General features: G+C 45.9%; 2 protein-coding genes and 1 long non-coding RNA gene across 6 annotated transcripts; 2 read left to right on the forward strand and 1 right to left on the reverse strand.

The window, feature by feature from the left end:
* The first annotated feature begins 12,251 nt into the window (after positions 1-12,251).
* EDA (ectodysplasin A) lies at positions 12,252-208,251 on the forward strand. Of its 4 annotated transcripts, none has more exons than XM_075940804.2 (8): positions 12,252-12,742; positions 133,141-133,246; positions 172,068-172,097; positions 183,271-183,450; positions 188,368-188,402; positions 189,345-189,396; positions 196,779-196,909; positions 204,466-208,251. In XM_075940804.2, the coding sequence occupies exons 1-8, from the start codon at positions 12,446-12,448 to the stop codon at positions 204,715-204,717; spliced, it is 1,083 nt and encodes a 360-aa protein (XP_075796919.2). In that variant the 5' UTR covers positions 12,252-12,445; the 3' UTR covers positions 204,718-208,251. The 4 variants fall into 4 exon arrangements, with proteins under 4 accessions (XP_075796919.2, XP_075796920.2, XP_075796921.2 ...); XM_075940805.2 differs by having other exon boundaries at positions 196,779-196,903; XM_075940806.2 differs by having other exon boundaries at positions 196,788-196,909.
* On the reverse strand, positions 74,388-76,135 carry LOC149523653 (uncharacterized). The gene is made up of 3 exons (XR_016350564.1): positions 76,002-76,135; positions 75,032-75,105; positions 74,388-74,526 (listed from the first exon to the last, which is right to left on the reverse strand). It is a non-coding gene; the product is annotated as an uncharacterized LOC149523653 (long non-coding RNA).
* A 9,323-nt stretch (positions 208,252-217,574) lies between the features above and the next one.
* Positions 217,575-225,344, forward strand: LOC142831215 (transforming growth factor beta activator LRRC32-like). Its single transcript, XM_075940802.2, has 2 exons — positions 217,575-218,818; positions 220,579-225,344. The coding sequence occupies exons 1-2, from the start codon at positions 218,699-218,701 to the stop codon at positions 222,562-222,564; spliced, it is 2,106 nt and encodes a 701-aa protein (XP_075796917.2). The 5' UTR covers positions 217,575-218,698; the 3' UTR covers positions 222,565-225,344.
* Positions 225,345-231,618: the final 6,274 nt, after the last annotated feature.

A 231,618-nucleotide genomic window follows, 5' to 3' on the forward strand; every position in this document is an offset into this window, starting at 1 on the left:
GAGTCTGATACTGGGAGACAGGGACCTTGGATGAAAAGTGTTATTTTAAGAGCAAGGTATTTATTAATGAATTATTATTATTATACTTTATTAATTTGTTTGTATATACATTTGTTTATATCTATAATGCATGGTAGCAAGGCAAGTGTGTGTAAGTGGTAGGGATGGGCAGGTGTAATGTGGAGTGATAACATTTTCCTCACACAGAAAGTGGATTGTTTTAACTTTAGTGGGGTTTCTCTTTAATGGATTCTGTGGCAGTGGCGGGGTAGGGGGGACGTTCCATGATAGTTGGGGGAGGCAAAAGGTTCCATAGCAGGTGGTGGGAGCCTAGAAGGTTCTATGGCAGCTGGAGAGAGCTCGAGGGGTCTGAGGAAAGTGCTGTAACAGCAGCAGGATGTCCTCGAGGGGAAGACAGAAAGTTAATTGCAACCAAAAGCCTGGCGGTGGGGGGGAGGAGGGGAAATAGGAGTGAAGGAGGGTGAGAGGCAGCCAAGCAAAGAGTAAAAGAAGAAAGAAATACTGAGACCACTGGAGAAGATCAGTGAACAGTCCCTGTTGATTCGCTCAGCATGGGGAGGACATGAGGAGCTGGTTGCAGGAAATTGCCAAGCAGACAGCTGCACTCAATGCCCCTGCTGAAGGCAGGAAGGAGACTGTCATTCTTTGTGCAGTTAGTAGCCCATGTGGAACTGCCTCTAGAAGAGCACAGTGCAACACAGAGAAGGGCATGGCAGTCACCAGAGTGTCCCAGAGGGATAGAAAGAGCTACTGGCCTGCTAGGGGAGCAGCAATACAACACAGGTGCTCTTAAGCACAGGTAATTCCTAGAACCATGAAGAGCCGCTGCTGCACAGAGGAGGGTCACACACAGGAAATTAAGCTCCAGGTAAACCCTGTGGCCTATTTGAGTAGAATAGGTGTGAGCTGGTTTACAGTGTGACCAGCTCCTTCTGTTTTATCACAAAACACACACTATTTTTTGTTTCATGCAGAGGACAGCTTACAAATATTACTGCTGGTGGAATTCTATGTGAATATGTATGCACAGAATTAATGTCCCCAAAGAAAAATAATTTTCTAATGGGGAAGCCACGAGAGCAGACAAGCACTTCTCTCTAGTAGCATGGGTGCACTGTTTCAGGTGCCTAAAGCAGCCAGTAGAGAATAAAATTGATGTGGCACTGGAGATGCCTTGAGTGGCGGCTCCAGCCTCGTGCACAGCTCAGCTGCTACTCCCAGCTGGGCTGGCAACAAGGGAGGACAAGACTTGCTCTCACCCTGCAAGAAGCAGCCGGGATTGAATCAGGCCCACACCCAGAAACTTCTCCCAGCTGCATCCAGACAACTACCTTGTCAAGCTCTACTTCCCCAGCACTCAGACCCCCCTGCAGATTAAGAAAGGGGCTTTAGGGAATGCAGCCCAGGCCCCAGGTTAAAGGGGGAGCAACAGAATGCTCCTTGCTGATCCCCATCCTCCCACATCCATATCTATCGCTGTATCTAGACTACATCCCTCTGCCAGCAGAGGGCTGTAAATGAGGCACTTTGAAAGTGCAAATGAAGTGAGGATTTAAATATCCTGTGCTTCATTTGCATAATTGCATCATGGCGCTCTTTTGAACAAGTGCCATTTTGAAAGTAAAACCGCAGTCTAGACACAGTTCTTTTGAAAATGGCAGGCTTTTTCGAAAGGTCCTGTACTTAGGATCAGAAGCCTACTGTTTTCGAAAGAACCGTGTCTAGACCGCGATTTTAATTTTGAAATGGCACTTGTTCGAAAGAGCGCCATGATGCAATTATGCATATGAAACACAGGATATTTAAATCCCCACTTCATTTGCACTTTTGAAGTGCCTCATTTACATCCCTCTGCTGGCAGCGGGATGTAGTCTAGACACAGTGCATGTATTAGTAATACGGTTAAGCCAGTTAGGACCAGATTAATACTTCTGGGAATGTGGGGCTATTGGATTTTGTAAGGCCTTCTAGGCTCCAGGGTGGAACCTAAATCAGAGCTTCAGAATGTGGAGGTGAGCTGTGGGTTGAGGAAAGAGGGTGGGAGGGGATGAATGCTCTGAGATGGGTCTGGGGATGAGTTGTTGGGGCATAGGAGGGGGCTCCAGGTTAAGGCCAAGAAGTTAGGGGTGCCAGGAGGGGGCTCATGGCAGGAGATTTGAGTGGGGATATGAGTTTGAGTGGGAGTTAGGGTGCTTGAGCAGGCTCAGGGATGAGGCTCAGGATTGGGGTGTGGATCTAGGAGGGACTTAGAATGTGGGATGGCTCAGGGCTAGGGCAGGAGGCTGGGGCGCAGAGCTCTTTGGAGGTGAGAGAGCACCATAGCCCTGCACTAGTCTGCAGGAACAGCCCCTCCCAGCTCTCCTTGACTGGAGTTCCTGGTCAACGGGAGATGCAGGAACAGATCCTCCAGGCCAGGGCAGTAGGGGGCCTAAGCTTCTCCCTACAGATCTGCCTCCTGCCCTGGCCAGGCAGCACCTGGAGAGCTGAGCAGCACTGGGGATGGTAGGAAGTAGCTCAGGGCGGAGGATTGTCCTCTGGGAGCTCAGCGCGCTTTGACAGGAATCCCTACTAGGCAGGCAGTGAATGCCTCCACTGCCAACAGGGCCCCGGACTGGGACCTTAATGGAGCAGGAGGGCTCGAGTCGCCCTACCTCCCCATCCCCCAGTACTCTGCTCCTTGACAACTTAGGGAGCCCTACCTGTGGACTAGGCCTTACCTGTGGAATAGGCCAGAGCAACTCAGAGAGTGAGGAGTGGGTTTGGGACTAGGTCTGCAGGGATGTATTTACTCTGGTCGGAGGGCACTGTACTTTAGGACTAGGCCTGTGGAGCCGTGTTTACCCTAGTTAGAGGGAACTGTACTTTTAGACTAGGCCCATAGGGCCACATTTGCCCTGCAGAAAATGGACATTGCCCTAACTGTGGGAAAGTCCTGGCTGTCGAGGGGACGAGCCCCTCAACACACACACCCTTTACCCTGGTGCCTGGGCTGTAGTCCCTAAATACCCTTTTTTAATCTGGCCCTGCTGAGCCTGCTTGCCCAAACAGACAGCAAGGTCCCAGGGTGTTATTGAGGCAGGTGTGACCCTCCCACTGTGTCAGGTCTGATGCAGCCAGACCATTAAATACATGCCCTGAGGGGCAATCTTTCACTGTGCTCCCTGATGCCATGATGGAGCCTCCATATTTATTTACTAAAGTTTGAAACGACATAAGAATACCCATACTAGGTCAGACCAAATGGCCATCTAGCCCAATATCTTGTCTTCCAACAGTGGCCAATGCCCAATGTCCCAAAGGGAGTGAACAGAACAGGGAATCTTCAAGCAATCCCTCGCCCTTCAAGAGTGTTTCCTCTAAGATACACAGCAGAACAGTTTCACAGGTGATTAATCAGCCTGACCTAGTGAGAGGCTCAGGGCTCCATGCAGGGAGCTAGCAGACTAATCACCTGTGAAGCTGTGCTGCCCCACAGTTTAGAGGGAACACTGCCTGTCACCCGTTCCCAGCCTTGAAGCTAGGGTCACCATTCCTACCTATCCTGGCTAATAGCCATTGACGGACTAACCTCCATGAATTTATCTAGTTCTTTCTTGAACCCTGTTAAAGTCCTGGTCTTTACAACCTCCTCTGGCAAGGAGTTCCACAGGCCAACCATGCGCTGTGTGAAGAAAAACTTCCTTTTTGTTTCTTTTAAACCTGCTGCCTATTCATTTAATTTTGTGACCCCTATATGTTATGGGAACAAGTAAATAACTTTTCCTTATTCAACTTTTTCACACCAGTCATGATTTTATAGACCTCTATCATATCCCTCCTTAGTCTCCTCGTTTCCAAGCTGAAAAGTCCCAGTCTTTTTAATCTCTCTTCACATGGGACCTGTTCCAAACCCCTAATCATTTTTGTTGCCATTTTCTGAACCTTTTTCAATGCCAATATATCTTTTTTCAGATAAGGCGACCACATCTGTACACAGTATTCAAGATGTTGGAGTACAATGGTTTTATATAGAGGCAATAAGATGTTCTCTGTCTTACTCTCTATCCCTTTTTTAATGATTCCTAACATTGTTTGCTTTTTTGACTGCCACTGCACACTGGGTGGATGTTTTCAGAGAACTATCCGCAATGACTCCAATATCCCTCTCTTGAGTAGTTATAGCTAAATTAGTCCCCATCATATTGTATGTATAGTTGAGATTATTTTTTCCAATGTGCATTATTTTACATTTATCAACAGTAAATTTCATTTGCCATTTTGTTGCCCAATCACTTAGTTTGATGAGATCTTTTTGAAGCTCTTCACTGTCTGCTTTGTTCTTAACTATCTTGAGCAGTTTAGCATCACCTGCAAATTTTGCCACCTCACTGTTTACCCCTTTCTCCACATTTTGCCACTTCACTGTTTACCCCTTTCTCCAAATAATTTATATATAGGTTGAATAGGACTGGTCTCAGTGCAGACCTGTGGAGGATACCACTAGTTACCTTTCTCAATTCTGAAAACTTACAATTTATTTGTACCCTTTGTTTCCTCTTTTAGCCAGTTATCAATCCACGAGAGGACTTAGCCTCTTGTCCCATGACAACTTACTTTACTTAAAAGCCTTTGGTGAGCAACTTTGTCAAAAGCTTTCTGGAAATCTAAGTACACTATATCTCCTGGATCTCCCTTGTTCACATGATTGTTGACCCCTCTCAAAGAACTCTAGTAGGTTAGTAAGGAATGATTTCTACTTACAGAAATCAAGTTGACTTTCCCCCAACAAATTATGTTCATTAAAGTGACTGATGATTTTATTTTTTACTATAGTTTCAACTAATTTGGCAGGTACTGATATTACACTTACTGGTCTGTAATTGCCAGGATCACCTCTAGAGCCTTTTTTAAATATTGTCATCATGTTAGCTATCCTCCAGTCATTAGGTACAGAAGGACAGGTTACAAACCACAGTTAATAGTTCCGCAATTTCCCATTCAAGTTCTTTTATAACTCGGGTGAATGCCATCTGGTCCAAGTGATTTGTTACTGTTAAGCTTATCAATTTGTTCCAAAACCTCCTCTAATGACACCGCAGTCTGGGACAGTTCCTCAAATATGTCACCTAAAAGAATGGCTCAAGTTTAGGAATCTGCCTAACATCCTCAGCTGTGAAGACCAAAGCATTAATTTAGTTTCTCCACAATGACTTTATCATCTTTGAGTGCTCCTTTGGCATCTTGATCATCCAGGGGCCCCACTTGTTGTTTAGCAGGTTTCCTGCTTCTGATGTCCTTAAACATTTTGCTAATACTTTTTTATTTTTTGGCTAGCTGTTCTTCAAACTTCTTTTTGGCTTTTCTTATATTTTTACACTTAATTTGACAAAGTTTATAGTCCCTTCTATTTTCCTCACTAGGATTTGACTTCCACTTTTTAAAAGATATCTTTTTATCTGTCACTGCTTCTTTTACTTGGTGGTTAAGCCACAGTGGCACTTTTTTGGTTCTCTTATTGTCCCTTTACTGCTTCTGTATCATTTCCTTTCTCTGTGCCTGTCCAGCACAGCCTGAAACTCTCTCACCAACCATCCTCTCGTGGAAAGGCAAATTTCAATATAGGACCCACAGGTTACAACTCTGGAGAGAGGATTCCGAGACTAGCATGCAGTGAGTGGAGACACTTTTTGAAGGAGGAAACAGACATGAAGTTATGAGAAAATGGAAGATCCAGTGATTTAGGACCTGAGAGACCTGGATTCAGTTCCCTGCCCATAACAGACATCCTGTGTGACCTTGGGCAAATTACTTTGTCTATGTGTATCTTGGCCATGTCTACATTCTACAATTTTTACTGTCACAGCTGTCCACCATTGCAATGTCATTAAAGCAGGTGCTCACTTGGTTGCCATTGCCAGTGAATGCCACATGCCATTATGCTGAGATATCAGCAAATGATATGCTTTGTGTGACCTTCAGCATCAGCCTGTACACTGTCTTCTAGGGTATTTTGGAAGTACATTGTGAGATGCCAACACTCCTCTGGGAGTTTGGGATTAAGCTCCACAATTCCCTCTGCTTCATCTAATAATCTTATTCTTTCTTGCTGGTTTTTAAAATTCCCACGATTCCTTTCATTTTTTTTCAATCTCTCCACCATCTTGCTGGCAGAAGCATGGATGCCAAACAGTTCACTGGTGTTTTCATGTCTGTTTTATAGACAAGGTGTCTGATCTCTCTATACGTGGAACTTCAACAACTATCTCAGCAGCAGTGTTCCCTCTAAGTTGAGTGGCAGCACAGCTTCACAGGTGATTACTCAGCCCTGCCCAATCATAGGCTCAAGGCTTGGTGCACAGAGCTGACTGGGTGGGGCTGTTTAATCACCTGTGAATCTGTGCTGCTGCACAGCTTAGAGGGAATGCTGCTCAGCAGTCAGGTGTACAAAAGTGAAAATGAGAACTGAAGAGGAGTGCGCTTCTGTGCAAGAGAGGGTCCACACCATTAAATACTCTCTCACATATAAAGCTCTCCTCAGAACTGGATCTAGCTGGGCTTTATGTCACCAGTTGCTCTCGAGTGCTATTGCCAGAGCCCTCCAAAGATGTGCGCTTAAAGGGACCATCCCTGGACAGCTGCTTCTCTGTTTTTGCTGCCTGCTTGCTACCCTCTTTGGGAAAACAAAGCTTCAGCAGTGCCCACTGTATGTGCCCTGTGCTTTTTTGGGGATGTGTGACAGGGCGCTCGCCCTGCACTGGCCCTTTAAGGGCAGACCCCGGCCTGAACCAGGGCTGGGGAATTGAGCCCAGCTGTGGCTGGACTAGCCCATTAGGGCCCAGCTGGGCGCTATAATAGAGAATGGGCTGCTGCTGTGGAAAGGGGAGCAGTGAGAACCTGGCTGCTGAGGGAGGAGGAGGCTCCCTGGAGCTAGGGCAGGGCTGGGGAGGCCAGGCAGGGCTAGGGGAGCTCTGGCCAGCAAATCTCCAGACTGCAGGGCTTGAAAGAAGGCCCGCTGGACGAACATCAATCCCCCGGAAGGGGGGCTCAGAGACAGACTTGGGCACTGCCGGAGGGCAGTGTGGCGAAGAGGATGCCGCAGCCGGGAATAAAGAGGGGAGACACCACCCCAGCGAAGGCACCCTACCTGCCAAGGGAGTCAATTCCGGAGGACAGACGGCAGGGGGGTTCCGGTGGTGAGGGTACCCCCTCACAGGATGCCACCGCTTTTTCCTCATCTTCCTTGTGTGCTATGGAGCTGGAGCTGCCCCTGGGCATGCGACAGAACCCCAGTGCCATGCTGCACTCCCTGCAGCGACTGCTTCAAACAGCATTCCTGTTCCTGCAGGAGGTGAACCCCGAGATCCTTTTCATCAGCCTCTGACTGGCTGCGGGTGCTTCACTCTGGCTGCCAAAGATTCTGGAGGCTGGAGACCAGCTCGGACTGGTGCGATGAGCTGGTCCTGGAGCGGTGGGATGACCGGCAATGGGTCCAGAACTTCTGGATGCGCAAGGCCACCTTCCAGGAGCTCTGTGCTTGGCTCGCACCCACCCTCCAATGATGCAACACCCACCTGCGCTCTGCCAACCCACTCCAGAAGTGGGTTACAATCGCCCTGTGGAAGCTGGCCACCCAAGAGAGCTACCGCTCGGTGGCTAACCAGTTTGGGGTGGGGAAGTCCACCATTGGGGCCATCCTGATGCAGGTAAGGAGATCATGGGCTGCAGCTCTTGCACAGGGCGAGGGAGGTTGCATACGGGGGACCCTCAGGACAGGGGAGCTGAAGATTGTACGGGGTAGAGTGTGGGTGGGGGGAAAGCCCTGGCCCCAGGGGCTTGTGCCTTATCGGCCTCACACAGCCCTGTTGGGGGGGAGGGGAGCACAGGCTCACAGGAGCATTCCTGGGGGGACTTTGGAAGGGGGGGGCATGTCCCACTGGGATCATACAATCCCCCTCTCATTCTCTGTTTTGTGTGTGGTTTTTTTTTGGTCTCCTTCTACAGGTAGTCCGGGTCATCAACTCCCTGCTGCTGTGCAGTCCTCCGTGTGGGTGGTTTTGCTGTCCTGGTGATCCAGGGGAGCCATTGACAGCATACATATCCCCAACCGGGCCCTGGACCATCGAACAGCCCAGTTTGTGAACTGCAAGGGCTATTTCTCAGTAGTCCTGCAGGTCCTGGTGGACCACCACAACCACTTCGCAAACATTTACGTGGGGTGGTTGGGCAGGGTACACAATGCCCGGATTTTCAGGAAATCCTGCCTGTGTGCCCAACTGGAGGTAGGAACCTTTTTCCTCCCACCAGGAGCTTCCTGTGAGCAGGGCCGGCTTTAGGAAGTGCGGGGCCCAATTCGAACCGTTTTGCCGGGACCCCCGCTCCAGGATTTTTTGTTGAGCAGGAAAAAAACCCACCCACACAACAAACCACATCCACACACAAATATCACATCAGAAACAGATCTAATCAAAATGTATATCAATATAGTTGAAGATTTTAAAAAAAAAAGCCATCCTTTATTATGCAAAATTGTACACAAAATTAAATCAGTTGCCTTAAATGTAGGTCAAATATTTTCAATTGCAAACTATCCAATTTTTTCAATAAAGTTTAAAGTTCGATTTTTAAAAAATTACCAGAGAGCGTTGCAGTTTTCTGTTACATTGATTTACTTTTTAAATAGCAAAAATGGAGTCTTTGTTAAAGTGTCAGTTCTGTGGTCAAATTCCAGTCCTTAGTGATTTCGGCGCCAATGATTTCACTAGGTAATATGGTACCTCACCACCAGTGCCTCCTTTGCACTGCCCTTCAAAACACTGCCTGCATGTTGAGTCCAAGGTCAGGCTACACAAGATTTTATCAATGATTTTTGCTCAAGCGATCACTGAGACAAGACAAGGACTCTCAACTGATTCTAGTCAGCTCTGCCCTTAAACACTGGGGCTGTGTCTAGACTGCACCCCTTTTGCGGAAAAGGGATGCAGATTAGACACAGCGCAATTGCAAATGAAGCAGGGGACATTTAAATCCCTGCTTCATTTGCATGAACATGGCTGCCGCTTTTTTCCAGCTAGGGGCTTTGCCGGCAAAAAGCACAAGTCTAGACGGGGATCTTTCGGAAAATAAAGCCTTTTCCGAAAGATCCCTTATTCCTGATTTTAAGAGCTGACTATGTCTGTGAAGACAGAGGAAAAGAAAGCTTTGAGTACTTCAGCTTTTCCTACATCATCTGTCACTATGTAACCTCCCTCATTCAGTAAGGTCCCTACACTCTCTCCGATCACCCTCTTATTGCTAACATGCCTGTAGAAACCTTTCTTGTTATTCTTCACTTCCCTTACAACCTGCAATTCCAATTGTGCTTTTGCCTTCCTGATTACTCCCCTGCATTCTTGAGCAATATATTTATACTCCTCCCTAATAATCTGTTCAAATTTCCACTTCTTGTAAGATTCCTTTTTGTGTTTGTCTTACCGAGGACATCCATGGTGAACTTAATCTGGTTGCCTACCATATTTGCTTTTCTTACTGCACATCGGGATGGTTTCTTCCTGTGCCTTTAATAAGGCTTCTTAAAAATACTGCCAGCTCTCCTGGACTCCTTTCCCCTTCATGTTAGCATCCCAGGGATCCTGCCCATCAGTTCTCTGAGGGAGTCAAAGTCTGCTTTTCTGAAGTCCAGGGTGTGTATTTTGCTACTCTCCTTTCTTCCTTTTGTCAGAATCCTGAAATCTACCATCTAGTGATCACTGCTTCCCAGGTATTCACCCACCTCTACTTCCCCTACTAGTTCCTCCTCATTTCTGAGCAGCAGGTCAAGTCATGCGTGGCCCCTGGTTGGTTCCTTCAGCATTTGTACCAAGAAGTTATCCCCAACATTCTCCAAAAATTTCCTGGATTTTCTGTGTACTGCTGTATTGGTCTTCCAACAGATGTCAGGGTGATTAAAGTCCCCCACGAGAACCAGGGCTTGTGATCTGGAAGCTTCTCTCATTTGTCTGAAGAAAGCCTCATCTACCTCATCCACCTGATCTGGTGGTCTATAGCAGCCACCAACCACAACATCACCCCTGTTGCTTCCACCTCTAAACTCAACCCACAGAAGGAGAAAAGCCTGTTGAGAATCTATATACTGGAGCTCTGAGCAATCATATTGCTCTCATACATACAGTGCACTTTCTTATATACAGTGCAACTCCTCCTCCTTTTCTCCCCCGCCTGTTCTTCCTGAACAGTTTATATACTTCCATGACAGAGCTCTAGTTACGTGAGTCATCCCACCAAGTCTCCGTTATTCCAATCAAATCATAGTTCTTTGACTGGGCCAGGGCTTCTAATTCTTCCTGTTCATTTCCCAGGCTTCTTGTATTCGTGTACAAACACCTTAGATAACCAGGGGTCTTCCTTTGTTGCTCCTTCCTTCTTGTGTGTTTTCCCAGTATCCCACTTCCCCAATTACATCAGAGCTTAAGTCACCGTCCCCCAACAAACTTAGTTTAAAGCCCTCCTCACTAGGTTTGCAAGCCTGCCCATGAAGATGCTCTTTCCTCTCTTTTTAAAGTTTTTCCTCTCTTGGTTAGGTGCATCCCATCTCTTCCTAGCAATCCTTGTTCCCGGAACAGAGTCCCATGGTCAAAGAAACCAAAGCCCTCTCTCCGATACCACCTGTGCAACCATGCATTTACTTCCACTATTCGACAATCTCTACCTGGACATTTCCCTTCAACAGGGAGGATGGATGAGAACACCACTTGCGCTTCAAATGTCTTGATCCTTCTTCCCAGCACTACATAATCTTGAGCAGGTCATTCTTGGCCATATCATTAGTTCCTACATGGAGGAAGAGGAAGGGGTAGCAATCTGAAGGTCTGATCAGTTTTGGAAGACTCTCGGTCACATCCTGAATTTGAGCTCCTGGTAAGCAGCACACGTCTCAAGATTCCAGGTCTGGAAGGCAGATGGATGACTCTGTCCCTCTCAGCAGGGAGTCCGTTCCCCCCCCCCCCCCCCCCCACCATCCATCATCTTCCTTTGAGGGTGGTGGTCGTAGAACACCCATCGCAGGACTACATGTCCCATATCTTCCAGTAGATGGTGTCTACTTCTGATTTCTTCCTTGTGAGGTCCCTGCCACAGCATTCTCCGCCGTAGTGCCTTTGAAGAAAGCCTGAAAGTGGTTACTTACCTTTACTGGCATTGGGGATACCCGAGTTAGCCTTCTTTTCCTAGAGGTCACATGCTGCCAGTTTTCTTCCTTGTTCTTTACTGCCCTGATTGGCTCTTCAGCCTGCTGTGATTGCAGTATTAAATGCTGCCCTCTATCAAGGAAGTCTTCATCTTCTCTGATGGAATGTAGAGTTGATACTTGGACCTCAAGTCCTCTAATTTTTTCTTCCAAAATGGTAACCAGCAAGCACTTAGAAGGAATTTCATCTGCACTGTCTTGAAGACAAACATGGCACAGGTCTGCTGTTATCTATACAGCATATCACTATCCATACCTGCCTTCTTAGAGATTCTTCAGAGGTTTTTAAATGCCCCCTTAAATGGCAGAAGTGAAAAAAAATCAAGAAAAAGACCACCCTATGGGGCTCTGCCAGGCAAATGCCCCTGTTTGTTGCTCACTGTGTTTGCCCGTACTGCCTTTTTATAAGGTTGATGGCTAGGCCTGGCTCAAAGTCTTGCCTCTAATCCAATCAGCCCCTAAAGGCCCACCTGGAACAAAGCACACCCAATTCACAATTTTCAAACTTTCCAACTGTGCTCTTTTCAAACTGCTGTTCTTTTCAAGCCGCCAGACACAGTCAAATAAATGCTCACTGACAAACACTTTGATATTCAACCCACCAGCTCACAACACCGCCCCCCAAAAGCCACACATACCTGAGCTCTTCTCGAACATTTCCCAGGCAAACTCCTATGTTGGCTGCTGGCTTGTTCGCTACTCAATGCATTCACATATCTATTCAGACAAAAGTTTCCTGATAATGGAAAGAAAGTATTCCTGAAATACCCTAGAAATGTATAATTATTTAAATATCGACATCTCAGCAGGGGGTGCCAGGCAGGCCTACTGTTGGAGAGAAACTCCTGGGTTCTCCTGTACCCAGGGATAGGAATGTCTAGGTACATTCCTATCCCATTCTCATTCCCATTATATGGGGGAGAAATGCAGCATGTAGGCCGCCAGGGAAGAGTTAACTAGAAGCCTGGCGAGGTACAAGGCGGAGTCCCTCAGCTGCCCGCCTCCAGGCCTTGTCTGGACAAGGAGTCAGGCGTGCTAGAGGCCCTGGCGGCTCCTCCCCGCGGGCTCCTCCCCCTGGCCGGGCGCTTCACGCGGTTGTTGTGCGGTGCAGTCTAGCCGCGGCTCCGGCTTGGGGTTCCTCTGCCTCGGACGAGGATGCAGCTGTAGCGAACCCTCCTTTCCCGCGCGGGACTCGTCCGGACCATGAGCTCCGAGCGTAGGGAGCTGGCAGCGCCCCGGTCTGACGGAGGTGGCTGCGCCTGTGGCCGCCGGGGCAGTGGCGGAGGCAGCTGGCGCCTCTTCCTGTGCTTCTTCGCGCTCTCGCTTGCGCTGCACCTCCTTACCCTGGGCTGCTACCTGGAGCTGCGTTCCGAGCTCCGCCGGGAGCGGGACCCCGATCCCACGCCGCCTGTCCGTCAAGGGGGTACCGCGGCCGCCCAGGGTTCCTCTGGCTCGGCCAGCCTGCAGCGCTTCGCCGAACCCACGGACCGCCGCCAGCAGGTGAGTCACGGGCACTGGCGAACAATGGGGGTGACTGGCAGTATGAGAACAGTATGACCCTTTGCGGGGCATAGGGGAAGTACAGTGGGGCAAGTGTCTGCATTTCTAGGCTGCGAGCGATTTTACAGCTGCTCTTCAGGGCTGATCGGTTCTGTCTTAGGGACAGGTGAGGGTGGCTGACATGCTCCCTTCTCGAGCACTATGAATAAAGTATCTGCCTGGAATAATGTCTTCCTCTCCTTAGCATGATGCTGATGTAACCTAATACTAAAGCTGGGGCTTCTGTTTCACCTGCAAGAGTGATTTCCTTCCAGTCCCTTGCCTGTGTTAGGGATTTTAGCACAGGCTTGACACAACCTATTTGAAAAAGTGAGACTGGTCTTTCTCTGCTTACTTGAAGCAACAAGTTTGAGGACATGATGGCTTGTGGCTGCAGTTTTAGCATATCATGCATGCCTCTTCTGGCCAGGTGAGTGTATGCTTTCATCATATAGTTTGACCAAATGTGTCCGGGGATGGCAGAGAGATCTTGTTGCTGTTTTGGGTTAGTGGGAAGGAAAACCCTTACAGAAATTCCAAAAGTGTTTTATAAGGCTATACACTCAAACATTTTAGACCGCTGGGGTTTTGTACTTCAACTATAGGTGTAGGGAATTTTTTCTCCTTTCCCTACCCCCCACTGATCATCATTTTCTTTCCTTTGAATCTTGACAATTTACAAGCCTGCAGGGGTGCTTCAAGTGGCAATTGTCCTGATAAACTTTAAAATCCTTCTTGATGCTCTAGGAACAATCGAATAGTTTAATAAATAACTGTTGCTGAGCCGCCTACTAACTTCTGTGGCTTTAAATTACACTCTCCTATGCAAATGTGTTTTCTCCAGTGTCTTCTTAAAGGTTTACACTAACAAATGGGGAAATTGATTATTCAGAGGGAAGAGTGAAACTATAGAACTGACAAGACAAAAAACACTGTCAGACACACAGAGAAATCAAAGACTTTTACTAGCTTATAACATGCTATAATCTTGGGTGTTAATTTTAACAGTTATATGTATGTAATGATCAGACAACTGTAACTGAATATTAAGGTGGAGACTATATTTGTAGAAATCTGCTTCCTCTCATATCACTCTTTTGGGGGATCTTTTTTGTATGCTGTTCTTTTCTCTTCTGGTTTTGGGTGTCTTAAAGTTTATCCCATATTGAGTCAAAAGTGATTTTTGTTTTTTAGTAAGGATAGGGAGAAGGAGCAGATCTGACTCTATGCTAACAGCTGCTGGCCTAACCAGCTGAAAGGTTTAATGGGAGCAATAAACTGGATTCTTCTCTCTTCTTCCACCCTCATTTTCATGTAATACTACTAGAGGAGGGGCCACTTTGCCTGTCCTTTACTACCTTAGATTGAGGAGATCTGGGGCTGAGGTACCTGCTCATCTGGTTTTGGTTGTTTCCTAATATGTGAAGCCACTCTATAAACAATGACTATTCAGTAAACTTGGGGAAGGGAACTAGCTTTTGTTTAGAATAACTCAATCCATCCAGTGACTTGTCTTTAAATCTGTATTTTCCTATGACTGGAGGAATAATGATGGTCTCTGCTGAGCATAAATTCTAGTGACACATTTTCCAACAGTGTGAAAAGCACAACTGTGGGTGAAGAAAGGGTGAAAGGTACTTGTGTAAAGGCATAAAAGCCCTTCCTCAGCTGGTATATGAGATATTACAGTTGCTCCCTTTCTCAATATAGAAAATAAATTAATTAATTTGGAATAAAAATTTCCACTATTTGGTGCTTTGCCATAAGGCATTGATCTCACTGTTCAATTCTCAACAAGTTTGCATGTGTCTAATGTATTATACCTGAACTACAGATGACTGTGGGGAACACTTTGTTGTGGATAATAAGCAGTAAAAATAAGCTATCTATTGAACTGAAATAAAAATCCAAAAAATTGAGATTAACAATTTTTCTTTCTTTATTTTAAACCTTATCAATATAAAATCAAATGAAACTGACTACTTTATATCTTAAATCCTTAGTTTGTCTTGTACTCCACTGAGGTGTTTGAAGTTCCTCAGGGGCCTTCAGGCAAAATTAGATGACTCTTAAAAGCTACCCTACTGAACAAGTATACCATGAAATAATAAAACAGTTATTCAGATTAAGTAGGTAAGCCATATGTGTTAAATTGCATGTTGATTTTTGGTACATATTGAGGTCTAGATGATGTCTGTGGAGTTGAAATGCTCCAGGTAAATTGTTAATTTAAATATATTCATTCTTGTATAGCTAGCCCAGAGACTGTTAAAATGCTTGATTGTGATGGAAATATTCTAAGGCCTTATCTACACCGGTACATTGAGGTTTTTGTTTTCAAAAGGTAGTTTTTGGAAACAAAGGGCCCACATCACAGAGATGACAAGTATCGTAACATACAGCTCTTTTTCGCAACACAAAACTTCCAACCCTGTGAGGGATTCTTGTCTCTGCATTGTTGACAATCATGCAGTGTTTATCAGGTAGGTTTTTTGTTGAGTTTACTAAGCTCCTGCATATATCCCACAATAACCCAATTTGCCACTCTGGACATCACCTTGAACCCAGCTGCCCTTCAGCCAGGTGATGTTTACAGGTGCTCTCCTCCCACCTGCAAACCCTGAGAAATTTAAATCTGTTTCCTGGATCTGTCTCACTGGCTGTTGATCCAAATGCTCTCCAGCTTGGAGCAATGCTGAGCTTTTGGATCTAATCATTGTGTGGGGTGAAGATTTGGTGCAATTGGAGCTGCAAGTGACCTATAAGAACTGGGACATGTACGGTTGCATTTCTCGATTCCCTGTGTGACAAGGGGTCTGAGTGAGACCCAACAATGCAGAGCCAAGGTCAAGGAGAAGATCAACAGAAATGATTAAAGGTCTAGAAAACATGACCTATGAGGGAAGACTGAAAGAAGTGGGCTTGTTTAGCTTAGAAAAGAGAAGACTGAGAGGGGACATAATAGCAGTTTTCAAGTATCTAAAAGAGTGTTACAAGGAGGGAGGAAAAATTGTTCTTCGTGGCCTCTGATGATAGGACAAGAAGCAATGGGCTTAAATTGCAGCAAGCGGGGGGGGGGGGGGGGGAGTGAGGTTGGAAAACAGGAAAAACTAAGCACTGGAATAAATTGCCTAGGGAGGTTGTGGAATCTCCATCACTGGAGATATTTAAGAGCAGGTTGGATAGACATCTGCTAGGAATGATCTAGATGGTACTTGGTCCTGCTGTGTGGGCTGGGGACTGAACTGAATGACCTCTCAAGAGCCTTTCCAGTTTTAGTATTCTGTAATTCTAAGGAACTCCGGCGGACCTACCACAAGGCAAAGGAGGCAAACAAATGGTATGTTGTGGCACCCAAAACATGCCAGTTTTATATTGAACTGGATGGAATTCTGGGTGGGGATCCCACAACCAAGCCCCAGGACATTGTGGTAGGGATGTAGGCGAGTAGTCAACTACCCGATAAGCCTAATCTTATCAGGTAGTCTACTCGACTTCTCCCTTTCCCCACCCCTTGCTGCCACTGTCTCAGGCAGCAGGAGCTGGCACTGGGGGGGAGCCACCTTCAAGACCAGTTCCCCCCAGCACTGTCTCTGCTGTGCCACCTTCTCTCTTCCCCCCCTGAACTGCTGCCTCTAACAGAGGCAGCAGCATGGGAGGGGGAGATAGATTGCTCCAGCAGCACCTGTCTGCGGAGTAGCCTGTTTGTGGCAAGCCCCAGGTACCACGAATAGGGACTGCTGCCTGAGCAGCCTCTGTCCGCAGTGGCCAGGGCTAACCACGAACAGGGGCTGCTGTCGGACTCCCTGGTGCGAGCTGGTCCTGAGCAATCCTGGTTCAGTTTGAGCTTGCACCGGGTCCAGGAGCTACCCATACTGTGTCTCTGCAGTCTAAATGTAGTAGGAGCCCAAGCTGCCTGCATATCTGGCTCTTCCTGCAGAGCCACAGCAGGGGTAGCCCCGGGACCCAGCATGAGCCAGGACTGAGGAAGCCTTCCCTTATTAGCTACATGATTGGTCAATAAAAATGTTATTGACTACACAATTAGTGGATTACCCACCAATCAGATTAGAAAAGAACCAGAAGTACTTGTCCTGGATACACAGACACAAGTTGATGAAGATATTGACAAGGGCCAAGGGGTGAGAGTCAATCACCTGTGTGCCTGGCAGCGAGGAATTGTTCTCAAACGATGTTTGTGAGGATGCTCAGCAACTCATTGTGGAAGAGACACCACGTCTTGAAACAATGGAAGGGACGTGGTACATTTCTGTGTGGGGAGGTGCGGTTGGGGACTTAGTGCACAGCAGCTATTCGGGGTGGTATGGAGATGGTGCCCTGCCAGTAGTTGCTGTGCAGGCAGGTGAGGCTGGGGGCTGAGCAAGTGATGACCATCATGCGGGGCAGTAAGTTGCTCTATGTGGTCAGGTAAGGAGGGTGGTAGTACGGGATGACCAGAGGTTGTACTTCACAACATGGCATTGGTGCACACACAGCTAGCAATAGAATTCTCCTGAGAAATGGTGTCAAAGATTCCCCTGATGTACTTATTAATTTTATCACAGAGATTCTGTAGCACGGCTGCCATTGCCCTGCCCCCGTGCTATGATACTTTACCAAACCAGTCTGCAGTGTGTTCTGCTGGAACCAAGGCAGCACACAGTTTGGCTTCATAAGGACCAGGGAGCCGCCCACTCTCCTTCAGAAGCTCAGCCAGGGTTTGCTTGTTAACCTTCAGCACGAGTGATTGCAGCCTAAGGACAACTGTAGGATTATCAGAAATTGTTTCCTTGTACAACTACTGCACAACCGTGCTCTGTGCATTCTTGGGGAGTCAAAGCAATCTCTCCCCCCCACACACTCACATTCCCACCACTTTTAAAACTCACCATGGTCGAGTGTCTGCAGAGATCTGTGATTGCCTCCTGGTTAATCCAGCAAAGTGGGAAGTTTTTCTTCAGGGCCGTGCATGTTAGTGAAATGTAACAATTTTTATCATGAAAAGTACACTCACTGTATTATTAATGGTTACTTCTGTATACCAGACCTTGCGGACTCAGACATTTTGTACAACATCAGATAGAGTAAGGCAACTCAGGGGAAAAAACCAAAACAAGGATACGTGATGATCTGGTGAAAGATTTGTTGGGTCACTCAACAAAGCCAGTCACAGAAAAAAGAGCAACAGAGAGAATGAGATGAGCTACGGAGAGGGAGCAAGGAGATAGGAAGAGAGAGCAGAGATGAGATGGGGCAGGGTAGCAGAGACAATCTAGGGCCAATCAACAGACCGGAGACCACTGAATGTGTGCTACAGCTCCTGCAGGATCAAACTGACATCCTGAGGAGTAGAATACTGATGAACAATAAGAGACCATGCACCATAACCAAAGTTCTTCCTTTCGGTAACCGGGTTTGGTTCTTTAAAGGATTTGAAACCACAGACCAAGGAATACTTCTTTTTAGGGTTAAACAAAGATTTTTATTTTTCTATTTACTTTATAATTAATTTTTCATTTAAATCAATTCATTATCTTTGATTCTTTTAAGACAGTGTAATATACAAATAAAAGGTAAAAAACAGTACAGTTAAACAAGAAATAATAACTTCTACAGATATATCCTTCAGTTTTACCCTTAAACAATTTGTGGAGTTATCAAATATATAATACTCACATTAAGAAAGATAGATGCACTGTTTAGATTCAGGAGATATTCTTTTCTTTATGTTTCTCCTTTTTTGGATTTTTCATTGCCTCTTACGACTAGTGGTGTTCCCCTTTCAGAGCTTATGTGCGGCAGAGATTCAGCGCTGGGGAGGGAGCCCTGGTTGATCAGACCTAGCTTTTTGGATTCGCAACCTGTCCACTCCTGGTTTGTTGTATCCAACCTTATATATCCTGTTTTGGTATTTTAGTATTCCTCCACTCCCCTGACAATTGCTGACGTTAGATTTTTTGTTGTCTCATTCTGCCCTTTCACAACTTTTGTCTGCTCCATTTGGGGTAATCAGCACTTTGTTGCATATTGCAGTCTGAGTTACTTACTTTCCTAAAAACAGGGTTATTGTTGGTCATCCAATCAAATTTTGTTTTTATTTTACATCTCCTGTATCTCACAATGCTGCCTTTCCTTTACAGTTAAACTGGTGCTCATTTGACATTCTGAGTAGGCCTCAACACATTCCTTTCACACTTCCATTCAGAACTCTTTTCCAGCAGCTACATCTCTCCTTCCCTCTCCCTTTTACACATATCACCATGCAGAGCTGCAAAGGTGCAATTCTATTTTCAAAGACAAATGTCATGCATGTTTCCGTGTGTGTGTGTGTGTGTGTGTGTGTGTGTGTGTGTGTGTATTTTTAATTGTGTTAAATAACCCACACCAAATGCTCTGGCATGAACCATTTGGTACCATGGGAATGCCTCTTACAATCCCAACACATAGAAATCTCAGGACCCTTCATTGTCAAAGGAGGTTCTTTAGAGCCTCCCTGCTACTGATGGCCAACCTATGCTCTCATCTGACAGCTTGAGTGTCTGGCTGTTCAAAGTATGAGTCCAAGCACTGTGCCTCAGTGCACCACCCGTGGGGAAACATTTCACCTTTACTCTCAGAGAAATTATGTAAGCAACAGCATATCACATTGGAGAGATGATCCTCCAAAAGGTCCAGTTTGCCATAGCGACACCTCTATCTCACTTTCAGCTGGACAAAGGCACATTCAGCAACTATTTGGCAGTGGCTTAGCCTGTTGTTGAACTGCTCCTTACTGCTATCCAGGAGCCCATGTGAAGCTTCATGAGCTACAAGGAGTAGGCAGTGTCACCTAGAATCACTGGGCATTTCCACATTCCCCCACAGTAAATTTCTGTTCTGGAAAGAAGGTCCCCGTATTCAGCCTCCTGTACAGGCCACTATTCCTGAAGATTCATACATCATGCACCTTTCCAGGCCACCCCACGTTTATCTATGTCATCCACATTTCCCAGTCACAGTCCTGTCCATCAAAGTGTGATTTATTCCCACACACACTTGCAAAAGTACTGCCCCAATGGTAGACTTGCCTACTCCAAAATGATTTGCAATTGAATGGCAGCAATTTGATGTGGCCAGTTTCTACAAAGCAATGGCCACATGCTTCTCTACTGAGAGAGCAACTCTCCTTCAGGTGTGCTTGTGCTGTAGTTCAGAGACTAGCTCAGCACATCACTCCAGGAAGGTTGCTTAATGCATCTAAAAGTTCTGTAGCCACTGCCCTTCATCCCACACCCCCATGACAATGCAGTCCCATCACTCAGAGCTGGTTTCCCTAGCCCAAAAGTGATGATCCACTGAATATATCAGGTCTGCCATAAACCAATGATATATCAATTCATCATTATCTGACTACAAATACAAATCTTACAAGTCATTGTTTGTTATTGGGCCATAATTAAGTATGCTGCAATGCATGATGTCTTCTGTCCAGTGCTCACAATAAGGGCCAGAAGGTTGGGATCCATGTTTTCTTGCCATGGATGCTTGAGTTGCCATGAAAGGAAGCCAGAAACCCAGAGTGTCTGGGAAGAAAAGAGATGCCTGACAAGATGTTTTTCATGTTCCCAACATGCCTAGCGCTACATTGTGCTTTCCCAGAGGGCTTAGCAAATGAAGGTGATGCAAGGTACACTGGGATGTATACCCACAAGAATTTATTCTTTCTGTTAACGAGGGAACTGCAGATGTGCCATGAGTAGTCAACAGCAGGTACCAGAAAAAATGATTTGGCAAGTTTCCAGTTTTGGTGACTTTTGCCTGTTGATAGGACTTTTATTGCCAAGTGTAGACATAGCCTTATAATGAGACTGTGCAAATGCCAGTTTCAGTGACAGTATATTTATTTTCATCCTTGAATTGCCTAGTTGTGGGTAACTGAACAGTATGTGCATATTCAGAGCATGGTACCTCTGGCTATATGTATAAATGATAATATTAAAGAATACTCTCTGTGATGGCTCCCCCATGCTTTATGAAAATTGGCCTATGAATATAAATATGCATAACTCTGAGCTGCTTTGGACAAAATACCTCATCTAACCTATCAATTTTAATGTTACAGTCTGCTGAATCTCTATATGCTATTTTGGTGCATGTCATTCTTGTATGAAAAGTTAGAAGTATGAGGCTGTTTATAGTTTTAAATGTGCTAATGAAAGCTATTTCTAGTGCCCCCATTAAGCCTTAATGACTTGGTGATCATGTAAACTACCTTGTTTGTCCTGTAAGTATAAGCAGTGTTTGGTCCTAGAAGACATGTGGCCATATCACCTGATACTGGAATTCCATTTTGATCTTAGTATTTTTCCATGGAAGGGGGGGAAATCTAGAACAAAAGGTGCCTAGCCTGGGGGAGAAGACTATTTAAGCAATGGGAAGCTATCAGCCCTTTGCTTTCTGCTGGCGTGACACTCCCAGGTCAGGGTAAAAGAGTCGCTGACCTGAAGATCATGTTTAGCACTAGAACAGATTATTAGGATAAGAATCTGATTTCAACAAGATTTTTGGTGAATTAGCCCTAGCTATGCTTTTTCTTTTCATTTTAACTTTGTCACTTACTTTCATCTGTGGTTCAATGTCTGTATTGTTCTTCATGCGGGCAGTAACCCCAACGCTGTGCCTTGTCTGGGAGAAACGGGAGGATCTGGCCCAGCAGGTCAGGGTGATGGGGAGCCCAGAGAGCATGTCAGATGTCAGTGGCATGATTGGCATACTGGGGAACAATTCCAATGGGGCTTCTGTGACTGCACCTCTGTCAAACTCTCCCTTTTTCACCTGTCTTTTTCAGGCTCCTTGCAAAGACAAAGGATTACTTCAATCTCTGTGGGAAAACAGATACTTTTTTAAGACATATAGTTTGATATTACATAAACTCTTGTGGTTAGAGGAACATAAGTAAAATTCTGTAACTAAAAGTCAACACCAACTGTGCTAAGTAATGCAAAATACACAGTTGACTTCTTCAGTATGGTTAAGGTTTCCGCTGGTTTATAAAACATAATATTAGCAAAAGTTACGTTGTAACCAAAATCCTGAGCAGACATTATGAAATAATCCCAAATTTTCCAGGGGACTTTAAATTAAATACACAGCATATTTCTCTGATATAGCACTTGTTGCTTATATTCTTTTCTGTATGTCCAGAAAACAAAAGTAACTAGCAGCACTCTGTGAATGCCATATGAAGAAAATAAAACTATGGGGCATATTTGAAAAAGTGTTTTAAAGCTTAAACTATTCCACAGTATTTACAGTAATCATTAGATATCAGTCTCTAAACAAGTTTTAATGGTTTTTAGTCATAATGCTGATAAATTAACACAGTGCACCATGAATATACAAGTAGTTATAATCTGTCACATTGAAAAACTACTAAACTGAAATCGTATTTTGGCACAAATCTAGAATGATTACAATTTGTATTAATTATTGAAGTTCTTCAATCTGCTGTAAATATGTACAATTTGAAACTTAAAAAAAAAAGTTTCCTTAAATTTTTTGGGGGATGGAATCTGCAGTGACGGTCAGCATAGATATCTTCATTGGGACAGAACAGGCTCTTGGCAGGAACCATGTTTGGCAGAGCTCCAAAAAATGACTTCATGACAGGAGTGAGATTTGGCAGCTTAAAAATTGTGCTTTTCTATCTCACAGGGTAGTCAAACATGTAACTACATTTACTTTCAGATACAAGGTCAAAGGCTGGGGAACTGAAGTTCCTAATTTTGTCATCCTAGGTCCACTATCGTTGCATCATCAGTTTGGCTTCTAGGTTAACAATTCGGAAATACTACTTTCTTTGACTCTTAGGATGTATCTTCACTGCCTCATAAGTCAAAATAAGATATGCAATTTGAGCTACGCAAATTCCATATCTTATTTTGATGTTATTTTGAAAAATTCACTATTTTGAAATGTCCCTTACTCCTCAAGAAATGAGGTTTACAGGGATGTTGGAATAGCGAGCCTGGTATATTTTGAAATAATAGGTGTGCTTAAGACACAGAATAGCTATTCCTGGATACAAGAGGTATCCAAAATAGTGCTGCAGTGTAGATCAGGGGCAGATGACTGTTTTGCGGGGCCCTGGGCAGCATAACTCCGCGGGGCCCCCCTTTGCCACGACGCATGCGCGGGGCCCGGGGCGGCCCGGGGCGGCCGCCCCGTTCGCCCTGCCCTATATCCGCCCCTGGTGTAGATGTAGCCTTAGAATGCTACCATTTTTGATGTTACATAGCAGAATTTGTTAGTGATGCCTTGCATTGTAGCTATGACACTGCACAGGTAGGTTTATGAGCTAAAATAGTACAGTATAAGCAAGCTCTTCAAATCAAATTGCTTGATTATAGAAATAGTTCTTATCTATGCTGTATTTGAGTTTAGTGGGCACTTCACAACTAAGTGCATTTCCAGAAAATGGACAGCAGGTAGCACCACAGATGTAGGCTTAGAATGCACAAATTTAGTTTTCAGCTATCATATATCCACATTAATGACTTTTTAAAATGAAATATTGCGGAAATTAATGTGACACATGAGCACTGCAATATGTGCTCAAATTTCAGTTATTTTGAACAGTATCTTGAATTTTTACTTTCTAGTTCTTGCATTTGCTGACATGCACTGTAAAGTGCTAGAGTACATCTAGCAATTCTAGCTTCTTCATCAAAAGAAGGCTCAGATAGTAATGCACAGGGATCGACAAATTATTGAAAACCCTACTCGCCAGACAAAAAAGGGACTCGCCATCTCCCCCCCCCCCATGTGTTTTTTTTATGGCATAAATTCCTAATAAGAATAAGAACAGTAATTACTAATAAGTTATTAATATCTTATAAACCTCTACCTTTTCCCTCTGCTGCCATGTCTCCTCCCCTTGCTCCATTGGCTCCCCTGGTGCCTGCTGCCCCCCAACCCCTCACCCTCCTCTGCTGTCCAGACTTCTGCCCTTCTCACTGCTCTCAGCCTTCCTGAGACCTGCCCCCCTCCACCAGCCCTTCTCTCCCCTCTGTGCCCACTCCTCCAGTAGCCCCAGTCTGTCATGTGAGCTACCCCTCCTCATCCCCTCTCCTAACACCTCCCTCTACACACCTGTCCTGCCTCTCTCCTCTGGTGCTGGTCTCTCCCTTGCAGGTGTCTGCCCTTCTGCTTCACCTACAGAATCCGCTGGCACCTGCACCTTCCTGGTGCCTCCCCCTTCCCTCACTGCCCCTGCCCCCTTTGCCCTCTTTTCCTCTTATACCCACCTGCTCAGCACCCTCTGCCCCCATTCCCCTCATGCCTCTGTGCCCTCACACATGCCTTGCTCCATCCCTGCCTTCCTCATGCCCACTCCTTCTTTCAAGCCTTCTCCCAGCACCTCCCCATCCCCCTCTAGCTCCCAATGCCCTTACCCTCTCCTCTCCCAGCATCACCCTGTCTCCCCTCCCACTGACAACTCCCCTTCTGCCCTTTTCCTCATTGTCTGCACTTGCCCTCCTGGCATTTGTGTCTCCTGCACCCCTGTCCCTTGGTGTCTTCCCCTTTTTCTCCTGACCTCCTCTCCTCTCCCCTCCCCTCCCCTCAGCACAAGCCCCTTCCCTTCCCTACAGCACAAGCACAAGCCCCTTCCCCATCCCCTCCCCTACCTGGCTTCTGCCTTCTACTTTGCGGGGTTGCCAGAGCCTTTTTTAATCTGGTGGTCGCCGGCCGTGACGTCAGGATGCCACGTCATGCTAGTGTCCTGGCATCTGCTGGCGTCCCGCCCTCTGGCTCGCACCCTGCCTCCTTGTGCCAGAGCTGCATGCAGGCAGCCCGCCACTGAGAATCGCCGCACTTCCCCCTTCCCAGCAGCGCTCTGCTCCTCCGCTGGCTGGAAGATCGGATGGGGCCACGTCGCCCATAGTGCAGGCTTTGGCCAGCCCGTCACAACAGCTCACCGGGCCAGTGCACCCCTGCACTCGCCAGCTGATACACTCACCCACGGTGAGTAGAATTTATTTGTCGAGCCCTGGTAATGCAAATGTCTGTCTATGCATGTTTTGAATTACTATTTGACTGACTACAAATACATTGCACTCTTTATAAGAGTCACCCACATACAGGGATCAAAACCACTGTTAAAGTCGTTCCTATACCTAAAATATTTCACTTGTAAGAATCAATCGTGTGTAAGAATCAAATACTCTGGGATGGATGTGATTTTTATAAAAGTAATACACTGTGTTTGTTCCCTTTACATTTTACTTTTGTAGAGTACAGACACTTGGGAAACCTCATATAGCAGCAAAAGTCCTTTAATATAAAAAACTTCCAAGTTACTTTTGTGTACAGGCAGTCCCCGGGTTACGTACAAGACAGGGACTGTAGGTTTGTTCTTAAGTTGAATCTGTATGTAAGTCGGAACTGGCGTCCAGATTCAGCCGCTGCTGAAACTGACCACCAGTTCTGACTTACATACAGAATCAACTTAAGAAACCCAAGCGTCCCCAAGTCAGCTGCTGCTGAAACTGATCAGCAGCTGATTCCAGGAAGCCCGAGGCAGAGCGACTCTGCCTCGGGCTTCCTGTAGTCAGCGCTGGTCAGTTTCAGCCGCGGCTAAATCAGGACGCCTGGGGCAGAGCAGCTAGGGTGCTGCTGGGTTGCTCCAGTAGCGTCGCTCCTGGGCGCTACTGGACCAACCCAGCAGCACCCCATCTGCTCTGCCCCAGGCGTCCTGATTCAGCCGCTGCTGAAACTGACCAGCAGCGGCTGAATCAGGACCAGAGCAGCCGGGGTGCTGCTGGGTTGGTCCAGTAGCGCCCAGAGGGGCTCGGGCAGCGGCTTTGCTCTGCGTCTTCCTGGTCTGCAGACCAGGGAGATGCGGAGCAGCTTTTCTCGCCTGGAGTACACGGGCGGCGGGACCGCGGGGCAGCCCCGTTCGTAACTGCAGATCCGACATAAGTCAGATCCGCGTAAGTCGGGGACTACCTATACTTCTGATAGAATCTTGACTACAGTAATTGAGAATCTTGACTACGGTAATTGTGAAGTCAAGCTTCTACTGTGTGTTTTGAACATCTGAATGGGAAGGAACTGAGACTAGTATAGCCTGTTTCTCAAGGCAGTTTTTCTTGGATATACCTTTCAATTAACCCCCTAATTAAAAGGAAAAATTCCATTTGTATAGATAATGGTGACTTAAACCGGTTTGCAGTCTTTGTAATATCTTTTCTTTCTAAGAAATTACTTCAAGACTAATCAGTGGGTAAAAACTGTTAAAGAACTATATTTCCAGTAATTCTTCTTCCCCTAAAGTAGTCCTGAAGCTTGTTCTAGAGCAGGCATGTAAAACTCGAAGCCTACTGAGGGCCGCACAAATGAAAACTTATGAGTTTCAGGGCCACGAAATAAAATGTACTTTTATCAGAAAGTCATAATTATTTATTATTATAGGTTATCTTTTAAGTATATTTTATAATTTTTCAGGTCTTGTTTTACTATAATGCAATAATTTGATGTTTAAAATTATTTGCCCATATAAAATAATTTTTAATGTAAATATACATTTAAGGTACTTTTAAATTTTTTTTTATATAACATACAACTTGTTTTGTTGAACTAAAATCAAGTATAGACCGTGGTTAATCAAATAGAACAGGCTTCTGTGAAAATTTCAGAAACTTCATAAGTTTGAGATTTTGCATAAACATATAATATTCATGCAGTTGCAAAAATTGACATTTATTGATATAAAATTAATATAAATTTTGTGATTTTTATTTGGGAATAAATAAATAACATTTTGGTTTTTAACAAAATATCCTCCTCCTCTCACCAGAGCCAGGCACTCCTATGCCCCCATTCTAACCTGAGCCCGCCCCCCTCAAGCGCAGAGCGGCCCAGCCAGCCATAAGCAGTTGTTGTTGTGCTGTACGTAGAGCAGTCCAGTCGGCTGTGAGCAGTTCCTGGAGTGCCAAGAGGCCTGGCCGGCTGTGAACATGTGCTGGGTGCCTTGCATGGAGTGGCCTGGCCGGCCATGCACATTCACTATGGTGCTGTGCTCAGAGTGGCTGATCAGCTGGCTGTGATCTGTACTTGGCCACGTGCTCCGAATGGTCAGCAATCCACACTTCATTCTTTTATAAAAATGTAGTGGCTGGCTGCAAAAAGTTTTGATTGGGCTGCATACAGCCCTCCAGAAGCCTGTTTGACATGCCTGTTCTAGAGTCTAGTTAAAAACTAGTTAAATTTTGTTTCAATCAGTCTGTTTCTTTGTCTATAATATGAATAATTCTCTGCTGACATCTAGCAAGTAATGAATGGATTTTGAAGCCTTGTTTTCAACAAAGGTAAGGTGAGACTATTGCCCCCTTATGACTCCCATGAAACAAAAAAGTCTGAAAAGCATCCTATTTCTTGGAGTTAAATCAATTATCTATCAGTTATGACTTAAGATATGATTTTGGCATGGAGGTAATGAATTCCGTGACTTTTCAGGGCTTTGCAGAAGGGCTAAAAACAACTTTTAGTCCTGGGGCTCCCTGGGCTGTTGGGGTGGCTGATCAATGGCCACCCCCATTGATCTTCTGGGGCTGCTGGCCAGGGCTGGAGCAGCTGCAAGATCCCACAGTACTCTGTCCCTTCCAGGGTATTTTTAGTAAAAGTCAGAGTCACTGGATTCTATGAATTTTTGTACAATTTCCACCACCTGTCCAGATGTTTTATTAAAATTTCCTAAGACAAAATCATAACCTTTTGCATATCATAACCGTAACCATCTCCTGAGGCATTATGGCCTACTTAGTGAAACTTTCTAATATGTAACTTAGTTGCTATTAGAACTTCATAGGGAAAAACACACACACAAGCAACAGTAATGGATATCTTCCTCAGATGTAGCCTTCAGATGCAAGGACCTCTTGGTTGCTTTTGGTGTATAAATGTACTTCATTAAGCTTAATAAAAAGTGTGTGGGAGATGGAACATTGGCTGGGTAACAAGTTGATATAAATGCTAACGACCGAATTCCTCGTGTCATCATCTGCAAATCTCAAAGGTAACTTGTGGCTTTTTTTATTTTTTCTCACTGTTTGGATCCAAACAATTGTTCTTCAGGTTCTAGGTAGGCTTATAAGAAATCAAAACTACAAAGCAGAGCAAATTCTTTTCTTTATCATTGATGATCACTACCATAGATAGCAGTTATTGGGAAATATATTAATATATCTTTACTTTCTGCATTAGACCCTGAGTATCATTCAGGTTTTTAGCTATGGATTCTAACACTGTTTTCTTGGTGTAAGAATCAGACTTCTGGGTAAGAATAAGATTTGTTGTATCTAATGCAGAATGTTACTTAGTAGCATTGCAAGAATTTGATTGCATGGAGAAAATAAGAGGAATAATTAGCTGTACTTGAAAAGGATTCTTCTGCAGTAAGGAACTTTGCTCTATTCCTGATGTCACTTCATTGTCATGGCAATAATATGATAGTAAAGGATGAGAATTCCTGATCGAATCAAGTTAGGGATGGAATGATTATGGTAGACTGGCTTTTCTTCAGGGAAAGCACAAGGATACTCAGGATGCATGTGCCACTCCAATAAGCACTGCTGAAAACTTCTGATCAGCTTGAGTGTACTAGGTACACCTCAAACAGTAGATTATGTGTATGGGCAACACATCTTGAAGAAGAGCTCTGGATGCAGGCAAATACAACTATAGAATTGTAGTTACAATTTTGTTTTAATGAAATACTTAAAATACACCAATCTGAATATGGCTGTTTTACACAGAGATGTGCAGATGATCTTTGAAAAGATCACAAAACTAGTGAAGACAGGAATGGGATAATATTTTCAACTTGCTTCTTTTAAGGAGTTTGTTTCAGACATCTGAATAAAAATTGCTAGTCATCCCAGGATTTAAAGATAGATTTTTAGAAGACATGTATTTGTATTAGTGCTGAGTCATATGTACGAGGACAGCAACATCAAGTCTTCTGAGAGCATAAAGTGTGGAGCCACCCCAGTGACATCGCTCAGTTGCTTCTCACCACTTGTGGCTACAAGTCAGAGCTCACTTTTAGAACACTTCGCAGCTCTCTCTTCTATAACAATTCTGTTGATTGTTCGAGATAGATTAGGTTTTATTTAGGAATTTTGTAGAGTTTCCTGTGGGGAAACTATGCATCCTTTATATTTTTCTTCCCAGGAGGTTTTTGGTACTAGTTCAGTCAGTGTGACTGACCATAAGTTCCTGAGGTTCTAAAGCTTCTGGTTTTTTGTGAGATTGATGCTATTAAATTATGGCTACACGAGATATTTGACCCATGTTGGTGAAGGGCTTATTTCAAATATATGTTCCATTTGTAGAGCATTTGCAAGAGAGCTTAATGAGCATGGGAATCTCCCCTATGCAAAAATAATGCATCCAGTTTCTGATGAATGCATCTGGCCTCTGATCCAAGATTCCTTGCAGCAAAAACTAAGAATGAGAGAAGTGCTTCTGTATGTCTTTGGTAATGGGTGATGATGCTGTGGCCTAGTCTCTGACTACATCTATACTGCAGTCTTCTTGCGCAAAAGCTTATTCAAATGAAGTGCGTGGTAGAATATCTCCGCACTTCATTTGCATAATTAATTGGCAGCCATTTTTGTGCAAGACGCGCAAAAAGGAGCTGTGAAGACAGCTCATTTTTGCGCAAAAAAGGAGCAGTCTACACAGCTCCTTGTTGCACAAAAATCTCCTGTGCAAAAATGGCTCCTAATTAATTATGCAAATGAAGTGTGGCAATAGTCTACCCCACACTTCATTTGCATAACCTTTTGTGGAAGAAGGCTGCAGTACAGACGTAGCCTTGTGTAAAACTTAGGTCAATAAAGCTATGATATTCACAGATGTGGAAAATACACTGCAGTTTTGATAGATGTGTGTGTTGATTAACCAATGCAGACTAAAACCTTGATCTGTGAAGTTTCACTGTCCTGAGGATTACAGCATCAGGAACCTTATTAGTGTTAAGAGACTCTAGTACAGTGGTTGGGCAACCTTTGGATCTTGGCCTATTGGTAGGCTGTAAGACATTTTGCTGATGTTGAACCTCTGAAGACATGGCCCCCCACAGCTGCTAGTGACCACGGTGTGCCATTTCTGCCCAATGGTAGCTACATGAAGCACTGTAGACTGCAGGGATGTGCTGGCCGCTGCTTCCCACAGATTATCTTGATGGGCTGAGAGTCAAAGATTGGTGACACCTGCTCTAGGAGCACTCAAGAAACAAGTTCAATTCATTTCAAGTTCTTTTATTAATAAATTCACTAAAACACAAAAACAGAGAGAAAATGTAAAGGTTTTAGCCCTATGTGTGGCATAAGTCACATGTCCTGCTGGTGGACCCTGAAGTGGCTAGCTTCCGGGTCTCTCCTTGCATATTTCAACGTCCCCCAGGACACAGGCTGGGCAACACATTTTATTCAAGCTACTATCACAGTTTCTAAGACTCATAGAATATGTCTACACTACAAAGTTAATTCGAACTAACAGTCATTAGTTCGAATTAACTTTAATAGGGGCTACACATACAAACCGCTAGTTTGAATTCAAAGCAGCAGCTCCACGCTCGAAGTCCTAACCTGATGCCCTGCCGGCACTGGTTCTGGCCAGCCTTAACTTTGGTTCTGGGTCCACTCAATGTGGACATATTATTTCGAATTAGCAAAACACTAATTCAAATTAGTTTTTAGGTATAGATGCACTAATTTGAATTATCTTAGTTCGAATGAACTAATTTGAATTAAGTTAGTTTGAATTAGTGCTGTAGTGTAGATATACCCATACATAGGCCCAAGGCTGTCAACCCCCTTTCCTTATTCACACTTCCACAGCCCATAAACTTTGAGGTGCTCTACTTTTCATATGTTATCCTTTTTGTTCTCTTTATGTTTGTTAGTATCAACATGGACTAGTCCCCATGGTAATCTGCCGTTATTGCAGAATTTCTCTTGTTGAATGTCTTGTAGTCTAAATAGTTACATAGTGGCATATTTTCACAAACTTTAGCCTCTGGCACATTTTTTTTTTACAGTAGTTGGAAGCTGATACAAGATTATTATGTCAGTGCTCTTTAAGTGTAAAGCCTAATGGTTAAAATGAAATCTTAAGGGCCTCTACCTACAGGCTTTGCATGACCCTTTTACTTTGCTTGTGTACCTAATAAACTCTTATTACTCAGATGCTTGTCAGCCTTATACTTCAATGGTCCTATGCTAGTTAAACCTAACCATTGCATATTAATTGTATTTAGTAACAATAAATTCTATATTAAATGAAATTAATGGCTCTATCACCATAACTACAGTGACCTAACTTGGTGTAGACTCTGCTAAGTTTATGGAAGAATGCTTCTGTAGACCTAGCTACTGTCTCTTATAGTGCTCTTATGACTCCAATGAGATTTTGCTAGGATCAGAATCCTGTGCCACCTATTCTGTGCCTGCTTTCAGTTACAGTGCCAATGTCATACTTGGCTCTTTCAACACTGTGATATCTTGCTACCTGAGACCTCTGTTAGGGTATGTCTGCACTACAGCATTTTTTGAAATATCTAATTTCAAAATAGTTAATTTGAAGTAGCTTATTTCAAAATAGCGTTTTTCTATTTCAAAATAGCGTGTCCACACTGAGTGGGCGTTGAATTGCATTTAAGGCTGGTTGGAACCAGGTCCGGCAGGGCATCAAGTCAGGAGTTACTTTGTGTGGTTGCTGCCTGATGCTATCTGAGGCCTGTGCTTAAAGGGACCTCCTCCCCCGGACAGCTGGGTGTCAGGTTTCCTGCTTGCTTGCCTACCTCGCTGAGGGCCAGCAAAGCATTTTTGTCTGTGTGCTCTCGTTGCCCTCACTCAGGACACCACAGCACTCTGCAGCATGGAGTAAGAGCTGCCCCTGGGCATCTGGTGCTTCTCTTGTATGCGTTGCTGCAAGCCTGGCTGCGCTTTCTGCAAGCTGCCATCCAGGAGGTACTTCGGGGGGCTGTCAGTATCCAGGAGGCCCTGTGGGAGAGCTTCCACCCTGAGGAGCACTAAAAGTCTCCCTGGTCTGCCCCACTGGGGGCTTGTGCCTCATTCTTCCCTCACATCCTTCCACTTACCCCCACTCCAGCCCCCTTCCTGATATAAAATACATGTTTTTTCATAAACACAAACTGGGGGGGAGGGGAGAATGAAACTCTGGTGAGATTGGGGAAAGAAGGCGGGAGAGGCGAGGAGAGAGGGTGGGAGAGGGGAGGGGGAAACCTGGGAGGAGGGAGCGGAAAGCAAGGGGATGAAGGGGGAGGTGAAGCTCAGGGTTGGGGGTCTCACTGGGCAAACTGTCTCCCAGAACTGCAGGGGCCTCGGCGTCCCCGGGGGAGTGGGGAGGGAGTGAAGGGTGTGGAGGGAGAAGCAGGAGTGGCAGCTGGGGAGGCAGCAGGTGTTGGAGCAGCAGGAGGCAGCTCTCTCTGCACCAGGGTCTGCAGGTGCTGGCAGATGGCAGGGTCCTGGGCAAGCTGCTTCCACCAGAGCTGCAGATCTTCTTGTACCCAGTGCAGGGCTTGCAATACTCCAAGGTGCTGCTGTTGGTATCCCTCCACTGCAAGGGTGGTCTTACGGGGCCCTCGTTTATGGGAGGATGTCCCAGGTGAGTGGTGCGCCCTGCACACACAGCTGATGCGGCTGTGGAGAAACAAGAGAAGTGGTCAGTTATCCCTGGGACACAGTGGGTGAAGCCCAGCCCCCGTCTGCAAGGTGAGGATGACCATTCCCTGCACCATCGGAGCCGATGTGCTTACACAGAGGCCATGTTCGGAATGTCCTGCTATACCTGGGAGTGGGAGGTGTCTCGAGACCACACCCATGCTCCTGTGGGGTATATAGTGGGGGGGCGGAGATGTCCCCTGCCTCGTTGTAGAGTGGCCTTGTGGAGGGAGGGTGACCTGCTGTCCCACTCCAGAGTCAGGAGAGTGTCATGCCTCCTTACACACACACACACACACACACACACACACACACACACACACACACACACGTGTGGCTAATAGGGTAAGGCCCCTATGTGGCAACCAGATGGGGCCACATGCCCAGGGGTGGCATGGCACATGCTCACACATGCACAGGTTGCTGCATGATCCATGGATAGCAAGGCCCACACGTGCAATCCCTGGTTTCCGTCCTCTCCCAACCCCCGCATAAGATGCCACTCACATGTTGTTGCCTCCCTGGCCTGAGATGATACCAGCAGCAAATCCGCTGGGGCAGCTTGGGAGTCCTGGCTCATCTGGGTGGTGGTGATGGCCTCCTCTGGCTCCTGGCTCTCTTCCTCCTCAGTGCTGAGAGAGCTCCTTTATTTTCATCTGTACTTGCTCCTGGGTGCAAATGTGGCCTATGCTGGCAGCTGTCCTGCCATAGATGGCTGCATTTCTCCATCTAGTGCGGAGATCATGGACGTTGGGGGTATCTCCTCAAACCGGAATAAGGTCCATGATCTCCGTCCTGGACCAGGAAGGCAGCTGCCTTTTCTGGCCTCTGGCAGGCTCCTGGGAGCTCGGGGACTGGTCCTGGGGAGCAGTGGAGGGCTGGCTGCCGGTGGCTTGCTGGCTCATGTTTTGGGGCCACTGGGTTGGGGCAGCGACTGCTGGCTTTGGGCTGGCAGGCCTGGAGCTGGCATAGACACTATGGCCAGACTCTACCCCTTTAAGGGCTCTGAGGAATGGGGGAGGGAGAGGAGTTTTTCCTGGTTGTGCCCAGAGTGGCCAGCAGGGCACCCTGGGAAGGGCTGGAGGCCCCCTATTTCGAAATAAGCATCTATGCAACGCTTATTTCAAAATAGCAATTTTGAAATTGGTGCTATTCCTTGTGAAATGAGGTTTACCAATTTTGAAATAAGCCCTCCGCTATTTCAATTTAATTTTGAAATAGTGGTTTGGCTCTGTGGCCGCTAGGAAAGTTATTTCGAAATAACTTTGCTGTGTAGACATACCCTAACTGAACTGTTTTCCCCAGCACTGCCTTCAGTCCACTTTACTGGTAACAGAAAGAGTGAATTCTAGTCTGATACCCACTACTGCAGAGGGTGCAGTTCCCCCTTTTTCATGTGAATTCTTCCTCTTTTACCTCATCTGTTTCTGAAGAAAGTGCAATGCTTTCTCCCACAAGATCTGTGTGTCTGAACTCCCTGGATCACCTACCCCTAGAATTTTACTAAGAACGGTGATTCACGTAGGGACTCAGAACATTGGTACTCTCTCCAGGGTCATCAGTGACTTATTTTTGAACATCCCTAGAATTTCTGGGTGCTTCGGAGACTTGATCTTAGGATACCTGTTTCAGCAGCTTGTTCTAGACCAAGATCGTCTCCTTCTGAACTATCAGGAAGGGAACTCCTCTCCATTCTAAATGAAACCAACTCATTGGAGGTGCCACCATTAAATGATGAATTGCAGGAGAAAGGCCAACAATATCTTGCACATATCAAGGAGTGGTAATCCCAGAACCATTGTCGTATGCAGTGCTAAAAGATTTTTCAGTATTTGGTGAGGGAGATAGCTTCAACTCTTGATATTCCAGAACTAGGAATTCCAAACCACAGAAATTGCTGGAAGTTGTGCATATGTTGGTACCAGATGTCTAGCAAGCCCAGTCTACCCAGCAAAAACTCTGTATGGTATACTCATATACTTTTGCTCTTGTTTTGAAGTGAGCAGACTGATGCTACTGGGTACCATCCAGTGGATTTGAACAGTTTTATACCCACCTAGTATCAGGCTCTGTAGTAGTGGGTGCTAATGAAAGCCCTCTCTGCTGTCAGTAGAGATCTGCTCCAAAGAATAAGGAGCCAAAAAGGTAGTCAGTAGAGTTCTCTTTCACGGATAGCCAACCTGAAGCTCTGGAGTTTCATGCAGAAGTTTAATGTGTGACTCCTTGCATAGGAACTGATTCAGGGGCTGGAGCTACAGGTGCCAGGTTTCCAGTGTGCAGGGTGGGTGCTCACTGCCTAACCCCCAGCTCTTTTCCAGGCTCTGCCCCCATTCCATCCCTTTTCCAGGCCCCTACATCTTTTCCCAAAGCCTGTCATGCCCTCACTTCTCCCCTGCCATCCCCCAAGCCTCCTGCACACAGTGAAACAACTGATCATGGTAGGCAAGAGGCATGGGCAGGGGGAGGTAATGGGGTGGGATACTGACTTATTACTGTGGCTCTATGGTAATGTACGTTGATTAAATTCTGGCTCCTTCTTAGGCTCAGGTTAGTCACCCTTGTTCTCACGACAAATTAAGATTCCAGATTAGCAAGATGCATTGGTCAAATACAAATATTTGAAGTTGATGGAAGCATTTATTTCCAAATTGCCTTGGGACTCCAAAGAGGAATTTAAGTCCATTATAGTAGAGCCAGACAGCTCTCAAAACAATTGGTAAAACAACAATATTCAGGTCTTCAGAGATTCCTAGATAATTACAGACAACAACTGTTGAGGGTTTCCATTTGTTTACTGGTGAGATAGGTGATGCTTTCCACATCCGCAGATTCAAGAGCTACTCTAGGGTTGTTGGGCTTATACACACCAGCCTCTAAATGTGAGCATTTTTAGTCCACAGGCTTACCATAGATAACCTTCTTATCAGTACTGATTTACAGAGTCTCCTATAAAATAACAAATTCTCCAGGAGAAAGTCCTCATCAGCCACAGGGTCATCTTTCCCACCTCCATCTATTGAGAGAACAAGTTTTGATGTCTCACAATTTACTTTTAAATCTTCCAAGTCTGTCTTCTCACTTTTGGGGTCTTTCTGTCTCACTTCTATTTATGGATTACCATTACACTAGATTGATGGATACTAGAAATGAAATTGGTTCACATAACTCATTTCCCACCCCTCTGTTCAGTGACCTTTCCCATGAGAGCATGTTAGAACAGGAAGTCTAATCACTTCTGGCTCCGAATGCAATATAAGACATTAAATATTCTGATATGGGTCTTTCTTAGTCTCTCCTTTTGCAGCTGTTTCACTATGTATAAATATTTAAATAAGCACAAGAGCGAGTGAGAGTGTGCATGTGGTGGATAACCATGTAACCACTGAAAATCTCAGTGGTTACGCATCGTGTGCTCTGCACTATAAGCTTCATCTTGCAGAGCCTGCAGTGCGGGGGAGCAGCTGGCTCCCATACTGGTTCTTGCCTGGCCTGCTTCCAGGAAGCTGGATGCTGCCCCACACTGCTGCCTATTTTAAGCTGGCTCCTGCTGTTCACTGGCTCCTGCCTGCAGCCTAGCTTCCTAGGAGCCAGTGCGTGATGGGAGCTGCCCCTCTCCCAGCTCCTGCCCTGCTCCTAGGGAGCCAGGTGTCATCCTGTGCTGTGGGCTCTGATACATGAGGCACGACAGTCTCCTGACTCCAGGCTGGGACACAGCAGGACCTCCCTCCACAAGGCCTCTCTACACAGAGCAGGGGACATCTCCCCCGCCCCACCCACACTATATACAGCACAGGGGCATGGGTGTAGTCTCGAGGTCTCCCATTCCCAGGGATAGCAGGACATTCCAAACATTACCGACAATATGACAACCATGTTTATATAAAACAGGCAGGGAGGAGTTTGCTCCCCGTCACTCTGTGCCGAGGCAATCTGCCTCTGGAACTGGTGTATCCACCATGATATCACCCTAAGAACCTCATAGCTACCTGGGGTGAACAATGTTTGGGTGGATGCCCTGAGTCACAATGTCACTATTGACCACGAATGGGAGCTACATCTTGTGAAACTCACCTCGATCTTTTGACACTGTGGAACCACAACCTTTTTGCAACTCCCAAGAATACCGAGTGCCTCCGATTCTGTTCAAGAGCCAGACTAGGCAGGGGATCTCGGGGTGATGCAATCCTCATCTGTTGCAACAAGCCACTGCATTACACCTTCCCACCTATTCCACTTATCCCCAGAGTTCTATGCAAGATTCAGACCGACAGAGCTCTAGTCATATTGATAGCCGCATCCTGGGCTAGACAAACCTGGTTCCCGTTCTTACATGCAATGTCCACATTGCATATCATCTGCCATATCATCTTCCATCCCGTCACAACATCCTATTTCAGGATGGGAGCAAACTGTTCCACCCCCAACCACACACAGTTCACCTGCCTGCATGGCTCCTGTCTTGTCCCATGGTACAGAATCCCTATTCTCAGAACAAATGAAAACAATCCTTCTACAAAGTAGAAAGCCATCAACCAGGACTACCTACCTACAAAAATGAAAAAGATTCTCTGCCTGGTGTCACCTGTCCCACGCTGACCCTCAAAGAGCACTGGTCCATCAGATCCCTGATTATCTTCATCATCATAAAACCGGTGGCCTATCAGTCACCTCCGTGAAGGTACACCTTGCCGCAATATCCGCTCTTCATGAACGCACAGAAAGCTCATCTTCCTTTGCTCAGCCTGTAACAAGAAGATTTCTGAGGGTCTCCACAACTTCTACCTTCCCGTTAGGGTGCTTGCCCCTACCTCGGTCTGAACTTGGTCTTGGACTCTCTCGTGAGGCCTCCTTTCAGACCTTTGTCCACTTCCATTCCTACTAATGAAGGTGCTATTTCTGACATCTATCACCTCTGCAAGGAGAGTTTGTGAGATGGGTCCCTCATGGTGGACCCACCATATACAATCTTCACTAAGGACAAAGTAACTTTATATCCACATCCAATATTTCTACCTAAAGTTTGCACAGGCTTCCACATCAACGAGCCAATAGTACTACCAGCGTTTTCCCTAAGCCTCACGCATCCCCCAGCAATGCTATGCTTCACACACTCGACATTTGATGGTCTCTGGCTTTTTATACAGATAGAACATGACCATTCTGAAAATCTCCGTGTCTGTTCATATCAATCACACCATGCTCAAAGGGCACACCTATTTCAGTACTATGTATTTCCAAAGGGGTTTTATTCTGAATACTATGGTGCCATTCCCTCCGTAATAGACCTCTGCCAGTTCCACAGAAGGCACACTCTACTCCTGCAACTGCAACTTCCACGGCTTTCCTAAGCAACATAGCCCTCAAAGACATTTAGGGTACGTTTAGACTACATGCTTCTTTTGAAAGAGATTGTCTAGTCAGCCACAACTTTTTCAAAAAAGCGATCTGCTTCTTTGAAAGAGAGCACCCAGGCAGTTTGGAATCTTATCTTTCAAAAAAGCCCTGTTTGCCACCAAATATTCTTGTCATTAATGCCCATCACCCAGCATGGTAGGTCCACTCCCAGTAACAAAGCGTAGAAATAACTGGACCTTTTCAGCAACAAGGTTTTTCATCAGCAAATCTCCATTTTCGGGTTGCCAACCATGTGACATTGTTGTCAAAATATGATCATAGCAACCACTGGAAACGGATGGACTTTATTAATGACATCCTGGAGGATAAGAGTGACCAATTTAAATTGATTGTGATCCAAGTACAACTTGTAGCCAGACCCATTCCATAGGCATCCTTAAATGTTGCTGACACAGCTGCAAGATCCACTGTGGTGGTTATGCATCAGGCATCTTGACCTTTTGTTGGAAATGGGACAAATCACTAAACTTCTTTCCTTCATTTTTCCCATGTGTAAAATTAAGATAATCCCACGACTTTATAATGGTGGTGATGAGGATTAATTAACTGTTTGAAATACATTCAACACAGAAGTTACCATAGGATATTATAAAGGAACTAATATATCCCAAAAATCTTATGTGATTCTTGGCATCTGCTTCATGCCCTCTGGGCTCAGTAATATTTAATCCAGGAAATAATTTTGGAATTAACATTTTTCTAAACCCTCCAAGGATCCTTCTGAACTACAGCCAGCCATTACATATGTCCTATTAAATATGATAAGCCATTAAGATAATACTTCAAATGGCCATTGTGATACCTGTGCTGCCATTATAATATTCAAACTGACATAACTTTTTTATAGTGTAATCACAAAATGAATCCTTTAAAAGCCTTGTTATGTATGAAATTGGTAATAATTTCCCTAACATTTGGCTATTGGAAGAAAACAAGATTTTTGTTTCTAAATGATGATAAAAGACAAACATTACAGCCAGCCAAAGTTTATAAGAAATGTAATTACATTTATTTTAACATGTTTTTGACTAATTTCTTTTGCTGTAGTCATTGGTGACTTTTAACTTGTACTGGAACAAGAACTCTAATCATTCTTGTTTCTGAAAGTCACTGAGTTCTGTGGTTAATCAAACCAGAATCTGAATGTGCTGTGACTCCATCTTTAACCCTGTTTATCTTCTTTTTAATCTTACCTGTAGGAGCTGGCATAGTACTAGCTTTGTATCCATCTAAGAACAGACAAGTGCAAACAGTTTTGTAGACTATAGAATTTGGCTTTAGTCAGCAAAACCAAGCATATCTGCAAAATAGCACACTTTAGTAGTACTACAGTAAAACTCCATTGGTCCGGCATCCAATGCTCCAGCACTCCTGATGGTCCGGCACCATCGGGAACCCAGAAGTGCCCCGGGCAGCCGGCCAATTGGAGCTCCTCTGCGCCCGGCTTCCCCGATTCAGCCGCTGCTGAAACTGACCAGCAGTGGCTGATTCGGGGATGCCTGGGGCAGAGCCAGACTATCGGAAGGGGGGGCTATGAGGGGCCTGGGGTGGCATCCCCCCACCCCAGACCCCTCATATCCCCCCCTTCCGATAGTCTGTCATATCTGATAATCCGGCACCCCCTGGGTCCTAAAGGTGCCGGATTATCGGAAGTTTACTGTACCATGTTTTATGTTCACTTTTCTCATAATTGAAATGTATTGTAAATATTCTGCCTTCCTAGACTTGTGGTACTCACTTGTAGCAATATTTCCACATTTGTGGTTTTAAATTATACCTCATTTTTGGGCAATGATTGTACTTTTAGCTGTATATCTTACATGACCACTCTTCAGGTCTTTCTACTAAGATTGGGAGTCTAGCCAAGACCTCCCCTTTGAGGGCAATGCACCATTTGCTTTAAATCACAGCTGTTTGGCTACATTCTCACCCTTTCACTTTTCCTGAGTTATTCCCCCATCCCCCTCCAACCCTCAAACTCTTGTATTCCCACACTCTCTCCTGTTGCCATCTCCCTTCTAGACCCTACCCTCCTCACCCCATCCTGCACCCTACCTCCTGCCCAGATCCTTTGTCCCTATCCCACTCTGCCACTGTGGCTTCAGTTGAAACCTGCAGTCACCCTAGATAACTTGTAGCGATTTGTTAGTTAATCATAATGATCCCCTGCGTCATTAAAATAAAAATGGCTGCCGCGCTGTGCCGGCTCAGCTGATTGTCGGCAAAACGCAGCAGTCAAGACGCGGATCAGTCGACAGAGAAAGCCGTTGTCGACCGATCCCTTATGTCTTGTGAAAGGAGGTTTACAGGATCGGTCGACAACGGCTTTCCCTGTCGAACAATCCGCATCTTGACTTCCGCGTTGTGCCGACAATCAGCTGAGCTGGCACGGCGTGGTGGCCATTTTTATTTTAATGAAGTGGGGGATATTTAAATCCCCACCTCACTGACGATGTTGGGTAGTCTAATTTACATGCCTCTTTTCACAAGAGGCATGTAGTCTAGACATACCCATAGTTACAGTTAGTTATTAGATTGTTCTTGTTTAAAAAAAAAAAAAAAAAAGTTTTGTTGTAGATAGTTAGAATTTAGGAAATCCTTTAACTGTTGTGTCCAGCAGACATGCCTCGTTCTCCAGGTTTTAAAAGGTTTCTGACATGTAAAATACTGGTATCAATTTTTAACAGCCACCCTGTGTGTCTGTTGTCTCAGTGAGGGATACTTTACCAGTAAGTGCCCTCACTTTAGAAATTTGCTGCTAGGACCAGAAAGGCAAGAGAGCTTCAACTCAAGCATCTATTAATAGAGAAGTCCATGTGGCTGGCATCTGATCCAGAGCACACCTCACCTCTCAGACAACCTTGTCCCATGGTGAGCTCTGAAAGTGCAACTCCTTCGGGATTGAGCTATGAAGACTCTGCGTCAGCACAGTCATTTAGGAAGTGCTCCCACTCATCTTGGGGTGATTCCCCTGAGAAGAAGCACTTCCATATAAAAAAAATTGGCCCTGGTACTGGTGCTATCTGTGGCACCTGGCTCATCTGACACTGAGACGGTCTGAGGAGCGAAGGAGCTGGCATCTCCTAAATCTGCTTCATCAGCACCAACCAAGACATCCTCGGCGCTGGCGAAACCACATGCAGCTTCAGCACCATGTACCTCTATGTAGCCTCTGCCACAGTTCCCCTCGGCACTGGTGTTGGTACCAAATATCCTGGTAGTGCAGACATTTACAACTGCAGACTTGCTAGTAATCTCGGTGTCTGGAACACTGCTTTTTGGCACCAATCTACACTTCCTTAGAGAATGTCTACACTTGCAGCCTATTTCGGAATAGGGCTGCAAATGTAGGCATTTGGAATTGCAAATCAAGCCTGGGATTTAAATATCCCGCACTTGATTTGCATCTTCCCAGCCGGGCGCCATTTTTGGAAATTTACAAGCCCAGAATAACTGCCCACGTCTACACACAGCAGTGAAACGGGCGTTCAAAATAAAGCCCTATTTCAAACTACCTGTTAAACCTCATTGCGGGAGGACTCTCCACTACCTTGTGAGTCTTCTTCAAGGTCCTAACAATGGTTACAGCACATATGGACAAAATGGGAATTGAATTTTCCTATATCTGGACAATTGCCTACTGAAAGAGCCCTCCTTTCTCCACACAAAATGAGTGGTCATCACCAAACCCTGTTCGACAAACTTGGCCTACAATTGAACTTTCAAAAGTGCACATTGATACCCATGCAGCACCTAGAGTTCGTAGGTGCTTACCTAGACTGTACAACTGCTACAGCATCACTCCTGCTACATACAGCTGCTGCCATTGAGAGCCAGGTCTCCTTAGTGGAGCACACAGAATGACCTGTATGTATGTAGCCCCATCTGTAATGGCCTCACATGGTGTTGTGCACGTGAACTACTTAGCTTTATCTCCAACTCCTAGGCTATATGGCCACAGCCACCTAAGTAGTTTTACATTCACCACCATGGTGGAGCTTGCTCTTACCCACTTTGTCTAGAAATAATCCAACTATGGGAATGGTGCATCCCATGCAACACCAGTCTAATAGCAGCCAATCTTCCTGGCAAAGACAACATTCTGGCAGATACCTTCAACAGACTATTTACCCTGAACCACAAGTGGGAACTCACACCCAGCATGCTATCATCTGTATTCAAATGATGGGGATACCCTACCATTGACCTGTTCACAAACCAGTTCCAGTGCCAAATGCCTGAGTTTATTACTCCAGGGCAGGTGTTGGCTCCCAATCCCTGGAGGGTGCCTTCACAATAAAGAAGGATGCACCCCTACTGTATGCATTTCCTCCACTGCTTGTACTTCAATGAGTAATCCTCAAAATAAAACACAACAGAGTCGTCAAGGTTTAACAGTATCCAATTTGCTCAGGCAGACCTGGTTCCCCTGCCTGCTCCAGATGGCATTGGCACCCCCTTAGCACTTCCCTGCAGTTTCGTGTCTCCTCACTCAGAACAACAGAGATCTTTGTCACCCTGATGTTCAGAAACTATATCTCTGAGCATGGCTCTTGAAACAACATGCTCAGCACTGGTACAGGAGATCCTTCTCAACTGCCATAGGCAATCTATGAAAAAAACATACTTACATAAGTGGCACCGATTCACTCTATGGTGTGACAAGCAACATATCTCTCCCACATCAGCCGATCTCCCTCAAGGACATGGGACTCTCCTTTAGCTCCATAAGGATACACCTTGCCACGATTATAGCACTGCATCTTGCCCTAGATGACTACTCTCTGCACCCCCTACAGTCAAATGTTTTCTAAAAGGACTACAAAATACATATCCCCCTGTTAAATCTCTGACTGACTTGGGACCTAAATCTTGTTCTAAGGGCATTAACAGGCAAACCATTTGAACCTATGGCTACATGCTCATTATTTCACTTTTCTATGAAAGTGGCCTTTCTAGTAGCCATCATCTCAATGCTCAGGGTGGGCAAGCTCGGGGGTCTCATGACGGACCCTCCATATACCAGCTTTCACAAAGATAAGGTCATCCTCCATCCACACCCCCAAGTTTCTCCCAAAAGCACCTACCTCTTTCCATTATAATGAAGCCATAGAATTACCTATCTTCTTTCTCAAACCTCATTCTGACAACAGGTAGGCAGTCTTACATACTCTGGACGTCTGCAGGGCAATTGCCTTCTACTTGCAAAGAAGAAAATCCTTCCAGAAATCCTCCAGGCTCTTCATTTTTTCCAGAAAAAGATCTCAAGACATGCCTATTTCTAAATTGAGAATATCCAAATGGAAGTCCGAATGCATCTGTCTTGCATACATCATAGTCTTTTGGGAGCCCTCCAAAACAGTACTGGCTGCTCCAGCAGAGCAATGGCAGCATCCATGGCCTTCCTTAAAAACATACCTCGAAATGACATTTGCAGAGCCACCATCTAGTTGTCCACTCACACTTTTACACAACCTTATGCTATAGAGGCCTATTCAGCCTCAGGCACTCAATTCAGACATAGCATATTATCTACGGTAAATTTAGATCTACTGGAGCTCCCTCCACCGAGCATGACTATTGCTTCATAATCACTTAATGTGGAGCACCCACAGGGACACTCCTCGAAGAAGAAGAGAAAGTTACTCATGTGTAATAACTGCGGTTCTTCGAGATGGACCCTGTGGGTACTCCACCACCCACCTTTCCTCCCATCTGCTTTGGAACTAGGCAGAGAAGGAACCGAGGGGTCAGTTGGCTGCACATACACAGTAACCACTCCAAATGGTATGTGCTGGCTACCCCGTGCATACCCCCCACTGGGGGCACTGCTGTCTTAATTCTCCATCTAGAGGCACAGCGGCACTGAAATGCCTTAGGTGGAGCATTCACAGGGACAGCCATCTCAAAGAACTCAGTTACTGCACAAGGGGAGTAACCTCTTCACAGTCATGCTGGAAAAGCATTATGAGTGGTCTCCTACAGGGATCATTTCTGGGTCCACACCAGTTCTGTTAAATATTTTCATCAACGCTTTAGAAATTACACTTATAAAGTTTGCAGAAGATACCAGGTTTGGAGGGGTTGCAAGTGCTTTGGAAGATAGGATAATAATTCAAAATGATCTAGAGAAACTGAAGAAATGGTGTGGAGTAAATAGGATTAAATTCAATAAGGGCAAAGTACTCCACCAAGGAAGGAACAATCAGTTTCACACACACAAAATGTGAGATGACTGCCTAGGAATTACTACTACGAAAAGGAATCTAGGGACCATAGTGGACCACAAGCTAAATATGAGTCAGTTTAGTACTGTTTGGAAAAAAGTGAACATCAATCTGAGATATATTAGCAGGAATGTTGTAAGCAAAACATAATTCTTCAGCTCTACTCTGTACTGATTGGGCCTCAACTGGAATATTGTATCCAGTTCTGGGTGCCACATTTCAGGAAAGATGTGGACAAATTGGAGAATGTCCAGATAAGAGGAACAAAAATTATTAAAAGTCTAGAGAAGGGCTGAGTGATATACAGCCTGCGGGTTGGATTCAACCTTCCACGCTAGCAGATCTTGGCAGAGGATGCAGCGGGAAGCCTCAGGCAGGCTCCCTGCTGCCCCCGCCGCATCGCTCAGAAAAGGGGCTGCTGGGTGCTCTTTGTCTTTGAACAGCTGCGAGCCCTGGGGAAGTGGGGGAGCGGCTTCATGCATTCCCTTGTCCCTTGCACAATCACACTGGTTTGAAGAACAGGCAGTGCACAAAGTACCCTTCCTCCCTTCCCTCAGGCTCACTGCTATTCCCAGAACCACATGGCCCCCTGCCATGGCCAGTCAGGCAGGGAGCCTAAATGTGCTTAGCTGCTGGCTGGTAATCACCAAGGTAAGTCTCCTGGCCAGAACCACCTTCTGCCCCCTTCTGTCCTTCCACCCCACATAACCCAAACCCTCTGTCTCCCTCCTGCACCACTGTCCCCTCCCAGGCCTCTGCATACCAATCACCTAGCTCAGGTCACAATGCCCTCCTGCCCTATATCACAACCAAGGTTTCATGTTTAATTGCCCTGCCCAGAGGAGCTCAGCTGATCGACTGAGGGAGGGTCCTTCTTGCTGAGCAGCTGCAGCAGCTGTCTGTTAGAAATGGAGCAGCTCAGAGAGCAGGTAGGAAGCGGAGATGAGGAGGAGGGAATAAGCAGCTGTGTGGAGAGTTGTAGGTTGGGGGAATTTGGTGAGATGAGAAGGAGGGTGAGAGTAATTGGCGGAGAGTGGGTGCAGGCATCGGGGTGAGGTGGAAGTGGGGAGTTTATGCTATGTGCCCTAGTGTGAGGTGGGGGAGGGATGGAGAGTTTATTTGGGCTGTGTTCTGCAACTCCCAGCTACAGTGTTGGGGGGCCTGCAAGTCTGAGAATCAGGATTTTTTTTTCCAGCCTCAGCTGAGCTGGAGGGAGCAGATTGCACACGGGTAGGTGCGGGAAAGGTGAGGTGGATGGATGCTGGCATCTGTGCAGTGAGGTGGAGGCAGGGAGGAGTTTGTTTGGAGTGTCCTGACCAGAGGGGAAAATAAGTTGGTGCAACCTAGTGTGGTGCTTCAGTAACACTCTGGCTGACTGGGGCACTTAGCTGCAGGGGGAGGAGTGGCGCACTCCCTGCCTGGCTACCTGGGCTTTCTGCGGGCAGTGAACTTTGCCTCACTTCCTAGTAAGCAAAAAGGGGGAAAAATAAATAGTGGCCTGGGTAAATATGGCTGTAGCTCCCCCCCCCCCCCCCCCCCGCCACTCCTGAAATGTTGCCCTAGCTCCTCCACACTCACCCAGGACCCTGCCCTGAGCCGCCGCCTCATATACCCCAACCTTGACTCCTACATCCGAGTCCCCAGCCCTAACTTCTGCATCCCCCACACACCCCAACCCACTGCCCTGAGTCCCCTTGTTATACCTCCTGCTCTGAGCCCCTCCTGCATTCCAACCTTGACTCCTGCATTCCCATCACCAGCCCTAATTCCTGCACCCTCCACACCCAAACCCTCTGCCCTGAGCCGCCTGCACTCCACCCTACACTTAAATTTCTTACAGGTACTGTTGTATGGCCAACCTTTCCCCTGCCCTCAGCCCCCCACCCCTCCAGGGGTGTGTGTATGAATGGAGTAGTAAGTAAGAATTTGAAGTTACTTTCGCCCCTGGTCCTGACTGACTTACTGCAGTCCAGATGGAAGTTCTCTCAGTCCGGCTGGATTTGGAGGGGAAGCAGGCTGCATTGGGGGAATGTACCAGGACTTTTACATGATTTCATTTCAAACAAAATTTACATAGGTGTTAATGGCTTACGGTAAGAAAGAAAAAGAGTCTTATAACAGAATTTTGTGGAGAGTTGCATTTATCTAAAACTTTGGTATTAATGATTTTTTAAAAATCCTGTGTTACTACTTAATACATGGTGTATTGTATTGCAGTAAGGCCAGATTTTTGCTATATCATAGAGATTGGTCTCTTATGAGTCAGATATTAGTTGTTTTGTAGAATGAAAACTTATTTGCAAGTTCTTTGAAATATGGATCTGTCTACAAACCCTGAAGCCATGTGTTAATTTGTTAATTTCTACTCTTTGAGTTGGTGACACGCAAGGTGAAAGTTTCAAAACAGGAGAACTTTCATCTGTTTTTACAGGCTTCTATTTCACTTGTTCCTGTATATGGCATGTGTCCTAAACATTCTCTGGGTGAATGCCTTTTACTCTTCTTTCCAGTGTCAGTGAATATTGTATTAGTATTTGCAAGGAGAGCATGACTATTTCTAGTTGACTCATAGATTTGTTCAGCATCTTAAAGCTGATCTATGTGTGGATAATATGCATTTTTGTGTGTTTACTAGCTTGAGTTGTTAGAAAAGATCATAATATGTGTACTCCAAGGCTAGTATTAATTTTCTTTGTGTTTGATTTCATATTAAATAAACATTGTAAGCATTGCTTCTTGTTAACTATCCCTTGTTTTAATATATTTTCTTCCACACCTATGGACTGTTTAAATATATATTTATATCTAGGTTTTTTGTTTGTACTGGTGGTGCACATCCACACACTACTTCAATATTGGTGTTGCACATAAGACATTTCACCCCATTCAAAAGAAAATTCAACCTGATAGAAAATGTTAGAGGGAACACTGGTCAGAACCCAAATTCCTGCACCCTAGTCTCCTACCCCAGGTCACAACCTCTTCCTGCCTTGGGTCACAATCCAAACTCATGTATCCCCTCCTGCACCCCCAGTTCCTGGCCCCAGGCAAGAAATGGGACACTTTCTCTCTGAAGGCCCAGTGAGAGGGACTGGTTCCTGCAGTAGGATAAATTTCGCAGAGAATTTGAGCCTAGAAGAGTCCTAAGATCAGCCTGCAAAGAATAGCTAGGTTGGGCAAAGCCAGGATGAGGCTTGTGGACTGTTGCAATGAGAGTTCTGGACCAAAGTTACAAATTCACAAGACTCCCTGGGGCTGGTTGCTGGGGTATAGGCACTGCCCAGAGGATGGGCAAGAAGATTACCTTTACTCTTCCTTGCTACCCCAATGGATTTATAGCTGTCCCAGTCCCCATCTCTGATCTCTTGTTGCTCCTCTGTGGTCATTACACCATACAACTGTCCCTGCTAGCAGCCCCCTCCCTTCCGTGTTATGAAAAGCAATTACATTCCAGGCACATCCCATTGTCCTGGCACAACCAAACCCTGACCTTGCTTTGTTACGATAGGATGAGGTTGCATACCAAATTTGGTGGTCCTAGCTCTTATCATTTAGGAGGAGATCTTGAACAAACAGATGGACAGACAGACTCACTTGCTCACAAACTCTCTCAAATATATAGTTGATTTGTCATGAACCAAGAGTATAATTTGCTCTGAAAGCTGTCATTATTAGTTTAACCCATGGACCTATTTATGGAGGTGGCTTTCAGTAAAAGGCTGCTTGTGATTCTATGAACTAAATATTTTGGAAAGTAGCTTTCCTTACAAGTTTTAGAACAGGCAAATGGTACTTTAAATAAAATTACATTCCATAATAACTTATCCCACACTTACCAAAAAACTCCTTACAACTTTTCCAGATATGTATGGTCCATTCTTCTGGGCCTATGCTATTATGTAGCAGTTAATGCAGAGATGTCATTTTGATTTGCTTGGGCATTGTCAGCAATTATACCTTTTACTCTTCTGAATTTTTCACTGTTGGGTAATAATGCCACATTGTAGCTGAGGTAACTGGTACTAACCATCAGATTAGTATAATGACCTTTCAAATTTAATTGAAGAGATGTAACCACATGGAGAAAACATCTTCTGAAGGGCATATGTAATGTGCCCACGACCATTGACTTTTGTTATCTTTCTGTCTGCACCAACTTCCTTGCAATAAATTGCAGTGATTTGGAGCAGCATTCAGATCATGAGTGGTAGTGATGATACTGAGCTTGTCTTTTCAGTGCTGAGTTTTAATAAAGTCTTTGAGGTTTGGATTAAAAACTTCAGTGAAACCATAAGAAAGACATGGGGGCTAAGTCTAGATTGCATCCCTCTGTCTACAGAGGGATGCAAATCAAGCATATCAAAATTGCTAATGAAGCAGGGATTTAAATATCCAGCACTTCATTAGCATAAACATGGGGCCTCTTTTTTGGAAGAAAAAGGCAGTCTAGACACAAATCTTTTTTGACAGATCCTGTAAACCTCATTTTTTTTGAGAAATACAGGATCTGTTGAAAAAGGGTTTAGTTTTGACAGATCCGCGTCTAGACTTCCGTTTTTAAAAAAGTTCTGTTTCAAAAAGAGCAGCGGCCATGTTTATGCTAATGAAGTGCTGGATATTTAAATCCCTGCTTCCTTAGCAATATTGATGTGCCTAATCTACATCTCTCTGCCGACAGAAAGGTGTATCTAGATACACCCTGGGTGAATACTTGAACAGGTAGAACAAATTTGTTAAATCTGCTATTAGGAAAATAGCAATTTGCTTTTTAAGTAGTAAATCAATCTGCAGTTTAGTGTTCCATTATGAAGAGGGGATGTGAGAATATCTGTAAATGCAAGGAAAAACTCTAAAAATCGATCCAAATTACAGTATAAGGGACAATTTTTTTACATTAAGCGTATTAAAATTAATCAACATTGATGCTATGATGCAGATGTGACTAAAGTAAATACATTTCATTTAGCTTAGTCTACATTTTATTTACATGGTAGCTAGTCATTTTTTATATTGTTGTTATTATTAATATATACTATACCAGCTTGAATTGGGCACCTGTTCTGCAAATCACAATTACAAACACATAAGAATGGCCATACTGGATCAGACCAAAGGTCCATCTAGCCCAATATCCTGTCTTCTGACAGTGCCAATGCCAGATGCCCCCCAGGGAGTGAACAGAACAGGTAATCATCAAGTGATCCCTCTCCTGTCACCCATTTCCAGCCCTGAAATATTAAAACAATACTACCCCCAAATCTGTTCAACCTAATTAGTACATATTTCATCACCAACATAAACAATAACGTTTACCCATTTGAAAGTACAGTAGCTGAAAATTGAGCAGAGAAGAACTAGCATTTGTTCTTCTTCGAGTAGTGTTCCCGTTGGTGCTCCACTACAGGTGTCGGGCTCGTCCCGGCGCCACAATCCAGAGAGTTTTTGCCAGCAGTAGCCCCCTCCGGTGGACTGCGCATGCGCAGAAGCCGCCTCACACTGTGTTCGCGCCTTTTCTGCATCGTGCGGTCATCGCACCGGTCATCGCACCAGTTCCTCCTAACTGTCCACGGCCACAGACTGAGTTGGAACACACTCCTCCTGCGCTGAGGAGAATTGAAAAGAAACAATAACGTTTACCCATTTAAAAGTAGCTGAAAATTGAGCAGAGAAGAACAAACATTGGATCTACTGTTGGATCTACTGTTGTGTTGGTTGTTAATTCCATATATCCAGTCTGTTGCTCAGGTTGGTTCTGTCTGTTTTCATTTGAACAGTCGTTAATTTCTGTCTATGAAGAAGTAGAAAGCAAGGCTTTCTTTTCTCATCTGTTAGTTAAGATTTTTGGGGAGCTCTTACTTTATAAAGTTAACACCGTGTATGTAGGTGATACAAAATGGAATATGCACAAGATGTATATAATATCATTAGGGATATTAAAATGTAACTTTTGTAAACATGTAACTGCTGAAATTTTCAGCGGTTACATGTTTACCCTGGGCGGAGGTGGCTCCCACGGAGCCGCTCCTCCTTCCCCTGCTGCTGCCTCTGTATTAGAGGCAGCTGCTCTCAGGAAGCTGATACTTGCAGGGAGCCTGCTTAAAAGCCAGTTCTCAAAAGCACCAGCTCCTGTCTGCTCCCCTTCTCCCTCCCCGTGTTGGGGTCTTGTATGTAATCGTGAAGGTAAACCACTGAGCCCAGGCTCATCAGTTAATTGTTTAAATGTATTCTCTATCACATCCTTAATATATGTATTTAGAGAGAGTGCGATCCCTCCACTATATTTCCTAGTGCTTTCTCTAGTCTAGTTTCAAATATCTCAACTTCCCTTATGTACTTTGAACTGATTACTTCTAGTATTACCAGATGCAATAAGTCTTCAGCCTTGGTATTTAGCAATTTCAATCACTATAGATTTGCCGTATGTCTAACTACTTATTCAAGTTACGCATATTTTGCTTTCCAGATTTTTAAGTTCTCTTCCGCTTTTCAATGACTCCTTTGTTTCTCCTTTCAAGTTCAGTATCTTTCTTGTAGTGGTTAAAATCCTGAATTGAATGCACTAATGTCAGGTCAGCAAGAGCTACAAACGACACTCGAAGCTACAGTGGATCTCATCAATTAACTTAATTCACCTAGGGTATGTCTACACTACAAAGTTAATTCGAACTAACAGATGTTAGTTTGAATTAACTTTGATAGGCGCTACACATGCAAACCGCTAGTTCGAACTTAATTCGAACTAGCGGTGCGCTTAATTCGAACTAGGTAGACCTCATTCTACGAGGACTAATGCCTAGTTCGAATTAAGGGCTGTGTAGTCACTTAATTCGAACTAGTGGGAGGCTAGCCCTCCCCAGCTTTCCCTGGTGGCCACTCTGGGCACCACCAGGGAAACTCTTCTGCCCCCCACCCGGCCCCGGAGCCCTTAAAGGGGCACGGGCTGGCTACGGTGCCCATGACAGGTGCAAGCCTGCCAGCACCCAGCCAGCAGACCCTGCACCTGGCACGGCTCGAGCCAGCCACCCGCTGCCACCCAGCCCTCCGCCTATTCCTGGGACCAGGCTGGCGGCTCCCAGGAGCCTGCCCAGGTCCGCAAGAGGTGGGCGCCTGCCTGGTCTAGTGCAGACATCATGGACCTCATCCACGACCTCCGCACTAAGCACAGGAAAGTGGCCGTCTAGGGCAAGATAGCTGCCAGCCTGGCCACCCAGGAGCAGGTTGGCATGAAAATCAAGGTGATCCACTGAGACCCCCGACCCTGAGCCCTGAGCTTAGAATGGCCATACTGGGTCAGACCAAAGGTCCATCTAGCCCAGTAGCCTGTCTGCCAACAGCGGCCAACACTAGGTACCCTGGAGGGGATGGACTGAAGACAATGACCAAGCCGTTTGTCTCGTGCCATCCATCTCCAGCCTTCCACAAACAGAGGCCAGGGACACCATTTCTACCCCCTGGCTAATAGCACTCCATGGACCCAACCTCCATGACTTTATGTAACTTCTCTTTAAACTCTGTTCTAGTTCTAGCCTTCACAGCCTCCTGCAGCAAGGAGTTCCACAGGTTGACTATTTGCTTTGTGAAGAAGAACTTTCTGTTGTTAGTTTGAAGCCTGCTACCCATTCATTTCATTTGGTGTCCTCTAGTCCTTCTATTATGGGAACTAATGAAGAACTTTTCTTTATGCACCCTCTCCACACCATTCATGCTTTTATAGACCTTTATCATATCCCCCCTCAGTCTCCTCTTTTCTAAGCTGAGCAGTCCCAGTCTCTTTAGCCTCTCTTCGTATGGGACCTGTTCCAAACCCCTGATCATTTTAGTTGCCCTCCCCTCTCTCTTCCCCTCTCCCACCTCCTTTTCCAAGTCTCCCCAAGTTTTGTTCAATAAAGAGAGTTTCTATTTTTGAACACACGTGTCCTTTATTTTGTACATCAGGAAGGGGGGCTAGAGAGGGGTAAGTGGAAGGAAGTGAGGGAGGAATGGGGTACGCACCCCCAATGGGGAGGACTGGGCTGGCTCTGCAGGCTCCTCGGGGTAGAAACTCTCCTTAAGCCCCTTGATTGCCCCCCCCCGATGGCAGCCTGCGGCAAGTGCAGCCGGGCTGATGGCTGAGTGCTGTGATGTGCCCAATGTGGGCACTCAGGGCACTCCAAGCCAGGACTGCTTTGCAACCAGGGAACCCCTGAGAACTGTCTGTCTGGGGTGGGGATCGGGTCCCTTTAAGCACAGCCCTCGGCTAGCCTGAGGCAGCAGTTCCTCACTCTAAGTCCTAATCTGACGCTCTACCGGCACTGATTCCGGCCATCCTTAACCTCAGTTCAGGGTCCACTCAGTGTGGACATACTAGTTCGAATTAGCAAAACGCTAATTCGAACTAGTTTCTAAGTCTAGCTGCGCTAATTCAAATGATCTTAGTTCGAATTAACTAATTAGCTAAGTTAGTTCAAATTAGTGCTGTAGTGTAGACATACCCCTAGAGACATCAATTTCTCAGACTTCTGGGACATACACTGTCATGTGCCTGGATGATATAGTTTGCCAGATATTTATTATCTAAGCTCCATGCAAAGGTTGGTTTAAAATCATTGCATCTACCCTGTAGACCGGGGTGGCCAACCCTTTCTGGTTGAAGAACCAAGACCCAGCTGGATCCAGTATGAAGAGCTGGGGCAAAAAAATGATAGAGCAAAAACAAACCGCCCCCATTTTGAAGGAGCCCCCAAAAAAGTGGTAGAGCCAAAGGGGGGAAAAAGAGACTGGCCCTTTAAGAAGGCTTTTTGGCCTCAGCAGACTTCCATCCACAGCTGCCATTTTGGATTCGGACGGCTTCCCTTTTCCGCTGAGCACGTGGGAGGCAGGAGCGGCTTCACGAGCTGCAGTGACCGGGGGGGGGGGGGGTGAGAGCGTCATGCGGCTCATTAGCCGCGGGTTGGCCACGCCTGCTGTAGAAACCACATGAATATTTTCCTCACGAAGCTGGAGGAAAGACCCATTTCAGGTGTGTAAAGTGATTTCATGTCCATTCCATGTAAGTGTGTGCACACCATATGCATGATTGTCAGAAGGTTTTCTCCTCAGTGCTACCCATTGGGCTGGCAGGGGAGCCCTCTGGAGTCGTGCCTGCATATTCATGCTATATATCTCTGCTGGCCCACAACCCCATCCGTTCCTTATAACTGCCTGTGACGGTTGTTGGAATATTTCTCACTTGCTTTAGCACAGGCCTGGGCAAATTGCGGCCCACAGGCTGGATCTGGCCCAACAAGCCACTGGATCCAGCCCAATAACGCAGGCAGGCTCCTCTGCTTGCCCCACAACTCCATACACCACTCAAAAATGTAGTTGCGGGGTCATTTTGCTTTAAAAACTGTGAGCCCATTGAGGTAGGGAGGAAGGGTTCAGGCGTAACTCCCACCTCTAACACAATCCCATTCGCTGGCTTCTGGCCAGAAACTGGCCAATGGGAGGAGCACACAAAGCACCAAACTCCCTGTCTCCTCCTGCTCCGTTATTCACATAAGCACATGGCCATGCATCCTATGCAGGCACGGGACAGGCAGGCTGAGAAACTTTTTAAGCTCTGCAAGCATTTAGCTATGCAGGTAGGCTGGTTGGGCTGCTGGCTGGTAAGTCTCCTGGCCAGAGCCTGCTTTTGGCACCCCAGCTCTTCTCTTCCCCAACCCTCTGCCCCTCCCCAACATGCCCAAGCATTCTACACCCCTTTTGCACCCATACTCCCTCCCAGATCTGGCACCCCAACCCCCTGCCCCAGATCACAATCCCCTCCTACCCTGTTAGGTTACAACCCAAACTCCTGCATCCCAGTCCCCTGCCCTAGGCCACAACTGCCTCCTTCCTCCAAACTCCCTCCCAGACCCCACTCTTCCTCCTGCACCTCAGTCCCTTCTTTCTGCATCCAATCTCCATCCCATATCCTGCACCTCCTCCATTAATACAATGGAAGAGTGCGGCCTTCGACCACTTTCCAAAATTTTGGAGTTGCCTCCTGTCAAAAATTATTGCTCACCCCTACTTTAGCAATTATGCCTTAGCAGCTTCATTGTTTTAGTAGTTTCTACTTTTTCTAGTTTGTTTTCTAGTTGTTTTGTTTCTACTCTGCACTGGGGCAGTCCTTAGTGCTTTAAGCCCTGCTCACAGTGCCTTAAATCCATGCATTGTGGTATCCTGCATGACGCATGTCTTAAGTGCCTGGGGGGAGCACACCTCTCCATCAATTGCAAGATCTGTCGCACCAGTCTCCATATAGAAGGCTTCTGGGCCATATAGGGCCTCCCCAGCATTGAGAAGCTCTACGGCCCAGCACCACTCTTTCTCCAATGCCATAGAAGATCGAGCAGGGGTAAATCTACATTGTAGCACACATCTAGAGGGCATTCTCAGGACACTCGTAATGCCGCAGGCCTGTCGACAAGACCTTCTGCTCCTTCCTGTGTCTTTGCAGCACCAGTCGAGCCTTGTATGGGAGTCCAGTCCAGAGGAGGAATTTGTCTGCTGAGGTGGATCAGCCCTCTACTCCGGACACCTTTGAGGCAGCCAAGGAGTTGATTGACATCCTCCCCAGCCTCCTTGTCAGGCTCAAAGCACCTCCAAGACACCTGTGCATCAACCTGCACTGAGGCTCCGGCACTGACAGACAGGAGTCATCCAGTTCCTAAGGTGTCATCTACATCGGCACCGGCCCTCCTCCCGGTGCCACATGTGTCAGCACCACTTGCCTCATCTGCTGATGCAACAGCTTCGACCCCCTTCTTAACAGTTGCTATGTACATGGCACCGGAGCACATGATGCCTCCTCCAGCAGTTCGGCACCATGGTGAGTCTGCAGCCATGGCTAGGCATGCTCCCAACACTGCTTACCGGCACCAACCTTATCAGCACCCCCATGGTCTGCACTGGACTATTCTTCAGACTCAAAAGCTGAGTCAGTCCTATCTAGAGCCATGGCCTCCCACTCCCATTCTCTGCACCGCTCCCAGTAGCAAAGCGCTTCAGTGCAACTTCTGCAGCCCACCTGCCCTCCTCAATGACAGTCCCAAGTATGGGCATACCTGTGGGCATACCATCAGGCCCAGAGCATCATTCCTCTCACCCCAGCTCTGCCTACCCAGGTCCCCAGTGTCTCTTTCTGCAACCCCATTTCCTCATTCCCCTGTATCAGATCAGAGGCACTCTACCCACAAAGCGTCACCTAGACCCTTACTCAAGGGTGTTGCAGAACCTGATCTCCGTAAAGTACAGGGCAGGAAGTTGCCTCCTCAAGCCCCATCAGGAGCATGAGGACCAGGCCTTATGATTCTTTCATCTGGCTCCCAGATGAAGCATTGGTGGGGTTGTCACTTTCTGTGCCCTCCATAGACTCCTCTACCCACCAGGAGCTCCTGAGGCAGTTGGTCCAGAATCTGGGAGTCCAGGTGGAAGAGGTTTCAGAGGACTTGAACACAGCGGTGGACATCTTGAATGCTAAGGCCCCGTAGCCCTTCCCATTAATAAAACTGTGCAAGATCTCTAAAACACTGTGGCAGATCCAGGATTTGAGTCCCATCCACAACTAGACAGGTTGAACAGAGGTACTATGTCCCTCAGCAGGACATGAACATCTCTTTTCCCACCTGCCTCCAGGCACGTTTGTCATCCCAGTTGCTAACCACCGGGAGAGATAGGGCAGCTGGATCCTACTCCCAAGAGTAAATAGGCGAAGAAAATGGACTTGCTGGGTTGCAAGGCCTACACCTCTGGTGGCCTACAGCTCAAGTTCACCAACCAGCAGGTGTTATTAAGCAGATATGCATATAACTCTTGGTCGACTCTTGAAAAATATAGAGACCTGTCACCCCAAGACCCCCAACAAGAGTTCAGGGCACTGTCGGGGGAGGGTAGAATAGTCTCTCTCTCTCTCAGCTTTGCTGGTGACACTTGACTTTGCTGAAGCTGCCTCCCACACCATGGTCATAGGCCTTGTCATGATGTGTAACTCCTGGCTCCAGGTCTCCGGCATCCCTCCAGTGGTCCACACTACCATCCAGGACCTGCCATATGAGGGTTCAGGCCTTTTATCCTACCAGACAGATAACCATCTGAATGGCCTGAAAGACTTGAGGGCCATCTTAAAGTCTCTTGCATTCACACTCCGGCCCCTCGAAGACACTCTCACAATTCTGGGCCCCCACCTCACTCATTCCAGCAAGGCTCCAGGTCTGATTTCTCTAGGCACAGAAGGATCTCTTCAGGGACCCTTCTCATGAGCATCTCTTACATCAGGTGGTATGTCAGCTCATGGCGATAGGACCAGTAAAAGAGGTTCCTTAAGAATTTAAGGGCAAGTTCCATTGCTGGGCCCACAGAGCGGCAGGTCCAGCCTAGCCTGGCTAGAGCAGCTCACAGTGCAACAGGAACTGCCAAGCTGGCGCACTGCAGATGAGTAAAACAACAAATGGTCTAGTAGCACTCTATAGACTAACAAAACATGTAGATGGTATCATGAGCTTTTGTGGGCCTGTCTCAGTCGGCCATGGGATCACAGTTCAGTGATTAACTGGTTAAACATGACATTTAACTAGTTAATTGATTAAATGGGATATTACATCCCTACCAGAAACTCTTCTTATTCCCATAGCAAAGATTATAGCAGTTTTAGGCTGTTGGGCACAGATTAGGATAACTGTTTGTGGTAGTTATAGGCCACTGTGGTTTCCAAGAAATCCAAGACTTAGGTATGCCTAACCATTCATCCAACTCATGTATCTCCTGAGAGTGGTTAGCTACACCAGAGGTTTTCCTTGTGGATGGTTTGTGTTAGGGATGATTAATGGTTCACAATCCTGCTGGGAAGGCATAACAAGTGTGGTTCCGCAGGGGTCTGTTTTGGGACCGGCTCTCTTCAATATCTTCATCAACGATTTAAATATTGGTATAGAAAGTACGCTTATTAAGTCTGCAGATGATACCAAGCTGGGAGGGGTTGCGACTAATCTGCAGGATAGGGTCATAATTCAAAATGACCTGGACAAATTGGAGAAATGGTCTCAGGTAAATAGGATGAAGTTTAATAAAGACAAATGCAAAGTGCTCCACTTAGGAAGGAACAATCAGTTTCATACATACAGAATGGGAAGCGACTGTCTGGGAAGGAGTACGACAGAAAGGGATCTGTCAGAAAGGGGTTATAGTGGACCACAAGTTGAATATGAGTCAGCAGTATGATGCCATTGCAAAGAAAGCAAACATGATTCTGGAATGCATTAACAGGTGTGTTGTGAGCAAGACACGAGAAGTCATTCTTCTGCTCTACTCTGCGCTGGTTAGGCCTCAATTGGAGTATTGTGTTCAGTTGTTGTCACCGCATTTCAAGAAAGATGTGGAGAAATTGGAGAGGGTCCAGAGAAGAGCAACAAGAGGAAGGCTGAAGGAATTAGGTTTGTTTAGTTTAGAAAAGAGAAGATTGAAGGGGGACATGATAGCAGTTTTCAGGTATCTAAAAGGGTGTCATAAGGAGGAGGGAAAGAACTTGTTCATCTTGGCCTCTGAGGATTGAACAAGAAGCAATGGGCTTAAACTGCAGCAAGGGAGGTTTAGGTTGGACATTAGAAAAAAGTTCCTAAATGTCAGGCTAGTCAAACACTGGAATAAATTTCCCAGGGAGGTTGTGGAATCTCCATCTGTGGAGATACTTAAGAGTAGGTTAGATAAATATCTGCCAGGGATGGTCTAGACAGTATTTGGTCCTGCCATGAGGGCAGGGGACAGGACTCGATGACCTCTTGAGGTCCCTTCCAGTCCTAGTATTCTATGATTCCCTCCCCCAATAAAACAAACAGGATGGCTTGTGATTGACATCAGGAGATACAAGTTCAATTCCTGGCTCGGATGCAGCCTTTCTGTATTACTCTGGGAAAATCAATCATAGAATCAGGACTGGAAGGAATCTCGAGAGGTCATCTAATCCAGTCCCCAGCATTCATTCAAGCACTAATTATTATCTAGACCATTCCTGATGCGTATTTATCTAACTTGATCTTAAAAGTTTCTAATTATAGAGATTCTACAACCCCCTCAGGCAATTAATTGCAGTGCACCATTCCATCTCACAAAAATTATCTAATCATGATCCAACCCCTGTTACATGAATATTATATTAATTTAACAATGGGAATAGTGGGCTTTTCGGGTCAGATGATTTTAAGGGAATCAATTTTGGTCAAGGTTACAGCTATGCAATTTGTGGATCCCAGACTTAGGCTGGTGCTGCTTAGGTCACATTTCTCTCAATTGTTTTGGCATATATAAGTGTTACTGGGGAAAGAAATGTAACCTTGAATAGAGGTATAAACTCTGAGCCCTTGATCCTATAACCAGCTAATGAATACATGATCATTTCAAAGCATGGGAAAAGATGTGGGCGGCAGGAGTGATTCCAAAACACTGGAACAGAGCAAATATAGAGCCCATCTATAGAAAGGGAAATAAGGACAACCCAGGGAATTACAGTTTAACTTCTATACCAGGAAAGATAATGGGGCAAATAATTAAGGCAACCATTTGCAAACATTTAGAAGATAGTATAGTGATAAATATCAGCATGGATTTGCCAAGAACAAACCATGTCAAACCAACCTGATAGCTGTTCTTTGACAGAATAACAAGCCTTGGGCATAGCAAGGAAGCAATAGATAACGCATATCTAGATTTTAGTAAAGCTTCTCATACCAACTTGCATAACTTTCTCATTAAATAATTAGGAAAATCCAACCTAGATGGAGTGGATATTAAAGTGGGTACATAATTGGTTGCATAGCTGTTTTCAGAGAGTAATTATCAATTATTTATAATCATGCTAGAAAGACATAAGAGGTGGCATACTACATTGGAAAGAGTACTGCGGAAAGGGATTTAGGGGCCATAGTGGATCACAAGGTCATGTCTATACTAGGAAATTATTTCAATATAACTTATTTCGAAATAAGTACTCCCGAAATAACTATTTCAAAATAGCATGTCCATACTATATAGAAGCCTCAAAATTAGTCCCCAGCAGGCTCCATTAATGTGGACGTGCTACCTCAACTTAGAGCCCCAGGAAGCACTGGGGAGTAGTTAATTTGAAATAGCAGCAGTGGAGCCTCCACACTACCTCTATTTCAAAATAGATATTTAGAAATAAGTAATATTCCTTGTGGAAAGCAGGAGTTATTATTTTGAAATAATGGGCTTGGTAGTGTAGATGCTCCACTTGTTATTTTGAAATAACTCCCTAGTGTAGGCCAGGGCCAAGTTAACTTTGAGTTAGCAGTGTGACTTTTTTGGCGGGGGGTGGGGTGGATGTATTAACAGGAGGTTTGTAAGCAAGACACAAGAAGTAATTCTGCTCTATTCTGCACTGAATAGGCTTCAACTGGAGTATTGTGTCTAGTTCTGGTCACCAAAGATGTGGACAAATTGGAAAAATTCCAGAGAAAAGCAACAAAAATGATTAAAGATCTAGAAAACATGACCTATCAGGGAAGATTGAAAGAATTGGGTTTGTTTAGTCTGGTTAAGAGAAAACAGAGGGGGAATGATAACAGCTTTCAAGTATCTAAAAGGTTGTTACAAGGAGGAGAGAGAAAAATATTCTTCTTAATGTTTGATGATAGGACAAGGAGCAATGGACTTAAACTACAGCAAGGGGGTTTTAGGCTGGCCATTAGGAAAAGCTTCCTAACTGCCACAGTGGTTAACGCTCTGGAATAAATTGCATAGAGAGGTTGTGGAATTTCCATCATTGGAGATTTTTAAGAGCAGATTAGATAAATATCTGTCAGAGATTTTCTAGATGGTGCTTGGCTCTGCTATGAGTGCAAGGGGTTGGACTTGATGACCTCTCAAGGTTCCTTCCAGTACTATTATTCTATGCTTGTATGATTATTTGTTTTAGTTCCTCTGATGGGTGCCTGAATATTATATCTGTTGTTAGTATACATCTAAGATTATATATGTTGTTTGTATAGCAAGATGATTGATATAGTGGACTCCTACAACAGATCTCCTGCATTTGCAATAAAGTGAGAGCAAAAGGGGAGATGGAAACTGAGGTGAAGTTTTACATAAGTGTTCAGTGGCATTTTGTAAATGGGTCTCATGAGAATTAATCTTACAATGAAAATATGTTGAGCTACAGTTCTTTTGGAATGAAAACTGGCATGGGAATTCAAATATGTAGCCAGGTGTGTAAACCTAATTACATTTGCTAGTGCTTTTCTCCTGACAGTAATCTTGCATACAGCACAGTTAACAATAGCTGCAAATTTGAGCTGCAGCTGCATAGAGACAAAATGTGATCTAAGGATACATGAATTGTAAACTTAAAGAAATACTGATCTAAGAACAGAAGACTGGCCATACTTGGTCTGACAAAAGATCGAATTACCCCAGTATTCTGTTTTCCAGCAGAGGCCAGTGCCAAGTACCCTAGAGGGAATGAACAGAACAGGTAATCATCAAGTGATCTATACCCTGTTGCTCATCCCAGCGTTGGGCAAACGGATGCTAGGGCTACCATCCCTGCCCATCCCAGCTAGGAGCCATTGTTGGACCTCTCTTCCATGAATGTATCTAGTTCTTTGACCCTATAATAGCTTTGGCCTTCACAACTTTCTCTGGCAAGGAATTTCATGCATTAACTGTACATTGTGTGAAGAAATACTTTCCTTTGTTTTAAACCTGCCTATTCATTTGGTGACTCCTAGTTCTAGTGTTTGAGATACTAACTAATGCTTCCTTATCTACTTTCTCTACACCAGTCATGATTTTATAGATATCAATCATATCCTCCCTGAGTAGTCGCTTTTTTATAAGCTGAAAAGTTCCAGTTTTATTCATTTCTCCTGATACGGAAGACATTCCATACCCCTTATCATTTTGTTGCCCTTTTATGAACTTTGTCCAACTCCAGTATATCTCTTTTGAGAGAGTGATGACATCTGCATGCAGTATTCAAGATGTGGACATACCATTGATTTATCCCTTTCTTAATGATTCCCAGCATTCTGTATGCTTTTTAGATTGCTGCTCCACATTGAATGGAAGTTTTCAGAGAATTATCTGCAGTGAATCTTGATTGGTAACCACTACTTTAGACCTCATAATTTTAGACATACCCTAAGAGGACTGGTGCCCACCTCTCGAGGGGGACGCAGCTAGGGTTACCAGGTAGGTAAAAGCACCAGACACGCTTGATCGGGGGAGTGGTGAGTGGGAACCAGCCGAGAGGAGGGGCTGGGGCAGCGCAGCTGGCCGCAGGAGATGGGCGGGGCCAGGGGTGGGGGGGCGGGCGGGTGGGGGGTCGGCGGTAGCATGACTGGCTGGGGGAGATGGGCGGAGGCCGGGGGGCAGGGCTGGGCGGGCAGAGGATTTGGGCAGTGCGGCTGGCCCGGGGACATGGGGGAGGGATCAGGGGCAGCGCGGATGGCCAGGGGAGATCGGGAGGAGGAGAACCAGCCAGCAGGAAGCAGAGGTGGCTGGGAGGGAGTCGGTCGAGTTGGTCGAGAAGGGCCAGGGGGAGGGGGTGGGACTGACCTTGGCACATGCAGATCCCGGGGCACTGTCAGTCCCGCGCACAGTCCGGAGAATCATAGAATCATAGAATAATAGGACTGGAAGGGACCTCAAGAGGTCATCGAGTCCAGCCCCCTGCCCTCAAGGCAGGACCAAGCTCCGTCTACACCATCCCTGACAGATGTCTATCCAACCTGTTCTTAAATATCTCCAGAGAGGGAGATTCCACCACCTCCCTTGGCAATTTATTCCAATATTTGACCACCCTGACAGTTAGGAATTTTTTCCTAATGTCCAATCTAAACCTCCCCTGCTGCACTTTAAGCCCATTACTCCTTGTCCTGTCCTCAGAAACCAAGAGGAACAAATTTTCTCCTTCCTCCTTGTCACACCCTTTTAGATATTTGAAAACCGCTATCATGTCCCCCCTTAATCTTCTTTTTTCCAAACTAAACAAGCCCAGTTCATGAAGCCTGGCTTCATAGGTCATGTTCTCTAAACCTTTAATCATTCTTGTCGCTCTTCTCTGTACCCTTTCCAATTTCTCCACATCTTTCTTGAAATGTGGCGCCCAGAACTGGACACAGTACTCCAGCTGAGGCCTAACTAGCGCAGAGTAGAGTGGCAGAATGACTTCACGAGTTTTGCTTACAACACACCTGTTGATACAACCTAGAATCATATTTGCTTTTTTTGCAACAGCATCACACTGTTGACTCATATTCAACTTGTGGTCCACTATGACCCCTAGATCTCTTTCCGCCATGCTCCTTCCTAGACAGTCGCTTCCCATCTTGTATGTATGGAACTGATTGTTCCTTCCTAAGTGGAGCACTTTGCATTTCTCTTTATTAAACCTCATCCTGTTTACCTCTGACCATTTCTCTAACTTGCTAAGGTCATTTTGAATTATGTCTCTATCCTCTAAAGAAGTCACAACCCCACCCAGTTTGGTATCATCTGCAAACTTAATAAGCGTACTCTCTATCCCAATATCTACATCATTGATGAAGATATTGAACAGTACGGGTCCCAAAACAGACCCTTGCGGAACTCCACTTGTTATCCCTTTCCAGCAGGATTTAGAACCGTTAACAACAACTCTCTGACTACGGTTATCCAGCCAATTATGCACCCACCTTATCGTGGCCCTATCTAAGTTATATTTGCCTAGTTTATCAATAAGAATATTATGCGAGACCGTATCAAATGCCTTACTAAAGTCTAGGTATATGACATCCACCGCTTCTCCCTTATCCACAAGGCTCGTTATCTTATCAAAGAAAGCTATCAGATTAGTTTGGCATGACTTGTTCTTCACAAACCCATGCTGGTTATTCCCTATCACTTTATTACCTTCCAAGTGTTTGCATATGATTTCCTTAATTACCTGCTCCATTATCTTCCCTGGGACAGACGTTAAACTGACCGGTCTGTAGTTTCCTGGGTCGTTCTTATTCCCCTTTTTATAGATGGGCACAATATTTGCCCTTTTCCAGTCTTCTGGAATTTCCCCTGTCTGCCATGATTTTTCAAAGATCATAGCTAAAGGCTCAAATACCTCCTCTATCAGCTCCTTGAGTATCCTGGGATGCATTTCATCAGGACCTGGTGACTTGCTGACATCTAACTTACCTAAGTGATTTTTAACTTGTTCTTTGTGTATCCTATCTTCTAAACTTACCCTCTCTCTGCTTGTATTCACTACGTTAGGCACACCTCCAGACTTCTCGGTGAAGACCGAAACAAAGAAGTCATTGAGCATCTCCGCCATTTCCAAGTTCCCTGTTACTGCTTCTCCCTCCTCACTAAGCAGTGGGCCTACCCTGTCCTTGGTCTTCCTCTTGCTTTTAATGTATTTATAAAAGGTCTTCTTGTTTCCCTTTATGCCTGTAGCTAGTTTGATCTCATTTTGTGCCCTTGCCTTTCTAATCTTGCCCCTGCATTCCCGTGTTGCTTGCCTATATTCATCCTTTGTTAGTTGTCCTAGTTTCTATTTTTTATATGACTCCTTTTTTATTTTGAGATCATGCAAGATCTCCTTGTTAAGCCAAGCTGGTCTTTTGCCATATTTTCTATCTTTCCTACACAGCGGAATTGTTTGCTTTTGGGCTCTTAACAATGTCCCTTTGAAATACTTCCAACTCTCCTCAGTTGTTTTTCCCTTCAGTCTTGCTTCCCATGGGACCTTCCCTACAAGTTCTCTGAGCTTATCAAAATCTGCCTTCCTGAAATCCATTACCTCAATTGTGCTGGTCTCCCTTCTACCTTTCCTTAAGATCATGAACTCTATTATTTCGTGATCACTGTCCCCTATACTGTCTTCCACTTTCAAGTTCTCAACTAGTTCCTCCCTATTTGTTAAAACCAAATCCAGAACAGCTTCTCCTCTGGTAGCTTTTTCAACCTTCTGAAACAGAAAGTTGTCTCCAATGCAGTCCAGAAACTTATTGGATAGCCTGTGCCTCGCTGTGTTAGTTTCCCAACATATGTCTGGATAATTGAAGCGCGAGTGAGTCCGGCTGCGGCTCCACCATGCACTCAGGAGTAGAGACAGGGCTTCTCCCCCTCCCCAAGGCATCAGACACAGCCAGGGCTCCCAGCGCCAATCACACCCCGCTTCCCAGCCACTCCCTAAACCCCCGCCAGGGTTCCGTCCGGCGCCCAGCCAAAAATCAAGGAAATACCGGACATTGCACATGTCCAGTATTTTCTGTTTTTGTTTTGTTTTGTTTGGTTTTTACCAGAGAGAGGGCCCAAAAGCCAGACTGTCGGGTAACCCTAGACGCAACACGTTATTAGCTTACGGCATACAAGCAGTGTTGTACCAGGTGTTAAATCCAGCAGTTAACACATGAAAGCAGGCGTGCAAATTATATGGGTTTTCCCAGGAAACTATAGATTTCAAGCCTTTCTTCAGGTTTACATGTAATTTAATAGAAAATTCCATTATTGTTGACTTTCCTGTTATACCTTTCTCTTAGAATAATCAATCAAACCTTTCTACATATGCTAACCTGCTACCTTGTCACACTTACCGCTTGAAGCAGCCAATGCTCCTGCCTTTAATTACTGATTATCCACCTGCTGCAACCGCAGTTGCTACTGAGACCTAGTCTATGCTAGAAAGTTGCAGTGGCTTTAATTGGGTTAATTTTAAAACTGATTTATTATTGCAAAATTCTGTGCACATGCTCTTAAACTGAAATAAAAAACGGGTAGTCCTGTAGCATGTTAGAGACTAACAAAAATATATATAGTATCATGAGCTTTCATGGGCAAAACCCACTTCTTCAGATGAGCTGGAAGCCGGCAGACAAGGAAGTCCATACTATCTTTTGCATTATTTTAAAGAAATTTGTTCAAAAGTGACGTAAAACCTCTTGAACTCTCTCATGTAGACAGGGCCTGAGCTAGCACCAGCATAGTGCCAGCCACTGTTAAGAGGCTCTGCTCTCACATCCACTTTTGGTAATCAAATATCTGTTGAACTATGAATCCTCATCTGGTAAAGTGGCTGGCAGTTTTTATTTGATATTTATAGTGAGTTAGGAGTATAATCTTTTTACTAAAGTATTGCCTATTTCTTAGGGCAGTAATTTTCACAGGGGGTCCTCTTCACAAATGTTGGTACTTGGTCATGAGCCAGCTCTGGGCCCCCCAGAAGGGGCGGGGCCTCAGGCAGAATGGGTGAGGCTGGGGGCTACAGAGAGAGATAACGAGAGAGTGTGAGCGTGAAACAGACTGTGTGTGTGTGAGACAGACTTTAATATACAGGCTGAGTGTGTGCAGCAATGTGTGTGTGGCACAGACTAGGGGTGTGTGAGTGACACAGAGTGTGAGTGCTGACTGCTGCTGGGTAAGTTTCTAAGAGAAGCCACTCTCTGTTTCTTTAAGGGAAATCTGTCCTTCTCTGTTGTCTCCCCCCTCCTCCGCTCTACACTCCTCTGAGTCACTTACCATCCAAGCTTCAGATTGGAGTAGCTCCAGTGATTCTGTGTCTCCTTCTCCCCAACCATACTTCATCTGCAGAGATGGGATATGGGTGTAGGGGGCACTTCACTCTCTCCTTTATCCTTTCCCCCCACATGCTCTGAACAGCTAGCAAAATCCTGAGAACAGCTCAGATGCAGGACAGAACAAGGTGGGGGGAGGGGCAGCTGAAGACATGCTGCCAGGTGTAAGTGTGTATGCTCTGCTAATTAGCTGAGCGGGCCAGAGAGAAACGCTTGGTGGGCTGGATCCAGCACCAGGACCTAAGTTGACTCACCTCTGACTTAGGTCATAGGACTGAAAAACATTGAAAATGTTACAACAGTAGATCCTTGATATTTATGAATACAATTTATACAACTGGTTGTTTTAATAGAGGTTTCTCCCTCCCAATCAAGAAAATGTCTCATAATGAAAATGATGCCAATGGAGAGCTGGTCAACATCCCTTTATATTCTGTGGCCTTCAGTGTATTCAGAGTCTCTAAGGACAAGAAGAAAGTGATGCACCATACTGCAATTTGTGTACCTTATCTTTTAGAATGTTGAGATTTTCTGTTTTTATTAACTACTCAATCCCCAATTTTGTTTGTTGAATAGAATATTGCTATAACTTTGAGTTTTCCTGATATGGTAGTTTTGCTTTCCAAAAAGATAGCTAACTTGTAATACTTGCATCTTAAGCAAGGAAACTAGCTATGATAAACTGTGTGTGTGTGAGGAGAAGGTGGTTAAATAACAGTATTCCAGCCTTATACTGTCCTTATTGTCATTTCTTACCTTTCAAATATTCTCTAGCACTTTGAAAGCTCTTGATTATCAACCACAAAATAAACACCTTATCCCAGTGTGTTAACCTCATTTATTTGCTGAATAGAACTGAAACTGCTACCTCCATTTTGAGGTACTCCATTTTTTATTAATTTTCATCACGTATAATAGGGCTAAGTTCCTGGAAGAATAATAGAACAGTTTGGACTTAGGGTAAGCAATATCCCTTTTTTTCTGAACAGCTTGGAGTCTCTCTCACTGTCCCACCAGCCATACTTGTGCCTTTTGGATCTCTCGTGGGAGCTCTATAGCAACTTGTCAACATGTATGGATTATTTTCTAAAGCAACTACCAAAACTGCAACAACTTTTCAATTAAGGTAATGGCATCAGAGCCCACATGTACTCCGAAGAAGTCAGATGGTTTGCAGCATTATTAATTCTCTATTTTTAGCTCCCTCTCCATAGCAATGGTACCTTTTAGTACTTGTTTGTCCTCCATTTGGATCTTTTCACGTTGGTTTCTATTTTCTGTTCATATGGGGTTTTAGTCCTACAACTCATTTCTTATTTTAGAAACACCTGTTTTTTCTCAGATACTGACATTCGTAATTTATCTAGGTTAATGAGAAGAGATTGTCAAGTAATACAAAGATCTTCTCCATCAAAACTGTAGCTAGATTTTCTTTCCCCTAACTTACTGAGTTTTATTGCAGTTTAGAACAGAATTCCACTGATCATATATGACATGGTAGCAGCTCTTGCTAAACATGACTTTAAACTGCACCCCCAACTTCAATTGCATATTTTTGTTAAAACTAGATTTAAAAACTTATTGAAACTGCATTGTCCCCTAGCTTGTTTGTGCCTGTGTAAATGGTAGACCTTTTTGCTTTCCCCACTTGTATGTGCAGACCTACTGCTAATAGCACTACTTAAGATCCTAAAAGTAAGATAATTTGTGTGCTACTATTCTTATTCAAACAACTGTTTTATTAACGTTCTACAGTTGAAGATACCCACTGCAGGCATTTTGTGTGAGGAACAGTTGTCTTTGCCTTTTCCATATAATAGGTGCTCCAACTTAATGACAGAAATCTCTGTACCTACTTTGAATGTGGAGTCATAAATATGTCTTTTTTTATTTCACCCCTGTGATGAAATTTATAATAATTTATTTTACAGCTATATGTAGATAACTTTTTTCTCCAAATTTAGAAATTCTTATTCCTCCCTTTCTCTCCTGTCACTTTATATCTATTGAATTTTTTCTAACCTTTCTCTGTCTTTTTCTCCTTTCTTCCTGGTCTCTCGATTGCCATCCCTCCTCCAGTGTATAGAGTCCTTTATCACATTGCATTTTAGACCATGGCTACACTTCTATCAAAATATTCAAATTGAAGATGGTCTCCCACTGTATGAGAAGTCTAAAATTATGAACCCATATTCTATATTAATACAATGTAAACAAAAGGAGAATGTACATTAAAGGAAAGCTCTGTATTAGTCTTTGCAAACTTTTTTCTGCAACTATTTCATCAGTTTGGATGCTTAGGGTAAACATGTTATAGTATAGCTGTTCTTGATCAGGTCAGGTAGTTTTCAAGCACTAGAGCTAAACAGAGAATTAGCTTAGTACTTGTCTGAATAGGCAGACTGTTGAAACAAACAGGACAGACTAAAAACAACCAGCACCATACCAGCCCAAGGCTAGAAAAAGGATCTTGTTACAGTAGCGTGTTTCTCAATATTAAGAAGGATTTTCCAAGCCAAAAATATTGATTTTTTTTTTTTGAGGCACGAATACAGATTTTTCATTTTTATTGGATGGTCTGATTTGCATGTTTTGTAGCACATAGAGCCCTACTCAATGTTCAAAACTAATTCAGAAAGATATTGGCTTTCAAGAAAAGGAACAGAGATTTGGAGCTAGCTATTACCGTAATGTAGAATTAATAATATTCAACTATATTGTTTTCAAAAATAAAATTACAGTGTTTGCGTAGCATTATCTTAATAAAATTCTTATATAATAACCTGAACTTTGGTCAGCTATAAATTGAAATGTTTGGGAATTGAAAACTAAGATTCCAGTAAAAGTTTTGATTGAAGTTCTAACCTTAGTATCATTGCACGTTCATTTTTGGTATTAAGTTAAAAGTCAACTTATCCCAGCAAAAGCTCCCATCAGACATAATAAAGATGCATCTCAGAAGGAGTATCTTTTGTTTGGTCTAGGGAGAAATGGAATAATAGAATACTAAAATTGGAAGGGACCTCAAGAGCTCATCAAGTCCAGTCCCCTGCCCTCAGAGCAGGAAAGAGCTGAGAGGCCAGCATGGAGGTTGAACCCTCCACCTTGGTGTTATTGGCACCACACTCTAATCAGCTGAGCTTGACAACCCAGAAAATTCACTCCTTCACTGAGTGGGTCCACTGTTATGTGCATACATAATGGTACAGTATACTCTGGAATACTAGTATCGTGCTTCATTGACAATAAACTTGGCTGGGTGCCTTTGTTCCTTAACAAAACTTGTGGTCATTGGGCAGTTCACATGAGATTTGCCATGCCAGCTATATGTGCAGGGCTGAGGTGTCTCATAGAGGCAACACACGTGCACAGCCAAGCATCTATCAACCTCTAACCACACTCCCCACTGTCACTATAGAGAATCAGGAGCAATAGGGAAGAAAAGCTGAAATGAAAAATCTGTTGCTTTCCTTGCTATCCAGTGATAACTCTAACAAGAGTGTACTCTTTCTTTGACTTACTTTATTGATGAGGGAGGAACACAATTGATAGTGTAAGTTATTGTTTTAAAAGATTTGGGAATGCAACTTAGTTAAGAAAGTATAGTTTATGCGTAGCACTAGGGAGTTACTTAAAGCAGTAGACTATGAGCACCTCTGGTACTTACAGCTCTCTGTTGGCTTTACTTTTCTGTCCACTGTCGTCCTACCCAGAAATTTGAATAGCTGAGACAATTCCTATTTTCCTCAGCTCAGAGCCCCTCTTGCATTCCAAATCCCTTAATCCAACACCAGAGCCTGCACCCCAATCCTCTTGCCCACCCTGATGAAAGTGAGTTGAGAATGGGGGAGGGAGGAAGGATGGAGTGAGCAGGGGCAGGGCCTAGGAGAAGGGGCACAAAGGAAGTGGGGCAGAAGCATTTGGGTTTGAGGTAGATCATGGATTGGACATTAAATTCAAAAAGTGATCTCATGTTTTAAGAGGTTGGAGACCTCTGCTATACAAAAATGAGTATAATTTTAAGTATAGTTCATGGCCAGACATATAGCAACTAATCACTGATATTATTTACAACCACCTTTTGCTATTTGCTTCTTTGCTTAATTCAGCAGAATAGGATGTGTCAACACGCAGATGTTTGAATAAAAGCCATTTTAGGGTGTGTGGGTGAAATGGTAAACCAAGACTGATTAGGTAGATGTTAGGACATGCTGATAGGCATCATATCTGTTTTGATAAGCTATTTTAAAATAGATCTAATCTGACTGTTAGTGGAAGATTTACAGAACTCTAGAAAAAAAGTAAACTCCAGAATGTGCAGTCTAAAGTTTGCTGCCAGTTGAAGCATAACTGATTTCTTAAATGAATCAACTAAAATTATCTAAAACATTGCATCTGCGCTCCCTTGGATATTATACGTTTGTCGTCTTGTCTGTGTGTCCTTTCACTCCTAATGAAAATACTTCTAAAAATTAGAATAATATTTTTCTCCATTCTTCCTCTTATGTATGCAGCTGTATTATAGAAGGCGGTGTGTGACTATTGCCTTTCCTCTATGCCTGCTAGGTAATACACAAGCATCTGGAAATGACAGACTTAATATTAGGATCTATATTCTGTAGCCTGGAGACCTGCTTGCAAGCAATCAGTACTTTGCTTCTCCTTGGTGTATTTGTGTGGATCATTATATCTGAATATATCTAATTCACAGCTGTAATTGAAGTGTTCTAGCTAGTGCATTTGCTTTCAGTAATACTATCAGAATTAGAATTATTTATTCTTAAGCTCATTTTGAAAGAGCTCTAGGATGTTTTCTAAGATAATTCATAATAGTTTAGTGTAAATCTACAAAGTAACTTTGAATTCTGTATGTTCGGTTTTATTAGTCTACAGCACCTGTTCTGGCACTGGTACATGAACCAGTACTTTATTTCACACTTTTGCTGTCTCCTTTGCCTTTTAATGAAACTTTTTGTGAGGCTGTTACATATTATTGCTGTGCATTTCTTAATCAGCTGTTTGATTTTTGTCGAACAATGGAACTTAAGTTAGAGTTTGAACATCATCAGGGATCACTGAGAATTGGAACACACTCTTGCATAGAAGACAATGGCTAATGACAAGTATAGCTAGCCAAACTTTAGTCTGAAAGACCAGCATGTTTGTTTAGACCAGAGGCCTGCAGCCCGCTTAAAGAGTTTGATATACAGGCAGTCCCCGGGTTACGTACAAGATAGGGACTGTAGGTTTCTTCTTAAGTTGAATTTGTATGTAAGTCGGAACTGGCATCCAGATTCAGCCGCTGCTGAAACTAACCAGCGGCTGACTACAGGAAGCCCGAGGCAGAGTTGCTCTGCCCCGGGCTTCCTGGAATCAGCCTCTGATCAGTTTCAACAGGCTGAATCTGGACGCCAGTTCTTACATACAGATTCAACTTAAGATCCTCAGGCGTCCCCAAGTCAGCTGCTGCTGAAACTGATCAGCGGCTGATTCCAGGAAGCCTGGGGCAGAGCAACTCTGCCTCGGGCTTCCTGTACTCAGCGCTGGTCAGTTTCAGCAGCGGCTGACTTGGGGACGCCTGGAGCAGAGCAGCTGGCGTGCTGCTGCGTTGCTCCAGTGCGCCGCTCCTCGGCGCTACTGGACCAACCCAGCAGCACCCAAGCTGCTCTGCCCCAGGCATCCTGATTCAGCTGCTGCTGAAACTGACCAGCAGCGGCTGAATCAGGACGCCTGGGGCAGAGCAGCTGGGGTGCTGCCGGGTTGGTCCCGTAGCGCCCAGAGCGGCGCTACGGGACCAACCAGCAGCGCCCCAGCTGCTCTACCACAGGCGTCCGGAGAAAAGCCTGGTCTGCTGGGCGGCTTTGCTCCCCCCCTCCCCCCCCCCCCCAGCAGACCAGAGAGACGCGGAGCAGCTTTTCTCGCCCCGGAGGACGCGGGCGGAGGGACCGCGGCGCATCTGGGTGTCCCACTGCTCCAGTCCTCCAGGGCCAGAAAAACCCCGTTCATAACTGCGGATCCGACATAAGTCGGATCCGCGTAACTCGGGGACTGCCTGTATTGGCATCTACCTTGGTACTTGCACTGCCACTCACGGTAGCCATAGAGACATGGTTTTCCTGGAGCTTTACATGTCTTTACAGTATTTGTGCAATTGGCAGCACTTTCTGATGTCATAAGAATGGCCATACTGAGTCAGACAAAAGGTCCATCTAGCCAAGCATCCTGTTTTCTGACAGTGGCCAGTGCCAAGTACCCCACTGGGAATGAACAGGGAATCATCAAATGATCTGTTCCCTGTTGCTCATTCCCAGTTTCTGACAAACAGGCTAGGGCCACCATTGCTGGCCTTTCTGGCTAATAGCCAGGGCTTGACAAATAATGCAAGTAGATTGCAACCTGGAAGAGCTGAGTTCGGGCGATCTGCACACGCGCAGATCGCCGGACAGTGCGGCTGGCAAGCAGGGCTCGCCGCAGTTTGGCGAGCCCTGCTAATAGCCATTGATGGACCTACTCACTATGAATTTATCTCATTCTTTTTTGAACCCTGTTATAGTCTTGGGCTTCACAATACCCTCAGGCAAAGAGTTTCATGGATTGACTGTACATTGTGGGAAGAAATATTTCCTTTTGTCTGTTTTATACCCGCTACCTATTAATTGCATTTGGTATTGATGGCCCCTAGTTTTTGTGTAAAGAGATGAAGAATCAGTGCTGTTTACTCCAAGGAGTGTCCTTGTGGTTGCTCCACTGTAAGTATTTCCATGCCCCTGCACTTATTGTTGGATATTTTTAGTAGCAGTTCCCTGGATACCGATGCGCGTGTGAGGAGCCGTCTCACTGTGTAGCAAGCGTGCAGGCGTGTGCATCCTCAACCACCCCTCCATCCCTTCTCTACTGCCTTAGGCTTAGATTGGAACCCAACAGCTCTCTTCATCAGTGTACCTCAGATAAGATAATATCTCTGATTTCCTAGCTCTTAATAAGTATTTTATGTATCCAGGTCCTACCCCCCGCCACACGCACCTTTATTTTAATTTTTTTTTTTTAAATTCTTTGTGTTCCTGTATTTAACATCTGTACTGGACCACCAGCATGCCGAACTCCTCCAGTTTCAAAAGATGCCTTACATGCAGGCTTTCCATCCACATCTCTGATGGTCATGCTCAATGCAGTAGATGCCTGATGTTGTACCTCGGCGTTTTCGTACCTTAGTACCTTCGGTGGTCTGGACTGTCAGTGTCAGCGTCGTCTGGTCAGGGTTGTCCTGGCGCGCTCCTGACAGGACTTCTACTCCATTGTTAAACTCTCATCTGTGTGCGTAACAATCGGTACTCCCTTTATCTAGAGTGTTAGACCCCATGCACTTGGGTCAACACAAGAGATCTCTGAGAGGCCCCGGAAACGACAGATGCAGGCAAGGTTTGAAATCAATCGAGCACCGTACTTCATCAGGCACCGAATACCCTTAAAAAAGGGTGTCTCTAACTCCTAAACCTGCATCGATACCAATGGCGCCATCCCCATTGGACTGACAGGCGCCGAGCACGTTCGGTATAGACAAGTCCTTAGAGGCTACGACTTCAAAAAAGTCATGCCCTGCGGAAGACTCAGCCTCTAAAGCTAAAAAGACCACAGTGTTGGTACCTACAGAACCGGTAGTGCAGACTATCCCTGTACCGGTATCAACAATGCATGCAAAGACAGCCCCCATGCTGACCCTGATTCCGACATTCATGGCACAGCGCTCTCTCACATCACACAAGGATCTAGCAATTGCCTCAATTCCAGGCACTCCTCTCTTTGGTGCTGATGGCATGCCAACATTACAAGGATCTAACAGATTGGCCACTTCATCTAGCTCTGTTCCTCCCTTCTCAAGTGAGGAAGATGAAGCTGAGGTGCAGAGTTGGCAGCCATTCCTGTGATTTCCACCCACTCCTTTTCCAATGACTTTTCAGGAATGGGTTCCATGAGCCCAAATGACAGCTCCTCCTGAATGGCTCCTTCAAAATCAGAGAGTCTCACCACAGGCACAGCAGATACCCTCTCACCACTCTGACACAACTCAAGAAGAGCTAGAGGACCCAGAGGACATCCCAGAAGAGGAGACAATGCCTTCAATGCATTTATCGTCATCTTTGCCAGGCGAGACTATTATGCTTCTACCCCCAAATACTGGAGACAACTTCAAATCTTTTCAGGACCTTTTTAAATGAGTAGCTGATTTGCTAGATATATCACTAGGAGAGGTGTCTAAGGTCCAAAATAGCTCTCAGACATTCTGTAAGCTTCCACTTCTTCAAAGATACCTCTACCCAATAAATGAGGTAATCTGGCAAACTCCTGCCTCCATCCCACCTTCTTCCAAAAGAGCAGACCGTAAGTATTACATTCCCACCAAAAAGACTGAATTTCTTTTCTCATACCCTGCTCCAAATTCACTGGTGGTGGAAGCAGTACATACTCATGAAAAGCAGATTCAATTCAAGTCTACTCCATATTATCAAGACTGGAAGAGACTGTACATCTTTGGCAGAAAAGCATATTCTTCTGCCTCACTACAATTGAGAATTGCTAATTACTCTGCTCTCTTATCAAAATACATGTACAACCTGTTTGAAAAAAATAGACTTTTTATTGCTCAGTTACCAGAAGAAAACAGACACACATACAGAGCTAATTTAGATGAAGGCTTGTTAATAGCAAAACCAGCATTCCGAGCTTCTCTTGACTCTGCAGACACATCCAGATCACTAGTGACCACTGTAATAATGCATCCAGCATCTTGGCTGCATCTCTCTGCGTTTCTGAAAGAAGTACAGACAACAGTAGAGGATTTAACCTTACCTAAAAGATTCTGGGGCAACTCTTAAAACCTTGAGGATGTATGTGCCACAGTCCAAAAATAAGGAGGGCCATTTTATGCCCAATGCTCCCAATCATCCACTGGTGGGGGACAGTGGAGAGACATAGCCCTCTCCACTCCCCCGAGCGACATGGCTGGGATTCAGGCTTGGTGGAGTGCAGCAGGCTCAGGCCAGGTCACCATTTCCTGCTGCTGTGGTGAGTGTGTGTGTGCACGGGGAGAGGGGGGGAAGGGGAAGGGGAGGCAGGCACTGGGCTCCCTATCAATCCCCCCAGGCCATGATGTTTGCAAAGGGATTTGGGGGAAGGAGTGCAAGGGTGGCAGGAGAGGGCAGAGTGGGAATGGGAAGAAGTGGGGCAAGAGTGGCGCAGGGCCAGGGTTTGGGGGAAGGAGTAGCATTGGGTCAGGGAGATTCAAAACTGAAGATTGCCGTAAAAAAAACCAACCTTCCACGCAAACTTCCATGTGTCTGGACCTTACAAAAACAAGGCACGCCATTTACAACATACACTTTGCTTCTCTACAGGAAAAAAAAGACACTAAACTGTTGAAATTCCTACATGCCGCAAGAGACCACCATTAGGGATGTCAACAATAGTCAACTAGATGATTAACCAATAAACCTAGGCTTATTGGTTAATCTTATCTACTATTCACATTCTCTCCCTCTTCCCCCCTTGCTGCCTCTGTATCAGGCAGCCCCACTGCTGATGGTTAGTGGGACCAGGACTATCAAATAGTTGTGTAACCATAAAGATTTAATGCAGTTACAGAACTGTTCAGTTGCCCAATAGCTAACATCCCTAGCCATAACAGTGGTATCCTTAACTCATCCAACAATATTGTTAATCTCTCCAGCTACACATTTAGGACAAGTTCTCTGCTGGGCCGTGTGCCTCACTACCACCATGCATATGATACAGTTCTGCAGTGACTTGGAAGCCTACTTTTGCCATCTCTGATTTGGAGTATTTCCACCAAGCCATTGAACAGGTCACTAACTCCCAGAAACCATCTTTCCAATGCTACAAGGAGGATTCTGCATGGACTTCTCCTAATGGAGAAACAACAAACTGGACTTCTAGCATAGAATGCTTCCACTGAAATGCACATGCTGAATAGTAGCATCACTGGCCATGTAACCCTAGCCATTCAGAATGCAGCACCATCCACAGCCTCAGAAACAACTTGGATATTATAATCAAAGCTGACAAAGAAGGTGCCATCGTTATCATGAATAGGGCAAATTGTAAACAGGAGGTGGTTAGGCAAGTCTCCAAAATCTCATTCTGCTCAGTGGGATCAGAGGATAGAGGCCTGTAGAAATTACACTGTGAAGGAACATAGGAACAAATCTACACTGACAAACCGCTGAAGCCCCAACCAAGAGTATTCTGTTCCCCAAGATTCATAAACCTGGAAATCCTGGACTCCCCATCATGTCAGACATTGGCACTCTGACAGTAGGATTGTCTGGCTTTTTGTACGCTCTCCTCAGGCCCTATGCTACCACCACTCCTAGCTATCTTGAAGACACCACTGACTTCCTGAAGAAATGATAGTCCATTGGTGATCTTCCAGAAGACACCATTCTGGTTACTATGGGTGTAGAATTCCTCTACACCAACATTCCACACTTGGGCTATGTCTAGATAGCAGTGCTTTTCCAGGATCCCAGAAAAGCAATGCTGCGTCCAAGAAAAAAATTTCAGAAAAGCGGACATGCTCTTTTGCCATCCCTGTAAACCTCATTCTATGAGGCATGAGGGATGTGTCGAAAGAGCACGCTCTATCCGAAATTTGGCATCATGAAGACGTGCCAAATTTCAGAAAAGCCTCCTTTGAAAGAACATTGGAAAAAGATACGCCATTTGCGGTACTCAAATGGCGTATCTTTTTCTGATTTAACTCTTCAGTGTAGACATAGCCTTGGATTATGTGCCATCAGGAACCGTATCCCCCAATGGTGTCATGCTGGCTGAGCTATGTGACTTTGTTCTCACCCATAACTATTTCAGATTTCGGGATGGTTTATCCTTTCAGGTCAGTGGCACTGTTAGGGGTACCTGCATGGCCCCACTGTATTGCAACATTTTTATGGCTGTCTTAGAACAACACTTCCTCAGCTATCATTCCCAAGTGCCCCTTCTCTATTTGTGATAATGAAATCTTCAGCCTCTGGACCTATGGGAAAGAGGCCCTTAAAGAATTTCATTGGGATTTCAATAATTTCCACCCCGCCATCAACCTCAGCCTGAACTAGTTCACATAGGAGATCCACTTTCTAAACACTACATTGCAAATAAATGGTCATATAAACACGATGGCTGTGTTTAGACTGGCAAGTTTTTCCACAAAAGCACTTGCTTTTGCAGAAAAACTTGCCAGCTGTCTACACTGGCCGCTTGAATTTCCGCAAGAACACTGACGATCTCATGTAAGAAATCAGTGCTTCTTGTGGAAATACAATGTTACTCCCGTTCGGGCAAAAGTGTAGACAGCTCAGATTTGTTTTGCGCAAAAAAGCCCCGATGGCGAAAATGGTCAAAAGCATCCGTGCCAATCTAGATGCTCTTTTCCGCAAATGCTTTTAACAGAAAAGCTTTTATGTTAAAAGCATTTGCGGAAAATCATGCCAGTCTAGACATAGCCGATCTGATACTGGAAACCTACTTATCTACCTGCCTCCAGATTTTATCCAGAACACATCACATGATTTATTGTCTGTAGCTAAGCCCTAAAATACAACTGTATTTGCTCCAATCCTACAGAGATAAACATCTACAGGATCTCTATCAACTGTTCTTAAAACTATAATACCCATTTAGGGAAGTGAAGAAACAGATTCACAGAGGCTGGTGAGTACCCAGAAGTCACTTACTACAGGACAGACCCAACAAAGAAAGCAACAGAACCACTGGCCATTACTTACAGCCCACAGCTAAAATGTCTCCCACACATAATCACGGATCTACACTTTATCCTAGATGATCCCAGACCTTGGGATGCAGACCAATCCCCATTTACAGACAGTCTCTCCCTCCCCTTCCCCCCCCCCCCCCCCACAACCTGAAGCAAATACATACCACACAAAAGAAACATTAACCCAGGAACCAATCCCTGCAACAAACCATGCCAGTTCTGTCCACATATCTACCCTAGTGACACTATCATAGAACCTAACTACAGCTCATTCACCTGCACATCTACTAATGTTATATATGCCATCATGTGCTACCAATTCCCCCCCGCCATGTATATTGGTCAAACAGGATTGTCTTTATACACAGGAATAAATGGACATAAATCAGACATCAAGAACAATATCATTCAAAAAACAGTAGAAGAGCACTTTAGCCATAAGTAGAATGTAGCTTGCATATGTTATTTTTTATTAAATTAAGTATCTGTCTATCATGTAAACAGCAGCCTTATCTCCATTTAGAGGATTTCATAGGCTTCTCTATAGAGTGGACTAAATCTTAATAGAGTGTATCCTGAGTACCCTTCTCCCTGCCAGTTAAAGTCACTTAACATTCCTGTGGCAAGTGCAACAATTACTTACCTGGAAAAGTGTTTAATGTATTTTTAAAAATTTTCCAGTAGCTATACTGTACAAGATGGAGAGCAGCTCCATCTGTACAAGATGTGATACACAATGAAAATTAGTTGTCTAAAGCTTGCATTATACAGTGCATAATGCCCTGTCTCCATCTTGTCAGTAAAACTATTACTTTCTTTCCTTGATTGTTTATATCCATTCATACCCTTTCAGACGCCAGATGATGTTCAGTGTAATGCCATTATCCAGCTTCTACATATAGAGAGGTGGCCAACCTGCAGCTCTTGAGCCACATGCAGCTCTTTGATTAAAAAATGCAGCTCCTGCTGCTTCTGAGCTGAGTGTCCTGACTGCTCAGGCCGGCCGCTTTGTGCACGGCGTCCCAGCGTGTGCTCACAGCCGGCTGCTCTGAGCATAGCATCCCAGCATGTGCTCACAACTGGCCGTGCAGCGCATGCGCCCCAGCACCTGCCTGTTTTCCCCCAGGCTTTGTCTCTTTCTTCTGACATAGAGGGAGATTACATTGGACAGTTGGGTCCTGGCCACCATCCACTGTGGCTATACCCTCCAGCTCTCTTCTATGCCCCCTTCACACACTCTGCTCCCATCCCGCTTCATGGATCCTTCTCACTAGCAACTCCTTGAACAGGAGCTCTCCCAGTTGCTCCAGGTGGGAGCAGTGGAGAGAATACTACCAGAGTTCGAGAACAGAGGTTTCTACTCTCATTACTTCCTTATTCCTAAGGCAAAGGAGGGCTTATGACCTAAACTAGACTTGTGAGGCCTCAACAAGTACGTGGCCCACTTCAAGTTCCGCATAGTCTCCCTGGCCAAAATTATCCCTGAACTGGATCTCCGTCTTCGAGGGCCACAAGTGATTCCTGAGATTTGTTATTACAATGAAACACTTCCTATTTGCAGTCCTCCCCTTTGGTTTGTCTACAGCCCCCATAGTCTTTATCGAGTGCATGTCAGTAGTGGTGGCATATATGAGGTATCAGGGCATCCAAGCATACCCTTACCTGGACGACTGGCTAGTTAAAGGGCTGTCCAAAAGGAAGGTTCTGCAGGACATCTGCCTTCTTCTGGACATGTGCTGTCAGCTCAGCCTCCTGATAAACAAAAAAATCCCTCCTGGTGCCTGCCCAGAAGAGTTCATAGAAGAGTCCTGGTCTCCACTATGGCCAGAGCATCCCTTCCCTAGGAGAGATTCAAGGTGCTCTCCACCCTCGTTCGTCAGCTAACACTCGCCTCCATGACTATAGTGTGAGTGTGTTTACAGATCCTGGACCATATTGCAGCCTGCACATATGTGCTGCTCCTCGCCAGACTCACAATGAGGCCCCTCCAGCTATGGCTGGCCTCAGTTCACTCCACCTGATAGTATGGTTCATCAGTGGCTGAAACTGCAGGGGCTGGCATGTTCAGGAGATATATAGCGTATCTTCCTTGAGAATCATAAATCCTCAATGCAATCCACTTACGTGGCTAAATGGACCTGTTTCTCCACATGGGCACAGAAAATGGCAGGTGCTTCCAGTCCAGGAGATCCTAGACTACCTGCTGTCCCTGAAACAGCAGAGCCTAGCCTTGGCCACCATCAAGATCTACTTGGTGGCTTTCTCTGCCTTTTACCTGCTTCTGCAAGGTCACTCGGTTTTCTCCTATGGCGTCACCTCTCAGTTTCTAAGAGGCTTGCAGAGGCACTACCCCCAGGTTAGGGACCCACACCTGGAGTGGGACCTGAACCTGGTCCTGGCAAGGCTCATGGGTCCCCTGTTTGAGCAGTTAACTACATGCCCCCTATTGCTAGTCTCCTTCAAGGTGGCCTTCCTGATTGCCATTACCTCGGCTAGAAGGGTATTGAAGTTCCGAGTGTTGATGTTGCAACCTCTATATACCTGGTTCTTCAACCACAAGGTCCATCTATGGCTGCACCTGGCCTTTCTCCCCAAGGTGGTCTCTGCCTTCCATGTAGACCACAACATTTTTCTGCCAGTCTTTATGTGAACAATGAGAAGAGGCACTTCTACTCACTCAATCTGCATCGAGTGCTGGGTTTTTACCTGGAGAGGATACATAGCTCTACACAACTGTTTGTGGCCTATAAGGAGCATTGGAGGGGTTCCCTTAGCTTCTCCCAATGACTGTCTAAACGGATTACTTCCTGCATCGGTGTGTGCTATGAGTTAGTGCAGGCCCAGCCAACAAAGTTGATTAGGGCCCACTCCATTAAGTCTCAAACTTACTTCTCGCATGTCCCAGTCCAGGATATTTCTAGGACAGTGGCATGGTCTTTGGTACATACTGTCACATCTCATTATGCCATCATGTAGCAGACCAGAGGGAATGTCACATTGGCTGGGCTATTTTGCAGTCTGAATTTACATAACTCCTACCCAACCTCCACAGATCCTTCTTACAGTCACTATGTTGAACAGACATGAGCAATCGCTCAAAAAAGAAAAGGCAATTACCTGTTCTGTAACTCGTGTTCTTTGAGATGTGTCGCTCATTCCATTCAACCTCCCACCCCTCTCCTCTCTGTTGGAGTTCCAGCAAGAAGGAACTGAGGAGGGAGGATCTGGGGGATGTCCTATATAGCGTGGATACTGCTATAGTGAAAAACTTCCTGTACGGATGCATGTGGCAGGTACACACACACCTATGTTGAATGGATGTGAGCAACACATCTTGAAGAACACCGGTTAAAGAACAGTTAACTGTTTTTTTCTCATGGAAATGGGGGAAACACTCAAAATCTGTTTAGACAAAAGAATATCGGCTTGTCTGCAGAAGACATCCAGGTTTCTCTGTAAGCTTTGTTTTTCACTGCTTGTACTACAGAAACTGAGCCCTCTAAAGATCAGAGACAAGCAGTAAAACCTCGCCAATATCTGGTTTTACCTTGATTTGGCCTAATGTGTCATAGAAGATGCTATGTAAAACACCAGCTTCATGCTCTATGGCAGTGGTCTCCAACCTTTTTACACCCAAGATCACTTTTTAAATGACAGACCAAGCCAAGAGCTACCACCCCGCCCCTTCCTTGAAGCCCCACCCTCTCTAGTCTCCTCCTCTCCATCACTTGCTATCCCCAATCCTTATACTGCTACTTTAAAAAAAAATCACACCATTTCTCGCAGCTACTCACCTGTGCTGTTGCTCGGTGAGTAGCTGCTCCTCAAATGAGAGAGTTCAGAGAGGGCTCAAGAGCTACTGGTTGGTGACCACGGCTCTATGGCTTTGTCAATTACTAGTAGAAGATTCCAATAACCAAAGTTAGGGTCTGCATATCATTCTCCAAAGTGAAGTTGACAGTCCTTGGTCCTTAGAGAGGTGTTTGTTTGAAAAGTTCGGGGTAGGGAATGTTGTAAAAAATTAAGCATTTATTAAGCATAATTGTGTTGCTTATTTTGAGTATATTTCATAATTAGCTTATTTCGTGATTTGGCACTGTCTGCACACCACCAAATTTTGAAATAAACAGCTATTCCAATAAGGCCCCTTAATCCTCATGGAGTGAAGTTTACAGGAACATCAGAGTAGGGCTCCCGTTATTTCAAAAGGTATTTTGAAATAATGGGCGTGCTGTCAAGACATGGAATAGCTATTTTGGGATACCAGAAGTATCCTGAAATCATCAAATCCAACCCCCTGCTAAAAGCAGGACCGATCCCAACTAAATCATTCTATCCAGGGCTTTGTCAAGCCAGGATTTATAAACCTCTAAGGATGGAGATTCCAACTCTCCCTAGGTAACCCATTCCAGTATTTCACCACTCTCCTAGTGAAATAGTTTTTCCTAATATCCAACCTAGACCTCTATCACCGCAACTTGAGACCATTGCTCCTCATTCTGTCATCTGTCACAACTGTCACAACTGAGAATAGCCGCTCTCCGTCCTCTTTGGAACTCCTCCAACAGGAAGTTGAAGGCTACTATCAAATCCCTCTCACTCTTCTGTAGACTAAATAAGCCCAAATCCCTCAGCCTCTCCTCGTAAGTCATGTGCTCCAGCTTTATAATTTTTTTGCCCTCCACTGGACTTTCTACAAAGCAACCCCATCCTTTCTGTAAATAGTCGGGGAGGGAGGGGAGCAGAACTGGATGCAATACTCCAGGGGTGGCCACACCAGAGCTGAATAAAAGGAAATAATCACTTCTTCAAGTGATGTCCCCATGGGTGCTCTATTCTGGGCGCTGGTGTGGTGCCCAGGCTTTAAGTGCTGTGACTTGTGCAGAGAGGCTATGCCATCTTCAGATGGCCATTCAACCTGTATAAAATGCTTCAGTGAGGCACACATAATGCAAAAATGCTCGCATTACTCCAATGTGACTGAGACAGCTCCCCGAGACCATGCTAATAGACTGAAGACTTATCTTTATGAGAAGTCTCTCCAGCCTGTGCGAGACAACTCGCTATCCTTCTCCAAAGACACAGACAAACCAAGAGGTATGGACAAAGTTCATCCCTCCACCTTGTTTGACAAGGCAAAGACAAAACCCCGGGTTCCTCCGGCAAAAACACTGCCTCCGCCACCAAGCTCATCTAGAGTGAGCATGGGCGACACGTCCTGCACCTCAGGCACAGTACCACCTAACAACTCAGCACTGTCCAAGAGAGCTCCTTCTGAGCCCAAGCAGAAGTCGTTGGCACCAACAGCACCGTCAGCACCACCTTCCACTGCGTCAACTAACCATCACAAGTCGGTGCACAAGATGGCAAGGGAGACAGCACCAGATATGGCACCAAAGAGACCCCGTACCAAGCTGCCTCCACCTCAGGTACCAACTCCAATGCCGTCCTTGGCACTGTTGGCAATGCCCATGACACACACCACCTTGGCACAGTTGCATGAGCGCCTGTTATCGACAGCTCACACTTCCTCGGCACTACCCTCACCAGTTTCATCAGTGCGCTCTATACACTCGCCTAGGTCACTTTCTCTATCGCTTTTTCTTAGTAACACAGGCAGCGGGCAGCATAGCCGTTTCTCGTCACAACACTCCAGCCCCACTCAGTGACATCCACTGTGGGAGCATTGCTCCATGAAGTCATTGCATCCTCCTCCGTCACCTCACTGGCATTCTCACCATTGGCTGTATCCACCACCTCCTTACCCGGGCCAATGGTATCCTTGGGACACTTGGTCCTCCCACAGGTGTTACCACACTGCTCATTCCATACCTTACTCTCCTTAGCCTACACCCAGGGACACCGCACCGAACTCCCCAGAACACCCACAGTCACCAGAGGAAAACTCCCTCTCCAAAAGAAAAGAGAGAGCACCGTTCCAGAATTCCTCTTTAACACCGGATGAGCCCATCATTCCCACCACTGCACCCCGACAGATGACACTAAATAGTTTCAGTCAAGCCCACCAACAAAAGGGCCTACCACAAATATTTTTCCTATCAAAGTGACTTTTTGTTTTCACATACACCTCTTAACTCCCGAGTAGTTGACTCGGTCTGTCACAAAACAACATAACATGAGATCAACTCCCCAGGATAAGGACCATATGCTTGCCCAGTATGATTACAACAACTATTCCAAGTTGCAAGAGTTTTCCCAGTTCCTTCTAGAACATAAAAGACCACAGCTCCATAATATAATTCTGGAGGCACACACTGTTGCCCATGCTGCAATGGACATGGCTGACACCACAGTTTGTACCACCGCAACAGCCATTGTCATGCACAGAGCCTCCTGGCTCCAAGCATCGGGCATACCTGCAACAAAGGATGGAAGACCTCCCCTTAGATAAGACCAATCTATTCACAGCCAAGACTGATGAAGTCCTATATTCTTTGAAGGATTCCTGGACCACTTTACAGACTTTACCATGTATGTACAACCTAATAAGAGGCTCAAATATAACTATTCCAAACCGAGAGAGTCATCCAGATAACCACCCTGCTACAACTTGACGCAGAAACATAGGCAGCAGAGACACAAACAACAGCAACAGACCACAACGATCCAACCTTCATTTTCCAAACAACAAATCTGAGGGTTTGGTCAAGACCCAGAGAAAAATCCCTACAGTTGTGACACCATCATCTACACGCCTTCAGTTTACCCACCATCTAAGGTCCTTTCTACATCAATGGACTCAAATAACATCAGACTGATGGGTACTAGAGGTCATCAGAGTGGGCTACTCCATCCTGTTCATTTCCATTTTCCCTTCCCCATTCCCCCTCCGTGTCCCTCTTCAGGGACCCCTCTCACAAGGTCCTGCTCCAGCAAGAGGTCCAACACCTCCTACAAATGGGAGCAATAAAGCCAGTGTCAGCAGCTTTCCAGGGAAGGATCTTCTACTCAAAGTATTTTCCTAACAGAAGAAAAACAGCGGATGGAGGCCCATTTTAGACCTCAGAAAACTCAACAAGTACATAACATGCAGAAGATTCAAGATGGTGACGCTAGCAACAATTATACCTTCATTGCACCACAGTGATTGGCTCTCAGCTCTTGACCTACAATCTGCATATTTCTACATCATGATTCACCCAGCACACAGACGGTTTTTACACTTTATAGTCGGCAATTCCATCAACTAGTTGACTAGCTGATCAAATGCCATTTAACATCCCTATACACTATTGACAATAAAGATAAAAGCAACACAAGTGTTTTATATGAGGTTTCATTCGTACAGTGTGTCTAACACTGGTGTTATTGAGACTACACTCTGTATTCAAAGCAGCAATTTGTAAGTCTGGAAAAAAATAATGGGTTTATTGGATATATACTCATGTTGTCCTTCTGTAGTTTTCTAATTTAATAATACTACAGGATTCCTGATTTTTACTGTTTTACTGGGACTATAAGACATGAATTTTGTTAAACATGGTTTTCAAAAGCAAAGGTTGCACACTTATTGCATGGCATACTTTGAATACGTACTATTGATGGTTTCACTAACTGACTCATGATTCATGGGTTTTTATATTCCTGCTCACATAGTGCATAAATCTATTGGGGATGGGCCTAATCAATGAAGATGAGATCCAGAACTGGGTTTCCTAAAAATGCAGGAAGTTTGGAACTACTCTTGAGTTCAAACCCATTTCTAATGATTTCTCAAAGAAAAACAAGTAAATCATTTGGTAAAATGCATTTACTCACATTTCTTCCTGCCTCTCTGAAGGAGGAGTTAATTGAAAATGTTTGCAAGCAGTTTGTGTTACTTGTTATGTGCTTCAATATTCACAAAAATTGTTATGAGTGTTAAGGAACCTCAGGATCTCTTGCAAAAAGTGAGTGTTCTGCTTAAAGAGACTTAGTTGTTGTCACACTCACTCCGACACTATATACTCCCCTACCAACATACAAACCCTCTTTCTCATGTAGTTACTTCTTGGTACTTTGTGTTTAAATGTTCAATGCACCTATATTCTCTGGAATTTTATTCTTTCAAAGTTCGTTAAGGGATACAGTACTATTTAATTTTGTGACTCATCTGTACATTTCATAATTTTATTTCTCTTATGTTTAAGTTTAATTCTGGCTGGAGTAGTTATCATTATTACTTTAATTACTTTATTGCGCTTTGTCATTCCTTATTTAAAGTGGTAAAATAAAATAATCATATCCTTCTGGAATATAAATTTAGCCTCACCTTAGTGTTGCCAATTTAAAAAAATAATAACAAAGTACATAACTTTAGATATTGTAAAGATGAAGGTTGCTTATCTTTAGTTATAGCTGTAAAATAACTTAAAAGTCATCCAAAAATAAATGCTGATACTGATAGTAACAGTGGAGCCACATGTTAGTAGGTCAAGTACATTGGTTGTGATTGGTAAATATAAATTCCAAATAATTAGAAAAATAAATTCCCATTCTTAATAAAAGAGAAAAAACCCTTAGTCACATATGTTAAAATTAATACTTTTTAGTAGAGTAAAAACCAGTTGACTAAAATAGAATAAATAATGGCAGCAACACAGTGTGTCTATTGGAGGAACTAAGTATATATTAACCAGATTTTATGTTTTTCTTATCTCAGCGAAAGATAATGTCCAAAGTATCAAACTTGTATTTCTGATATCTGCCTTAAAACTTCAGAACTGATACCTTATTTGTCATCTGAAGAAGTAAATTGTACCCATGAAAGCTCATGATACTATCTATCTATTTTTGGTTAGTCTCTAAGCCCTGGTCTACAGTAGGGAGTTATTTTGAAATTACTCCCCCTATTTTGAAATAAGTGGAGCCTCCATTATTGCCAAACAAGAAGCTGGTTATTTTGAAATAACTCCTGCTTTCCACAAGGAATAACACATATTTCAAAGTAGTTATTTCAAAATAGCAGTAGTGTACACGTTCCACTGCTGCTCCTCAGAGTCATTCAAAGTAATTGCTCCCCAGTGCTTCTTGGGGCTCTAAGTTGAAGTAGTGCACCCACATTAAGGGAGCCTGCCTTCAATTAATTTTAAAGCTTCCCTGTAGTGTGGACATGTTATTTCAAAATAGTTATTTTGGTAGTTATCATTTCAAAATAAGTTTCTTTGAAATGATTTTCTAGGGTAGATATGCCTTAAAAAAAATCTGTGGTCCTGAAGAACCTTAAGTTTTTTTTTGTTTTTTGTTTTTTTTTTTAGTAACAGAGTAACATAGCTACCCCTCTGAGACTCTGATGCCTCAAGGTTCGGGATTGGGAATATATTATTTCTTGATTGTTCTAAATTTAGATAGGAATTTAAACTATGGCTTTAAATGGTCTTTATAATCATAAATTAGATACAGTGCTCCTGTTAACTTAGAAATTAGCTATCTGCAAAAAAGCCTCAAGTTCTCAGGTGCTTGAGTAGCCCCTTAAATCACAGTTAAAGTTGCTACCAAGCAGCAATGCAGAAGTACCGTATTTTCCGGCATATAAGATGACTTTTTATACTAAAAAACATCCCCCAAAAATCGGGGGTCGTCTTATACACCGGGTATAAACATACTGTAGCTTCAGCTACATACAGAACGTCCCTATGCTGATACTGTATGTACCGCGCTGAGCCAATCACGGCAAGCGGTGTCATCTATTAATGCATACAAAGCCTGCTCGGATTGGCTGAGTCAGAGAGGCGGGCTATTACAACCTTTGCCTTGGGAAATGAGAGGAGCATGCAAGGGCTGGGACAATTGGAGGATGTCGATTGAAGCCCGGGGTGCCAAAATACAAGTTTGCCCAGGATGCCATTCTCCTGAAAGCTGAGCTTAGATGTACTTCTCCTTCGTTTGATTCTGGAGCAAAGGTTGTAACAAAGCGCAGTAGGGTAGCTGGCTGCTGTCAAGGATTGCTATAATGGGAATCGAGAAGTTCAAAGCTCTCCCTTTCCTCCCCACTGTTGCTCTCTGAGGGTCTGATCCTGCATCACCGAAGTTCAAAGGGAATTTTGTCAGTGGCTTCATTAGGCACTGGATCAAACCTCAAAAGAAAGCAAGGAAAAAGATGTATGTTTTTGTAGTGTCTTCACCACCTATAGAGTATGAGGCAGCCAAAACCCTTGGCACACCTTCTCAGATGGTGAAACATCTAACTTCCTGGTCCCATTCCCAGCAACACTGTCATTACATATTGTCAGCGCAAAAGTGTTTAATGGTGTATAGAATGCAGAGCAGTGTCAAATAAATTGGATATAGAATTAAATAGGAAGAAAGGTGTTCTGCCCTGGCTGTATTATATTGCGTATGTAATACAGTGAAAATTTCCAACTTAACATATTCTAAACTGCTGAATAATTTCCTGTGTGCCACATAAAAAGAGCCTTACTATAGAATTTAGGTCTAGTTTATTTGGTCATATTTGTCAAGTATATCTGTGTTGACTTAAACTTTTCATATTAATAGTTTTCTTTGTAAGATTATTTTATCAGATCCAATTAACTACATCATTAAGAGGATATTTAACAGATATACACTTACAAACAATAACTTACTGTATCCCAACAGTTTCATAGAACAGTGGGAGTGCATTAATAAAATGTGCAGATACAACAAAGTCCATGTGCAGAATGAATTTTGTTTATATGCACCAAAATGGAGATGATGTATGACAGCTGAGGGGTTCAAAGTGTGGGAAGAGACTCAGGGTTGGGGGTAGATGAAGGCCATGTCGGTTGTGGGCTCTGGGGTGAGGCTGAGGGATGAAGGATTTGGGGTGCAGGGATTTGTAGTGCAGGAGCAGGCTCAGGGCAGGAAGTTGGGGTGGCAGTGCAAGGTCTGGGTGAGAGTGCTGGTGGAGCGGGCTTAGGGCTATGAATCTGGGTTGGGGTGTGGGATCTGGAAGTGAGTTAGGGTACATCTACACTACAGCGCTAATTCGAACTAACTTAGTTAATTCGAATTAGTTAGTTCGAATTAGCTTAGTTCGAACTAACGCATCTAGACCTAAAAACTAGTTCGAATTAGCGTTTTGCTAATTCGAACTAGCGCGTCCACACTGATTGGACGCAGGGGGGCATTTAAGGGCGGCTGAAACCAGTTCCGGCAGGGCATCAGGTCAGTAGTTGCGTTGTGTGGCTGCTGTCTGAGGCTATCTGAGGCTCGTACTTAAAGGGACCCCCCTGGACAGCCAGTTCTCAGCTTTTCCTGCTTGCTTGCCAACCTCGCCAAGGGACAGCAAAGCGTTGGTCTCTGTGCCCGTCTGTGTCGGTGCTTCCCTTCGGGGCCGCCGCCGCAGGTGGCAACATGGACCCAAAGCTCGCCCTGCACCTTCTGGTGCACTTTCTGGACTTGCTGCTGCAAGCCTGCCAGCAATGGCTGGAGGCTGCCTGGCACCACCTGGTGCACGTCAGCCCCCTGCCTTTCCACCTGGCCGCCCTGGGGGCCGTGGAGGAGCCGTGGCAGCGCCCCGGCACCGGCGTGCCTCGCTGCATCTGGCGTCTGGACACCAGCAGCGACTGGTGGGACCGCATCGTCCTGGAGCGCTGGGAAGACCAACAGTGGAACCAGAACTTCAGGATGAGGAGGGACACCTTCCTGGAGCTCTGCGAGTGGCTCGCCCCTGCTCTGCGCAGAAGGGACACTTGCATGAGGCCCGCCATCCCCCTCCAGAAGCAGGTGGCCATCGCCCTCTGGAAGCTCTCCACGCCGGACAGCTACCAATCCGTCGGGAACCAGTTCGGCGTGGGGAGATCCACCGTCGGAGCGGTGCTCATGCAGGTATGGCACTTGTCAGCCACTGCACCAGGAGGGGAGGGGGGCTGCAAGGAGGGGATGGGCCGCCCCAGGGACAAAGGGGGGGCGGGAGGAGGCGAAAGCGCCCCGTACCGGAGGGGTCGGTCTGTCCCGGCCATACTACACACCGCCAGGGGGGTTGCTTCCGGGAGTGGGGCGCGGGGCACTGCCAGGTCACAGATGCTCCCAGCCACCCTGGCGTCCCACTGATTGGCGCTTTGCTGTGTCTCTCTCTGCAGGTGGTCAAGGCCATCAACCGGATGCTGCTCCGCAGGGTGGTTCGCCTCGCCGACCCAGACGCCGTCATCCGGGGATTCGGCGTTCTCGGCTTCCCCAACTGCGGGGGGGCCATCGACGGGATGCACATCCCCATCTGTGCCCCGGAACACCAGGCGTCCCGTTATGTGAACCACAAGGGGTACTTCTCCATCCTCCTGCAGGCCGTGTGAGACCACCGGGGACAGTACACGGACATTAATGTGGGCTGGTCCGGCAAAGCACACGACGCCTGGGTGTACCGCAACTCCTCCGTGTGCCAATGGCTGCAGGACGGGACCTTCTTCCCCGACCGCCACATCAGGGTCGGGGACGTGGACATGCCCGTGTGCCTGGTGGGGGATGCCGCCTACCCACTGCAGCCGTGGCTGATGAAGCCCTACACGGGGCACCTCAATCCCTCCCGCCAGGCCTTCAATGCCAGGCTGACCAGGGCCCGCATCGTGGTGGAGGGGGCCTTCGGGCGACTGAAAGCCCGCTTGCGATGCCTCCTCACCCGTCTGGACCTGGCCGAGCACAATATCCCTCCCGTGGTGGCAGCATGTTGTGTGCTCCACAATTTGTGTGAGCGAAAGGGGGAGGCTTTCCTGCCAGCCTGGATGGCTGAGGCTGACTGCATGGCTGGCCACTATGGTCAGCCCCGCACCACCGCCATCTGGGAAGCCCAGCAGGGGGCCGTCCGGATCCGGAAAGCCCTGCGGGAGAGCTTCCTGGTGGTGGAGGAGGACTGACCTCTCCCTTGCATGCCCCACTGGGGCCTTCTTCCACCCTACCCCCCTTCCCCTTTCTCCTTCCTACCTACTGTAAAATAAAGACACCTGTTTTTCAAACAAAAACGTCTGTTTATTTCACATAACTGGGGTGGGGGAAGGGAGGAATGAGGGTGGGAGAGGGGAGGGGGAAACCTGGGAGGAGGGAGCTGGAAGGGGAGGGAAGGGAGGAAGGGAAAGGAAAGCTCAGGGGTGGGAGTCCGGCTGCCTCTCCCGTCTCGCCACACTGCGGGTCCGGGGGCGTCGGTGGGAAATGGTTGTGGAGGGGGGGCAGGAGGGACGGGGTGTGGAGGAAGCAGGAACGAGAGCAGGAGAGGGAGCAGGGGGAGCAGGAGAAGCAGGGAGAGCAGCAGGGGGAGCAGGAGCAGGAGGAATTGGGAAGCGGTCGAGCAGGCTCTGGAGGTGGCCTCGCAGGGCACGGCCCTGCTCCTCCAGGGCCTCCAAACTCCTCCGGCGCAACCTCAGGTCCTCCTGGACCCAGTGGTCCTGGGTGCGGAGCTGGTGATCCAGGAACCGGAGGTGCCGCCTCTGGTGGTAGTCCTCATTCCTGGCTCTCCTGCTTGCCCGGGCACGGGCAGGTGCTGCAGGCGGTGTGGTGCGCCCTGCAGGCCCAGGTGCTGCGGCTGTGGTGCAACAAGACCAGCGGTCAATTACCCCAGGGGCCCAGGTGTGTGAAACCCAGCTCCCCTCTGCAAGGCCAGGGCCCCTGCATGATCCCCAGCTGCTGCTCCGTGGTGGGCAAGACCCAGGCGCACGGTCCCGGGGCTCCCTCTTGCCCCAGCCCCCCGTACACATAAGGGGAGCACGATGGTACTCACAGGTGGACGCCTCCCCGGCCTCGGACGACACAGGCGAGTGGCTCTGTGGGGTGCCTCGGGGGTCCCGGGTCCTGGGCAGGCTGCCGGCAGGCTCCTGGCTCTCAGAGCCCTCCTCCTCCTCCTCCGTCTCCTGGAGCGGTCCCTCTGCTCTGGGGTCTATCACATCCCGGGGGGCAGGGACGGCATGAGCCCCCAGGAGGCGGTCCAGGGCGTGGAAGTGGGGGCAGGCCTCCGGGTCGGCCCCTGGCAGGCAGGCCCGGGAGTAGGACTGCCGCAGGTCTTTAATCTTGCAGCGCACCTGCTCCCGGCTGTGCTGGTGGCCCCTGGCGGCCAGGCTGTCAGCCATGTGGCTGTAGACGGCCGCGTTCCTGTGGCTAGTGTGGCGATCGTAGACATTGGAGGCTTCCCCCCAAACCTCGATGAGGTCCACGATCTCCGCACTTGACCAAGCGGGTGCCCGCCTCTTGCGTCCCCGGGCAGGCTCCTGGGAGCCGCCAGGCTGGTCCTGGGGAGCAGTGGAGGGCTGGGTGTCCTCGGGTGGCTGGCTCATGGCATGGCAGGTGCAGGGTCTGCTGGCACGGGTGCTGGCAGCCTTACAACTGGCACAAACTGTGTAGCCAGCCCGTGGCCCTTTAAGGGCTCCGGGGCCGGGAGGAGGGCAATAGAGTTTCCCTGGTGTTGGCCAGAGTGGCCACCAGGGCAAGCTGGGAAGGGCTAGCCTCCCACTAGTTCGAATTAAGGGTCTATACAGCCCTTAATTCGAACTAGCTAGTTCGAACTAGGCTTAATCCTCGTAAAATGAGGTTTTCCTAGTTCGATCTAAGCACTCCGTTAGTTCGAATTAAGTTCGAACTAGCGGAGTGCTAGTGTAGCGCCTATCAAAGTTAGTTCGAACTAACTTTGTAGTGTAGACATACCCTGAGAGTGCAGGAGGAGGATCAGGGCTAGGAGTTGAGGAATTAGGTACCGTGCTTACCTGGGGCAGCTTCCATTTGGTGATGGTGGGGAACAGGTGGCCCCTTGCAACTCCCATTTGCCCACGTTCACCTGCAGTCACCACACCCTGCAGCTCCGTGATTCCCAGCCAATGGGAGCTGTGGAATCAGAGCTTCTACATGAGGGCCACAAGAGTTTCTATGTGCTTTGTGGCAATGCAGGTCCAGCCAGTGGGGGAGAAACAGCAGCGTGCAGAGCTGATTCCCCCCACCAGGAAGGGCTGTCACAGAACATGAGAATTTTAATAGCGGCAGCCCAGGGCCCTGGGATGGGAGGAGGGGCGCTGGGCCCCTGAGCTGTAGCCCCTAAAGCCCCTTTCTTAGTCTGACCCTTCTGCTGAGGCTGGAGGAGCATGTCTCTCTCCCTGCTGTGGCAGCCCCCATGTGCAGCTGCCTTGAGTCCTGTGGAAATGAAGCCGATACTAGTAAACATGGTTATAGTTTTCCAAGTTCTTTTATTAGGAAACTAGGCAGAAAAATAAGAGGAAGCACAAAGGAATATGGGGAAAGGAGAAGAATTAAGTCAGGAGTATGACTACAAAGAATGAAATAGTGGCTGTAAAGAGGGGAAATGAATGGCATAATATTCTAAGGGTAAAGGAGGAAGGGGGCAATTGTTCTGGACAGTGTGGTGGGTAAATATGAATGGAGCAGGGAAGGCAACAGGGAGAGAAGACAAACAGAATAGTGATGAGAAGACAAATGAAAAATATAGAATGGCAGTGCTCCATATCCTTAGAAGAGGGTAAGTGGAATCAGTTGCAGACAGCCAACAGGAAAGCCTGCATTTTTAGGTGCTGAACCTTAACTTATCAGGCAAATCAATGATAAACATCATTGCCTGCAAGCATATTGATTATGTAAAAACTTTTTTAAAAAATGAGACTTTTCTCCTTGCCCAGAGTTCAGTTAAACCTTTCTGCACCTCAGTTTTCCCTGTCTGTAAAATGGAGTCAGCTACCAGTCAGATTTTCAGAGAATTAATTAACTAACTTCCAGTCCTATGACCTTGTATTCGTATCCAGCTATAAAAACAAGGACCCAAATATTTATATGTTGATGAATGAATTGGAAGGTGTTACGGAAATGCAAAATATTTCCTGTATCACAAAATAAAAATCTTGAAATGAGAAAAAAGAAATTCAGTTGCTTCCAATTTTTCTGGAAATGAACATTTCGCCAGTGACCTTGTCATGCAAAAGAAATCATTAAAAACAGCTGTCAAACAGCTGCCCACCATTTGTACTGAAATGGTTGAGGAGAAACATCTGGCTATTCTAACACAGTAGATTCTCATGAACTAAGAAGTTGCTTAGGATGAAGTTTATTAGTACTGTGCAACATCTTGTTTAACACTATACACGTTTGACACAATAAAATATCCAGTTTGTCCTCCTAAGAATATATAGTTTGTTCCTTGTATCCACAATCAAATGCTGCATTTTTTATAGAAGAGGAATCCTGATTTTGACCTTTTAGCTCAAATTGTTGATCTTAAAGTGCAGTTGTTGATGTTATATCAAAACATGAATTCATGCTTGTCTGATAAGTTGAACAACAGCTAATTGCTGAGTGCATTTCTATTTTTATCACCAGTAGTCACTTTTTTTTTTTTTTTGAACGAGAGAGTAAGTTTGGGGAATTTGTAATGCTTAGAAAAGCAAATCTCTGTAGTTTTATCTCACAGCCCTAGAAATGTACATTAGTTCTGAACAGAAACAGTCAATATTGTTAGTATATTATAGTTTTGTAATGCATAGAAATGTTTATTAGTGATTCTATTTAGATAACTTAATTATGATTGAACCATAAGTCCCTGAGTAGAAGACCAGTATATTTATATACTATATCATGCAGACCTTTAGTCTCACTTCCCAATTACTTAGTAAAATCAGGGTGCATTATTCAATATGAGCAGAAACCACTAACCTTTTGTTCAACAGAAGTCAGTTTTCTACTACTGATATCTGTGATAGATATGAAAGTGATAGGTCTCTGATGGCCATTCTTAGTGCATCTGGTGTCTAAAGGAAGCCCATATCCCCCAAAATACCCGCACTGCAATAATCTCAGGGCCAGGGTGAGATAGGACCGGGAACTCTCACTAAAGATGATTCTCCTGGAGAAATTCCAACACCCGTCTGAGGAGACTCATCTACAGGATGGCCAAAAAATACCAGCAAAGACAAGGCTCAGCTTCTAACGCTTCCAAGAAGTGAGCTTCACCCTCTCCTACTGTGGACTCTCGCAAGAGAAGAGCTTCCTCAGTGCCTTTCATGCTGAGTTTCTCTAGAGTCACCACTGAGACCACAGGCATGTCTGACACCCCCATGGTACAGACATCTGCCAACCCCAAATGTGCTGACTTGGAACCAAGATATGAAGTCCCTTCCATGGCATTACCGACGTTGACACAACATCTGGTAGCAAAGCCAACACAGTCAAAAATGTTACCTCCACTGGCAGGCACATAAATCTATCACCAACTCTAACTGCTAAGTCTATATGAAGATCCACAACAGCACCATAATTCTTCAACCACAACATCAAGATTGTGTCAGTACCGCTGTCTCCATTCCTCAGCATCGACTAATCACCTAGCTGCGGATTTGATCAGCCTCTTAAAGCTCCTGTTCCTTCCTCCACACATAGGGTACATCTAGATTACATGTCTCTGCCGACAGAGGTATGTAAAATAGGCTACCTGACATAGTCAGTGAAGAGGGAATTTAAATATCCCCGGCTTCATTAAAATAAAAATGGCCGCCGCGCTGTGCTAGGTCAGCTGATTGTCAGCACAGCACGTGAGTCAAGATGCAGATCAGTTGACAGGGAACGCCTTTGTTGACCGCTCCTGTACCCTCCAGTCCCTATGCTTTTGGGGGCTCTGCAGCAGCCACCTCAACTGTCTTATGGAGGGAGGACCTGGGGGATTATGGGGCCAGGTACAGGGTAGCAGCAGGGATCACACGCACGCACACACACACTCTCTCTCTCTTTCTCTCTCTCTCTCACCATGTGGGTTGTGGGAGACAAAGTGGCCCAGCTGCCTGCTCCACTACACCCTGCCACACCACCCTCTTCTGGCCTGCAGCACTCAGCTTCTCAGCAGTGGCAGGAAGCAGAGTGCTCTAGCCCTAAGGCACTCCATTTCCTGCTGCCATGGAGAAGTGGGCCACAGCGGACTGGGAGGGTGGGATGACAGAGTGGTGCAGGCTGCCGGGCCACTCCAATTCCAGGTGGAGAGGGCAACCCCTGCTGCCGCCATGCCAGTTCCCCTGTAATCCCATGTTGCTCAGGGGAGGGGAAAGGAAGGTGCGATGGGGGGTGTAGCAGGTGCGGGTCTTCGGGAAGGAGTGCAGTGGAAGTGGAGGTTTGCCCCAGGATGCTCCACACTCTGGGCATCTACACGTTGCCCAACAAATGATAGAGCTTCGTCCCATACTACAAGCCTTGTAACACCTCTTTCCACCACCAAAATTAATGGCAATTTGAATGAAGCTCTAAACAGCATCCTAGAGACATTGGGCACTACACACCCAATCACTGGCCACCCAGCCCTTCTTCTACCTATCTGTTTGTCCTTCACTTAGGCCATTCTACCAGACATGGGTTGACATAACTGACTAGTGGGTACTAGAGATCGTACAATCAGGGTACATTATCCTGTTTCTCTCCCCCTCTTCCACCATCCTCATCTCTCTTCAGGGCCCCTTCTCACAAGCAGCTCCTACAGCTAGAGATATACCACCTCCTTCAGCTAGGTGCCAAGGAACCATTTACCCTTCAGTGTCAAGGAAAGGGATTTTATCCCAACTAATTTCTCACTCAGAGGAAAAAAAAACTAGAGAGTGAACACATAGGGTTCATAGAGCTAACCCTAACCCCAACCCTAAGACCCAAGCCCAAGACCATTCCAGGCATGGCTACACTCCATGTATCAGCCCAGGCACCACCCACTCCACAAAGCACTCTATGTACCCATTCGGGTCAAAGCCACCCTAAACTAGTGGACAGACATAAACAACATATGCATAGGGATTCCGTTTCAGGTGCTAATGCCTTCCATCACCATCATGATGGACGTGTTCCTGCTAGGATGGGGAGCCCACATGGGGAGTATGATACTACAGGGACAATGGACACAAGGAGTCCTGGCTTCACATCAATATGTTGGAGCTCAGGGCACTGAGGAGGGCATGCTCCCAACTGCTCATGCACCTACAAAACGAAACAGTGAGAATAATGTTGGACGATGCTGCAACAACACATTACAAAAACAGACAGAGGGGCATGAGATCTTACAGCCTGTATGCGGAAGCAAAGAAACTATGGTGATGGTGTATTATGCACAATGTCACACCTACTACAGTGCACTTACTGGGCAAGGACACTGGGCAAGATGGCCTCAGTGGACAATTCCCAAAGAAGCATGAATGGGAAATCAACAAATCCATCATAAACAATCTGTTCAGGAAATGGAGGTTATCTAGTAGTAGATTTTTTGCAACAAATATCAACTCCAAATGCTCTCTATATTGCTCCAGTGCGGGCATTGGGCCAAGATCTCTCAGAGACACGTTTGCAGTACGCTGGGATTTCCCATTGGTGTATGCATTTCTACCTATACCTCTCACATAACAAATGGTACTAAAGATTAAACAGGATGCAGCAAGGGTCATACTGGTAGCCTCCAATTGGCTGAGACAAATTTAGTAGCCTACCATATTGCAACTCAGCACACGTTATCTGTACAAGTTTCCACGGGTACGATCTCTGTTGACCCAAGACAAAGGGTGCATACCACATCCTGGGCTACACACACTAAACCTGCAAGCATGGATGCTTGTTGGTTCTTGAATAACGAGCTAACGCTGTCTCAAAGAGTCAGAAATATCCTGATCAACTCTAGGAGATCCACTACGAGATGGACTTACCTGCAGACGTGGGCCCGATTTGAGGCCTGGAATTCAGCTCACGCACGGGATCCACACAGGACAGAGATATCGGACATAGTGGAGGATATCCTTCACCTGCAGGACACAAGGCTATCAATTAGTTCCATCATTGTACATTTGGCAGCTATATCTGTGATACACCCACCCATACAAAGGTATTCCGTTTTTTCCTACCCGTGTGTGAAGAGATTTTACAAGGGATACAAAATCTATATCCACCACATAGAGATCCAGTGCGGTCATGGGATTTGAACCTAGTGCTGGACTCACTTATGAGATGGCCTTTCGAGCTGCTCGCAACTTGCTCGCTACTCCACCTATCAATTAAAGTAGCCTTTCTTGTAGCGATAACATCAGCTAGATGAGCGGGAGAGAGAGCTGCATTCATGGCAGACCCGTCGCACACAGTGTTTCACAAGGACAAGGTCGTCCTTAGAACCCACCCGAAATGCCTTCCCAAGATACCTACCTCGTTCCGTTGTAATGAACTAATATGCTCACCCATGTTCTTCCCAAAACCACATGAGAACAACAACCAGGCAGTACTAGATACATTGGATGTTTGCAGGGCCTTAGCCTTTTACCTGGAACACACAAAAGACTTCCGACACATACCCAAATTATTTGTGTCGTGCGCAGAGAGGTTAGAGGCAAACCAGTTTCCAAACAGCAAATATCCAAATGGATCTCTGCATGCATATACAGTTGGCTTACTCCCAGAAACATAGACAGCCACTGACAGTCGTACGGGTGCACTCCACAAGATCAATATCTACCACAACGGCTTTCCTTAAGGGTCTACCTTATCTGCAGAGCTGCAACATGGGCTTCGACCAATACCTTTGCACACTGTAACCGAGTCTCTCTTCGGGGGCCACCGGGCACGCCCCTCCCTGAGTCCGAGGGTCCCCGCCTTCGTGTGCCTGGCACCTCCCGATCCCGGTCTCTATCCTGTCGTCCCCCTGGACGCGGGCCCCCCCTGTCGGTCCTCCCGGGGCCGACAGCCTCACTGCCTCTGCCTCGGCTCCGGTGCTGGATCCTCTCCGGTCCGCTCCCCGGCCGTTCCTTCCCTGGTGGGGCTTGGCTCCGTCCGGCTCCTCTCCGCTCCGGGCGCCCCCGCTGCGCAGTCGGCTCCTGCTGCTGGGCTCCCCGCCGCTCCTGCTGCTGGGCTCCCCGCCGCTCCTGCTGCTGGGCTCCCCGCCGCTCCCGGTGGGGTCCTGCTCGGGTCCTGCGGAGGAGGCTGAGAGCAGAATCCTCCCTGCTCTCCCCAAGCCTCCCTTGCTGCTCCTTCCTCCCCCCTTTTGAATTCCCCGCTCGGCGTCTGGCCGGCCCCCGCCCTTCCGGGCGCCGGCCCTGCGCTCCTGGGTCCTAGCGCTGGCCGGGTTCCAGCCGCGCCGTCTTGCGCATGCGCGCCAGTCACGCCGGGTTCCCCTTGCCCCGCCGGCTCCGGCACGCGGGGCTGGGTTCCTGTCCCCCGCTGACCTTCCCCGTGGGGCGCGGGGCCGCGGTCCCCGTGGCTGGGAGTGCGGGGGTAAGTTCCCCCGTCACACCCCTCCCCCCTAGTCTCTCTTGTCTCTCTTTTTACCTCCTCTCTCTCAACACACCGGGACAAAAAGTCTACGTTTGAGTGCTCTCGCCCCGCCCGATGGACTATTATAAATGAATATTGCTGCAAAAACAGGTACCATCTCATTACCCGGGGGTTAACCTCTTTCATGTTGTGCATCCACGTTAAGGGTGCATGGTCCGTCACTAATCGGAACGTGTTGCCCCAGAGGTAATACCTCAGCATTTCTACCGCCCACCTAAGTGCTAGCGCTTCCTTTTCTATGGTGGAGTACTGTTGTTCTCGTGGCAGTAGTTTGCGGCTCAGGTACACAATGGGTCTATCCCCTTTTCCTTGGTCCTGAGCCAGGACCGCCCCCACCCCTAAATTGGACGCGTCCGTTTGCACGATGAAGGGTTTAGTGAAGTCGGGTTGTGTTAGTACTGGTGCGGAGGTAAGCCTCTGCTTCAGCTGTTGAAATGCCTCTTCGCACCGCTCCGTCCACTTCACTTTTTCCGGGTAACCCTTTCTCGTTAGGTCTGTTAGGGGGGTCGCGATGGTGGCGAACTGCGGGATGAATCGGCGGTAATATCCGGCCAGCCCCAAGAACTGCCGCACCTGCTTCTTCGTGGTCGGGGCCCGGTAGTTCTGGACCGCCGCTATCTTGTTCACTTGCGGCCTCAAGTGGCCCCTTCCTACCACGTACCCCAGGTATGCCACTTCTGCCTGGCCAAAGGTGCACTTGGCCGGGTTGGCTGTCAGTCGCGCTTCCTTTAACGCCTGTAGGACCGCTCGGACGTGTGTCAGGTGCTCTTCCCATGATGCGCTGAAAATGATGATATCATCAATATAGGCGGCGGCGTATGCCTGATGGTCTCGCAACACCTGGTCCATGACCCTCTGGAAGGTGGCCGCCGCTCCGTTTAATCCGAAGGGCATTGTGATAAAATGATACAGTCCCGATGGCGTGGCGAAGGCAGTCTTTGCCTGTGACGTGGGCGTGAGTGGGATCTGCCAATATCCCTTGGTCAGATCTAATGTCGACAGGTATTGTGCCCGCCCCAGTCTCTCCAGTAACTCTTCTACCCGCGGCATCGGGTAGGCATCCATTCGGGAGATGGCATTCACCTTTCGGAAATCGATGCAGAACCGCAGGGTCCCGTCCCGCTTGGGGACGAGCACGATGGGGCTTCGCCAGGCGCTCCGGGATTCTCGTATGACCCCCATCCGCAGCATCTTGCTTACCTCCTCCTGCACGGGGTCCCACATCTTCCGAGGTAGCGGGCGGAGGGGTTCTCGAATCTTTTGTCCGGGTGGCGTCTGGATATGGTGATACCCTGCCGTAGTCTTGCCTGGCTGAGTCGACAGCACGTCTGCAAATTCCCGCAGCAGGCTTCTCATCCCCTCCCTCTGGGGCTCCGTCAGCTCCGCTCCCAGGGGGGCCTCTTCCTCCACGTCCTTGATGTCGCCTCCCCAGGGTCCCAATTCCGGCTCCGCCTTCTGCAGACTGACCATGAGGCCTTCCCGTTCCCTCCATCTTTTTAACAGGTTTACATGGTAGATTTGCGCCCCTTTTCGCCGGTCCGGGAGTTTGATCTCGTAATCCACGGGACCTACTTGCCGGATGACCTCATAGGGGCCCTGCCATTTTGCTAATAGCTTTGATTCTGCCGACGGCAGCAGCAGCAGAACCCGCTCTCCCGGGGCAAAGGTCCGCACCTGTGCCCCTCGGTTGTAGTAGCGCGCTTGTCTCGCTTGGGCCTTGCGGAGGTTACCCTGGGCCAGTTCTCCTACAGCTCTCAATCTCTCTCGTAGTCCTAAAATGTACGGGACCATCCCTTGTACCTTGGGGGGCTGTTCTTCCCATTCCTCTTTGATAAGATCCAATATGCCCCGAGGCTGTCTCCCATAGAGTAACTCAAACGGGGAAAACCCGGTAGACGCTTGGGGTACTTCCCGCACGGCAAACAGTAGGGCCGGGAGGAACTGGTCCCAATCCCGGGGGTCTAGTTCTATAAACTTCCGTAGCATGGTTTTGAGGGTCCTATTAAAACGTTCCACCAACCCGTCCGTTTGGGGGTGGTATACGGATGTGCGGAGCTGCTTCACCCGGAGTAGGCGGCAAAGCTCCGCTAGGACTCGCCCTGTTAAGTTTGTCCCCTGGTCCGTTAATATTTCTTGGGGTAACCCGACCCGGGAGAATACCTTAACCAGCTCCTCGGCCAGGACCGGGGCCTTCGTGCTGCGGAGCGGGACCGCCTCCGGGTAGCGGGTGGCGTAGTCTATCAATACTAAAATGTATCGGTTGCCCTTTCTTGACCTCTCGAGGGGCCCCACTAGGTCCAATGCTATTCTCCTAAAAGGCACATCCACTACTGGCAAGGGTACCAGCGGAGCTCTCGCCACACTCTTCCCCGCCACTCGCTGGCACTCCGGGCAGGAGTCGCAGAAGTCTCTGGTTTCTTTGTGAACCCCCGGCCAATAAAACCGTTGCAGTATGCGCTGCAGTGTTTTTTCGCTCCCTAAATGTCCTGCCCAGGGGTTGGCGTGCGCTGCCTCCAGCACTCGCCACCGCCGCCGAGCTGGCACCAGCAGCTGCCATACCTCTCCTCTTTGCTCTGTGGGGCAGACTACCCGATACAGTCGGTCGTCTCTTACCTCGAAACGAGGTCCCCTCTTGCCGGTCCTGTCTGGTTCCGCCGTATTCCCCGCCTGCTCCCATGCATGCTTCAGGGATTCGTCCTCGCACTGCTCCCGTACGAACTCGTGGTCGTCCGCCGTCGCTCTTCCCCTATCATCGATGCTTGGCGTGTCTCCGGCCTGGGCCTCCCGCGGGGGCGTTGTTGCGTGGGGTCGTGACTCCGCCCTCTCCGCCTGGGTGGGATGGACCTTTCCCCACTCTTGGAGGAGTCGTGTTAGTCCTGGCCAGTCCCGCCCTAGCACTATGGGGTAAGCCAGGCCCGGGGCCACGGCCACCCGGCACCTCCGCTGTTGGCCCCCCTCTGTAATCAGGACCCATTGTGTCGGGTAGTGCTTCACGTCCCCGTGGATGCACTGCATCGCTATTGTCGGGCCCATTGTACCTCCTCGGGGCAGCAACGCTTCCCGGACCATCGTCTGGTTGCACCCTGTGTCCACGAGGGCCCATACCTCCTTCCCTGCCACGCCTACCTGTACGGTGATCTTGTCGTCGGCCCTGCTCCTAGCCCGTTGGTCGGCCATCAGGGCCCTCCCGTATGAGCAGTCCATGAACGGGCAGTCTCTGCGGAAGTGTCCCTCTTGCCCACACTCGAAACAGGCGCCGGGTGTCGGTGCCTCCGGGGGTCTCGGGGCGACTGCCGGCTTTTCCCGGGGCAGGTTCTCCTTTGGGGGTCCCGGTGGGGGTGTGGTGGAAGGCTCCCCCCACCTTTTCCACGGTATGGGTGGCGCGCCCCAGCCTCCGCGGGCCCTTGAGGGCCGTGCTCTCCCGCGCTCCCCACGACCCCCAGGGCCTTCAGGACCCCTTTCCACCCTCTCTTCTCCCCCTGCCGCTGCCATGTAATTCTCCAATATAGAAGTAGCCTCTCCCAGGGTAGTGGGCTGGTGGCGTCGGACCCACAGGCGACTATCTGGGGGCAGGATCTGCAGGAACTGGTCCAACACTACCATCTCCATGACTTGCATGGAGGATTTTCTCTCCGGCTCCAGCCACCTCATGGCCGCCTCTTTGAGCCTCTGTACCACCGCCCTCGGTCGCTCGCCTGGCCGATATTTCTCCGTCCTAAACCTCTGCCGGTGCGTCTCCGGCGTGATCCCTGCCTGGTCTAAGATGGCCTCCTTTACTTTATGATAGTGTAAAGCGTCTCGTGCTGCCAGACCCCTGTAGGCCCCTTGCGCAGCGCCCGTAAGGTATGGGGCCAGCAGGGTCGCCCAGTTCTCCTCGGGCCACCTGGCTGCCGTGGCCACTCTTTCAAACGTTATGAGAAACGCTTCGGGGTCGTCACTCGGGGTCATTTTCACTAGCCTCAAGGGTAGTGCCAGGGCTGCCCCTACGCCGGCTCCCTCCGTCGTGGCCCCTGTCGGGCCCCTTGACCCTGCCTGGAGCCAGCGCTCGACCTGCCCTTGCTGCTGCTCCATTAACTCCCTCACCAGCCTTTGTTGTTCTTTCTGTTGCTCAGCCATTTGTTGGAGGAGCTGAGTTTGTTGTTGCTGCTGCTGGCGCTGGTTATCAGCCAGCCACTCCAGCAGCTTCCCTGCATCCATCTCCGTAACCTCAGTTGCCCTCAATCTACCTCGTCCTTTGGGTCTATACATCCATACATACGGTGCACCCCTATCCGCTACGGTGCACCCCTGTCTCCCCCCCTTTTTTTTTCTTTTTTATATATATATATATTTATATATATATTTTTTTTTTTTTTTTTTTTTTTAACGCACCCCCACTATACTACTCCTACACCCCCTTTTCCCCTTGGGGCAGTACCCACATTCTCCACCAGTGTAACCGAGTCTCTCTTCGGGGGCCACCGGGCACGCCCCTCCCTGAGTCCGAGGGTCCCCGCCTTCGTGTGCCTGGCACCTCCCGATCCCGGTCTCTATCCTGTCGTCCCCCTGGACGCGGGCCCCCCCTGTCGGTCCTCCCGGGGCCGACAGCCTCACTGCCTCTGCCTCGGCTCCGGTGCTGGATCCTCTCCGGTCCGCTCCCCGGCCGTTCCTTCCCTGGTGGGGCTTGGCTCCGTCCGGCTCCTCTCCGCTCCGGGCGCCCCCGCTGCGCAGTCGGCTCCTGCTGCTGGGCTCCCCGCCGCTCCTGCTGCTGGGCTCCCCGCCGCTCCTGCTGCTGGGCTCCCCGCCGCTCCCGGTGGGGTCCTGCTCGGGTCCTGCGGAGGAGGCTGAGAGCAGAATCCTCCCTGCTCTCCCCAAGCCTCCCTTGCTGCTCCTTCCTCCCCCCTTTTGAATTCCCCGCTCGGCGTCTGGCCGGCCCCCGCCCTTCCGGGCGCCGGCCCTGCGCTCCTGGGTCCTAGCGCTGGCCGGGTTCCAGCCGCGCCGTCTTGCGCATGCGCGCCAGTCACGCCGGGTTCCCCTTGCCCCGCCGGCTCCGGCACGCGGGGCTGGGTTCCTGTCCCCCGCTGACCTTCCCCGTGGGGCGCGGGGCCGCGGTCCCCGTGGCTGGGAGTGCGGGGGTAAGTTCCCCCGTCACACACACCATTACGCAATTCACACCTTTCAGAATGTAGACACTACATTCTGTAGGGCTGTGTCTAGACTGCAGGGTTTTTTCGAAAAAAAGTAGCCTTCACCTGCATCTAGACTACAGGTCTATTAAATCGAAAGAATGTGGCTTTTCTTTTGACGGCGGTACTCCTCATTTCACGAGGAATAAAGCCTTTTTTCGAAAGTGCTCTTTCGAAAAAAGGCACTATGTAATGCAAACTGTGCTTTTTCGAAAGAGAGCATCCAGACTGCCTGGGTGCTCTCTTTCAAAAAAGCGGCTTGCTTTTTCGAAAGTACTGGTTGCAGTCTAGACGCTCTTTTTTGAAAGAGGATTTTTCGAAAATATCTTTAGAAAAAGCCTCTTTCGAAAGAGGCTTGCAGTCTAGACATAGCCTAGATCTGGACATTCGATACTGTCCAACATCCAGTCCTGCATCACGGAGTGCCCACCACCAAGCAGAAACATTGCTGCATAGTCATCTAAATGGAGCACCCACAGGGACCCTCAAAGAAGAAGGGAAGGTTACTCACCTTGTGCAGTAACTGGAGTTCTTTGAGATGTATCTCCATGGGTACTCCACACCCACCCTCTTCCCCTCTGCTCTGGGCTAAGAGAGTCCGGCACAGAGAAGGAACGGAGGGAACAGCCGCCGGTGCATGCCTTACTGTAAGACAGAGTGATTGCACAATAGTGCAGATGTGCTGGTGGCCAGGGGACTGCTACCAAAGATCTCTGGACCGTGTGCATAGCAGGATTGACACCTAAGTGGAGCATCCATGGGTGTCGAAGAACTCCAGTTACTGCACAAGGTGAGTAACCTTTGCTTTGGAGGAACACACAAGAATCTTCTAAAAAGGGAATTGTCTAGTCCTGGTTGCAAAGAAAAGCCAGAAAATGTGCATCCTAAAGACTAAAAAAAACAGGAGTTCCATTTTTTTAAAATCTCATGATTTGGGGGAGAGGGATCTGGCTTATTATTTTTCATTGCCTGGCAATACTTCATGGCAAAAAAATGACCTAGCAGGGAGAACCCTAACGTCCACACTGCAAAACCTAACTTATTTAGTCCATAAGCTTCAGTTGGATGTGTTCATGTTCAGAGCTTATGAAAACTTTGAAGCTGATGTGTAGGTGTATAAGTGTGCACATGAGGGACTAAAGTGTATAGATTTGGTAACTGGCAGATGTATCATTGTAAGATCTTGATATATTTAAAGTGGCATGCAAATAAACAAATATATGCACATTTGTCCTTTTCCCTCTTCTACATAATACATAAAAAGGGCCCAGGAAGAAAGGTCAAGAGAGAGAGAGAACGTACATGTGTATTTGGCAATGTGTAGAGAGTCAAGGAATAGATACCATATATATTCGATTATAAGCTGAATTTTTTTGGAAAAAATTGTGCAGCAAAGAGCAGGGGTCATTATGAATGGATCATGGCATTTTATTATTTTTTTTTCAACTTGGAGAGATTGGCAAACTTCAGTTCTCAGCCCAGCGAGGCAAACTGCTGGCATACCGGAATGTTTTATGTACCTGGAGAGTCCCCAGCTCAGCAGGGCAAACCACTGGCATGCTGTGACATTTCTGTACTCGGAGCATCTGCAGGCATGGAGAGTCTCAGCTTCTATTGGCTGCTGATCACTGTTCTCAGCCAATGAGAGCTGTGGGAAGCAGTGCGGGGCAAGGGATGTGCTGGCCACCATTTTCTGTCACTCACGTTGACCTGGAATGGCAAACAGCAGCCACTGGGAGCTGAGGGGCTCTGCTTCTGCAGACCCTACTGTATTTTAAAAGCTGGAGTCAGAAGAAACACACAAAAGAGTTAGTAGATTTATTTTAATGCAGTCTAACAAAAAACCTGTTATAGTAACTGAACAAATATGTATTCATATACCTTCAAAATTACTGTCCATGTTTTAACATCTCATATTCTAATCCACTTATTTAAAGTCTTAAATCCCTTCAAACTCTGAGCAGTCTCCAATTCACCAAACAGTTCATTAAACTCAGCTTCAGTCATAGTTGCTCCTGCTTTGTCATCTTAGATGTCAGCTATGTTGTCCTCAGACTTGGATTTCTTATTATTAGTCTGCATTGTGTCATCAACAAATACGGCATTGTCTTCTGACCCATCAAGCACATTACTGGTATAGCATTTCTGAAACGATTTTTCTATCATTTCCAAAGGAATGGACTCCCACGCATCGTTGACCCACTGAGCAACCAGATTGATTTTGAGCTTCATTAAGATTCCCAGCTTTTGTCAACTTTGTCATGCCTAAGCACATCCAGTCCAGTGATGTGCTTAGGCATGACAAAGTTGCGTAACCTGTCTTTAAAGGGTTTGTTGAAGCAGACATCAAGCGGTTGTAGAACAGAAGTTAAGCCTCCAGGTATTATGGGCAAAGTAGGTTTGTTTAGCCACATGTTTCACCTCATGTATCATGTGTATCCTAAACAAGCATAGAAGTTTTCTTGAGAAATGCTCCTGATCTCTGATACCACCTCACTTTTTCCAGCCATTGAATAGTTCCACTTTCTTTCATCCATCCCTTTTAATGCACACGCATGACGACACCCACAGAAAATTTAATGGTTTTAGGCAATGTTTTTCTTTTAAAAATAACAAGAGGGTGGAGCTTTGATCCATTGGCCAAACATGGTAGAACCATTGCGAAATGGATTTTTTATGGCCAATGTTTTTCATTAAAACTGTTTATTCACCAAAACCAATTACTGATCTGTTGTTTGGGAGATCAAATGTCATTGGTGTTTCATCCATATTTCCTATTTGTGATAGCTCAAATCCATATTCCTTTTGATGTTTTTTATAATAAACCTTTAGAAAGATTAGATTTTTTTTCCTCTCGGTCTCTTGGCAGCTTTTGTGTTATCTTTGCCGCCGAAGACAGAGACCATGGTGGTTCATGAAGCAAGTACATCCACCTGCTGATGTGACAAACACTGATGGGTTTTTTGAGTTGTATTTGTCATCTTTTGACATTTGCAGAGCAACAGATGAATTCCAGTTCTAGAGACAAGGTACCCATTTTGTCAACATTCAGCAACTCAATTATTGAGATCTTTCTCCAGCCCAGGAAATAAAGTGTGCTTTCTTGGACATTTTTTCTTGCTTTTTGGCATGTCTTTTAGTGTTGCTTTATTCTTTCGCCATTCTCATAACTGCTTCTTATTGATACAGAATTCACGAGCAGCAGCACAATTATTGTTTGTTTCTGCATATTCAACAATTTTAAGTGTAAATGCTGCATCACAAGCAGGCCATTTTCTTTTGATTTCACCACTGTTTATTTTAAATACTATTATGAAAATCTTAGAAAATAATTTATAGATTTTTTTTGAACTTTATAGAGGAATGTCACCTGCTTTATCACGGTCAAAGAAGCCCTGCAGATTGGCATGTCTGGAGCAATGACAGACTATTTAAATTTAATTAAGGGTTTAATCGATTCTTCACATTATATTTTCAGATTACCTAGAGACTCAGAAGGTCCAGTGGTCAATATGCATGAAGAGATCAAATTACACAGTAGGAGTATGTCTATACTGGCCCCCGAGTTCGAACTAGGGAGGTTAATGTAGGCATTCGAAGTTGCAAATGAAGCCCAGGATGTAACTATCCCAGGCTTTATTTGCATCTTCCTGTCCAGGTGCCATTTTTAAATCCCCTTAGTCTGAACTAACTGCCCGCGGTTACACGCGGCAGTCAAACATTAACTCGAACGAAGTCCTTAGTTCCAGTTAACTGTTACACCTCATTCCACGAGGTATTACAGTTAACTTGAACTAAGGACTTAGTTCGAGTTAACGTTTGACTGCCGCGTGTAGCTGCGGGCAGTTAGTTCGGACTAAGGGGATTTAAAAATGGCGCCCGGACAGGAAGATGCAAATAAAGCCCAGGATATTTAAATCCCGGGGTTCATTTGCAACTTCGAATGCCTACATTAGCCTCCCTAGTTCGAACTAAGGGCCAGTGTAGACATATCCTAGCAGACTGATGCCAGTGCCATAGTACTACCATTCATTGTATTTTTCTGATTATCTTGTAAGGTCTGGCATTTTGTAGCATCAAATTTCATGTGGATACAGTTTAAATAAAAAAAAATTAGCCCTTTTTTTAAAGAAGCAAGTCTTGAACTAACATAATCTACAGTGGGGATCAGCAAACGTCAGCTCCCAGCCTGTTAGGGTAAGCCACTGGTGTGCTCGGAGGTTTATTTGCTTGCAGAATCTGCAGACACAAGCCCCAGAGCTGCCACTGGTGGTTGTTCACAGTTCTCAGCCAGTGGGACCTGTGAGAAGTGGCACAGACCAAGGAATATGCTGCTTGCCACTTCCTGCCTCCCCTGTTGGCCAGAAATGGTAAATAATAGACGTTCGGAGCTACAGGATTCCATGCCTAGAGATGTTTCAGGTAAACAAAATGCCCCGACATGTCAGCAGCTTACATTGATGGACTAAGGCCAGAAGTTTGCAAGTTGCCGATAGAGTCGATTTTTTACATTTTTTTAACTTGGGGGAGGGTCAACTTATAAATAAATGGGCGTACGATCGAGTATATATGTTGTTGTTTCTATCTGCTTGCTGTTTGGATTAGAAATTATGTGGGTTTTTTTAGGGGGTTGATGTTGTGTTTTTGTTTTTCCAGGCGTATCTACAGAGAATTGGGGAAATATTGGGGATTATTGCATCAAAGGTATAAAGTAACTTCTTCATCCGTTTCATTTCATTTATCTATATTCACTGATCAAAATGTTCTTGGTTTTTCTTAAACTGCTTAGAGAGACACAGTCAGCTTAATCGTCACACTTGTTAAAATTTTGCCTACTTTTGTTACAGGCATCATCTAAAAGTAGTGAAACAAAAAGTAGAGGGGGAAACAGTGAAGATTGTCATAGTTGGAGGAAGGTATTTTCTTTGATCATCTCTTTGAAGTTTCTGATCATAGGAGCCATATGAAACGTTGTGTATATACTAGGATTACTAGATTTTAAACTTCTTCAGATAAAAAATAAATAAATACACTTATGGTCTACAAAGTACATTTTGGTCTGAAGAGCTCTGTTCACATGTTAGTGAATCTTCTGTCACCAGGTGCAAATTTGCAAGTGCCTGTTCTTTTAATTTAATAGAATGACTCATGCTTAAAATTGAGCATGTCCTTAAGCTCTTTGCTGGAGCAATTGCTAAATTGCAGGATCTTTTTTAAGTTTCATAAGTTTGACTTTGCTTCCATAGACAGTGGAAATAATTAATTATAGGGATCCTTCCCTTTCAGTGATCTTGGTACTGCCAACATTTCAACTAATATGTTTCCTGGAACTTTGGCAGGTGCAATTGAATGGCACTAAAATGAAGAAAAGCCTGGGCAGGAGCCCCATAGCAGTGCTTCAAATGAAAAATTAAATGATCTCTTTCATACTAAAGCTAGCTCTCATTTGTTCTAGCTTAGCTAACACTTGTTTTTTCTACTTTCCCCTTTCATTGCCAAAAGGAGGAATAGATCAAGAAATTCAGCATTAGCTTGATCCATTTATTAATGCTTCCTTCAAACTCGTATCTAGTTTGAGTATCAACTATCTGATACCCTCTTTGTTAAAGGAGAAAAGAACTATACCAAAATGGTTTTGTAGAAATTTGATTACAGAAAAAGTGTCAGATCAAATGGGTTTATAAAGTGAGCCCTAAAGGACAATTACTGGGATATGACTCTTCTGGATCAAAGTCAGAATTGAAAGAGAAGGTGCTGAAGCCAGCAGGAATTGTACCTGCTTATTTAGGAATGAATTTGGTCTTTCTAACTGGGGTTTCATTTTATCCTAGAAACCAGACTTCATGAGAGTAAGTAACATTTATTAACTATATCCAACATTTTTGGTTTGAAGATTTATAGAAAGACTCTTACTTGGAGAGGAAATGTGTGGAGATTATGTTCTTCAAATAGACAGTTTCAACAGGATACTAATTGATGCACAGTCCCAAGACAAGATCATCCAGACATTTCTAAAGCCTGCAGAACTCTGTACCTTAATGTGGTTCATTTTGCCTCTATTGGAAGCATGTAGGATAGGGGTAGGCAAAGGAGCCTCCGTGGACCAGATCTGGCCTGCCAAGCAGGTGGATCCGGCCCATGGACTCCTTTCCACTCCCCAACCCCCAGGTCAATCAGGCCCAGAAGATGTGGGGGAGCATGCAAAGTCTCTCGCTCCCTGTCCCCGCCCTACAAGGGGTGCATGGCACTTAGAGTGGACCACCAGCTGGCGGTGTACTCTAAGCATCATGTGTCCTTACAGAGTAGAGGCAGGGAGCACGCAAAGTCTCCTCCTAGCCTGCAAGAGGCATGTGGCGCTTAGAGTGTGGGGTGGAAGGAGCACACCAAATCTCCTCCCGCCGCCAAGGGTGCAGGTGCCTAGAGAGAACCTCCAGCTATTCGTAACAGCTGGCAGCCCTCTTCAGTTAGGGGAGGATGGGGGCAAAGACTTTGTGTGCTCTTCCATTCAGGCCAATCAGGGTCTGTGGGCAGTGGAGCATGGAAGTGTCCTGCCCTGTCCCTTCTGCCTGAAGTCCCACCCCTTCTGGGATGGCCCAGGACCACTTCAAAAATTAGTGAAGTGGCCCCCCATCTAAAATTATTGCCCACCCCTGATGTAGAACCTCCTTATATTCCAAAGTACATTGTTTTTCACTGATGACTTACTAAGGAAATTCCTTTGGCTACTGATTCTCTTTTTCCTCAAGGGGCAAATTAATTTGCTTCCAATTCTTCAGTTACAAAAGAGAAAAAAAGAAAGTGGTTTGTTTTGTTTGGGGCAGATGGTCCTTCCTCAATACTTGGCATTCTCGTTCCTATTGCAAGTTGTCCAGATGTTTTCTGATTTCTCATGTATATTAATTCAACCTAATGCGCACCAATGTTCAATCCCACTTCATCCATGTCTTACTGCAGAGCCCATGATTGGGGACTTTGTGATGTATGTATCTTCATGGAACAGTCTCCTGACATGGACTCTTCTACTCTTGCTTTCAATTTAAAACCAGGGATTAATCTACAGGAGTGTAGTCACCAGGTCCAATTCACCCTATGTTGTCACCCTACCTACATTTCTGGGACATATCCACAAAGAATGGTTCTACTGATTATCATCCATACACTTACTTTGTTAAAACTGGATTATGAATATGATTATACATAAATCAAAGATGCTTAATGTAGGCCCAGTCATGTAACCTATAAATTTAAAGTTACAATCTGCTGAGTCTGTATATCCTGTTCTTCTGCATGTATCATTTTTATATATGAAGTTTAAAATATGAAGTGTGAATCTAGTTTTAAGTCTGAATGTGCTCATAAAGGCCATTAGTGATACTTCAGGAGCATAATGGCTCAGTACTCAAACCAACTACCTTTGAATAGACTTGTTTGTCCTATAAGCCCAAACTATGTATGGTTAGTCCTAGAAAGACATGTGACTATGCTACCTGGTACTGGAATCCATCTTGAATCTAGTACTTTTCCATGGGGATGGAGAGACTGAACAAAGGGTTCCCACCTGGAGGAAAGTCTATTTAAGGAACGGAAAACTATCAAGTCTTTGCCTTCAGCTGGTCTTTGAAACTGTCTTGCCCACCATAAGAGGATACACATGAAGTGACCTGGCAATAAAGAACTTTGAAAAAAGCTGTAGACCCAGGCCAGAGTAAAGATCAACTCTGACTTGAAACTTTTTACCTGAGATGATAACAGCTGTTTAGGGTAAAAGTATGCATGTAACAAGTTTCTTAGTAAATGAGAGCCATATTTTGTTTATTTTAACTTAATAATTTACTTTGATCTGTCTGTTTTCACTTGCAACCACTTAAATCCTACTTTTTATACTTAATAAATTAGCTCTGATAAATTATTATCAAACCAAGTGTAAATAATGGTTATCTGGGGGAGCAGTCACTGTTCATATCTCTTTTTCATTGATAAAGGGGGCTGAACTTATGAGCTTTCTCTGCATAAAACTTTTATACTGGATAAGATAATTTGTTTCAGGTTTTGGTTCTCTTTGGGGGCTGTGTTCTGGGGTGCTGAAGCTCTGTTGCTGAGCCCTCCCAGAATTGAGCTAGTTGAATGTGTGTTGCTCTGCAGAGGGGCAGTAATATCTGTGTCTTGGTTGGGAGAGACCAGAGCTTCTGGTTCAACAGGATAGGCTGCTGAGGAACCCTATGGGGTAGAAAGGTTGGCATCAGTGGCTTGATAAGCATATCGGGACAACCGCAGGAAGAATTGTGACTCAACCCATCACACTCAATTAGAGAAAGGAGAAATACCTTGAGACGGTATCATCTTGCTAGGAAGGATTTTTGTTTGGCATTTCAGTTTCTGATATAAATTTATTTCTCTACTTGCAGATGTCATCCATATGTATGCAGTAGGACTAAGTGTTTGCAAATGTGTTTGTGCAAAATAACCCCACCATGTGTCAGTGCAATATTTAAATATTTTTTGTGGTGAGCGTAAAGTACAGATGCAAGTATAATTGTTTCTTTGCATCTGTGAATGATCTTAAGCTAAATTTTCCTAATGTTGTCTTCGTACCCTGTAGCCTTTTTTATAAGTCAGATTTTATGGTAAGTATTCCTGAAGTCTAAATTAGAGCTGGAACTTTCAAATCAAACATTAAACAAATGTTAAATAAAGAGCTATGCTAATTCTTTCCATGAAAAATATGCTGTGAATCATTTCTGAAAGACTCTCTTGGATTTTTTTTTTATCAACTAATTGGTTATTTTATTGGAATTGGGTTATTTAGCTTCTTTTTCACTGCATTGCTACATAGCAAACAGTCTTCTTTTTTGAGTTCCTCCTTATTACTTAAGGATCTAATATAATGTTTCTAGACACCCCTGAGCAGGCAGGGTGAAAATGGGGCCATAGCCTGCTTCCCAGCAGCTTTTGAATAAGGAAGGCTCATATGCTGCATCCTATTAAAGGAAGTGGCAACTTTTGCTGCTGTATGTGGTCTCCTTATATTCTCAGATGCATTATCTATCTCAGCCACAATACTTCAGGAAGGTGCCATTAAAGGTAACGTCACCTCCCAAATGCATCCTCTATTATTGCCAGCGCTGGCCTGAAGTCAAGGTCTAAATTATTTTTCCATCTGAAATGGAGACGATATTTCCATTCTGATTTTTTTCCTCAATTACACATGTACTTTGGTGTTTTTTTATACAACTTCGTATAAGTACTAAGCTTCTGGAAATGCTGGGTGTATGCATTTGTGGGTTTTCAAGTACCCAAACATGGGTTTGGTTTGGCACAGGTGGCAGGAAAAGATTATTCTTTTGTTACTTTTTCTGAACCCAGAGCAGTGGGAACTCTACTGTTTCTCTCCAGATAGTGGCAAGAATAAATAAACAGGAACATAGCTCCTCCATCAGATAAATGATTGACACAATAGATTCAGATCATCCCAAACATTTTAATTACCCAAAGTCTGAGATGGTTTCAAGTTATCAAGAGAGATGCTTTCAGGGACCCTTCTTTTGCCCATCCACTGTGAAGTTTAAGTGCCAGCTCTTTGCTCAAGGATAAGCTGCCTTGGACTGCTGTAAAATGCAATCATTTGCTTAATCTTTTTATGGGTAACTAGCAGATTTATCTGGCTCAATTAAGCTTTTTTTTTTTTTTTTTGGCTAAAAGGAAAGTGTATATGCTTTATTTAAATGACTATATTTTTTAAAAATTGTGTTATTTTTATAGTTAATTTTTATTTTGGATTTCTTAAAACAAGGGCTTTGTTAAAAAAAATTCCATATAATTTTTGTAGTAATTTTTTAAAAATCAGAATTCCATCAAGAATATTTTTTTCTTCATCCCAGTAAACTCTTATCATTCACTATGTTTTAACAAAAAGGATTGCAGTCTGGTTTCCAATAACATTTTCTAGTTTTCAAACCTTAAGCATTGACTTAGCTGTGCCAAAACATAGCACTACTTCAAAATTTTCTGTTTTATCTCATTTCTATATGGTTTATTGAAAAGCAATCATATTTTTCTGGCTCATCTTGGTTCAGGTTCTTTCAAGATTCTCTTGGTTATGTCAATTTGAGGACTATACTTGTTTGGTGATTCTCAGTGGTGTAGCCATGTTAGTCTGTAATTTTAAAAACAGTGAGCAGTCCTGTGGCACCTTAGGCCAGGGTATGTCTACACTTGCACCCTCTTTCGACAGGGATGCAAATGAAGACATTCGAAATTGCAAATGAAGCCGGGATTTAAATATCCCATGCTTCATTTGCATAATCGCTATATGGCGCTATTTTGAAACTGTTAATTTATTTCGGGACCTTAAGCCAGCTGTTTGCAGCGGCTCTGGGGGCCTGGGCTTTTGGCGGACCAGTAACTTATTTTCCATATTTGCATATTGGTTATTTGCATAATGAATATGGAAATAAAATGTCAGTTTGCCAAAGGTTTATAAATGGGTTTGCTGGTCCCCAGCATAAAAAAGGTTGTGAACCATTGTATTAGATGATCCTGACTGATGGTGAGTGAGAGTGACATTTCCTTTGCCAGTCCTTGAAGTCTAAGATTGGGGGTGCTATGTTCATAGTGAATTATAACTACAGGCAGTCCCCGGGTTACGTACAAGATAGGGACTGTAGGTTTGTTCTTAAGTTGAATTTGTATGTAAGTCAGAACTGGCGTCCAGATTCAGCCGCTGTTGAAACTGACCAGCGGCTGACTACAGGAAGCCCAAGGCAGAGCTGCTCTGCCCCGGGCTTCCTGGAATCAGCCGCTGATCAGTTTCAACAGCGGCTGAATCTGGACGCCTGGGATAGAGAAGCTGGGGTGCTGCCGTGTTGGTCCAGTAGTGCCGAGGTGCGGCGCTGCGGGACCAACCCAGCAGCCCCCCAGCTGCTCTACCCCAGGCGTTGGCGAGAAAAGCCTGGTCTGCTGGGGAGGGGGGGCGCGCACTAGCTAGCTACTACGCCCCCCCCACCCCGTCTCCCCGGAAGACCAGGCTTTTCTCGCCGCGGACGCGGGCGGTCCTGCTGCCCGTGTCCTCCGCGGCGAGAAAAGCCGCTCCGCGTCTCCGTGGTCTGCTGGGTGGGGGGTTAACAGGTGATCAACAGTTTATTGATAAGATGATCATGCGAGACCATGTCAAATGCCTTACTAAAATCTAAGTATACCACATCCACCACTTCTCCCTTACTTACAAGACTTGATATCCTAGCACAGTGGTCCCCAACGCGGTGCCCGCGGGCGCCATGGCGCCCGCCGGGGCATTTGTGCGCGCCCGCCGACAACCTGGGTCGGCCCCGCCTCTGGCGCGCGGTGCACTGGAGGCACCGGCCCCAGGCGCGCGACACGCACTGGCGCCTGGTGCGCAGCGCTCGGGCGGCCCCAGCCCCGGGGCACATGTGGGCGCGTGGCTCGGGTGGCGGCGCTGGCCCCAGGCCCGGGCCCACGGCACAAGGCGCTCGGGCGGCCCCGGCCCTTGCTCCAGGGCACATGCCGGCGCCAGGTGCAAGAGCATCCCTGGGCGCCCGGCGCATGAGTGGCCCCACCCCCCGGGCGCCTGGCGCGTGAGTGGCCCTGTGCCCGGGAGCCTCTATAGGTTGGGGACCACTGTCCTAGCAAATAAAGCTATCAGATTGGTTGACATGATTTGTTTACAAATCCATGCTGACTGTTACCTATCACCTTATTACCTTCCAGATATTGCAGATGGATTCCTTAATTACTTGCTCCATTATCTTCCCTGGCACAGAAGTTAAACTGACTTCTCTATAGTTTCCTGGGTTGTTTTTATTTCCCTTTTTATAGATGGATATTATATATTTCCAGTCTTCTGGAATCTCTCCTGACTTCAGTGGTTTTTCAAAGATGATAGCTGAAGGCTGAGATCTCCTCTATCAGCTCCTTGAGTATTCTAGGATGCATTTCATCAGGCCCTGGTGACTTGCAGACATCTAACTTTTGTACATAAATTTTAACTCGTTCTTTTATTTTAACTTCTAAACTTACCCCATTTCCACTAGCATTCACTATGTTAGGCATCCTGTCACCATCCATCTTCTTTACACAGCCCCTGTCCTAAAGATTTCCAAGTCAAAGACAATAAGCTGAAACGGGTGGGAGGAACAGGATTTAATTACATATATACTTATTTATCTCAAAAATATTTTAATTGAGATAAATTGACAATTGATATGGTCTGCCCATCATTAATTTGATGATTCTTCTTTGAGTAGTGTCCATATTGCTGCTCAACTATAGGCTAGCTTGTGTCTGCACTGCTTATCAAAGAATTTTACTTGCAGTGTCTGCATATACAAGCTGCACAGTCTTATCCTCGTGCTCTACCATGAGCTATCCAAACATGCCTGGGCGAACCCCTCTCTGTTCCTTCTCAGTAATTGCTGGGGTTGTCCACAGTGGCTGGGTGGGTGGCCCCCTGTGGTCGGCGTTGCGGTCATGCTCGGCCCGGGGACTGTAGCAGTGGAGGCGGCAGGCCTGGTGGCTCCTGCTCCGGCAGCTGGTCCAGTGGCTCTTGCTCTGGTGACAGGTCCAGCTGTTGCTCCAGAGGTTGGGCAGGAGTTCCTCCCTCCCCAGAGGTCACCCTCAACCAGGGCCGGCCTGAGTTATCTCCCTGGCCTTTATACCTGGCCCGCAGTTGGAGCATGCCCAGCACTGCTGTGGGGGTGGGGCCTGCACAGCCCAGCAGGCCAGCTGGCTCCCCCGTTGGCCAGTGCGGGGCTGGACCGCCCCGTCACACCTCATAATATGTTTTGTGAATATTATCATATTTAACTTAAGTTACAATAATAATTCTTCGAGTAGTGTCCCCATGGGTGCTCCACTGTTGGTGTCAGGTCATCCTGGCACCGCAGATTGGAGATTTGTTAGCAGTAGTCTGCTGGACTATTCATGTGCGTTAGGCACCTCGTGCCGTTCGCGCCATTTCTTGAGGCGCACGGTCCAGCTCCCACCTGTCCTCCCTGATCGCCAAATGTCTGAAAAATACAAGTAAGAACAGAAACTCCAAAGCAGAGAAGAGGGCAAGTAGTGGAGCACCCATGGGGATACACATCTCAAAGAACCATCATTAACTGCACCAAGGTGAGTAACTTCCTTGTAGTCAAACATGTGGTTATATCCTTCAGATAAAATGTTGTTGTATTTCTGTCATGTTAGAGAGCAAATCATGTTGGTTTTTATAACAAAAACATTGTATTTTATAACAAAAACTAAAAATATAACTATAAAAACAAAGGCTTTGAAATATTGAATATCTTCTTCCATTAACAAGACTCAGAGTTTCCAGAAAAGACAGAACACAAAATATTTTACAATTTCTCCAATTTGTGACATTCCATGTTATCATGTATATATTTTTGATCTGATGCAGTCAAAACTAATGTAGAGATAGCTGTTCCAAATCAACAGCTCTGACAGTATTTCAGAATACAATAAAACAGCTGTATTGCCTGCAAAGAATGTCTATAAAGAACTTAGTTATGGTAACAGACTTTTTCACACTAGTAATCTCAGGATTTGAAAATGGACAATGGTAACTAATCATGATACTGAAAACAATAATTCAGGAGCACCAGTTTGTGCTTCTTTTCAAGTATAGTAGACTTCCGATAATCCGGCACCTTTGGGACCTAGGTGTTGCCAGATTATCGGATATGCCGGAGTATTTGGAGGTACTCTGGGGGAGGGCTGTGTTGGGTCTGCTGGAATCTGCACTGTGTCTGGGGGGTGGGCGGGAAACGCCACGGCAAGGGGTGAACCCTCTGCCGTTTTGCAGGAAGGTGGGAGAAGCCCCACGCCGCCACTGAGAGTTTCTGGGAGGGGAGTGGGCTCCTCACCCCCCAGACTGCAGTAGTTATCACCGAGCAGGGGGGTGAGGGGCGGCACTGTGGGACCAACCCGGCAGCACCCTAGCTGCTCTGCTCTGCCGCTTCCCCAAGTGCACTGAAACTGATGAGCGGCGGACAAGCAGTGGAGCAGAGCAGCTGGGGTGCTGCTGGGTTGGTCCTACAGCGCCGCCCCTCACCCCCCTGCTCAGCGATAACTACTGAAGTCTGGGGGGTGGGGAGCCTGCTCCCCTCCTGGAAACTCTCCGTAGCGGCGCGGGGCTTCCAGCTGGCCGGAGCACTTCCGGGTTGCAGTTGGTGCCCGACTATCAGGAGTGCCGGACCACTGGATGCCGGACAATTGAAGTTTTACTGTACATTGAGATAGTGTGACTTGGAAAAGGGGAGATTTTTTTAGTGGCTTGGATTTGGGATGGGGGTTATGTTCTGGGTTTTTTTAATTTTTTTTATTTTATTTTTATTGTCTGATACATTTAGCTCCTACTACGTTGTAGTAAGAGGTAAAATACCTTGTTTACACACATTGATTTGTTAGTCTAGTTTACAGATGATTCAAAGATGTCTTGTGCATTTCAAATTTTACATTTATCCTGTCTACCCTGAAAAGTTAGTGCAAACTGGCATTTTATGGTTCTGTGTTTGTTTCAGTGATTTCCATATCAAAAACACTCATTTTGCAAATACAATATTATTTCTCGTTGCACTCCTGTGAAGTTTAGCTTGCATTTGAGAGTATGGCTACATTCTCCCCCCTCCGCTGCCAAAAAAAGGTTCTGCAGGCCAAATTAGGCATACTTGTACAATCTTTACATTGTATCATCAGTGACACCTGTAAAACCCTTGTCTTAAGTTAATTTGCATAGGAGGAAACTATAGTCTCAGCTCTCACTCTCTAACTTGTGTTGTAATTGCAGAGATAAGAAAAATGGAAATTAAACAAAAACTTCTGTCACTAAAGTCAGTAATTATCACTGATATCCACAGGAAGCATATCTACTTTAAAAAGTTCCACTTTTTTAGTCACATTTCAGAGTATAACGTTTTTCCTTGATTTCTATTTTTCTCTTTCTGCTGTCTGAACTTTTTGAAATCTTTTCACTTTCTCCAATGGAACATCTTCGGTGTTATGATGTGTCTCTCTTGGGGATATATGCTATGTCTAAGATATTCAAAGAAGGAGATAGCTAGGCAGCTAAACCTTGACAATTATTGTAGTACCACAGCATCAGGTTTGTGGTTCATGTAGTCCGTATGTCCAATCATAATTTCATTGCACATCTAGTTTATTGTCCTGTGGAAAGCTTGATATTTTTATCGTACCTTTTTCAAAGAAAATGTTTATATAAGTATATTATTATTCCTTCTGTAAACTTTGGAATGGATTTTTTAAATAAAATAAAATAAAACAAAACTAGTTTCAGTGAATGACTGCAGGCTATATTACTTTGGTAATTCCTATTGTCTTCAGATGACATTCCAGAGCCCTGTTCAGCCTTTCCAGCCAGGATTCTGCGAATTATTGCAGTGAAAATACATTCTTTTGAATGTGTGATTTTGTTCTTCGTTTTTTTGGGATATACAAAGGAACTGACTCATTCCTGTAAGGCATGTTTAACAGATTATTTGGGATCCTGGCCCCATGCTTCCCCCTCCCCCCTTAGATTATCGATTTTGTTTTAACTTTTTAACCTTTAGTCCTACAGTGATTTTTCTTGACTCAGAAAACGCAGAACAGTTGTGTTTTGGTGACTTAAACTTAAAGTAACGTCGGACCGCAGACTGGGTAAAACAAGCAGTGATTTCTTCAAAATACTATGAAATTGTATGCCGTGTAGTGCAAATATATTGTGAAGTTGTCACTTAGTTACATAAGAAAGGAAGTACTGAACTACTCGTTAGGGATACCCTATATTTCTATAGGTACTGAGGCAAAGAAAGCCAATTTCCTTCAATCTGAGGATTTGAGATTTTCCTTCTGTAGAGTGGGTAGCTGAGTTCTTCATTTCATTAGATATAATCAAAGTCTCCAGTGAAGAGAGTAATGGATAAGGATGTTAAAAAGTGATTAAGTAACAGTGTAAGTGCTGAAAATCTTAGCAGTTATGTGCTGTGAGTTCTGCAGTATAAAGCTTATACTGCAGAGCCCCCACTGCAGCTGGCTCCCTGGGAGCAGGCAAGCAGCTAGTGCGTGGGGAGATATAGTAGCAGCAGCATAGGGTGGCAGCCAACTCCCTAGGAGGGTAGCAGCCAACTCCCTAGGAGAGTGGCCTCCAACCTTTTTAACCACAAGATCACTTTTTCAATTTAAGTGCAATGTAAGATCTACCTCAAACCCAAACACTCTTGCCCGGCTTCCTTCACCCCTTTCTCTGAAGCCCTGCCCCTTCTCTGAGGCATTACCCTGCTCACTCCATCCCCACTTCTCCCCGAATCTCATTCACTTTCATCAGGCTGGGGTAGGGAGTTGGAGGACAGGCTCTGGTATTGGGCCAACGAGTTCGGAGTGTGGGAGGGGACATCCTTGAAAGTAAGAAGGGTTCTGGAGTGGCCATGGGGATAGGGCATCTGTCTGGAGAGTGCAGGATTGGCAGCTTGAGTCCCTCTACCCACCCAGGGAATGGCAAGATAGCCAACACAGGCTGCCCCAGGGATGGAGCTGGCTCCCACATTAGGAAAGTTAGGAGAAGGGATGCCCTGAAGGTGGAGTGGGATCTCCAGTGAACTCAGGGAGCGGGCATCAGCCTCTGGACTACAGGGTGGTGGACTCAAGTCCCCCCCTCCACCTACCCAGGCAGCAGCCTAGCAGCCAACACCAGTTACCCCAGGGATGGAGCGGACTCCCACATTCAGAAAGCAGGATAAGGGATGCCTTAGAGGTGGGACGGATTCTGGAGTGGCTTAGGGAATAGGGCACTTGCCTGGGAGCACAGGGTGGTTGGCTCAAGTTCTGCCCACCCTGGGAGAGACCAGACAGCCGATAAGGGACCCCCTTGAACATAGGGAGGTGAGGTGGGTTCTGGAGTGGCCTAGGGGACAGGCCATTTGCCTGGGGAGCACAGGAAGGTGAGTTCAAGTCCTGTCCCTGCCTCTGCAGGGCAGAGCAATGGGCCTGAGTCCCACCCAGCCTGCAAGTGTCAAGACAGCTGCCACAGGGATGGAGCAGCAGAGTCAAGGCAGGCTTACTCCTGCCCTAGCCCTGCCCCACTCCCAAAAGCAGCTGGCATGTAAAGCAGTGGCTCCTCATCTACAGGCACCAACTCCGCCAGCCACAGTTCTCCATTATTGTTCAATGGGAGCTTCAGGAGTGGTGTCCGCAGGCAAGGACAGTATGTGGAGACCCCTACTCTGCCTTTCTCAGAGACATGCCATCCACCTCCAGGAGCACAATTACCACAGGGATAATTATTCCAGATCCAGCATTTTAGAACACACCACTCAAAGAATTACATTTAAGCATAAGAGAGAAATGAAAGTTATGAAATACACAGAAAAGTCAAAAACCTAAAAATAATCCACTTTGTAAGCAGTAGCATCCCCCATGTGCATGTTGGGTCAGGAGAGGAGAGTGAAGGACAATGTGTGTTTGTGAGAATGACAGAGACACACACATTGTGTGAGAGTGACAGAGATTTGCATTGCCAAGCTCCCTCCATCCCCTTCTCTCTGTGGAGACAAGGTACAGGAGTGGGGGTCGGAGGGACAGCCTGACATCAGCACCCCGCCCTCCTTTTCCCTCCCACACTGTGCACAGCAAGGAAGAGGCTCCAAGGGGCAACTCCAAAGCAGATGGCAGGAGCAACATGACAGTGGGTAGAGGGGCAACTCCACCAGAAGCACCAGCACTTGATAGCTTCCTGGCCAAACCAGTCAGGATCACCTGTCAGAGGCTCCAAGATCTACTGGTAGATCCCGATCTACTGCTTGGTGACCACTGCTCTAACAGCTTTTAAGCCAGCTCTTGGCACATACCAGCTCCCAGCCCCACTCTTGAGGAGCTAGCTGCTACCCCTTGATGTGGGCTGTGTACAAAGCCAGCAGCCTAAGGTGGCAGTCAGCTCCCCAGGAGCTGGGCGAGGAACAGGCATGTAACTGTTACAGTAACTGATAAGCTCAAGCTTATCAGTTAAGTGTTTAAACAGTTAAACTGTTACATCCCTAATTCATATTTAGTTCTGAACATGGTGGGAGAGGTTAGTCCTTCTTCAGCTCCTGCTAAAAGTACCATCTGATGTGTTCACAAGATTTCCTCCATATTCGTTAAAAGGTTCATTATTCCAGCAGAACACAGCAATAGGAGAAGTTATAAATGGAGAAAGAATCTCTCAAAGTATATTAATACTTGATGCTGGGGGTGTGATTCCAGCTCAGTCAGTCACACTTCTGCTAGCTCTCACAGAGCTTGCACTCTCAAAACAGAAGCATAGTTGCGATAGCACTGGGCTGTGGTAAACAGCAGCATAGGCTTGCTACTGTTTGCCGATATCTGTGCTCCCACAGCGACACTACTGTTTTTAATGTGCTAGCTCAATGGGAGCTAGCACAGGTCCATCTACCTGAGCTGGCAATTGCTTCTCCAGGCACAAATATGAACAGAGTCTTAGGGTATGTCTACACTACAAAGTTAGTTCGAACTAACGGACGTTAGTTCGAACTAACTTTCATAGGCGCTACACTAGCGCTCCGCTAGTTCGAACTTAATTCGAACTAACGGAGCGCTTAGTTCGAACTAGGTAATCCTCATTCCACGAGAATTAAGCCTAGTTCGAACTAGCTAGTTCGAATTAAGGGGTGTGTAGCCCCTTAATTCGAACTAGTGGGAGGCTAGCTCTCCCCAGGTTTCCCTGGTGGCCACTCTGGCCAACACCAGGGAAACTCGTATGCCCCCCTCCCGGCCCCGGACCCTTTAAAGGGGCACAGGCTGGCTACGGTGCCCGTGCCAGGTGCAAGCCTGCCAGCACCCAGCCAGCAGACCCTGCACCTGGCACGGATCGAGCCAGCCACCCGATGCCCCCAGCCCTCCCCCTCTTCCCGGGACCAGGCTGGCGGCTCCCGGGAGCTTGCCCGGGACCACAAGAGGCGGGCACCCGCCTGGGCTAGTGCGGACATCGTGGACCTCATCCACGATCTCTGCACAAGGCACAGGAAAGTGGCCGGCTTGGGCAGGAGAGCTGCCAGCCTGGCCACCCAGGAGCAGGTGTGCAAGAGAATCAAGGGGGTCCACTGAGACCCCTGACCCAGAGCCCTGAGCTTACAATGGCTGTCCTGGGTTAGACCAAGGTCCATCTAGCCCAGTAGCCTGTCTGCCGACAGCGGCCAACCCTAGGGACCCTGGAGGGGATGGACCGAAGACAGTGACCAAGCCATTTGTCTCGTGCCATCCCTCTCCAGCCTTCCACAAACCTTGGGCAGGGACACCACTCCTACCCCCTGGCTAATACCACTCCATGGACCCAACCTCTATGACTTGATCTCACTTCCCTTTAAACTCTGTTCTAGTTCTAGCCTTCACAGCCTCCTGCAGCAAAGAGTTCCACAGGTTGACTCTTTGCTTTGTGAAGAACAACTTTCTGTTACTAGTTTGAAGCCTGCTACCCATTCCTTTCCTTTGGTGTCCTCTAGTCCTTCTTTATGGGAACTAATGAAGAACTTTTCTGTATGCACCCTCTCCACCCAACTCCTGCTTTTAGAGACCTCTATCCTGTCCCCCCTCCATCTCCTCTTTTCTAAGCTGAAAAGTCCCAGTCTCTTTAGCCTCTCTTCATATGGAACCTGTTCCCAACCCCTGATCATTTTAGTTGCCCTCCCCTCTCCCAGCCTCTCTCTTCCCCTCTCCCACCTCCTTTTTCCAGTCTCCCCCAGTTTTGTTCAATAAAGACAGATTCCATTTTGGAAGACACGTTATCTTTATTTTGTACATCAAGAAGAGGGGCTAGGGAAGGGTAAGTGGAAGGAGGTGAGGGAGGAATGGGACACGAGCCCCCGATGGGGAGGACTGGGCTGGCTCTGTGGGCTTCTGGGGGTGGAAGCTCTCCTGCAGCCCCCCAATTGCCCCTTTCCCCAGATGGCAGCCTGCGGCAAGTGCAGCCGGGCTGATGGCCGAGTGCTGTGATGTGCCCAGTGTGGGCACTCAGGGCACTCCAAGCCAGGACTGCTTTGCAAGCGGGGCACCCCTGAGAACTGTCTGTCCGGGGTGGGGGTTGGGACCCTTTAAGCACAGCCCTCGGCTAGCCTGAGACAGCATCTCCACACTCTTAAGTCCTCCTCTGATGCCCTGCCGGCACTGCTTCCGGCCATCCTTAAGCCCGGTTCAGGGTCCACTTAATGTGGACATGCTAGTTCGAATTAGCAAAACGCTAATTCAAACTAGTTTTTTAGTCTGGATCCGTTAGTTCGAATTAGCTTAGTTCGAATTAACTAATTCGAACTAAGTTAGTTCGAATTAACGTTGTAGTGTAGACGTACCCTTAGAGAGTTAGGTCCAGTCCCATGAAGGGCTTTGAATATCAGGATAGAGACCTTGAACTGGCCTTGGTATTCGGATGGAAAGTGTCAGTCCCCATAATACACGAGGTTCGAAGGGATGCCGGAAAGGATGAGACCACAACTGGGGGCTTTAAAAAGCACAAACTGATTTTATTTTGATGACACCAGACAATCATCAGAACAAAAATTAAACAGATTGCCAGACAACACAAAACAATTCCCTGAGGCTTTTCTAAATCACAATAATTCCCAATAACTGCCCAGGGGTTAGGAACAGTTGAATTAACACTGGTATTGTCCATAGGGCTGATTATTTACACAACTTTATACAAGGAAACAGTAAAAACCCTAAACCACAACTATTTATAAACTAACTTAGTAACTTTTTAACCACTGTCACTTGACAAGCAATAAGGACAACTAAGAAATCAATTAGGATAGGGATGATGATGATGGGGGGGGGGGGGTTATACCAGTTCTGGAGACAGCAGGAACACAAGTACCGGTCGCATGCTCATAAACTGTCTACACTCGGGTCGACCAACTCAGAGTACGCTCAGTAAAACTCGAGAGCGGGGGGTGCAAGGCGTCTGGGTGATCAGGCCAGGCGTTCACTCGATGCGAATCCCCAGTGAGAGAGGGGCTGCCTGCCTGTTTTATTGCCTGTGAACTTATCACCCCATAGGTTGGTTTTTGCTGCAGTGGGTGGAGTAGCAGGCCTGAGCACAAGTCAGCCCATTGGCTGATCTTTCACTGCAATGGGTGGAGCGAGCAGGGGAAGATTATTAATTTACATGCCCTTATATGGAAAACACTCCACCTCACAGACAGAGCCCCCTATACCAGCCTTACAGGTATTACAGGCTATGGCTCCCTGTGACGGGCAGCCATTTCTGATGTTCTGTCTCGGACAGAAAGTACATTTGGTCATCAGACAGCTGGACTGATTTGAATTGCTAATCTGAAAAGCAAGTGATGCCTTTTCCATTCAAAGCCCCCAATATGTGATTAATGCATCGAAGCATAGGCTACGTCTGTACTGCACCCTTCTTCCGCCAAAGCTCATGCAAATGAAGCACGGAATATCGTTGCACTTCATTTGCATAATTAATTAGGGGCCGGCTTTGCGCAAGAGGCTTTTGCACAAAAAGGAGCTGTATAGACGGCTCCTTTTTGCAGAAAAAACCCCTCTTGCACAAGAGCTGTTCTTCCTCATTTTTTCAGGAAGAACCGTTCTTGCGCAAGAAGGGATTTTGCACAAAAACGGAGCTCCTTTTTGCGCAAAAGCCTCTTGCACAAAATCAGCCTCTAATTAATTATGCAAACGAAGCGTGGCGATATTCAATACCGCGCTTTATTTGCATAAGCTTTTGCAGAAGAAGGGTGCAGTATAGACATAGCCATGGTGCCTAAGCTCTACAGCTTTTAGTATCACATACAGTTACAAATCTGAAAACGCCTTAACAGAGAGGGTGATCTTTATGCCTCTAGGTAAACTGATCTAGTCTTCTGGCATTTTAACTGTCTCCACAACAAAAGAAATAATATTCATACTATACTCCAGGAAAATTAACAGATGTTCACCTCTCAACAGCTATGTTGATAGCTACAATATTTCTATTGCTACATATTAACTGATGATCTTTTTGATGCAGCAAAAAGGTCAACAGAGCTGAAAATAACCTGTGTTATCTTGAAAAGATAGACAAAGATGATAGACAAAGCTTACAAGTCATCATCATCACCAAGGATCAGTATGATATTGTAGGAGTTTGTGAAATAAAGGTATATTTAACAAGTTATCACGATTTAAATTTTAGAAACACTTCATTTTGCCTGGGTGTAAATGTTCCTCACCTGCAACCCCTCAATCCAACTTTCTATATGTGGACTAGAACTTTACCGATCACATTATCTTGCTTCCTCTTGGTTTTATTTACATTTTAAATAGAAACATGACAAAGCATATTTGTTCCACTGGCAAAGATAAAATTATCGTCACTATTTTTCATAGGCTTATATTAGGGATGTTAAAGTTTAACCAGTTAACTGTTTAAATGATAAGCATCGGCTTATCGGTTAATGGTATTGTTTAGATTCAGCTGGCTTCCAGGGAGGCAGCATCACTGCAGCAGGACAGCAAAGCCTCCTCCCCAGAGGCCTGGTGTACAAGAGCTGCTCACTCTGCTCCCTGGAAAGAGGCTTCACTGAGTCAGCGAAGCTTCCTCCCCTGGATCTGGGCCAGCTGACAGCCTAGATCCTGGGAAGGTTTCACCGTGGGCTCTGCAGTATAAAGCTAAGCTTCATTCTGCAGAGCCCATGGTGTGTGCTACATGGTTACCATAATAAACTATTTTTAACATCCCTAACATTAACCATGCTTTTGACTTAGCTTCCCCACAGTAATTTGTCCAACCACAAACTACGCTAATTCTGCTGGATACAGCATGGCTGTCTGAGAGTTGGCTACTGTTCCTTGATTTTCTGTATGTGTCTGTTCCAATGTTCAGGATAGAACAGCCTGCAGGCTACTCTGACCTTCACCAGCTATCTGTGGCTCACAAAGTGCCCCATGGTAACTGGAAATTGTGAATGTACTATAGCCACACTCCTTGCCTGCCCTTCCCTGCCTCAAGTATGTCCCCTGAGCAGCATAAAGTTGGTGGAGTAGGGCTGCGACCCACTCAATGTGTCTAGGCACTGATTTCATTTTAATCTCATGAAATAGTCACATGTGCAAGTAAGGTTTGTAGTATTGGTCATTACTATACATCTGAATCAGCCTGTCATGCTTTTAACCCCCATAGAATAAGGGTATTGTATGAGCTAAGCTCTGAAGGTAGTGGGATATACTACAGAGTCTATTCTTGTATCATTGTTTCTTCAGGAAAACTTTTTATTAGCCTATTTTAAAACAAGACTGTGTTCAATAGCAGCTGTGATGATAATAAATTACAGTCTGTTCTTAATAGCAGTCTTTTCGTTTAGCTTCTTGTGGTGAAATGTGCATCTGTGATCATTAAAAAAATATTTACTATTGCAGGGAAAATGTGTTTTTCCCTAACATAAATCTTTTTGGATGTCTAGAAAAAAAAGAATAGTAGTGGGAAGGAGTGAAGGAAATACTTCATTTACCAAAGCATAACATCTAATGAAAAAGTTCATGATAATTGTGATAATATATGGAAAGTCTAAATTTTTAATTGCTAACACTGCAGCAACTTTGTTTTGAAATAAAGATTCTATGCACTGAAAGAATGTTTTTAATAAAAGTACAGTTTTAGCCCAGTGCTACGAACAGTTATGTGCAGGCTTAATTTTAAACACAGGATTATTCCATTCAAAATCAGTGGGATTATTTGTGTATTCTGTATTCTTGTTTGTAGAATAAGGGTTTTAATTGTCAGTACCTAAGTTTTCTTTTCTTAAAGCAGTTTTATAAAACTCAAATAAAGTACCCAACTAGTAGTAGCAATAAATAGCATTTAGCATTTATAATTATTTCATAATAAATTTAGTTTTAAATTACAATAACACAATTTTTCAAATTCTTTTTACAATACTTTAATCTGATGTAGATTAATTGCTTTTTAAATCCAGAGAATTTAATCACATTGATTTAAGTAGCTCTCCTGGAAGTTATAACTGTGGATGTTCCAGTATCTATTCCTTTTTTATGAATTCTGTTAAATGTTTGATCTCTGATATCTTAACAGTTAAAGAAGTTAGTCAGATGATGTTTAAAAAAAATCATGTTTTCTTTTAATGACCTTAAATGCATTGCTTTTTTATTTCATGTAATATCTTTGTTGTGTTATGAGGGTAAATGAGCTGTGTTGATGGACAATTAGCTGCTTTTATGTGACATTCATTTTAAGATAGGTTTTTTAGAAATAATTTTATTATAAGAATTATGTGTCTTATTGGTTAAAAGGAAAATAAAGCCTTCTGTGCCCATTTTCCAACTGTGTTTAATGTTCAGGGTTACTAATTTTGCTTTCTTCTATAACATGTCACTGCAATCAAGATTCATTTAATATTTGTAGACGCAAACAATACCAGGAATTGCGAACACTAGATTTGAGTCTTTCTCTGTAAACAGGTAAAATTTGACAGGAATAATTTAAATTGCACATTGGATCACAGTTTCTTTTGCTCAAATCCAGGATTTTCTGATTCCATCCTATCTTAGTGCTTGGTCTTCTGCTAGAAAGCAATGTTTTCCACAATATATGCTAATTTAGATAATACAATTTGAGGCAGGATAATAAAATCTGGGTTGGAGTAACCTCCGTAAGGAGAGCACACATTCCTGGGTGGTGAAATATCTTACTCTTTTTGAAATCTTACACTGGCTTCAACACCTGTGTAATGACTTTATAGCCCATGCACTGTAAATCGTAATCCTGGCTGTTAGAAAGACAGACCTGAATGCCAAATAGGTCTTTATTCTTTTATCTTATAGCACTTAGAGACCCACTTCAATATGAGCTGGCTTCTGTATCAGATATTCTTATTTTGGCAGCTGTGAAAATATATGTTGGAGTTCATGGTATAAATACACAAGCTGTACTTTATTAATTTTGAAGATTTTGCATGCAAGCATAGATATCAGAGTTTAATTTTTCCTGTTTTATCTGTAGCTTGCAGTTGATAGCCAGGTATTTGCACAGATTAGAGGAGTTCTTCTCCCCCATAGTTGGACTTGCTCTCAGTACGAGTGGCCTATGCTGAGTTGATCTTATATGGGTTTCATGTACCATGAGAGCAGCTGTTAGAAGTGTGGTGGGCTAATTCCAGTTGGGAATCATTTACACCATGGATGTAGAACCTAAGGCCTGAGGGACAGATGCGGCCCCCAACTTAGTTGGATCCAGCCCCTGAGACTTGGGGCTCCTCCTCCCCTCTCCAGCATTTGGGAGCCCACGCTGGTGCTCCAGCCCCCATGCTGCTCTCCTGTGGGACTGGAGCACACAAAATCTTCTAGCCTGGCCCCCCTAGACTCTGGTGTGCCAGGGGACTGTGGGAAGTATCTTTTTCCTTCTCAGTCTATGTCAAGGCCATGTCAACGAGAGTTTGGGAGGTTTGAGGGGGGGGATGCTTCTTATTTGTGAGCAGCCCTCAACTGATTTTTCTGTGGGTCAGTGGCCCCTGAGCCAAAAAAGGTTCCCCACACCAATTTACAACAAAAGGGAGCCAGTAGGAGTTCTACTGAGGTTGTTTCAGCTGAAAGTCACTCTGCAGATCCTATGTTAATCTAAATTCCCCCAGGATTCATAAATATTGAAGCCAGAAGGGAACATTATGATCATTTTGTCTGATCTCCTGCAAACACATGCCAAAGAATTTCACCTAATTCATGGAAGGAATTTATCCTTCCCTTCTATCTTATTAAACCTCTTAACCTAGTGTCTTTTCCTGTGTAGGTCAATAACAGATTTTGTACCCATCAGAGCTGTGTCTGAGTTCTGTGCCATTTATGTCTCAATGCTCTTTCCAAGTTACAGATAAAATGCATTTGTTTTATAACTATATAAAATATCATGTTCATTTCTGTCCACTGTATGGATGAGATGATTGGAATAAATGACAAGTCAAAGGCTTATTTAAATGTTTGGTTCCAAAATCATCTATATTTCTTGAAGATCAGTATTTTAGGAGGAGGAGATGCTTGGAGGAAATTCTACCAGATTATGAACATTTCTTCTTGGAGTACCTGGAATGACTGAAATTGAGTTCCTTAATGCAAGTGATACTACATGCCTCGGCGTGAGGAGATTAACTTTGCATTGTGAAACATAATTATTTTAGTAACTACTAATTATTGCATTTTTAAGGGGAAAGTATTTCATATATCTTGGTTTCTGGGATAGTTTGCATTAGATTAAGATCCGCCTCCTCCAGCTATAAGGTGTTACTCATGTTATATTGGATTTGAATACCCATGAAGATGTCTGAATGCCAGTGCCCAAGGAGATTTTCAGTAGAGAGAGAGAGAGAAACTTCTTGACAAGATTATAGGCTTGTCACAGATGCCTAATTTCTCTATTTGTCTGTAGGGTTGCGAACTGCCTAATCACACAAAGCCAAAGGTCCTTGCACTGCCCCTTCTCTGAAGCCCTGACCCATTCACTCCATCCTCCCCTCCCTCTGTCGCTTGCAGAAACCAAGAGCAACCAGTGCTTGTGCCTGAGGTGAGTTCTGGTCCCCTCCCTTCACTGGAGCTGATTAGGGTTGCAGTGTTGACATGTAAGGTGCTGCTGCAAGTGGTTATTGCCCCCTCATTTGGGCATTTTTAATAAAAAAAAATCACAATCTCTAAAGCCATCAATTTTACTACATTTACCATCATTGCTCTATGATTTTTTAGATGCTAGGACAAATCTGCAGCCTTAAGAGTACATAAATCAAGGGCCAATGAAGGAGCTTAATAAATTAGTAAGTGAATAGCAAGTTCTTCAGAGAATAATTAGAAATTACTGCATCAGTGATCTTTAGTGTCAGTTAATTATTACTAGCTAGGATCTCCAAAATATTAATGCATTGCTGCTACCTGACCTTATTGTAGAAAATAAAGAAGTTCTAGATGTAAAGAATTAGGGGTTTTTTTACTTGTTAGGGTTTTTAAACATTACAGATGGCTTGAAATAGATTAGAATAATATTCTAATGTAAAAGGGAACTTAAGTTTGTGAAAATGAGGTCCAACTAATGGATGAAAAAGTCTGTATGGATTTCAGAATCCCTTTTGTGAATAATTGATTTGTGTCTTGACATTTGACATGGCATTCTCTTGAACCTTCTAGTGACATAAAGGGCATATATTCTACTATGAATAGGGAGCCTGTTTTTGCCTTAGAGTTGAGACACATCTTTTTATTTTAAACTTTCTCATTTTCATCACGAAGATTTAAATTTCATGTTTTAGAGTATAGAACAAGCACAGATCTATAATTTAGCAACATGTACATTGGATGCCATTGAGTGTAGTATGCCAAAAATGCATATATTACCAGTATTATTCCCTGTTTGAAGAGTTTCTATTTTTGTTCTGTGTCTTGTAAATCTAACTATTTATCTATCTAATATTATATAGTCTTTAATTACGGCTACCCCTCAGATTTAATTACATGATAATATACTATTTTTTTTTGGTATTTTACATTTTGCCTCATTCTGTGAATAGGATGAACAGTAGCTAGGAATGTATCACTCAGAAGTTGAATAGTGAATGAAGCTATTGTCTATAGAACTCCTACCACATTTGATTCGAAGTCGAAAGTCGTGTAGTGAAAGAGAGCACAGACACAAGTTAAGTGGCCTACACTTTTAACTTCTCAGTAAGATATAAGGTTTTCTTCAGCAATAAGAGATATAAAAGGCACATACGTAATTACTACTATCAGTCAATAAGAGAGGTGAATGTAAGAATCATGGTCTTCTGGTACCCAGAACATTGTACATTCCCAAAGGCCGGGGTGGAGAACTTTTTTACTGTGACGCACAGAAAAACTTTTTTACCAGTGACCCACAGAAAAATTCAATTGCAGGTCACACACGGTTCTGAGAGGAAGCATGGAGGTGCAGAGATTCTCCCCACAATGGCTGAACCAGTCCTCACGTCTCCAGCCCCATGAGGGGTGAAGGGGGGCAGAGGACCGGGAGGACAGAAATGAGGGGCTCGGGATGCAGGAGGGGGCGCCAAGCTAGGGTAGAAAGTGAGGGCTGTGGATGGGGGGCTGCAAGCTCTGGAATAGGGCTAGGGAGGAGGGGTTTTGGGTAGAGGAAGGGGGCTCCAGGCTGGGGCCAAAGGGTTTGAAGTGCAGGTTTGGGGTCAGTGCTGGGCCAGGGTGTTGAGCTGCAGGGTTTGGAAGAAAGATATGGTGCAAGAGGGTATTCATCCTGGGGCAGGGGATTTATGGTGCAGGTTCCAGATGGGAGGCATTACCTGAAACAGCTCCTGCTCAGTGATGTGGTGGGGTAAAGGCAGGCTGCCTGCCTGCATCCAGATCTGTGCTGCTTTCAGAAGTGACTGCCATGTTTGGTTCCAAGGCTAGTGGGAGCTGCTGAGTATGTGTAGAGGGCAGAGACAGCACATGAGACTTCCCTGATCTCCCCTGCATATTAGGGATCAGTCCGCAGGGAAACGCTGGGGCTTCTGGCCTGCGGCAGAGAGATTTGCCACAGATCAGATGAAATTGAATTGAGAAGAAGTCATCTGGAGAAGTGGGTTGTGCCCACAAAAGCTCACGATACCATCTACATTTTTGGTTAGTGTCTCAGGTGCTTCAAGACTATTCGTTAGTTTTTTCAGTTTCAGACTAACATGGCTACCCCTCTGAAACTAAATATTAGGATCACTAATATAATTCCCCATGTAATAAATGTATATATTTTAGCCTTTAATTAGACCATGTTTGCACATGTTTTGAAGATTTTAATCTCATAGTACCTTTGCAAGATAAAGAAATGTTATCTGTTATTTACAAACAGAGAAATTAATATGACTTTGGCCATTGAGTCATTTGGCAGAATTGGCACTAAAATAATGACTCCTCATTCTTAGTACCTGTTCTTTCATCACAGGTAGAGAAGTACTCTTTACATAGGAATGTTGTATGCTTTACAGGTTCGACATATACTGACCAAGAAAACTGAGACATATCTCAATGTGCTGGTTATGGGTGCATCAGAAATTCCTAGATAGCAGGCTAACATTTTATGATAAACTGTTCTTAATGGAATTAAGAAGTTGTTGATATCAAGACTCAAATCTCTGCTGAAGAGGTGGAGTTCGGTCAGTTTGGCTGTGATAATTTGTTGGTAAAATAACCTTAACTCGATGTTCTTACTGTTCCAGCTGGCCTTGCTGAATTTTTTCCTCCCTGAAGAAAAGCTACATTTTGAAGAAGAAAGTAAGCATGTCCGCCGAAATAAAAGGAGTAAAAGTAGCGAAGGTCCTGATGGTGAGTTTGTCTTTATTCTTTGTCTGCATTTCTCATTTCTACAGGCAAATGAGGGACAAGCTGTAAATTAACAAGGGAGCTCCTGTATCTTGTAGTGCCTCCCTGAGCTTACTTAACATCCAGACTGTTAGTTCCATAAAGTCCTGTTTCCATACTATACCAGGATAGTCACTGATTTTAAAATTAATATCCAACCAATCATTATTTGCCCCAACTATACTTTTTATAATCACCAGTGATTCAGTAAGGGGCTTCTTTTTGTCTAACAGCCTTTGGCTTGCTTAATTATATGATTTATTCATATACTGTCTTTACTCCTTATTTCCTTAAAATCCATGTTCTATCGGTGGTTGTGGATGCTAAACAGCTGTGAATAGCGCTTCACTACAGAATTAAAATGTGTTGTAACTGGGATGCTGTGTATAGTTGTACAAAAGATGGGTCCACACCGCTTAGCTCCTCAATACTTAAAGTACTTTGAGTGTTTGTTTGTGTGTGTGTGTGTGTGTGTGTATATATATATATATATATATATAGTATTTAAGGTGTGTTTACACCCAGTGCACTCAAGGCAGAAGTTTTTGGTAAGAAATTCCCTTTGGGGTGGCACATTCATCTTGAGTGTCATCTTGCTTCCAGCTATAGTTAGAAAGATGTATCACCCCAAAACACTCTCAAATCCTCAGCTCACAGCTTGATGCTTCAAAGCTCACTGTTACTCAGTACTTACCAGAACTTTTATATTATTAACTTAGGTTATGTCTACACTACAGTGTTAATTCAAGTTATCTTAATTCAAAATAGTTAATTAGAATTAAGATCATTCAAATTAACGCGTCTATACACATTAATTGCAGGTTCCTGGGAGCTGGCAGACTGCTCCTGGGGAGTGGTGGAGGGCTGGCTGCCAGTGGCTTGCTGGCTCATGTTTGGAGGCACTGGGTCAGGGGCAGTGACTGCTGGCTCTGGGCTGGCAGGCTTGGAGCTGGCACAGGCACTGTGGCCAGAGTCTACCCCTTTAAGGGCTCTGAGGAGGAGTGGGAGGGAGCGAGAGTGGCCACCAGGAGAAACTGGGAAGGCTGGAGGCCCTCTATTTCAGAATAAGCGTCTACACAGCGCTTATTCCGAATTAGCTAATTTGAGTTTGTCATTACTCCTCATAGAATGAGGTTTACCAAACTCGAATTAAGCGCCCGGCTATTTCGATTTTAATTTGAAATAGCGGTTTGCCTGCATAGACATACCCTTAGTTTATATAGTAATTAGACAGTAGTTAGATAGTGATAGGTTTTTTGAGTGTTGACTTTTTTCTCTTTTTTTGAGAGGATTCTCTCCCTTTTTTCTGGTTTGGTACATAGGTGCTATAGTTTTGTTCCTTTGTTTAGGATGCCATTGATAAAATCCCTGGATTTTAAACTTGTGCATCCTCTCAGGCAATGTTACCTGTAAACAATGGGCACACGTGTGGCTTTTTCTTTAGGAGAATGCCACATTTCAGAGAGATGCACTGTATTTAGATTCTTCTCTAGATGAACAAAGAAATCTAGAGAAAGCAAACTGAGAATATACCTCATGAAAAATTCCACGCACACGACTTTGTGTCTGGGTCAGTTTCATTGAGGAGTGCTTCATAAACCTATGTACCTTTGGTCGCCACTCCGATTCTGAAGACCTTATCCCGTGAAAAAGGGAAAAATCCCCAGAAATCAACTAGAGAGAGGAGGCGTTGGTCACAGTCTCTAGAGCCATCATCTAAAATCCTTAAGTCAACATTTCTCAAACTGTGGGTCCCGACCCCCCGGGGGGTCGTGAGCAACTTAAAGGGGGGTCGCGGTATCACAAAGCTTGGGAACCCCTGCCTTCAGTCATCTTATATCTCACGAGGAAAAAGTATTGCTTCAAGTCCAGGAGAGACTGCTTCACCAACTAGTCACTCCATAAACATGAGGCTTGAGTACCAACTGAGAACTTAGCTGAATCTGACACTGAGCAGATTTCATCAAAGGACCTGGTGCTGCTATCTTCTGCTGCAGTGGTTCAATCTCTTCCAGTACAGATAACCAAAGTAGCAGTGATTTTGATAATGACTGTGTCAATGCTGATTACTCGCTCAGCACCAACAAGCTCAGTACCAGAAATTTCCTTCCATCTCACATTCAGTACAGTCCTTCCCATTACAGTTTGTATTGGTCCTGGCCAGTGTTCCCGCTAAGATTTTCCATCCATGAACAGAGTGAGTTTTGTCTTGTGCACCAGTATTGAGGTCATGTGCACTTGTTCAGATGTGTGCCACCATTGCACCCACCAGTTACTAACATATATGATATTTTAATATTAAGAATAAAAAGAGCTGTTAAATAAGAACTTTCAACCAAGTAGCCTTATTATTATGGTGTATAATGTATTGCACCATGCCATCAGTTACAGATAAGGTAAAAAGACATCCCCCCCCCCCCCATACACACACACACACACATACCTGCAAAGTCTGAATAATAAGTAATTTTTTTAAAAGACCTGTGCTGTGCTGTTATACAACACCAGTAATAAATGGTGGAGGAATGGTTTTCTTGGCAAAGAGCAACTGCTGCTGTTCACAAGGTTGGCAGAAACTGACCTGACCTGCTACAAATGAACTGTTAGTAATATTTTGCAATGGCTAGAGAGATTGTGGCTGCTGGAGTTTGGAGCTGGGGCTGCGGTGCAGCTGCTCAAGGGCCAGGGCTGCCCGCGGTGCATGGTGAACCTATGATAATATGAAGGATTCTGATCACTGTTTCCAATATCTTTGCTGTGATGTGGTACTGCTTTCTTTCCTCTTGGACGTTCCTGCATCATCAACAGGAACTGTATGACATTCCATGCTGCCTAAAACTCACTCTTATAGTTTTGAAAAAATGGAAGTAAAGGAAAATTAGCAGAGAGTAATATACAAAAGATTTTTACTCTAGTTTGTTTATGGATAACAAGTAGAACTGGTCAAAAAATGCTGAAAATGTTAGTGGGGGAAAATCCGACTTGTAAAAAAAGATTTTTTTTAAAAGGAAAGTATACATTTTTCATAGAAAAAGTTTGTTTTGCCAAAAGCCCAGTTTTCTTTCAGAAATTGTCAATCAGCCCTTGTAAAAAACAGTTTTTAATTAGTTTGGTGAGAACCAGGCTGTGCTGTCCATTTCTCCTACACCAGTCTTACCACCTTTTGTGATTTTTATTATAGGACTTGCATTACTTTTCTTAAAGCCTTACTGGAAACAAGAGTTGCATCACAATGTCTGTTTTCCCCTTTTTAAAAATTGCATTTGTAATCTTCGTAGTTGCAGAGGAAAACTAGAAAATGTGAAGCAGGAGCTCCCCAAAAGCTCAGATGCTGGACAGTAATTTTTTTTTTTTTGAGTAATGAATTGTACGTCATCGTGGTAAGACTATGGCAATTGCTTTGAGAAAAGTGGCTATGCAAAACAAAGACACACTTAAACAAATAAATGTCAGTGACATTAATAGGCCCAGATTTCTTGAAAATGCTGACAAATGTAGAATACCAGATCACTGAGCCACTGCTCATATACTTAATCTTTTAATGAACATATGATCTATGAATACAATGATGACTCTACATAAGAACATAAGAACAGCCATACTGGGTCAGACCAAAGGCCCATATAGCCCGCTCTTCTGGCAGTGGCCAATGCCAGATGCCCCAGAGGGAGTGAACAGAAACAAGTAATGATCAAGTGATCCCTCTTCTTCCATCCATTTCCAGCCCCTGACACACAGAGGCTAGGGACACCATTCCTACTTATCCTGACTAATAGCCATTGATGGACCTCCATCTATTTCTGGTGATAAGCCCACAGAATCCAAAAGGGCCATTGGATGGGCACCTGTCATTGGGAAGGCCAGGCTTGAGCCAATGCCGTAAGTGCCTCTGGGTGGGAGTGCCAGGAGAGGGAATGGAATCAGGAGCTCCAGGACCTGATAGACTCCGCCTCTAACTTAGATGTATATTCTGACGCCAACTAGGAAGGAGCTGAGCTGGACGGTGTTGTTTGGTACCAAGGGGAGCATCTGTGGATGCTCATGGCTATGGGCTTCCCATGCTGCAGTGGTGCCGACAGTGCTGAAAACATCCCCGGTGACAGAGCTAGCAGTGGAGGCATAGGTGATGCCTGTGGCAGTGCTGTGGGTACTGGACACAGAGCCAGAGGGGCTCCTGTGTTGTAGCTGCCAGTGCCAACAACATCACATTAGCCAGTGCCACCAAAGAGAGGGACGGATGCATCTCGAACAGAGCTGTGCCGTAAATTCAATGAGGTCTCGCACAGCTTCAGACGTATCTGGTAAGGAGGGAAGGTCGAAGTCCTCCTCCATCACCACCGGCACCGGAGAGTCTTCAATAACTACTAGGGAATAACTACTTGTGAAGCAAGAAGTCAGAAAATCCAATGACTGTCACTTGTGGAAAAAGGAACTGAGCAGGAGTCTGGTTGGCAGGGGTAAATATATGATGCCGGGAGGTATCACCATAGGGACACTATAGCCAATTTGAGGGGTACCACTAGGGAGAATCTGACAATCATGCACATGGTACGCACCTACATATTGGAATGCACATGAGCAATCACGTGAAGAAGAATTGTTCAAAGCCTTCTACTGAAACTTGGTAATTTTGGTCTGCTTTTTTGGATGCGGGTTATAAAGAGTATTAGAGCCCACCATAACAGTCTTGAGAGATTTAAGAGGTCTTGACAAATACAAAGTACTCCACATAGGGAGAAACAGTCAACTTCACATATACAAAATGGGAAGTGACTGCCTAGAAAGGAGTACTGCAGAAATGGATCTAAGGGTCATAGAGGACCACAAGCTAAATGTGAGTCAATAGTGTGATGCTGTTGCAAAAAAAAAGCAAACATCATTCTGGCATGCATTAACAGGAGTGTTGTGGACAAGACACAAGAAGTAATTCTTCCCCTCTATTGTGTGGTGATTAAGCCTCAACTGCAGTATTGTGTCCAATTGTGGAGAAAGTCCAGGGAATCTCATGGCACTGCTGGTGCTGGCATTATAAGATATTTGCATACCAGATGTAGAAAACATCCAAATGTATGTAAATAAATGTATTCTATTATTGTTTAACACCACAATTAATCACGATTAATTTTACTCACTTGACAGCCCTTTCACGCATTTGCTTTATTCAGGTCCCACACCCCGTCGATTTACAGTAACTAGCGTGCCCCGACCGATACGTAACGTGCCTTTCCCCTGAGCCACCCGTGAAGGCACCCACGAGGCGAGCCTTTGCTTTCTTGAGCTCGGTCCCACCGAAGCACCTGCCGGTAGCAGGGAGGGGGTTCCGGGCCCACCCTCTCTCTCGGACCCCGGCGCAGGGCCCTGACACTGGGAACAGAGCTCCCAATGGTAGTGAGCGGGGCCGTACCACTTAACATGCCCACTCTCAGGCTCCACAACCCTACCCTGGGCCACTCTCAACCTTGCCACCGAGCTTCCTTTTTCCCGGAGCAGCCCTTACTGCCCCTCCCTCACTCTCGACTCCCCCTCTGTACCTCTTCCGCATCGAGCCCCCCTCTGGGCTTCCCCTCTCCCGCTTTTATATTCTGCGCCCGTCACAAAACGGGTGTCATTCCCGGCACCCGCCGCACCGGTGACATCGTCTCCGGCACCCGACGCACCGGTGACATCATACCCGCGGCTGGTCCTGTGTCCGGCCGAAGTGCCTTGACCGCTTTCGCCCGCCTCGCTTGCGCGCCTGGCCGGCTTGCCACTTCCCTGTCAGCCTCTGGCGGCACCTGCCTTACCACCGCACGGGCCGCCTCCGTGTGGGCTCCCACCGCGTCCCTGTCCCCTTCCAGGGGATAGTGGCGGGGTTGCTCCACCTCGCCACAGCCCTACTTTAAAATTATAAATTGAATGTTGCCAGAATTAAACTTCATGCTTAAAATCATATAATTTAACTTACTTTAGCTCTTCTAAAAGATATTCCAAATTTCTTAAATGAGCATGGCATGCTCAATTTGTGTAGCACCTTATCATATGAAAGCTTAAAACCGTAACTTCACCTTTCTCTCTTTCCCCCTGCAATCCTCTCCACCTTCTCCAGTTTCACTGTTAGTAATTCACATTTCAAGTTTTGTTCTAATATATCTAGGTACTTATGACCCCTACTTAGTAAAACTGAGACACAAGGGCTATTAACTGTGAAGAGTTCTCGCTGGAAAAAAATAGCAAGCTTCTATATGAAAGGGAAATGTGGTAGAAAAGGTTTTAAAATAAAAATCTGAGAAGCTAATGTGAGTTATAGGTTTACAAGATAAAGGAGAGAGTTTTACAAGATAGCCTACTTAAAATCAGAGAGAAATGTAGAGTGGAAAAAGTCTTTAGATTCTCTGGACAAAGTCCCCTACTATAGTTCATCTAGTCTTTAGATTCTCCAGAAGATCTTGACTTCACCAAAGCAAAAGCTGATGGAGAGGAATGGGAGATGAGCTCAGGTTAGGGATATAAGGATACGTCTACACTACAACGTTAATTCGAACTAACTTAGTTTGAATTAGTTAATTCGAACTAAGCTAATTCGAACTAACGGATCCAGACTAAAAAACTAGTTTGAATTAGCGTTTTGCTAATTTGAACTAGCATGTCCACATTAAGTGGACCCTGAACCAGGCTTAAGGATGGCCGGAAGCAGTGCCGGCAGGGCATCAGAGGAGGATTTAGAGTGTGGAGATGCTGTCTCAGGCTAGCCGAGGGCTGTGCTTAAAGGGTCCCGACACCCACCCCGGACAGACAGTTCTCAGGGGTGCCCCGCTTGCAAAGCAGTCCTGGCTTGGAGTGCCCGGACTACCCACACTGGGCACATCACAGCACTTGGCCATCAGCCCGGCTGCACTTGCCGCAGGCTGCCATCTGGGGAGAGGGGGTAATTGGGGGGCTGCAGGAGAGCTTCCACCCCCAGAAGCCCGCAGAGCCAGCCCAGTCCTCCCCATCGGGGGCTCGTACCCCATTCCTCCCTCACCTCCTTCCACTTACCCTTCCCTAGCCCCTCTTCTTGATGTACAAAATAAAGATAACGTGTCTTCCAAAATGGAATCTGTCTTTATTGAACAAAACTGGGGGAGACTGGGAAAAGGAGGTGGGAGAGGGGAAGAGAGAGGCTGGGAGAGGGGAGGGCAATTAAAATGATCAGGGATTGGGAACAGGTCCCATATGAAGAGAGGCTAAAGAGACTGGGACTTTTCAGCTTAGAAAAGAGGAGACAGAGGGGGGACAGGATAGAGGTCTCTAAAAGCAGGAGTTGGGTGGAGACGGTGCATATAGAAAAGTTCTTCATTAGTTCCCATAAAGAAGGACTAGAGGACACCAAAGGAAAGGAATGGGTAGCAGGCTTCAAACTAGTAACAGAAAGTTGTTCTTCACAAAGCAAAGAGTCAACCTGTGGAACTCCTTGCTGCAGGAGGCTGTGAAGGCTAGAACTGGAACAGAGTTTAAAGGGAAGTGAGATCAAGTCATGGAGGTTGGGTCCATGGAGTGGTATTAGCCAGGGGGTAGGAGTGGTGTCCCTGCCCAAGGTTTGTGGAAGGCTGGAGAGGGATGGCACGAGACAAATGGCTTGGTCACTGTCTTCGGTCCATCCCCTCCAGGGTCCCTAGGGTTGGCCGCTGTCGGCAGACAGGCTACTGGGCTAGATGGACCTTTGGTCTGACCCAGTACGGCCATTGTAAGCTCAGGGCTCAGGGTCGGGGGTCTCAGTGGACCCCCTTGGATCTCTTGCACACCTGCTCCTGGGTGGCCAGGCTGGCAGCTCTCCTGCCCTAGCCGGCTACTTTCCTGTGCCTAGTGCGGAGATCGTGGACGAGGTCCACGATGTCTGCACTAGCCCAGGCGGGTGCCCGCCTCTTGCGGTCCCGGGCAAGCTCCCAGGAGCTGCCAGCCTGGTCCCGGGAAGAGGGCGAGGGCTGGGGGGCATCGGGTGGCTGGCTCGAGCCGTGCCAGGTGCAGGGTCTGCTGGCTGGGTGCTGGCAGGCTTGCACCTGGCACGGGCACCGTAGCCAGCCCGTGCCCCTTTAAGGGGTCCGGGCCGGGAGGGGGGCAGACGAGTTTCCCTGGTGTTGGCCAGAGTGGCCACCAGGGAAACCTGGGGAGGGCTAGCCTCCCACTAGTTCGAATTAAGGGGATACACATCCCTTAATTCGAACTAGCTAGTTCGAACTAGGCTTAATCCTCGTGGAATGAGGATTACCTAGTTCAAACTAAGCGCTCCTTTAGTTCGAATTAAATTCGAACTAACGAAGCGCTAGTGTAGTGCCTATGAATGTTAGTTCGAACTAACGTCCGTTAGTTCGAACTAACTTTGTAGTGTAGACATACCCCAAGTTAGTAAAGAAAGAAAATATGAAGAGAATCAACTGAGAATGAGAGGGAGAGGAGACCTTGGAATCAACAGAAATGAGGGTATGTCTACACTGCCACCCTAGTTTGAACTAGGGTGGCTAATATAGTCATTCAAGCTTGCAAATGAAGCCCGGGATTTAAATATCCTGGGCTTCATTTGCATGTTCCCGGGCACCGCCATTTTTAAATGCCCAGTAGTTCGAACTACCTGCCCGCAGCTACATGCGGCACGGGCTAGGTAGTTCGAATTAAAGCTCCTAATTTGAACTACCGTTACTCCTCCTACAATGAGAAGTTGCAATGAGGAGTAACGGTAGTTCGAATTAAGAGCTTTAATTTGCGGGCAGTTAGTTCGAACTACCGGGCATTTAAAAATGGCAGTGCCCGGGAACATGCAAATGAAGCCCGGGATATTTAAATCCCGGGCTTCATTTGCAAGTTCGAACGACTACATTAGCCATCCTACTCCGAACTAGGGTGGCTAGTGTAGACATACCCTGAAGGAGCAGAAGAGAGGTTTGAGTTTTGTAGAGAAGTTTGGAATGTAGAGACTATATTATCCTTAACTCCAACCCACAGCCATTAAATATCTTGCTATTTTTATGAAAAATCTTAGTGCTAATATTTCTTTTCTCACTCTAAATAGTTTAAAGCTTAAAATAAATTGAAATAGGGGATAAAATTCAGTGTCACTTAATGCGCTTCCCCAACTAATTTATCATGAAATTGTATCAATAATTTCATTTTGCATTTGTAAAATTTCATCTGTTAAGCAAAAGGAAAAACCTGTGCATCAATCCTGGTACTGCCCAAAGGTGCTCTCTTCTGCCCTTAATAAGTGTGAAACTCTCACTGATGCTGTTTGAAAATATGCAGATAATTGATCTCTCCCATTTGGCACCATCTTTAAGAAAGATAAAAGCATTCAAATTATGTGCCCTATATGATTTTATATTTTCTAAATAGCCAAACTCTTCCTGCAATTTTGTTCTGCCCTCTATTATTATTTTTTTTTCTCTTAGGCCCCAGGCCTCATAAATGCCCCCTCCCCTAAAGATTTTACAATTTCACAGTGGTAATTGTTTCATTGGGGCCATACTCCAAGAAATAACTTACCTAAAGCTGGATGAAACTCCTTCCCCCAGGATTTTCTCTTCCCAAAATGCTGACAAGTATTTTTTATTTGGAAGAGATTCAGTGGGTGATTCCAGCTGAATCATAGAATCTTAAGACTGGAAAGGAACCCTGAGAGTCATCTAGTCTAGTCCCCAACAAGACTAAGTATTTAGACCATCCCTAACAGGTGTTTGTCTAACCAGCTCTTTAAAATTTCCCAGGATGGAGATTCCAAAGCCTCCCAAGGCAATTTACTCCAGTGCTTAACCATACTCACTGGAAAATTTTCCTAATGTCTATTCTAAACCAGCCTTGCTGCAGTTTAATCCCACTGCTGCTTGTCCTGTCCTCAGAGATTAAGGAAGACGATATTTCTGCCTCGTCCTTGAAACAACCTATTATGTTCTTGAAAACTGTTTTCATGTCCCCTCTCGGTCTTCTCTTCTTCAAACTAAACAACCCCCCTCCCTTTTTTCCCCAATCTTCCCTTATAGATCATGTTTTCTAGACCTTTAAACATTTTGGTTGGTCTTCTCTGGACTTTCTCTGTTTTGTCCACATTTTTCCTGAAATGTGGTTGCACAAAACAGGACACAATACTTGAGGAGTAATCACCACAAAGTAGAGTGGAAGAATTACTTCTCATGTCTTGCTTATAGCACGCCTGCTAATATATCCCAGAATGATTTTTTTTCTTAAGTGTTATACTGTTGCTCATATTTAGCTGCTGGTCCACTTTGACTGACTGACCTTTTCTACAGAACTCCATCTTAGGCAGTCAATTCCCATTTTGGGTGTAGGTATCTGATTATTCCTTCCTAAGGGTATGTCTAGACTGCCAAAAGAGGCATGTAAATTAGGCTACCTGGCATAGTCAATATCCCCTGCTTCATTAAAATAAAAATGGTTGCCGCGTTGTGCCGGCTCAGCTGATCGTCGGCACAGCGTGGCAGTCAAGACATGGATTGGTCGACAGGGAACACCTTTGTCGACTGCTCCCTTATGCCTCATGAAACGGGAACAGCCAAGGGGCGGGGCCTGGACGAGCATGCGTCTCTGACGTTAGGAAAGGGCGCCGGATTCAAAAAGAGGAAAGCGGAGCAGACACAGAGGACATGGAGGAGGCAGAGGACAGCGAGGGAGAGAGTGAGAGAGACGCAGCAGGAGAAGAAGAAGAGAAACACAGAGAGAGAGGCAGGAGGCAGACGAGAGCTGAGAGAGAGGGCGAAGCAGTAGGAGGAGAAGAGAGAGAGAGGCCGTTTGCGCTGCTCGCTCCTATGCGGCAGCCTGGCTGAGCGGCGCAGAAGTCAGCTGAGTGCCACAGCGGGAGGCAGAAGGGGGCGGGGCAGCGATGTACACGCCCAGGGGGTGGGGCCTGGACGAGCGTGCATCCCCGATGGAGACAGAGGAGAGCGAAGAGAGAGTGAAAGGCAGGTGGAGGAGGAGAAGAGAAAGGGAGAGTGAGAGGCAGGAGGGGGAGAAGAGAGAGTGATGGAGAGAGAGGCAGAAGGCAGAGGAGAGCTGTGGGGGGGGGGGCAGTAGGTGGAGGAGAGAGAGAGAGACCAAGCGAAAGACCGGAGGCTCAGGAGAAGACCAACATGGAGGAGAGATCTGAAAATCCCGTCTTATGGCGGGCTGATTGGCTAGTATAATAATAATATTACTATTACATACATGAGGGTGTGATTTAATTAGCCTATTAAATTTATTTCACATATGTAGCAGTGAGCACAGTATGGCTGCCTAACAAATACAAGTTGGACCTCCCTAGTCCAGCACCCTCTGGACCTCAGTGGTCTCGAACTAGGGATTTTGCCAGACCAGGAGAGGTCAATGCCCCCCTGCTGGCTACCCCTACTCCTGGACTCCCAAGGCTGGGGATCCCACTCTTCTGCTACTTGATGCTGCCAGAGTTCCCCAGGTTTCAGTCAGGACCGCCCGGCTGCTGCCGACCCCACTGCCACTGGGGTTGCCAGGGTTCCATCCTGGGGCCACTCGGCCGCCACTGGCCCGCTGCCACTGGGGGATTCCTCAGGGATCACCAGCCAAGACTACCCTGCTGCTGCCTGGCCCTGCTACCTCTGGGGATTCTCTGACTGGGGCCGCCTGGCCACCCCTGCCCCACCACCACTGGGGATTTCCTGGGTTCTCTGGTCTTCTCCGGCTAGGACCGCCGTCCTGGCTGCTGCTGGAAGTTTCTGGGGTTCTCTGACTGGGGCTGCCTGGCCTCCACTGGCCCCACTGCCAGAGCCAGTCCTGCTCCTGCCAGAGGTTTCTTGGGTTTCCCCAGCCTAGGGCCACCTGGCCTCACTGCTGCAGGGAGCTCCCCAGCTGGGACAGGAACTTCTCATTTGCCGCCTGGCCCGGCTGACACCAGTGGTTCCCAGGTTGGGGTGGGTGGCTCTCCCTTTGCCACCTGGTCCCACTGATGCTGGGGGGACCCCAGCCAGGCCGGACCTCCCCAGCCCTGCATTCTCTAGCTGGCCCTCACTCCCACCTCCAGGGATCTTTGGTCCAGCAACATCTGTGGCTCCACAGAAGTTGCTGGACCACAGAGTCCCAGATTTGGGAGGTTCAACCTGTAGTTTTTTTCTAATTTATGAGATTATTTTTACGCTTATGCAAAGGTGGTTGGTTGTTTGGGCGGGGGTGGGGGGGGGGTTGATTTTAAAGAGAGACTGAGAGAAAGAAGTGTCCAGTGAATCACAAAGGAAGAATGCCACATGTCTATGACTTGGCTTCTGCACTAGTTTAATGATGTGAGAATTGCACAATGCAAAGAAACCATGACGAATGTTAAAATTAGTTCTTGTTTAAATACACCATGTTTAAAACATTTGGTCTCCAAAGAATCTCTTAAAAATGAAAGAGGATAAATTACAGAAGTCCAAAAGGGAAGAAATGTGTTCTCTTAAAAGCTCATTAACATTAATAGGAATTATTTGTAAACATTTAAGGAGATTTACGTGAGTAATAAGAAGCCAAGATACTTGAAAATGTGGAAAACAGTATGTTAATTGATACTGTCATGTTCCATCCCTGCTATTATAAAATGGAATGTGTTATTTATCGGTTTCTAGTTGCACCTGCAATATGTTGTATGCTGTAGAAATGCAAAAGAAAATACAGTGAGGAAAGTGAGGTCCTTTTCAACCCATCATTTCCATTAGTTCTGTACACAAAAGGGCCAAGTCCAATTTCAGTCCCTGGGCTTGAGTAAGTGTGGGGAACTGATCCCTCTCCAACCTCACCAAACCCTCAGCAGCCAAAAGGGGAAGCAAGGATGCAAGCCAATGGTCCTGTCCTAGCAAAAAACAAACAAACAAAACCCAAAAGGATAAAACACAAAGGGGTGTCCCAGCAGATTCACATCCACGACCTGCTAGAGCAGGCATCGGCAACCTTTCAGAAGTGGCATGCCAAGATTTAACTTATTCACTTCTATTTACAGATATGTGTGCTGGGGGAAGGAAGGGGCACGGGCAGGCTGGGTACAGTGACCATATTTTCTGAACCAGCTGTAGCTAGGGAGAATGATTTAATTTACATTGTCAAACAGGTTAATCATTTTAACTTTTTTATGTTCGTTTATCAAACTTCATTTTAAATAAAGTAAAATATCAATTTATGTCCAACACAAAAGTTTTCATTGTTTTGTTTATTTATGGCAGGGGTGGGAAACCTTTTTTGGGTTGGAACCACTGACACAGAAAAATCAGTTGGGAACCACACAAGTGAGAAGCAAAAAAAACTCCTCCAAAAACCCCCAGCCCTCCCTCGTGTCCCCCAACTGAGGCACCTCATTCTTCTGGTGCTCCAGCCCCACAGAGTGAGGGGAAGGGACAGGGAGGACTGAGCTTAAGGGCTTCCCATAGGCCAGTTTTACTTTTCTGGGGATCCAGAGTTAGTGGATTTTGTGGACTCCCTTAGGCTCTGGGGTAGGGACAAAAATAAAGGGTTCAGTGTGCGGGACTGGGCTGCCAGTGAGTGGGATAGGGATGCAGCATCTGGGAAGGAGGTGGGATGCAGGAGGGGGTGAGGAGCGCAGGGTCTGGAAGGGAGTTTGGTGGCAGGAGGGGGAGTTTGGGGGCAGGAGAGAGCATGGGCTGGAGGTACGAGGGGGAGTTTGGGGGCGGGAGGGGCTTCAGGGGGAGTAACACAGAAAAGGTAAAAGGGTGAGAATGCAGCCAAATAGCTATTTGGGGAGGGAAGCAAAGAAGTAGGGAATAAAGGAAAGTGCAGCTTCTTCAAAGTAAAATTGTATCCCCTCATTACATCTTCCCTCTGATCCAGCCTCACCCCCTTTAGCCCCATGATCTCCCCAGCCTGATTCCCTGCATCACCCCATCCACCTCAGTGTAACCCCTGACCCATCCTATCCTGCCCCCATATCCTCTTTAACCCCTCCTATCCCCACATCCCTGTGCCCCCAGTGTGCACACCAGCAGAATAGCAGTACCAGGACTTGCAGCCCCCCAGCAGCAGCACTGGGGTGAAGAAGGGCTGCGGGGGGATGACGACCAGAGAATGGATGGTTGGTGCAGCAGCTGAGGGAGGCGGGCCCCCAGCCCTACCTACTGCTCGGCCCTATCTGCTGAGGCCCCACCCCCATGGGGAGGGGTGAAGGTGGGGCTGAGCACGTGCACCACCCCCTGCACAGGGAGAGGAAAGAGACAGGAGAGCGCATGCCGGGAGCACTGGGGAGGGAGGAGGCTGCACAGCTGCTGCCTCCTGGAGCACGGGACGGAGGGAAGGGTGACCAGCTCCTGCCTCCCTGACCCCCGGTACACCAGGGAGGGAGGAGGACACGTGGCTCCCGCCTCCCCGGAGCAGTGGGGAGAGCGGGTCCTGGGGGCAGCAACACTCCGCTCCAGAACACCTACAGCAGACTCTCTGGGGCTGGAGTGTGGGTGGGGCTGTGCCTGGCGGTTTTGGAAGCATACAGGACACCTATGGGACAGTGTCACTTCCCTGCCTGGCTCAGCCCTTTATCAGGGTTTGCCCCTCACCTGCACTCTGGCTCTGGGACTGCACAGTGGGGCACTGAGGAAGGGTCTTCCCGCCCCTTCCCACACCCCACCAGGAGCAGCGTGGTGCAGCTTGGCCCTGGCATCCCCCAGAGGCAGCAGCTCGTGTCCAGCCACCCAGCCCCAGATCTGCAGAGCAGCCCTAGCCCCACCCTCTCCCAGAGCAGGGGCCAAAGCCTGTAGCAAGGGGGAGTGTTAAAACCTTAACTCCTGGGAGCCGCAAGCCCAGGCTGGGCAGGGACAGCCCCAGGGACACGGAGTCCAGTGCCCAGTCATGCTGCCCACAGCCTGTTCCGCTTGCTGGGCTGCTCTGGCATCTATGTGCCCACGCCTCCCACCCTGACCCCCAGCTTGCCTTTCCAGCAGGAAGCCAGAGCTGTTTCTCCAGCCTGCAGCTGCGTGGCAACCACAAGACTCCAGCCACAGTGCTCCCCGCTGCATGGAGTATGGAGGGGATGAGCTCATGTGCCACTTATGGTATGCATGCCGTAGGTTGCTGACCCTTTTGCTAGAGAACCCAGGAAGAGAGAGTCTGTCAGTTTGAAATTTAGTCAGTTTCAAAACATGATTTTAGTTACTTACTAACTACACTGTCCTTTCAGCCTTGATTTTGAACATTTTTACAATCACTTGATCTTAAAAAAGGGTAGCTCTCCATATCAATAAAGCCAGGGAGGCCAACACAATAGCTGAGCCTCTGGACAAGGTACAGGGTGTGGCTGTGAGCTCTTGGAAGAGGTGGGACCTCAGGCAGAAGGGGAGAGGCGGGGCTGAGGCAGCCAGCCAAAAGCGCACCACTGCCACGTGCCAACTTTAGAGCTGCCTGGAGCACATCACGCAGTGTAACAGTGATGATTTAAAAGGCCTTGAGTTTGGCAGCAACCAGGAGCCCTGGACACTTTTGAATTACTAGGCCCCAGGGCAACTGTTCCCTTCCTTCTCCGCTCCCTCCCGTTGGCGGGCCTGCTTAAGGGAATTTAAGAGGCCCCCCAAAGGATCCCTCAGTATAGGGGTCTCCTATCTAGGTTCTTTTACTGTATGACTTTTCTCTTCCTCCTGCCTGTGGCCAACTTCCTCTCTTCTCTGGCTCTCAGAATGGCCCATTAGTGACACGGGCAGCCCAGAATAAGTTAGAAAAGACTTATGACTGCAGTCTATCCCAACACGGAACAATCCTAAAATGGAGGCAGAGTATAAAAGTGGCTTAAAGTCACCCATACAAACAAGTCATCTGCCCTAAGTTCCACACAGTGCTCTTTGTCTGAAGTTGAGGCCTATATGGTTAACTTTTTATTTTTTTTAACATTTCACATCTCTTTTTGAAGGAGATGACTTATTTCATTTCTATTGAGCTTCATAGGTTCCTATTTATTTCTACATTATGTTCTATAATAATCTGCTTGCTATCCGCTCCACTTGACAGTTAATTTTGCTTTAGTCTACAGATTCCCCCTCCCTTTTCTGGCTCCCTTTTGTTTTGGTATGTCTATTCTGTTGTGGTACCACTGTAAGTCCCAGATTAGCAAATCATTCTGGGACTGGTAATTAACAACAGTTGTGCTTAAAAAACCCCACAAAGAATGTGAAGTTAGTCCACTTTTACATAAACTGCGTTTGAAATGTTAGATCTCTATTCCCAGAGCAACAGTAAAATACTGCTGGCTCCATGCTAGCAAAGCCAAAATATGAGAGCAGCATGGTTGAAACTACAGGAGACAATTCCATGCTCTTGCCCTTTGGAGGGGATGATGTTATAAATAGTGACAGACTTAATGTCTTACAAAGCAGATGTCAGTAGGCCCTTTGGGGGGAAAAAAATCCCTATGTTTTAAAACTAAAGCTTGTTGCACTTTCATCCCCTTGACCAGTGAAATCCCTGCAGTACTAGTTTCCTAGTTTCATTTTCCCTTCCTAGATTTTTCATATTAAATGAAGTTGGAAACAGAGAGGTTGCTGGCCTTTCCTCGTTTTTGAGGCAAGGAGGCTAAGAAGATTCTCAATACAGGCAGTTCCCGGGTTACGTACAAGATAGGGACTGTAGGTTTGTTCTTAAGTTGAATTTGTATGTAAGTCGGAACTGGTACATATTGTAGGGGAAACTCTAGCCAAACATTACTCCAGAGCTCAGTTTTATTCTCCCACACCTCACTTCCCTCAGTCCTTTATTCTCAAGCTGAGGTGTCTGCTGAGAAAAGCCGCTCCGCGTCTCCCTGGTCTGCTGGGGGGAAGTAGCTAGTGCGGGGTTGTCTCACCCCATTTGTAAGTAGGAATCCGATGTAAGTCAGATCCATGTAACCCGGGGACTGCCTGTATATGTCAATTTAAGAACAGCTAATGCTCTGCTACCTCCTACTTTGTAACCTTTCTTGTTTAGGAGAGCTCTTTATGGGGCCTGATTAGTGTTGATTTAACAAAAACAGGCCACTTCTGTTAACAGGAAGATTGCAATATCCTCACTGGGATACTAGAAGCTAGATTAGCATCAGTAGGTTTACATGATACTTTGAAAATAACATGCCAATTTTCATGGGTTTGCCCCTCTGATAAGGGTCAGACTTTGTCAGTGGGTGCAGTGTTGTTGGTATTGTCTCTCTTGTGATGAAACTGCTTATTCTATAGTTAGCTGTCAGACAGAAGTATACATTTGCTCTTTTTTTTAATTCTGCATCTTTCCTTCTCTAGAAATAAATGCCTGGAGTATGTTCCAATGCTGAGAAGCAAGTTGTATTCAGAACTCATTGTTTTTTGTGGTTATGCATTGCCCAGCTAATTTTGCCTCCAAGTTTCCTTAATTTAGTGCCTATTTCTGTAATGATATTGGGGTTTTTATATACATCTCACTGTAGCAATTTTTCCCTGTTCACTTTCTCTCCTTTTTAAGAAATTGAAGAGGCACCTCGAGGGCATGGCCTTTTAATGTGCTGCAGCCCATCAGACAGGGGTTTGTGGCCCGCTGCCGGTGTACCGGCAGTTGGGAACCACAGTTATATAGGACCCACGCCTGTTGAACATTTTCCTCTGTCAGTCACAGAAGAGGTACGTGTTTCTGTGACAGTTTGCCCTGTTGTACAAAAGCTTACAGTTTGAGCTCACTTCTACTGCAAATACATTTACAAAAATGCAGGTCACACAAGTAATACTCCTCTGGACCACAGGCATACATCTATTCCCCTATTTAAACAACGCCTTCATTGAGGTGAATTTCATGGAGGATTAAAAACTGCCCAAATAGTTAATTTGTGATTTTGTGATCAGTTACAAAAAGAGCAAATTCCCCATCTTCTCAGTTGCTGATTCGTCTGAGACTGATGGTAGATGCTCATAAGGGTAAGGGCTACCTGCCCTGGGAACATTCCTGAAAAGAAAAGAAGTTTTTCAGGCACAGACCATTAAGAAATCTTCAGAATGCTCTCTGCACAGACATCTTTGCATGAGTTTTTTTACACATTCTTCTGTGAGGGTAAGGTTCCACTTAAAGTACCTTCAGTGATTCTTCCTGGAACACATCTCAGGAACAAATGTACCAGAAAGCGAACTTTCTGAGTGCTGAACATCTGAACTGGTGGAAATCCAAACGGTATATAGTGTCAAGGAAGCATTTCCAAGCTCTAAATAGTTGTGGTAACCAGACCTCCCTGCTTGATGGCAACATCTTAATCTAGGGATTTTGAAATCCAATATCTTAGAACAGTATCAAGTAGCTAAAACCAGGGTCATGAGATTAGCATCCACCTTAAATGATGGACATGTTGATAAGAACAGACCTTATGACATACTGGTTCCTTCTTCCTACCTGATGTATGTGAGAACTGATGGAATCTCTCTCTTAAGAGCCACAACGTAAACTCCTTAACAGTATCACACTTCACACATTAAATGTAAAAAGAAATTAGCTCATTACAAGAAATGTGGATCCGAAAAGAGCCTAAGTGGAATGATAGATGTGATCATTTTGGGAATGATAGATGTGTATTTGGTCACCTCATGGAACAAGAAGATAAAGAAGAAATGTTCCAAGTAAAAGTGATTATAAGGTAGTGACTGGGTTCTCTGATTCATATATAAAATTGTTTTCCAATGTAATCCTTTCCTCCAATTCCACTCCATTCTACACAGCTCCAAAATTAAGATCACTGAAAGCATCAAACACATGATCTTGAATATCGCAGTTCACTGAGAGATTAGATAAAAGCCCCATTTGCATGATTTTAAAGTATTATAGATCCCTAATCATTGTAATAGTTAGATATTGCCCCCAGATTTCTCCCTAGTGAATTTGGGGGTTTATCAGGTGAAAGAAAGAGCTGGCGATGCAGGGGATTTGCACAACAGAAAAATGCTTGAACAGCTAGAATCTGTTCAAGGATGTGTATTGAGATTCAAACACTGATGTGCAAGATTAACCACAGAAATCTTTCTGTATCTCCAGGAAAAAACTTGCCACAACTTTACCATATATCCATCACACTGTGTAATTTTTGAGAATCAATTGACTATTCTGATGTCAGCAGACTTTTGAATGTGACTACTAAATAATATTCCACTTGTTTATAAATGTACAGTTTGTTGGAGTCTGATTTTTCATGTTCAAAGCCTTTATCCTGATTCACCAAGCCATCACCCTCTCAGTGTTCAAAATTCTTCCTCCTTTATTGTCTACAAGAATTGTCATAGGCCTAGCCCCCACTCTTCAAAAAGCCCCATCCAAGTTATTCCTCTTGTAATATTCTCAGAGAACATCTTTTCTCCTTTATATGTATATTAGATAGTAAGCTCTTCATGGCAGGGCAACTTCAATATGGCTACGTCTACACTGGCATGATTTTCCGGAAATGCTTTTAACGGAAATGTTTTCTGTTAAAAGCATTTCGGAAAAGCGCGTCTAGATTGGCAGGACACTTTTCTAGAAAAGCACTTTTTCCGGAAAAGCGTCTGTGGCCAATCTAGACGCGCTTTTCCGCAAAAAAGCCCCGATCGCCATTTTCGTTATCAGGGCTTTTTTGCGGAAAACAGAACTATGCTGTCTACACTGGCCCTTTCAGGCAAAAGTCTTTCGGAAAAATACTTTTGCCCGAACGGGAGCAGCATAGTTTTTCCGGAAAAGCACTGATGATTTTACATTAGATCGTCAGTGCTTTTGCGGAAATTCAAGCGGCCACTGTACACAGCTGGCAAGTTTTTCCGGAAAATCAGATGATTTTCCAGAAAAACTTACCAGTGTAGACACAACCAACGTGTCTTGTACAGCACTGAGGTTTAGGTGGAAAAAGGAGACAGACTTGTTGAAACGTTCTGGGTAAGGCTAACAAGGGTAAAAAAAACTCAAGAGTGATGTCATGGTAGGGGGTCTACTACAAATCACCTAACCAGGAAAAAGAGGTGGCTAAGCCATTTTTAAATAACTAATGAAAATAACACAGCAGGGCACAGATTATCCAACATGTTCTTTGAATGTATTGGATACATATTTTTTATTTCAGAAGGTGAAGAAAGCTAGTAGGGGAGAGGCTGTTCTAGATTTGATTTTGACAAATAAGGAGGAACTGGTTGAGAATTTGAAATCGAAAGGCAGCTTGGATGAAAGTGATCATGAAATGATAAGAGTTCATGATTCTAAGGAGTGGTAAATGGGAGAACAGCAAAATAAAGACAATGGATTCAAGAAGGCAGACTTTGGCAAACTAAGCAGGTTGGTAGGTAAAGTCCCATGGGAAGCAAGTCTAAGAGAAAAAATGAAGATTAAGGGCACAAGCACAAACTATTCCTCTGTGTGGAAAAGATAGGAAGTATGGCATGAGGCCACCCTGGCTTTACCAGGAGATCTTGAATAATCTTTAAAAGAAATGTTCTACAAAGAGTGCAGATGCTAAATCTCTATATATATTAAAGAAAACTTTTCCTGCAGATCGATGGAAGTGACATCATGTGTCACTTTGTGTCCCCTCCCTCCGTCTTCCCCCCATGCTCCCTGTAGTCGTGACCCATGCAGCCTCCCCCAGGTGATGTGGAGGAGCAGGGCTGAGGAGAATGGGGGGTGGGCTGTCCATCCCGCAGCACCTCGGGCTGCTTCTGAGTGGGCAGCGGTGAAGAGGGGCTGGGGAGCAGGCAGCCGTTCCATGTGTGACAGCCACTTCACAGCCTCCCTCTGCCGGCTCGGTCCTGGGCGCCTTGGGTTGCATCCGGGAGACACTTGAGAAGAGCAGAGGGAGGTGAGGCCTCCGCTTTTCTCTCAGCGAGCCAGGGCAGCACCATGGGATCAGGCCCCTGGCAGAGACGCACTGCAGCTTGGAGCATGGAGAGGTGCCTGTGTCCCCCTGCACACCCTCAGCTGTGGATAACTGGTGGAGGAAGGGGGAGTGGTTTGGCCCTCTACCGCCTCCTGTGAATGGGTCTCCCAGCCCAGTGCCACAATGCATGGGGCATGCCAGGCTCCCTCAGTGCTGCCTGCATGGAAATCCCTCACTGGGCATGGGGAGAGAAACCCTCGCACACAAACAATCCCCTCCTGGCTCCGCACTGCATGCGCTAGGTGTTAACTCCCCACCCAAGCTGTGCCCCTTTCCCCACCCCCACCAGCAGGGGTAGGAACGAAGGCACGGGGAGGGCAGTATGGGAGTGGGGAAGGGAGGGGGGAGGTTAGAGAAGGATGGGAGTATAGGAATGGAGGAAGAAGGTAGGAATAGGGATAGCAACATGAGGTGGGGATAGGTTGGGAATGATGGGGGTGTGGGAATGGAAGGTGGGGGTAGGGATAGCAATGTGGGGTGGGACGGGTTAGGGAATGATGGGGGTGTAGGAATGGAAGAAGGAGGTGGGGATAGGGAGGGATAGGCAGTGTGGGGATGGGAAGGGAATAGGGAGGATGGGTGGATGTAGGAATGGAAGCAGGGGTTGGGGAAAAGGATGGAAGGAGAGGGATGGGCAGGGTGGGGACAGGGAGGGTGGTGGGTGTAGAAATGGAGACACGAGAATGAGGTTGTAGGGATGGAGATGAGGGTAGAGACGAAAGGAGGAGGGTGGGCTCTGGACCATGGAGCTCTGGGCCTTCCCTCCTGACAGCAGCATGTGCACGTCCCCGCAAACCAAATTCAGTGTGGAGCCTTGGGGTTTCCTCCTCTTCCTCCTCCTCTGAAGGAACTCGGTGCTGGTGCTGTAGTCTTGCAGGGCGGAGGGTTCGAGGCTGGAGCGCCAGGCAAGCTGGAGCGCCACTCCCACTGTCCCCTAGCTCAGCCCCAACTCTCCTCCATCGGCCAGAAGGGGGCCGAAGACTGGGGCTGCAACCAGAGAGAGAGGTCGGGGGGCTGGGGCCGAGAGGCCAGGGGGGATCTGAGAGGCTGGGTCTGGCATGGCCCCGGCCCTTCCCAGCAGCCAGGGGCAGAGCTGGGCCTGCCTACCCCCAAAGACAGTAGAGTTGGCGAGCATAGCAAGCAGGGGGCACCACTCCCTAGTAATACTTAATCAAATTATAAAGGGTTAATGTAAATAATGCAGGTATGGAGGGGCAAAATTAGAAAGGCCAAACAACAACAAAAACTCAGTCTAGCTAGAGATGTAATGGGTAACAAGAAAAAATTCTACAGATACATTAGATTCAAGAAGAAGACCAAGTACAGGATAGGCCTCTTACTCAATGAAGAGTGAAAAACAATAAGGCTATGTCTACACTGGCAGCTTCTTGCACAAGAACTGTTTTGTAGAAGAGTTCTTGTGCAAAAAGTCTTCCACAAGACCGCGTCTACACTGGCATGTGCTTTTGTGCAAGAGATGTGCTTTTGTGCAAGAGTATCCATGGCAGCGTGGATGCTCTCTTGTGCAAGAAAGCTCTGACGGCCATTTTAACCATAGGGGCTTCTTGCGCAAGAAATTCATGTTACCTGTCTACACTGCCCTCTTGTGGAAGAGCTCTTGTGCAAGAGGGCTTATTCCTCGTGGGGAAGAACGCGTGTGCAGTGTAGACAGCAGGCAAGTTTTTGCGCAAGAACATCTGTTATTGCTCAAGAACGGCTATTCTTGCACAAGAAGCTGCCAGTGTAGACATAGCCTGAGAGAAAATGTGGAAATGGTAGATGTGCTTCATGACTTCTTTGTTTCGGTTTTCATCAAGAAGGTTGGTGGTGATTTGATAACTAACATAGTGAATGTCAATGAAAATGTAGTAGGTTCAAAAGCTAATATAGGTAAAGAACAATCTAAAAATTACTTAAACAAGTTAGATGTTTTCAAGTCACCTGGGCCTGATAAAATGCATCTAGAATACTCAAGAAGCTGACTGAGGAGATATCTGAGCCATTAGGTATTACCTTTAAAAAGTAATGAAATACAGGAGAGATTCCAGAAGACTGAAAAAGGGCAAATGAGGAACCCCTCTATAAAGAGGGAAATAAGGATAACCCAGGGAATTACAGCCCAATAAACTTAATTTCTGTACCTGGAAAGGTAATGGAGCAAAAAATTAAGGAATCCATTTGCAAACTCCTAGAAGATAATATGGCGATAAATAATAGGAGGGATTTATCAAAAAAAAATCCTGTCAAAACAATCTGATAGCTTTCTTTGTCAGGGTAACAAGACTTGTGGATGGGGGATGGGGAGAAGGAAGCGATAGATGTGAAATATCTAGACCAAAAATGGGCAACCTGGGCTAGTGTATGGTTCACATGAGTGTCTGTCCTTCATCTCAGTGGGCTGCAAGACTGTTGTAACCAAAATAGTCTCCCAGAATTGGGTAGTTTTGCATATCTAGAACTTGCAGGATGTGCCAATTGAATCATAGCAGCAATTTGATTGGCTGCAGAGGGAATGCACAGCTCTTGCAGTCAATGTTGCATGCAATCAACATGCACCTCACTTCATGTGCCCCTGCTTTATGTGTATGTCACTTAGTAATTCTTCTTCAACCCTTGTACTCCGAGTGGAGCATAGGTCATCTACAAGTCTCCTCCATTTCACTCTGTCTTGAGACAAAACTTCTAGCCGACTTCAGGAGTACCCCAGTTGTTGTCCTTCAATATCAGTAGATCTTCTCCACATTGTTTGAGGTCTTCCTCTTTTGTGTTTCCTTGCGGGTTCCATGTGAGAGTTTGACGGACTATGCTGGATGATGGTTTTCTGAGAGTGTGACCTACCTATCCCCACTTTCTTCTTTTGATTTGAACGTCAAGTCGTTCTTGTCCTGCTCTGTTCCAAAGCTCCTCATTTGTGACAAAGTCTTGCCATTTGATTTGAATACTTTTTAGTGTGCCAGGTCTTGCATCCATACAAGAGCACACTCTTCACATTTGTGTTGAAGATTCACAGTTTTGTCTTTGCAGATATTATTTATGAACTCCATATGAGACGAAGAGTCTTGAATGCAGCTGTTGCTTTCCCTATCCTAGCACTTTTATCCTTGTCTGTTCCTCTGTCTCTGCCCATAATACTCCCCAAGTAGATGAACTGCTCCGCATGTTCCAGGTCATCCCCTCCCAGTGTGATGGTGGTGTTGTTGGACTGGTTGATCCTCATCATCTTGGTCTTTCCCTTGTTAATGCTCAGTCCAATCATTGAGGCAGTTTTGTCTAGTGTTGTCACGGTGTTGTTTCAGGTCAATTCCACAAACCAAGTACACAGGGAAGCGTTGGAACTTAACTTCATTTACAAGTTTGGGAGCCATCACAAAGGTATGAATAAAGACATACCTAACCAGCACACTACCTTCCACATCCTAATGACTTAACCAACTAAATAATTGATACTTAAGAACAATTTGCACCTTCTATCAGCTTCTTGTAACTAGAACACTCTAAAACACTGTTTTTCCCCTTCTTTCCCCCTATCTTCTATTTATTTTGGAACTAGACTTTTCATACTCCATTCATCTGAAGAAGTGGGTTGAACCCACAAAAGGTCAGGATACCATCTACATGTTTTGCTAGTCTTTATGGTGCTGCTAGACTATTCATAAAATATTATGTCCAACACAAAAGGTGTCAATGCTGTCTTTATTTTCAGGGGTGGGAAACATTTTTTGAGTTGGGGTCTCTGACTCACACAAGTGAGAAGCAAAAAAACCCCAAACCCTCCAAAAAAATACCAACCCTCGCTCCATTTGAGACACCTTACTCCCCTGGCGCTCCAGTCATGTATTTATGATTCAAGGCCTCAGACCAGATTAACTCTTCTGGGGTTCCAGGGTTAATGGGTTTTGTAGGCTCTGGGGTGGGACCAAAAATGAGGGGTCTACTGTGCGGGACAGAGCGTCCAGTAACTGGGATAGAGATGGGGGTGCAAGATCTGGATGGGACGTGGGGTGCAGAAGCAGGCTGGGAGTAAAGTGTCTGGTCAGAGGGAGGGGGCAGGAGCAAGGTGGGGGTAAGTGTTTGGTGAGGGGCAGGACCAGGCTTGGGGTGCAGGTTTTTAGCACGGAGAGGGTGTAGGGAGTGCAGGATATGGGCGGCACTTACTTTTTTTTGGTTCCAGTATCTGTAACAAGGTTTATTCATTGAAACAATCACTCCCAGGTGGCAGCCAACCGCTGCTCCGCACGGGTCACAGAATAAATTAGCAACCCAAGGGCTGAGTGTGGACTGAAGGCCACACCTTGCCAGGAGTGCAGAGAGACTGGCCAACAGTCCGGGTACAGATGGGAACCGGTCCACTCAGTCGCGCTTCTGGTACCTCTTCAGGCTGGCCAGGATCCAGCCCGCTGGCACCAGGAAAAGGTGCTTGGGCTGATGACAGACGCCAGCGGCCCCATGGGGCTCTCGGACTGGTGCAAATGCATGGCGTGTGTGGGTGGTGTAAGGTAGAGGCAGAGTAATAGGTCCTTCACAGGCAAGATGGCGGCTGGGTCTGCTTTTGCCCCCCGTGCTGCTCTCAGGCTCCCTGTTTCATGCATGCCTTCCTGCTGCTCCATTGACCAGATTCTTGCCAATGGAGCCACAGGAAAAGCCTGCAGGCAGTGTGCCTGTGCACTGTTTTGTTCCTCCAGCTGGAGGAGGGTCGGGGAAAAGGAACATACATGCAAGCACAGGACCATTTGGCACCAGCTTTTTCCTGATCGCGGAGCGAGGCTCGGGGCATTCTCCACCCCTCCGCCCCACCGCCTCAGAAAGCCGGCGCTGGCTCCAATCTTGCAAGGGGCACAACACTGGATCGCCAATGCAGGCTCCCCATTGTGGGCGGGGAGAGCGTGGGGGCTATACTCGAGTCAGGAGCCATATTTGGCACCCAAGTGAACCATATAACTGACCCTTGGGTTAAAAGTAGAGAGTCTGGCCATGAATACAGAGGACATGACTTGACTTCTCAAGGGTCCTTCCAGTTCTATGACTACATAATTCTATGCTGTGAGAGACTTTCAGTGATTACAGTGGGGAAAGTACAAGAATAAGAAGCCTCTGATATCTTTAGGTAAGATATTCATAAGTGACATGATTTCAGTTTTTCCCTCTGTTTCTGAGTGCCTGCTTTGGGATACCTTGCAGGGTGTCATCATTTTTAGAGGACAGATGCTGAGCCCTTTCTGAAAATCAGGACATTTCAAGATGCCGTAGGCTAGCCACTTAAAGTTGAGATGTCCAGAATTGGTACTTATTTTTGAGAAACATGTCCAGTATCATTGAGCAGTGTACAAAACTTACAGCAGCTCAGATGTGACTACATCTGAACTGTGTGCTCATAATGAAACTTGCCCTATGCACACCACCATGAATACTAAACTAGTAGATCATGACTTCTTCTCCACTCCTGGAGTGAGATTCAATTACCTGTCATATTAGAAATACTTACTAGAATATTCACAGCTGAGCTCTCATTTCAGGGAATAGGGGGTACCCTTCAATCGTTTTAACCACATAGTTCCATCAGTTGGCACCCCCTAGTGGTCAAATTAATGCAGCTGTAATCAACACTGACTTGTATACCTTGGTGTAAATGCAGTCAAGTGATTGTATTTTTGACTAGGTGTGCTATTTTCAGTGAAAGCATTTTAGGATTTCACAGAGCTAAAGAACAGAACCAGTGGAAAGTTATGCAGAGTTTTTTAACTGTAAAACATTCTGTATTTTACATGGAATTTTGTTAATTTTGCAGTACATTGTGCTTTTCATTCTCATACTTGCTCTACCTATATTTACCAACACCATTGTTTGAATCTGGTTTGAAGTAGCATAAACAGGTAAACTGTGAGACATACACACAAAGTTTAATAAAGTGTTGTTTCGCTTCCAAGGGATTTAAGAGAGTGAATATTTCAAATATCCCAGAATCACTTCAGGTACAGAGCCGGCCTTCTTACTTTACAGAAACTCCTTTTGTAGATTCATAGACATAAGAGATGGAAATGATATAGTAAAGCTTTAAGTGTAGTTCTAGATCTATTTTGTGGATGTGCAACAGCATGTATGCACACATGTATATAATTAATCCGATTATTAATCTGACAGCGTACCTGTTTAATATTTCCACAAATGTACAATAAATAGAAAAAAGTGTGTGTGGCAGAGAGAAAACAAATAGGTTTCTAGCAGACATGAGGTAAACTAGTGAGCAGACTACTTCACACCTGTCCTTAATTTCATGGATGACTGTAATGGGGAGTTTGTTTAAAACATTCCTCTAATGAATGTAGATGTAGCCGAACCTTTAGGACACTTTGGTCAGATTCTTGCTGAGGAGTCACTTGGGAAACATTTATTCTGGAAATCATGACATATGTACGTTGTTTATCTTCATAGGTTATGACTTAAAATGTCAGAATGTTTGTTTTGTTTTAAGCAACAACCGAATAAAACAAAATAAAAACACAGCTGTAATACTGCTCTTTAAATTTTTGAATTTAAATGTGTGGTATTGACAAAGTAAGCAATAAAAAACAGTGGTATATAAAGAAAGTAAACTCTGTGGCTCCAGGCAACAAGCCCCAAAATCTTCTGGATTCTTGATTTAGAAATATTAGCCTGTATATAGTAAAATAGCGAGGTTGCCTGTCAGTGCTGTAGCAAAGAGCACTATTTGGATTCCCACCTAAATGCCTGAAGGAAAACAAAGGGCTGCATGTGAGACACATCTTGCTGTCTTCCATATCCAGTAATAGTGCAACACATTAAATAGGAAAGGCTGCAGGTTCTCATAAGAACCCAAGGAACTTGGCTGGAGTTGGCTGTATGGGAGAGGAGCCAATTTTTTGTTCTGAAAATTCACTGTAATATAATTATTGAGCCCGCAACAATGGCTCTATGGTTAAGCTGGTAACAGGGTTTTCATTCAAAATCTTATGTAAGATCCTGTTCTCAATACCTTCACAGAAAAATAACCTCAATCATCTCTATTCTTTGAAAATTATCTGCTTACACTCACATTAAAAGTGAAAGTTTAGTTGAAATGTAAGCCCTGATCTACTCTAGGGAGTTATTTCAAAATAACTCCCTCCCCCCTTATTTTGAATTAACAAGCAGAGCATCCACACTACCAAACCCGTTATTTCGAAATAATGGGCTGGTTATTTCAAAATCTGTACTCCTGCTTTCATCAAGGAATAAGCTTATTTCAAAATAGTTATTTCAGGAGTTATTTCGAATTTAGTTATTTCAAAATAATTTCCTGGTGTAGACATGCCCCCAAAAGTGTTAGGACTACAATAAAAAATGTACAGCCTAATTAATCACAACATTACTTTGGTTTTATGATGGTGTAATTCCAAAGGCGTAAATGTGAAACAGCACTGAGGTGAATCAGGCTATGTCTATGCTATGGGGTTTATAGGAAAATTTGCGTACCTTTTTCCGATAGTTTTTTCAGAAGAGGCTTTTCTGAAATTTGGCCTGTCTACACTGAGCCAAATTTCAGGAAAAAACCCTCTTTCGAAAGAGCCCTTCTTCCTTGTGGGAGGAAGAAGACAGGACTTCTGAAAAAACAAATCTATTCTTCTGAAAAAAAGAAAGGCAGAAGAGCAGACACGTTTATTGGTATCCCAGAAAAAAAACCATAGTCTAGACATAGCCTCAGACCCTTAATGTAGATGTACAAAATGCTAGCTTTTTAAGGGAGTCATAACTCACATATGGCTATTATAGCAATATTCTCAGAAAAGTACTTCAGGAGGGACACTGACTTTTGCCTAGATTGGGTGCTCTTCCTGGACCATAGAGAGCGAAAACACATGCAGCTGCCTTGAAGTATAACACAACAACTTAATGGATTTTGAAAGGGCTTTTTGGAGAAATATGCAGTTGAGGCTGGCTATTAGTAGTGGAGCAACGGCAGGAATCAAACTTACAACGAGATAGGTTGAATACTTCAGGTGGAGTTAATCTGTGGGATCACCACTGAAAAAGGAAGAGAGAAGGAAAATCTAACAAACAAAACAAACAAGGAGCAATCTGAGTGTTAAGAGGAGAACAGAAAATGTAGTTTTGAAAACCCAGGAAATAAGATTTTTGAGTTTTTGATTGAGTTTTGAGTATTGATCCACAGATATAGAGATCAATGCATGCTTGTACCATGAGGGGAAGTAGCCTGACGAAAGTGAAAGGTCAATGAAAAAGAGTGAGGAACAGGGATTAGACTGAAGATGAAAAAGATTAAGAGATGAAAGAGGAAGGAGTTACTGGACCAGGTGTAGGACTAAAGGGGAAAAAATAAGGGATTGGGATCAGGATCCATAACAAGAGAGTTCATAGACGCGGTGACGTGCAAAGGGAGAGTTGATGTCATATTATTTGTTTTTTGTTTATTTTTATATTGAAACAGCTGTTTCAATCCTCTGTGGAGAGGGAAAATGGAGAGGGAGTGGAGAACATTTGGGAAGGGAGTCAGAAGTGAACAAACAGCTAAGATTGTAGGCTTGGAAGTCATTGAAAGTTGTAGTACTGCTACTGAACCAGATAGTGAAGCTGAGCTGCCTGTGGTGTTGAATGATGAGGAAGGTGATGCTGCTGGGCATAGACATCAGCAGATGTGAGGAGGAAGAGGCAGAGGATGTTGTGGATATCTGATCTAGATTTTTGTGGACAGGATAAAGAGGGCAATAGGAGTAGGTACAGTGGACTGATGAGAACTTTGAGAGAGAGTAAAAGGAAAGGGGAAATGAAGCAATGAGGGAGGCAAAGGAGTTTGTGGTCAGAAGGAGGAGTGTAAATGCAGAAATGGAGCGAGGTGGCAGCCATGGGACAGACTGACATGGTTAGAACATCTGAGCAACTGAACAATTGAATTAATAAATGAAAAATGGAGCTTGATCAGATCAGATCTCTTACAATAGTTCCCAGGCAAGTCACTTAAAACACTTTGTGTCTGTTTTTACTTGCAAAATGAGAGTAACATCGCTTCCCCAAAGTGGTTGTAGACATCTTGTATGTTGTTTGGATTTCACCTGTGATAAATATCTTACCCATTTTATACATGGATAAAAAGAGAGACAGGTTAAGCGATTAGTCTGGGAAGAGGTCTTGTTTACACTGGTTATGTCTGTAAACTTGGTCTTCGCTTAACTTCTCTGTACCTCTGCTTCCTTCTCTGTACAATAGGGCTGATAATGTGAAGAGAGCCTAATCTCACCATAGTTTAGGTCTGAACAAGCTTTTCATTATATACATCTATATTTTCAGGGCTTGTAATACATCTTTCCAGACAAAAATTTATTTTATATGGAGTTGAGATTGAGAATACATATCTGTAACTTAATGGAACTCAGTGCAGGAATGTTGTTACAAATCCCTGAAACAAATACTACAACTCAGGAAATTCAGAGTTCAGGTTGTATAGTCACTCCAGAGAGCAAAATTATTAGTTTGCTTTAGTAATTTAGATTTGATATTAAACTAATTTTTAAAGATATATCAGTGGGCTTTTCATTTTTTTCCTTCATGGTGTCTGTTTTATGTATTCACATGGCAGCTGTACCTGTGTGTGTGTAAATGTCTGTGCGTGTGCATGCATGTGCATGACTAACTTGTGTACTTGCCTCTGTTGAATAGCTAAACCCTTCCAGATTCCCAATAAAATGTATCCAAAGAAAGAAATCTTTCAATTTTAAGTTGAATATTGATGCTATCAAAGTATGCTTTAAGACGATCCATTCTGTTCTAATCTTACAATTTGAAACTCTGCCCAAGGAGGCAGCTCACCTCATTTATCACATCTCTTTTGACAGATATATAATATAATCTACCTTTTGTAGGACTTATTTAACATAGGCATATTTCCAAGAGTTCTGTTCACATCTGATTCCCATCGATAGATCTATTTGCATTGCATCTCTACTCCAAATGCCCCCAGTTCTCTTTCTGGGGGAGAATGGGAGAAAGATCCCTGGGACATGGAATGCACCACTTCACTACACTTTTCCTCTGATCCCCCTTATCCCGAGCATTCTGCACAAGATCCAATAGGACAGCATTCGAGTCATCCTGATAGCCCCCTCCTGGTCCAGGAAGACCTGGTATCCACACCTCCATTGGATGTGTCTCCTACGTAGACAGAACTTTTATGTAGACAGAACTAAGGCTTTCCACAGATCTCAGCGTCTATTTGTTTCCATTCCAGGGCACTCAAAGGGTATGTCCATCTCTGTCCAATGCATTTCCAACTGGATACCATCATGTGTAGTTTGCTGTTACTCTTTGCAAAATAAGACGCTGCCAGTCCTTCCAAGAGCACATTCCACCCTTGCCATTGTAACATCCATGGTGTTTCTTTACAGTGTTGCTCTCAAAGACGTTTGCCAGGCAGCCACTTGGTCATCGGAGCATACTTTGCTAAACATTATGTCATCCTACCTCAATCATGGTCTGATACCTCATTGGCCACAGCTGTCCAGTCCTCGTCCGCCAAGTGATAACTCCAGAGCCCACTGTCCAGATTGGTCACTGCTTTGTAGTGGAGCACCCACAGGGACATCACTCAAAGAAGGAAAGGAGTTACTCACGCTGTGCAATAACGATGGTTCTTTGAGATGTGTGTCCCTGTGGGTGCTCCATGACCCGCCCTCTTCTACTTCATACGCCAGCATAGATGAGGAACTGAGGGAGGATCAGGCCACGTGTGTGAGGCACTGAGACACAAACGCCCCAAAGGTGCATACCATGCCTGTGCAGCCCAACTGACAACTGCTATGTAAAACTCCAATCTGCAGTTCTGGGATGACCCAACACCAACAGTGGAGCATCCACGGGGACACAGATCTCAAAGAACCATCATTACTGCACAGAGTGAGTAGCTTCCTTTTTTGTCTCTGCATTACAGAGCAGCCTTTTCCTGATTCTTTTTCTTTTCACTATCACTAGCACTCTTATTACCACCACATTTGTAGCATCTTTCTCCCCCAAAACAAATCTGGAAATTGCCATTAAAAGATTTGATGATCTGGAGAGTTGTTCAAATCAGGTTTTTTAAAAGACAAGCATGCTATTCTGCTGCTGTGTTAGCTATTTTGCTTCTATGCTGGAAATATTTTTAGGCTACCTTCAGTTCCACCAGCCAAATTCTCTTTCTTACTGGATGATTTAACCAAAATAATCAGATTATCTTAAAGACTATATCTACACTACAGGGTTTTTTCGAAAAAAGTGGCCTTTTTTCGAAAAAACTTCACCTGCGTCTAGACTATCGCCACATTCTTTCGAAATTAAATTGAAAGAATGCAGCAGTTTTTTCAACAGTGTCAAACCTCATTTTACGAGGAAGAACGCCTTTTTTCGAAAGCGCTCTTTTGAAAAAAGGCATTCTTGACCACAAACTGGGCTTTTTCAAAAGAGAGCATCCAGATTGCCTGGGTGCTCTCTTTCAAAAAAAAATGTAGTCTAGACTTACCTAAAGGGAGTTAAGTATGAAATACATATTTTACTATCAAAATTAGGGCTGTAACAAACATCACCTCTTATATAGGCCAGCATCATAGCCCATAAGTATGGTGTTCCAGAATCATGCAGTCTGAAGGTGCTTGGATGGTAGAACTTGGCAGCACATCTTTAGGTAGATATGAGGGGGGGGATATTGATATTGTTTTAAATGAACAGTGCCCTGAATGCTTAGCTTCATTTTGCTATTTGAAGTAGAGTGATTCCACATAAGAGAGAAAAGTTCAAAGTCTGCAGTCCTCTGCCCCTGCCAGTAGAGGCCCTGTCCAGTGCCTCATAAAAACCTAGCTAGCTGTTTCAGCGAGACGTGATGATTGCTCTGTTGCAGGGTCTGATGTAAGGGTGAAGTGGATAGAAAAGTAAAAAGCAAACATGGGAGTCAAAAAGAGATTCTTGGGACTTGTAGAGAGCCTTTGTCAGATGGAGGAATCTTACTTCATTTGTCTTATCTCTGATAAGAAAGATGTATATTTAATCCAGCCTATCTGTTTAATACTATCTGTGCTTTCCTTCCCCCACTGCTATAATAACCTGTTCCAGTGCTAAAGATGCTACCACAATATACTCAGAAGTAGTTGTCTCCTCCATATGGGGTTTTGAAGGGGAAGATGAAGCAATGGACTTTCTGGGGGTCAGAGAGGGATTTTGTCTGAAAGTAGATTTCTAAAATTAGCAATATAGTCAAAATATTAACAAGTGCATTAACCAAAGAGATAATCATCTTTGTCCCTTATTCTGACTACTAACTCTCCTCAGCTGATAGATTTGTATCTTTCATTTCCTTGTATCTTTCATTTCCTTGTAAAGGAGATAAAATAATGTATTTACCTATAATCTTTGTCACTTATCTGTATTTGATTTTTATTGTATTGTTTTACCTGCAATTTATTTTTAAAAAACCATGTTAGTCACTAATAGCCTCTGTATCTCAAATTTTGCTTATGTTGAAGAATCTTACTCTAATTATTTCAATAGGCATTTTTGGGAGAAAGGTACTACTCAGAGTGAGTGCGTAAGAATCTAGAACAATTGCGCGTTATATGAATACATGGAAGGGGAGATCCTCTCACCTTTCCTGGGTCTCTCTTATGCCAGATAAAAGTGCTAGAATTGCACAAAAGGGCCCTAAAAATCTGTAGCTGGCTGGGGAGAATTCCTCTGGCATAAACAATATGTAAATCTGCTTTCTGAGGACCTCCTCACAAGGCCTACCATAGGGAACATGCCTCAGGGATGGTTTGCCAGGGCCCAGGCCACAGCACTGTAGAGATTCTGGGCAGTGCTGTCGCCCATGGGGCAGCCCAGGGAGGCTGCTCTAATTTGGACAGGTCCTCAGGACAGCCTAACATTATGCTGAGGGAATCTCCAGCTCCCAGCGCAGCCAAGGACTGGGAGGGTACAAAACCAACTTAAATTCCCTCTGCTGCTTCTGGGCTGGAAGTTCTGTGCTGCATCTGTTTGGGCTTGTCTGCAGAGGGACACTCAGGAAAGTTGAAGTGAAAAGGTATAAAGTCAGTGCACATAAGTCAAAATACTTTAACGCCTCCCACCCCTTTATTTGACAAATTATTATATTTGGAAGAAGTTGTGGTCATATTTTAAGGTATTCAACCAGTTCTGTAGCTAGTCAAATATAAGTCACTGATAAATACTGACGAAAATTGTCAAATATAGTTTCCTGCTATTCAAACAGCTCTAAGAGTAAGTTAAATTTTAAATCTATTAAATAAACTGATACAAAATGTTAGATATGGAAAAATCATGGAGGAGATCCTCAAGGAATACATTTTGAAGCACATGGAAGAAAGGAAAGTGATCAGGAGTAGCCAACATGGATTCACCAAAGGCAAGTCATGCCTGACCAACTTGATTGCCTTCTGTGACAAGCTAACTAGCTCTGTGCATATGGGAAAGGTGGTGGACATGATATACCTTGATGTTAGCAAAGATTTTGGTACGGTCTTCCATAGTATTCTTGCCAGCAAGTTAAGGAAGTATGGATTGGATAAATGAACTGTAAGTTGATTAGGTCGGACTCAACGGGTAGTGATCAACAGTTCCATGTCTAGTTGTCAGTCAGTATCAAGCGGAGTGCCCCAAGGGCTGGTTCTAGGACTGGTTTTGTTCAACAGCTTTATTAATTACCTGGATGAGGAGCTGGATTGAACCCTCAGCAAGTTCCCAGATGACACTAAGGGTACGTCTAGACTACATGCCTCTGTCACCAGAGGCATGTAGATTAGGCTACCCGACACAGTAAAATGAAGCGGCAATTTAAATAATCGCCGCTTCCTTTAAATTTACATGGCTGCCGCGCTGAGCCGACAAACAGCTGATCAGCTGTTTGTCGGCTCAGCGCGATAGTCTGGACGCTCCCCTGCCGACATCAAAGGTATTTGTCGACCACCCAGGTAAACCTCATCCCAGGTTTACCTGGCTGGTCGACAAATACCTTTGATGTCGGCAGGGGAGCGTCCAGACTATCGCGCTGAGCCGACAAACAGCTGATCAGCCATGTAAATTTAAATCGCCGCTTCATTTTACTGTGTCGGGTAGCCTAATCTACATGCCTCTGGCGACAGAGGCATGTAGTCTAGACGTACCCTAAGTTAAGCTAAGGGAAGAGGTAGATACTTTGGAGGGTAGGGATAGGGTCCAGAAGATAAAATGTGAAATGTTGTAGCCTGGTACCTACTTTACAGAGTAGAACAAAGTAGGACAGAACTTATAAAATGTTTGACACATTGGCCCTTTCCCTCGCATCCCAGGTAAAAGGAAAGAATATCAGCAATTTCTTGTAACCATGTTGAGCAAAGATGGAAGGTTAAACAAAGGACTGTCTTATGTTGTACTGAAGGAGCCTCATGATAGTATGATTACACCAGCTGAAATATCCCACTTCTCCTGTTGGAGAGTAACAGATGCAAACCCCAGAGGCTCAGAAGCTCCCAAAGCTAATAATAATGTATTTTTTCATGTCAGAAGTATTTTTATGTTTGTGGAAAGATCCACTTGCACAGCTCCAGCATCTCTCTCTGCCGTGCTTGGAACAGATGTGCGTGTTGTAATATAGATTGTGAACATTGACATCCCATGTGGTTCTCATTCCCCTCATTCGTCTTTGAAGCTAATTGGTTCCATCAATTTCAAATGTGTTTGGCTCACCACAGTTATTTGTACTTTCACTCTGTTTATAGTTCTAATGGTGTGATATATATAACATGAAATAAACTCTTATGACTCAAAAGCCTGAGGAGACAAATACACAACACTCACATTCCATCCTGGTTTTTTTAATTTAAATTATGTCTTCTGAGAGCATATAGCTAGACTCTTCAGTGAAAGCTGGTATGGTGATGGCTAATTCTATATGTAATTGTGTAGTCTGTGTGTAATTGTGGATTTCAGAGAATACAAAATGGGAAGATTGCAAGACAGTGTAGACAGGCAATTCTGTCTCTCCCTTTCTTTTTTTCTCTGGGACAATGGAGGAAATTTTGTAGTGCAGCTGTCTGCACTGTACCTGACCTTTTTGTTCCTTCAGAACCCTTTTGTTGCCTTAGTGGAGTGTCCTTCTCCTAGACCTGAATGATTTGTTAGGCAGCTTTATAACGTCAGTGAAAGTAATATTCTTTGTTTTAATAGCTTTAATATGTAAAATTACTAGAGCTGGCCAGAAAACAAAAAGCTCTTTTCCACAAAAAATTGTGATTTTGAAAAAAAAAATTGTCCCAAATTGAGACAAAAATAAAAAACAACTTTTTTATTGGCCAGGATTATAAGAAAAATTCTGTTTTCAGAGAATCAAAACAGAATTTGTAACTTCTCAGCTGCCCACCTAAAATGCTCTTGTTAATTTCAAAAGTGAAATTGATGAGTCTTTCAGCCCAGCTTCCTGAGATAGAATATGGGATGTTCAGCCACCCCCTGGCTTCAGGGCCAGAGAAGCAAAAAGCTGAAATGCTCAGTATGTTCGGGAGCTGAGGAAAAGTAAGGAGGCCAAGTGCCTGGGCTCATTGCCTCTCTAGCCCCATGCTGGAAGAGATACTAACACCTATGAAGGGAGAGGTCAGGTGCTCAGCGTTGGCAGCCCTCCTGGAAGGCTCTTGTCCAAGGAAAAAGCAAAATGGATTTTAGAATGTTTGAAATTTTCTATTACAAGATATGATTTGTTTAGATGTGATTTTTTTCCCCTGTGGAATTTTTATCAATATTGATAAAGTTTTGCAAAAAAAATCAAATATTTTTCTAATAAAAGATGTTCAGACAATATCAATTATATATTTATTGTAATAACTGAAAAAGTTGGAAAATAAAGTATATGGAACTATAATTATTGAGAGAGAATGAAATACAACTTGAAGGACATTGTGTTGTTACTTTTAAAATATAGTTCTGTCCTATTGACATGTCATTTTATTTTTGCACACATTTCTGAATTATTGTATAAAATGCTTCTCTGGCAGCATCTTCATGAGCCTCTGCACAGGGCTTATGAGACCTCTGTGCGGCCACGTGGCCATACAGCTTAGAGGAGACCCTGACAGGCATCCAGGGCACATAAGCTGTGAGGTGTGCTTATTGGATTGAAGGAGGCCCTGCTGGAGCTTGCACCTTTCAGAGCAGCAGGTGTAAGTGCACCAATGTATAACAAGACTAAGTTATATAAGATCATGGGCCTTTTCTACATGAATCTAATAAAGAGCTCAGTAGAAAAAGATTGTCATTGGAGAGTCTCAGAGGAACAGTGGTTTCTAAAAACTTGCAAAGCACTAGCTCTGGTTTCCCTTTGGCAAAAGTGAATATAGTAAACTAAGCTTTTGGTGGAGCGTTTTGTGAAGGGTTTGACACTGGCTGGGAGTGGAATATGTTTTTAATTACTTACCTCTAAAGAAGGTTCAACCTATCTGCACAATGGGGAAACTATTATTGGAACTTCTCAAATGTTTAGAAACAAGGGATGTGAGGAAGAGCGGGTAAGGCAGGCAACGTTAAGTCTGCGGAGTACAAGATGGTGTTTAAGAAACAGGCCAACACTTACATACCTAACTAGGTGAAGATTCTTGAACATGTATTTTCAAAGGAGTTCTTAAGATTGTTTTCTTTACAAGGTCATTGGTGAGAAGTTAATCCTGTGATCTTACTGACAACTTAAAATGTTGACACTCTCTTTAAGTGTCCATTATATTAAATTAAATTATAATGGGAATTCATGTGTCACCCACATGGGTCATAAATGAATACATTATGACAATACAGTTATAGTGATGACCAAATTCATTCTAAGAGGGTGCACTTTAAAAAATGTGACTGATAAGAAGTTTGATTTTCAAGGTCTTCAACCAAGCTTCAACAGTTGTGCTTGCCGTTTCATGTACCAATGTTTTGCATGCATGTGACTCCATTTTTACACACACAAATTCTATGAGCAAAACTGTGAGCAGTTTAGAGACTGAGGTGAAAATCTGGCTATATGTTTTCATAAAACCTATTGGTTCAGGGGTGAAAAGTAATTTCCCTCATAAAATTGTTATAGTCCAGAAACAGATGGTTTAGTTAATCTTTACTTACCCAGAAAGAAAAAGAGAAATTCTATTAGAAATTTTAATCAAAATTGACTATGTTTAGTTCTGATGTCAACTATTATAGTTCACAGATCATCATTTTGAGATCAGGCAACACAACAAGAAGATTCCACATAAATGCGTGGGTCTAATAGGTCATTTGACCAGAGGCTTATGCCAAAAAAATGGACAACAAAATGATTAAGGGTTTGGAACGGGTGCCATATGAAGAGATTACAAAGACTGGGACTTAGAAAAGAGGAGACTAAGGGGGGATATGACAGAGGTCTATAAAATCATGACTGGTGTGGAAAAAGTGAATAAGGAAAAGTTACCTACTTGTTCCCACAATATAAGAACTAGGGGTCACCAAATGAAATTAATAGGCAGTAGGTTTAAAACAAACAAAAGGAAGTTTTTCTTTACTCAGTGCTCAGTCAACGTGTGGAACTCCTTGTTCAATCTGTGGATGTTGTGAAGACTAGGACTTTAACCGGGTTTAAAAAAAAAAAAGTTTGATAGATTCATGGAGGCTAGGTCCATCAATAGCTATTAGCCAGGATGGATAGGAATGGTGTCCCTAGCCTCTGTTTGTTTGGAAATGGATGACAGGAGATGGAACACTTGATGATAACCTGATGTGTTCCCTCCCTCTGGGGCATCTGGCATTGGCCACTGTTGGCAAACAGGATACTGGGCTAGATGAATTTTTAGTCTGACCTAGTATGGCTGTTCTTATGTTCCACAGCATTGGCTTACCTTGCTATTCTGTGTTTGCACCAAATCACATTCCATCCACTTTCATTTTTTTGTTACAGAGGAAATATTTACTGTGAATTTCAGTGTCTTTCTTTTCTCTTTGTAGGTCCAAGTTCAGTTAAAAACAAGAAAAAGGGTAAGTTAATATTCTAATTTAATTTATTAGCTCATTGTAAATACCTTTCTCTAGCAAATGAAAAGCTACTTTCTTCTGTAAACTATGTCTGAAATATGAATACAAGACAGAGTTTTACCATCATTCCAGGTATACCAAGCCTCATATGTATTTTCTACTTTTGTTGCAGTGATTGCATCATTGAGCAGGTTCATATTTAGAAAGTCAGACATTCACTAATGTTTTGCCCTAAAAGCTGGCACATCAGTATTCAGATGAGGCAGTGTAATGGGTGCTGTCTGTGTAGCCATCTCCTAAAGCAGGGGTTCCCAAACTTTTTGACACGGGGACCAGTAAATCCATTCACGAACTTTTGGAGGACCAGTAATGTTCATTTGCATATTCATTAATCAAATGATGAATATTCAAATAAGTTGTTTCTGGTCCTCCCAAATCTCCCAGTGCCAGCTTTAGCAAAGCTTTTGATATGGTCATCCACAATATTGTTGCCAGCAAGTTAAGGAATATGGATTGGATAAATGGACTGGAAGACAGATAGAAAGCTGGTTAGACCAGGGTTTCCCAAACTTTTTACTTTAATTGGAACCCTTTTTTTTCAGTTCTGCTTTTTGCAGCCCAAAAATATAAACACATAAAAAACAAACTGAGAAAATACCAGACATGTCTAGTATTTTCTCAGTAGGTAAGTTGTATTATTACTAGATGTATTAGTTTGTTGTTTTGAACTGCCTGGCTGGTAAATGTGCTCAGGCTGCATGAGTGTGTCTACCAGCCAGATAGTTCGCAACTACTCGAGGGGTCTGTGGGGGGGGGGGGGGAGTAGAATCCCTGTGCCGGACTAACTTGTGCTTTGTGGGTGGGTGGGGGAGGGGAGAATGGGGTCAGGTCAGTCCCACTCTCTGCAGGCCAATTCATTCCTCCCCCCTGCTTCCCTTGTTGCGCCTCTGGCCAGCCCCACTTCCCCCAACCCCCTCCCGGGCAGCCAGTTCTCCCCCACTTCTCCTTCCAATCTCCCTTGGCCAGACCCGCTGCCTGCGTCCAGCCCTCCTTCCAGCGGCCGCTTCTTCTCCCCCCTCCCCAATCTTCCCCGGCCAGCTCCCTGCCCCCAACCTCACCCCCCCCGGCAGCCCTGCTTCTACCAGCCCCCCAATTTCCCCAGCCTGCCCTGATTCCCCCGTCCAGTTCTGCTTCCGGTGGCCAGCTCTCCCCTCCTCCTCACCCCAGAATCCCCTGGCACTTGCACCTTCCCTTAGCCCTGCACCCTCCTGGTGCCTCCCTTTGCCCTCTTTTTCCCTAATACCCACTCCCTCACCAGTCTCTGCCCCATTCCCCTCCTGCCCCTCTGCCCTCACACACGATTTGCTCCATCCTGACCTTCCTCATGCCCACCCCTTCTTTCAAGCCTTCTCCCAGCACCTCCTCCTCCAGTCCCGAGTGCCCTTCCTCTCTCCTCTCCTCTCCTCTCCTCTCCCAGCATCACCCTGTCCCCCCTCCCACTGACACCTCCCCTCCTACCCTTTCCCTCATGGTCTGCACTTGGCCCCCTGGCATTTGTCTCTCCTGCACCCTTGTCCCCAGCCCAAGCCCCTTCTCCTTCCACCCCCGCCTCTCCTCTCCCTCTCCTCGCCTCCACCGCCGCCGCCGCCACATGAGCCGGTTCCCTGCCATCTCCTTCCATGTTGCGGGGCCAGAGTTCACACTCAGGCCCCGGAGGCCGAACCCGGAGCCAGCCAGACCCCGCCATGTGCCTCCCGCAGGTTTCAAAACCCCGGGCCGTGACGTCATGTCATGCCCAGGCGTCCTCCCCACCCACGTGCAACGCTGCGCATGGGCGGCAGGCAGCAAGGAGGAGCCGCGTGCGGCAGGGACGTCCGAGGCCGAGGGGGATGCTCTGGGGGCGGGGTGGGAGGATGCTCCAGGCAGAGCCGGGGAGAGACCCAGCTCCACATAGCGCTGGAGCAGGGCCCCAGCTCTTAACTCACCAGCACTTCCAGGTGCAGGGGCATGGGGCCTGATTCGACCAAATGGGTCGAATCGGCCTAAGGGCCGGCAGCCACCAGGTACGCTGAGGCCCGGCATTTTTTTTCCGTGGCCCAGTACTGGGCTGCGGACTATAGTTTGGGAAACGCTGTCCTAAAGTATCTATGTTTTTGCACAGACATCCTGTTAGGACTCTTAACAAATCAACACACCTCTGTTGCCTCACAGACGCCCACTCAAAGGTCTGATTTCAAGAAACTGGTTTCAAAAAAGCAGTGCCAACCTACTTACTGTTACTCTTTCCTTTGCAACCCTTGAATAACCCTTTTCATAGCTTCTGTAAACTCGTGTACATTTACAGAATGTTGCAAGTTTGAAAAGTTGCAGCCCTTGGTACCACCAAATGTGGCCCACTAGCTTCAAAGATCATTGATCTAGGATGTGGTTCAGCAAAACATTTATGCATATATTGAAATTGCACACACGTTTTAAGTCCATTCCTGTTTAACAAAGAACTTACATGTGTCCTTAATTTTAAATATACTGGAAGAGTGACCCAGCATTGCTCAGGTCCTTAACTCAGATAAGTTTTGGTTTTTTTAATTTAAAGCATTGTTCTTGGGTGGGGCTGAGGATGAGGATTCAGTATGCAGGCTGTCCTGGAGAGAGAGTGGACAGCCCCAGCCCTCTCTCACTGCAGCATCTCATCTCAATGGCTGCTGCAGCTGCAGCAGGCACAGCCAGATGAGGGGTGCATGTCCTGTGCCTGGCGTACAAACAGGCACACAAACAGACAAACTCTCTGATAGGTGTCCCTTTCTCCACCCCTGCCAGCCCAATGGGGTTATAGCTATCCCAGTCCCCATCTCTGGCCTCTTGCTGTCCCCCTGTGATCATCCTACAGCCGTGGTCACCAACCCGTCCCTTGCCTCCACTGACACCCTGTCCTCTGCCCCAGGCCCTTACCCTGGAACCCACTGGCCCTCTGTCTCTTGCCCCAGCACCTATTGGCACCCTACCCAGCACCCTATCCAGGTACCCCCTGGCACCCTTCCCCAATACCATGTCCCCTGCTCCCACCAACACAGTTGGGGCCACATTAGTGAGGCTTGTGGGGGTTTTGGAGGAGTTTTTATTTTGCATCTCACTTGTGTGGCCCCAACTGACTTTTCTGTGGGTCAGTGACCCCTGACTCAAAACAGGTTCCCCGCCCTTCTCATAAATAAGGACAATACAGAAACTTTTTGTGTTTGACATAATATTTTATTTAAAAATAAGCCTGGACAACAAACCCCCAACTGGGGCCAACCCCCCATCTGTCCACAGCATCATAACATTCCTGCACTCCTCCTTCCCCCAGACCCTCGATCTGAACCTATCATACACTGGAACCCCCTGCCCTGAGCCCCTCACATACCCTAACCCAAATTCCTGCACCCTCATATCCACAAGCCTGTGGCTTGCTTAGTACCCTAACCCTACATCTGACCCCAACACTGCCCGGCCTGAAGTCCCCTCCCCGACCCAGCATCCCCTTCTGCACCTCCTCCTGCATCCAGATTTCCTCCCAGAGCTTGCATCTCTCACCCCTTCCCACACCCAAATCCCTCATTCCCACCCCAGAGCCTACACATCCTGCCTCAACCCAGCGAGGGTACGGCTAGACTGCAGGGCTGTGTCTACACTACACCCCTTTTCCAGAAATGGGGTGCAATTAGACACATCGGAATAGCAAAATCCGCGGGGGATTTAAATATCCCCCGCGGCATTTGCATTTACATGGCTGCCGCTTTTTTGCAGCTTGGGGATAAGCCGGTGTCAGCTGACGGTCAGGGCAGTGTGTGTGTGTGTGTGTGTGTGTGTGTGTGTGTGTGTGTGTGTGTGTGTGTGTGTGTGTGTGTGTGTGTGTGTGTGTGTGTGTGTGTGTTTCCGAGAAAAGGTTTAACATCTGTGTCTTTACTGCTTGATCCGGGGTCCCGTCGCAGAGGGTGGCCAGTAGGCCAACAGACGCCCCTTTATATAGGAAGAGCTTATTACACCTTAGATTTTAGCTGCTAGAACACAGGGTTTCTTCGCAGCGGGCAGCCTGGGAAAGGCTGAAAGGTGCCCCAACGGATCTGTCACCTGGGAGTGACGCAGATCCAAACGCCCAAGCTCTTCCTATGCCTGTCCTTTTATGACCGGCTGAAGTTCTTTTAAATTGTGATTGGTTCTGTTACAGCAACTGAAGGAGTCAGGTTAAAACTTAAACAGCTGCGGGTTTATTAAAAGACTTATAAAAGCATATGGTTACAATGGCTATTGCTCTCTTTCTTAAATGTTAGCAAATACAGATTTTAAAAATGGTTACAAAGAAAATAAAGATAGAAAATAGAAATAATGGTACCAAGTGACAGCTTAATCTTTAAAGAGCTCTAAGTCTATGTGTACACTTAAGACAAAGGACCACATCCAGGTACAATTTTTACCCCTTTCTGTGCCTCTCAACTCCAGCGTGTCAGGCCAGGGCCGGTCTCTCAATTCCTAGGAAAGACGAATACGAGGTGGGCGTCCCCTCTGGAACCTCAGGAGATCAAATACCTTACCCGACCAGCAGATAGATGGTAGATTGACACTCAGAGTAAATGTACTGCTGGACCCATCTTTATACCCCTGGGGGCCTGTATCCTCTTTCTTATCTAAGAGGCCAAATTGTACTGGTCTGTTTTGTGGCGCCAGTTCTTACAAGCAAGTTTCAAGTTAATTTGCACTTGCAAGAGAGGAAGATAGCTAAATTGTGTGTACTAGACATTTTTTTACTGGGCGAGAGATTCCTCCCCCCGCGGTCGGCTGAGTGTTCGTATCAATATGGGTTAAGTCAAGGGCACTCTTTGGCAGCCTCTTGGTCAGCAATTGGCATATCTCTGTTTACAGCCATTCACGGTCACAGCAGCCTGGGCCTTCTGCTCTGTGTGCCCTGTATGCTCCAGGCAAGCAAAAATGCATGTTACAAGGGGGGTTCCTGTCTGGCTACAGCCGGAGAAAAGCGCCAGTCTAGACGTGATTCTCCGGAAAATAAGCCCTTTTCCAGAGGATCTCTTATTCCTACTTTCAAGTAGGAATAAGAGATCCTCCGGAAAAGAACTTATTTTCCGGAGAATCACGTCTAGACTGGCGCTTTTCTCCGGCTTATCCCCAAGCTGGAAAAAAGTGGCAGCCATGTAAATGCAAATGCCATGGGGGATATTTAAATCCCCCGCAGATTTTGCTATTCCGATGTGTCTAATCTGCATCCCTTTTCTGGAAAGGGATGCCAATGTAGACTCAGCCCAGAAGTTTTTCAGGATTCTGGAGGTATCCCAGAAAAACTCTTCTGCATCCAGGGATGCGTTTGTTCTTCTGCTTTTTTTTAGTGGAAAAGCAAATGTGCTCTTTCGGTAACCCCTATATTCCTCCTTCTACAAGGAATAAGGGGGGTTCCAAAAGAAGGGATTTTTCTGACATTTGGTCCAGTCTAGACAGGCCAAATATTGGGAAAACCTCTTCCTACAGAAGAATTGGGAAAAAAACAGCAGGGTTGGGGATAGCAAGTGATGGAGAGGAGGAGAACAGAGAGGAAGGGCAGGGCTTCAAGGAAGGGGCAGGGCGGGGCGGGGCAGTAGATCTTGGCTTGTTCTGTCATTTAAAAAGAGATCTTGGATGTAAAAAGGTTGGAGACCACTGTCCTACAGTATAACTGTCCCTCCTACCAGACCCCTCCTTTTTCATTTTCCGAGAAACAATCAAATTCCAGGCACATCCCATTGTCCTGGCATAACCAACCCCTGACCTTGCTTTAAGTTATGATAAAAGGATGCTGCATACTAGTGTTCTTAGCTCATTGAGGAGGTCTTAGCTCTTACAATCGAGGAAGAGCTCTTGAACAAATGGACTCGCAGACAGATGGACAGACACATTGACAGACAAAATTTCTAAAATATATAGTAGAATGTGGGTTTGCTGAATAAGGATGGAGATAAGTACGTACCTAAAGTAGGATGATCACCTATCCCTAATCAGGTGTGACGGTTTCAAAATGTATATTTCAAGCCCAGAGCTGAATAACTCCAGAAGATCATTTGTAGGATTGCTCTGCACCTGCTTGAGGCTCAGGGACAGTCTCACTTTTCCCAGTATGGGAAAAGGAGCTGATGTGGGTCTTAGTTGCCCCCTTGCTTTTACTCTGAGGCCTCACCCCTATCATTGTGGAGCAACAGTCTGAAACTGTAGCTGATGCTAACTGCAGTTGGGATCTCTGTTACATTTTCTGTGAAAGGTGTCCTAAATATGATCTTTTCTGAAGACCTACTTTAAAGAAAAGTTTGAAAACTTAATCTTGTTCATATAGGATTAATAGAACTAGAAGCCTCATAGGAAGTGATAATTATGACATTTGAACAAAGCATAGCAGAGGAAAAACCTGTAGTGCTATATTAATTAATTTCTGTGGTGATGCCATATTTTGCAAAAATACAGACTGTTCGTTTGTTGGTAAAAGTAAAACAGTAAAAGTCTCAATTCCCCTTGCTTTTTAAGAAAGTGTCTGCATGTTTCCTGGTGCATATAGCTGAAGACAGAGTTGGCAAGCTGGGAATCAGATAATCAAGGCACACTCTATAAAACTATTCTGTGGTGGTGTTGGTGGTTGCATGAGGACCCAGTTAAATCTAGCTAGATTTATGGATTGTGGCAACTCTATGCAAGGCATTGTTTGGTGTGCCGAGCCAGGCAGATGCCATCTACTTAACCAGAAGGATCAGTTTTCTTTTTTGGCTCATAGTCAAATACTGAATACTTTCAGGAGTCTTTTGAGAGGATATGCCAGCACATTTCCATATTGTGATTTCTTCCCTTGTTTTATATGCACAGTTTCAAGCCTACATGTGTTCGTGCTCGTTCTCACTCTGTCTTTCTCAGTAAATCTGGTTCATTTCCTGAGGGTTTAAAGTAAGTGTGAAATTCTGCTCAAGCAGGTGATTTATGTGGCATCGAGAGAAGAACTAACTACCTCATCCTCTCAAGTCACCTCGTTGCTCTTTTTACCAAATCTGAAGAAAATTCTTGTCCATCTTCCAAATGCAGCAATTCTCATACTGCTCTTGACCTCCAGAATGATTGCCTTACTATAGGCTGAATCAAGAGTCCTCACTATTTACTGTACAGCTCTGTGCTGTGTCAGGCTAGTAAGTAAGATTCACGGCAGAGCGGAAAATTCATTGAAATAATGTGATGTGCCAATCAAATTCACAGTAAATACCTTCTCACGTGCTACATCGGAATTACATGCAATTGTTTACACTTGAAGTAGCAGAATAGCCCTCTGGGGTAGGATTTAGTTGAAACAGCTGGAACATGTTTTTCCTCCTAGTTCCTAAGGCAGAGCAAGGACAGACAGCAGTGGACTGGGCTTAGGTGCACATTTGATCCTGTATTAAGGCAGTCTAGGCTAGAGAATGATACAAATCAAAAGAATTTAATAAAAATGCTTTAGGGGAGATGTGTAAGGATTTGAATTTTGATTCAAGGAGGTAATTTCAAAAGTGTGTAATTATCCTAAAGGAGAGGAGAGCTGGGGGACTGAAAGAGTACACAGCCACCTGGCAACTCAGATTGGAGGTATGCAGGTTAATTGGGACAGAAATATTACCAACATCATCACTTGGTCTGCTTTTACACCTTCTGCCCACTCTCCTAAGATATGTACCTTTTCATAATATAATTTAAATCAAATTTCTGCTTTTAAAATATGACAGTCTTGTTTTTAATTTTCGTATGACTCAAAATACAAGAGAAGGAACGAGGAACATGGGGGAAAGAATGAGAGAACTCTAGTAACTTTCATAAGAGTAGTTAGTTCTCAATTATACTATGCTTGTACAGTAACTGTCTAACTTCCATTTCAGATAGAAACATGAAATGAACTTTGGCGCCACCTAATGAAACAAAAAAGCCATGTTTTTCTATCAGATAACTCAGGAAAGGCAGGGTGATCAGTTTTAGGTAGATAGTACAGCAGCTCCAGTTCTAGGCATTCATGTTGTTATCTGCTAGGAAGTCATATGTGCTTAGGACATACCAAAGGGGGGGGAGGCCCTTCCAACTCTATACTCACCAAAAGTAATGACATTATTTCATTTTGCATCATGATATTGATAGAAGGAATAAAGTGCAGTAATCTCCTTAGGCCAGGTCTACGCTAGGCATGCAAGAGACTAGTCGACTCTCTGATTGACTATCTGATAAGCTTCTGCCTACCAGTGATATGACTAGTTGCTTCCTTCCCCCTCCCGCCCCTCTCCCCTGCTGTCTCTATCAGAGAGAGGCAGCAAGCGGAGGGAGCAGGAACCGGTGCTGGGGGAAGCCAGCTCAAAAGCTGGTTCCCCCCGGCACCGTCTCTGCGGGGGGCAGAAGAGGTAGACACTCAGTGGAAGCAGCGCGAGCGGGGACTGAAGCAGTCTCTGCTCGTGCTGCTTCTGCTGCGATTCTGCTTTGAAATGTACAAGAGCCCCATCAGGGCTCTTGTACATTTCAAAGGCTCAGGCGCTGGGGCCTACAGAGGAGTCCCTGCTGGCCCTGCATTCCCTGCTGGGCTTCTGCTTTTGAAATGTACAAGAGTCCCGCTGGCTACAGTTCAGAGGTGGAGGCGCCCTTCTAGACTAATCAACTATTTGATTAGTTAATTAATCTAAATTTAACATCCTTAGTCTACACTGGACTGAAGGTTGGGTTAAGGTACTCAACTCTAGCAACGTAAAGTACATAGTTGGAGTCGGCTTACCCTAAACCGAGATTGGCGTTGTCTTCACAGAGGGAAGCCGATTGGGGCAAATGCTCCTGTTGGCTTCCCTTATTCCTTACAACTGTTAGAAGTACCAGTGCAACTGGAGCCACCCTTAGTGTTCAATTTAGTGGATCTTAACTAGACGCGCCAAATAAAACGCCAGAAGATCGATGTCTGGTGCGGCAAGTGAAGACATGGCCTTAGAAACAATTTCCATAGTCTTTATTTCTTGTCAAACTGTTGCTGTGATCTGATAAACAGTTGTTGGTATTCTATCCCAGAGATGGCAGCTGTTCCTTAGTGGAGAAAGAGGTTCTTATAAACTTGTAACACTCTGTAGAATAAGAGTTGCTATAAAAATAAGAGATTTTTAAAATATCATTAAACAAAATTGTTTACATTAAACTCTGAGAAGTCAGGAAATGCTGGAATTAAAGTTGACTACTCAGCCTTACCTAGATCCCCTTTTACAAATGCAGTATGATGGTATTTACTTGGCCATCTTTTTTTGCCACTGCCCCATCTAACATGCAGGCTGGACAATGCTCAGGGAATGAGACAGCTTGTTCAATACTGATATCTGCATCGTGCTGTTAGTAGCTCTTGCCTTGTTTATTGCACTTCTTGCAAAGCCTGAAACTAATCCTACATTTATTGTTTGCCTGCCAAACATTCATGAATGTATCTCCAGTAAAGTATTGGACAACATTATTTTCTCCATTTTACAAATGGGGAAACAGAGAGGAATGACCTGAAGCCACACAGTGACTCAGTACAGGCAGTCCCCGAGTTACGCAGATCCGACTTATGTCGGATCCGCAGTTACGAACGGGGCCATCTCCCTGGTCTCCAGCAGACCAGGGAGAGGAAGCAAAGCGGCGGAGCACGCGGGCAGCGCCGCTTTGCTCTGCTTTGCTCCCCGTCTCCCTGGTCTGCAGGCCAGGGAGAAGGGGAGCAAAGCAGAGCAAAGCCGTGGAGCACGCGGGCAGTGGACAGCCCAGACGTGTCTGGGTTGTCCGCTGCCCGCATGTTCCGCCGCTTTGCTCCCCGTCCCTCTGGTCTGCAGACCAGGGAGATGGGGAGCAAAGCAGAGCAAAGCCGCGGAGCCCGAGGGCAGCGGACAGCCCAGACATGTCTGGGCTGTCCGCTGCCCGCGTGTTCTGCCGCTTTGCTCCCAGTCCTCCTGGTCTGCAGAACAGGGAGAGGGGGAGCAAAGCAGAGCAAAGCCAAGGAGCACGCGGGCAGCGGACAGCCCAGACGCGTCTGGGCTGCCCGCGTGTTCCGCGGCTTTGCTCCCCGTCCACCTGGTCTGCAGAACAGGGAGAGGGGGAGCAAAGCAGAGCAAAGCCGCGGAGCCCGAGGGCAGCAGGACAGCCACGGCGCATCTGGGCTGTCCCGCTGCCCCCGTGCTCCGTGGCTTTGCTCCGGACGCCTGTGGTAGAGCAGCTGGGGCACTGCCGGTTGGTCCCGTAGCGCCGCTCTGGGCGCTACTGGACCAACCCGGCAGCACCCCAGCTGCTCTGCCCCAGGCGTCCCCAAGTCAGCTGCTGCTGAAACTGACCAGCGGCTGACTACAGGAAGCCCCTGCCCCGGGCTTCCTGGAATCAGCCGCTGATCAGTTTCAGCAGCAGCTGATTTGGGGATGCCTGGGGTTCTTAAGTTGAATCTGTATGTAAGTCAGAACTGGCGTCCATATTCAGCCGCTGTTGAAACTGATCAGTTTCAGCAGCGGCTGAATCTGGATGCCAGTTCTGACTTACATACAGATTCAACTTAAGAACAAGCCTACAGTCCCTATCTTGTACGTAACCCTGGGGCTGCCTTTAGTGGAGCCAGGATTAGAACTCACGCCAGCTTGATTTCCTATTCTCTGTTCCTCCTATAGACCACACTAGCTTACTGCCAGAGTTGCTGAGTTAGTCAACAGGAGTTATGGCTTTATTTGTAACTGTGTATTCAGTTGTTCTATATAGCAGTCCCCCAGGTGTCTCAAGTTGAACCCGCAGAAAATGAGGGGCATGCAACTGACTAGCAGACACATGCCAGACTTTTGGTTTAAATGACTTACTCAGTATCACATACACAGCCTATGGATAGAAGTCAGTTAGTTTGGCATTCACCTACCTTAATCACAAGACCATTTCTGTGTCCCTACAATCCCTGCCTTATTCACTTCACATCTTTTAACTTCTGCAACAAAAGAGGGGAGGGGAGGCTGAATCACAAAATCTGGGCTAACTGTTTGATCATGCTTTTAGTTTCTCTCTCACCAGCTCCAACATGATCCTGACTCTCGGGCTACCTGTTGCTCTCTTATGGGGGGGTTCAGGGAAGCATGGTTTTGTGCCATGCTCAGAAGGCAGAGGGGCTAAAATGTTATCTTGTGTTTTTCAGGTAAAAGGGCTGGTCCTCCAGGGCCGAATGGTCCTCAAGGCCCACCAGGACCTCCTGGACCCCAGGGTCCCCCAGGAATCCCAGGGATCCCTGGAATTCCAGGCACAACTGTAATGGGACCACCTGGCCCTCCTGGTCCTCCTGGCCCCCAGGGTCCACCTGGTCTGCAGGGCCCTTCAGGTAGGTGTTCATTTCATTCCTAATTGGACAGATGCTTTGCAGACCACAGTGAAGAGGGGAAATAGCATAGTGATGAGAGTGGCATGAAAACTAAATAGAACACCCAGCCCTGGTCTATAATATGGAGTTATTTTGAAATAACTCCCCTTATTTCAAAATAACAAGCAGAGCGTCCACACTACCAACCCCGTTATTTTGAAATAAGGTGCTGGTTATTTCAAAATAACTCCTGCGTTCCATGAAGAATAACACTTACTTTGAAATTGTGATTTTGAAATAGCGATAGTGTGGACACTTCACTGCTGATATTTTGAAATAACTATTCGCCAGAGTCATTCAGTTACTCCCCATGCTTCCTGGTGACCTAAGTCAAGGTAGCACATCCACATTAAGGGAGCCTGCCTCAGACTAATTTTGAGGTTTCCCTGTAGTGTCTACACTATTTCAAAATAGTTATTTTAGGAGTTATTATTTCAAACTAAGTTATTTTGAAATAATTTCCTACTGTAGACATGCCCCCAGAGATCAGTTCTAATCTCGGGCAGTGGGATTGCATTATTATCAGGGTTTAAGAAGGTTCATTTTCTAAGCTGCTCAGAGATTCTGTGTCAGATGCAAACACTAATACTCCCAACTAGAACTGGAGAGGGAGAAAAAGGAAATTAAAAACTCTCTGTTCTTACCAGATCAATTGGACAGATTGGAGATGGGCTACTACATCTGCTCCAGCTACCATAACTAGCGCTGCCCCACTAACTAGCACTGTGCAGTGCATAGGTCTTTCACACATCACATTTGATCCCTTCTCCAAAGAGCTTAGGCTATATCTACACTGGGAAGGTTTGGCGACAGAAATGCTGTCAACATGCAAAAGTCACCAAAAGCAAAAACCATTCAAACCTGTTTTTCTGCCGCCCATTGTTGACATTTCATGGCCATATTCACATCTCTACAGGAAACTAGGTTAATATCTACATGTAGTTATACGTTACAAGTTACTCCTGTCTGTCTTTGAGAAGAAACATTGTCTAGTGATTGAAACATGGGACTGAAAAACTGCGTACAGTACTGTCATTCAATTCCCTGCATGGCAGGGGTGGGAAACCTCAGACCAGGGGGGCCAGATGCAACCCTGGCTTGCCTAGATCCAGACCCCGAAGCTCAGTTCTCCCCCCCCCCCAGCACTGGGGAGCACACACTGGGTCTCCAGGCCCCTCGTTACCCAAAATCTATTAGTCTGGGTCCCCATAAGCTCTGGTGTGTGATGGGAATGTGGGGAGTGTCTCAGTCAGGTGTCACATCAGTAAGGGTTTTGTTTTGGTTTTATTTTTTGCTTCTCACTTGTGTGCAGTCCCTGGTAAAGGTTCCCAACCCCTGCTATATGGTTTTTAGTCATTTCCTTTCTCTTTATCTCAGTTTTTCAATTTGTAAAATGGGTATAATACTTGTATACCTCACAGGGAGAGCAGAGGCTTCAATTTTGTCTGTAAAGCACTTTGCAGATTTTTAAACATTCTTTCTGAAGATGTGAAGACATTTGTCCCCATTAACCTCCCTGTGAGCCTGAATTCCATTGATACTGTAGTCTACAGTCAGCTTTAACCCCTATTGTGAGTTGTCAGATGGATTGGTTTGACACTGCCCTGTTTATAATCTTGGTCAACTGGCTAATCTGTCCTAATCCACATATCTGATGTTGTAAATCACTGGGAGGAACATGACTGGATCAGGAAAGCTGCTGTGTGAGATAGTGTTGGGTTAGTCTCACAGTAATATTGTGAAAATATTTTTCCTGCATTTCCCATCTTCACTTCACTGTCCTTATATATTATAATAATTCAACTTTAGATGTAAGAGAACTGAAACTTCCTTCCTGAAGACAGACAGAATCTTTTCTCTAAAGGGGCTTTTAGAAAAAACTGGCTTTCAGTCTGTTTGCCAATAGTAGCCAAAATGCAGCTCGGAGGCAACTTGCAGTCTGTCTTTAGTTCTACAATGCAGTCCATAGCCATCCTTATCTTTATCAAAGAGATCTGTCTCACAAAGATAACAGGTCCCATTGTGTGGCCTGGCTGCTCAGAATGAGCTGGAGCATTGTACTGTGGAATCTATAAAAACTTAAAAAATAACTAATCGTCTTGCAGCACCTTAGAGGCTAACGAAACATGTAGATGGTATCATGAGCTTTCATGGGCATAACCCACTTCTTCAGATGAATGGAGTTGTTAAAGGTCCAGTTTCTAAATAAATAGGGGATAGGTGGGAGAAGGAAAAAGAAGGGGGGAAAAGGGAAAAAAAGGGGGGGAAAGAAATAGTCAATTAGTGTGTCCATGCTACATGAAGCTGATAGAGGAAATACTAGTTGTTCTTAAGTACCCATTGTTTGGTTTTTTATGTCATTAGGATGTGGAATGTAGCTGGTCATCCACAATGTCTTTATTCATACCTCTGTTATAGGAATCAAACTTGTAAATGAAGTTAAGTTCTAAGGCTTCTCTGTGGAGTTGGCTTGTGAAATTGGCCTGAAACAATACAGTGATTTTGAGATCCATTAATGAGTGCCCTGGCAAGTTGAAATGTTCCCCAAAAGGTTTCTGTGTGTTGCCTTTTCGAATATCTGATTTGTGCCCATTAATTCTCTCTCGTAGAGACTGCCCAATTTGGCCAATATTCATGGCAGAGGGGCATTTCTGGCATTTGATGGCATAGATCACATTAATGAATGTTCAGTTAAATGAGCCTCTGATGTGATGGTTTATGTGGTTAGGTCCTGTGATGATATTGCTTGTATAGATGTGTGGACAGAGTGGCACTGGGGTTGATTGCACAGGTAGGTTCTGTGGAGGTGTGCTGTGTGGTTACTGGAAAGAATTTGTTTGAGGTTAGGGGGTTGTCTATAGGCGAGGATTGGCCTGTCCCCCATGGTCAGAGAGTGAGGGGTCATTTTCCATGATACATTGCAGATTGTTGATAATGCATTGGGGGGATGTAAGTTGTGGGCTGTAGGTGATGACAAGTGGTGTTCTATTGTTATCTTTTCTTGGCCTGTCTTGAAGTAATCCTGTAGGTGTTTGTCTCTGTCTATGGGACTGGAGCAAATCCGGTTGTATGATTGGCTGTAACAATAGATTGAGAAATGTGTCTTGGATGGAAACTAGAGGCATGAAGGTAAGTGTAATGGTCAAAATGTTTCCGGTATAAGGTGGTGAAAATGTGTCCGTCATGTAATTATACTGTAGTGTCAGGGAAGTGGATCTCGCGTGGATTGGTCCAGGCTGAGGTTGATGGTTGAAATTTCTTATGTGCAACACCGATATTGAGGTAAAGTGTGGCTGTGCACCCACCAATACAAACAAAAACCATAGATATAAATATAAATTTTAAATAGTCCATAGGTGTGGAAGAAAATATATTGAAACAAGGAATATTTAGCAAGGAGCAATGCTTATTTAATTTTTTTATTTGATTTCATATTAACACTACCCTTGGCTGAAGAAGTGGGTTGTACACACGAAAGCTCATAATACTATTTATATAGTTTTGTTAAGTCTAAAATTCTACAAGATCATTGTTGTTTTTTTAGTTACACCCTAACATGGCTATCCCTTTTAGACCTGGGAGTACGTGTATCCTCAGTCTTCCTAACAGACAGATGCATGTTTCAAAGATCTTGCAAATAAGGTTTAATCCTACAAAACAGCTATGTCTGACTCAAGAGCCAGAACTCCATCAGATAGCAAAGATCTAGCTTTAATGCAATACATTTTACCATGTATTAATTCGTAACATAGGATTTTAAAAAAATAATTGAGAACAGAGTTTTAAATAATCGCAACAGTAAAAAAAATTCTGTTAAAAGAATCCTTTTTTCTTATCTTAAGCCATTCTCTCCCTCTCCCTCTCTCTTAATTCAACCAGAAAACCATTTCCCCCCTCTCCCCACCCATCTGCGGCCTCCGCACATGTAGACTGTGGCTGTCCTGTTTCCTACAGCCAGGAAGGGAAGCTTTCCAAGCATGGAAAGTAAGTTAAAAAGGGAATTGAAGGGCTAAAGTTATCACAGAGATGCTGAAACGGGGTGGGGAGATTTCCCATTTTCAATGACAGTGCAGGGAGAAGTTTGGTCTTGCTTTCACTGTTGGAGATACTGAGCTAATTCCAAACAAAGTGAAAGTATGAAATCACGGGAGGAGGAAGAGAGAGGTGCTGTCTTGTTATCAGGGAGAGAGGTGCAAATTGGTGAGAGGAGGAGGAAAATAGAAGGCAGAGAAGTAAAAAGGCAACTGTCTTGCTCTGAATATGCAGCAGGGGAGTGGACACAAGGGAAAACAAGCAATCCCTGCCCAGCCCATTCCCCAACAGGCAGGCTAGGGGGGAAGAATGGGCAAGGGAGGATTTGGGAGCAAAGCAAAGAAGTTGACTGATTGCCTGTAACTTACCCAGCTTTTCCCACATGGCCGGTGACAGACACTGAAGAACTGATACCTCCCCACTCAGCCTGCAGCTTCACCACGATGTGGGCACATGATCCCCTAAGTACTTCCTGCCTCTGATTGGAGTACTCACTCATCCCCACATTACAGACCCTCGGGGAGGAGGAAGAGAAGAGAGGAGGACTGGAGTAGAGGCTGGAGCCAGTATAGCAGGTGGCAGCTGCTGCTGCTCCTGCTCTTCCATCCCAGGGAGCAAGTGCCCCACCCCTTTCCCCAGCAGATTAGCGAAGCACCCTGCCTGCTTGGGACTCAGAAAAGGGCTGCTCAGGCTTGCGGGTGCACAGCTTAGAGGGAACCTTGCTCCCCACCCCTTTAGCTCTAGAGGGAAAATCCTGTTTTGTACTCGGTAGGCAGATTTACAACTACTGATTTTTCAGATGTTTCTTAAGTGCCTTCATTATTTTTTTTATATCTTATTTTGCAGGTGCCACAGACAAAGCAGGCTCCAGGGAGACACAGGTTGGTTGACTCTGTCTTAGGGGGCAATGCCCACTGAGTTGGCTAGATTTTTTTTTAATGTTACAAGGGTACATTTTCTAAAGGTTCATTTTGTGGTACCTAAGGGTGTGTCTAGACTACAGGGTTTTGTGACCAAAAGTGGACTTTTGTCAACAAAACTATACTTGCGTCTACACTGCCACTGAGTTCTGTCAACATAACGTCGACAGAATTCAGCAGTTTTGTCGATGGCTGTAAACCTCATTCTACGAGGAATAACAGAGTTCTGTCGACAGAAGGTGTTATTGCATCTACACCGTCTGTTGCGTCTATACTGTCATGTCGACAAAGTGGCTTGTTTTGTCAACAGAACTGGATGTAGTCTAGACGCTCTTTGTCGACAGAAGTTTTGTCGACAGTATCTGTCAACAAAACTTCTGTCGACAAAAGCCTGTAGTCTAGATGTACCCTAAGTGAATGAATATCTTATACTAAATGGTCATTACACTCACAATTATACTAAAAGAACTGACCAGAATCACCTTTACCATTGGAAATGCCAGAGGAAGCACTTGATTTGCTGCTTAGTGCATAGTTTTACTGTTTCTCACCTTCTCAAAATACCTTAAATTCCCTTGTGTCTGGTTTATTTTAACCCACTCCATATACAAAAAGCATTCCTGATATACAAGGAGCTTCAAATGGAAAACCTAAGGACTATATGAATTATACTCTCTAAATATAAATGAATGCATTCAAATCCAAAGAAAATTAATAGAGTCCTCTTGCTTACCTTTTCACTGCTTTGTTTTGAGAAGGTGATCACAGCCAGTAGTATTCTGGAGATCTGCACTAACTGCTTTATGTCCTAATCATCAATTCCACAGAGAGAGAAATAAAGATATTTAGAGGAATGAATCAGTGCATCTGGATAATTTTAACTTGTGGTACTCTTATTTGCAGCCAGCTGTGGTTCATCTCCAGGGCCAAGGGTCAGCGATTCAAGTAAAGAATGGTAAGAATGACAAGAGATTGTCAACCACTAAAACGGTCCCATCCTACACCCTCAATTTCATATCTGGGCTGTGTGCACAATATACCATATAGTAGGAGACACTAGTTCAGCTCATGGTCTTTTCTAGATCATCCTCTGTTAGCCTCTCTGAGTAAGACTTTCTGTTGCTCCCAGCCCCATCAATCCAATTATCTATTATGCCTCATCTATTCTCTTCTCCACTATTCTTAAACACAAGTTTCTCCAAATAATTCTCTAGCCCAGATCATCCTCTGCTCATTTGCTGATCCCCAAATAGATTATTTGCCTCTTCATACCAACTGAACAATCCTCAGTCCCCATTCTCCCTTCCACAGCCAACCAGACATCTTTGCCAATCAGGGCAGCAGGTTTGCAGACATTTTCATGATGCCCAGAGCCTGCACCCCTCCCCCACTCAAACACCCTCCTCCCAGCTGCCTAAGACTCTGGGAGGGAGTTTGGGCACTGGGAGCAGGTGTTGGGCTGCGTTGAGGATTAGGGGGGAGGGATGCAGGCTCTTGGAGGGAGTTTGGGTGCAGGAGGGGTGAGGGATGGGACTCTGGGAAAGGGAGGGTGGTTTGGATGCAGGAGTAGGTCTGGGATGAAGGCTCTGGGATGAAGTCTGGGATTGGGGAGTAGGCTCTGGGAGGGAATTTGGCTGCAAAAGAGAGTGAGGAGTTCAGGCTGTGGGATAGAATCTGGCTGCAGGCTCTGGCCTGAGGCACGGGGTGGGGTGCAGAAGGAGTTGCTGGGGCAGGCTCTGGGGGGAAGTTTGGGGGCTAGAGAAGAGGCAGAAGTTTGGGGGGAAGGATGGGGGTGGGGAAGAGAACGTAGGCTCTGGAGGGAATGGGGTGTGCCACGCTTACTTTGGCAGTGGCTCCTGGGGGACAAGGAGGGTCACACACACTGCTGTTCTACCTATTCCCCCATGTGTGTCCCCCAGCCCACCTGCTGCCCCCAGGCCATTTAAAATCCTTTGGGGACCCCCCGCAGCCACCACTGGTAGAAAGGTGGGACTAGAGTGGCTTCCTGCCACTCACTTTGCTTGACTGACAGCACGCAAGTCCCTGCAGTCAAGGGTAGAAGTATGTCTGTGGGCTGCTCCTAGCAGCAGGAGCAGCACAAAAACAGCACACACATATCTTCCCCTCTCCCCCACCCCTGCCCCGGGGCCAGAGGGAGGTGCCGGTAGCTGCAGAAAGTGAGCAGCAGGGAACCACTCCAGCCCCACTGTGCTGCTAGTGGTGATGGCAGCGAGGGGGCCCCCGTGATGTTTTCAATCACCAACAGGCAGTGGGCAGAGCTGTCGGACACAGAGGAAGTACATGGGGGAGGCAGGTGGGGCCGGGTCTCTTTCTGGCCCCAAACTTTGCTGGAGCCCAGCCCTGAGCCAGGAATATTCCTGATGCAAGAACACCATGAGCCCATATAACTTGCCATGTACGTCCCCAGTCTATTGTCTGCCCTCCCTGCAACCCTGAATGTATCCTATGTCTGCTTCCACTTTTCAGCAATCTATCCTCTGTCCACTAACACCCTATTCCCTTCTGCAGCTCACAGTCATATCAATACATTCTATATTGCTAATCAATCTTTGTTCCCTTCCCAAAAGTTGCAGTCAACAGACTTTTCTACTCTAACTCTCCTCGATTCCAAATCAAATATCTACCTACACACTGCACTGTCACCTCAGCCTCCCCAAATCTCTGACCTCCAATCTATCAAGTATATAAGGGTACATCTAGACTACATGCCTCTGTCGCCAGAGGCGACATGCCTTGTTTACAAGGTTTACCTGGGTGGTCGACAAATGCCTTTGATGTCGACACCCGCGCGTCCAGACTACCGCGCTGAGCCGACAAACAGCTGATCGGCTCAGCGCGGCAGCCTTGTAAATTTAAATGAAGCGGGGATTATTTAAATCGCCGCTTCATTTTCCTATGCCTGGTAGCCTCATCTACATGCCTCTGGCGACAGAGGCATGCAGTCTACACGTACCCTAAGTCCAGTTTCATCTATTTTAAGTATCCACACCTCATCTAGTTGATCCTCCCAAGCAACCAATTGATGTTCTTCTCTCAAACTTAAGTCTGTTTTCATCAACTCACTTAGCAAATTGACCCTTTTTCCCTTTGATCATTCTCAGCAAATTTGACCTTATATTCTCCTCTGCTGGTAAAATTGATCCTGTATGTGTGCTATTCCCTGCAGTAAAATTGAGCTTATTGTCTCTTCTCCATCAGAACTGATGTTATGTCCCTCTCCAATTTACATAAAGATTTCTCTCTGCCCTGGGGTGGGTCACAAAATTCATCAGAATCCTCCTTTTTCTCTCTGGTTCAACTACTGTGATTGTGTTGGAAGAGGAACAATTCTGTGATAAGTACAGTACTCCCCTGCCTAGATCCAAGCCAATTCACTGCAACCCTTATTGCGTTTCCTATGCAGTATCCCAAGAGACTCCATAAGAACATGAGAATAGCCATCCTAGGTGAGACCAATGGTGTATCTAGCACAGATGCTTGAGAGGCAGTGAACAGAACAGGGCAATTTTTGAAGTGATCCTGTAATAGTTTGTCTCAGCGGGAGGCCATGCTGACACACAACAAGCCCCCAGAGTCTGGGGCCTCAAGGGCCTGACTGCAGGCTGAGTATCAGTTCTGGCAGCCCACCCTTGTTCAGAGCAGGGCAGCAAATAAACAGTTAAGCAGTCTTTGGTAGGCCAGGTGGCAGTCTAGGTGCCACACCCTTGTTCAGGGTGGGGCAGCAAAGTCAATTAAGCAGTGTCTGTTAAGCTATCCAGCAGTTTATGAGCCCAGACCCTGGGTTAGGGTGAGGCAACAAATAAACAATGAAACAGTAAAAAGGTTCAAAGGTGCAGGCCTGTCTGCAGACCAAGCCAGGGGTCGGGTCTCCTTGCTGGCGGAGAGCCAACAAGCACAGAGGCTTCTTTCCCTACAGGGGGAACCTGCCCAACCCAGGGCCTTAGCAGTGGCAGCGCTGCAGCCACTGGGTCGGCGGGGATCCAGTATGCAACTCGCCATGCAGGTGTGTGGGTCAGCAGGGGTCTGAGCTGCAACGTGCTGCCCAGCTGACCTTCATTTCCTCAGCCACCCCGGGGTTGGCTGTTCCTGGGCCACTTCCCTAGGGGCCTACCTGGCTTGGGTGCTGCTCCTCCGTGACGGCTGTGGACGGAGGTGCCAGCAGCGTGTCCATAGGCTCGGGGTCCTGCGCAGATAAGTCTCAGGGTGGTCCAGCCCACTCGGCTGGGCATGGCAAGGATCCTGGGATGTTTGTGGACCCAGGCAGCGGCTTCCGCAGCCTTGTCCAGTTATCTGGGTCCGGCGGCAGCTGTGGCAGTCTAGGCCAGTGCTCGGGGCCCGGCAGCAGCCCAGGCACCCCAACCCAATGCTCCCTTTTAGGGCAGTATGGCAGGACCTTTGTCTGCTGGGGCTGGGGAAGAGCCTCTGCTCTGCTCTGCTCGGCAGCTAAACTCTAAGGGTATGTCTACACTACCCCGCTAGTTCGAACTAGCGGGGTAATGTAGGCATACCGCACTTGCAAATGAAGCCTGGGATTTGAATTTCCCGGGCTTCATTTGCATAAGCCGGCCGGCGCCATTTTTAAATGCCAGCTTGTTCGAACCCCGTGCCGCGCGGCTACACGCGGCACGGGCTAGATAGTTCGAACTAGCAAGCCATTCCGCACTATCTGTACACCTTGTTCCACGAGGAGTACAGCTAGTTCAGTTTAGGAAGCCTAATCCAAACTAGCTACTCCGTGCCGCGGCTACACGCGGCACGGGGTTCGAACTAGCCGGGATTTAAAAATGGCGGCGCCCGTCTTATGCTTATGAAGCCCGGGAAATTAAAATCCCGGGCTTCATTTGCAAGTGCGGTATGCCTACATTACCCCGCTAGTTCGAATTAGGAGGGTAGTGTAGACGTACCCTAACTGAGCTTGGAGCTCCTCTCTTTATACCTCCAGCCCTGCCTTCCTGTTTCCTGTGGGCGGGCCTGGATGGTTCTGGCACCGCCCGCCAATGGGTTTTGGGAGGAGTTTCCTCCTCTGAGTCAGTGGGAGGCCATGCTGACTCCCTACAGATCCATCTCCAATCATCCAATCCCCGCTTCTAACAATCAGAGGTTTAGGGATACCCAGGCCATAGGTTTGCATCTCTGACCATCTTGGCTAATAGGTTCATCGGTGTCTATCTTTCATGAACTTATTTGAACTCAGATATACTTTTGGCCTTCACAACATCCCCTGGCAGTAAATTCCACAGATAGTCTGTGCACTGTCTGAAGAAGTTACCATTTTCTGTACTTTTTCCATTTCTAATATGTCTTTTGAGATGGTGCAACTAGAACTACATGCAGTACTCAAGGCATGAACATACCATGGATTTAGAGTGGCATTATGATATTTTGTCTTTTCCTTTCCTAATGGTTCCTGAAATTCTGTTTTTGACTGCTGCTTCACATTGAGCAGATGTTTACAGAGCTACCCACAGTGACATCAGGGTCACCTTCTGCAGCTAATTTAGATCACATAATTTTGTATGTACAGTTGGGTTTGTGTTTTCTAGTGTGTGCTACTTGAATTTTATCTGCTGTTTGCTAGCCTAGTTAGTCAGTTTTGTGAGATCCATTTGTACCTCTGGTCTGCTTTAAACTTAACTATCTTAAGGAATGTTGGATCATCTGCAGATTTTGCCACCTCACTTCTTACCATCTATGAATGTGTAGAACAGCACTGGTCTCAGTACAGGTCTTTGGAAGACCCCTGCTATTTACCTCTCTCCACTGTGAAAATTGAACATTTAAACCTGTGCTCTGTTTCCTACCTGTTAACAATGAGAGGGCCTTCTCTCTTTTCCTATGACACCTTAATTTGTGTAAGAGCCCTTGGTGTGGGACCTTGTCAAAGGCTTTCTAAAAGGTACACCTTTGTTGATACCACTGAAGAATTGTAACTAATTGAAAAGGCATAATTTCCCAAGGGCCATGTTGTTGAGTCTCCCCTAACAAATAGTGTTTATCCATGAGCCTGATAATTCTGTTCTTTAATGTTGCCAAACTTTAACCATTGGTGCTAGAAACTTTCATGCTAAGTGTCTACTATGGGCTGATTTTTTCCCTGAAGTTTCAGAGATATTTTTCAACTATTTTGGAGAACTATATTAGGAGAGAGCATATTTTTGTATTATTTTTTTAATGTTTACAACTTTCATTGAGAAGTTCCTGCTTTCAAGCAAGCACTTGAAATATAGCAAGTGGGTCACTCAAAGGTCAGAAGAGATTTGGTGCACCCCAGTTTCACGAGCTTCTAAGCCTTTGAAAAGTATACTTTGCACATTCTCAATAGAAGTATGTTCATTTGGCAGTAACATTCTCTGAGCATTCCATCTGTACTAAGATTACTCCACCAGCACAGAACTCCCTGGTACCCACAGTGCACATGCTCCATTCCCACAAAGCTTATGAACAGGAATTATCCTGCCAGCTTTTGAGAGCTAATGTACATGGTACCAGAAATGAAAGCACTTCTGCACTCTCCAAGGTTCCCTTGCTGTCACCCAAGCAACCTTGAGGAGAGGAAAGAAACACTCACCTGAATATAGACAGTTGAAGAGGGGAAAGGAAGGTTGGGTGGGGAGGGGATAGGAACAAAGATGGACTGGGACAAAAAATTTAGGCATGGGAAAACTTTGGGTAGAACAGTCTATAACCAGTAGAGCACATTCCGCCACAGAAACTCTAAATTGAAACATTATTTGTGGATCCCAACAGTCCTCTGCTGTCAGCAAATAGCTGTGAAAACAATCAGCAATGTGTGTGTCTCATCGCCTCTAGTGGCTGGCTCATATGGAGGATAACAGTCTACTATTACCACCAATTACTCCAGTAGGTCTTGTGATAGAGACCTGTGCTGCGAATCTATTATTTAAAAAAATCTAGAAAGTTACATACAAAGAAACCATGAAAAAAAAATGCTAAGGTTGCAAAGTCAAGCATTCAAAAGTTACGAAATGCCAGAATTAAGGTTGCCCATGCAAACTTAATATGACCCTGTTGTGCATATGCATTTATGAGACAGACATGATCAAATACTATTCACATGACCTCACTTCATTCAATGCAAAGGATGTACCTGCTCTGGGGGATGAATCAGGGTTGGGTAGCAAATTAGGCTGCTATATGTAGGACTTTCCCTCATTTGTTAAAGAAGTTGGAAATTCTGCAGGAAATGAGGCCAGGGGACTGCAGGAATAGAGAAGATGGTCTCATGGTAAAGGCAGTTCAATGCTGCCCCAGAGAATAGGATTTTACTTATCTCTGCTACAGAGTTCCTGTGTGGTCTTAAGTCACTTATACCAAGCTTTCATGGAGAGATTCCTGCTTTCAGGGGACTTGAAATATGGTAAGTGGATCAGTCACTTATACCAAACTTATACCTCTTATATCAAGGATACCATGAGTTGTGTGTTCTTTTATACTTCTTTGAGAGATGTCCCTGTGAGTGCTCCACAGGAGGTGTTGGTGTGCCCCTGCAAAGGCAACCAGAGTCTTTTACAGCAGTGTCCTGGGGCCATGAATGCATGATGCCCAGGTCGCGTGCATTCAGTGACCCGATACCACACATGAGCAGCCCATCCTCTTCAGTTCTTTCTTGCCATAGCTGGCCAGAGACAGTGTTCTTCGGTATTCTTTAGCAATCTATCTTTGTTGGATAAGTAGTTCTTTCTCTTATTTTCTTCAGTTAGTTCATGAATTCTCCCAGTTGTTCTTCCTGTTAAACAACTGCTTCCCAACCTGACCGGTCAAGTCCACCGGGTGGTAGCAGGGCTGCCGAGCTCTTTGCTGCACTTCTGGGCTCCTTGCTGAGCCACTTGGCGATAGTGAGGCTGCTAGGCTCCTGGTTGTGCTGCCAGATAGCCCCTGCTGCAGGGCTCCCAGCGACCAGGCTTCCACCAAGACTCTCTGGTCCTGGGACATCTGTGGTGCTACTGGACCAAGGATGTTGCCAGACCAGAGATTCCCAGATAAGAGAGGTTCAACCTGTATTGAATGTCTGTCATTCAGTGAGTACTGCATGAGGTAGGGGTCAACTTCTTGTGCAACAAACAGTGTACCTTGAAATTAATGACTATCAAAATGCTTACACAGAAAGCAGCTGATCTACTGGCATCCTTAATTCTGGCATTTCCTAACTCTGAGTGCTTGACTTCACAACTTTAGTCTTCTTTAATAGATGTATTGTGTATGTAAGCTATCTGTAATCTGTATAACTGTGTTTGTGTTGCTATTGCGCTTTTCATTTTGACGGGTACTGAATGACTGCCATTTTCTCATACTGAGATCTTTCAGGTGGAGTGCTCAATGACTGGTCTCGCATCATTATGAACCCCAAGGTGTTTAAGCTGCATGCACGCAGTGGGGAGCTGGAGGTACTGGTGGACGGCACATACTTCATCTATAGTCAGGTAGAAGTGAGTACGGTCCTAGGCCTAACTCCTATTCCTGTATTCAAAATATAAAGCCTTGCATGAACCATAAGGGGCTCCAGAGAGCCAGCAAAGGCCCAGAACTTGTATATGCTCTTAACCATTTCATTTCTAGGATGTGAGTAGAGGAAGATGATGTTAAATTTTGGGGGGTGCAAGGTCATGTATTATACCATAATACAAGCTATAAGGGTATGTCTACACTACAGCGCTAATTCGAACTTAGTTCGAATTAGTTAATTCGAACTAAGCTAATTTGAATTAGCGCAGCTAGACTTAAAAACTAGTTCGAATTAGCGTTTTGCTAATTCGAATTAGCATGTCCACACAGAGTGGACCCTGAACAGAGGTTAAGGATGGCCAGAAGCAGTGCCGGCAGGGCATCAGATGAGGACTTAGAGCATGGAGCTGCTGTCTCAGGCTAGCCGAGGGCTGTGCTTAAAGGGACCCAACCCCCACCCCAGACAGACAGTTCTCAGGGTTCCCCGCTTGCAAAGCAGTCCTGGCTTGGAGTGCCCTGAGTGCCCACACTCGGCACATCACAGCACTCGGCCATCAGCCCGGCTGCACTTGCCGCAGGCTGCCATCCGGGGGGAGGGGGCAATCGGGGGGGCTGCAGGAGAACTTCCACCCCGAGAAGCCCGCAGAGCCAGCCCAGTCCTCCCCATCGGGGGCTCGTGCCCCATTCCTCCCTCACCTCCTTCCACTTACCCTTCCCTAGCCCCCCTTCCTGATGTACAAAATAAAGAAAATGTGTGGTCAAAAATAGAATCTTTCTTTATTGAACAAAACTGGGGGAGACTGGGAAAAAGAGGTGGGAGAGGGGAAGAGAGAAGCTGGGAGAGGGGAGGGCAACTAAAATGATCAGGGGATTGGAACAGGTCCCATTTGAAGAGAGGCTAAAGAGACTGGGACTTTTCAGCTTAGAGAAGAGGAGATGGAGGGGAGATATGATAGAGGTCTATAAAAGCAAGGGTGGTGTGGAGAGGGTGCATAAAGAAAAGTTCTCCATTAGTTCCCATAATAGAAGGACCAGAGGACAACAAAGGAAAGGAATGGGTAGCAGTCTTCAAACTAGTAACAGAAAGTTCTTCTTCACAAAGCAAATAGTCAACCTGTGGAACTCCTTGCTGCAGGAGGCTGTGAAGGCTACAACTAGAACAGAGTTTAAAGAGAAGTTAGATCAAGTCATGGAGGTTGGGTTCATGGAGTGGTATTAGCCAGGGGTTAGAAATGGTGTCCCTGCCCAAAGTTTGTGGAAGGCTGGAGATGGATGGCACGAGACAAATGGCTTGGTCACTGTCTTTGGTCCATCCCCTCCAGGGTACCTAGGGTTGGCTGCTGTTGGCAGACAGGCTACTGGACTAGATGGACCTTTGGTCTGACCCAGTACGGCCATTGTAAGCTCAGGGCTCAGGGTCGGGGGTCTCAGTGGACCACCCTGATTTTCATGCAAACCTGCTCCTGGGTGGCCAGGCTGGCAGCTCTCCTGCCCTAGACGGCCACTTTCCTGTGCCTAGTGCGGAGTTCGTGGACGAGGTCCACGATGTCTGCACTAGACCAGGCGGATGCCCACCTCTTGTGGTTCTGGCCAGGCTCCCGAGAGCCGCCAGCCTGGTCCCGGGAAGAGGCGGAAGGCTGGGGGGCATCGGGTGGCTGGCTCATGGCGTGCCAGGTGCAGGGTCTGCTGGCTGGGTGCTGGCAGGCTTGCACCTGGCACGGGCACCGTAGCCAGCCCGTGCCCCTTTAAGGGCTCCGGGGCCAGGAGGGGGGCAGACGAGTTTCCCTGGTGGTGCCCAGAGTGGCCACTAGGGAAACCTGGGGAGGGCTAGCCTCCCACTAGTTCAAATTAAGGGACTACACACCCCTTAATTCGAACTAGTAAATTCGAACTAGGCTTAGTCCTCGTGCAATGAGGTTTACCTAGTTCGAACTAAGCGCTCCGCTAGTTCGAATTAAGTTCGAACTAGCGGAGCGCTAGTGTAGCGCCTGTGAAAGTTAATTCGAACTAATGCCCGTTAGTTCGAATTAACTTTGTAGTGTAGGGCATGTACTCACATTCCAAGTTAGAACTGAACAAGCCCAGAAGGAAACTAGAGTTCACTTTGCTGTGGAGGTTCTTTATTTTAAGAGATTTGTAAAACCATAGTCCTGACTACTCATGATCATTTAAGAGCTCATAAATACAGGACTCTTAGCCCTGGTGTCCTGGCCAAATTCCAAGTCAGGTAATTCCATTCCATCTCCCAAATTCCTCCTTTAATTTCACATGGATATGGTACTCTTCCAAAATCATTATGTAACATGGATGTGTGCTGTAAAACAGCTGTTGCAGTTCACTCCAGAAATGAATGCAGCGTGTGTATGTTAATCTGTAAAGGGCATGAAAAGTGCTGTGTAAATATAAGATGATGATACAGTACACTTCTCCCAGAGAACTGCTTTCTCTATCCAAGTGTTGTTCGGGAGAAGGATTGTTTATTTAGTGTTTCAATATCCTGAATACTTGTGTCCACAGAAAATTAAGCAGCTGCAGAGCTTCTAACCTCTATCCCAGTCCCTCCATCACTGTCTTTTTCAGAGAAAAGCTGTATAGATACTGGAACAGATTTTAGAAACTCTGCTGGGCTACGTCTACACTGGCCACAATTCATTGATGTTGGAGTCCATATTGCCAGCACTGGAACTATTACAGAGACAGGTAATAAGATGATACAGTTGATATCACAAGTTGGAGTAAATCTGTTTTAATCATGGAGTCTCACAGAAGCCCTTTTGTCAGCTGGGCTACGTCTACACTGGCCACAATTTCCGGAAAAGGGATGCAAATCAGGTGAGTCAGGATAGGGAAATCCGCGGGGGATTTAAATATCCCCGCGGATTTAAATAAACATCTCCGCCGCTTTTTTTCTGGCTTGGGGAAAAGCCGGAAAAAAAGCGTCTAGACTGGCGCGATCCTCCGGAATAAAGCCCTTTTCCTACTTTGAAGTAGGAATAAGAGATCCTCCGGAAAAGGGCTTTATTCCGGAGGATCGCCCCAGTCTAGACGCTTTTTTTCCGGCTTTTCCCCAAGCCAGAAAAAAAGCGGCGGAGATGTTTATTTAAATCCGCGGGGATATTTAAATCCCCCGCGGATTTCCCTATCCTGACTCACCTGATTTGCATCCCTTTTCCGGAAATTGTGGCCAGTGTAGACGTAACCCAGCTGACAAAAGGGCTTCTGTGAGACTCCATGATTAAAACAGATTTACTCCAACTTGTGATATCAACTGTATCATCTTATTACCTGTCTCTGTAATAGTTCCAGTGCTGGCAATATGGACTCCAACATCAATGAATTCAGACAGAGTGTCTTCCATGGAACTGTGCATGAATATATAGACTGCACATTGGAGTGAAATTGCTCCCCGAAACTCACACTAACAATTGCTGGCAATAGCATTTCAGAACTGAAGACTTTCCTGTGCAATCTGTTCAGGAAAAAGTAGAGCTAATTTTTCTTTGGTCTGGGCAATATGCTAACAGTGAGGTGGAGGTGAACTTCTAGTGGGCAGTGTTTGTGCAGTGATGGGATTTCTTTTTAAGACATGATTGTCTCCAGAATGACTGGTTTCACCTCATCAGAGTGGTGAATGAGACTTGCCATTGTTGTCTGAGATTACCACTCACTATACAGACTTTTAACTATAAATCCTTCAGTTCTTCCATATCAGTGTTTTAAAGGGAGTGGAACAGCTTTTGCAGGAAAATAAAAATAAAACAAGGTTAAAACTTTAATGTCCTGAATCAGTAACAGAATCAGTAGGTGGACTTACAAATAGAAGATCTATATTATACATTCAATTTTAAGATAATTTCCCCTTTCTTTTACCTGATGAAGTCTGAGCTTAGAAGCCCATGTATCCTCTATAACAGAAGGTGACTTTGAAAGTACCTCAGATAGATAGTTCATCCTAGAGCAGGGATCGGCAACCTTTTCAAACCAAAAAGTCAAACTACATCAAAATTCAGAACAAGTGGTCAACAAAGAGCCATATAAAAATGCCCATTTGCATGACCGAAAATATACAACTTAATATTATTGATAATTGACGTGATGATTAATAATAGCATAAACAAAACATTGTAATCACAGACTTTATTTAATGGGACTTCTGCTGCTACATCTTTTCACACATTTCTTTGAAGTTTACATCATAACTGGTCAAATCCAGTTTCATGAATACGTTCAGGCTGTCTTTTGTCAATCTTAAGTGGGAGTGCGGGAGTCTGGGTTGGGTTGTACAAGGGGATTTGGGTGTACGATGGACCCAAGGCACAAGGCTGGGGTTTGTGGGGGTGCAGGAGTTTTATGGAAGGGGGCTGGGAATGTAGGGGCTTGAGGGGCTCATGGCAGGGATTTCAGGTGTATGGTGGGCTCAGGGTTGGTGTGGGGAGGAGGGTGCAGGAGTGTTATGATGCTGCAGCCAAATGGGGGCTGAATGCCAATTGGCAGCTTGTTGGACAGGCTTCATTTTTAAATAAAATAAAATATTATGTCCAACACAAAAGATTTCAACATTGTCTTTATTTCTGGCAGGGATAGGGTTGCCAGATGGCCTCCCCAAAAATACTGAACACACGGGCTAAAAGTTTGTCAAGCAAAAAAAAACCCACCCACTCCGAACACACATCCTGTGTGGCTACTACCAAGAGCCACTAAGCTGGGAACAAAGGGAGAGGCAGCAGAGCCTGCTCTGCAAAGCAGCTGCCTGCTACCCAAAGCAGAGAGAGGCAGACCCCGGGGCAACACAAGGGCAGGGTAGGGTGAGAGGGCGACCATAGGTAGGAAGGTGACTCCCCCATAGCCAGGTCTTTAGGTGTCCCAGTGGGAAGAAGCAGAAATTCCACCCCAGTCAGTTTTGGCTGAGAGGCCACGGAAGGCGCCTAAACACAACTACAAAGCACCTGCAGGCTTCTCTCCTGGACTACGGCACCACAACATGCTTGAACAGCGCTTAGGAGCAGGGACAGGGCTTCTCCTCCTCCCCAACGCGTCACTCCTCCTCAGACGCAATCAGTTGAGGGCTCCCAGTGCTGATTGCGCCCCGCCTCCCAGCCACTCCCCCCACACCAGCCAGGCTTCTGCATGCAACCAGAGGCTCCCAGCACTGATTGCGGCCCTGCCTCCCAGCCTGGGACTCCCAGCCACTCTCCCCGCCCAACTTCTGCACGCAATCACAGGCTCCCAGCCGGGAGGAGGGGCCGCAATCGGCGCTGGGAGCCTCTGGTTGCGTGCAGACGCCGGGCTGGGGTTGGGGGAGTGGCTGGTATCGCGCCCCGCCTCCCAGCCACTCCCCCTACCCCCGCCAGGCTTCCATCCAGCGCCCAGCCGGAAAACCAGAAAATACTGGACATTGCACATGTCCTGTATTTTCTGAATTTTTTTACTGGACAGAGGGCGCAAAAACCGGACTGTCCGGTAGAATACCGGACACCTGGCAACCCTAGGCAGGGGTGGGGAACCTTTGTTTGGGTCGGGGGTCACTGACCCACAAAAAAATAAGTTGGGGACCACACAAGTGAGAAGCAAAAAATAAACCCTCAGAAACCCCCAACCCTCACTGATGTGACCCCCAACTCAGGCACCTCACTCCCCTGGTGCTTCAGCCCCATAGTGTGGGGAGGAGCAGGGAGTACTGAGATTCAAGGCCTCAGACCTGATTTACTCTTTTGGGGTTTCAGGTTTAGTGAATTTTGTGGGGCCACCTAAGCTCTGGGGTGGGGCCAAAATGAGGGGTTAAATGTGCAGGACAGGGCTGCCAATGTATGGGATAGGGATGGGACTGCAGGATCTGAGCAAAAGGTGGGGTATAGGAGGGGAAGAGGGTGTGAGGTCTGGGTGGGCGGTAGGAGTAACTGGAAGGTCTGTGTGGCTGGGGGTAGGTTGTCAGGCCAGGGAGCAGGGAGGGGGCAAGCTGTCTGGCAAAGGGGTTGAGGCAGGGTGTCTTGCCAGGGTGGGTGAGTGAGGGGATGGGGTCTGGGCATGAGGGCGTGGGGGGGCACTTGTTTTCGCACCACATGGCAGGCATCAAGTCACATGGCCTCCCACTGTTCCCATTCCCCAGAAGGAAGCCTCCAAGAAGTGTCCCAGGAGCCATTTTTGGCTGCTTGTTTCCCCCACGCTGGGGGAAGGAAAACACTATTGCACTGAGCCATTTTTAGCTCTGCTTTTTCCCTGCACGCGGAAACTTGAGGCTTTCTTCATCCCACCCCCAGGAAGCCAGCATTGGCATTCCAATCTTGCAGGAGGGCTGTAAGGCTGTAGCACCAGCACTGGCTTCCTGCTAGGGGAGAGCAAGAGCAGGTTGAGCTGGGGGGTCCAAAAGATCCATATCTGACTCCCTAGTGAGCCATATTTAGCTCATGAGCCATAGGTTGCCGACTCCTGTCCTAGAGCATTATGAATGGCAAGTTATAAGAGACTGAGGGTATGTCTACACTACCACCCTAGTTCGAACTAGGGTGGTAATGTAGGCAACCGGAGTTGCAAATGAAGCCTGGGATTTGAATTTCCCGGGCTTCATTTGCATATTGCCGGGCGCCGCCATTTTTAAATGTCTGCTAGTGCGGACTCCGTGCCCCACAGCTACCCGCGGCACAGACTAGGTAGTTCGGATTAGGCTTCCTATTCTGAACTACCGTTACTCCTCGTGGAAGCCTAATCCGAACTACCTAGTCCGTGCCGCATGTAGCTGCGGGGCACGGAGTCCACACTAGCGGACATTTAAAAATGGCGGCGCCCTGCAAGATGCAAATGAAGCCCGGGAAATTCAAATCCCGGGCTTCATTTGCAACTCTGGTTGCCTACATTACCCCGCTAGTTCGAACTAGGGTGGTAGTGTAGACATACCCTCTGGGATCGAGAAAGTAGGACTTGGAAGATAGGTGAAGGACCTGAGGTTAAAATAAGTTAAAAACCAGCTCTTTTTAAAAAGGAGAAGCTATTTGCAATGATAGGTGCGGTTATAGTTTTCTGTTAGTGGCATATATTAAATATACTTTATTTTACAACAGCACTTGATTTTCCTTTTTATTAGAGAGAGAATTGTGCTGGCCCTGCTGGTCCCTGGAAGGATTCCCATGTAGACCTTTGCTTCTGTGGAGTAGTAGGTGGCATATAAAGGTCTTATATATGCTCAGGGGTGGCCCATGACTATAGGCCAATTCGGCCGTCGCCTAGGGCGCCACCTTCAACGGGGCGCCCTATGATGACGTCACGGGGCGCCTGATGATTACGTCACTCCATTGACGGCTGTGCAGGCGGGGGCACCACCTAGGACGCCAGCTGCTGCAGCCTGCCTCGGGCCGCTCCTGTATATGCTGCTTGCTCAGAGTGAGTCAGCCCACTGTAGATGCAGATATAAAGGGAGTATGAAAGTGATCCATGTTTAATTTAGTAAAGGTACACATTTGCACATGTGCAGCAAGAAGTGGGTGGCTTCCTGATGCACAAATGTACCTCTGCCCTCTCCGTAACATTTCTTCCTCCTCCTTCATAGGTATACTACATAAACTTCACAGATTTTGCCAGCTATGAGGTGGTAGTGGATGAAAAGCCATTCCTACAGTGCACCCGGAGCATTGAGACAGGCAAGACCAACTTCAACACGTGTTACACAGCAGGGGTCTGCCTCCTCAAAGCCAGGCAGAAGGTTGTAGTGAAAATGGTCCATGCTGACATCTCTATCAACATGAGCAAGCACACGACTTTCTTTGGGGCCATACGGCTAGGAGATGCACCAACATCTTAATTGAACTTGGCATATACCTGGAGTCTCCAGAACTACACAGTGCTGCTGTTCATAAGAGTATGAGTGGGTTCTATAATCCAGCCACAAAGAAAACTGATTCAGCGCTCTTTGTTTATGTGGATACAAGAAGAGCAAGGTCACCTGTGATTTTCATGGAGGCTTCTATTGGAAAGGTAGTGCAGAAAGCGTTGTGAGGAAGAAAGGCTAGAGGGTCCTTTCTTGTCTCCGTGTTTTAAGTGCTACTGCGCTGATATTCTGCACTATGGTCCTCATCAATGACATTTGTCGTGAGAATGATATGGGTCTCCTGCTTTTATGTTGCACTAGCTGTAGCATTCATGGCAGTGACAGAAGGAGAAAAAAACAGACTTTCTGGTGAGTTGTTCTACCCAGGCCAGGGCTGGGCAAGATGTGGCCAAGGGGCCAGATCTGGCCGGCCTAACGCTTTGATTCGGCCTGCAGACTGCATCTAGTCACTTTCTATTTATATCCTGCTGGCCATGCCTCTGAATTTCCAGGCTCATGGCTAATGGTCGCAGCACTACACTGCCAGAGGTTGAAGCCACGGGCCTTTTAAATAGCCACAGTAATCCCACGCGGCTGCCAGGCAACGTGGTAGCAGTGGGGCTAGGAACCACGAGCCCTTTGCTGTGTTTTTAATTCAAAGTCTCTGGCCCCAGACAGTTCTCTGCCTCTTCCTCCCCAGGCCTCACTCCAGTTCTCTGTCCCCAGTCCTTCTCCCCAGGAAGACAAGATCCTTTGTCCCTAATCCTTCCTCCCCAATCCTCTGTCCCTAGCTCTGCCTCTTCCTCCACAGGTCCCACCCCTTCTGGGGGTGGAGCCATCCTGTGACCATATAGCAAAATTCATTAAGTAGCCCCTGCAAAAGTTATTGCTCACTGCCAATCTAAGCACTCATGCTCTGCTACTCCTGCACACTGATCAGGGCAAAAAACGAGGGGTTTCTCCACCTACGAGAGTCCATGGTATGTCTAATCTACACCCCTTTTTCGAAAAAGGAGTGTAAATTAGACATATCAAAATTGTAAATGAAGCTGGGATTTGAATTACCTGCACTTCATTTGCATAATGGCAACCGTGGCTTTTTTCGAAAAGCCACTTTTCAAAAAAAAAAAAAAAACGTAGTCAAGATGGGGATCGTTCAGCAGAAATGCCCTGCTTCTAAAGATCCTGTAACACTCACTGTCTCTGGAGGGCATCATGTTAGGGTTGCATTAACAGGTATGTTGTGAGCAAGACACGAGAAATCATTCTTCTGCTCTACTCTGCGCTGGTTAGGTCTCACTTGGAGTACTGTATCCAGTTCTGGGCACCACATTTTAAGAAAGATGCAGAGAAATTGGAGAAGGTCCAGAGAAGAGCAACAAGAATGATTAAAGGTCTAGAGAACATGAGTTATGAAGGAAGACTGAAAGAATTGAGTTTGTTTAGTTTAGAAAGGAGAAGACTGAGAGGGGACATGATAGAGGTTTTCAGGTATCTAAAAGGGTGTCACAAGGAGGAGGGAGAAAAATTGTTCTCATTAGCCTCTGAGAATAGGACAAGAAGCAATGGGCTTAAACTGCAGCAAAGGAAGTTTAGTTTGGACATTAGGAAAAACTTCCTAACTGTTAGGATGGTGAAACACTGGAATAAGTTGCCTAGGGAGGTTGTGGAATCTCTATCTCTGGAGATATTTAAGATCAGGTTAGATAGACATCTATCAGGGATGGTCTAAACAGTACTGGTTCCTGTCATGAGGGCAGGGGACTGGACTCGATAACCTCTCGAGGTCCCTTCCAGTTCTAGTGTTCTGTGATTCTGTGTATGTGTCTAGCACTCCTTCTGGCATGTACAAAGAACTGCAGTGACCGACACTAGAAGGAAGAGAAAAGCACCTTTTATGATGTTGCATTAGACCAAATGGTGTATTTAGTGTAATTCAGCATTGAGTACAGGAAGCTAGGGAGTACAGACTTTCAGAACTCTGATAGGATATTAAGAGCCAAATTGGCATAAATGGAAGTTACTCCAGTGTCTTCACTGCTGGCAAGAGAGTGTGAATAAGATCATAAAGAGCCTTCTTATAAATGAAAACCCAGTGGCTTCTGTCGCAGCAAAATCTCATTAATGGAGTATTAGACTACATTATTAAAATGATTAAATTATTGTAAAATTTCGGAGACATCTCAGGGCCTCTGTTTAATTTTCTGGTCGTCCAAAGAAAGAAGTCGACCAGAAGAGGTGTAAGAGCAGGTTGTAGACTCTGGGATAAAAAGAGGCATTATTAGTGAATTTTAACAAGATACTAGGGAAAATGGGGGCTTGCTTCAGACATCCAGGGTACGTCTAGACTACATGCCTCTGGTAACAGAGGCATGTAGATCAGGCTACCCGGCATAGGAAAATGAAGCAGCGATTTAAATAATTGCCACTTCATTTAAATTAAAATGGCTGCTGTGCTGAGCTGATCAGCTGTTTGTCGGCTCAGCACGCTAGTCTGGACGCTCCGCTGTCGACATCAAAGGCATTTGTCGACCGTCCTGTTATGCCTCGTAGGATGAGGTTTACTGGGGCGGTCGACAAATGCCTTTGATGTCGACCGCGGAGCGTCCAGACTACCGCGCTCAGCGCGGCAGCCATTTTAATTTAAATCAAGTGACGATTATTTAAATTGCCGCTTCATTTTCCTCTGCCGGGTAGCCTAATCTACATGTCTCTGTCGCCAGAGGCATGTAGTCTAGACATACCCCCACTGTGATGTCTTCTGTTCTGACGTGTCAGTTGCTAATCAGGTTGAGAAAAGGGGGCGCTTTATTGAACAAAAATAGAGCATCTCAGGAGTTCTGGTGTGTGGTGCTCTGATACACCATGTGTGTGCTCTGAAAATGCTACCTTCCTGTCTGTGTCCTAGCCCTTTCCCTTTGAGTGGCAATCATTCTGCCTCCATCTCTTCCAGCTCACTCTTCTAAGAACAGATTTTGTCTGCTGGGAGTGTTGAAACAAAACTTTTGGCAACTTGGAATAAGCAATGCCTATCAGCAGGCTGAACCTCAGTCTATCATCAACTTGGTCTCACACACCCCTTTTTATTACCCCTATCATCCTGCCAATAAGTGTTTCTGGCTCCTTGATTGCATCCTCTAACCACCTGAGTTTGCACAAGGAAGCAATAATGTATTTTTCTTCACATACCTTTACAAATGTACACCCTGCTTGATACAGTTTTTGTGTCATTTCCTTTGAGTGAAAGGTTTATGAATCATTGCTTTCAGCAACACTAAACTCAGGCTCATTGATGAAAATATTATGTCAGAGGAATTGTGGTCAAAGATTTAGCAACACAGAGCCCACCTTACTGTTGTGTGAGCTGCACAGTGAAATAACAATGCTGAGCTGTGAGTCAGCATCTTCATTCAAGACACTCTCTGTATATAAACTATACATAATGTATATAAACTGGGATGTAAGTTTATGTAAATTGTCAGTATTTTCTTTGCAAATAAAGCTTTTAACAGGTTTGATCTAGTTCAATCACATCTTAATAACTTCTTCCTCTTAAGAACCTCCTGATAGCAATTTGAGTTGTCAGTTCTCAACATTTTATGATGAGTTCCCCTTATATGATATTTTTCTTAAAGATCTGAGCTATGGGTATGCTGACCATCTGTCCCGATTTTCCCAGGACAGTCCCAATTTTTAATGTCCTATCCCGGTGCCCTGCGCAGCGCTGAAATGTCCTGGAAAGTCCCCAGGCTCCAAATGCAACTAGAAGCGGCTGCACAGCTGATTCTCCTATCCCTCCCCTGGCTGGGGGAATGTAGGAGTCAGGGACACTTCCCAGGCTTTCCCTGCAGCTGGAGAATCCAGCCAGTAGCAGCAGTGGGAGACATTGCCTGTGTTGGGAGCATGTGAAATCAAGTAAGCGGCTGGCCTGAGGCTGGGGCTGGAGCAGACCAGCGCGTGGCTGAGCTGAGCCAATTGGGGGAGAGACCGAAAAGCAGCCTGTGGCTGAGTTGGGCTGGGTCAGGCCGGGGAGGAGGCCAGGAAGGGTTGAAGAGCAGTCCGCAGGCCAGCTGGGCAGGGGAGGCAAAGAGCAGCCCGGCTGAGGGGGGGGGCATAAAAGTGGTGTGCAGCTCAGCTGGTCTGGGGGACTCAGGTGGGCACGCCGCTCAGCTGGGCTTTGGGAGAAAGAGGATGCCAGGAAACCCAGTTTGGTGGGTGGCAGCAGGGGGTCTGAACACCAGAGGGTTGAGGTGTCTCATTGGGGGCCAGCTCGGTGAGGGTTGGGGGTTTGGGGAGTTCTTTTGTTTCTCACTTGTGTGGTCCCCAACTGATTTTTCTGTGGATCAATGGCCTGACCCTAAAAACGTTCCCTGCCTCGGCCATAAATAAAGAAAACATTGAAACTTTTGTGTTGGATATAAATTAATATTATATTGATTATAGTTTGATAAACTAACATGAGAAAGTTAAAATGCTTAATCTGTTTAATAATGTAAATTAAACCATTCTCCCTAGCTGCAGCACTAGAAAAATGGCTCAGGTGTAATTATGTAATTAACGGTGAGTTTCTATTAGCAACTGCTGGTCCACAGAAAGTTTACATTGAGCCAGGTTGCCCACAGACCAATAAAGTTGAGAATCACCCCCGGCTTCTCCCCACGAGAGACCTCCTCAGGCTCCCCATTGCTCCAGAAGAGCCCACGGAGAGATCAGGTCTCTTACCACAGTGGTGAAATCACCATGTCACTCTGGTGTGGATGATGGACAGGCTTTTTGTAATTTATTTTTGAAATAACGGACAGCTTATTCTGACTTCTTTAAACCTCATTCTCTGAGGAATAATGCCTAATCTGAAATAGCTAGTTTGAAATAAGGCATGTGTAGATGCTCCATTTCTGCTATTTCGAAACAGTCTAGCACCTAGAAGCAGTCAAGTCACAAGAGCTGATTCTCTCTGTATCCCTGCTAATGGGATTCAGTTCCTCTGATGCTGAGCTGCAGAGCTGTACGGAAAGCAGTTTCCCCGGGGGGATACAGTAACACACTCGTATTTGGACGACATCACTGGCTCCATCTACATAAGGGAGTGCATCCCACAGCTCCCTCAGTTCCTTTGCCACTGCCACAAAGAAGTAACAGCTCTAGTTCTCTGGTCTATGAGATGAGTAGCCTGGGCTCTTTGAATAGTCACAGATAATTAATTTTTGTTAGTGACTGGTAAGATGGAATGTTGGTCTTGGGTTATCTCCAGGACTATGTCATGTCTCAAATTCCGTATGCGTTTGCCATGTTCCCTTAGACAGATGCAAGTGTCCAGTGCCCCAAGCCTGGGAGAATCACACATAGCATACTGGTGCGTGACTTGCTATGTTGTACTCCTCTGACAAAGGCCAGGTACCACAGCCTGCGAGCATCTGAGCAGACGGCCCTGATATATCTGTAGGAAGCCTGAGATCCTGTGCCGAGGTATTTTATAAAGAAACCCAAGGTGCACCTAGGCACTCCCACCTTGGCAAGTCTCTCAATATTGGACCCCAGGTCCACCTTTCTAAGGTTAATGCCTGTAGAGATTGAGCTTCCCATCTGGCACCATCTAGCATCACAAGCTCCAGGTAGACAGTCCATACTTGCACAATGATCTGAAGTAGCACTGAAGACTCCTTTGATCCTGTTAGAGTATTTTCTGGTCTATGATGTAAGCAAAAGGCAGGCGCTTCCAGATCTCCAACTGACCCTGCCCCCAGGAAAAAGAAGAGGAGGAAGCATCCAATTTGCAGAGAGGCCAAGGTGAAGAAAACAGGATGCATCCTTCTTCTTCAGCACTGCCACATATCTTTTGAGGACTCTTTACCAGTCCTGCTATGACCTTTGGCATATGCCCCTCCTCGGCTCAGGTCTCCAGTGTTGATACCATCACCACTATCAATTGTTCTTGTTGGAGAACTTCTCTCAATGCTGAAGGCGCACAGCCCTTTTCTGAGCCCCATGCAGAGCTGATTGGCTGGGAAAGGGGGCGGGTATTCACCCTCTGGGAGGAGCAGAAGTAGCAGCTGCTGCCTACTATAAATGGAGAAGCTAGCTCTAGCCTCTACCCTAGGGCCAGGCAAAATATGATCTGCAGGCCAGATCCATCCGTGAGAGCCTCAGCCAGCTCCCTGCCTGCCCTGCACTCACTCGGCACTCAGAAAAGCCGGGTGCAAGGCCACATGTGTGTTTCTGAAAGCTGAGAGCCTAGAGGAAGGGGAGACAGGCTTCTCATGCTGCTCCCACTGGCTGGTTTCTGCCAATAGCAGCTGCCCGTTTACAGGACTGGCAGCATGAGAAGTGCCACTCCCTTCCCTCATCACCCGGGCTCACAGCATTCAGTTCAGAGCAATAAACATGGCTCCTACAGCTCTCTTGAGCACGTACAGGGGCTGGAAGGCTGGGACCCTAGCTAAGGAACCAGGTAAGGTCTTCTAGCCAGAGCCTATCTCTGGCACCCCAGCCCTCCTTCCTTTCCCAACCCTCTCCTCCCATTATGCTGTCCTACTCCATATAACCCAAACCTTCTGCACCCCTGCTCCAGCCCCCATATGCCTTCCCATGCACTGCATCCTCTCCTACACCCCTCCTCTGGTCACAACCCCCTTTCAGACCTTGCACCCCCAACCACTATCCCTAGTCACAGCCTAAATCCCTGCACCCCCTCCTGCACTCCTGCCTCAGGTCACAACCCTCTCTAAGGCCCTGCACCCCCTCCTCACCCTAGTCCATTGCCCCAGGTCACAATCCCCTACTTCCCTTACCTCAAGCCCCTTCTGTACCCAACCTCCATCCAAGACCCCCACACTTCCTCCAATAATACAATAGAAGAGTGTGTCCCTCGACCACTTACCAAATTCTTGGCGTGCCCCCCCCATAAAAAATTATTGCCCATCCCTGTTTTAATGGCTTACAGTAAAAAAGATTCTTTTAACAGATTTTTTTTCAGTGTTGCAGATATCTAAAACTCTGATCTTAATGATTTTTTAAAAATCCTGTGTTACTAAACTGGTAAACTGTACAGTAATTCCTCATTTAACACTATAGGTGTGTTTCTGTAAATGTTCGTGCTAAGCGAAAACGAGCTATGTGCAGTCAATTTTCCCATTAAAAATAATGGAAAAGATGGGGTTGCGTTTCAGGTGGTGGTGGCAAAGTCAATTTTTTGTTGGTGCTGGGTCGTCAACATCAACATTAGATATTTAGCAACACAAGACAACTAGCAACAAAAGTTGCTGCGGTTTGTTAAAACACAAAGATTAACACGTGGGTGAGCAAAGGAGTGCTGTGACCATATGTATTCATCTGCTCATGTGTATTAGCACTGTTTTCACCAACTTATACCGCCACGCAAAGTAGTCTACCACTTGATTATTTTCGTGTTATTTTGGGGACAGTCGTGTTATTTGAAAGAAGTTCCCTAAAAAAAAAATCATGCTATTGTGAAAATGGGTTAAGCGGGCACGTGTTAAACGAGTAATTACTGTATTGCATGAGTTAGCCATAGCAAGTACTAGGTGTGATGCTAGCTGTTTTGTAGGATGAAACCTGAGTTGCAAGATCTTTGAAACACACTGTTTGTAAGGATGAGGATACATGTACTCCATAGTCTCTAAGGGGTAGCCATGTTAGTCTGAAATAATAAAAATTAAAAAACAACAGTGGTCCTGTAGCATCTTAGACTAACAAAAATATATAATTAGTATAATTAGTAAGTATCATGAGCTTGCATAGGCACAACCCACTTCTTCAGCTAAGGATAGTGTTAATTTTCTTTTTATTTGATTTCATATTAAATAATCATAAGAATTGTTCTTTGTTAATTATCCCGTTTTAATATATTTTCTTCCACACCTATAGACTATTTAAATTTTATATTTATATCTGCCATTTTTGTTTGTACTGGTGGGTGCAACTCCACATATTACCTCAATATTGATGTTGCACATAAGAAATTTCAACCCGCCCAAAAGAAAATTAAGCATGCCCAAGAATGGAAAATCTTAGCAGAAACACTAGTTCTGGCCCACTCCGGAGAGCCCAATGCAAGTTCCCTTGTGAAAGATGTTCAGTTATTCACGAGTCCAAACCACTTTCTTTTCCATACTGCCAAACTCATTGTTACACTATCTTCAGCACAGGCATGAGATGCCTCTTGTGGCACCAGAGGTACCTAGACAAGCACAAAGACGTTTCCTAGGATGGAGCCTATCCTTAGCACTGCTGTCTTTGAGATCGTCTGCGCTCCAGATGGGGCAGATATGCCCAGCATTATTGACACTCATTGGTGCTAGCACTGAATAGATGAGGATTGGCACAGGGGATTTTCCCAGCCTCTGGATGGAAATACCAGGGATTCTCCAAGAAGTGCATATGAGTGCTTGAGTCTGATCAGGGACTTTCACTTAATTTCATTCTTCTACAGGCTTAAACCAACTATTTTAAAGTATGCAGAGGAGTTTGTTTGGGTTCCCCCATCTACCACTCTGGGGATGTGGAAAAAGGCAAGGGGATGCACAGAGCCTGGGTCTATTGCTAGGGAGTTATGCCACCCATACCAGTAGACAGGTTAACTCTGTTCCCTTCCCTATACTCTCTTCCCTCTCCTCTGTTCCTTTCTAGGGGTGGTGAAGTTGGATGGAGGAGGTGAGCTAGAGATGGTCATTAGGAATTGCCTCCAAGTCCGTGTCTCTCTAGAGGTGCATCTACACAGTACCCATAGCTCGAAATAAGCTATGCAATTTGCACTATGCAAATTGCGTAGCTTATTTTAAGTGTATTTTGAAATAGCTTATTTCGTAATTTGGTACTCTCTACACAGTGCCAAATTTCAAAACAACTTGCTATTCTGAAATTCCCCTTAACCCTCATGGAATGAGAGTTACCGGGATGTCGAAATAAGCTGCCTGTTATTTCAAAATCTATTTCGAAATAACGGGCTGCTTCAATAGACACGGAATAGCTATTTCGGGATATCCCAAAATAGCTCTGCAGGGTAGACATCCCCTAGGCGAAACTCCATGTCTTTTGGAGCTATACTCATTTTGTGACATTGTTTCATTGTCTCTAAAGAACAGTAAAGGCCTGTTATCTCTAAGGTTTGCATTTGCCTTTGTGGCCTTGATCTCGGGCCTTCAACAGAATCAATATGACCAAGAAGGGGTACTGCACCCAGTGAGGACTGACCGAGAAGATGGATTTAAAGCATTGTGCCTGGTTTTCCAGTCCAGAGACTGCACAGGATTCTCTACTTACTTGCAAGAACATGGACTATTCACTGAGGGTATGTCTAGACTACATGGCTCTGCCGACAAAGCCATGTAAACTAGCTTACCCGACATGGTCAATGAAGCAGGGATTTAAATAATCCCCGCTTCATTAAAATAAAAATGGCCGCCACGCTGGGCTGACAATCGGCTGATCCAGCACAGTGCGGCAGTCAAGACACAGATCGGTCAACAGGGAATGCCTTTGTTGACCGCTCCTGTAAACCTCTTTTCACGAGGCATACGGGAGCGGTCGACAAAGGCGTCCCCTGTCAACTGATCCGCGTCTTGACTGCCACGCTGTGCCGGATCAGCCAATTGTCAGCACAGCGCGGCAGCCATTTTTATTTTAATGACGCGGGGATTATTTAAATCCCCGCTTCATTGACTATGTCGGATAAGCTAGTTTACATGGCTCTGTCGGCAGAGCCATGTAGTCTAGACATACCCTGAGGTATATGTGAACCTCAGCACTGCATTTTACCTGAGCCTGGAATCATAGGGTATGTCTACACTACCCTCCTAGTTCAAACTAGGAGGGTAATGTAGGCATACCGCACTTGCTAATGAAGCCCGGGATTTGAATTTCCCGGGCTTCATTAGCATAAGCGGGGAGCCGCCATTTTTAAATCCCCGCTGCTTCGAACCCCGTGCAGCGCGGCTACACGGGGCTCGAACTAGGTAGTTCGGACTAGGGTGCCTATTCCGAACTACCGGTACACCTCGTTTCACGAGGAGTAACGGTAGTTCGGAATAGGAACCTAGTCCGAACTACCTAGTTCGAGCCCCGTGTAGCCGCGCTGCACGGGGTTCGAAGCAGCGGGGATTTAAAAATGGCGGCTCCCCGCTTATGCTAATGAAGCCCGGGAAATTCAAATCCCGGGCTTCATTAGCAAGTGCGGTATGCCTACATTACCCCGCTAGTTCGAACTAGCGGGGTAGTGTAGACATTCCCTTAGAGACAAAGATCTTTCTCACAATGTAAACCACACCAAGAATAAGGAAAAAATCTAACCTGCAGACCCAGATCAGCTTCGTTGTGCTCCACCTCCATTTTAAGACTACACCAGGAACTGGGGAAATAGCCTGTTTGAACACATCTAAAACAAGTGCTGCAAAATAGGCTCTAGTGCAAACTCAGCAGTGACTCTGATGGTGCTGCCTGCTGAATGGAAGGAATAAAGAGTCAACAACATTGATTGAAACATACAAAAAAAGTCCATTTAGCAAAAGTCCCATGACCTCTCTCAGCAAACATTCTTGCTGTGATATGTACAGACAAACCAGTAGGTGGCAGAGTGACCCTGGATAATTGACTAAAAAAATGTTCTTTGAGGGCATGTCTACACTAGGAAATTATTTTGAAATGAAATAATTCACGAAATAACTATTTCAAAATAAGCATTATTCCTCGTGGAAAGCAAGAGTTGTTGTTTCAAAACAACCAACAGGTTTGGTAGTGTGGATGCTCCACTTGTTATTTCGAAATAAGGGGAGATATTTTGAAATAACTCTGTAGTGTAGATCAGGACTGAGTTATGCTGGCATTGGGGAGATAACATGAGGCTGTAAAAGGAGAATCCCGCATCTCTTTTCTTTCTCCCCAGCACAGTGTAAATACCAGGCAATCATATTTCAGCCATGCTTCTCGCCATCTAATTCCCAGGAGAAGCTATAATAGTGATAATGCAGTGGGCAGGGGCAACACAAGTTCCCCCTCACATCACCCACATATACTCTAGGCTCCTGCCAAGGCCTGTTCCATTCTACACTAAGCCCCATCAGGAAAAGAGAGGTCAATTTGAGCATGTCTACACTGCAGCATTATTTCAAAATAACAAAGTGAGTGGCTACACAGCAAGCCCATTATTTCAAAATAACAGGCTTCTTATTCCGGAATAATAAACTCTCATTTCCCAAGGAATAATGAATATTTCAAAATAACTGTTTTGAAATAGGGTGAATGTGGATGGCTCAGCTGTGCTTATTTCAAAATAATTGGCCTTCAGGGCTTCTCACAGCTCCCCAGGTGGCCACTCAGTCCACACCCCTCAGAACTCTATAGTTTCCCTTCCCCTGCAGGCTTTTAGCATGCAGCCACAGAGGAAACAGTTTGTGGCACAAGGAAAGCCCTGACAGCAAGGGCCACACTGCTGAAGCAGTTCAGGCATTCTGCAGCAATGACAGACCGCAGTGCTCCCACCGAGCCCTCCAGGGCTGCTAGCAAGCCAGCAGCCAGCTCCCAAGCCCTTGCCTGGGGGCAGAAGAAAAGGGCTCTTTACTGGTCTGGTGCAGAGATCCTGGATCTCATTGGGGTCTGGGGAGAGGAGGCTAACCTCCAGGATCTTTGTACCAAATGCAGGAATGTGGACGACTATGATCAGATGGCCACATGCCTGGGCCAGAAGGCCACATGCACACCCAGGAACAGGTGCGCATGAAAATTAAAGAACTCAGGCAGGCCTACACCAAGGCCAGGTAACACAGTTCCTGATCGGGAGAAGCACCCCAGAACTGCCGCTACTTTGAGCAGCTCACCGCATCCTGGGAGAGGGGTCGGTCCCTTCCCCCCCACCCTTGTCATGGTCTCCAGCCTGGAGACGTCTGTCATCAGCCTCCTGAAGGGTGGGGCTGTGCACTGGGAGGATGAGAAGGACATGCAAGAGGAAGACGAGGCCAGCCAGGACAGGAGGCCAGCCAGGAGGTCATCCTGTCCCTGGAGCCAGTACCTCCCAGGATGTCGTCCAAGGTTCAGACGCATCAGGTGAGTTCCATTACTTTCCCTAGACACACATCAGGATAGGCAGCGGGCAGCAAGGGACTGTGCACTCTTCACTCAACCATCTCGGCCAGGGGATTGCACAGCAACCTGTTCATGTGGGTGCACATTGAGTGCCAGTCCGGAGAAGACAGCTGCATAAGGCTGCCATAAAGGAACCTTGTGCTCTTTGTGCTTCCCGCCTTATCCCCAACTCTATGGTGGTACACCTTCTCACTACAAGCCACCACTAAGGAGGCTGGCATGCTGGATACACACAGCAGTGCTGCATATGACACAAGCTGATGCCCGCACGCCCTGGTCAAACGCGGCGAGGCAAAGGATATTGAGTTCCTCCATGGAAACCTGCCGGGGGGAGGAAGAGAAGGGGACCTCAGGAGCACCCTGCCCAACAAGTGGCGTCTGCCACTCACACACCTCTTCCAACACCAGACATTCACACACCTCCCCCAACACTGCCAAACCCAGCGTGTGCATAGCACAGGTGGAAGGCAAGCCACCTCGACACTCCTCTCCCACCTGCAGGCCACTGGCCTGGCCAACACCAGGATAGCAAGGCTCTCCTGGGACATCTGTACCCCCGTAGGACAGTGCCCACTGTCTAGGCCACAGATGGCCTTGCTCAAAGCACATCGCCATCATCTGAACCAAGATCTTTCGATGTCACCTCAGAGATGAGCGCTGGGCTTCAGGCACACTGTCTCCTCGGATGACTGCCCTTCTCACTTTTCTTCACAGCTGGACCAGTTGCTAGTGAGGCGCGTCCACCACCTCCCACGCCATCCTTCCAACCCCACGAAAGCCGCTGCCGCACACGACCACATAGGGACCTGGAGTGGGAACAGGTCGCCTGCCTGCATGACCTGCGGTGGTGTCTGAAATGGCAGGAGCAGAGGTGGAACACCAGCTTGGAGCAGTTGTGTGATCTTCCTCTAGTGTAGACGCGCCCTAAGAAAGGCTTCATCCCCAGAAGAGCTCATGGGATACTCCAGGTGCAGGAAACCCCTAGAGTGTGAGCTGGACTTCACCTCAGGACTGTGTTGGGTGACTCATTCATGGGAGTTAGATGGTAAAACCCTTGGTACATTCACTCCCCAGCAAAGAGTCAGGTATTATTGTAAAATTCCCCTCTGCCTGAGCTGCCGCAGCCCAGAAAGGGAGAAGGGAATTCCAGCCTCCCATCTTCTCCAGCTGCTCTGTCCTCCTCACCCCATGGAGGCAGGCAGGAACAGTAGTGCTGAACATGACCTCAGTGCTGTTTATTACCACAGCAAGAGACTTGATTCTCTGAATCCCCTCAAATGTCTGGCACCTTCCACCTTGTGACTATTCCAGCTTGGAGAGCAAAGGAAGCCCTGCTCTTTCAGTTTACCTCTGGTCTTAGGTGCTAGCTGGAGCCCAGCATTTCCTATGGTCTCTTAGTTGCTCATTAAGGATCTCCTTCCAAGCTAACGAGGTTCGCTGTGAGTTCTGACCCAGAGCACAGCAGGAGGTGACTTCACTACAGCCTACAGATAAGTCTCTAGCACAAACCTTTTGGACAACAATGTGGTTTCCAAACTAGGGAATCCCCACAAAAACTCCTCTCCTCCCTTGAGCCTTGTCTGCTCCATTCACTGATATTTATTTCCTTTACAGTTTCAAATGGTCACCTGGAAGCATGTGCAGTGGCATCTCCACCCCCTGTTCCCTAGTTTCTCTTTCCCTTCCTTGTGGCTTCATGCACTGTTTTTCCCCCGTCAGAGGCTTATATCTTAATTTCCCACTACTGTCGTTGGGACTCCCACACACTATCTTCTTCCCCAAGCTCGTACTGGGACCTATTTATATATAAGCCTTTCTCTCCCTTTGCCCATATGAGAGCACAAGAGCAGCGGGAAGGGGCTGCTTGCTCCTTGAGCACATCATGTTTCTCTCTGGACACTGGCTGACTGCAAAAGGATATTTGTTGCTCTGGCTGCTCCCATCTGTTCTCAAAGCCCAGCCTAGTGTGGAGGTGACCCCAAAGCCTCTGCCATGCCAGCAGGTAAGGCTACTTACCCAGGGGGTCCTTTGTGATTGAATAGCCAAATGATGCCCTTTGTGGGTCTGAGACAGAAAGTGCTGGTTGTGCTCATACCCTGCTGTCATACTGAAAGGGAGAATGAAATTTTAAAATCAGATTTTTGAAAAAACTTCCCTTCAAAAAATCTGACCTCCCCAGCCTAGCAACCCATTAGTACCTGGCAGTGTTCCTTCCCATGCACTTTCTTGTCTCTCTCTGCTGCAAGGACTTTTAGACTTTGTCTTCAAGCTTCTCTCCCAGCTTTCCTCTGCCTTGTAAACTCTCCCCTTGGACCAATAGCTCTGTACCCAGAGGCTTTCATTTTGTCTTCCTGCAATATCATTACCCCGCATCTTCAGCAGTTTCTACCAGACAGGCTTTGTCTTGGGCAGCTCTTGGATGCCGTATGTCTGAGTGAGGCTCTATTTGCACTTGTATGTATGGGGCCAGGAAACTCTAAATGCCTTGGATACATCTTGACACCCATTTCTCCCCCACTTTTCTGAGTCTGGCTTCCAGGTGGCTCCCTTGTGGGGATCAGTTGGCAAAATATCAGGACTATAGAATTAGAATGAGGGGGATTGAGCAGAGAGAGGAAGAGACCATATCGGCTCCTGCAATCCATGAGATGGAGGGCTCTTCCCTCCCCTTCCAGCCAGACAGCTTCTATTCCACAGCTGTTGTGGCCTGGAGATCAAGGGAACATGGGCCTGAAATGACTGTGAGAGCACTAGCTACTGGGCATCTTTTTTCTTCATGGCCAGACACTAAAGCTGGATCCAGCCAGACTCTCGAGTGAACAGTGGACTATTTAAAACAAGGGACAGCTGTTTCCCTTTGGTGATCAGCCCCCCTGGCTGTGTCTGTCCTGCTCACTAAGTGATAGACTGTGGTTAGAGGAGGTGGGATGGATCACTTGACACTTGAGGGAGGATTGTGGCTTCCAGAGAATTGAGGTTTCCCGTTGTGGGATAAGATATGACTAAGCAGGTCCCAATGGGAACTATACTCCCCTCCCAAACCGTCCTTGAATATGTGCCTGGCTGACAGCTGTGCTTGGGGGAGTGAAGCATGGCACAGAGGTGCCAGCAGGACATATACCTACCCCACTGCAGCCCAGCTTCTGGGATGCAAACGGCAGACTCCATGCAGTCACAACGCGCTTTGGAGCCCAGTGAGTGTGGCACAGACCCTTCATGATTAAAGGAAAAGGATGATTGGTCAGTGATGATGGTACCTGAGATCAGCCAATGAACAGTGTTGACCTAGAGTCAGGAGCTCTCTGCCTCTTTTGTGCCTTATTTTTGTTCCGGGAAAGAAGCAGAGGTGCTGAGTGGTTCTTTCATTGAGTCTAAATTGTAAGCTGCTGGTCCAGCATGAGTGCATCTGTCACCCAGCTAAAGGGCTTCCACAGCACAAACCAATAACCTGGCATTCCAGCTCCCACTGCACCTCAGAAAGCTGGGTCACAAAGAGCAAAGAACCCCCTACAGCTCTAAAAGAGATTCCCACCTTTGAGGTCAGATTTGTGACTGCTACAAACTTTATGTGAAGGAGCTTATGCCTTGATCTCAGCTTGCCATGGCTATCGGCCCACACTCAGGGGGGTGCATGCTCAAGCCTGAGGATCTCTAATTCCAAACAGCAGTAAGGTGCGTGAGATAGGAGTGGGGCCATGTCTGAAATGAGGTGTGGCCTGAGCTCCTTCATTCTCGTTGATGGCTTTCCTTGTTTCTCCGTAGAGCTCAGTTCAGGTTTCATGCCAAGGTCTTGGCCTGCGCACATTTCCAAAGAAGCCTGGCCATGGGGTTAAGCAGCTCGACCTCTCTGACAACTTCATCCAAAGCCTGACGGAAAACTGCACGTCCAAGTTAGGGCAGCTCGAGCACCTCAACTTGCGCTTCAATCAGCTGGCAACTGTGTCCGAAATGGCCCTGACACATCTAACTCATCTCCACTCTCTCCTCCTAGCTGCAAACCACCTTGACAGGAATTACTTCCTCAATGGGAGAGCCTTCAGGTCACTGGGGAGTCTAAAAGTCCTGGACCTTTCTGCAAACAATTTGGACAGTGATATGGCAGCCTGCTACATCAGCAATCTCACCTCTTTAAAGGAACTGGATCTGTCCTGGAACAAGATAACCAGGCTGCCAGGGGGCATCTTCCAGGGAACTCTAAAGCTGAGAGAAATCAACCTTAACAACAACTACATCATGGAAATAGAAGAAGGAGCTTTTGAGGCTCTGCTAAGTCTAAAGATAGTGAATTTAGCTATGAATTCCCTTCATTGCATCTCAGGCTTCAGTCTCCCACAGCTGCAAGTTTTAAATCTCAGCTACAATGCCCTGGAGTTCTTTGTTACAGAGGAGAGAAAGGAACACTACCAGCTTCAGGTGCTAGATCTGAGTCATAACAAACTGGTCTACTTTCCAGAGCTCCCCAAGGTGCATCATCTCACACACTTAAACCTCTCTGATAATGCCATGGTTTCTTTGGTACCAAGTTCTACCCATACAGCAGAGTTAAGATTGTGGCATGATGTGATGGCAAGATCAAATATATCCTTGAATATTTACAATGCAGCAGCTAGACTGTCAAAGATAACTGACTTGGATCTCAGCAGTAACCAGCTGTATTTGTTCCCAGTTACTTTCCTCCACAATCTGAGCTCCCTCCAGAATCTCAATATGGCTAGCAACTGTCTCCATAATATAGCTGTGGAGTCACCTCCTGGTGATATGGAAAGCAAGGAGCCTGGGGTGATGCATGACAATGCCTTTCTGTCGGTACGGTCACTGGATCTTCAAGGCAATTTCATTCGTTCTTTGCCACATTGGTTTTTTGATGTTCTGCCCAAATTGGAAACACTTGACCTTGGTTCCAACAACCTCCAACCTTGTGAGAGTCAGAATACTACTAAAAGAGAGATCCCAGTAAGTCCTAACTCAGCTCGAAGAGGTAACTGTACATCCTTCTGTGACATACCTCCACTGAAATATCTGAGTTTACGGAGGAACAACATTGTGAGGCTATATCCTTACATGTTCAACCAAACCACTTTGATCTCCCTGGATCTGTCTGAGAATGAAGGCATGCTCATGCCCAAAGGAGCTTTGGCAGGTTTGGAATTCTCCTTGCAGAAGCTCTCTCTGAGAAGAAACCTGATGGACAACAACAAAACAGAGCTCCCGTGTCTGACAAGGCTGAAAATGTTGGACTTGTCAGATAACAAATTGAGTCTTTTGCCCCCTGGCCTTGTCTGCTCTCCACTGGAAAATCTGGATATTCGCAATAACAGCCTCCTGACCTTAGAGAAATCTGCAACCATGAGATGGTCCAGGAGCCTCAATTTTCTGAACATTGCTGGTAATCCCTTTAGCTGTTGTGCACTAAACTGGCTGGACATTCTACAAGCTACCAGTGTGAGTGTGTTGGATTTGAATGAAACTCTGTGCTCTTATCAGGACAAGAACAGGAACTTCTCAGCTAAAATAGCAAACAAGCCCATATGGCTTTGCCCTCATCAGACAGGAAATAGCTACCTGATGGTAGCGATCACTCTCTGCTTTCTGTTTCTCAGCTGTGGGATTTGCTGCCTTCTGAAAAAGGGTCAGAAGTTGCCAAAGTATCTAGGATTCAAAAGCAATAGGGTGAGCCCAAGTCCTTATCATCCAAATAAGGAATGTAGGACTGAACAGATTACACCAGAAAGTGTTACTGAAGTATAGGACAGTGCAGGAGAGGGAGAATAATATTTATTGTATTCTAAGCACCTGCCCTTTACTGAAATTAAAGGCTTTACAAACAAGATGAGAAAGCATTCAAAATTAAATCAATATGCTGTGCTCCCTCACTGCAAGCCTAGACACATGCCATAGCCTCTGTGGGCTACTGCTTTTTGTGGGGGGTGTTTGTGTGTATGTACATGTGCACGCATGCACGCATGGGGACAAGTGCTCATTGTGGGAGACTCAGAAATGTTACATTTAGAAAAAATTCCCTGGTGGGTTTCCTGCCCTGAAACAAGGCTAGTTTAGTATTTTTTTGAGTGGATCTCCCCATCCTGCTTGTTCCACAGCTGAACTTCTGTTTGTGAGTAGACAGTTATCTCCACAGCAACAGAACTGTTATTCAAAAGAACAGCATTGTTGTCATCTGCCCTTTCAATAGGCGAAGTAAATACTTGTTACCTGGCAACGTAGTAATGACAAGTAAACAAGAAGCCCTGCTCCACCTCTACCTTTTATCTCTCCATGGAATATGAGGACTGCAGTCTGCAGAGTCACGTGAAATGTTCCTTGTAAAGAGGTATTAGGCCTGGTCTACACCTATAACTTAGGTCAGCCTAGCTACAGTTCTCAGAAGTGATCTAAGAAAGGGGTAAGTGAGGTGGCAAAATGTGCAGATGATACCAAAATGCTCAAGATAGTTCAGACCAAAGCAGACTGTGAAGAGCTTCAATAAGATCCCACCAACCTAAATGACAGGGCAACAAAATGGCAAGTGAAATTTAATATTGATAAATGTAAAGTAATGAATATTGGAAAATTTAATCCCAACTATACATACAATATGATGGGGACTAATTTAGTTACAACTACTCAAGAAAGAGATTTTGGAGTCATTGTTATTAACCAGGATGGGTAGGAATGGAGTCCTTAGCAGAGGCAGCAGTGGGGTGGGGGACAGCAGCCCGTCTGCAGGGGATCCAAGCTCTCCACAGACAGAGGCTGCTCTGCTCGGAGCCCCCATGGACAGGGACAGCTGCCGCAGAGGAGTCTCTGTCCATGGAGGGCCCAGGCTTGCCACAGACAGAGGCTGCTCTGCATCCCACAAAGCAGCCTCTATCCGCAGGAAATCTGGGCCCACCACAAACAGAGGTTGCTTCACAGCAGACTCCCCTGCCCCCTCCCATGCTGCTAACTCAGACAGAGGCAGCACCGTGAGGGAGGGGGGAGATCAGGCAGCACTAGGGAGCTGGTGCTGGGGGGAACCAGCTTTTACTGTATGTAGTCAACAAGTGTAACCGATAAACCATGCTGATCAGTTAATCGTGTATTCGTCTACATGCTGACATCCCTAATTCTGAGCAGTATATATTGTGCTTGGGAACAGCTTGCCATATTCTTGGCCATTGTCATAGGGATGAATCTACCTCAACGAGAGCCTGAGTTGAAAATTCTCAGCCTCTCTGTTTGTTGTCAAGTCAAAAGTCCTAAGTTTTCAAGTCAACGTGCAGGGTACAGCTACACTGCGGGGGGAGAAGAGGAATTTCCGAAAGGAGGTATGCAAATCGCATTCTCATTTGCATATCTTCTTCCAATTCTTTTCCTGGAAGAGGTTTTTCCGATATTTGACCCATGTACATGGGGCCAAATGTTGGGAAAAAACCTCTTTCGAAAGCCCCTGTAAACCTCGTTTTACGAGGACAGATGGAAAGCCTCAGAGTTTGAACCAGGACAACCAAGGGAAACAACTTCTGAACTGCCATGAGCCAGCAGTGGCGGTGTCAGGCTGATATCTTCCACAATGACAGGACAGAGCAATGGGGCTGTCTAGTCCAATGAAAGCTGGACTCCAGCAAGGCAACCAGGTCCTGGCCACTGCTCTAACCACTAACCCTCTCGCTTTTGGTGCTCACTTTCCCCAGATAATCAACAATTGATTCAAAAGATTATGCTGGAGCAGAGTCCTGAAAGCACTAAATTGTGCTGAGCAGGGCCAGGTGAGTAGGGGATGCTGTTCCTGTTGTGCTGAGACTGCAGGTCTCTAGCTAACTGGTTACTCTTTCCTGGACTCAGGAAGCATCAGACACATTCATTCTCCACAGTGCGGTTGCCAGGACGGCAGTGACCAGAACTGTCACTTTCCAGGTTTCCTCGGTTCTAGTCTTTGTCACCCCTTCCAGCCTGGCACTGAATGCGATGCCCTGGAAGTTTACAAGTCAAGCTCTACACGTTTGGTGCTGAGGAGAGCCACAGACTCAATGGGATTTGGAAAAGTTTAAATTATTCATGAATGGTCATTAAATGATTTGTTGTAAAATAAAGGACACTTTGCTCTAAAAGAAGGTGCTGTCCTTTTACTCTGCCGCCTGCGATGTGTCTGTTCATCTGTGACAACTGCCTTACATGCCATGACAAAACAACTTTCCTAATGAATGGGAATCTGTGTCTGTCTCACTGGATGGAGCTGTGATCATGTTTCCATGTTCAGCTCAAACTCCCTTTGATGCAGAAGGGTAATGTTGTCAAGATAGGTCATGGAGTTATGCTTTTCTCTTTTCTACTGTGCTTCCCTCCCTATCTAGCAGGCTCTGTGGTAGTCTGTGTATTTGCCCATCTCATTTAGATTTGAAGCTTCTTGGACAGGGATTTATTCTTTTAGGCTATGTCTATACTGTGCCCGTTTGGCACAAAAATTATGCAAATGAGTCAGTGTGGAATATTACCGTGCCTCATTTGCATAATTAATTATACTCCGTTTTTGTGCAAGAGGCTTTTGCGCAAAAAACCCCTCTTGCGCAAGAGCGGTTCTTCCAGAAAAAAAGAGGAAGAACGGCTGTTGCACAAGAGGGGTTTTTTGCATAAAAAGGAGCTGTGTAGATGGTTCCCTTTTGCGCAAAAGCCTCTGGCGCAAAAACGGAGCCTCATTAATTATGCAAATGAGGCATGGCGATATTCCATGCTTTGCCTCATTTGCATATTGTTTTACACAAGAGGGTACAATGTAGCCAAAGCCCTAGACTTTGTCTACATTACAGCTTTTGCTGGAAGAAGCAATGCAAATGAAGCTCTGATTAGCATTCTGTCACACTTCATTTGCATAATCTATTCCAAACCGTTTTTATGCAAAGAGTTTTTGCACAAAAACATGCAGTGTGGCCATGGCCATTTTGCACAAAAACCCCTTTTGTCTTATGCCTCCCCTTTTTATTCTAATTTTACCGTTTCTCCCTGTGGGAGACTGAGGTTTTCTAAGCATTTCTAGGTAAGGTGATGCTTGTTCTGAAAGTTAGGCATAGAAGAATCTCTTATACCATGCATTTGCTCTCTCTCCTCAGAGTTAAGGGGGCCCCACTGGATGCCCTGTACATGGGAGAAAGATTGTCCCTGCCACTCCTTTCCACTCTCTCTCAATACCCTTGCTTGTTCAGTGTGACTTAGCAAAACTCCCCTGAGGAGCGGTTTCTAATTAGAGGTACAGGGTTTTTTGTTTATGGCACTTCCTTCCTCTGTGATGGGGCTCAGTGGGGACTAGAACCTGCCACAGCTCCTTGGTGGGAGGGAGATTTCCTCATTAGAGGCTGAAAGCAATTGCTTTGTAGTCTCCTTTTAGAATCTCCCTCATGGTGTGTTTGAAATCTCCCTCACTCACATTGTCCCAGCCCGATGACTCAGGGAAAGCAGAAGTGAAATTGTTCTCCTTACATTGGCATGTGTTCCCTAACTAGATCCTACCTGCTGAGCTTCCATGAAAGGAGATGAGCAGGGGCCCAGAGTAGGGATGTTAAATATCGGTTAAGTGAATAGTAAGTAACCTCAAGAAGTCTTATCAGTTAGTCCACTATTCTATAGTCCCTGGGGGTGAGGCTGGCAGCCAGTACACTCCAGCCTCACTCTTGAGGAACCCCCTGCCACTCCGCACTTCTGCCTCTGTATCAGAGGCAGCAGTGCAGGGTGCCAGGTGGGAGCTGGTCCTCCAGGGAAGCCAGCTTGAAAACCAGCTCCCCTCGTGGAACGGTTGCCTGTCACCCTGTGCTGCGGCCTCTGATAAAGATGCAGCAGCAGGGGGTGGAAGCTCCTGAGCTCCTTGACCTGGTACGAACCAGAGCTGAGCTGGGCTGCCTGCCCACCTGGCTCCTAATACACTTTAAATGCAGAGCTGCAGCAGGGGTAGGTCCCAGATCCGTTTCATGCCAGGACTGAGATGGACTGCTGGCAAGCTGCTAAAAAAATTACTGGCAAGTGGAGGGAGAGAGGGGATGCACGTAGTCTATACCATTAACCTATAAGCATTTGCTTATTGGTTAATCGACTATACTATTACATCCCTAGCCCAGAGAAGCAACCAGCCAGGTAGCTCAAACCATGGATTGTGTTGCTGCAGGCAGGTGTGGTCTCAGGGGCATGCAAAACACTGTCTATGTAACAGTGTCCCAGCCCTCTTGGATCCCTTACAGCAGAAATGGGCAATCTTTTTTTTATAGAATCAAAGAGCTGGAAATGACCTCAGGAGGTCATCAAGTCCTGTCCCCTGCCCAAGGCAGGACCAATCCCAACTAAATCAATCCAGCCAGGGTTTTGTCAAGCTGAGACTTAAAAACCTCTAGGGATGGAGATTCCACCACCTCCATAGGTAACCCATTCCAGTGCTTCACCACCCTCCTAGGGAAATAGTTTGCCTAATATCCAACCTAGACCTCTCCCACTGTAACTTGAGACCACTGCTCCTTGTTCTGCCATCCGTCACTACTGTGAACAGCCTTTCTCCATCCTCTTTGGAACCTCCCTTCAGGAAGTTGAAGGCTGCTATCAAGTGCCCCCTCACTCTTCTCTTCTGCAGACTAAACAAACCCAAATCCCTCAGTCTCTCCTCAAATCCGCTCCAGCACCCTAATCATTTTAGTCGCCCTCTGCTGGACCCTCTCCAATGCGTCCACATCCTTTCTATAGTGGGGGGCCCACAACTGGACACAATACTCCAGATGTGGCCTCACCAAAGCCGAATAAAGGAGAATAATCAAGTCTCTGGATCTGTTGGCAATGCTCCTCCTAATGCACCCTAATGCACCTCCCTGCGCTACCTCTCCCCCTAGCTTAGTATCATATGCAAACTTGCTGAGGGTGCAATCCATCCCCTTGTCCAGGTCATTAATAAAGGTGTTGAACAAAACTGGTCCTAGAACAGATCCTTGGGGCACTCCACTAGAAACCAACCGCCAACCTGACATCGAGCCATTAATCACTACCCATTGGGCCCGACAGTCTAGCCAGCTTTCTATCCATCTTACAGTCCATGTATCCAATCCATATTCCTTTAACTTGCTGGCAAGAATATTGTGGGAGACCATATCAAAAGCTTTGCTAAAGTCAAGATATATCACATCTATTGAGTTTCCCATATCCACAGAGTCATAGAAGCTAATCAGATTGGTCAGGCACGACTTGCCCTTCGTGAATCCATGTTGACTATTCCTGATCACTTTCCCCTCCTCCTAGTGCTTCAGAATGGATTCCTTGAGGATCCCCTCCATGATTTTTCCAGGGACTGAAGTAAGACTGACAGGTCTGTAGTTCCCTGGATTGAAGGGGCCCCGGGCCTCACAGGAAGGGGTGAGGCCAGGATACTTCCCTGCTTCCCCACCTCCAGACCATGATTGGTCTGGGGGTGGGGGAGCGCATGAAGTCTTTGCCCCTTCCCCCACCAGAGGTTCCCTCTAAGCGCCCATGCCCCTGGTGGTGGGAGGAGACTTCACATTTTCCCTTCTGTCCCCAGGCCAATCAGGGCTTGGTGGCGAAAGAGTGCGTGAAGTCTCCTTCCGTCCTTCCAGGAGCATGGCAGAGTGGAGGAAACTTTGTGTGCTTCCCCCACCCCCAGGTCCTAATTGGCCTGGGGGCAGGGGAGTGGCAGGGCCTCTACGGGCTGAATTAACCTGGTTAGTGGGCCGGATCCAGCCCATGGAGGCCCTTTTGCCTACCCCTCCCTTACAGAGTGGCATTACACACTGCTCTAGCCTCCCCAGTCACGGCTGGGGCCAGTCCCCATGCCTGTCAGTGCCTAGCCCATAGGAGGAGGCAATGCTGTGACAATCCAGATGATCTTGCTTCTTAGAACTATGTCTGAGTCAGTTCCTGTGTGAGTTTATCTAGTAAGGGCCAATTCTGGCAGGTCGCTGCCTCCCACCACCCCCTTTTATGTGGTGAAGCCACAAGTTCATCCAGCAAACCAGAAAGAGGAAGGAGGCCTGTCCCCATGGGAGAGGCAGCCCCATCCTCCAAGCAGAGCCAGTCTTAGGGGTGGACAAGCCGGGCAGTCACCTGGGGCTGCCATTTTCAAGGGGTATTTGCAAATGACCGTATTTGAGCCCGACCTCCCCCAACCATTCCCTCCCCCCCCCCTTTTTTTTTTGACAAATTTTGGTCCGGTATTTTTTTTTAAACCATCTGGCAGTCGCCTGGGCTGCCAATTGGTTAGGACCGGCCCTGCTCTGGGAATGTTTGCCTACAGTCTCTTCTGCCCTGGGTCAACTCCTCCCTCAGCAGAGAGCTCGGGGAGGAGCAAGTATTTTTCCCTAGTATACAGACACCCTCCCTCAAAAAAGGATTTGGCAGGACACGGTCAATAACAGAGGAATTATATGACCCCTAAATAGTGTTGGGGGTGGAAGAGTCACCACCACATGACCACCTAACACTGCTGGAGTGTTGGTGGCTTTACATCATTGCAACACAGCATCCTCAACTATTATAATGTCATGGGATACTCATCAGATACCATCAGGAGCCTCTCTCTGGCCACCAAGGGGCAGATTCACTCTTCTTTCCATTCCCATCTCCCATCTGGCTGCTGGATAGAAGGAGTTCCAGCAAAGTACCTCTTCACCCCAACCTCATTCTTGCTTGGTCAACGCAGCTAAGCTCTCCCCATTGCCTCCTGTGTAAGGTAGCCCCTGGACTTCGGTTAGAAGCACCAAGCCAGCCAATGGTTTGTGCCAGAGTAATGCAGGGCCCAGAAGGGCACCCAAAAATGTCAATCAGCACAGCTGAAGGGCTTCTCATTTCCCTTTTTTATCATCCTTTGTTCATGTTCTCCTATTCAAACCAATTTAATAGGAGAAATTCAAACCAATTTCATGTATCAGCCAAGATGTCGTGAACACTATTATTAGATACTTTGAAAAACACAGATCTATCATCCCTGTCATAGACACAACCAAGTTTCCCTACCAAGATCTCTGTGGCCCCTCGATGCTGTTTAATTAATGCTCACTGTTTCCTTAATGTCCAAGTGTCTCATCATCTTTTGCTTTGTCTTCTTCCTCCACCCTTTCCCTCAGGACATGCTATGCATGTGCATGCAGAAGTTTGATGGGTTTAACAAAGTATGATGTGGCATTGGTTTAATAGAATGGGCGCAACTTCTGTGCATAGACAAACCCAGTGACAGGTTGCAGTTTGCCTGGCTCCCTCCGCTGTCCTTCCTACCGGATCTCCCAACAGCTAACTGCTATGCTCTGTCAGCAGCCTCTCTAGGAGACATTATTCAGACTAGCTGGTTTGGACGTAGTGCCACTGTCCAAGTGTTCCTTTCTCTGCTTTTTATCCATGTATACAGGTTCTTCTGCCTCTCACCACGTAGCACACAGACCAGTCATAAGATCAGCACCAGCTGCTCGGGTGGGTGGCAGTGGTTATTGTGGCTCCATTTCACTTTCTCCATGACTTACCCTTGTCCCCCCCACCCCCACCCCCAAAAAAACACCCTTATGTGGAGTCTATGTAGGAAAGTGAAGCCTTCCTCCAGAGTTGGGAAAACCCTCTCAGAATGGAGTATGACACGGAAGTGGACTGGGTATTTTTAGCACTTACCCTTTGTTTGTTCTCGGGCTCAGTTTGGAAAGAGGAACTGATCTCAGCTGAAGTATGGCGTTTGCTTTAAAAGGAAGCCCTTGTTTGTGGGACAGTCATTGCAAGACTCATCGGTAAAGGGGGGACCCACAAAGTTACCTTTTTAGGAGGCAGCATGTTCCAGGGGACTGAGCCTGGGAACAGCTCTGCAGCTGAACTGAGTCAGTAGTTTCTGAATTCTGACCCAGATGCTGACACTGGCTTGTTTTAGGAGCTTGGCACTAACACTCTTTCCTTATTTTCCCCATCAGTGAGTCAGGAAAGGTAACAGCAATCGTCAGGATATGCCATTAAACAAGCAATATTTGCCAATTGCTACTGTACAGTAACCAGTGACTGCAGTTACTTCCAAGTCTATGAAAAATGACCCTGTCTAGCAATGTGCCATGTCTGCCAGCAGATACTGCCTCAATGACAACCGCTGGGTTTCCCGCCCTGGCAGACGCGAATGTGGATTAGCTGCTTTTAGTGAAGTGCTATGTAGGTTCCCAGCTGTACAGGTATTCTGTCTCTCCTAACACATGGCAGCTCAGAGACCAGGTTCTACACTCTGTTCCATCTTCTGCCCCGCTCTCAGTCACCACTTGGGAGCACTTTCCAGCTGGACCATGAGCTCAGCTTGTGAAAATAACTTTAAAGAGTCCTCCCAGTCCATGAAGGCTCCTAATCATAACACTCAGCTCCATCCAGTGTCCGTCTGTGCCATATTGTGCATGTATCCCCAAGCTAACACACTAATTTATTCCAGGAGAGGATGCCATTCTGTGGTTGGGACAATTCGCCCCCTGAGCAATGCCCTGTAAATAACAAACCACCATGCCTCCATTTTGGTTACTGATGACTTTTGCTACTGGCTATTCCTGGCCTCTACTAAACTCCATTATCCAGCTCTTCCTGCAATGTATATAGTCTTCTCATTGCTACTTCTGCTTCTTACCAGCCTTCTTTTCTGCATCCACCAATCGCAGCGGGCCAGGATGTGTCCAACAGGTATCAATTCAGGGCAACGGGGTACAAAATGCCATTTTGGTATCTCTCTTACTGACTCTTCCCAAGCACTAGCTAGCTAAGGCAGTTTGTACCCAGGCACAGGCAGAAGATGACTCCAAGAACATATTGTCTTCTGGGAGGAAACTGGTATGAGCGCCTTGT

This window comes from Pelodiscus sinensis, chromosome 13, assembly GCF_052426305.1.
Source record: "Pelodiscus sinensis isolate ZL-2025 chromosome 13, ASM5242630v1, whole genome shotgun sequence".
Lineage (NCBI taxonomy): Eukaryota > Metazoa > Chordata > Testudines > Trionychidae > Pelodiscus > Pelodiscus sinensis.

Coding starts and splice junctions, on each gene's coding strand:
- EDA (XM_075940804.2), top strand. CDS start 12,446: ATGAGCTCCGAGCGTAGGGAGCTGGCAGCGCCCCGGTCTGACGGAGGT. Junction 189,397..196,778: donor AGCGATTCAAGTAAAGAATG/GTAAGAATGACA, acceptor TCTCATACTGAG/ATCTTTCAGGTGGAGTGCTC. Junction 196,910..204,465: donor TCATCTATAGTCAGGTAGAA/GTGAGTACGGTC, acceptor CCTCCTTCATAG/GTATACTACATAAACTTCAC.
- LOC142831215 (XM_075940802.2), top strand. CDS start 218,699: ATGTTTCTCTCTGGACACTGGCTGACTGCAAAAGGATATTTGTTGCTC. Junction 218,819..220,578: donor AGCCTCTGCCATGCCAGCAG/GTAAGGCTACTT, acceptor GTTTCTCCGTAG/AGCTCAGTTCAGGTTTCATG.